General features: G+C 40.9%; 74 protein-coding genes across 74 annotated transcripts; 42 read left to right on the forward strand and 32 right to left on the reverse strand.

Moving 5' to 3' along the window:
- Positions 1-1,924: 1,924 nt before the first annotated feature.
- On the forward strand, positions 1,925-2,750 carry EAE98_007509 (uncharacterized protein; the record flags this gene model as incomplete). Its single annotated transcript, XM_038955132.1, has 2 exons — positions 1,925-2,021; positions 2,098-2,750. The coding sequence occupies 2 exons, from the start codon at positions 1,925-1,927 to the stop codon at positions 2,748-2,750; spliced, it is 750 nt and encodes a 249-aa protein (XP_038808310.1).
- A 337-nt stretch (positions 2,751-3,087) lies between these two features.
- On the reverse strand, positions 3,088-5,689 carry EAE98_007510 (uncharacterized protein). The gene is made up of 3 exons (XM_038955133.1): positions 4,504-5,689; positions 4,241-4,459; positions 3,088-4,191 (listed from the first exon to the last, which is right to left on the reverse strand). Exons 1-3 carry the CDS (start codon positions 5,076-5,078, stop codon positions 3,354-3,356), a joined length of 1,632 nt encoding a protein of 543 aa, XP_038808311.1. The 5' UTR covers positions 5,079-5,689; the 3' UTR covers positions 3,088-3,353.
- A 308-nt stretch (positions 5,690-5,997) lies between these two features.
- On the forward strand, positions 5,998-7,942 carry EAE98_007511 (uncharacterized protein). Its single transcript, XM_038955134.1, has 3 exons — positions 5,998-6,504; positions 6,563-6,756; positions 6,803-7,942. Exons 1-3 carry the CDS (start codon positions 6,258-6,260, stop codon positions 7,751-7,753), a joined length of 1,392 nt encoding a protein of 463 aa, XP_038808312.1. The 5' UTR covers positions 5,998-6,257; the 3' UTR covers positions 7,754-7,942.
- A 1,904-nt stretch (positions 7,943-9,846) lies between these two features.
- EAE98_007512 (uncharacterized protein) lies at positions 9,847-11,051 on the forward strand (the record flags this gene model as incomplete). Its single annotated transcript, XM_038955135.1, has 2 exons — positions 9,847-10,011; positions 10,098-11,051. 2 exons carry the CDS (start codon positions 9,847-9,849, stop codon positions 11,049-11,051), a joined length of 1,119 nt encoding a protein of 372 aa, XP_038808313.1.
- A 1,120-nt stretch (positions 11,052-12,171) lies between these two features.
- EAE98_007513 (uncharacterized protein) lies at positions 12,172-15,082 on the forward strand (the record flags this gene model as incomplete). Its single annotated transcript, XM_038955136.1, has 8 exons — positions 12,172-12,592; positions 12,998-13,096; positions 13,477-13,719; positions 13,794-13,940; positions 14,016-14,127; positions 14,212-14,341; positions 14,461-14,742; positions 14,855-15,082. The coding sequence occupies 8 exons, from the start codon at positions 12,172-12,174 to the stop codon at positions 15,080-15,082; spliced, it is 1,662 nt and encodes a 553-aa protein (XP_038808314.1).
- A 1,856-nt stretch (positions 15,083-16,938) lies between these two features.
- Positions 16,939-18,761, forward strand: EAE98_007514 (uncharacterized protein). The gene is made up of 3 exons (XM_038955137.1): positions 16,939-17,291; positions 17,381-17,680; positions 17,743-18,761. The coding sequence occupies exons 2-3, from the start codon at positions 17,527-17,529 to the stop codon at positions 18,117-18,119; spliced, it is 531 nt and encodes a 176-aa protein (XP_038808315.1). The 5' UTR covers positions 16,939-17,291; positions 17,381-17,526; the 3' UTR covers positions 18,120-18,761.
- Positions 18,762-19,383: 622 nt separating this feature from the next.
- Positions 19,384-20,313, forward strand: EAE98_007515 (uncharacterized protein; the record flags this gene model as incomplete). The annotated part of the gene is made up of 1 exon (XM_038955138.1): positions 19,384-20,313. The coding sequence occupies one exon, from the start codon at positions 19,384-19,386 to the stop codon at positions 20,311-20,313; it is 930 nt and encodes a 309-aa protein (XP_038808316.1).
- Positions 20,314-21,126: 813 nt separating this feature from the next.
- On the reverse strand, positions 21,127-25,055 carry EAE98_007516 (uncharacterized protein; the record flags this gene model as incomplete). The annotated part of the gene is made up of 4 exons (XM_038955139.1): positions 21,127-21,418; positions 21,472-21,852; positions 21,909-24,841; positions 24,891-25,055. The coding sequence occupies 4 exons, from the start codon at positions 25,053-25,055 to the stop codon at positions 21,127-21,129; spliced, it is 3,771 nt and encodes a 1,256-aa protein (XP_038808317.1).
- Positions 25,056-25,942: 887 nt separating this feature from the next.
- On the forward strand, positions 25,943-26,899 carry EAE98_007517 (uncharacterized protein; the record flags this gene model as incomplete). Its single annotated transcript, XM_038955140.1, has 1 exon — positions 25,943-26,899. The coding sequence occupies one exon, from the start codon at positions 25,943-25,945 to the stop codon at positions 26,897-26,899; it is 957 nt and encodes a 318-aa protein (XP_038808318.1).
- Positions 26,900-29,190: 2,291 nt separating this feature from the next.
- Positions 29,191-32,754, forward strand: EAE98_007518 (uncharacterized protein). The gene is made up of 2 exons (XM_038955141.1): positions 29,191-30,660; positions 30,787-32,754. Exons 1-2 carry the CDS (start codon positions 30,332-30,334, stop codon positions 32,033-32,035), a joined length of 1,578 nt encoding a protein of 525 aa, XP_038808319.1. The 5' UTR covers positions 29,191-30,331; the 3' UTR covers positions 32,036-32,754.
- A 169-nt stretch (positions 32,755-32,923) lies between these two features.
- EAE98_007519 (uncharacterized protein) lies at positions 32,924-34,480 on the reverse strand (the record flags this gene model as incomplete). The annotated part of the gene is made up of 1 exon (XM_038955142.1): positions 32,924-34,480. The coding sequence occupies one exon, from the start codon at positions 34,478-34,480 to the stop codon at positions 32,924-32,926; it is 1,557 nt and encodes a 518-aa protein (XP_038808320.1).
- Positions 34,481-35,924: 1,444 nt separating this feature from the next.
- Positions 35,925-37,052, forward strand: EAE98_007520 (uncharacterized protein; the record flags this gene model as incomplete). Its single annotated transcript, XM_038955143.1, has 3 exons — positions 35,925-36,203; positions 36,357-36,495; positions 36,553-37,052. The coding sequence occupies 3 exons, from the start codon at positions 35,925-35,927 to the stop codon at positions 37,050-37,052; spliced, it is 918 nt and encodes a 305-aa protein (XP_038808321.1).
- A 194-nt stretch (positions 37,053-37,246) lies between these two features.
- EAE98_007521 (uncharacterized protein) lies at positions 37,247-39,670 on the reverse strand. The gene is made up of 7 exons (XM_038955144.1): positions 39,415-39,670; positions 38,935-39,346; positions 38,807-38,868; positions 38,602-38,755; positions 38,049-38,454; positions 37,781-37,983; positions 37,247-37,684 (listed from the first exon to the last, which is right to left on the reverse strand). The coding sequence occupies exons 1-7, from the start codon at positions 39,547-39,549 to the stop codon at positions 37,410-37,412; spliced, it is 1,647 nt and encodes a 548-aa protein (XP_038808322.1). The 5' UTR covers positions 39,550-39,670; the 3' UTR covers positions 37,247-37,409.
- Positions 39,671-40,572: 902 nt separating this feature from the next.
- Positions 40,573-41,631, forward strand: EAE98_007522 (uncharacterized protein; the record flags this gene model as incomplete). The annotated part of the gene is made up of 1 exon (XM_038955145.1): positions 40,573-41,631. The coding sequence occupies one exon, from the start codon at positions 40,573-40,575 to the stop codon at positions 41,629-41,631; it is 1,059 nt and encodes a 352-aa protein (XP_038808323.1).
- Positions 41,632-42,200: 569 nt separating this feature from the next.
- Positions 42,201-43,289, reverse strand: EAE98_007523 (uncharacterized protein; the record flags this gene model as incomplete). The annotated part of the gene is made up of 4 exons (XM_038955146.1): positions 42,201-42,328; positions 42,482-42,607; positions 42,783-42,912; positions 43,122-43,289. 4 exons carry the CDS (start codon positions 43,287-43,289, stop codon positions 42,201-42,203), a joined length of 552 nt encoding a protein of 183 aa, XP_038808324.1.
- Positions 43,290-44,422: 1,133 nt separating this feature from the next.
- EAE98_007524 (uncharacterized protein) lies at positions 44,423-46,555 on the reverse strand (the record flags this gene model as incomplete). Its single annotated transcript, XM_038955147.1, has 2 exons — positions 44,423-46,131; positions 46,213-46,555. 2 exons carry the CDS (start codon positions 46,553-46,555, stop codon positions 44,657-44,659), a joined length of 1,818 nt encoding a protein of 605 aa, XP_038808325.1. The 3' UTR covers positions 44,423-44,656.
- A 1,041-nt stretch (positions 46,556-47,596) lies between these two features.
- On the reverse strand, positions 47,597-49,249 carry EAE98_007525 (uncharacterized protein; the record flags this gene model as incomplete). The annotated part of the gene is made up of 1 exon (XM_038955148.1): positions 47,597-49,249. The coding sequence occupies one exon, from the start codon at positions 49,247-49,249 to the stop codon at positions 47,597-47,599; it is 1,653 nt and encodes a 550-aa protein (XP_038808326.1).
- Positions 49,250-51,953: 2,704 nt separating this feature from the next.
- On the forward strand, positions 51,954-52,900 carry EAE98_007526 (uncharacterized protein; the record flags this gene model as incomplete). The annotated part of the gene is made up of 2 exons (XM_038955149.1): positions 51,954-52,123; positions 52,264-52,900. The coding sequence occupies 2 exons, from the start codon at positions 51,954-51,956 to the stop codon at positions 52,898-52,900; spliced, it is 807 nt and encodes a 268-aa protein (XP_038808327.1).
- A 2,933-nt stretch (positions 52,901-55,833) lies between these two features.
- On the reverse strand, positions 55,834-57,539 carry EAE98_007527 (uncharacterized protein; the record flags this gene model as incomplete). Its single annotated transcript, XM_038955150.1, has 3 exons — positions 55,834-56,073; positions 56,124-57,296; positions 57,387-57,539. 3 exons carry the CDS (start codon positions 57,537-57,539, stop codon positions 55,834-55,836), a joined length of 1,566 nt encoding a protein of 521 aa, XP_038808328.1.
- A 1,186-nt stretch (positions 57,540-58,725) lies between these two features.
- EAE98_007528 (uncharacterized protein) lies at positions 58,726-59,569 on the forward strand (the record flags this gene model as incomplete). The annotated part of the gene is made up of 2 exons (XM_038955151.1): positions 58,726-58,916; positions 59,035-59,569. The coding sequence occupies 2 exons, from the start codon at positions 58,726-58,728 to the stop codon at positions 59,567-59,569; spliced, it is 726 nt and encodes a 241-aa protein (XP_038808329.1).
- Positions 59,570-60,764: 1,195 nt separating this feature from the next.
- Positions 60,765-63,708, forward strand: EAE98_007529 (uncharacterized protein; the record flags this gene model as incomplete). The annotated part of the gene is made up of 3 exons (XM_038955152.1): positions 60,765-60,782; positions 60,841-61,064; positions 61,143-63,708. The coding sequence occupies 3 exons, from the start codon at positions 60,765-60,767 to the stop codon at positions 63,706-63,708; spliced, it is 2,808 nt and encodes a 935-aa protein (XP_038808330.1).
- Positions 63,709-65,153: 1,445 nt separating this feature from the next.
- On the forward strand, positions 65,154-66,184 carry EAE98_007530 (uncharacterized protein; the record flags this gene model as incomplete). Its single annotated transcript, XM_038955153.1, has 4 exons — positions 65,154-65,261; positions 65,396-65,771; positions 65,836-65,880; positions 65,937-66,184. 4 exons carry the CDS (start codon positions 65,154-65,156, stop codon positions 66,182-66,184), a joined length of 777 nt encoding a protein of 258 aa, XP_038808331.1.
- A 1,848-nt stretch (positions 66,185-68,032) lies between these two features.
- Positions 68,033-69,226, reverse strand: EAE98_007531 (uncharacterized protein; the record flags this gene model as incomplete). Its single annotated transcript, XM_038955154.1, has 1 exon — positions 68,033-69,226. The coding sequence occupies one exon, from the start codon at positions 69,224-69,226 to the stop codon at positions 68,033-68,035; it is 1,194 nt and encodes a 397-aa protein (XP_038808332.1).
- Positions 69,227-69,970: 744 nt separating this feature from the next.
- Positions 69,971-71,102, reverse strand: EAE98_007532 (uncharacterized protein; the record flags this gene model as incomplete). The annotated part of the gene is made up of 2 exons (XM_038955155.1): positions 69,971-70,644; positions 70,748-71,102. The coding sequence occupies 2 exons, from the start codon at positions 71,100-71,102 to the stop codon at positions 69,971-69,973; spliced, it is 1,029 nt and encodes a 342-aa protein (XP_038808333.1).
- Positions 71,103-71,390: 288 nt separating this feature from the next.
- On the forward strand, positions 71,391-72,518 carry EAE98_007533 (uncharacterized protein; the record flags this gene model as incomplete). The annotated part of the gene is made up of 1 exon (XM_038955156.1): positions 71,391-72,518. One exon carries the CDS (start codon positions 71,391-71,393, stop codon positions 72,516-72,518), a length of 1,128 nt encoding a protein of 375 aa, XP_038808334.1.
- A 1,967-nt stretch (positions 72,519-74,485) lies between these two features.
- On the forward strand, positions 74,486-86,488 carry EAE98_007534 (uncharacterized protein; the record flags this gene model as incomplete). Its single annotated transcript, XM_038955157.1, has 15 exons — positions 74,486-79,243; positions 79,303-79,359; positions 79,418-79,468; positions 79,524-79,577; positions 79,653-79,739; positions 79,796-79,861; positions 79,949-80,077; positions 80,127-80,246; positions 80,301-80,431; positions 80,484-80,531; positions 80,605-80,712; positions 80,829-80,906; positions 80,968-81,009; positions 81,079-81,159; positions 81,211-86,488. The coding sequence occupies 15 exons, from the start codon at positions 74,486-74,488 to the stop codon at positions 86,486-86,488; spliced, it is 11,088 nt and encodes a 3,695-aa protein (XP_038808335.1).
- Positions 86,489-87,809: 1,321 nt separating this feature from the next.
- EAE98_007535 (uncharacterized protein) lies at positions 87,810-89,038 on the reverse strand (the record flags this gene model as incomplete). The annotated part of the gene is made up of 3 exons (XM_038955158.1): positions 87,810-87,902; positions 87,972-88,826; positions 88,913-89,038. The coding sequence occupies 3 exons, from the start codon at positions 89,036-89,038 to the stop codon at positions 87,810-87,812; spliced, it is 1,074 nt and encodes a 357-aa protein (XP_038808336.1).
- A 2,822-nt stretch (positions 89,039-91,860) lies between these two features.
- On the forward strand, positions 91,861-93,602 carry EAE98_007536 (uncharacterized protein; the record flags this gene model as incomplete). The annotated part of the gene is made up of 4 exons (XM_038955159.1): positions 91,861-91,991; positions 92,065-92,494; positions 92,542-92,688; positions 92,736-93,602. 4 exons carry the CDS (start codon positions 91,861-91,863, stop codon positions 93,600-93,602), a joined length of 1,575 nt encoding a protein of 524 aa, XP_038808337.1.
- An 859-nt stretch (positions 93,603-94,461) lies between these two features.
- EAE98_007537 (uncharacterized protein) lies at positions 94,462-97,221 on the forward strand (the record flags this gene model as incomplete). Its single annotated transcript, XM_038955160.1, has 3 exons — positions 94,462-95,235; positions 95,285-96,369; positions 96,462-97,221. 3 exons carry the CDS (start codon positions 94,462-94,464, stop codon positions 97,219-97,221), a joined length of 2,619 nt encoding a protein of 872 aa, XP_038808338.1.
- A 2,559-nt stretch (positions 97,222-99,780) lies between these two features.
- EAE98_007538 (uncharacterized protein) lies at positions 99,781-104,544 on the forward strand (the record flags this gene model as incomplete). The annotated part of the gene is made up of 8 exons (XM_038955161.1): positions 99,781-100,119; positions 100,222-100,605; positions 100,653-100,715; positions 100,778-100,895; positions 100,943-102,102; positions 102,164-103,470; positions 103,519-103,805; positions 103,859-104,544. 8 exons carry the CDS (start codon positions 99,781-99,783, stop codon positions 104,542-104,544), a joined length of 4,344 nt encoding a protein of 1,447 aa, XP_038808339.1.
- Positions 104,545-105,620: 1,076 nt separating this feature from the next.
- EAE98_007539 (uncharacterized protein) lies at positions 105,621-107,126 on the reverse strand. The gene is made up of 2 exons (XM_038955162.1): positions 106,459-107,126; positions 105,621-106,402 (listed from the first exon to the last, which is right to left on the reverse strand). The coding sequence occupies exons 1-2, from the start codon at positions 106,820-106,822 to the stop codon at positions 105,786-105,788; spliced, it is 981 nt and encodes a 326-aa protein (XP_038808340.1). The 5' UTR covers positions 106,823-107,126; the 3' UTR covers positions 105,621-105,785.
- Positions 107,127-108,206: 1,080 nt separating this feature from the next.
- On the forward strand, positions 108,207-110,045 carry EAE98_007540 (uncharacterized protein; the record flags this gene model as incomplete). Its single annotated transcript, XM_038955163.1, has 1 exon — positions 108,207-110,045. One exon carries the CDS (start codon positions 108,207-108,209, stop codon positions 110,043-110,045), a length of 1,839 nt encoding a protein of 612 aa, XP_038808341.1.
- Positions 110,046-111,054: 1,009 nt separating this feature from the next.
- On the forward strand, positions 111,055-112,514 carry EAE98_007541 (uncharacterized protein; the record flags this gene model as incomplete). The annotated part of the gene is made up of 4 exons (XM_038955164.1): positions 111,055-111,145; positions 111,223-111,407; positions 111,481-112,007; positions 112,067-112,514. The coding sequence occupies 4 exons, from the start codon at positions 111,055-111,057 to the stop codon at positions 112,512-112,514; spliced, it is 1,251 nt and encodes a 416-aa protein (XP_038808342.1).
- A 386-nt stretch (positions 112,515-112,900) lies between these two features.
- Positions 112,901-114,702, reverse strand: EAE98_007542 (uncharacterized protein; the record flags this gene model as incomplete). The annotated part of the gene is made up of 4 exons (XM_038955165.1): positions 112,901-113,384; positions 113,445-113,937; positions 113,998-114,442; positions 114,568-114,702. The coding sequence occupies 4 exons, from the start codon at positions 114,700-114,702 to the stop codon at positions 112,901-112,903; spliced, it is 1,557 nt and encodes a 518-aa protein (XP_038808343.1).
- A 1,493-nt stretch (positions 114,703-116,195) lies between these two features.
- On the reverse strand, positions 116,196-117,065 carry EAE98_007543 (uncharacterized protein; the record flags this gene model as incomplete). The annotated part of the gene is made up of 1 exon (XM_038955166.1): positions 116,196-117,065. One exon carries the CDS (start codon positions 117,063-117,065, stop codon positions 116,196-116,198), a length of 870 nt encoding a protein of 289 aa, XP_038808344.1.
- Positions 117,066-117,795: 730 nt separating this feature from the next.
- EAE98_007544 (uncharacterized protein) lies at positions 117,796-119,532 on the forward strand (the record flags this gene model as incomplete). The annotated part of the gene is made up of 1 exon (XM_038955167.1): positions 117,796-119,532. One exon carries the CDS (start codon positions 117,796-117,798, stop codon positions 119,530-119,532), a length of 1,737 nt encoding a protein of 578 aa, XP_038808345.1.
- A 1,663-nt stretch (positions 119,533-121,195) lies between these two features.
- Positions 121,196-123,459, reverse strand: EAE98_007545 (uncharacterized protein). Its single transcript, XM_038955168.1, has 8 exons — positions 123,167-123,459; positions 123,040-123,085; positions 122,708-122,982; positions 122,374-122,657; positions 122,254-122,315; positions 122,000-122,188; positions 121,631-121,870; positions 121,196-121,438 (listed from the first exon to the last, which is right to left on the reverse strand). The coding sequence occupies exons 1-8, from the start codon at positions 123,245-123,247 to the stop codon at positions 121,263-121,265; spliced, it is 1,353 nt and encodes a 450-aa protein (XP_038808346.1). The 5' UTR covers positions 123,248-123,459; the 3' UTR covers positions 121,196-121,262.
- Positions 123,460-125,986: 2,527 nt separating this feature from the next.
- EAE98_007546 (uncharacterized protein) lies at positions 125,987-127,079 on the forward strand (the record flags this gene model as incomplete). Its single annotated transcript, XM_038955169.1, has 5 exons — positions 125,987-126,217; positions 126,264-126,338; positions 126,401-126,447; positions 126,507-126,705; positions 126,756-127,079. The coding sequence occupies 5 exons, from the start codon at positions 125,987-125,989 to the stop codon at positions 127,077-127,079; spliced, it is 876 nt and encodes a 291-aa protein (XP_038808347.1).
- Positions 127,080-127,707: 628 nt separating this feature from the next.
- On the forward strand, positions 127,708-129,394 carry EAE98_007547 (uncharacterized protein). The gene is made up of 2 exons (XM_038955170.1): positions 127,708-128,542; positions 128,596-129,394. The coding sequence occupies exons 1-2, from the start codon at positions 128,044-128,046 to the stop codon at positions 129,198-129,200; spliced, it is 1,104 nt and encodes a 367-aa protein (XP_038808348.1). The 5' UTR covers positions 127,708-128,043; the 3' UTR covers positions 129,201-129,394.
- Positions 129,395-129,818: 424 nt separating this feature from the next.
- Positions 129,819-132,710, forward strand: EAE98_007548 (uncharacterized protein). The gene is made up of 2 exons (XM_038955171.1): positions 129,819-130,325; positions 130,389-132,710. Exons 1-2 carry the CDS (start codon positions 129,964-129,966, stop codon positions 132,079-132,081), a joined length of 2,055 nt encoding a protein of 684 aa, XP_038808349.1. The 5' UTR covers positions 129,819-129,963; the 3' UTR covers positions 132,082-132,710.
- Positions 132,711-133,427: 717 nt separating this feature from the next.
- Positions 133,428-134,612, reverse strand: EAE98_007549 (uncharacterized protein; the record flags this gene model as incomplete). Its single annotated transcript, XM_038955172.1, has 3 exons — positions 133,428-134,066; positions 134,135-134,363; positions 134,452-134,612. The coding sequence occupies 3 exons, from the start codon at positions 134,610-134,612 to the stop codon at positions 133,428-133,430; spliced, it is 1,029 nt and encodes a 342-aa protein (XP_038808350.1).
- A 425-nt stretch (positions 134,613-135,037) lies between these two features.
- EAE98_007550 (uncharacterized protein) lies at positions 135,038-136,457 on the forward strand (the record flags this gene model as incomplete). Its single annotated transcript, XM_038955173.1, has 2 exons — positions 135,038-135,658; positions 135,711-136,457. 2 exons carry the CDS (start codon positions 135,038-135,040, stop codon positions 136,455-136,457), a joined length of 1,368 nt encoding a protein of 455 aa, XP_038808351.1.
- A 509-nt stretch (positions 136,458-136,966) lies between these two features.
- Positions 136,967-138,230, forward strand: EAE98_007551 (uncharacterized protein; the record flags this gene model as incomplete). The annotated part of the gene is made up of 2 exons (XM_038955174.1): positions 136,967-137,589; positions 137,792-138,230. The coding sequence occupies 2 exons, from the start codon at positions 136,967-136,969 to the stop codon at positions 138,228-138,230; spliced, it is 1,062 nt and encodes a 353-aa protein (XP_038808352.1).
- Positions 138,231-138,599: 369 nt separating this feature from the next.
- Positions 138,600-139,993, reverse strand: EAE98_007552 (uncharacterized protein; the record flags this gene model as incomplete). Its single annotated transcript, XM_038955175.1, has 4 exons — positions 138,600-139,216; positions 139,272-139,407; positions 139,547-139,703; positions 139,779-139,993. 4 exons carry the CDS (start codon positions 139,991-139,993, stop codon positions 138,984-138,986), a joined length of 741 nt encoding a protein of 246 aa, XP_038808353.1. The 3' UTR covers positions 138,600-138,983.
- Positions 139,994-141,221: 1,228 nt separating this feature from the next.
- Positions 141,222-143,144, reverse strand: EAE98_007553 (uncharacterized protein; the record flags this gene model as incomplete). The annotated part of the gene is made up of 3 exons (XM_038955176.1): positions 141,222-142,334; positions 142,392-142,729; positions 142,973-143,057. The coding sequence occupies 3 exons, from the start codon at positions 143,055-143,057 to the stop codon at positions 141,222-141,224; spliced, it is 1,536 nt and encodes a 511-aa protein (XP_038808354.1).
- Positions 143,145-144,034: 890 nt separating this feature from the next.
- On the reverse strand, positions 144,035-145,625 carry EAE98_007554 (uncharacterized protein; the record flags this gene model as incomplete). The annotated part of the gene is made up of 2 exons (XM_038955177.1): positions 144,035-145,446; positions 145,496-145,625. The coding sequence occupies 2 exons, from the start codon at positions 145,623-145,625 to the stop codon at positions 144,035-144,037; spliced, it is 1,542 nt and encodes a 513-aa protein (XP_038808355.1).
- Positions 145,626-146,499: 874 nt separating this feature from the next.
- On the reverse strand, positions 146,500-147,950 carry EAE98_007555 (uncharacterized protein). Its single transcript, XM_038955178.1, has 2 exons — positions 147,175-147,950; positions 146,500-147,126 (listed from the first exon to the last, which is right to left on the reverse strand). The coding sequence occupies exons 1-2, from the start codon at positions 147,648-147,650 to the stop codon at positions 146,661-146,663; spliced, it is 942 nt and encodes a 313-aa protein (XP_038808356.1). The 5' UTR covers positions 147,651-147,950; the 3' UTR covers positions 146,500-146,660.
- Positions 147,951-147,976: 26 nt separating this feature from the next.
- Positions 147,977-149,831, forward strand: EAE98_007556 (uncharacterized protein). Its single transcript, XM_038955179.1, has 5 exons — positions 147,977-148,112; positions 148,167-148,237; positions 148,300-148,590; positions 148,637-148,925; positions 148,981-149,831. The coding sequence occupies exons 1-5, from the start codon at positions 148,079-148,081 to the stop codon at positions 149,241-149,243; spliced, it is 948 nt and encodes a 315-aa protein (XP_038808357.1). The 5' UTR covers positions 147,977-148,078; the 3' UTR covers positions 149,244-149,831.
- A 387-nt stretch (positions 149,832-150,218) lies between these two features.
- Positions 150,219-151,997, forward strand: EAE98_007557 (uncharacterized protein; the record flags this gene model as incomplete). The annotated part of the gene is made up of 3 exons (XM_038955180.1): positions 150,219-150,547; positions 150,597-150,927; positions 150,981-151,997. The coding sequence occupies 3 exons, from the start codon at positions 150,219-150,221 to the stop codon at positions 151,995-151,997; spliced, it is 1,677 nt and encodes a 558-aa protein (XP_038808358.1).
- A 753-nt stretch (positions 151,998-152,750) lies between these two features.
- Positions 152,751-154,348, forward strand: EAE98_007558 (uncharacterized protein). Its single transcript, XM_038955181.1, has 3 exons — positions 152,751-153,357; positions 153,415-153,871; positions 153,928-154,348. The coding sequence occupies exons 1-3, from the start codon at positions 153,120-153,122 to the stop codon at positions 154,256-154,258; spliced, it is 1,026 nt and encodes a 341-aa protein (XP_038808359.1). The 5' UTR covers positions 152,751-153,119; the 3' UTR covers positions 154,259-154,348.
- Positions 154,349-168,650: 14,302 nt separating this feature from the next.
- On the forward strand, positions 168,651-169,820 carry EAE98_007559 (uncharacterized protein; the record flags this gene model as incomplete). The annotated part of the gene is made up of 2 exons (XM_038955182.1): positions 168,651-169,182; positions 169,243-169,820. The coding sequence occupies 2 exons, from the start codon at positions 168,651-168,653 to the stop codon at positions 169,818-169,820; spliced, it is 1,110 nt and encodes a 369-aa protein (XP_038808360.1).
- A 920-nt stretch (positions 169,821-170,740) lies between these two features.
- On the reverse strand, positions 170,741-173,515 carry EAE98_007560 (uncharacterized protein; the record flags this gene model as incomplete). The annotated part of the gene is made up of 3 exons (XM_038955183.1): positions 170,741-171,586; positions 171,769-172,147; positions 172,203-173,515. The coding sequence occupies 3 exons, from the start codon at positions 173,513-173,515 to the stop codon at positions 170,741-170,743; spliced, it is 2,538 nt and encodes an 845-aa protein (XP_038808361.1).
- A 1,751-nt stretch (positions 173,516-175,266) lies between these two features.
- On the reverse strand, positions 175,267-178,202 carry EAE98_007561 (uncharacterized protein; the record flags this gene model as incomplete). The annotated part of the gene is made up of 6 exons (XM_038955184.1): positions 175,267-175,662; positions 175,712-175,822; positions 175,900-176,454; positions 176,510-176,924; positions 176,979-177,790; positions 177,873-178,202. The coding sequence occupies 6 exons, from the start codon at positions 178,200-178,202 to the stop codon at positions 175,267-175,269; spliced, it is 2,619 nt and encodes an 872-aa protein (XP_038808362.1).
- A 1,653-nt stretch (positions 178,203-179,855) lies between these two features.
- On the forward strand, positions 179,856-180,385 carry EAE98_007562 (uncharacterized protein; the record flags this gene model as incomplete). Its single annotated transcript, XM_038955185.1, has 2 exons — positions 179,856-180,041; positions 180,188-180,385. 2 exons carry the CDS (start codon positions 179,856-179,858, stop codon positions 180,383-180,385), a joined length of 384 nt encoding a protein of 127 aa, XP_038808363.1.
- A 2,102-nt stretch (positions 180,386-182,487) lies between these two features.
- EAE98_007563 (uncharacterized protein) lies at positions 182,488-185,242 on the reverse strand (the record flags this gene model as incomplete). The annotated part of the gene is made up of 6 exons (XM_038955186.1): positions 182,488-184,056; positions 184,107-184,313; positions 184,372-184,399; positions 184,451-184,525; positions 184,583-184,756; positions 185,133-185,242. The coding sequence occupies 6 exons, from the start codon at positions 185,240-185,242 to the stop codon at positions 182,488-182,490; spliced, it is 2,163 nt and encodes a 720-aa protein (XP_038808364.1).
- Positions 185,243-185,783: 541 nt separating this feature from the next.
- EAE98_007564 (uncharacterized protein) lies at positions 185,784-189,226 on the forward strand (the record flags this gene model as incomplete). Its single annotated transcript, XM_038955187.1, has 4 exons — positions 185,784-185,883; positions 185,952-187,765; positions 187,813-188,524; positions 188,571-189,226. 4 exons carry the CDS (start codon positions 185,784-185,786, stop codon positions 189,224-189,226), a joined length of 3,282 nt encoding a protein of 1,093 aa, XP_038808365.1.
- Positions 189,227-191,343: 2,117 nt separating this feature from the next.
- Positions 191,344-193,224, forward strand: EAE98_007565 (uncharacterized protein; the record flags this gene model as incomplete). Its single annotated transcript, XM_038955188.1, has 4 exons — positions 191,344-191,712; positions 191,751-192,458; positions 192,625-192,714; positions 192,739-193,224. The coding sequence occupies 4 exons, from the start codon at positions 191,344-191,346 to the stop codon at positions 193,222-193,224; spliced, it is 1,653 nt and encodes a 550-aa protein (XP_038808366.1).
- A 4,924-nt stretch (positions 193,225-198,148) lies between these two features.
- EAE98_007566 (uncharacterized protein) lies at positions 198,149-199,525 on the reverse strand (the record flags this gene model as incomplete). Its single annotated transcript, XM_038955189.1, has 1 exon — positions 198,149-199,525. One exon carries the CDS (start codon positions 199,523-199,525, stop codon positions 198,149-198,151), a length of 1,377 nt encoding a protein of 458 aa, XP_038808367.1.
- A 2,026-nt stretch (positions 199,526-201,551) lies between these two features.
- EAE98_007567 (uncharacterized protein) lies at positions 201,552-203,327 on the reverse strand (the record flags this gene model as incomplete). The annotated part of the gene is made up of 1 exon (XM_038955190.1): positions 201,552-203,327. The coding sequence occupies one exon, from the start codon at positions 203,325-203,327 to the stop codon at positions 201,552-201,554; it is 1,776 nt and encodes a 591-aa protein (XP_038808368.1).
- A 380-nt stretch (positions 203,328-203,707) lies between these two features.
- On the reverse strand, positions 203,708-205,742 carry EAE98_007568 (uncharacterized protein; the record flags this gene model as incomplete). Its single annotated transcript, XM_038955191.1, has 4 exons — positions 203,708-204,026; positions 204,086-205,076; positions 205,135-205,582; positions 205,731-205,742. 4 exons carry the CDS (start codon positions 205,740-205,742, stop codon positions 203,708-203,710), a joined length of 1,770 nt encoding a protein of 589 aa, XP_038808369.1.
- A 4,299-nt stretch (positions 205,743-210,041) lies between these two features.
- On the reverse strand, positions 210,042-210,959 carry EAE98_007569 (uncharacterized protein; the record flags this gene model as incomplete). Its single annotated transcript, XM_038955192.1, has 1 exon — positions 210,042-210,959. The coding sequence occupies one exon, from the start codon at positions 210,957-210,959 to the stop codon at positions 210,042-210,044; it is 918 nt and encodes a 305-aa protein (XP_038808370.1).
- Positions 210,960-211,054: 95 nt separating this feature from the next.
- EAE98_007570 (uncharacterized protein) lies at positions 211,055-211,990 on the reverse strand (the record flags this gene model as incomplete). Its single annotated transcript, XM_038955193.1, has 2 exons — positions 211,055-211,601; positions 211,650-211,990. The coding sequence occupies 2 exons, from the start codon at positions 211,988-211,990 to the stop codon at positions 211,055-211,057; spliced, it is 888 nt and encodes a 295-aa protein (XP_038808371.1).
- A 2,175-nt stretch (positions 211,991-214,165) lies between these two features.
- On the forward strand, positions 214,166-215,844 carry EAE98_007571 (uncharacterized protein; the record flags this gene model as incomplete). The annotated part of the gene is made up of 2 exons (XM_038955194.1): positions 214,166-214,726; positions 214,777-215,844. The coding sequence occupies 2 exons, from the start codon at positions 214,166-214,168 to the stop codon at positions 215,842-215,844; spliced, it is 1,629 nt and encodes a 542-aa protein (XP_038808372.1).
- Positions 215,845-216,797: 953 nt separating this feature from the next.
- Positions 216,798-218,077, forward strand: EAE98_007572 (uncharacterized protein; the record flags this gene model as incomplete). The annotated part of the gene is made up of 2 exons (XM_038955195.1): positions 216,798-217,733; positions 217,802-218,077. The coding sequence occupies 2 exons, from the start codon at positions 216,798-216,800 to the stop codon at positions 218,075-218,077; spliced, it is 1,212 nt and encodes a 403-aa protein (XP_038808373.1).
- An 846-nt stretch (positions 218,078-218,923) lies between these two features.
- EAE98_007573 (uncharacterized protein) lies at positions 218,924-220,253 on the forward strand (the record flags this gene model as incomplete). The annotated part of the gene is made up of 2 exons (XM_038955196.1): positions 218,924-219,907; positions 219,963-220,253. The coding sequence occupies 2 exons, from the start codon at positions 218,924-218,926 to the stop codon at positions 220,251-220,253; spliced, it is 1,275 nt and encodes a 424-aa protein (XP_038808374.1).
- A 1,097-nt stretch (positions 220,254-221,350) lies between these two features.
- On the forward strand, positions 221,351-222,622 carry EAE98_007574 (uncharacterized protein; the record flags this gene model as incomplete). Its single annotated transcript, XM_038955197.1, has 1 exon — positions 221,351-222,622. The coding sequence occupies one exon, from the start codon at positions 221,351-221,353 to the stop codon at positions 222,620-222,622; it is 1,272 nt and encodes a 423-aa protein (XP_038808375.1).
- Positions 222,623-223,801: 1,179 nt separating this feature from the next.
- Positions 223,802-225,010, forward strand: EAE98_007575 (uncharacterized protein; the record flags this gene model as incomplete). The annotated part of the gene is made up of 1 exon (XM_038955198.1): positions 223,802-225,010. The coding sequence occupies one exon, from the start codon at positions 223,802-223,804 to the stop codon at positions 225,008-225,010; it is 1,209 nt and encodes a 402-aa protein (XP_038808376.1).
- A 1,484-nt stretch (positions 225,011-226,494) lies between these two features.
- Positions 226,495-227,805, reverse strand: EAE98_007576 (uncharacterized protein; the record flags this gene model as incomplete). The annotated part of the gene is made up of 2 exons (XM_038955199.1): positions 226,495-226,767; positions 226,819-227,805. 2 exons carry the CDS (start codon positions 227,803-227,805, stop codon positions 226,495-226,497), a joined length of 1,260 nt encoding a protein of 419 aa, XP_038808377.1.
- Positions 227,806-229,681: 1,876 nt separating this feature from the next.
- Positions 229,682-230,671, reverse strand: EAE98_007577 (uncharacterized protein; the record flags this gene model as incomplete). The annotated part of the gene is made up of 1 exon (XM_038955200.1): positions 229,682-230,671. One exon carries the CDS (start codon positions 230,669-230,671, stop codon positions 229,682-229,684), a length of 990 nt encoding a protein of 329 aa, XP_038808378.1.
- Positions 230,672-231,857: 1,186 nt separating this feature from the next.
- Positions 231,858-232,569, forward strand: EAE98_007578 (uncharacterized protein; the record flags this gene model as incomplete). Its single annotated transcript, XM_038955201.1, has 3 exons — positions 231,858-231,893; positions 231,970-232,067; positions 232,125-232,569. 3 exons carry the CDS (start codon positions 231,858-231,860, stop codon positions 232,567-232,569), a joined length of 579 nt encoding a protein of 192 aa, XP_038808379.1.
- Positions 232,570-234,746: 2,177 nt separating this feature from the next.
- On the reverse strand, positions 234,747-235,752 carry EAE98_007579 (uncharacterized protein; the record flags this gene model as incomplete). Its single annotated transcript, XM_038955202.1, has 3 exons — positions 234,747-235,132; positions 235,185-235,597; positions 235,658-235,752. 3 exons carry the CDS (start codon positions 235,750-235,752, stop codon positions 234,747-234,749), a joined length of 894 nt encoding a protein of 297 aa, XP_038808380.1.
- Positions 235,753-236,199: 447 nt separating this feature from the next.
- EAE98_007580 (uncharacterized protein) lies at positions 236,200-236,924 on the forward strand (the record flags this gene model as incomplete). The annotated part of the gene is made up of 2 exons (XM_038955203.1): positions 236,200-236,424; positions 236,478-236,924. The coding sequence occupies 2 exons, from the start codon at positions 236,200-236,202 to the stop codon at positions 236,922-236,924; spliced, it is 672 nt and encodes a 223-aa protein (XP_038808381.1).
- A 196-nt stretch (positions 236,925-237,120) lies between these two features.
- EAE98_007581 (uncharacterized protein) lies at positions 237,121-237,854 on the reverse strand (the record flags this gene model as incomplete). Its single annotated transcript, XM_038955204.1, has 3 exons — positions 237,121-237,283; positions 237,398-237,702; positions 237,837-237,854. The coding sequence occupies 3 exons, from the start codon at positions 237,852-237,854 to the stop codon at positions 237,121-237,123; spliced, it is 486 nt and encodes a 161-aa protein (XP_038808382.1).
- A 439-nt stretch (positions 237,855-238,293) lies between these two features.
- On the forward strand, positions 238,294-239,688 carry EAE98_007582 (uncharacterized protein; the record flags this gene model as incomplete). The annotated part of the gene is made up of 2 exons (XM_038955205.1): positions 238,294-238,555; positions 238,607-239,688. The coding sequence occupies 2 exons, from the start codon at positions 238,294-238,296 to the stop codon at positions 239,686-239,688; spliced, it is 1,344 nt and encodes a 447-aa protein (XP_038808383.1).
- Between the last annotated feature and the right edge of the window lie 534 nt (positions 239,689-240,222).

Here is a 240,222-nt window from a genome sequence, read left to right on the forward strand (position 1 = left end):
CGTATATGTCAGATTTCTCAGCGTACCTGTTTCGTTAACACAGATTTTCTTAATAAGATTGGGCAAGTAAATATCAAATTCTGGCTAGATCAGATATCATTTTCGTTATTGACCATGATGAGACAGAATTGAAACATAAGAAAGGTCGCAAAGTGAGCACAATCTTTCCACGACATGCTCGGCATAAGGATTTCTATCCATAATGTGTAGTGTCACTTCACATAAGGATATACTTATCTCATGTATCTGCCTCTACACCCGTCGATTATTCCCTCTAGTTGGTAAAAACAACATTCAGTAGAAGAAACCACCGCAGCTACAGGTTAAAAAATTTCTATTGTTATACGTCGTATATTATCAAATAACTCAATCCTGAATATCATAGCTTTCATTGTTAGAATTCACGAATGGAGTATGGCAATATTCGGATTGACCTAATTCTCCAGCCGTCCAAAACGCGGAAAGCATGGAGATTTCCCGGTAATCCCAGGAACTTCTTTCTCTGTATCTTCACCGTGTAATCAAGTATTTCTCTAATTTATTCTTAATAATTGCGGTGTACCGTAACTCCGAATAGAATTCAGAGGACTTTGTCGAAATCCTCGACTCCTCGCAGGGAATGTTTCGCGGTGTCGATGACCAGTCGAGCAGTCGCTCATCTAGTAGTCGTCAAAACCATATCCCAACTTCAAGTGCGAGTCTAAAGTCAGAGATAGCACTTGTGCGGAAATTTTTGTTACCGCTGAACGGAATACTAAGGTAGAGAAATACTTTTTCAGAATTATCTGGAGGCGCTGATAGGCAATTTCTTGCGAGTTTTGAATTTTCAAACCATTTGCTGGAGGATATGAAAGGAAAGTTGGACTCGTTTTATTAGAACAAAATAAAAAAAGTCCCTCCTATATCAAGAAAACACATTTGTTGTAATTTGTCTTGAAAAAGTTGTTTCTCATTGTGGTATGTTTGTTTAGTTTTTTTACCCCTAGAATTAACCGAGAATGGTCAAGAGAATGTTGAAAATGTCAAGACTCTTCGAAACAGCTTTTCTCAATCCTGTATTCTGATCAATTGTATCTGTGACTACTAAAGTACATGATAGTAACCTCAAAGCTTCTACTAATCTCTGGATAAGAAGTCCATTGATAATGATCTTTGGTTGATGACTTTCTTGATTTCAATGCTGTGGCACCAAAATTTCGAATTTTAAAAATCAAATCCCAAGTCAGATTTATCTTTACCTCATTTCCGTAAAGTTTATGAGATCTATGGTGCCTCGACAAAAGACTAAGCCCATCTTAAGTCTCCGTCAGGGTACCCAAAAAGAAAAGCCGAAGTGAATTCGCGTGCCGTTGAAAATTCAGTATTTATTTTCCAACTCCCACACCACAACTTCTTCCCAAAACAACACACACACTCTTCTTAATTCATACCCCAATTTTGAATTGAAGAGTCTGTCTTCTCTAACGGTTCATACAGTTTATACTGTCTCGAACCTTGCACTTTGTTCAGAATTGATTGAGAAGAAGGATCTGCTACCCGTAAGTCTTTTTCGCAGCTCCCCGATGCGACATAATAGTGAAGCTTGTTTTTCCCAGATGACATCTGACACTCATCAGTTTCGATTTCCTTTCACCGATCAATTCAGGGCCACAACGACGGCATTTCTAATCCTCTTTTGCTACTCTCAAAATTCGTCGACCGCGATCATTCTCAACAACTACTTCGAATTTCCACGGAACTTCGAGCCACCTTGTTGCTTCATCAAAAACCCAGCAAGGTCACTTCTCACGTTACGTTTCCTATCCGAAGATCTGCGAACACCTTTTTGCCATCAGCATCTCAAGTCATCGCGCCAGCTTTGTCCATCAATACAACGCGTCAACGTTCTCTAGCAAGTGCCCAACGACTCCTCATTAACGCAACAATGACGAGCTTTCTTGCACGAGAGCTTCAACGTCAGAATGGGGGTGTAACCCTTCAACGCATCCCTTCTACACGTCGTATCTGCAACTATGAACATCGTAAGTAATCCCTCTCGACATCAAACACAAGCAATGTTTATTTAACTCCATGTACATCTTACTAATATCTTCATAGTCCATCCAATCTCTGCCAATATTTGCAGTGGTCTCCTCACAGACGTAAAGGAGGTGCTCAAAGAAGCCGAAAGTTATCAACGACTTCAAGAAGAGCTTTTGGAAAAGGCTGTCAAACAGGCTCAGCTTGCAGTAGACATGTTGAAAAATCCTCGCATCATTCCTAGCCCCGATTTCACCTACGCAGAAGACGTCAAATTCCTAGAACAATTTGCCGTAAGTTACAAGCAAGGGGTTGGTCTCAGCGACGATACTCACTGCAACTACATCATCAAAGTCTCTACCGTCTTGAAACGAGCACTCCCCACACTCGATGACGAATACAAGAGCATCTGTCCCTGGTCTCTCATTCTCAAGGTCAACTTCACCGATCTCTGTCCACACCAACCATTCTGCAAGCACAAGCAGAAGTACACCCAGTCTCAAGTTCCAGCAGGTCATCCCCATCCGCCTGGTGGCACTATCCATAGTGATGTCATGGGCTTTTGTCAAGATGATTATGCTGTCCAGCCTGGTAAGACGAAGCCTGAGGGTTGCAAAGTCAAGAAATACTGTGCACTTCGCCACAAGGAGGATTGTAGCGGTAAGGCAAACCGTGATGCAATCATACTCTATGCAGTAGCTTGTCTTCATAGGGATGGACTTTGGGAGTAAGTAGTATTGAGTCGGACAAATGGAGCTATCAGCTTCATTTTCCTTCCTTGCTGCGTATAATAGAATCTTTTCGGTTGAAGGGCTTCTGATTAGGTATCTTGAAGGGTTGGATGTTTAGTCTTTTTAGAAATAAATCATCAACTTCTCGTAATGTTATCTCTAGTTTTGTCCATACATGTGATCAGATATCGTGGTGCAGTGGACCAAAATTTATGTGGAAAGAGTTAATTAGTAAGACATTTCCTTTAAAGTCTTGTAGGACAGCGGTGTTCCTTGTACCACTGACACCGGTGCCTTTGAAATGCTTCTTCAATGACTTTCCTCATCCTTTGATCACCGTCATAATAAATCTAGACTTTTCAAGGTGACGTTCAATGCGTTCAAGGTTCTCGATATATCTTGCTCCAAGGGTAGAAGATGTACATGGTATCGTTTCATTCCAACTCTACAAAGTACTGCTAGTATGATCTAAATGCTACTTGCATGTACACGTCTTTTCTGCTATAAAAGTATCCATCAATTCATCAATATCCTAATTCAATCCTATCGTCACCCCATGATGTTTCTTCCATGAAAGAAATCCTACCCATAAACCTTGAGCAACTAGGAAAATCTCGAATTTGTGTTCGATCGACTGCTATTACCCGCTCCTCCACACCAACAACTACCGTCTCCATCTTTCTCAACTTGTACCACCACATCCACACCTTTACTTAAAAGAAATGCTCTCGTTCTCGTTAAAACATCTTCAAGATCTGATCCTCTGGTCGCAACAACATGCATGACTCCCAATACTGTTTGATTTTTATCGCCTAGCCAAAACTTTGGAACGGTGTAGGCTTGAACTCCACGCAAATCACTTACACCAGCCAAGGTGTTTCGTAAATTGTATTCGGTATCATCAGGCACTGTTAAAAGTAGTTTTTTCGCACTACTTTTGACAAGAGGAATTGAGGAAAGGAAAATGAGAATTGCGATGAGACAAGATGCGAGAGGATCCCAGCCTGACCATCCAAGAAAGTATATTAACACGGTAGAGACAATGACTGCAGCACTGCCCATTGTATCTGCAAGCACATGGAGAAAGATACCTCTCATGTTTTCGTTGTCATGCGAATGGCCACCGTGTGAATGTGAATGTGAATGGTCATCGTGTAGAATTGAGGGCTGTTTCTTATGACCGTGATCGCAAGATCCAGAGTGGGAATGAGAGTCATGGGAGTGAGAGTCGTGAGAGTGGGAATGAGAATGGCCATGCGAATGGCTATGATCATGGTCGCCGTGGTCGTGTCCGTGATGATGATGACCGAAGCAGGCCATGCCAACTAAGTTAACTGCCAATCCCAAAGAACTGACAACAAAAAGTTCCATCAATCGTTTTGTTTCTCGTCCTTCTGCTAATCGTTCCGTCGCTTCTATCATAATCTCAATGCTAATGAGTCTGTAAACCGTGTTAGCGAGTACCACACAATTGGGTAATAGTTACCTACATGAGAAATACTCCATTACCAAATCCCGACAAACTCTCAATCTTTCCAAATCCGTATGGGAATCTTTGACTCGGTGGCCATTTACTTGCAACCGCAGCGAACAATCCCACTCCAAGTGCTAAGCAGTCGAAAAACATATGTATGCTATCGCTCAATAGACCAAGGGAATCTGTAACGAATCCGTAAAATGCTTGAACGATCATAAAGGCAAAATTAAGACTGGCAGGATTAGCATGATTCTCCAATGGCTTGGTAATACCAACCTCATAAAATAAAAGATCCTCCTCGAGTCCTTACTCGCCAAAATTGCATGGAAAAGAGGCCATTTGGATGCGTATGGCAGTATCAAACTAGTAAATCGTGATTTCGTTTCGGTTGTCGTACCATGCGAATGGTTGTGGTGGTCATGATCATGATGGTGATGGGTGTCAACATGTACGTCGTTCATCGGAGGTTCATAGGTCCCATATGCTCCTTTCTCGAAGGTGGCAGACATGGGAGTCGCTTCACTATATGGCGGTGACGGCAGGTATGATGTTGAGTTATCATGGCTGTGATTGTGCGCATGGGCATGCGAATGAGAGTGGGAGTGAGAGTGGCCATGATTGTGTTCATTTTCGTGTTCATGTTCATGTTCATGCTCATGGAGAGTTTCGGAATGATCGTGCGAATGGCTATGTAGACTTGAGATTGATTGATTCAATGGTCTCGACCTACTTGCAGAGTATTGCGAAGACCTGCTTGAATGTGAGGATGAATGGGAATGAGAATGTCCATGTCCATGTCCATGGTGACTATTGGTAATTGCTGAAGCCGGCAACGCATAAGATGAGGCCATGACTTCGTTAATTCTGGAATGGATCGAAGGAGCTATGAAGCCCGTATATATTCAACCCCTCTCCACATATGTTGTCGTTGTCCTTAGTATCTCTCTCTACCTTCCTTGTTTTGATTTGCGCCGAGATAGGTCGGCTTCGGTAGATAGTAGGAGCTTTGACGGTGAAAGTGGAGAGACAGAGTTGTCAAATGCAGCAAGAGATCCAATTTAATATATATTCTCACTCAATTCTCAAATTTCCATACTCAATCCTTCGATTCAATCATTTGCCGATGTTCAATGAGCGTCTTGTTGTGAAGTGAGAGGAGGTGTTGAATTGAAGACAGAAAGGAAAGAAATGGAGAGTTACAGCATGAGCAAGGTACGCAACGTAACGTACACAAACGAGTACAAGCACAAGAATCCAATACCAATTCAGGAAATTCTCTCGAAATTATGCTGATGATCCTCCCAACGAGCCAGTAAGGAAGTTCCATTCAACCCCAGATACCTTTCTTGGAGTTTCCCCCTGGATTAACAAATCTGTGGCTACCGGGGAAAGGAAAAGCATTTCAAGGTTCTGCTGAGTACGATGTACGGAGTATGGATGGTATGCAACTTCAACTTCGAATACGAATAAATGCCATCGAATGAATTACGTTAAAATGTGACTTCAAAGCAATGTTATCCAATCAATTATGTTAAAATACCGCTTTCGATCAACGTCATCCAATCAATCACCTTGAAATAAATCCCACTTGCCTTTTTGAAAGATAACGACGAGAAAATGACTGGAACGGTAAAATGACAAGGATATTGTCCGATGCTAATCCATTTTGAGCCAATACTGCCTATCGTCACCGCCGGACACCGACTTTTTCTTCATGGGTGATCTGTTTCTGATGAAGTGAAGCATTGAAGTGGAGTGAAGAAAAGGTTAAGAATACATTCTGATACTTCAAAACTTTATACTTTATACTTCATACTCCAAACTCCAAACTTCACTTCTAAAAATATCTATTTACTTCTGACAATCTTTATCATCTTCTTCTTTTCCTAATCAAGCTTGCATCAATTCTCAGATATGGAGGCATAACCTAGGTAGCCAATTCTTCTATTCATAGATAGTTTTTGACTGGGTGAAGGGTCATTGTCATCTGGGAGTGTCCAAACTTCATCTGAATCTCAAGAAACCACGTCATGCTAGAGAATCTTCTAACATTGGCTACAATCATTTCTACCATATTCACAATCACCCTCTTATTAATACCCAAACAATATATCAAACACTCGCCTCCAATGGCTACTCAAAATAGTGCAAATGTCGAGCCGAAGATCTCTGTTCAGGTTTTGGTCTTGGGAGATATCGGGCGAAGTCCTCGAATGCAATATCATGCTATGAGCATAGCAAAACATGGAGGAAGAGTTGATCTTATTGGATATGAAGGTATTAAAGCTTACCTAGAAGCAAGCTTCCTTGATGACTTGTGCTAACAGTTACATAGAATCTGAACTCCCTTCTGGCTTAACAGATAATCCTCTTATCACAATCGTACCTTTACCGCTACCACCAACAAATTTACGAGATGGTACTTTACCATTCTTCTTCGCAGGTCCCTGCAAGGTTTTATGGCAGATTTGGACCTTATTTTTTGTTTTATGTTATACTACAAAACCAGCAAGATGGCTTTTAGTTCAGGTAAGGCCTCCGACTCTTACACGCAATGATCTTCTAACATTTCTAGAACCCTCCCTCAATTCCCACCTTCTTCGTCGCATACCTCGTCTGTTTGATACGCAACACTCATTTAATAATTGATTGGCATAATTATGGATGGACCATCCTAGCAGGAACAAGAGGCCCGAAACATATCTTCGTTCGACTATACAAGTGGTATGAAGCTTTCCTTGGATCATGGGCACCAACAGCTTCATTCACAGTTTCGAAAGCAATGGAGCGCCAACTGCGCGAAAGTCCCTACAAGATCAAATCACCAATCTTTACCCTTCACGATCGACCTGCTTCCATTTTTCAACCGATTACCGACGAGGCGAAGCGACGTGCTTTTCTTCAACGTTTACCAGAAACAAAAGATCATGTCGATGCAATTATGAATGGAGATGTAAGACTATTAGTTAGCAGTACATCATGGACTCCTGATGAAGATTTCAACCTTCTTTTGGATGCGCTCGTTAAATATGGTCCATTTGCCGAATTTGATTGCCCACCAATTCTTGCCATCATCACTGGAAAAGGTCCACAGAAGCAAATGTATCTTGATCGAATTGCCGAACTCACTGAAAGCTATGATTTGGTCAATGTTACAATCAAGACTGCATGGCTTAGTATTGAAGATTACGCCTCGTTACTTGCATGCGCCGACCTTGGAGTTTGTTTACATAAGAGTAGTAGTGGTGTAGATCTACCCATGAAAGTGGTTGATATGTTTGGGGCAGGATTACCAGTGGTTGGATATGATCAATATTTTAGTTGGCCTGAGTTGGTCAAGGAAGGTATTAATGGATGGGGATTTACAACAGCGAAAGATTTGGCCGAGATTCTGGAGGAAGTCTTCAAGGATACCAGTGGAAAGGAATTGGCGAGATTAAAGAAAGGGGCTATCGAAGAGGGAAGAAAGAGATGGGATGAAGAATGGGATGGAGTTGCTGGGAGACTTTTGGGATTGATTGACTGATTGAATGAAAAATGGAAAGGAACGGATCCTGGATGCATGTAGTTGTAAATAATGTATAGGATATAGTGTATCATAATTTCTGTAGATGTAACGTCGACGGACAAAGCTGCTTGGGAACATTGGCAGAAAGTCATGGGTCAGTTTACGATGCATATATTATATCAAATATTAAAATCATCAGCCCTATCATAATAATAGTATCCACACTTCATGTAGCTAATTTCGACCCCAGTCCTGCCATGAGAAAGTTGCATGCTACAAAGCGCTTCGTACACAGGTAGGTACATAGGTAGGTAAGGGTGTATAACTATGATTCAATTGGACCAATTGTCAATCAGTTCTTGTCAAACTTATGAATGAAGAATCCTTCTCAGAGGCGTAGCCAGGATATGGCCAAGGTGGAATACAACACCAACATTGATCATTTATGGATACCTAGTATATAAGAAGAAGAAGAAGAAGAAGAAGAAGAAGAAGAAGAAATGCAGCTAGATTGAGGTTTCTTTTAGTCTCAAGTGTGATGCTGGCCGGTAAGTGAACTGTTGTTGCTCAGAGGAAAATGAAGAGGAAGAGAGAAAGGATAATCTTGATGATTCATTGAGCTGTGTGAATGAAATGACGCTCCGCTGGTCCGCCGGAGGCCACTGCCGTGGGGGCAGTCTAGGTAGCTATTTGACATACGTTTTACATTTAGACATTTGATTGGAGGTGATTTGCTATGGCAGCTATGGTAAGGAAGGAGGAAGAGGCGAAATCTTGTTCTGGTATTGTGGGTAGCTGGAGATGATTGAGCCGTGAGTTGTGATCCGTATATCCCGAGAGTGTTGTATATCCGGGGGGGAAGTAGAAGACGTTACGTTGTTCTTTTGTAGCCATTCATCTTTGCTTGTGATCTTACCTATTTATGAATCAATAGAAAAACATAAACAGACCGAAAGAGTTACGGTACCTATCATTTCCTTCTCCATGGGTTTTCTAAAGATACCTAGTAACCTGCAGGTCTCAATGTAATGAATTATGTAATCACTCTTTGGTGGTATACGATAGATTACCTGATTACCTACCTTATAGGGAATTAGGGTAATTTAGGTCGGTTCTATATCGGATATTCAACCGTATTGCAACTGGCGAATTTACTTTTTGTGATTTAGATTTAGGTTGTAATTCTTCCGAAGAAATGTTTAAATCGGATATAAATTAGACGGTTGTAGAGCTCTCAACGGTTGTAGAAGGGTTGTAGAATGGATGTATTACTTAGTAATCTTGAAAGTTGGAATGGAAGCTATTCAGAGTAATACTAGGAGTTTAATCAATCATATATATACTCTCTATCCCACCCATCCCCCCTATTAGAACCATACTCGACGCCACCAGACTAAACTTTAGCTAATTCGAATTATTCTAAGTTCAGATTTTCAAAATGTGTTGAATTTGAAGTTCTACAGCAATAGCGAGTTCTTCGTGTATAAATTTTATACATTTACCGGGGTATTTGCTAGCGTATTTATCAATATCAATTAGATTGACAGGGGTAAAGGGGATTATATAAGGATATACCCAGATTCAAGCCTTAAATCTAAGGAACCTCGGATAATCCCTACATTCATCTTATATATTCAACTACCTCTTATTTCCAACTATTTATTAGCCTTAACTATATTAATTCACTTCAGAATATTGAAAACTATAGTTTCTATTTAAATCTGATTAGAAACGGATTTAAAATTCTAAATGGATGTATAGCAGATGCACTAATTGAAGTGGTTGTAGATCGGTCCTAAAAACCCCTCATTTCCTATACGGTAGGCTCCTAAGACGACTGCGCCACAATCTCAGGAGCAATGACGCCGCACGCTTATGTTCGCCCGTATTTCGTATTGATTACCCGCCTCACATGTTTCATTCATGATTAACTTACTCACTCACTCACTCACTCACTCGCTCTCTTCCTTTCCTATTTTCTTTCATCAACTTTGAATCAAAACTTCCTACTAAATCATCTTTCTTTTCCTAATACAACCCTTTCAACTACCACGATATCAAATATTGAAAACGCAAACGATCGAGAATTTGTATTGGATAAAGTCGACATTATGGGAATGCTTCCAAGAGAAATGCTCCCAACTATGGGGCTGGCGAAAAGAGGTCTTGATGCATTTCGGGGTACAGAATCACCAACTGAAGAAGTTCAAATGCCGGTTTGGGGCGCCGTGATGATCGCAAGTACTGTTGTTGTGTTCTTGATCATGGACTTTATGGTATGTTTACAAAATGACAATTAAGGCTACTCTCTTCATGCTATTCTTCTTGGGTTCATGAGTTCATCATCTAACTATCAGAATAGGTTGAATATACCTTCACCAGACTCATTCCTACCCTTCTTATGGTCGAATCTCCTCAGGCAATCCTATTCGAACCTCTCACATCTGAAGATCCCGATGCGAAACTCGACCACAAAGGAGATGCTGAACCGGAACTGTTACTTGTAAAGCAGAAACCCATTACCTCAAGCTTTAAATCAACCATCAAGCACCTTCGCGCCCGCGCCGGAAAGCAAAGTCATTTACGTGGTGTTGGAATGCACTTCGTCAAAACCTTTGTCTTGGGTCTACAAATGAACTTCCTCTCTATATTCCTCCCCAACATCTTCGCTTACCCTCTTGCGAATGTCCTCTGTGCACCTTTCAGTTTGGCATGGACGCACATTGTTATCTCGGACCCAAGCCCACTTCCATGGTTCAAGAGAATGCCAGATGTTGCAACTATCAAGAAGGTTATTCCAGCAACAGTTGTCTTTGCTCTCGCCAAACAAGCCGCCATTTTCCTCCCAGGTTACCTTGCTCTCTCAATCGGTCTCTTCGAATCATTCGAGAGTGAACCTTCAAAGATGACCCCGCAACAAGTCTCAGCTATGGGTATCCAAACAGCTTCCGTCATTATTCTAGCCGGTGCCCTTGCTTTCCTTGTTCTCATTCCAGCAAGTGTCAGCCTTATTCGTGTTCAAGCTTCTCTCCTTTCCGAAGATCATGAATCTATCGTACCATTCGACCGTACATTTGGTGGACGTATTTCTGAAGATGGTGTCTTGGGCACTCTTGATGCATGGAAAACTTTTGACTGGAACTCACGTGTTAGACTTTTGAAGGCATATGTCAAGGCTGCTGCTATGGAGATTGCCGTCGCGACTTTCTTCAGCGTCGTTTTATGTGCAGAAGTTCTCATGGTTCTTGGTGCCGATCACAAAAAGGTTGTCATCGGAACAGATGGCAATGGAGCACCTATTCAATTCGAGATGTAAGAGGTAGATACTCTTCATATCAATAACTTTAACCGATCTCAACTCTGTATTATCTGGTGGGAACTGATACTCTTTATGAGATGTTGGTCCTGAATTTTCGTTTGTTCAATGGGAGGTAACGGAAAGGGGTTGGATAAGAGGCGAATTTTCGTGCTACGGTTGTTCTCCCACACACTACATTACTTCACATATATTTATGACTACTTAGCGAATGAAATTGATACTCACTTGTGCTGATATGATGAATGTTCTTGATCTAATCTGTGAATTTTGACTCTGTAGTTCGATGTTTACGCAACGTAATTGTTGCAAGAGTATAGAACGTTACTCTTACTTCATACTTTGTCATCAGATACTTCATACTTTGACCTATCTGATGACAAAGTATGTCCATTTCTGACCTAAAATATACACACCTCAGCTCTACCTCCATATCATTCATATTCAGCCTGGACTTGGTCATATACTTATACGCATACCAACTTGTAGTCTCTTTACCTTTTAGTTTTCAATTCATCTACATCTATTGCAGTCACTGAAAAATTCCTATCTTATTATGGCCTGCCGAGCCTGCCTATCCTATCTCTCTAATTCTCTTCCCTCTTCTCTAACCTATGCTCTCGCAACGACGAAACGCTCGAGCCCCGGATCTACTAGGTATGCAAGTTACAATATCCACCTTTCCAGGGATTTCTCAAAGGTCTTTGCCCCCATTGGCCCTTAGCCCTTGGCTACATTCCAGTCCAATTAATATCCCCAGATTTCATATTATCCAACCAAGTCCGATGTCCGAGGTATGTTTTGGTTATTTAAGTCCCCGCGCATGCGGGAATGGGATCGGATGATTGTTGTATTTAGTGATATGATGGAATTGAATTGAATCATATTCATGTGATTAGAACTAGGGACGTGGAACTAGGAATTGGTGGCTTGTTGCAATCTTTCTTTCGATTTTGCATATTGTATACTATATTTCATATCTTGCGTATACTTGAATATTATTTTGATGCAATTACCTGGGATAGCTACATACAACCATCATAGCTAACAGTACATCTCCTCCAACCCACCCCGCAATCATTTGAACCAAACCTCCTCGTCTCAACATTTCAAAATCACAATGTCAATACCACCACAAACACCCATTATCGTTGGCGTCGGCGATGTGATAAATCGTTCGCTGCAGGTTGAAGATGCGATTGAACCATTGGGACTTATGCTGCAATCTCTCTCGAAATCATTTTCGGATACCGGGATTTCCCATGATCGGGAGAGATTGGGAATATTACGAGAAAGTGTGGATGATGTGAGAGTGGTAAGGAATTGGACATGGCCGTATGTGGATGTGTGTCAGAGTGTGTTGGATGGGATTCTGGGGGAAGGAAAGAGGGGGAGTGATAATTTGGGAAAGGAAGTGTATAAAGAGGAATCGGAACATGGCGGGAATTCGCCGGTGAAGATGTTGGATGAAGCGTGTCAGAGGGTGGGAAGGGGAGAGTCGAAAGTAGCGGTTGTGGTTGGGGGAGAGGCGTTGGGAAGTTGTGAGTCTTTTTTTCCTTTTTGGTTTTGTGTTTTGTTAAAGTTTTGTGTTCGGTGATAAGGGTTGAAGTGGATTCGAGTTGAGGAGGGGTGTTGATGTGATGATCTGGAGATGGTGAAAATCAGGTACGGGAGAGAGACTGAGCAGGAAGCGAGGCCGAGGGAGAAAGGAAAAGGGGAAGATGCTGCACGCAGCACTACAAGAAGCGATATCAATCGGGTTAAATTGATCTCTCAAATGAAAATTAGTGCCATCAAGCGATGCTATACGCTGGTGATGATAGAGCACACGGCATGAGAGAAGATGCAATGATCCATAGCGAGAACAAAACTCAGTTCAAAGGAGCGCTGAAATTCGAGAAGGGGATTTATGACCAAATATTTACTAACGATTCCCATGAGCTTAGTGATTTCATCCGCATCAAAGATCGGTACATATCCTTCGCACTGGACGCCGCCAGCCGGTGACCCAAGAAAGATTTTGGCTTTACCGAAAGGAGTTGAGAGTATGTATTATTTTCCCTTATTCTCCGAACTGGGAATTTTACAATGTTGCCCCTGGGGCTTCTTGGTTTGGTTCCCGTTTTGAATGCAAGGGTATAAAAACAAGGTATTAGTCGAGATACAAGAGCATTAGTGTTTACTTGTTGTGAAGTCCAGCGACTTTTACATGTGTAGAATATTGATTCCGACGAGCACGAAAGACTGCGAAGAGACGATCGCGAAGAGAATTTGAGAGAAGTTAGGGAAGATTTTGTATGATTTCGCACACAAGCAATAGTCGCCATCAATACCAAGTGGAACAAATCACCGCTCTAGACTATATTCTCATCTCCTTCATCTTCTTGCCAAGAACCCTTGATTACAACTAATACCCCTATCTTAGCACTGGGAACAATCCATCAAATCGGTCTCCCAATACACATTTACCCCCTGTACGAAAATGCATTTCGAGCCCATCGTCATCAATCTCAAGCAGACAATAATGCCGAATCTGCAAAGTTATATGCCCAATTTGCTGCTGTCGCGGCTGGGAATGAGTTTGCTTGGAATAGGGAGTCGGCGGGAAAGTTAAGCGAAGAGAGTATTGGAAAGGTAGGAAAGGGGAATAGAATGATTTGTTGGCCATGTGAGTTACATTCTCGGGACTTGAAGAGGTAAAGGGGGAGGTGAGATGAATGGAAATGTTAATGGATGTTATAGATCCCCTCCTAATGAATGCATTCAACAATGTCAACATGGCCGCAAGTTGCATCATTACTTCTGTTTCATTTGCCACCGAGCTGGGTATTCCGGAAGGTAAATGGATATATCCATTAGGTGGTGCCGGGATGCGCGAGAAGGATAATTGTATGCTATCTGTCTCCTTTCTCTCGCGTTGATTGAAGAAGCGAAATTTAGTAAGACAAAAGCTAATGGAAACAGTTTGGGAAAGACCAAATTTCTATTCCAGTGAAGCTTTAGAAACAGCACTTGATTCGGCATTGGATGTTTCGGGTTTGGAGACGAAGGATATAGATGTTTTTGATTTTTACTCGTAGGTACACCTTCACAAGATCGGCGGGGGAGGGAAACAGTTAGTTATACGGAACATAGACCATTCAGCTGACGAAAAGTATAGATGTTTTCCAATAGTCCCGAAACTGGCTGCTCATCACTTGAAGATTCCTTTTTTGGATCCTCCAAGACCAATTACTTTGTTGGGGGGCTTGACATCATTCGGTGGTGCAGGGAATAATTACAGTCTACATGTATGTATATCCAAGTCGAGGAGGTCTCCTAAACAGAAGACCCTTTCGTCGCACACAAAGCACTATTGTCGAGCTTTATGGATATTTCATGCCATTGAGTATGAACTAACAAATTGCAGGCTATCACTGAAATGACACGGCAACTTCGTGTCAAACGGGGTCAATTATCTAATCACAAGAACGCCGGAGTTTCAAACGGTCTCATCTTGGCAAATGGAGGAGTATTGACATATCAGCACGTTGTATGTCTATCCACACAGCCAAGAATTGACGGAAATAAATATCAGGATGGAAATCCTTGCCCAAACATCGTACAGAGTGTTACTAGTGATAACGGAAATAGCTTGGAGATTGTTGGTCCTGAAGGGGTCGAGAAAGGAGCATGGGAAGGCATAATTGAGGTGAGAATTACTATTATCTTGAAGGGAAAATCTGCACTGGCGGATATTGAAAGAAGCTGGGATTATAATGATTAAGTAGAAGAGATTTTATGTGCAGCTAACAATTTCGCAGACATATACAGTACAATTTTCAAGGAATAATGAGCCTCAAACTGGATTTGTAGTCGGAAGATTGAAGCAGACAGGAAAGAGATTTCTAGCAAATGTTGCAGATGACAAAACATTGGGCAAATTGATTAAGGAAAGTGAAGAGGAGATTGTTGGGAAAGGGGGCTGGGTATGGAAGGAAGAAGACGGCAAGCGAAATTTATTTGGGTTTGAGAGGGGGGCTAATCTGTGATTGAAAAGATTGAGAAGATAGACTGCCGTAGGAAGTAAATCAAGGGAAAACTTATTTTGGGTCGAGGAGAGAATTAGATTGTGATAGTGATATGAAGAAGCTTAACAATCCGGGAAGAGAGTCGTGAAGATCCATAAAACGTGATACGGGTGCGAGAGTGATTGGACGTTTCACAAAGATAGCCCTCCGGGATCTCAAAGTGAAAACAATTCTACGACTGGAGAAGATGAATTTTGAACAGTCGGGATATCCTCAGGAGAATAGCGATGATAGACATCCGTACACTCCGCAATCAAGAGAATCTCGATGATATCCGCGGATATTGCATCATGTGCCAAACACTGATTGAGATTGAGGATGAGGAAGTCACTGGCGTCGTATTTCCTTGAAGCTATCGTGAAGTCATCTGGACTCGGAGACCCGAATGTGGCGTTAAACTAGCTTTGCACTCATAGATAAAGGAGGATCCTTGGCTATGCCCTTTGCCGACTACCGGGAAACCATGTTTATGAGGATCTGATAAGGCTATCGTCTAGTGTTTGGGACTTGAATCCGAACCTGTCAGACTAGTTCTGTGCTCAGGCTCAGATAGCAAAGGGAAATCCTGAACTGCCCTGCTTCATGTAGCCCTTATCGACGAGGATCTCGATGCATATCCGAAGATATGATATCATGCGCTCTTGATACTCATATGGTATACCAGAATCGCCCATATCAACTTTCTTCTGAGCCCATTTTGAAGTCATTTAGATTTGGACCCGAACCTGTCAAACCAGTTTTGTGCTCTCAAGTACGGATCAGGGATCCTGAATTGTGCTCTTCAACGCAGCGTCAAGCTCCCGTGTCCAAAGAGGATCTCGATGAAATATCTCTACAAATCTGATGACCTTGCCGGTCGCCAACCCCCATAGGAGATTGACAAACGCCTTGGATTGGCTTTCCTTTGAAGCTATCGTGAAATCATTCCATCTCGGGATAAGATCCCTTTGTCAGACCAGTTTAGTGTTCAAATTTAGACAGATAACGCGGGTCTGCCCTCCTCCGCAAAGATATCCGGCACTCGGTACCCTATCCACGGATATTATCTAGATTTGAATCAGATACAGATATTGAAATCGGCGAAGTAATGAGGGGAAATCTCTTGGATATATGGTCTCGACCCCCTTGAATACTGATAGAGCTGAGAAAATATATGTGTGTAAACAGTCTTTTGATGTCGTATTTCATCGTAACACTAGTACGAGAATGACAGAACATGGTTGCTTTGGTACGACCAGGCACTGTATATACATGCTGGATACCCGCACCAGATGTTTTGACAAAATCCCGAGGTACTCATTCGTATAACCTTTGAAGAATCATTCCGATACTTGAACCCCTGATCTTTATCTGCATATATCGGTCATGTCACCAAACTACAACCATATTACCACCATTTTATCGTTGTCCATAGAAATACGACATAATCTGATCTCGATGATGTTATTGGTATGTGACATTACCCTGTAGTAGGTATTGAAGCATTGTCATGCAAATTAAATGGCAATTGTCTTGACGGTGAATGATTCGTCGGACTTGAGGAGTTTCTCTCTGGTTGTTCTTGATTGTGATAGAAAGTCTGAAAAGAAGGAATCGTTGGAAATGTCAGTTTTTTTTTGCCAAGAAAAGGTATGAATTGAGACCAAAATGAACCTCGTCGTCGACTGAGCTTTTCAAGTACTAGTATATTAGAGGTTGAGTATATCTTCATTTTAGAGGTACTCGTATATCCGCACGTGCTCGCATTTATGTATGAAATCACCCCGCCTTCCGAAAACAATCATTTGTATTGATTGACACTCTCACACTTCACTTCACCTTCACCTAAATTAAAAGAAAAGGCACGGACTTGACCCCACTACATCCGCCGATACGCTAATACCTTCCCTCGTACCTCGTACCTCGTAGTATCGTTGTATCTTGAATTCATTTGTACTCCAGTACATCTAAAAACATCCTACATATCCCAACATCTATCAATTCAGAAGAGTACAGTCCAGTCGACAACATCGAGGATCCTTCGCACCACTCTCTCGAATCAGAAATATTTGACATAACGCAGCAATATATACATATACCCAGGTCCCGGTATCCTTCTTGGACCCCAACTGTTCACGGTACCTTCTCAATAGCTCCCCCTTCCGACTTCTTGGATTTGTATCCTCAAAAGGTACGTAGCAGTGCATTTCTGGTGGTTGAATCGAATCTCCATGTGCGACGACTTCCTGTTGATCTTCAATCATTCTAATTCACTCATAGGTAGTATTTAGTATATATACTCGGTACTTTTCCACCATCTGCGACTTTCAATACATCCAGAGTCACCTCCTCATCTACAATCTCCTCCAACTTTGACATCAGTTTTATATTCCGAGGACTCCTCGGCACATTCGACAATCAAAAAGATGGGAAGCGCAGCAGCAAATCTGCTTGGCAGACAATTGAAAGAAATTCAAAAGGCAAAAGATTTACCTGGCATAAGCTGTGGGCTTGTGAAGGACAATATTTTTGAATGGGATGTTATGCTCATGTTGAGTGACGAGTGCAAATACTATGGCGGTATGCTCTATTGCTCACCTCCCTCGAAGTCTTTTGCAGCTCATACTAACAATAATTTCTAGGCGGCAACTGGCGCTGTCTTCTCTCTTTTCCCGAAAACTATCCACATGCACCTCCTACACTTACCTTTTGCGATCCAATTCCATTCCATCCAAATATCTACGCGGATACAGGTGTTCTCTGTATATCCATTTTACATCCATCGGGAACAGACGACTTTGGATACGAAGATGCAAGCGAACGATGGACCCCAATTCAAACACCAGAAACCATCTTGTTAAGCGTGGTCAGTCTTATGAATGATCCAAATGATAGTAGTCCAGCAAATGTGGACGCGGCAAAGATGTGGAGGGAAGCACAAGCAAATCCCAAGGGCAAGGAGATGAGAGAGTGGAAGTCAAGATGCAGGGCATTAGTCAGACAGAGCTTGGGGGACTAATGCAGGATGTTTTCTTCCTTTTTGAGGAGACGGTCGGTTACAATTTGAATTAAGAATGTTGTTGAGAGATTGATATCTGAAAGTCTGGGAGGAAGTAATTTGTCTATTCAGGAGTTTCATCTACGATTGTAGCACAACATGGGGGTTGATGTCGATTGGGGCGTTGCATGCTCTGTATCTTTCGTAAAAACATGGCATAGCGCGAGGGGACGAGGAGCGTATTAATATCCAAATCTTTTGGAGAAATTCAGACATTTATACCCGTGAACTATCACTGATACTGGGAAAGAAAAGAAAAATAAGTCTATCATGCTCCTTTGAGTCGGAGTTGTCAATTGTTGCGTAGCTCATTTGGTTGTCCATGACTGTATACACAGCACCAGATATTATGACTTGGTGATCTTTGATATTTTGGACTCAAAATCAATTGTTAAGAATGAATCTTCTTGGAAAAGGATAATTAGAGGTGAAAGCCGAAGATTAGTACTGACTATTATATGATCGACACTTGTCGGGTACTCATATTGAAGTGTCTGTCTTCCTTGTTAGACCTGCAAGGGCAACCAACTACTATTAAGGTACTCTGATGGATTCTTAGCTCTACAAAGTTTTGGACACTTACCAATCTTCTCCAAATCTATGTAAAGTCCCATATCTCATACTTCCATTTAGCTAGTCTCCCATGAGAAAGCACTCTAATCGTCAGAAAAGTCGTCATTATCACTCAAATTCATGATTTATATCTTCAAGTCGAATCCAAGTTCTATCGGATCATTTCAGTTTTCTTGGATTCTGGGATCCAGAGAGATCCAATCACATCACATAGAGTATCATATTACCCAGGGAACGATCTAATTGCTCTAGCTTCCAATAGTTATATCTTGGCGTCGAATATCACCACAAAGTAGGTAATATACTAACAACATGTTGTACTCAAGATGCGTGCGGTGGTCGAGCTAATGTTGTCACTCGACCAGACTAAAAAAGGCTTAATTTAGGGCTGCATGAACGCATCCGTCAAACCTATAAATACTCTGACAGCCTCCTCTTAATGCATGTCACTGCAGATTATACAATTTCGAAAAAAGCGCTTCAATTTTTATATTCGTACAACATAAGAACAGCTATCATATTGTCTCAATCACCATATACCGTCTCGATCATCGCATACCATTTCAATCCTTACCTGCTACTTCGGCCATTCGAAGAATTCATACAATAAATTATTTCTATATCCCCAACTGCATCATCAACTCCCATCACGATGTCTTCACAAACCCGACCACTTCATCTTCTCAAACTCCCCACCGAAATCCGTGATCGAATCTTCAACTACGTTCTCCTCGAGCATCCAGAATGGAGCATCATGATGTGCAGCACCTTTGAAGGCAGACTTATACACATGCACTACATCGATCCCAAATCCAAGAAGCTAATCCCCCGCTCCGAAGCCCGACCCCAAGTTCAAGTCCTTCTTATCTGCAAGCAAACCCATAGACAATACAGACACGTAATTTGGGAGAACCGAAGCTTCGCGTGGGATTGTAGTTCGCAGTTCGTAAAGGCTTTCAGGTTTCCACATAGGGTTTCTGTCGATGCCATCGATAATTTAACGAGTCTGGAGCTTTTCATTTGCTTCACGAGGAACGATCCATACCTTGCAACCTGGTCTCAGGCATGGAACAAACGGAAATATGAGATGGATGCTTTTGGTCGATATACGAGTACATGGAACGCTTTGAGACAGGTAAAGCTGCATCTTTTCGGCGATCGTGACGCTCCAAGGTCACGAAGTTTTGTTTATGGTATTCGGTCAAACAGACGTGGCTTCATGTCGCCGGGTAATAAACTTGATTTAATTGATTGTCATAGAGGGTTTGTCATGATTTTAGAATCATTGCATATAGCTGTTAGCAACATTGCGTTCCCTCATAGGATCAGACGAGCGAACGGTCGAGTGGAGAAGCTCACACAGATACTGGATTTGGGCTTGAAGTGGAATGACTATTCCGATAAATACCACAAGAAGAATTGGGCTACACTCACCGCTATCTTGGAAGCCTGCAATGCTGCTTTCGAAGGTGGAGAGATATGGATGGATGGTATTTTGTGCTGGAAAGATAATGTTGAGCAAGTGTGTATGAAGTCAATCGAGGACGTGAGGCGTTGTCAACGAATCATGATCAGTGCTTGATTAGGAGGTTCGGAATTCTACAGACAGTCTAACGTTACCTATTTGTTACTTGCTAATATCAATTCTCTAACCAGATATCCACCAGCGCACGTATGGTTCACACTCCAAATTGCTCATCGAATTCCTTTCGAGTAGGATTTTGAGCCCGACGTGAAGGCGTAAATCACACAGCGAAGAATGCACAAGAAGTTAAATGCAAAGAGGAGAAAAAGTCTACAAAAGAGAAGTGCAGCGGGAATGTTTTGAAATTGGAACCAGGGGATATATATAGAGTAAGGATATAAGAAAAGATCTAAGAACTTTCATCTTAGGTCCATGACTTGCTAGGAGGAAGAATAGAATTTTATTAGTCTTATAATTGTAGTCATAATGAAGAGAAGATAAAAACACAACTTCAATTACATGATAACAAACAACTAATTTGCTCCACCCCTTAAAAAGAACTGGCTCTCATCCGTATCCCCTGCAAAGCAACACCAAACATATAATAAGATATTATGACAATCCGATTATTTTACATCACGTAACAATGTAGGAGTACTGTCGATTGGTGTACTATGAGTCCCTTACGATACTAGAAATCGACATAGACTAGATTGATATGATTTTAGACTAAGCATAGAAATAATCATATTTCTAGTTTAACAGATGTGCTAAATCTTAAGCGTTGCTTAGAGACCTCCACTTGAAGAGCGTACAGAGATTGAAAAAGTCACCAATTTAGAAAGCAAACCACAAACAGCTTCAAGCATTTAAGACAAATACAAATCTTGTTGAATCATGAAATTGAGTGACTTCAAGCTCGAATTTACATCATATACTGTGCTGCACCCCAATAAGTCCACTCAAATCATCACCTTTCTTGATTTCCTTAACATCCATCCCCTTCACTCCCTCAACCCCCAAATCCCAAAGTTCATCCACCACCGCGTCTCTAATACCCGGGAACTTATGATAAAGCATCCCTGACAAATTCTCATTCATTGCTTCTGGATATACCAATGCTAGACGACCAAAACATTTAATTGCTGCTTTACATTTGTCGATTCGAGAACTAAGGGCTTCTTTTGCGACTTGGGCGCACAGAAGTTGATATTGACTAGATCTTAGGAACACATTAGCAAATGGTAAATCAATCAAGATGATTGGACTACTAACTCAACTGCGACATTCTGATACATAAGTCCCATATCTAGTAAAAGAGCGATAGTCTCTAGTGTACCAACTATCACCTTCTCATTCTTCCGATGATGGAATTTTAGATTTCTGACAAGTGCAGCTCCAATAAATTCTCTATTCGCTAGGGATCCTTCACAGAAATCGATCAGAGCAGCGATGCTAACGCGGCGTAGATCTTCTGTTCCTGCGTGAGTTGAAGTTACAAATCCTTCCAATAATTTATCCGTCCACGAAGGAAGCCATTGGAGTTCATTCGTGGCTGTGTTCGCGGATAGGCGATCTAAACTTTGCAGGTCTAGTATAAACCGGAAATGTTCATAAGAAGAAATAGAACTTTGCTCAAACGACAACACCTTGGAACTGAATTACAAATTTGTTAGAAGTAAGAAAGGATATGGGGCAAAAAGTCAACGAACCTAGATACAATCGTTGGAAGAATAGCCAAAAGAGCTTTTTTAGCTTCTGTTCGAACTTTATCCAATTTCTCTGTGCAAAGCCGTAGAAGCTTTCCAAATATTGTCGAGAACACTTCCATATTGGTTAGATTTTTTCTCAAATCTGTGGATAGGAAAATAGCAGCAGCTCCTTTGATTGCTTCTAGTCTGACTCGAGAACCAATATCGCCTTGAGCTGGGTCCGTATGATAGTCATCAAGACCATGAGAAACAATATCCCAGAAATGAATAATATGACAACCGAGTGCTTTGCTTTCTCTTGCAAAGTACGGAAGTAGAGCTAATCGTGTCTTGATATCGTAAACACGTCTGGGGATATTCTCGGTGGAATTCCAGCTCTCATGTATTGTAATAGGAATAGTATTGGTCCAATCATCTCGAGGTATTTCGGACACTTCATTCTTCAGGTCGTTCTTGAACAATGAATATGAGATCAAGAGCATAGAAAAGGTCAATGTACTCTTAGTATTTCCGACTTGAGTAATTCGCTTTAGCATGCGATCGGTCTCAAGACCCCGATAGCTACCAGAGGCCCAAAAGAATGATCTACGATGACAAGCTGATAGAAAAGTCACCAAATCTTCAGACCCAGTATCGATAAAGTTCCCAATGAAGTTTCTAACAAGTGATTGGAAGGCCAAGATGTTACCGTTTGAATCATGGGAATTGGCATCGGTTTGACCATCGGGAGAGTCAAGCACGCCCATGACATTGCCCAGTATTCCAGAGATTGTTTGATGACCAGAGGCGCTAACCATATGTTCTGCGTAAGGTTCCTCATATTCAAACATAATGACCTTTCTTGTCTTCGAGTTACGTAACCACGAGGATTTATCACTATCTGCGGGAGGCGATCCCAGGTTTCCTCCAAGTATTACCGATGTCCCGAATACACGGAAAGAATGGAAAATGACACAAGATAAAGCTTCGGCGATCAACTCAGGACGTCGCCAACCTTGTGGGGTGGTGACATTTGATATATAAGAAGTAAGCATCCTGAGTATTTGGTCCGAATACGCTTGAAAAGAAACATTAAGATCGTCTATTTCGTTAAAATTCGGACATTCAAGAATTGCAGCAGCTATAAAAAGTAGTAGCCCATGTCGCTCATTAACCTGGCGAACAGTAAGGTCATTGAGCTGTTGATCCAATGAACACAGGGTTTCGTAAGAACTTCTATATGTGGTAGAATTGTTGCTGGCATCACTTGGAAAATTTATAAGACGGAATGCTTCAGCACAATTTCGTCTTGTGACAAGATCGGCGTCACCAACTCCACGCCAGCCTCGGAGTGCTTCCAGAATTGCCTCCCCATAGTGATGCCATGATATTTCATCATCGGTTTTATAGGCCAGTGTAGCAGCTGAAACCGCGACCTCTAATATAGCCCGAGATCGAAGAGCAACAGCATGGTAGTCAATAATTTGCACTAATTCGAGTGCTTCAATGATGGTATTTGGGTGACGACCTATCAATTCTTGAAGGGCCGCAGAAGCTCCTCGGCGAATGTTGCCAGCAGGATCCAGACATGCGGAAACAACGAGATGTGTTGCTAGAGTTTGTATAGTAGAGCTAATATTTGTTCCATGACGAAACCCTTCGGATTTTATGTCAATGTCTTGTAATTCAGCCGTAGAGTAACGTCGAGCCAAAGCCCATATTCCAAAGCATGCAGCATCTCGTACATTAGTTCCAATAGAGCTACCTGATGTCGACTTTCCCTCAAACGATAAAGCTTTGAGTAGAGAAACAATCACTTTATTGAGCAGTTGAGGAGGTGCTGCATGTCGATATAACAGATGGGATAGTGTCAATATTTGACCATGCCAATTCAAAACATCGGTGGTTGGCAGCGCTTCTAACATTTCGAAAATTGCAAGCACAAATTCATAGGCTTGTTCAGGTTCGACTTTTAAGATAACAACGCTTAATGCTTTACTAGCGGCTAGCCTTACCGGTGTTGACGGGTCCAATAGCGATTGTAACATAAAATCAACAGAGTCACTCAAAGTATCATCTATGGTTGTGAAAGATGGGCGTAAGTTGAGCAAAGCAATACCACGGAAAATGTTCACGATAAACTTTCGCGCAACAGCGGAGCTTTGGACTTCTTTGCAAGATCGATCTGAGGATTCCACAAAGTTAAACACTGCGTGAAATACTGGCTCTAAGCTAGAGTCCATATAAGGGGTATCCGTGGATGATTTGAGAACCCCAGAAAGAAAAGACAGAACGCCATTGATGTGATGTATATTCCGATTCGTGTTAATCGAATTCAAAGCAGATATTGCCCACATCACCGTAGAATTAAGGAGCCCAAGATCTTGCATGTCCTTAAGGAGAACAACTCTCACTAGTAAGATCTTTGCAGCATCCTTTTCTTTCCCAGAGGATGAGAGATATTTGACAGCTAACGCGATAGACCGTAAAGCTACGCCCGGAGTGTTGGATGGTAATCTAAAATCTGAAAGATATAACTCGGCACCACTGGGCGGAGGACTAGCCGACAAGGAATGGAGAGCGAAAGGGGCCATGATTAATTGTGAAAGCCACAGCAGATTGATATATCGTTCCTCCCAGCCCCATACTTCTTCTGTTGACTTTTCGCATGCGTCATCATCTATCCATGTACCGTTTTCCATAGCAGAAAGTAACAAATCAAGTAGTCTGACTTCAGTACTTAGGAACTGGACAATAACTTTCTCCCCTCTAACCTTACAAAACGTATAGAGTAATCGACAAATCGCTTTTGATAGAGGCATAAGAAGTTGAGCATGAGTCTCAGACTTCACAGGTGGTTTCGATATGGAGGTAATAAAGGCATCAGCTAGTATGGGTACCAGTCGCTGAAGGTGTGGATCGAGAAGTTGAGGAAGCTCTTGGAAATTGTCTAGCTATGTGAAACTTTAGCAGATGGTATGTTGAGAGGTGAAGAACTCATACCAATGCTGTCAATCTATCTGTCTCTCTTATGCGAACTCTTCTTCGTAATTGACCCTTATTAGTAACATTGTAGAGGAACGGGTGGAGTGATTTTTCGAAATCTTCCAAGAGCTCTCCCGACTCCCTTTGGAGACGAACATCTTTATCATCATCTGCGGCATCCATTATGAGTCTCTGAGGGAGAAGCTATGGGCTGCTTCGGGGTGAGCGTGCGTTTTCCTAGGTATTGGAATGTGTCGGTTTTGAATGATGGAGGTAAATCTTTACCACCTTTCGAAGTGCAATCTGATACTTATTCTTTTTGATTGATCATTAATGGGGTGATATTGAGCTGCCCGAGATAGGTGCAGTATTATTGTTCATCAATAGTCATTATTCGCAATATCATATGTTGATATTTGTGAAGATTCGTTTGGAAAGCATCATGTTTTCGAGACGGCCTTGCTCAACTACGACATTGTAAATAAAAAGATTTAGTGGGGTCGCGTTCACGCCAGCGCCAGCGCCAGCGCCAACACCATTGGGAGAAAAGTCTCATCAATCATGTAGCGATGGCTTTTGGTAAGAGAAATTCAATATTAAATAAATCAGTCTTTTTATTATCTCACAACTTTCCAAAAATCGATAATACCTTGTGGTAAAACATATGTCTTGATTTCAAGGAAATTAAAATATGTTTCTGAATTCTTATTGGATTTAGTATTGTATATGTACTGTATGTACTATATTTATCATACACGCGACTTTCATATCTGATTCTTATTCAATCATCTAATCTCTATATAGATTGAAACGAAGTCGTTCTCCATAGCCGGTGAACTACTCGTAGTGGTTCTCTAGTTATCTAAACAGCAGCTACTTACGGAAACTTACTACACCGAGGTCTTTTGCCGTTTGTAGTCTTCAGTCGTCCTACATCTACCCCACCCCTATCGCTGGTCGTTGCGAAGAGGAACACATATCCAGTAGGTTGTATCTCTAGTTTTTATGCATCATCTCAATTAAACAGCTAGAGCGTGAAAACTTGAGATCATCAACCAACATCATTCATCATGGCTCACAAATTTCACATCAACACGACACATATCCACATGAAATGGGATAGATCTCTTACTCCCGCTTTAACGGTTGATTCTGGTTCCGAGATATCATTTGATCTACTCGATGGCGGTTCCAATCAAATCACCGACACCTCAGACATCACCGCAGTTCAAAACTTTGATGTCTCAAAGGGCGATCCTGCATTTGGCCCCGTCTACATCAATTCCGCGTCTACAGGCGATGTTCTAAAAGTCGAATTTCTCTCCCTCAGACCAGCTGATTATGGCTGGACAGCCTGTCTACCCGGCTCATTCGAATTTGGTCTTCTAGCCGACGAATATCCAGAAGCGTCTCTCAAGATATGGGATCTTTCAAAGGGAGAAGACTTTGCGGTGTTCAAAGAAGGAATACATGTACCCATTAAACCGTTTTTGGGTGTAGTAGGGGTCGCACGTGGAGAAGAGGGTGAATTTTCGACAATTCCTCCTTATGAAACTGGCGGGAACATCGATTGCAAATATATTACTCAAGGGTCTGTTCTTTACCTTCCAGTCAAAGTTCCAGGCGCTTTATTTAGCTGTGGAGATGGGCACGCTGCGCAGGGAGATGGAGAAGTTTGTGGAACGGCTATTGAGACACCTATGAAAGCTACGATTCGGTTGACAGTTGAAAAGGGCAAACCGTGGGTTCAAAGTCCTCATTTCTTGATCCCCCCTCAGCCAGTCACAGTGGACAAAGGTGAATATGCTGCACTAGGGATTGATAGTGATCTCAGAGAAGCAAGTAGGAAGGCATTGAGAGGATTGATAGCTTGGTTGGTAGCAGAGAAAGGTCTGGATAGCCAGGAAGCATATATGCTTAGCAGTGTGGCTGCGAATCTGAAGATTGCGGAGATAGTTGACATGCCAAATTATGCGGTGGCTTGCAGTATACCTTTGAGCATCTTTGTTGGTGCTCCGTACGTTTGAAGTTGGAATGGAGACTTTCGTATTAAGAATATGAGAAGATGTCAATACGGAGTAGTTATTAGCTATTTACTGCCGCTTATCCCGTTAACATTTCCCCACGTACCGAATCTTCCGCCTCTCAGCGATTTTCGGACTTCATATCTCATGCATACAGGGCACACAGTACAACTACTAATCCATTTGAGGAGAGATGGCACGCGACTCAATATAACCAATCAAACATCTCCCATCGGTTTAATTTTTGAGTCCTCTCAGATTGATAACAGAACCGCTTAGATTCGGGGCAGGTAACATCTAGATATCGAGATCAATCGTTCACATGTTTTTCTACACTATCACAAAAGCCTAGGGTTGACGTCGCCCAGACGAATGATACATCTAGGTATACATCTAGGTTTGATCTACCAATCAAATATTCTGGATAGAATGATGTGATTGAAAATCTCAAAAACGGCCTCTTCGGGTATGTGGTTAGAGAAAAGTGGAAATATGCATTATGCATGCACCTTGTATGTACTTTCTGTACTCTTGGGTAGTTTTTATATTTGTACATCTAGGTTCCTTCACCGTTCTGATATCCCGCTATGCTAATTATATACGTTGCGAATACCTTCATATCTACATCGAGATACCGATCCCATTCCAAATTTCTCGGGTCCTTACTAATTGACAAAGTAGCTCCCCCTCCACAACTTGCCAAGGCCACCTCCGCACCTGAGTTGAGTACTGACATAGCTTCTCGCGTGGTTCCCCTGTCTTGTCATGTCCAACCATTCTCAACCATTAAGAGTTTGCAAAGTACAACAGTGCTTTTCCCATCCCTGTCTCAACCTTAGTTAATCCTGATCCTCGGAACTACACTTGCATGCATGCAAGAATTTTTTATCTGTCACTGGATTCCTTATCATCAACTCATTTGATATCCATTCCACTTTTTTCTGGCTCTTGTGAGTCTTGTCCTCTATATAAGAAGAGGTAAATGGATTTCCCTTGTAAATTCATACGTGGGGAATAGATGCGGGAGAAATGTCGTATGATTGTAATGTTATGCCGCATATCGTAAACGTTGTGATGTCAATCTTACTTTTACGAACCCGAGTCGAGAGCAATGTCTCATATTATATACAATTTCATTGTTTACCAGTCGATGTACAAGGACCTCCAGATCTTGAACAACGACAATGAGTCTCAGCTCTAGGCATCACCTTTTGTGTGAATTATAATTGATGTTTTGTATAACAGATGCTTCTTGGTTCAAGCCTCAATGTAGAACTGTACGAGGAGTTAGATCCAATAGTCTAGGGGCCTCAAGAGTCACGGCTATTATAGTTGTCAAATTTCACCGACATTTCATTAAAGCCATCCTGGAAGATCATGTAGATCATCATAGCATTCATGCTAGATGACCTCAGGTACGAGAATGATACGTACATCGATATATTTGGAGGATACAGCGTCGTGGAGACACGATAACAGGCCGCATTTTTCTTCAGAGGCTTCATCAATAGTCAGCACTTGGCTGTGTAGTAAAAGTCCAAAGTTTGTATTGCTATCAATGCTAGGTTGGAAGCTTTGATAACTAGCGAGGCGCCTCATGGTGAGATAAATATGAAATGATTCGATATACTCCTTCAGGCTCGGTGCCATGCGTCAAACTTTGCTATCAAAATTGTCCATTCATCACTCCATTATCGAGAATTTCACCAGCACTTGACTGTGCCTCGAGTGTGCCTCATTTCAACATGCCCTCCATATCAATACAAGTATCAAGCGAAAACCAACGACTAACCAACGACTAACCACCAACCACCAACCACTTCAATTTTAGACCATAAACTTGATAAACCCGTCAAATTTTAATCCTATCCTGTGGGTCGGTGGCTGAAAGAGTTCTTATCTTTTCACCCTGTAATTCTATTTTGTACCCCCATTCTAAACTGATATGATAATGGATGATAATAAACTCCCCGGGACGGTGAAAATGCCTTGGACCTAACAGCTTTTTGGTGCCTTACCCGAGTGGATGAACTCTATAGGCAAAAGCTCCTTCATCTCATCCCACACTGATGAGTTCCCAAACTGCGGGTTGAATATTTTCTGACCGCGCCACTTGATGATGACGAATTAAATGATGGCTATCCCAATTGAAAGGATTGTGATTATGATGGCAATGATAGTCGAGTAGTTCTAACGGTTTCAAGAGTCTGAATAAGATGTGGTTACTGACACGGAAGTCTATCCATCTAATTCTCCTAATCTTCTCGATACGTTCGTGTCAGATGTTCTACTTGATACTATTAATTGCTATCCTCTAACCCTTCCAAACTCAAACTTTCCAAATTCTAACTTGTACCTTAACTATTCCTCGATTCCGCATGGCCCCACGTTTATCAAAAGCAAGCTGCAAGCAAGACACCAGAACCATGACCCATTGAGCAATTATCATCCAAAATCACACCAAGCCCTTCAAGAACAACGACTAAATTTCGAGACTTCCTGCTATTTGTTCCATCCAAATAGTCTACCATCGAACAATTCAGAATATCAGAATAAACTTTCTTGGCTTCAAACATATACACATATCTATACTGGAAAGAGACAACATCTCTGCGGGAAATTCCCATCCAATACCAGCGCCATTCATCTAAATTCAGAACCGACCCCTGAGTCTACGGAGCATTAATCGAAGGTTCTATCAATCACAAAAATACCCAGCCCTGTGTGTACGACGAGTATGAGAAGGGAATTCAAGGAACCCCATACTAATTGACATATCCTTCACCGTCTCACCCAAATCATCTCACTCGTATTAACGCCAATTCCATCCACTTCTGCGAACAACCCTTTTACAATCTTTTCGCTACTTCAATCTTCGAAAATCTTATCACTTCCTTACTTACATCTTCCTCTTACTAGAAATAACCAATTCGAATTCTCACAAACTTAAACCCTACTTACATACGAATATCATCTGTCACATTGAACTATCAATCTCCAGGCCTTCCGAATAATCTCCGCCATTATTGCACATTGTATTGCTCAAAAGCTTCCAGAACATCATTGAAACGAGGAATAACTAAAAGGAGAAGAGAGAAAGTACCTCGCGACCATAACCCACAGTCCGACATTTCCCAAAACCTCTGAAATAGAATACTCGACTTCGAGTCCAATTCCTCTCGTTATTGTCATGCAACGGTCCATGCGCAACAATTATCGATACGATTCGCGACGGAATTTAAGAATTTCCCATTCCCATGGAAATATATGCAATCGAATATCCAACCACATCTTCCATTGAATTGAACACTCGAAAACACAAAAGCTGCGAAACGAAATAGACCCTCGCTCGTCCCCTCCACGGAGGTAGACGGGCGTGGTACTCAATTGCTCCGGTGGTCCCTCGATTTCTAATATATATATATATCATTCATTATGACCATATATTCCAGTCCACCACCAGCTCGAAGCTTCTACGACGATAAACCCACACTTCTTGTTTGTTGGTGGTGTACGTTATTCTCGGCCGTCATTATATTGTTCAGAGTTTGCGGACGATATATTAGGACGGAGAAACTTTTTAAAGAGGATTGGTTAGCTTTTGCTTGTTTGATCCCATTGTTTTGTCGCATGGGCCTTGTTCATGTTATTTTGTTATTCGGTACCAACAATGCGGTGATTGTGGATTTTGATGAGAGATCGCTGCATAGAAGAGTGATTGGGAGTAGATTGGTTTTGGTATCGAGAGTTTTTTATGCGGCGACGTAGGTTTATTTTTACTTGATCTCAACTTGCTTGCTTATTTCATTCCCCTCTTTTCTTTTCTTTTCTTTTCTTATACCCATTTAAATTCGATTTAATTACTAACCTACCTACCTACCCATCTCTAGACTCTGGATGCTTAAACTTACAATTAGTGAATTCTTCAAAAGGCTCACAATCAACATCTGGACAAGGTCACACGAAAGAACTTTAATCTTCATCCGATGGTTCCTCCTTGTCACATTTATCGCAGTAATAATAGCAGACATCTCTGAATGTCAACCCATCAATCATTATTGGCAAGTCACCCCAGATCCAGGAGCAAAATGTCGTCAAGGATATGCACAACTCCTGACTATGGGGACCGTCAATGTATTGACTGATCTTCTCCTCGTTTTATTTCCCGTTCCTATCATTATTGGTTCCAAAATGAGGATCAAGAGGAAAATTCAATTGGTGTTATTGTTTGCAGGTTCTTTGATTCCGGCAGGAATCACACTTTACAGAATACCGCAAATTATCGATAGACATGGCATTCAACAATATCGATCATTATTAGCATCAGTTGAGATTCTCTTCGCAACAGCTGTTGCCAATGCGCTAATCCTAGGATCTTTCGTCCGAGACCGAGGTGTTAAGAAACACAAATTTAAATTTGGTTCCTTAACTGACACACTCGATCGGACTACTTCTCGCCGTGGAACCGTAGCTCGGCAATGGGGAAGCGATGAAGATCTCGTCCGAGATCTAGGCCTAGGAGTAGATCCCGAACTCAGAGGGGAAGTTCATTCACCTCCTCGTCCCGCCCCAATGGCTGTAGCTGGGAACATGCCGGTAAGAAGTCATCGATTTGGATCAAATAGTTCGAATGATTGGCGTTTTCCAAGTGACACGAGTGAGGAAATCGATTTTGTTAAACCAGCCCCTTCGAGACATGTCTCTGAAGATTTAACATCAATGATGTCACCACGCCGCGTATCATTTTTCGACGTCGGAGGATTGCTCGATCAAGAATCTCCGAGAAGAATTAGTTCGACGAGAACGATGGATTCGGAATACACTGGTGAATCCAGTACAGCAGGCGAAGGTCCAGTATCCACTACTTGGTCTTACGAAAATGGATTAAGTCCTGCTCCAGCACGACGCGGTTCTGCAGCCCTTCTGCAAGATATAGGAGGTTTATTGGGACCCCGAACGAGACTCCAAAGAGCGAGTATGGGATATGAGCTGGAAACAATTTTGCAGGAGAGAAATAACGGGCCTACTAGTCATCCGTCGCTCACTCATGCACACTCGATGCCCCCGCCTATCGATCATTTAGGGAGACAGCAGACTAATCTGAGTTTGCAAGATGTTGGGGGGCTTTTGGAGAAGTAATCATGGGTTCAAACACCTACCCACACATTTATATACATACTTGTCACGGAGGACATCCGCATGTCTTCCATATCATATTATATTTACTGTACCACTACCATGTTTTCTCTTTCAGCCTTTCTCCTTTTCAAGATTTATACTTGAACACTATTTTCTATATTTCTTTTTACTTTGTTTTACTTTGTCTTTTACCTTTACTTTAAACTTTCCTTTGTTTGGTACACATAGCGAACATTATGAGATTATGAAAATTGGGCGGCACATTAGGATCTGGATCCGATTTGAATCTGGATATGGAGTGGATTAGTGATTTAATCCGCAGGTTTGGATTGAATATAAGGCGTTATGGAGTATAACTTATACCACAGCTGGTTGTGTTGTCATGTTTTTGGTTTATAATCCTGCGTGGGGAGGTCTTTTGTTGCTGCGGATGGATTGGAAATGAAAGATGGAGATGGCGATATGGATTCGGAAACGAGGGAGCTGTTTTGAATTAACGATTCGCGGATGTGGACGGGTTGAGTGAGAGAATATCATATATATGCATACCAGCGTCTTATTCGGGTGAACATCTTTTGGTTTTCATCTTCGAGAGATAAGATGACACGTCGTATTATTATATCATCGAACCACACATGATAGGGCGGTATGCGAGCTGAAGAGTGAAGAGAATAGTTGAATAATAATAATGACTTCAAATCCAACCATCTTTGGGGAGGGGACGAGGTCACGATATTCGTTAATCCCTTCGTGATCAAATGAACATACCACATTGTTTCATTTCCTACGATAGCGTAGTTTTGTTAACTCCCCGAAACTTTCACTGCTACCTTGAAGTAGATCTGCAAACTCTTCATCATTCCAAGCGACGTTCAGATACCATCCCCTTCAATTCCACCAAAAACTCACACTAAAACTCGCACTCAATCCTCTTACATAATGCCACCATCCAACCGGAATATACAACACTTCTCCTCCTTCTAACACACAATCCCAATATTTTGCACTTTCCGCCTCTGGAAATTTCTTCCTCTCGTCCTCTTGCTCTTCGACAGTATCATCCCATCTCTCCAAGACCCCAATATCCACCTCACTCGTATTACTCATATCTATCCCCCCATCTTCTATACCTCTCGCGTATAATTTTGATGTTTCTCTAGGTGGATAAAGACGCAAATATTTCTTTCCGACGACTTGCGCTAGGATATTATGATACGGATCAGTATGCAGCGGACTAATTGTACCGGCTGGTCCAAACCACGCGTTTATGAGTGGCTCTTCCAATTCTTCCATTTGTGCATATTTTTCTTTCAGCGCGGGAGGACACGATGAATGAGGTTGTGGTGGATAAACATAACAATAATCCGGTATCGTTATATCATTTCGTAGAGATGGGATTTGGGAGAATAGATTGTGTTGTGCTAGATAGCCTGTTTCTTTTGCTTCTCCGTCGTTGGTGGAGCGTAACATGTATTTGGTCATGAAATCTTTGAATGGGACAATCTTTTGTCCCCATCCGGAATCAACATAACTTCTACCTACTTCTATGGGGACTAAGCGTCGACCGCCAATGGTTTTGGATAGTAAGTATGAGGGACTAGACCATGGTTTCTTGTTACGTGCAGGCCATGAATCGATTGATCCAGTTATGATGAGAGGTTCGGCTCCGAGTGTGCAATCCTGCGGTTGATGCATATGCTTTGAGAATTTGTCCATATTTCCGTCATCGTTATCGTTATCGATGTTGATTTCGTTGGAAGTTATTCGAGAGATAGGATTTGACAGAGAAGGCGATGTGATCGAAATTGATGGAAAGCGATCTTGATATGAAGATGTGGATCTTGAGGGAGAATCACTGCACGAAATTTTCTGACGTTTCGTGGGTGATTGTGTGGATCTATTATCGTCTATCATTTCTTCATGAATCTTTTGTAAAAGATCCATCGCACAATCAATTGCCAATCGCAGTATTTCTGATGCTGGAGCTCCGACCATGATCAATGCCATATCCATTGTCTCAACCATTTGGTCGATTACACGATCATCTATGACATCCAAATCTGAATCTTCGTCCTTCTCATCCTGAGATAAGGATTTCCTAGAGGCAAGAGCAGAGAACTTCAGCAAACTTGCCTCGAGAAACAATGCCCTCCAACATTCTGGTACATCCTTGAATGGGAATGCATAAAATTTCTCCTTAGCTAGAGCGAGTAGATCATCAAGCCTTTGGACAGTCAATTTCTGATTACCTGTTTGAGTACGAATCGAGGTACTCAGATGAGCGAGTAATTTCCCAATGGAACGACCACATGGCGCAAGAAGTTTTGGGGTATTATCTGATGATTCTGATGATACTCCAATGGTTGATGGATCCTTTGTCCGAGATGGTGAACAGAAGGTTTGAAGACACCAATCAATCAAAATTTGTTTATTGGAAACCTGCATGTTTTCGGTATCCATCGAGGTTCTACAAAGCTCTTTTGATGGATTATTGTTGTTTGATCTCTGAACCTTTTGGTAGACAAAATATTCGCAATTAGCGGGCTACTAAGCTCCTGCTTGCTTGTTTCATTCTCTCCAATACTTTAAGCGATTCAAAAAGATCTTGTCAATGATGGAAGAAAGGGACGTCACTCCAAACTTCGCCTATTAAATTGTTATTAGTCAAGAATTCATTAATTTGAGACCACTCCGTACTTTAAAGGATGCTTTATTGTGTGGAACTTCGACTCCATATACCCATGCCTTCTACGTCTGAGTTGATTCGTAATTTGATCTGGAAGCTTGTTTGGGAAAAGAGAAGACTTAGAAAGCCAAGAAAGGCACGACATGGTAGAAATAGAAATTATATACCCACAGTGAAAAAGACAGGAAAAAATGGCGTGAATTATGATGAAATATGACCAAGGGGAGAAGACTTCCAGTTGAATGGCAACAGCACCATTCCCGAATTTGCAGTCACTATAGAGACTTGAGAAGGAAAATGGAAAGAAAAGAAGATCCCGTCGTGCCTTCTGAAAGTCTAGAGAACGAGAACACCTTTTTGGTTCTTCAAATGTTTTATCACTAGATTCAATGTACGATAGAAGCTCACCGCGTCGTCGGTATCCTCTCAAAAAGTAACAAGAAATCGCCTGTTCACGTGAGACTGGTGGACACATCTAACGTGATTAGTCATCGCGGAAATCCTCCGGGCGCACCTTGGTACCTCGGAGGTTGTACGATACAGCCTCAAGTGTAACCTAAGCGAAAGGATACTCAATAGCTTTAACACGACGACTCCAAAGGTCTTGAAAATTGCTCACTATTTCCTTGACTAGACCTATTCATCTTATGAAACATACTATTCGATATCGAGAAAAACAGAGCCATCAAATGAGCTACATTATCTAATATATCTCACGAAAGGTATGATAGTTACCCGAGCCGATCGCAAATCCCCCTAATGTAATTCGCTACCGAGCGGCCTACGAAGCTCAACAAGATAAGATACCGGTACCGCCGGTACCTATCTCCAGCACCTACCCAAGTAAATAAGCTTATCACCCCACAAATACCCCTCATTCACGTCCTGTATTGTACACAGTCATCTTCAAAAATGCATGTACGTACGAGTAAGTCTGAAAGAGATCAGACCTCAACCAACCAGCTGGCGTCAATTAACATAGTCGTTACTTCCGCATGATTATCATAGGCTCGGAGATTGTATAAAATAGGGCGTGTGGTTGTACACTTGTTATAAGAGAAGCTCCGGACTTCCCTCTATTACAATTGCCACTTCTGCTGACTATCACATCACTTATAACATAACATTGTCTGGTTCCAATTCTCACACTTTACCCTCAATCCAATATTCAGCAATTCATATTCTCACAATCCCAATTTCAAAATGACTCCCCCTTCAGCAACAACCCCATCCGAACCCCTCAATACCGGCGCCGCTATCCCCACAACCTCTGACTCTACCCTCTCAACCCAAACCCACGAGCCTGGTCTTTCAAAAGAGCAAGCCCAAGCTCGTACCAAAAGTATGAAATTGCCATTACGAACACCGCTAGAAGATAAATATGCAGAGAGGGAATATCAAAAGGGGAGATTGGCATTGGCTTTTAGGATTTTTGCCAAGTTGGGGTATGATGAGGGAGTTGCGGGACATATTACTTTGAGGGTGAGTGGGATTTTTCTCTGTCTTTTGGGCGGGGGAGGATGGATGGATGTTGACGTTTGCGGGTGAGGGGGGTTGGCATATGAATGGAAGTTGTGGATAGGATTTGGATATGGAAATGAAAAAAAATTGAGTACAATATGCTAATGAGAATAGGATCCCGTTGAACCAACTAGTTTTTGGGTCAACCCGTTTGGTGTAGCATGGCCACTTCTCCGAGCATCTGATTTAATCCTCGTCAACAAAGACGGAGACGTAGTTGACGGCGGTCCATGTCGATTATTAAATACAGCTGGTACATAACCCTCTCCCTCCCCTCCTCGAAATTCCACACTAACATCTCCTCCTCAAGCCTATATGATACACCACGCCGTGCACATGGCGCGCCCCGAGATCAACGCGGTAGCCCATTCACATTCTATCTACGGCCGCGCCTTCTGTTCCCTCGGCCGTCCCCTCGAAACTATCACCCAAGATGCCTGTTCTTTCCACAACGATCTCGCACTCTACTCATCTTTCCGCGGAATCGTCCTCGCATCCGAAGAAGGCCACGCTATCGCCTCCGCTCTCGGTAATAAAAAAGCCGCATTACTTCAAAACCACGGTTTACTCACCTGTGGAGAAACAATCGAAAGCGCAGTCTTCTGGTTTATGAGTTTGGAAAAATGTTGCCATGCGCAGTTACTAGCTGATGCGGCAGCAGGGGGAAGGGGAGGAGAAACAATTAAAATCCAGGAGGAAGACGCGGCGTATACTTATAAGACGGTGGGAACCGAGAGAGCGGGCTATTTTAGTGCAAAGCCAGCTTTTGATATGATGGAACATGAAAGTGGTACGGATTATAAGTGGTAGTGTGGGTGTAATGGAGGGAGCTACGGATACCTATTCTTTTTTACTTGAGCATATTTTTATGAACTGGGAATGGTATTATTGCTTTCGCTAGATGTTCTTCTCATGGGGGCGAGCCCCCAAACCTCCATTGCTCGCTTCGCTCGGAGGTCTCTTACTAATTCAAGGCCAGTCGGTCTCCATGACAATGGCTCCCAGAGGGCCAGCGGAGCGTCATTTTAAAGAGTAAGAAAAGTTTCAAACTTTATACTGTTTACAATTCTACATCCATTGCCTGTAGCCACTTATCTATGAACCATCTATACTTCTCCCACCCCCTGAAATCTCAAATTATCTTGGCCAAATCTCAAATCCCAACTCTCAAATCTTAAACCCACCATTCTGCAATCTCCGCCAAGTACCGTCCGGATCATAAGCTTCCTGTACTTTTCTCAACCGCGACAGATTCTCCTCTCCATATCCTGCGAATACATCCTGATTTGCATCTGCGTAGTTGGGGTAAATGTATTTATGCAGGATACCCAATTCTTTAGCGAACAGGGTGAGTTGGGAGATGAGGTTGTGGGTGGATTGCTGCATTAGAGGCGTGTAGGATTCGGAGGCCTGGGAAGACCACCATATATTTATGTTGAATACTGTGCGGGAAGATTAGTTGTTTGGGGGAGGAATGAAGGAAGCAAGATGCCAATTATTGTATGTTGTGAAGGAGGGGAAAAAGGAAGAAAACGAACCAATGAGCGTCCCATCATTTCCAGATAATCCATTTGGACTCTGACTCTCATCTGAATGAACGGAAGGAACTAGCGGTTGTATCACAAAACTCGGGAGAAAACCAGGGACATGTTTTATAGTTTCTACTTGCTCGAAGAAGAGATTGAGGATTTTCTGGGAGAGCTCTGGATGAGGGTAGAGAGTCATGGTTGCCCAGATAGTTCTAGAGTTCAGAGTAAGTTACAATGAACATGGGCTTCGAGGTACCAAAAAAGGAGATTAACTCACCGGTCACCCCAATAATCCATACTCGTCAACTCCTTCGCCAATTCTCCCATACTAGCATTCCGATTCGTGCTGTAGGCCCCCAATTTCCTTACTCCTTCGAACGCCAAAGGATTAGCCACACCATCTGAATTCGTTAGACAAGTAAGTCCAGCGAATAAATCGTATTGGGCGAGGTAGCCGATGGAAGCGTAGAACTGGCTTGAGGTGTCGGAAGTTTGGTTTGTGATAAGGTCTTGGATGGTGTTTAGGAAGGTGGTGGTGGAAGTGCAGTAGGAGAGGAGACAGGCAGTTTTGAGGAAAAGGTTGGTGAGGGGAATGGTTAGAGATTGTAGGGAGAAAGGGAGGGAGGAACGGGGAGGAATAGAGAGAGTATTGCGTTGGGTTGAAATGTCGGAGAAGAGGTAATCTGTTTAGTGTCAGTAGAACCGTGAGATTCTAAGAAGATATAGAAGTATCGGGGAATAACATTGTAGCAAAGAGAACAAGGACAAGAGAAAAAGAAAATTGATATCAAAAGACATAGAATAATATCAAAAAGCACGTTTGTACTCACAATTTTGGCCTCCCCATGCAGGACCCTGCGGATAAGTCTGTAGATCAAATCTCGTGACGATACCAAAGTTATTTCCTCCCCCTCGTAACGCCCAGTACAAATCTGGGTTATCATGAGCGTTTGCATTTGCTATTGTTCCATTGGAAAGGACAATCTAAGGAGACATTAGTCTGGTGTTTATCATGATGTAACGAAATAAGCAAACCTCGAAATTTCGAACGTTGTCAGAACCCCATCCATATCTTTGAGATAGGAACGATATTCCACCTTTTATAAAAAAAACTTAGCATCTCATCTCCAGTATCAAATTTACTCTATTTCTACTTCACTTACCACCCAAAAGGAATCCTCCCACTCCCACCGTCGAATCCCTTCCCCCAACGACCATCAATCCCCTCGGCTCCACTACCTCATAAACTTCCCCCCATCTGCAACCCGTTCCTACCTTTACAATCTTCTCATCCTCCGAAATTTCAATCTCCTTCATCTTCACCAAATCAATAGTAATACCGCCCTCCACATTAGAAAATCCCTGATTCATGTTGTGTCCCCCACTTTTAATAGCAAAATGACAGTCAGACTCTCGGATGATTTTCATAGCGGATGATACTTCAGAAGGAGAATGAGGCCGTATCATACAGGCTGGCGTAACGGATGCTTGTTGGAAAGAGTAGTAGGTGGATGTGAAGTCTGGGGGAATGGATCCATAGTAGGTTTCCTGAAGGGTTTGTTGGAGAGCTATGCACTACCGAGTTCCGTGTTAGTTAGGAGGGATATTATAAATTTGGACGATGTGAGGGCTCATTGTATTACCGTTTGATGGCAGCTATCGTCCTCGAGAGAATCTCCATACGTAATTGGCTGTTGTTCACTCAAATCAGGCGAAGACGCGATAACGAAGGTAAAGGCATAGCTTAACAAAAAACATAGTAAAGGGGAAAACATCATTCTCGCCTCGCAATAGACGTTGATGATGAATTTTGATTGTGATAATTTCTACCTCATTTTCTTATTACAACTTGTAAACCTTTTAATATATTATTAATTTTCGTTACAACATTTCTGTTACAGTATCTCCCGGGGTCATCTCCACTCGGAAATGATATACAGAGGATCTGACCAACTGTTGTCTTTTGTCATCGGCTACTTGCATTCACTTCAGTCCAAATTGACCGACTTATCATTATGGATAATGTTGTGATGATGATTGCAGCTGAATGGATCAAATGAATGTCAGTAAATGCATACAACAGCTTGTCTCATGAGTCGGTGAATCTGTGCATCTGTAATCAGTGCATTAGGAATCTCCACCGTTATACCACCCTAGGTAGTTATGACGATGAATCTTGATATCAAGGGTCTAAGGTTCAACGGTCAACCCCAGATTTTTAAGACATTTTCACCACAATTCACTTCCCCAACGACAACATACATCTCTCCACATTTTGTATCCCAGCCCAGATATACGATAAACACCTCTTCATGTAATAGATTGATATCTTGACTTCAATACAATTAATGATCCAGATCCTGAGCTTGATCCGTTGAAGTCGTGTTGAATAGAAAAAATGTTCAATGAGGGGCTTTGGATAAGATAAGAGCCAACAAATCCAAGGAACTCGAAGGATTCCAAGAATGGCGAAGGAATTGATGATCTCATGGGAATTTTGTGGATGCTAAGGTTGTCTATGGTATGGCTATGGGTTGAGATGAGGGGCTTGACAGGTCTGACAAGACCCTTTCGACAAGACCCTTTATCTTCTCTTCTTTTTTCTTTTTATATTTATTTACATTCACACATTCACATCTATCTGTATGCGCGAAAAACAACATCAGTAACTTCTTATCGAATGCTGTCTGCAAGAACACATACCATCTACAACTCTACGAATATGTGCATAGAACACGATCTTTTATGATACCTTTGACCATCAGCAATATACGCAAATACCGATAAATACTTTCCCAATTATGACGAATCTCGAACCATCTCATTCGGCTCCTACAAGTTCAATCAAACTTACTCAACGACATGATCGATCGACTTTGAGTGTTGTGGCACAGAAAGCAATCAAGACCTTCTCCGAAACAATCCTCAAAACACATCCTCCCTTTCCATCCGGATCTCCTCAATTAACCCCTCACCATTCCGTCAAGAAATATTGTCGAATCACCGAACATCATATCGCAGATACATATATCTACACCTTCTCATCCCTCTCCACCCCGCCACCGTCTCCATCCACCGAGCAAAAACCCCCCGTGGTTCTCGATAAATTATATTATTTCGCAGGTGGAGGATTCAGAAGTGGCGCTCTGAAAGAACATTGGACTCTCTGCGCTGAACTATCCAAGAAGCTTCCCGAATACGAAATTAACATTGTTAGTTATCCTTTGGCGCCCAGCTCCCCAGCTGCCCAATCATTGCCGCTTTTGAGGAAATTCTATGATGCTCTGGCGGAACAGGCAAAGAGGGAGGGATATAGAATTACATTGATGGGAGATTCGGCGGGGGGAAATATTGCGTTGGTTCTGGGACTTTATGGAGCGACTTGTTGGTTACGGGATGCTGGGTTAGAAGGAGCTGGGAATGTGTGTCCATTAAGAAATATAATGGTCATGTCACCACCCACCGACATGCGAAACACAAATCCGGGAATCGACGCAATAGATTCTCACGATCCCATCCTTTCGCGAGCCATCATCACCGAGGTAGCAGAAAGATGGCGTCAGGATATACCAGCAGAGGATCCAACGGTTTCGCCTCTTCTGGCCGATTTAAGCGTGTTTAAAAAGGCAGATGTACAAGTAGATGGAGTGGTAGGTTTATATGATTGTTTGGCTCCCGACTCAGTGGAGTTTAGAAAGAAATTAGAGACGGAAGGAGTAAGAGGAGAGTGGTTGGAATGGGATAAGCAGATGCATTGTTTTCCGTTGACATTTTCATATAAGATATCCGAGGGAGTGTTTGGGAAGGATTGGATTATCGATGTTTTGAGGCGCAATTTGGAGCAATCGATAGAGAAATAGATTAATCTTAATCTTGTGTTGAATATAGTACTGTGTACGACCTAGCTTTGAATCTACCCGGAGATGTGTAAGGCTATGGGCGTATGAAGGAAAGAGGTTAAAGCAAGTGCTCCTCTTTGAAAGTATATTGAGCTATGCGTTTTTTTTTGCTGGGCTAGCACCCAAAATTGTACGAGTTCCATGGTGCGAGTGAGATTCTCATGGCGTACAACTTTCTTTCATTTCCAAAAATTCTTCTATCAATACAATTCCCCGTAAATGTACGATATACAAGCAGAAAAAACATCGGCCAGGTCGAATATTCTTGAAATAGCCTCCTCGTCTTCTATGCTTTACCATTCCCCTCACCATTTTCATCATTGCAAGCGAAAGACCGCTGCACCATTCTCTAATCCACTATTGAGTCACTAACCATCTCTGGCTACTTCAGTTCCTCTAGACTTCATTGCAAAACAGCTTCTTCGTCTTCCTCTCTCACTTCACCCTTTTTGTCTTCCTCAATCCAATTTTTGCCCTCTCATACGATGCCATCTAATTCTGGTTTGATTTCGTTCTTCTAAAATACTCATTCAAATTTTAGAACTCTCCTCTTCCCCCTTTCTCTTATACTCTTCCCATACACTCATCACATCCTTATTAGTTTCTATCTTGCTCTTCCCGTTTTCAATTATTGCATTCCTCTCACCCGTTACGATGCCTGAATATTGGAAAAATGTCAATGACGATAACGATGTTGAAAAAAGAAAATCCACAACATCATCCCATAATTGGAAATCCAATGAGATAAACCAACACATAGACAAACGGAAAGAAAAAAAGAATCAAACATGCGAAGAAGGAGAAAACACACCAGTTTTTTCTATAATCTTGACATGCTCCGAAGCTTCGGAAACCAAAAGTTTTAGTTCGTCAGATACGATTATGTCGTGATAATATGCTGCTTTCCAAGCTGGTTCTGGTGTAGCCTTGGATGTGTCTAAGTTTTGGAATGGTCAATTTCTTCTTCATCTAGGGATGTATACTATATTGGATCGGAACGAGATGGTATCCAATGGTCTCCAAATTGCGTCCGAAGGATGAGGAAATTAGGAAAGATGAAAGAGGCATGTTGAATATAGCAAGTGAGAAGTGAGAAGTGAGAAAAGACATACCAGGTGGACCAATGAACTCAAAGCATCCATCCGATTCTCCAGCTTCGATTTCTTTCTGTAGTACAGCGATGGGATTGTTGGGATTAGAATCTGGAGGCGCGGATGATGACATTGACAGAGGGCCGTGAATCTGCAGGTAGAAGGATCTTGATTAGAATACATAGAAAAAGGAAGAATAGATTTCTTTTGAGGTCCAGCTCTTAATTGAGAGATTTGCAGATCTAGTTCTTGGATTTCATAAATTACATCTCACAGGAGGATGGGATGATAGATGTAAGTTCCGGGAATCAAGCATTTACAGAGGGCATGGCGAGATAGTAGTAGAGAAACTTCACATACCTGTACATAGCTCTCCACGCACGCATCCAGAAAATAAGGCAAAACAACTTGTGCGTGTTCTGTCACCCAGTGCTTTGAGAATGCTTCTTTTGACATTGCGGGGTTGCGTTTTAGGGGGGCGAGGAAAGATCGTGGCTTTGGTTTAGAGTTGGGAGAAGGGGAAAACATTGTGATTTTGGGATGGTTGAATGGATGATTGGATGATTGGATGGATGTTATGAAGAGAGCGAGAAGATAGCGATAAACAGCTTTGAATTATTATACAGATGGAACTCAAATGATTATATACGAAATTGAGCATCGAACGGATGCACTCGGATAACAACCCGAACCATTGGTGGACATCCGAGAGACACTGTAAAATCGAACCAAGTATCTAGCATACCTTACGTGTACCTACATCTAAGGAAAATGATGTAATATAACTAGACTTGATTATAAATCAATTACTTGAGATTGATTACAGATCCTGGGCACCTTTCCTAATATGTAGCTTTGAGCTTTTTTCAATCGTCAATGGTATGTGTCGAGTTTAACACGATTCGATATAAGGATATTCATGGAGATCTGCAATCCGAGTCTCTGAGAGATGAGGAAACCTTGGAATGATCCATGTCCTGGATATTCTAGATATTTGACGGATTTTTCGGTGTTTGTTCTGCTATATGTTTGCTTGTAAGGTAGGGTAAATACTCTGAGGGAAAAGGATGGCCCAAATGGGATACAGATACTCAATACTGGTTGTATTGATACAATGGTAAAATGGTAAAGGATTCAAGAGAGAATGTTGACGAATAGCACTAAGCAAATTGGAATTAACCATCCTTATATCCTCGAAGAATCAAAAATGTAGTACGTATGCACATGGTTTACTAGGTGTATAGTGCATTGTAATGAATAAGTAAGTTGTGTGCTGACTTCTCGACACCCGGAACGCATTGTAGACTCGCAGTTGGTCTCAGCACTGCAAATTATGTGGAAGTGAATTGAAGAGCACGTTTTGGGGTAGAGATAATGAGTTTAGGAGGGTGATTGAAGATGTGATTCGAACATAGTGGATCATAAATAGTAAATGATTTCTTTTCTGAAATAAACTTTGGTTGGGAAGTGTGGATGTTGTATATGTGGTTATGGGATGAGATGGAAACGATAGCATTATGCGGATATGAGTTGTCACTCGTGATACTAAAAAGAAGTTGTTTAAGACGAGATACAATGGACTAAAGTATCAACTCAGCTCCGGTGGCAGTGAAAACGTATGAGAAATTGTATTTGTATTATCAGAAGCCATAGGTTACATAATAGACCATACCATGAATGGCAGACCAAATAACTAACCTATCTGATCTATAATGGTGAAAATGAAGTTGTTAAAGTAAAATGGCATGCTCCAAGGTAAAACCATACCAGCCATCCTTACCAGCTCCACGATCTAGAGAAACTTTTCATCCCCATTGCCAACAACCATGGCAAGAACCACTTTTCATAAGAGGAGAAACTTTTGAACCAAAAGATCAGAGAAAGAAACTCATCCCTTAATACATCTTGTCAAGTCCCTCCATCTTACCATCAGCACGCCAATCCTCCAACAAATTTCCCCACGCACTAGCACCCTGTCCGTAAACAGCAGTTTGTCCACTAACCTCTGGATGTTTGCCAACCATTCCTTCACCATTGAAATAACCTGGTGTGCATTGAGTGAAATATTGCAACATAGGTGCACTTCCCTGCAAGATATCGTTGACCCATTGACCCTCGGCTTCCTTACTAGCTTCAACAGCCTTGATATCCTTCTTCTTGCATTCGGAGATGATATAGGCGGTATGCATTGACTGATTAGTGAGTGTATACATGAAGTTTGCAGAAACACCAGATTGGGTTGTGCCGAAGAAGAAATAGTTTGGGAAGCCGTGGGTTTGGAATCCATGGAAGGTGGAAGGACCCTTCTTCCACTTGTCATCGAGGATGAGACCATCGCGTCCGGTGACAGTGATACCTGAGCGGCGTTGATAAGCGGTTGTAACCTCGAAACCGGTAGAATAGATGAGAACGTCAACAGGATATTCGACACCGTCTACGATAACACCAGCTTGGGAGACACGGTCAACGCCCTTTCCATTTGTATCGACGAGTTGAACATTCTCGCGGTTGAAGAGAGAGAGGTATTCATCGTGAAAGCAAGGACGCTTGCACATGGATGAATACCATGGCTTAAGCTTCTCGGCAGTCTCCTTATCCTCAACTAGTTCATCGACACGAGCTCGAATACGCTCCATGAGTTGGAAGTCTGCCATCATCATCATCTGACCCAATTTAGCTTGACCGGTACAAGCATCTGCCTTGCCCAAAATAGACGTAGCAGGGTTGAGAGTCCAACCATCGTTAACAAGATCTTCCTTTTGACGACAATTGGAGATCCGATCATTGAAGTTCTCCATCCGATCTTGTTGCCATCCAGGCTTGAGACTTTGACAGAAGTTTGGTGGAGTAGGCTTGTTATTTCGAACATTGATTGTGGATGGTGTTCTCTGAAAGACGTAGACGTGCTTTGAGGCTTTAGCGAGATGAGGAAGCATTTGGACTGCAGTTGCACCAGTGCCAATGACACCAACACGCTTATCAGCCAACTTGCTAAGATTGCCGTTGACATCACCGCCAGTAACGCCATAATCCCATCTAGATGTATGAAAAGATTTTCCTGCAAAGAGCTCCATGCCTTCAAGGCCTGGAAGCTTGATCTTGTGGAGGATACCTGTAGCAGTAATAGCGAACTTGGAAGTGAAATGATCGCCACGGTTGGTCTCGGTCTTCCAGGAAAGAATGTCCTCATCCCAAGTCATTGATTTTGCTTCGGTTTGAAAAATTGTCTTTTCCTTAAGATTGTAACGTGTGACGAGCATCTCAATGTGCTTATGGATTTCGGTAGTGCGAGCATACTTCTCAGTTGGAACGTAACCAAGCTCTTCGAGCAAAGGAAGGTAAATGTAGGATTCAATGTCACATTGAGCACCTGCAAATTGACAATTAGTAAACATCAACAAGTTATGGAGGTGAGGTAATTGAAATGTTAGTTCATGCGGATAAAACGAACCTGGATACTGGTTCCAATACCAAGTTCCACCATAACCGCCACCCTTTTCAAGAATGCGGAAATTGGTTACGCCCTTTTGCGAAAGGCGGGCAGCAGCCAACAAACCACCATAACCACCACCAATAATCAGTACCTCAGCAGAATCGATGATTGGTTCACGTGGGACAATCTCGTCAATGAGGGCATCATCTTGGAATCGAGCAAAGTTGCCAGTGGGTTCCTTGTACTGAGTGAGTCCATCCTCACGAATACGCTTCTCTCGCTCGAGAATGTACTTTTGTGCAAGAGCTTGAGGGTCAAATGGGGAGGAAGATTCAGGAAGGACTGCGATAGTTGCAGACATCTTGGAGGATGACAGTACAAACTAAACTTGCAAGAAGAGAAGTGATTGTACTGATTTTGAAGTAGCTTGATACTTTTTTGAGAGAATAGGATTGTATAAAGGTTTGTTTGAGTGCATGAAAAAAAAAGTTCAAGTTGATGATGTAGGTCGAGAGCTGTATTGTTTGTGGGAGGAAAATATTATCCGAAGATAGGACCGAGAGGGACTTTTATATCTAACCAACAAGGACGATGACGATATCGGAGTAAACAAAAGGAACTTTACTCTCGACACACCTTTGTCCAGGCAGCCCTTTTAGCCCATTATGTGTTCATCCGTTCTCAATAAGGTAGCTATCAATGGTGAATGTCATCACAACTCACCTTTGAGATACTTCGACCACGCATTCACTGTTTCACCATAAGAGTAGTCCTTACTATATTCGATTGATTCAGTACTCATAGTGGTTACAGATCGTCTAGTCTTGCGGGGAATTTTGTTGGAAGAACAAAGTTCCATCCAGCGTTTCGTGTATGGATAGCTTCGAATCATCGATTCTAGAATACAACTCAAGGGGTAAGAACGCCACCGACGGGAGGTTTAGACTTTGAGATCTGAGACAGGAATTTAGGAAGAATGTTCCTTCCTCCCGCCGACACTTGTACAAATCAATTCATCTTATATTGGGAATCGAAAGGTTCGTTGGAGTTGAAGAAGATGGTATCACAGGAACGGGCCACAGCATCACTACCGCTCCAATGTCTCATCCCAACCGTGAAAATTTCCCGATGTGAGTGACGAAAGTACAGATGGAAGCATAACTGGAGCTTAAACCCCGCTTGGGATCAGACCATACGCCACTTGTGACAGATACCAAGTGAAAGTAGCCGTTAGATATACCCCACTATGTCAAACGTCAAAGATGTATGCGGACAGGAACAGATGTATATGATCAGGTTGATATTGATATGAGAATAGATAATGGGAATCAATAGAACTTTGTACATGAATTGATCATTAATATGCACCATAATATTATACATGCCTCTATCCGTAAGTACTTCATCCGTCAAGAAGACCAATGGTCCATTCAGTAATCTTCTCAACGCCATGTCCGTTAATCGCACTGATGGGGATGGCCTCTACTTTTCCTTTCCATGGATTATTCTGCCTTGAAGGATGCTCTTCGTTTCCCGCTGCGACTTCCCTCAAGTACGACTTCAACTGTTGAAAGTTGTCCTGAGTACCAGGCAAATCTGCTTTGCTAGCAACGACAAACCAAGGTTTGTTGGAAATTGACGGGAGGTTAGGTGCGAGGGGGTTCTCGAAGGTAGGTCCACTGTTCACCACGATTGTTTCGGATCGATTTGCCACTGCATCTTCGACAGAGGTGAAGGGAGTCCATTCGACAACTGGATTGGCCTTCTCTTTCTCCTCTTCAATCTTCATCCGTTCATATTCCGCAAGCTCTCTCCATAGGCCTTTCAAAGCTTCGACAGCATTGCCTCTCCCAAGATCCACAACAAACGCGAGAACTCGAGCTCGTTCAACATGTCGAAGGAAACTTATACCAAGACCTCGATCCAAATGGGCATCTTCGACCAAGCCAGGAATATCTGCAATGGTAAAATTTGTTCTTGGTTCTCCGGTTTCGTAATGTGATTGAGCCAAAGGTCTTCCCTTATTGTCATCAATAATTACAGTACCAATATTCGGCTCCAATGTGGTGAACTCCCAGTCTCCGACTCTTGTTCGGCTGTTGCTCATAGCTCGTAGTAAAGTGCTCTTTCCAGCGTTAGGAAGTCCCACGAGCCCAACATCGGCGAGAAGTTTAAGTTCGAGCTCCAAGGTAATTCGTAGTCCAGAGTCACCCTTGGTTGCGAATTTTGGTCTTGGTACTTGTTTTGTGACAAAATGTGGGTTTCCCAAACCCCCTACAGCACCTGCGGCCAAGAGCAATGGTCGTTCCATGGGCATGGAAAGATCTAAGGAAATGGGACCCTTCACTTGTGCGGCAGCTAAATTTGACTTCCTTGCCTTTGGTAATGAAGGGAATTCGGCAGTAGAGATCTCTTCAGGTGTAATAGCTGGGTATAGTAACCATCTTTCTCGATCCCATTTATAAGGTCCATCTAAATCATGCCCATCCAATTTGCCTGCCTCCATCTTTATTCTATCCTCCTCAATGGCTGCAGGATCATGTCGATCTAGCTCTCGTACAATAGTACCTACAGGAACTTCAATGATAATATCAGTGCCCCTCTCTCCACCTTTCGTTTTCCCTTGACCATTTTTTCCCCTGCCAGCTTTTAAATTCCTTCTTCTTGCAAGTTTATGTAGACTTGTTTCTCCCCGCACAGCTTGTATATAAATGTTTCCACCGGTACCCCCATCACCTCCGTTCGCAGGTCCCGCAGCTATGTACTTCTCTCGCAGAAAAGAAATACATCCATGTCCACCAGCACCTGCAAAGACATCTATTTTTGCTTTATCCGCAAATATTGTTCGAGAATAATCAGAGGGAGGAGGATTTAGTCGATCGAATTCTTCGGCCGGGGATTCGGCGGCGAGTTCTTCAGATAAGGTACTTTGTCTTCGGACTGCGTTGATGTATATTCGAGGATTGCGGTGGATCAACCTAGATGTCTTCGAAAATAGGAATGGGTACAGAAAAGGTGTCAACGTGCCTTGCACAGTCGAACAACGTGGAGGCATAACGAACGATGTCAATTACTGGGTTGCAGATATATGTATGCAGCTGTGCAAGCTGGAGATCTTTTTTGATATTGTGATGCAAATAATGAAATTTTCGGTCACCGTAACACCAACTTACCGGTAAATATTTCTGACTTCCCGATATCTATTGAAGAAGCGTGAAATGAGTGAATGTTCAGAAAATACATACTGGTACCTACCTAGTAGGTAGGTACTTTAATCTTTGTGCCCCTTTAATTCGATCTCGGTAGTATTCGGACTATTCATATGATTTCGTTTGACATCGTCTGATGATATATATCTTCATATTAACCATTCTTGACGTACGGTACCTCGGAAACATAATATACCTTTAACATACGATACCGGTACGAAGTTCGAACACACGATTGTACAATCTAAGAATTTAAGCTTCGTCTTTCCTCTTATCCCCCACCTTCGATTTCCCCTCTCTCGACGCAATTCTGCGGTTCTGCGAACAAGCGGTGAGTGCTCTGTCTGTAGAGTGTACCTATGTACTTCGTAGATGTGACTTCCAGCAGCCCTCCATCTTTTTACCAACCACCCAATTTTTGATCTGCGCCCAAAAGCCTTAGTTGTGAGGGAAGGAATGAAAAAGACTTGGGTTGCATGTATGCAGCCAAATCATATAGTCATCTTCTATTGGCTATGCTACGAATTCAAGATAGCCTCATAATCTTTCTGGTCCAGAACCTCCGAAGTCCCAAAGCAAAACAACAGTATCAAATTACTATCAATACTCACTTTAATGCTTACCTTATCTAGCTACATTCATTCAGGTTCTTCCTTTCCTGTCCACGGGTACCCATTTTCGAGGCATTATCTTTTATCTATATACAAAGGAGTTGTAGTTGATGACATTGGCAATCGGATATCTCGTCATGATTCATGACCAACAACCCATGCATTTCGCCTCTGGTTCTCTAACCACGAGATGCAAGTCACCTCAAAGCATTCGAGCCACGACAACTTGCACACTCCGCTGAAATGTTAACACTTGGAACACTTACTGACCTACGGATATGCTTATTCGAAGGACACTTACTATATATGATCCAACCTACTACTAATCAGGATGATTTACCTTACATTCTTTTCCCGGAGTTGGTATGGGGTTGGTATGTAATCAAGCAAATGTAGTCAAATCATCAAATCAATGCCTTACTTGATCTTGGGTTTTGAAGGGTTGAAGGTATCCTCGCGCCTGAGTCGCCTCTCGCGTATGATCCACATATGCCACTCTGCGTTGGTAGTTTCTGGGGGCGTCGATTGTGTGAAGTGGTACAAGTTAATCTTTTTCCAGGTAGATGGTAGGTGATCAGGTAGTAAAAGGGCAAACGGTGATTTTTTGTGCAAGTGGTGATATGTGGAATAAGTGGCATTATGTTTGTTATACTCGGTATGTCGTAGACCTAAATCAGTATCAGGTATACATACGGTTTCATACGAAGGAATCAGGTAGCTAGATAGCAAACTAGTTCTCTTTTTCATATCTTTCTTCATGGTCTTCATGCACCTCACGATTCTCACCCAAAATGTTCCCCACCCAAAAAAATCGAAACCACACGCACGACCACAACCATCAACCGACACGCCGAACTTGCAGACAAGCTTGCACATCACTCTAATAACGACATCTCGCTTTTTTCCCTTTCCCTTTCTCATTCTCCTCCTGCTCCTCCGTTTCCGTTTCCTCTTCCTCACTCGCCCTTCCCGTTTAGCATCTTTTTGTTGTCAAATCTCGGTAAAGTCTCTCGTCGTCTGAATTCTGAATTCTAAAAAGAACTCCCGTTCTCTCATGCCAACTACCCGTCTCTTCCTGTCCCATCATATCTAATCAAAACCACCTTTCCTATCTCCCGTCCGTCACTCAGTACATACATACATACCACATACCTTACCCTTCCCCCGTCCGTACACATCTACTACCTGATCTTACGATTTCACGATAGCAGAAGTGTTAAGCGTGGGGATTCTCTTTTTGTTTTGGTTTCCTTAACACCTCATATCTTTACTATTCTAATCTTTTCATTTTGAATGGTGCAGAAATTTGCGTAGCGTGATCTTTCTACCGTGGAAATCTGCAGTTCCGGAGCCAGCAAGCAAGCATAGCATAATATAGTATCGTTTCAGATCGTACACTACGATCCGGACTCGCTGCATCAAATTGAAGAGGGGAGCTTTAGAGGGGAATACACTTACAAAGGTTAGTTTAACTTTGAGATCACTTCAATTGATTCGAATATCATTTTCCCTACATTTACCCCACACGAACTGCACTGCAAAGCAAGCCAGCGAGCCAGAGGATACGATATTTGGATAGGTATCCCCATTCCCCCAAGATCTCGACTTCCGTCTTGTCAGTCAAGCGACCTATACCTATTACAATACCTACATACATATACACATACATACAGTAGGATACAACACTGTTCGTCCCCATATTCTCAACCCATCATATAGCATGGGATCATCTTCCCCCCTCCATCCTTTCAATTGCCTCCCATTTCTCTGATACCAAACATCTACTCTTCTTTCTTTCCTCATCCCTACACATATACCCTCTTCTCTTTGAGCCTCAATCCCCCCTCACTCTTCTGTCTCTCTCACTTATCTTCACTTGAACATTGGTTCCTTTATTTGTCTACTGTCCCTCACCCAAACCAGATGATACCCCTTCATAATGTTAATCAAGAACGCCAGAAACAACAAAAACCTCAAGATCATGGATCCCGATTGCGCCATATGTTCTCAGCCAGCTATCGCAAAATGCGAGTGCGAAGCGAATGGCCTTACCGTCGCTGTGAGGCAGGCTGAACAGAGAATGATGACTAGTGTTTACAACGATATAAGGTACCGTCTCTTGTCTCCTCTACCTCTCGTTCACCATCTCACACCCCTCTGGTTCATGCCCTACATCATTGTCATCTCACAACATCCATATGGATCAATTGTTCACCTCCAGTTCACCCATTAACTCATCCTCCAAATAGAACATGGGTCCGCGGCCACGCACAAGATTACATCCTCTCCTACTTCAGTGTCCTCACCACTCGCCGTAAAGACGAACATGCCGCCCAAATTCACCGCATAACCGAACGAGCAGCCTACTACTACAACGCACGTCCGCACCCATCTGAAATTGCAGCAGCCGATTCAGAACTCAAACGCGGCATTGACGAAGATTGGCGCGCAAGCGTACAACGCTACCCGGAAGTCCTCGAGTATTTCTTCAGTTTAGTTGAATTAACTTTACCCAGCGATGAAGAACCTGGTGTTCGTGACCCACCTTTATCAGCATTGGGTGGTGGTGGTGGAAGGAAAGTCAGATTAAGTGAGCCTGGTCCACCAAGAGGGTCAACGCCTGCTGTATCGGATGGAGGAGAAGAAAGGGAGAGAGATAGGAGGAGAGAACAGAGGAGGATTGGCACGCCAGCTAATGACAGAGAAAGACATGTCGAGAGACAGAGAAGAGATAGTATGAGGGCTGAAGGAAGAAATAGACCGATGACTGCACCGCCGCCACCAGGAGGTCCACATATGGCGCCTGCACATAATCCACATAGAAACTCGAGGGCTGCTCCACAATATGCTCCTACGCCAGGATATGCATATGTTGCCCCTTATTGAGATTGATGATGATGATGATGATTAGTTTTCAAAGGGAGGAGAAAACAAAATTGAAGAAAGAACAGATGACTTCAGCTGTGCGTGTATGATTATTACAATTCCATGGGTAGGGATTAATGATACCAGGCACAGCTGAAGTTATCGAGGCCAAAAGTCAGGCCTAGCTAGCATAGCCACTCTGGCATCATCTCCTGGTTTCAAGCGGATGATCATCATGGATTCCTGGATTTTAGTCGAAAGTTTATCTCGACGTCTTATTATCCTCAGGTTATCAAGTCTACTTATCTCATTTGTACATACCATCTCACGATTTCGGAATATACTCTGTTGGATATCACATTACACCTCAATACAATTATATCATTTTATCTCATCACCCATCAGACCATACATCTCATCTCAACTCATCTCATCACGATTTCACACTTCTCACAATCATTACGACTACAACATAACATGACACGACACGTCTCTACGAACCTTTCATGAAATTTACGACGCAAAGATCGGTACGGGTCTGGCTTTTCTGCTTTGGTGCATTCATTTCTATCTAGTTGCAGCAAATTATCTATCTATCTCCTTCTAGGCAAGGCATTATATCTTATCTATCTATCCAGCATATTAGCGTCAGTCATGGTTATGTTACCCGTCTGCTTTTGGACCTTGGTGGGATAAGGTGGATCTTTGTCGGTTTTTTGGTGGTTTGCATTTCATATGCATTTCGTATTGGCTTGATGGACTGATATTTTTATGGATTCGGGAGGAAGCTTGTGGGATTGGATTAGTTTGTGCATTTGTTCATTCATTCGTACTTGTACATATTATCAATGATGAAAAATTGTCAAAAGTAAATTGTACTGGCTGGCATAATCGGATTCTGGTGCTTGTGCTTGTACTCATGTATCGTCCAATCGCCAAATCACTTCCGAAATCTTCACAGAGAAGAAACACCTCCAGCTCACGCACGAACGCATCACGGAATAACCACGTCACAGATGGCGACTCTTCAATGCTACTCTGATAGGTGACAAATATCAGTATAGTATAGATTAGATACACCATTCTTACCTCTCTATTCTTTCTGCTCCATTCATTTCTACCACCGTTCTCCATTCATCAATGATGGAAGATCTTACTTTCTATCCAAGATCCACTTCTCCGGATCGCCTCCACAGGTTTGTCTATCACTCCGCAGCGCTAATATATATGAAACGGCTTGGGGAACACATCATCATTATTTATTTCTTAGTATTTTTACTTTTCGATAGGTAGGTAGGTAGGTAGGGGGGGAGGGAAGCGTGGGCCCGTGGGGTTCTATGCTGCAAGAAGCAGGAAGCAGGAAGCATGAATGATATTGTAAAGATTGTACTATGCCATCAGGTTTGATTAGCCCATCTCTTCTTTCGGGTTTGTGTCAGAGTGTTTAGGGGTTTGAGATTCTTGTTCAGAGCATCTCTTCAAGCTAACTTGCCTACTGGGTATCTACCTACCTACCTATAAACAATTCTCAAACATGTAAATGAGATGTAAAATCTTACCATACTACCCAGACCAGAGCAGATAAAACACACTGTCAATTTCTCATCTACATAGGTAATATGATTTGATTTCTCCATCCATAGATTTGAAGCTCCTATTCCATTCCATATTCCTTGCCATACTTTGTGGACTAATTGTTCGATAGCCAACATCAAGTTTTCTATAGCAGATGAACTCTTAATTCTTTCATATATTCTCTCTCCCCTCTTTCCTCTCTAATTTCTATTTCTTGTCTATTCTCCCTCCTCACGCACTTCTCACGCACTATTTGAGTCTCGCTCTACGACTCAAGACCCAAAGATATCGCTTCACCCAACTCCCCGAATCGGATCAAGTACTATCAACCACAAGCTTTTCATATTAATCAAGCACACATCTACATCCATATTCACCGCTGTAGCCATATCCGCAGTGATTCCATCTATCCATTCATCCGTTCGCTCCATACTCTTCCATTCCGGATTCCTTCACGGCCCCATCTCCCAATCCCTTCATGCTGTTATGCTTTCAATTTTTCGCTCTTATATAATCATCCAATCATCCAATCATACACACCAAAATAACAAGACAAAACACAATTCTCTCTATCCATCTCACATTCTTCACATCTCCAAGTCTCAATTTTATTCTCATCCTCTTACCCTTTCTCTCCGATCCCCACTTCCTACTCCCCTCCTACTCCCCCCTTCCTCCACCTCCCTTCTTCACCCCTCAACAACATCTTCTGCTCCGTATAAGGTTATTCCATTCTGCAACGAATTTCCAATCCCTGTTTGAATCCAAATTCATCAGGTGACATTTACAGCAAAAGAAGGAAGGAAAGAAGGAAGGAAAGAATGAATGAAACAATGAAAGGAGGTCAAGAGAGAGCAGAATGATAATATTGTATTGTGTAGCACGATATAGTATAGTGTTTGTATATGTATATATTTTATATAACTCCATTCTATTCTATTCCGTTCTCTTCTCTTCTCTTCTATCTCTCGATTCTTTATCAAATCGTCTCGTCTCGTAGAAGTTGATGTTGGAGGTGGAGTATGTAAATATAGAAATACATTTAGATATAAATAAGACATTAAATTGAATGAGAAACAAACAACAAGAAATCAGAGCAAAGAATTATGTAAGCAAGGTAATGAGGAAAAAGATTAAATATTGATGTAACGAATTTTACTTTTGTTTCGTATCAACAACTTCCGTCTATCCTTAACCATCCATCCACTAGTTCATCCACGCATTAGGCCATCAAATTCATTAGATCAGACCTGTGTATGTTTCCTTGCCCCCTCCCAACTATGCACTTCCTCCAACTCCCAACCCCAACCCTCAACCCCTTGCCACCCCTCACACATTTAAGTGCAGTGATATAAGACAATAACTTATTTGTAGGTAATCTAAGAAGTTTCCTCAGCATCCTCCTTAGCGGCGGCAGTTGCATCAGCAGCTGCATCTTTTTCACCCTCCTTGATCAATTCGACTTCGTTAGCTACAGATCCACCCTCATCTGCACCAGCAGTAGCCTTAGTTTCACCATGACCATGTCCATTAGTAGCTGGGGTTTCTGAAGCTGGAGTTGCAGCTCCTGATTCTTCGGCTTCAAGTTTCTCAACTTCCTTTTGGGCTTTCTCGATGTTCTAGTACGCTTGTTAGCTTATTGTCAAGTGTTTAGTGAAAGAAAACTTACGCGCTTAGTTTGAGCAGCTTGGTCCTCCTTCCAGTGAGCCAACTTGGCCTTGACTTTCTCGGTAACAGCTGGAACATCAGCAGCGCTGAAAGGTGGGTCAATTCCCATCTTAGTGAGATCCTCCATAACAGCTGGTGGGCAACTGTATTTTGTTGAAGCAGGGGTAGAAGTAGCTGCAGCATTTCTCTTATTACCCTTCTTTCCCTTCTTGCCTCCAGTTCCCTTCATGAAATCTTCCTCACGGTCTTCCTTCTTCAAGACTCTAGTTCCCTTGAGTCCAGAATCATCAACAGTACGTCCAGCGGCGGCTTCAAGTCCAGAAGGAGCTTGTAAAGGTGCCTTGGTTGTGGTGTAAGTTGGGTCGAGATATCGGAGAACTGATTCGGCGTTTCTAATTTCGTCAAGGTAGGCAGGGTCACTGGCCTCTGCGAGCATCTTCTGAGCGCGTTCCTTCTTTGCCTCAGTTTGTTTTTTCTCCCACTCAAGCTTTGATCTCTCGCGAGCCTTTTGACGTTGGTTGTAATCGTAGTTGCTAGCAGCTCGGACGGCTTGGTAGTGATCATCCTTGATCTGTCTCAAAGCGAGCCATTTCTCTTGTTGCTCAGCTTGGAGTCTATCCTTCTCGGCCTTGAGGGCACCAAAGTTCTTGAAAGCATCATCTTGCTCGGCCTTCAAGATATCCAATTCACCTTGAAGCTTCGAGTATTTCTCGGATAATGCCTTGCTTTCTGGATCGTCGAGGGAGTCTTGGAGATTCTTTCTCTTGGCCTTTAATGCTTCAATTGACTTTTCGGTATCATCGAATCCAGCGAATCCCTTACGTTGCTTGCGAAGGTTGGAGATTTCGGTAAGAGTCTTGCGCTCATCAACGATCTTCATGGTGGCAGCATCAACTTGCTTTTGTAATCTGTCGATTTCTCTGTCCAATTCATCGACATTCTTGAATCCGACCTTTCCCTTGGCAACCTTCTGTTCGTTAACCTTGGCCTTGATTTGTTCATCAATCTTCTTGATTTGATCAAAGACTTGTAAACGGCCAGCCTTTCCAGCACCTTGTTGTTCCTTGATTTCCTTCAATTGACTGATTAAATCATTTCTTCGTTTGGCAGCTGGAGAGTCCTTGTTCTTGTTCTTGTTTGGTTGCGCAACGTCCAATTTTGCTTTTGCGGCAGCCTGCATGAACTCATGTTAGATATTTTGTAATGAACAATGCAATGCAGTATGCCGATGCGCCAAAAGAAACAATGTAGGGTTTTTACTTACAGCCTTTTCTTGACTCTGCTTGTGATCCTTCTCGGCTTGAGCTAACTTTGCCTTGAATGCAGCCTCATCTGGCTTGACTGGTCTGGTTTGAACATCTTTCTTGGCTCCCTCATCGACCTTGGTCGCAGGAGGAGAGGATTTGGTATCAGCCATAATTTTTTTTTTTTTTTGGTGGGATTATGACAAGCTACTGGAAATGGAATGAACAAGTAAATGCTCAATTAACTCGACACCAAAAGAAAAGAAGAATATGTCACTTTGGGGAAAAGGACACAGTTTTATATCTGTACTTAGGTATAGAAAATAAGTATGAATATAAGAAAAAGGTAGAGGTTATTCCGGTAGACAGTTTATAAGTTAGTTTGACAAGGTTAAGGGAAAGATTTATATTAGTAAATTATTCTTTTTTTAAGTTGTGGGATGACAGGTAAGCTTTTAATTGGCTCTCGGGGTTCTATTGGCTGTATTAGCTGTATTGGCTGTATTATTATTGATTGTGCCCGGAGTGTTGAATTAACTTGAATTCAGATTGGGGGAATGATTAGTCAGGAATGAGTATTGACTTCCGAGTCGATTCTGTCCAGGTCCTCCGTAAAAGCATAGGAGCAATTGAGGATAGTACGGTGACCTTGAAGGTCATAGTTGTCTGGTTGTCTGGTTGTCTTTTATTGTCTCATTGATGTCCACTGGTCTTATAGAGCTTGTCTACCAGGCAAGGCTACTCAATTGAGGATCTATACCTACTGGTAAGTAAGTAGTCTAGACCCCCAGTAGTCAAAGGGGGTCTAGTCGAGGAGAACAGATGCCAGAAGAAGAAGAGCCCATTCAGAATTCAACTACCTAGTACTTTAGAGAATCACCCAGAGAAATCACATAACTCATTCCATAAGCAAATATGAATCAACCTGTGTCCAACAAAAGTTGAAAGTTCAGTAGAGACAGTACAGAGACAGTACAGTTACAATACTTTACAATATGGTACAGACCTCGGGATGTCTTTATAGTCTGTATAGCACTCGAACAAGCCACTCAGCCACTCAGCAAGTCGCTTCAACCCAGCCTCATTCAGCCTCAAGCATCATGTGACTTCCCCATACATTTGCAGTTCACGTCTGCTTGAACTTTTTTTGAGCCACTAGCGTCAAAATATTTACAAAGGGCCCTTGACTGAATCTGAACTTCCATCAACAAGTCAATCTACAATCAACTTCCCACAATCCTCTTCTTGTCTCATTCCAGAATCTCTTGTAGGACGAGATTCTTCTTCTTTGCGCGATTATCTTGGGATCTTGCAATTTAATCTTCCTTCCTTCTTCTACCCACTACCTAAATCTTCAAAATGGCTGACGACGAAGATCGCGCGCAAAAGCAACGGGATGGAATTGATAGAGAGGCCGCAAAGCTATGGAGATGTTATAGAACTGTACACGAGATGGTTCAGGATCGGGGTTACCTTCTCGCTGAAGAGGAAGTCAACATGAGCTTTGATACATTCAAGAGCAAGTTCACCAGTAATGATGGAAGTGTTGAGTATGCGCCCTTTTATTTCTCATCTCAGTAAACTTTCTTGACACATACTGGCTTTTCTATCTCCGTCTGGCATGGCATATCTTCTCTAATCTTATGGACTAACAATTCACCTCCTTAGTCGTCGCCAAATGAACTTTTCCGCAACCCCAAGTGAAGCTATGATTGCCAAATACGCAGTTGCGCCCACCGCAGAGAACCCAAACCCAACTACCTCAGAAATTGGTACTATTTGGATTGAGTTTCTCATGGTAACTGATGTTTCCATTGGAATCAAACAAATGCGAACATTCGCCCAGCATCTTTCTCAGCACAACTTCTCGGCTGGAATTCTCATCGCACCTGTTGCACCATCAGGTCCCGCTCAAAAGATTATTCCCGCTGTCGCATCCGAGACCAGAATCGAGACTTTCGTCGAGCAAGATTTACTTGTCAATATTACACATCATGAATTGGTTCCCAAGCATGTATTATTGAGTAGAGAAGAGAGGGCCAAGCTGTTGTCAAGATATAGATTGAAGGATACTCAACTTCCACGTATTCAAGCTGCCGATCCAGTCGCGAAATATTTGGGATTGAGAAGAGGGCAGGTCGTGAAGATTATCAGAAAGTCGGAAACTGCTGGTCGTTATGCCAGTTACAGATTGTGCGTTTAATGGAGCTGGACAGATGATTTGGTGTTAATAACTAGGGAGTTTATTGGGACAATTGCATATTTGGGGAAGGCGTAATAGGACGGAAGAAAGACTGAGGATGAGATTGTCTATTTTGGCTTTCCAGGAGGCAGTACCTTTAGACACGAAATTTGATATCAAATTTCTTGTTCTGTATATTTCTGATAGTTTCAGAGCTTTGCAATAAGATCTATACTACAGTTTTAAGAATTTAGGCTCACTCTCTGACAAGCTTATAAAAAGCTCCTTTCTAGTCATTCCCGAGCTAGCCTAAGGGCTGATTATCAATATCATCTGTGTTATAGGTTATCTGGAGAAGCGGGATACAAACATCCTGAAACCTTCAACCTCATCATCGAGACTTCCCTGCTCCCACTCTCATCTTCTACTCTCCATGATTCACCAGTCTGTAAGTTGTTCACCACTGATTTCCGCTTCAGTCACATACCAAGTGTGTTCCTCACCTCTGTCCAGGTCATGACTCTTCTTAATGCCATGTCAAATTAAATTATCGATCATATATGGACACTAATCTTCTAGTTCACCAGTACCACTTCCCCCTCTCTTCTTTCTTCTTTAGCTCTCTCTGTGGGATGTGATATAGCTTTGAAAAGTGTTGAAAATATGATTTGATAGGAGTATCCATATTTGCTTTGTATTTTGAATGGATTTCTTGTTATGTTGTTCATGTAAGTTTTGCCATGCTGAATGATCTTACCATGGTATAATTGTTATGATGTAGTCTTGATTGTGGACTTTCTTCCTGTTCAGGATGAGATGAAGGGACTGTATGAATTGCTCAGTAATTAGATGAAGTCAAACATGTGAATGTCAGATGAAGAACTCTTTTGAATATGAGTTTGATTGCAAGGGAGCCTCAAATGCCATGGCGAGCATCTATCTATCTACTCACCTTCCAGCTAGGACTCGACTTCTAGCTAGGTAACTAATTATCAACTTTACTACTAAGATCACCAAGGAGTTGATGTGAATAAATATCCATGTATATGATTGGTTTGTCACTAGGGGTGATCTCGGATGTTCGGATTATCAATTGTTCCGCTGACCTTCAGCATTTAATTTTTATCATTATTTGCGACTGAAAGACATAGCTTGATTTTGCGCAAATTCAATATTTTCCATAAATCCATTTTTCAATCAACCCAATTAATTGAAAATGGGTCAACGTGGAAAGGTAAGCTTTCAACTCCCACTTTTCAATTGATACAATCAAAATATCTAATGTTTAACAGGGAGGTCGTGGCGGCAGAGGAGGACGAGGTGGTAGAAATGGTGGAAGATCAAGAGACAATCAAGTCGACACTCGATGCAGCTTTGAGAAAGTTCCAAAATCCAACGAGAAATTCGAGAGATATTATAATGATCTTTTGAATTTGGAAGAGGCAGAGAAAGAAGAGTTCTGGGGAGCGTTGAAGAGAGAATTGCCAAATAGTTTTCGATTTGCGGGGTCAAAAGGGTATGTTAATCAATTATTTGAATATGAATTCATGAAATTGGTATGCTTGACCTGGTACACTTTTCTAACATTTTATAGTCATGCAATAGCGGTTCAAAAACAATTGAAAGAACGATACATTCCCGAAATTTCGGAAATCAAGCAATTCGATGGTAGTCCGGTTGAACCTCCAATGCCAGTTCCATGGTATCCTGATGAACTCGCATGGTCGATGAAGACTTCGAAAACTGTCATCCGAAAATCTCCTCCTTTTGCCAAATTCCAGAAATTCTTGGTTTCAGAAACCAGCGTCGGAAATATCAGTAGACAGGAGATTGTCAGTATGATTCCACCTTTGGTTATGGACTTGAAACCTGGCATGACAGTCTTGGATATGTGTGCTGCACCAGGAAGTAAGGCGGCTCAATTGTTGGAAATGGTACATCATGGAGAGGAAACCAGAGTTCAAGCAGTCTTGAAAGGAGACGGAAGCGCAGACGCAGAATTGGAGCTTGATCCAAGTGATGATGGAAGAGCTACAGGTTTATTGATCGCCAACGATGCCGACTACAAAAGAAGTCACATGTTGATTCATCAACTTAAACGACTTTCATCCCCCAATCTTATCGTCACTAATCATGATGCTACTATGTTTCCATCAATCAAGCTTCCACCTACGCCAGAAAACCCAGCGACCAACCGATACCTCAAATTCGATCGAATTTTGGCCGATGTGCCTTGCTCTGGAGATGGTACAACTAGAAAGAATGTCAATTTGTGGAAGGATTGGAATCCAGGTAATGCACTTGGACTTTATGTTACACAAGTTCGCATTTTGGTTAGAGCTCTTCAAATGCTCAAGGTTGGCGGACGTGTTGTCTACTCTACTTGTAGTATGAATCCTATTGAAAACGAGGCAGTCGTTGCTTCCGCTATTGAAAGATGCGGTGGACCTGAGAAGGTTAAATTGGTATCTAGCGATGATCAATTACCTTTACTCAAGAGAAGACCAGGTTTGAAGACTTGGACCGTCATGGATAAGAAAGGTCGTGTTTGGAAATCCTGGGCTGAATTACAAAAGTTCATTGCAGAAAATGGTCAAGATGACTGGACTGGTAGATTGGTTGAGGGAATGTTTCCACCAACTGATGAATCCATGTCAAGTGTTCCTTTGGATCAATGCATGCGTGTTTACGCGCATTTGCAAGATACTGGTGGTTTCTTCATCACAATTTTGGAGAAACAAGCAGAGTTCAAGGCAAAGCCAGAATCGGAAAACAAAAAAATTGCACCAAAACCTCCCATCACAGCAATTGTTGATGAGATCGAGTCTGCTCCTGCTCCAAAGGATGGTGAGACTGTCGCACCAAAAATTGAGGCAGCTGATGAACTTACTCACCCTACCACATCCACTCTCGACGAACTTACACCTGTAGCACGTCAAAACCAAGAACAACCTGGATCTGACGCAACACACACCGTTGGTTCTAAGCGTCCTGCCTCGGAGATCGAAGACATTGAAATGGATGCCGCTATTGAGAACAAAAAATTAAAGACGGAAGATACCGAAATCCATGCACCCACTGAGGGTCGTACAGAACATTACCCACCACCGCCAGGTGCAGAGCTGGACCTCACAACTCGTCCAGGCGATCAACGAGCCGATGCTCCACCAAAGAAACTTCTCAATAAGTACGGTCAAAATCAAGCATTTGAAGAGGCATTCAAATACATTTCCGGTGACCATTCTCAAGTTCAAGATATTGAATCGTTCTACAAATTGAGTGAGAAGTTCCCAAGAGATAGATTCTTGGTTAGAAATGCAACTGGTGAACCAGCCAAGACCATTTACTACACAACTGCGTTGATTAGAGATATCTTAAGCGAGAATGAAGGCAAGGGAATAAAGTTCATCCATGCTGGTGTCAAGATGTTCATGAAACAAGATGTACAAGGTGAAGGTGTTTGCAGATGGCGTATTCAATCTGAAGGTATGCCAATTCTTCAAGGGTATGTCGGAGAGGGAAGAGTTGTCAATTTGTCTAAGAAAGAGACTCTTCGTACTCTCTTGATTGAGATGTTCCCTAAAGTATCAGGCGATTCGTGGAAGGAACTTGGAGAGATTGGAGAAAGAGTAAGAGATATCGGAATGGGATGTTGTGTTTTGAGAATTGAGCCAGGTGAAGGTGAAGATGCTTTCACCGAGAGAATGGTCCTTCCTTTGTGGAGAAGTATGCATTCGCTTAATTTGATGTTGGCAAAGGAGGATAGAAGTGCTATGTTATTGAGAATTTTCAATGACACCACACCTTTGGTTAATAATTCAGTGGGAGCTCAAAGGGAAGCGGAACTTAAGAAGGAAGGAGAAAACAAGACGGAGGTAGCTCCAGGATTCAAGATTGAGAATGGAGAGATCAAGGTTGATGTTGATGGTGGATTAGAGGGTGCGGCTGCCACAGAAGTAAAGAAAGGAGATCAGAGAGATGGAGATGTACAAATTCGAGAGGGACCTTACGATACCTTGGTTGCGGGTGTAGAGCAAGTAGCTAATAGAGGTGTGGATGTTAAAGCCGAAAAGATTGAGAAGGGTGAAGAGACTGGTGGACCGGAAGTACAAATGGGTGGTATGGGTGGAATCGAAGGACAGGAAGGTGGGGTCGCTTAGCTTTTGAGGGGAAGAATCCAAAATGAGTAGATTGATTTATCGATCGATGGCCGATGGGGTGAGTTTGGGATGGATGTAAAATGGCGTTATTAGTTTCACATGACGTGTTTATTCACGAGCCTGGGAAAAAGGAACTGTTGTGGAATCTTTAAATAGATAAATTGAATTAAATTGCACATAAGAATTTTTTTTGGCATTGGGTAATATCACATCTCTGTGGCAATTTTCCAAACTTCAATGAGGTGTTGGTGGTCTCGACAGCTGGTTTGGTATTCTATGCATATATCGCATTACATTTGGTCGGCAAAGATAGTGGACATTGGACATAGGGAGCGAAGGATTCACGGGTGCCTATCTGTAATTTCATTTGTCTGGGCAGCTGAGCATTATTATTCGTATTAGCATTATGTGGTACGTGGTATGTGGCATGTAGGTATGAAGGTAGCGGGAATTGTGAAATCTGGGGTCGGTAGGATTGTAGGCGGGGGCGGGGGCGGGGGCGTAGGAGTGAGGTTTGAAGATTTTGGGGGCCTTTTTTTTCCAAGTACAGAGAGAGATTAGGTACGCTGATTTAAGTATATAGTTATGTTGCGGATGAGAGGTATGGTGGGTGAGTGTGGTTGGTGAGTAAGTATGGTTGGTAGGGGAGAGGAGGGAGGAGGGCATTGTGTTGAACTTTGAGAATTTGAAAATTTGGATTTTTGGTATGCAGAGGGAGATGGAAATGAAATGAAATGAATCGGATTGGATTGAATTGAAAGTTCTTGTGCATGTGTGTACCTATGATGGACCGGGGAAACTTTATATTGATACGTGAGGTAAGATTATATGTATACATATATAGGTACCTATACATACATATACATACATATATACATACATATACATACATATATACATACATATACATACATATATACATACATATATACATACATATATACATACATATATACATACATATATACATACATATATACATACATATATACATACATATATACATACATATATACATACATATATACATACTGATAAAGCTACTACTACCTACCCACCTTCGAAACAAGACAAATACCTATTCATAGCTACCTTCAAAGCTGGGCTACGCCATCCGTTGTGGAGATTTCGAGGAGTAACTTACTAGGTAGGATTTTGTGTGCGATATAACGATGGCGTACCGCGTGTACGAGGCTGAATGTTTTTGGCATCCTTTGAGGAGGGGGAGGGGATGTTCTGAGATATTAGGAGATTGAGTGGGTGCTTGATGGCGAGGGTGTGGATGCGGATGAGGATATATAGTTCTTTGTGATTGTTTATCATGAGGTGAGTAGGGAAGATTTTGTTCAATATACTTTTTTTCTCATTCATTCATTCATTCATTCATCCATTTTTTAGTTCTAATCTTACCTACTCTCGAGTCTCTAGAGCAAAATCTCTTAAAAATGCTCTCTCAACTCCAACTCAAGCCTCTCATCACATTCCTCTATTTTTCTTCTTCCGTCCTGGCCATTCCCGTTCTGGAGGAAAAAGGCACATCTTGCACTGCACCTGTACATGTACCTTCTCTTTCCCTCTCGCGACCTCTCCCATACACACCCGAAATACCACCCACCCCACCCACCTCAAACACCCACACAAATACCATCTTCCCATTCATCCCCAACGCTCAACTAACCCCCCCTAGGAAGGCACCGGAACCTGTCAACCCACCTCAACCTGCACCAGCAACGGCTTCCACATCTCCGGCTACTGTCCCGGCCCCACCTCCACACAATGCTGCATCTCCAAAACATGTCAGCCCTCTACGGGCGCAGGAGGTCTCTGTCTCAATACCGCTGGTGGTTGTGATGGCGGATCATTCATCGCGGGTTTCTGTCCCGGAAATAGCGCGGTACAATGTTGTGTGAAGAAGAGCGATACGAGCGATAAAAAAGATGCGGAGAAGGGGAGTGCGAGTGGGAAAGATGTGGTGCAGGCGGCGGTTGCAAAGGAGGGGGTGAAGTATGTTTTTGGTGGGGGTGGATGTAAAGGGGAATCAAATGGAGGATTTGATTGTTCGGGTATGTGGATTCTCAAGTTGTTTTTGTGTAGATATGTGAGGGATGAACTAACGATTTGGGATAGGACTAACACAATACGCGATCTGCAAAGCAGAAGGATATACCATTCGTACGCCCTCCCTTGCTGCCTAGTCCCCCTCTCCTGAACTAACACTCTACCTCCAGCTCGCACAGCCCAACTCCAATACCACTCTTCCCTCGGAAAACGCATTCCCCGCGCCCAAGCCAAAGCAGGCGATTTTATCTTCTGGGGCACCAATGGTGATTGTATGAATAAAGTTCATCATGTGGGTATCTTTATGCGGAGTAATTGGATGGTCAACGCGCCGCATACTGGAAGTGTGGTGAGAGAAAGTACGTTTGAGGGGAGTAGTGAGTTGTGTGATTATGCAGTGAGGTTTTGGAAGGATTAGATGAAGTTTTGGGGGAGGGCAAGATCTCGTCCCTGGGGGCTGATTTGTTGAATGGTGTATGTGTCAGTGTGAGTAAGTGTAGTTTGTGATGGTTTGTGGTGGTTTGTACGGATGAAAGATGTAATCTTTCTTTTATTTAGATACGCTCCTTTCTGCATTTGAATTCTTCACTTGTGCCTTTTCCTCTTCACAAAATTTGAATGGAAATGATCTTCAATGGCCAAGTCAGTGATAGAATCCGTGCCATCTACAGCATTTTCAACAGTCGAATTTTCAAAGGCACTACTTCTTTCTGTCATTCCTTTGCCATATAATGCATACACATCGTGATTTTCATAGTCTATCCATCTAAACAACATATGCATATAGTATTGAAGATGAAAGTTAACAATCAAATCCCAACCATCATATGAACACCACTCAACAGCATAGATTCAAGCATTCAACCTCCATATAAAAAACATATAAGTAACTGAACAATGCATCTCCAATCTTCATCCAATCCCCGTGCAACATCAATCTTAAAGCACAAAAATGTCCAACATAAGATTACTTTGCAACCACAAATGGCTAACAATGCGATACACGAAGGACAATCATACAAATTTCGAACCGGTAAAATCATCTGACGGTGCACATTGATGCGGATATCAAATCCCACGTCTTGAACAGCTCTTTGATAAATACGAAGTGCCTCCTCCCACTCCCGCCCACTTTGGTAGGATTTGAGGCTGAAACGCAGATACATTTGACAGTTTGAAAATATCTACAACCCAAAACAAGCGTTTTCAAGCTCAGAAATGACATACTAATGTAGTGTAGATCCGATAAACATATAAGCACTATCGGCATCTGATAGATCATCACTTTGCAAAATCTCGGCACTAGCTTGTGGTGATTGGATACTGTAACGTCTCCGATATGTACCTAGGTAGTGAGAATGAGTTTGATATTCCCGTTCTGAGTTGCGTAACTAGTATATCTCATTGCATAGTTTATCCACGGGATAACGTGGCTCACTCGATTTGAATATACATTCAAAAACTTATGTTACAAGCGATGAATTTCTTAGATCTTTTTTCCATGTCAAGCTGAAAGCAAAAGCGATATGAAAAGATCAAGGAAGTACAGTAGTAAACCCGAGACTACCTCGATATAAACATGCCTTCTCACTTTGCATATCCGCCTCATTAGTTGAACTGTTGTAGACTGGTCTATAGTTTCATTTGTGCTCTTGGACTGATCACTGGAATAAAGAATGAGACAGCGAATAGCGATGCACCCATAGTACAGAAAACGAGTTCAACAATGTTGCACAATATAGGCTAAGCCAGATGCGATGGCATTGATACATCTCATCTACTAATAGGCGACCTTCTAAGAATTTTTAACTCCCACGAGTGATAGATAGGGCTGAAAGAACAGAGAAGCAAGAGAAAAGTATTAAGATGAAAAGATTGGGACAGAATGAAATACACACCTGTATCATCAGCCACGTACCTTTCGCATTCGCTTATGAAGACCACAGAACTCAAAAACAGCGTCAATCTCGACAAAGTATCAGCGATATGAAGTATGGCCGAGCAAATGTAATGGGGAGTTTTTAGCAATACACTCAGAAATGAGATTGATTAACAATTGGAGCTTGCCACATACATCATGCCTTCACTATTTGCCCACAAAACACACAACCAAAGTGGCTCTCGGAAACGAAAGGATAAATGACGAAAGAATAGATGCGATGTGTTACGAGGCAGTTTCTAAAAATTGTACAGTTTTGATAAATTCGTGCCCCCCACGGCCGAGGGTTGGTGGGTCAGAGAAAGATAGGAACTATTGAGATTAAACTTAAATAGAGGTATGGGGTGTAGCTGGAATATCGAGGCGAAATCTTCTATAAGGCGAAGACCTTACACCGGTCACTCTCCTGCGTATTAGCCCTGTATGGGGCATACGATCAAAAGCCCACCCCAACGGCGAATAATCATTGGCGCTCGAAGAGTAATCTGGAGATAATTTATAGTGCTTATTATATTTTTCCCGTCCCTCTTCCCACATTTGCTGGTAAAAGGCTTTCTCGTCGTATAGCGCAGGATCCTCAATATCAAGACCAAATGTGTTGATCCCAGTCTTCTGGACAAAATCTTTCCACATGTATGGACCACTGCTAACCCATGGATCTGGGGTGAAGCCAATAGTATCAGCGATGTGCATAAAATCTTCCTTTATGATGCGTCTACCCCAACCATTAAGACAGGATGAAGGCCACCAATGTGATGGGTGCCATTTGGTTTCCGTTAAAAAATGTTGCAAAGGAAGAGTGAGCATGGAGTTTGTTGCAATAAATTGCCGTATGGAATTCGATGAATTTGAACAAGGGGTTTTGTATAGCCGTACGATTTTTACATTGTGCTCGAGTCGTGGAGGTAAGTCGTGGTTGCCCCTCTGTTGTATCTCGAAGTGTGTAGTATCAAACCAGTCCAACCCAAGATATCGACACTCATCTTGATGCTGAGAGTAGGATCTAATTATTGCCACGATGACTGAAGCTTCGTTAACACCTTTTATATCAACTGCCAACACTACGACAGGATGGCCAGCCATGCCAATCTTGCCATCTTTTTCGAGTTTTGCGCGGGCCGCTGGGTCCAGCTTTTGTGCACCGGGCAGAAACAGAATGCAGCCAGGCGCAATGTCCCAAAGCGGCACAGGAGTACTTAGTTGATGCAAAGGTTGAAACTTTTTGGGGTCATAGTATGGACTGAATATTTTGTTCCATACTTTCGATTTCTGCCATGCGCTTATGGGAACGTGGGTTGTATTTGTAGACGTAAGATTCGATTCTTTATCTTTCCTCAAGTTCCTCAAAGAATATTCAGATATCCCTGGGGCCACCGCATCTCTGCCAGTAGAATACGGCGATCTCGGCACATATTGAAAAGCGTTTCTGGAGTCTCTCAGGATAAACGGTACACCATGGCCAATGTTTGTATTCGGGGCTCTTCTTCGAATGAAGGACCTTCGAACAAGAGGTCGGGTCATTGGCGAGCCTTAAATACGGTTATGATAGGTTCAACGAATGTGTATATTAGGAGGATATATACGTTGCGCATAAAACTCGTTCAGATTTCAAGGATGGAATCGCATAGGACGAACTTGTTTAAAAACATGGTCAAGGTTTGGCCTAGAGAGGGTTCGGTATAAGGACATATGTTACAGGAGGAAACATTATGAGGTTTGAGGAGCTTACCAGAGAATTGGAAAGTCACTGCGACCGAGGGAGGTTCATGGGAGTGTCGTTGATGGTTTCGAAGGGAGTGAGAGTGAAGACGAATAAATAAATTAGATGATTTGTAATCAATCTGAAGTTCAATGATATGATAAGCGTGATTACTATCAACGATATGATATTTCCTATGCGATAGTAGGTATGCATAAGATATATAAGATAATTACAAGGCGACAACGACCATTCGTTCTCATTATACTGCTGTGATATTTGAATATTGAGCGAGTGATGTATGTGATGCGAATTCTATTCACTTATCAAAATCCAGAAAACGTTTGAACAAATCTAGGTTTGATCGCCTTAATAAGTTCAATTGTATGGTATCTCAAGTCTATAAATTCTTTTCCTTCCAGCCAGAATTAAAGAAATCTATCCCTGCCAACGTTGTATTGGCAAAGTACCTCCCTGATTCCTATTCTCTTTCCTCGACGGCGTCACCCTCCTTTGTTTCATTTTCCATTCACAAGGTACTGGTTCCATTTCCATTTCTGGGCCCCTCAGTCGAACACCTTGTTCATAGCTTGATGCGCCAATTCAACACCCAAGAATGTTGCCGCGTTAGCAGGTACAGCTCTTGCCAATGCTGGTCCAAATCCAGGGAAGAACGCCTTGAATCCTCCATTTCTATATAATCCTTTTATAACACCCCCAACAGTTGGTTTGCCTTCCATAGTCTGTAGCCTCGATTTGACTGTATCAACTGGGAAGACTGGAATCCACATTGCTACACCTGCGCATGCTCCCGCTCCAGTGATGGCCAATAAACTCAAGTCCTTCCCTGGTTTCCCGGTGACAGGGTCTATAGGAGTTAGACGACGCTTAATGTATTCGTAAGTTGCAAAGTATGCGGCACTTCCAGGTCCATCTCTTGCTAGTGTAGCAGCTGATCCTCGGAAGACTGATTTGATGCCACCTTCTTTGTACAGTTGCTTCACGACATCGACACCACCATTGTATTTTGGCTTTTCTCCAGGCGCAAGTTCTTTTTGACCTTGGATTTGTAGGAGGACCTTGACACGTTCAAATGGGGCGGTAATGATAGTTTGTGGAATGGCCGAGAAGAAGCCAGCTGTACTGATTTGAGCGATTGTGAGGGGTTCGTGAGGGGCAGTGGAGGTAAAGTTGCGCACAAGGTTCTTGCCGACATCGAAGCCCCAGAAAGACACGGCGACTGTTGAGTAGAAAGATTAGTTAGTTGTGTGGTCAAGGAACTTTGACATCGAAGCAAAGACAAGAAGAATCAATGTAAGAGGAAGGAAAAGGAGAGAGCATACACATAGGAGTGACACCCACTAGCGGCGCACTCACACCCGCATATAAACCCCTCGCAAGACCATCCTTCGCGACAGATTTCGTAACCACATCAATAGCACCTTTATAAACTCCTCTTTCCGCAGTTTGTAGACGGACTTTGACCAAATCAAATGGATGGCCAACAATGACTGCACAAACACCACCGAACCCTCCAGCAGCCAGTGACCGTAATCCTGCGAAGGATTTTTGAACGACAATTTCGGCGTCTTGTTTTAATTCGGCTTTAGATTCTGGGACGTGTGGCAGATGAGGGTTGATGGTGTCAATCTTTTGATTTATTTGAGCTCCTGTAGAGGCAGAAGAAGTAGGAGCCATGATTGGGAGAAGGGTAAGGCAAGGGAAGGAAACTTTGAGGGATTGTGAGAAAATCTATCTGCGAAAGGAATGTTTATTGGAGGGGAATGTTATGAATGAAGCTTGTGATTGTCAAGAGGGAGCTATCCCGCTACCGCGCTTTTCATATTTAAGCCGAGGCAGGCCAAAATCAAGCCAAAATCGAGTTGATCGGCTCGCGAGTGACACGAAAAATGGCACACGTGTCCTTTTAACCTCAATTCACGTCAATTACCACAACTTCAAAATTAATTATTAAATCACAACATAATGGTATCAACTCGCCGCGATCGCTATGAGGATAAAACGTATCCCCAACAGCATAATAGAACCCCTGTTAAAGCTAAAACCCAGGCTATGCTTGATGGAATAGCTGATGGAATTGTCACTACTTTCAAAGCTCGAGTATTCAGGGCCTACAATGTCGCACCTCGCACCGGATATCGACATTGGCATGATCGCGATCCAAGGCGTCTACATGATTCTACAGTACGTAAAGAGACTAGAGGAGCAAAAAAAACCCTTACTCCTCGCGATATACGTGCTATGGAGATCATGATCCAAACGGAGGGTTTTGAGGCTAGATCCCTCAATTGGAAGCAATTGGGAGAGGCATGTGGATTAGACCAATCCGGAAGGACTATTGCACGAGCTATGGGATCTATGGGATATCGAAAATGTATAGCTTGTTGCAAGGGATGGGTTACACAGAGAACAGCTGCCGCTAGACTCCAATTTGCCCGCGATATGCTAGCTAAATACCCTAATCCGGAGGATTGGAGAAGAGTTAGGTTCTCTGATGAGTGTCATTGGGGTTTCGGGCCTGAGGGAAAGTATAGGATCATTAGAAAGCTAGGCCAGAGGCTCTGTCCTGAGTGTATTCAGCTCAGAGGGGTAGAAAAGGAGGAACACCGCAATAAGCAACACTGCTGGGCGGCAGTGGGCTACAACTTTAAGAGCAATCTTATATATTACGATGTTCCTGGGAACCGGAATGGCAAGTTGTCCCATAAGGTTTATGTCGATACTATATTGGATGGGGAGGTAAAGCGATGGTTAGCTGTATCGAAGGATTTCGTACTCGAGGAAGATGGTGATTCAGGACACGGCTATGGGGGCAAGAAGGACAATATAGTGAAGAAATGGAAGAGAGATCATAGTTTAGAAACCTATCAAAACTGTCATGATAGTCCTGATCTCTCAATCATCGAAAATATCTGGCAAATCCCAAAACAAGTCGTTCGGAGGCATGCCCATTGGGACGATACAACCATGCGGGAGCTTATAAATGAGGGTTGGGAGCAAGTTACTATTGAACATATCAATAAACTAGTAGATACTATGCCTCAGAGGCTTAGGGATGTTATTAAAATGAAAGGACAGCTCACTGGGTGGTGAAAAGGTGGTCAAAAGGGTGGTTTTTAGAGTGGTTTCCCCCTCGAAACAACTCACTTTCAGAGGGAATTGAACCACAACACTACCTTATATCAATTATATAATTATATCACTCAAAACAGTACCCTATATAGCATCGATATTAATTTTTTTATCTTATACTGAATCTTAAAGCTCTGAATATAGCGAATTTAAAAGTCTCTGTCAATGGAAGCGAGTCGATCTTCCGTAATGAATTATTCTACGAATATTGCACTTAGAATCATAAAACTTATATAGAATTAATCTCTGATATCGAATTAATAAAACTACCATATTATTCTTATTATAAATATAAAAAGTGGTGGTGTTGAATCAATTGAAAGAGAGGTGTTGTTCCATTGAATGAGAATTACGAATTTGTGTGTGCCATTTTTCCTGTCACCCGCGAGATCGGTCATCGGCATAAGATATTACCCGAGTTTCGGATAGGAGGTGGAGGGACATTCGGGGCAGTGGAAAAATGTATCTTTGTTGAACATTTTTCGTGTTGTGGTACATATCAACCTCTGACATGCTGTGTTGTATTTTGGAGGATATAGTCTGATAGTGTCGGAGAATATAAAGGATGGCAAGAAGGGTCATATGATAGCATGAACGATTATGATATACGAGCATGAGAATGAGAAGGAAGAAAAGTATTGGATATCAACTTATGTTGTAATCCGGATATATTCGTGGTCTTACTACCCAAGACCGCCCTTAAGAAATCCTTTGCAGCTATTCATCAAATTCTTGATAATTTGATGGATATATGGCAAAGGTCTCGGTGACGACGAAGTGCAAAAGATATTTTTGGAAGGAAGCATTAAATCCAATTAGACGTTTTGGTTTAGACGATGACCCCTGAACCATCCCACACAAGTTCGAGACAACTTAGACACAACACAACTTACGAGTAGACAAGATCCTATTCCAAAGTAGAAGAAGTAATTTGTTAACCTTGTATCAGATTCCCAACTAAGATACCCTTGGCAAGCCCTATGAGAGAACCAATGACGCTCTCTTGATGCATTTTCCAAAGTTTGAATACTTTGCAGGTATAATATACCTTCCAGCGAAGCACCAAGCAAGGTTGGAGCTTGATTGTCATTTATTTATTCTTCACCAGCCCAACAACAAACAACAGCAACGGAAGCTAAAATGACATGTAAGTCTTACTATTTTCTATTCGGGTAGTCAGTCATTTTACATTTACTCCGTAGCTGTCGTGACGATATTAGGTCTTTTGGACAATTAAAGTTGCCTTTGCTGCCAATGGCTGGGAATTTCCCCCTCCAAATGATACCCCTCCGTCCCCTCCATCAGAATTAGACATACAGATCTAATTGTCTACCTAAGAATTTGGAGGTCATTTTTGGAACTACCAGACATCACTCATTGCTCTTTTATTTATTGACAGCTTTCATTGATCAATCAAGTTTTTCTCAATCCGAACTTTTCATAACAATACATTTTGCCAACGTCTAATCACAACCTTAATCGTAATACGTGTACGGCATCAGATGAAGGGATGATCGCTCGAGGGGAGAAGGCCGGCATTGGGCTGCACCCCAGTTCCCGGTGAAGTACCAAAGCACTGCAAAGGTAACTTGGGTAAAGCGAGAGCGCCTAAAGAAACATCATTCATTCATTTGACTCCACTCGAAAACAACACATTATTTGCTCTTACTTCTCTCACCTCCTTTCAACCACTTAGTATCCAGTTCAACGTTTAACTGCGCATGAATCAACAGTCATCCGTGCTATACAACCATGTTTTATATATTCCAAGTGTTCAAATTGATATATATGCGGACTGGGGACATGGTAAAGAGGTAAGATTAATAGTAAGGCAGCTCTCTAATATTATTATTTCTTGAACGTCAATCGTCTCAAGTGTTCATCTTTAAGTTTGTTTCGTTCGTTTTACTATTTGTTTAATTTTTCCAATGCCAGTTAATCTTCAACCTTCTGCTGGTACTTCTGGTAGTCTCAGGAAAGAAAAATCACGAGGAGAGGGTACACGAAGAATGCCGACTAATTCGCGACCTCCCCTATCGCATCGGATACGGGCATCGTTCGAAGGAAAGAAATCTCAGGATTCTACCAGTTCCAAGCATGCAAGCTTCTCCGGTGGCAGTCCAACTGATCCGGAACTCCTCCGACGGATAATCGATGAAGCTATCTCTGGAGATGTTTTCCAGGCTGCACTTGCTTCACACATAGCCAAATTGCTCAAGCCCGAAATTAAAACGGCTTTAGATACAATCGAGCCCGTTGTTAATGCAGTTCTACAACATGAGCTACTATTGAAGAGGACCAACAATAGTGTGGATCATGTTTTATTAAAGTTGGAGTCAATGGCAGATGAAGAAGGAGCAACAACTCCAAGCCAAGCAAGACTTAGTATCCACGGCGCCCTGACTTCACACCCGGTAGCAGACGAGGGACCACTGCCCATACCAGATAATTCGGCCCCTGGGACTGGTACACCTGTTTCAACCTCCAACCAGGAATCAAGACCCCTCTTCAACCGAGGCCTCACATACACTGCCGGAAAACTAACTGAAATCTCGGACTCGTTGGACTTGAATAATCATAAACTAGGGAAAGTGGTAGAAGGAATAGCGGAGATAAATAATTTATTGTCATCGAACGAACGCTTGGATAGTTTGAAAGAAAGCTCAGACAAGAATGATACCAAGACTTCGGTGATCCAAACGCAAATAGATCAATTGCAGGAAAATGTCAGGGTAGTCATCACTCGAATTGGTCCGGATCTAGGAGTAAAGGTAAAGGCGATCAATGATCATCTAACTGGAGAAATGCCCATTTTAGAGACGAGGGCTGTGGCTTCCAATGGTAGTGGGGGTGATGTTGAGCTTCTTCAAGCTATTTCTTCTAAATTAGAAGCCTTGAAGGATAGTTTGGAAACAGGAACTTCGTCACATAATGATAACTTGGGACTATTGAAGGAACAAATCAATGCTCTACAGTCAACACTCGACGCCCAGAAAGAGATATTGGGAGAGATCAAGGAAGCTGATAACAGTACTGAAATATTGGCTGGTATACATAAATCAAATGAGTCACATGAGGCACATGCCATAGTTTTGGGAGAGCTCAAAGAGAGAAATACACAACCTGTGGATCTATCAACCCAACCAGCTCCAACATCAGCAGACGCGGAAACACTACAAACGATCTTGACGGAAGTACAGAAATCCAATGAGGCACATGGGAAGCATACGGCTGCGCTCGAGAGCATGAAGGAATCGGATACAAGTGCAGCCATATTGGCGGAAGTTCAAAAGTCGAACGACTCGCATGTTCTTCATGCAGCTGCTCTAGAAAGCCTCAAAAGTACCACCCCGCCACCAGAACAATCCACCGCAATCGATCTAGCACCCTTTGAGACAAAGATGGACAGCTTAATAGAAGCAAGCACAGCAATTCTCACGGAAGTTCAAAAATCGAATGAATCACATGTTTCACACGCAGCTGCATTAGAAAGCATCAAGGCCCTGCCAACTCCACCTTCTGAATCTCCAACCGCAAGTGCAATTGTTGATTTGGGAGGCTTGGAGAAGGATATAGGAACTGTTATCGAAAAGCTGGATATGCACGCTGCTGTTCTGGAAGAAATTAAGACGAAGGATGTTTCTGGATCCGGAGGAATTGACGCTAGTGCTTTTGATAGCCATTTTGGTTCCATTACTACTTCCTTGGAAGCACATACAGTGGCATTGGATGAGATTAAATCGAGAGATTTAGCACCTCCTGATTTCAGTCCAATTATCTCGATGCTTGAAGCTCACACTGCAACCTTGGAGGATATTAAATCGAGAGCTGCAGGAGGGGATCCAGATTTCAGTCCAATAACTGCTTTGTTAGAAGCTCACAGTGCAACCTTGGAGGACATCAAATCGAGAGATCTGACACCTGCTGATAATGCTCCAATTATCTCAATGCTTGAAACCCATGCGGCAATGCTGGAAGATATCAAATCAAAAGACGCAGGAGGAAGTCCAGATTTCAGTCCAATAACTACCTTGCTCGAAGCTCATACGACAACTTTGGATGAGATCAAGGCTAGGGACACTACAAACAGCATTGATCTCAGTCCAATAACTGCTTTGTTAGAAGCTCATACTACAACCTTGGATGAGATCAAATCAAGAGATCCAGCGCCTACTGATTTCAGCCCAATAACGACCTTGTTAGAAGCTCATACTATCAGCTTGGATGAAATCAAATCGAAGGATTTACCATCTACTGATTTCAGTCCAATAACTGCCTTGTTAGAAGCTCATACTATAGCCTTGGAGGATATCAAGGCTAAGGACACTACAAACAGCGTTGATTTAAGTTCAATCACTTCGACTCTAGATGCCCACCGTGCAGTTTTAGATGAGATCGTATCAAAGGATGTACAGTCTAGTGGCGCACCCGCAGCAATCAATATGGATGCCTTTGACACAAATTTCGGTTCAATCACCGGTATATTAGCAGCACACACAGCCGCATTGGACGAGATCAAGTCCAAAGATGGTGCTTCCAATGCTTCTATATCCGCAGAAAATAACATCGAAATCCTCGACAAACATTTTGGTTCTATCACTACCATGTTGGAATCACACACTGCAGCATTGGAAGAAATCAAGGCGAAGGATTTCACACCGACTACGGGACAAATGGAGCTGAATACAGCAGCATTTGACGACAAATTTAGCTCTCTGACACGCATGCTAGATTCACACACAGAAGCTTTGGATGAAATCAAATCAAAGAACAATGATTCCGCTCCGCCTTCGACATCAAGAGATAATGTTGCCCTTGATTCATTTGAACCACATGTTACGGCGATTAAGAGTGCACTCGATGCTCACATGGGTGTGCTGCAAGAGATAAAGTCCGAGGCTCTTGCCAAAAATGATATGGATGCAATGGTAGTAGACAATTTGCTGGAACCACACATCATAGCTATCAAGAGTACACTGAGTGCACATACAGAAATTCTGGATGAGCTCAAATCCAACATTCTTACTAATACCACAGATTCCTCCGAAATTGCCAACGATTCTTTACCTAAGATATTGACCACCCTTAATCGCCACACCAATCTACTCACAGAAATCAAGAACGCGGATGTTAGTGATGAGATATTGACAGCATTGCATGAATTACAAGAAGGTAATTCTGCAGCTTTCAATACCCTCAAGGAATCGGATGTCAGTGATGAGATACTTACTGCGTTACATACTTGTAATGATTCACAAGAAAATTTGGATAGATCACTGCTTGAACTCCAGACAGCAGTGAATATTTCTATTTCATCTGAGCAAAACAGGAACAAGTCAATTGACCCTGTTGAAGCAGTTCAAGCACCGATCGCTACTGTTGACTTGAGCGGATTGGAGACCCAGATTAACGCGGTCATTGCGACGCTTGAAAGCCAAAATGTAGTTTTGGGAGAGATCAAACACACTACCAATGCTGGAATAGAAGCACATGGCTTGCACACCACGACGCTGGGTGAGATCAAAGATGCAGCTAGTGCCTCAAATGATTCTCACGCGACCCATGCGGCACTTCTTGGAGAAATCAGGGATGCAGCCAATGCTTCGAATGAATCCCATGGCACCCATACTTCTACATTAGGAGTCATTAGAGATGCAGCAGCCTCCTTGAGTAACGCACACGCCACGCAAATTGCTACTTTGGTCGAACTCAAGCATGCAATAAGCGCCTCTAATGAATCTCATAATACTCACACCAGTACACTAGCAGAGATACGAGATGCAGCCGCCAACTCAAATGACGCAATTCTTACGCACACAGCTACTCTTAGTGAACTCAAAGAAGCAATCAATGCATCGAATGACTCTCACACTTCTCACGCTGCTGCTCTGGAAGATTTGAAATCCATACATCCAACACAGTCGTCGCCAGATGCTACCTCTGAATCAACATCGCCACCGGTGCTTGATACAAGTGCACTAGATACCCAGCTCACAACCATTATCACAACTCTTGAATCCCAAAATTCCACCTTAGGGGAAATGAAAGATGCTCATGCCTCTCACACGATCACTTTGAGTGAAATCAAGGACGCAACGACAGCATCTAATGAGTCACATACTTCCCTTGCAACTGTCTTAAGCGAAATTAAAGATGTCCATTCCTCACATACAACAGCCTTGACCGAAATCAAGGACGGAACAACTGCATCTAATGATTCGCACAATTTACACACGACAATTTTGAATGAAATCAAGGAAGCAACAACGGCATCGAACGAGTCGCATACTTCGCACACAACAGTCTTGAGCGAAATTAAGGAAACAATTGCTCCTATCCATGGTATTGCTGAGGTCATAAGTACACATACAGGTCTGTTGGAAGGTCTGAAAGAAGACACCGGATCACAGCATACTGAAGTAAAAATTGATATTGACGGATTGAGGAAACTTGTAGATGAAAGTTCCACCAAACACGAGGAAAGTCTTTTGAAACATGGGGATTTGATTAGGGAACATGGTGACTTGGTTAAAGAAAATCACGATGGATTGAAGGGAACGATTGCGGGACTTGCTTTGGGCGGGATTGCTGGGGCGGGCGTTATGAAAGTTATGGATGAAGTGGAAGACAAGAATGGTGAGGTAAGTGATGTAGTTGAACGGGATGTAGAAGTGCTGGAAGCTTCGGTAAGTCATCCACGTTCCTGATGTCTCAGGAGAGATAGAATGCTGATAAGATCACACAGGCCGAAGAACTTGAGGTTATTGAAGAAGAATCACCGGTATTAGAACCAGAAGCACCTGTAAGTCATGGTGCTAATAGTAATTGAGGATATCGTGAGATGCTAACACAAAACTCAGGTGGAGGAGGATGCAGCTTCAGAGTCTAAAGAACAAAACCTGGAACCTCCAGTAAGTCTTAGCTTTTTGGAAAGCCAGATTGTATAGTTTATTGACAATTTAAAAGGTCGAAGAACAAGTTGTGCCGGGATCGGAAGCACAATTGAAGCCCGAATTCCCTGTGAGTTCATCATCAATCCTACATCCCTGTTGATGAGTATGTCAAATTAGAGTATTTTACTAACAAAAACTTCAGACGGATAACGAAAGGACCACCAGTGAGGAAACGCTAGTAGAGCCAGAGCTAGAACCAGAAGCTATTGTGACAGATACTGAGAATACGGTAAGTTCTAATCAACGACCGTGTGTTTTATAAAGCTCATCTGATATTCTTTGTAGGTCGACCTTAACGAAAATCCAGACCCTACACCAGTAGACCAGGAACCAGAGCCAGAGCCAGAAGCTGTAAGATACTATGAATCTAATCTTCAAGCCCATCTCGTGAGATGAAAGCTTTGTCGTAAGGCAAGCAGCTAATTACCTGTGATTCAGGTTGAGAAAGAAGTTCCAATCGAGGAACCGACACCCATCGAGGAACTGACAACCATCGAAGCGGAGGCTCCAACACAGGAAGCTGTCGTTGAAAAGCCGAATCCAACAGAAGAGGAACCGGAACCAGCTGTAAGACTCATATATTGCGGGGTGGTGGCGTGACTAACAATACCTATAGACTATGGAAACGACGGAAGATACAGCAGCTATTGAATCCCAACAGACTGGCAAAGATCTCTCTGGCGAAGAGACACTTCCTCAAGAGGAATCTGAGCCCGTAGCAACCTCCGAGGATTCTGTAAATTTCCCTATTACAAACATAATTGCCTATGTGACTAACCAATTTCTCTAGTCTGAACTCAATCAAGAAGTTGAAATTTCAGCAAGCAACGATAATGAGGAGTCCGAAACTCTTGCGAAGGAAGCAGAAATTGATGGTGTCACACCAAATTCAATTGAACAATCGGGTTTGACCCAGGATACGTAAGTTACATCAGGATAACTTTAGCATTGCATAGTACTAAGAAACTTAAAGTCCCGAAGATGAAGCGCCTCAAGTAAACGATACAGCAGAAGAACCAATGTAAGTCAAAAAAATTCTTGAAATTTCACAAAACATAATTGAGGGGAATTGACCTGAAGATTCGTCGATGTAGACCTGAAGAGAGCGATGTCACAGAGCTATCCAAGGACGAATTGGCTCCCGAAGAACAACTTGCCGTTGAGAAGATACCTGGTGAGGAAGAGACTGTTGCGGTGGAAGGGTAAGTTTCTTTTCGTCTGATTTGGGCCATTGGTGATTGAGTGACGATTGGAAGATTTCTTTTCCAGGTCTAAAGTGGGACATCAGAGGAGGTGGGCTAACACAACATCATCATAGGTCTGAGGAGGAAGCATTTGGTAAGAGTGAGAGAGCTCAAGTACAGCAAAATGAAGATTTAGGCGATGACGATTCGAAGTAAGTTGATTGTTTGAGAATAAATTGGGAGCTAGGTACAAGATTCTGACGCACAATTAAGATTCACTGAAGAGACAGCGCCAGTTGCTGTGGAGGAAGAACAGTAAGTTGATAGCTTTGGACTGATCAATTTGATACAAACACAATTGTGTCGATACTAATATGATGATAGACCAGCGAAAGACATAGTTGCAGACAATGCAGTTGAGGATGTGAGCCCTGGCGAGGAAGCTTTAGAGTTTGTGGAAGATAAGTAAGGCATCTTTGATATTCTTCTATGATGAATTAAGCTGACAATCGAAAGACTTGTCGAAAAACCTGTTTTACAGGAGTCAGATGAAAATTTGACCGCAGACTTGCAACAGACACCTCCGGCGGAAGAAGAAGAAAAGCTCCCCGAAGTCAAGGAATCTAGTGAGCCAAGTTTAGAGGAAATTCCCACCGAAACTCCTATACCAGAAGCCTTCATTGATACGCCTCCGGCACACTCGGAGGATGCTTCTTCTCTGGAAGCAAACAAACCTGTTCCGGAGTCTGAGCAGGCCAACGTACCTGATTCCGCTGATCCTCCCGTCGAAATCGAAGAAACACCCGTTCTTACAGATCACAATGTTGAGGCAGTTACTCAAGTACCCGAAGCAAGTCATGAAGCACCCGCGGATAGCTTGGAAATCTCTACAGAGTCTGAAGTCATTGATCCGTCCAAAGAAGAGCAAAAGGTTGATGAGGAAGGGGAGATAGAAAAATTGGCTGAAGAACATCCGGTCGACAGTAATGAAGTCAATTTGGAAAAGGACGATTTGGAACCTAAGGATGAGAATCTTCCCACCGAAGACGCGGAAAGTACTGTTGACACGTCGAAAGAGGATAAGTCTTCAGAGTCAGCCGCGGAGATCGAGACACCTCTTCTAGATTCAAACGATATGAATGAGGTTCCTGCCGAGATTGATGCAAAGGATTTGGAAACGGAGGTTGCGGAGCCTAAAAATGAAGAGACACCGGACCAGGCGGAGGAAAATATTGAGTCCGCTCATGATCAAAGCAATCCCGATACTCCTATCGAAACCGAGGTACCCATTTCGGGTATGAACGACCAAGATGAAGAGCCTGCAAAGACTGAGGTGAAAGACTTAGCAGTGGAAGATGAGGAACCTCATAGCGAGGAAGTACCTGAACAAGCTGTCGAGAACCTTTCACAAATCGTGCAGGAAGAAAACTTTTCCGAGCCGGTTGTCGAAAAAGAGAAGTCTGTTCCTGATTCAAACTCCCACGACCAACATCCTATTGAAACCGAACAAGAATCAGTGGAAATTCCTGCTACCGAAAATGCCACTGAAGAAATCTCCAGCGAGCCCACAGAAGCCATTGAGCCTCCACACGAGGAAGAAATCCCACAATTACCTGTTGAGACTGAAGAAAACGCTCCCGAGTTGAAAACTCAAGATGAACCTCCAATCGACAGCGAAGAAGCCCCCGAGGAACATGAAAACTTGGAAGATCTAACTCCATCTGTCGATAATAAAGAGAAGACTCTCGAAACAGACAGCCAGGAATCCAGCAGTGAGCATGCACCTCTCGAGGCTGAAGAGATACCCATAGAAGTCTCTCATGAACAAAGTCCAGATTTAACTACTGAAACCGAGATACCAGCAATTGAGTCAAGTGATCAAACGCAAATCCCATTCGAGAGTAAAGCGAAGTCCGTGGAACCTCCTGTTAGTGAACCGGAAGCTGCAGGTATGGATAGTGAAGAGCTGCAAGCGGGTAATGAAGCTCAGATTCCGGAAATATCACTGCAAGAAACTGTTCAAGAGCCGGTGGTTGAGGATCAAAGTCCTGTTGTGCCAGAATCGAGTGGGGAAGCTCAGGAGTTTACCAGCCACCATGAACCTCTTGAACCAGCTGAACATCATGCTATTGAGGTGCCTATGGAAGAATCAGTCATTGAGAACCAAGTTCAATTCTCCGCTGAAGAGGAAAGTGTCGACAAAGCTCCATTAGAAAGTAGTCCTGAGCCAGAAGTCGTGAACGAGAATATCTCTGATGGCTTAGGATCAAGCGAAGAAGGCCAGATCGTAGCCAACGATAGCGACAAATCTCTACCGACTGAGAGGGAAGTTCTCGACACTCCCCTGGGAGAATCAGTTTTCGGAAGCGAACCAACATCCGAAAATATTAATCATGAAAATTTCGAAAATATCAGAGATGCAGAAAAACCAATACAAATCGATGAGAAGATTGCCGAGACACCTAGCCAAGATTCAGTTCTTGAAAGCCAGCCAAAATCAGAGTCGGTTATCTATGAGGATCCTGAAGATATCAAAGCCCGTGAGGAGATTGCTGCCTTGAACGCGGAGATGGATAGAATTTTAGCTGAGGCTGAGGAGGAGGAAAGAAGAAATGCTCCTATCGAGACGGAAAAAATTCACGAGGATCAAACCAAGGAAATAGATGTTGAACAAGATGCCGAAGAATCAACTCAGGTCGCGGAAGCACAAACACCAGTCCAAGACCAGGAAACTTCTAGAGCTCGAATTGAGGATGAGCAAGCCCAGGCTGATGTAACTGAGCCGGAGGAAGAGCAAAAGGTTCCTGTGACTGATGAGGACCTTTCAAGCGACACTAGCCCGGGAGGAAATCTAGAAAGACATGTCGTATCATCCAACGATCTCGAAGAAGATGCTATTCCTGTAGAATCTGGGAGTCATGAGGTAGAATCTACCAATATCTTAACCGCAGACGAGTTGCACTACCTCGAAAAAATCCCCCCAGCTACCCACGAGGATGTTATCGAAAGTCAGAGCCAGATTGCGGAGGATGAAAACGTACAAGAAAACCATCCAGTAATCCCTTCCGAGGATGAAAAAACAGATCTTGAAATTCCGTTAGTAGCCGAGCAGCCGGAGAATGAAATCAAGAGCAACGAAAGTGCGCCTGACCAAGCTGCAGCTTCATCTGGAGAAGAGGAACAGGTGTTAGACATGGAATCACTAGCTTCCGAAGCTCACGTAGAACCCGAGATGGAAAGCTTCGAGAATACACAGTCGAGTGACGATGTTGCACCTTCGTTGGATAATGAGGAAGATGATTCTTTGCCTATTCAACTTGAATCAGAAACAGGCATTGGAGAATTTAGACCAGAGGAGCCAGAATGGAAAGGAGAGATGAACCATGAGCATTATCTCGGGGAATCTGAACAGGAAACCCCAAGAGATGTAATGACACTCGGAGACTACCCTGCCGAAGACTACCCTGCCGAAGACTATCCTGCCAAAGAAAGTTCACTCTCTAAATTGGATTCCATTAATCAAAGCACCCAAGATGAGGAAAGTGGAGTTGAGGAAATAGAGAATGAAAGCCCCTCAGTGGAGCATTTCGAGATCGTTGAATCAGAGCCATTCTCAGAAGAAACCCCAAGAGACATCGATTCCAAAGTTGACGAGAATGCTCACTCCGTGGATCGTGAAATCGACCCAGAAAATGTTGAAGATTACAACGAATTAGGGGCTGATCTTTTGGTCCCTGAAAGTCCTCAATCTGAAACAACCGATGATAACGAATGGGATGAACCATATGATACTCCCGATGACAGATTACAAGGATTAAAACCTTCAGCAGAATTCTTATCAACTACGTCGAATTACGGAGAAGCTCCAGCCATCGAGGAAAACCAACATGATGGCGAGTCAAACCAAGATGAAATCGCTTCCGAGATTCCTCTCCCGAGCCCATCAGTCCAGAAAAAGCAAGCTATCCTAGAGGAGGACTATCCTGCTGTCCAAAACTTTCCAGAGCAACATGAAAGTTACCAATCCTTCGATGATTTTTTCCCAATCGAGAATGAAGCTGTTCGAAACAGCTCCCATGTTTCAAATGAAGATACGGTAGAATTCGCGGAAGACTCTAGAGAAGCTCCAGTCATGTCTGATAACCAACACATATCGGGGAATAAATTTGCCACCGGATTCGAGGATGACTTACAACCTGAAGATACCGAATCCATCTATTCCCAAGAAAATGAGCCAGCGATCACTGCAGAACATCACAGGCTAGAGATAGATGATTTTTTCAACCCAAGAGCCACTGTCAGTCAATACGTGGCTACCGAGCAACTAGAACCAGAACAAGAGTCAGAAACTAGCCCTATCATTACCAGAACTGACTCAACTCACAAGGCCCAGTCCAGTCAGCCTGAAATTTCAGCGGAGCAAAGATACACAGGCTATGGCTACGACTATGACTATGAAGAGCCTGCTCTAAATACACAGACGTACTCCGACTCGGAAGATGATATGGGGTCATTTCAACCGGGACCAGCAGCTTCAAGCTATGAATCAAGGGGCTCTTACCCCTTCCAAGGAACCAGCTTTAGTAGATCTATACCACAACCAAGATATTCAAGCAATGAAGAAGTTGCTCACGATACACGTACTTCATTCAACGACCAAGATGACATCCAAGATTTGAGATCAATGCCTACATATTCTGGCTCAAGCTATTCTCAACAATACCCCTCAGAGTCCTATCCAACCCAAGAAGTTCACTACGACGAGCCTGAGCCCCAACAAGATCAGCCAATAACGCCCACATATCAATCGTCATATCAAGATACCATTCCAGCAACTCCATCAACAGCTTTAACGACGAAAATCTCCACCGAAACATTTCCTACATATGATGAGTCCCGACCTGTTTCCCGGGGTATGAATTTCGGGTTGCCAATAAGAGGAGCAGAACGTGTTGAAACGATTCGCGAAACTCCCGAGACCACATATCCTTCATATAATGAGTCAATGCGATCTCCCGCACCCTCGCGACTACCAATCGCGAGCCAAAGATCGTCAGATAGTATGCGTAGAAGTTGCAGCCCTGAACTGAGAAAACAGAGTAGCTATTCTAGATATGGACATGATGAGCCTGGGCTAGGAAAATCTATGGGTTCTTCACAGGGATTCAATTTTGGTCGTTCCCCGACTAAGATTCCGGGTTCTATTGGGAGGTCAAGCAGAGTTCCAGATGTTGGAAATGAGTATGGTCATTCGACGAATAGATATGGTGAGCCAGTGCGCTCTTTGGGGGCTTCGCAAGGATCTAGATTCGGTCTACAGGGTACGCATCCAGCTAGAGAGTCTCATGAGGAAGTTCCAGAATACGGAAGTCAAAAGAGAAGTAGTAATGTGAAGGATCTTTTGAGTCGATTTGAAGGTGGCGAATCCTCATCCTCAGCCCCTTCTCAACAAGAACGTTTCAATATCCCGACATATCAAGAGCGTTTCAGTACTTCTCTTCCTCGACCCGCTGAGCACAGATCGATCGGAAAACAGCCTCAATACGAACAAGAAAGTCACTTTGAGGCTGTAACACCACTTGATCATAATCGATTTGATTTTGTGAGTGAGGAAAGTAGTCCGGTTCAAACACCTCTCGAAGAGAGGGAACTGCAGCTCGAGAGCGGAGAAAGCAGCGAGGTACAAACGCCATTGGAGGGAGAATTTAGACTGGATGAGGGGATAGGTGGAAATGTAAATGCAGGAGTACCGAAGAAGAGGAGGAGTAAGAGGGGGAAGAAGAAGGGCAATTGAGGGACAGGTGGAGGTCAGGCTTGAGTTGGAGAGAAAATGGGATTGGAAAGTGTGAGATGCGGTTGGAATGAAAATGTGATTGAACGAGCGATGGGCAATGAAGGATGATTGACGCTTGATGGTAATGAAAACGGTGGATGAATTTCGAGAACTGGACGATTTTGGTTGGGTTTTGGTTGGATTTTGGTTTTTGTAAATAGGGAGTTTGGGATTGTGTCGGAGTTTCTGCTTGTTATCCATAGCGATGCTGTCTAATAGTCAGTTTTATATTTTCAAAGAAGGACTTCAACAACGAGCATTTGTCAATATCTCCCGGGATGTGAAGAGAAATTTTGTGAGAACCAGAGAAGTTATTTACATTGCAATTTCCTTCCATCATGCAGTGACTTGGCTTCGAGTGCAAACCGAATATCATCAGAACTACACTGCAATCTCGTTTCTTGATTGATTTGAATTAGAGGGGAATCTGTCTTTATTCTTGGAGATGAAGATCTATATTGTTTTGAATCAAGTATACTTGGGTACTGGCTATGAATTATGAGATAAATCCTTGAAATGTCTTACGTGGTAGTTATATGTGTAGTACATTGATCGAAAGCTTAGATAGCTCCTTCCTGATCTCTATACTAGATTCGGACATTTAGCAACGATAAGCTGGAGCTGTTGAGAAGTGTATCTATAGTAATCGGAGGGATCTTAGAGTTTTGAGATATACCGTTTGAAACATTTAAGAGGGGTGATCGAGTTCACTAAGTCTGTACTTGATACTTCGAAACTGTGCTCGAAGAGAGCATGCGATGAGTTCTGACATTCTTCAAAGTGAATGAAAGAACATACATAGCAAACTTTCATGATCTTCAAATGGGAGCCATACACCTGGATTATGACATGCAGGAAATAAGAGATGAGTATCTTCAGTTCATTAATCAAACCTAATATTGCTGATATCTGACTGAATATCACCAGGTGGGTGTTTGTGATTGTTTGTTTGTGTCAATATCTCTTATTGTGTATACTTCATCAATATTAGGGAGAAATTATAGAGAGCACATTCACCTAGCAGCCATTCATCAATGAAGGATATTAAAAACATAATAGTGAATTATTTATTTGCCATACTACAGCCGAGATACAATAAATTAAAAAACCATCCTAATTAACCAGCTTGTTGAACACATTCCTTAACTAGACCATAAAGAAACAAGAAGCAGTAATCAGCCGATAATTATCAGCTGAATACTTCATAAATCCTGACCTGAATCTTAACCACTACATAATTTTGTCCCATTGTTGTAATCAATTGTCAATCTAATGACAAAATCTAAAGGATACCTCTTCTAGCAGCGAAAACAAATGCTCCAATAATAGCAGCAATTGAGCCGGCAACGAAGCAGGTCATGACAATTACGAAGATCTAGAAGACACATAGAATTAGCAATGAACAAGAATGTGGCAGTGAAGTGGTATAATGGTAAGAACTTACGATGAGGTAGGGGCGCTCAACTCTGCGACGGCTAGCACTCTCCAAGTCTCCCTCCTCGCTGGCGATAGGTGCATCTGCGTGATCGTCCAGGCGTTGGTCGAGGGTTGCTGATGGATTGGGGCCAGTATATTCAATACCTGTTGCAGCTGGAGCAGGACCAAGGTTGATGACGGGCGAAGCAGGGAAGAGGTTCGAGGGAGCGGTACACTCGTGATCATGGTTGATGAGTGCAGAGCAATTGCTGATAACGCTCTCTGAACGACCACGAGAAGTCGATCCAGTCTCATCGTGTACGATCCACTCGTCCGAAACGTTGAGGTAACCGTTTAGGACATTCGAGACCCATTGGCGATCTGAAGCAGTGCTACTACCAAAAGTGGGTGCGCGCGTGAGTCTTGCAGAAGTGCCCTCGCAGCGAAAAGCAGCAAGATCACCTTCCGATCCCCAGCTTCTCAGGCTTGGCTCTCGGGGAATAGGACGAACCAAGTGGCCAAAGACTGGGTGCCAGCTTTCCTTAGCAGGATGATCTTCCATGGAACTGTCTCCGCATTTTTGAGATTGAGGAGAAGCTTTGAGGTATGTCGCATCGGGTCGACGAAAGTTGAGAATTCCACGCCAAACTTCGGTCTCAGCAGTGTCATGCGCAAGATTGTAGTAAGCAAGATCGGATACACGTAGTCGAGTTTGCTGGGGAATGCCCTTGAAAGCATGGAATTGTGTGATGAGAGTTGCGCACCGAGCTTCCATCTCCAATGGGTCAAGGAAGGTTTGAATGCAGAATGTCGGGTCATCTTGGAGTTTTTGAACTTCGAGATATCCTGCAGGAAGAACTGCACTGTAGTGAGCCGACTTCAACTATAATTAACATCAGGAGTTAGTATAGGTTTCTGGGACAAGGGAAAAATAGTTGAATTCTGGATTGGATTCTCGAATTCACTTACAAAATCCTCCCATTCAGCAACAGCACCAGGATTCTTGTAATCATCATGGATTTGAATCAAATTTTGCTCCTCTTTGTTTGCAATTGTTGTCTCTTCTTCCTCCATGGTTACTTCGACTTTGTCCATGTTGATTGCTATCGATCTATCTTATTGATCAATGGATGAAAAAAAGTTGTTATTGTTCGAAGTTGTTTTGTTGAGAAGAAGAAGCTGAGTCGAGATCTTGTTGGAAGAGGATCGCTTCGGAACGGAATATTTGTTGTTGACGCGACGCGACAGCTTCACCTTCGGATAGACCAGTATCTTCCTGTTCTATCTTCGGATAGGAAGGGTGAAGATTGCAAAGAAAAGTGAAAGGAATTCGAAAGGAAATGCCTCTTGGATTGAGATTGTGTAGTCTTACAGGATAATTCTTGAACGAACCCATTGATAAGTGTCAATTTTCAATTAATGGCATAGCCAGAACATACATGATACAATCTTCTGTCTGTGTTTGATTCAAGAAAGGATGTATATAATGGAAGATATTGAAGGATCGGAAGAAGATGTCTTATGAGGACCAGATGCTGATAATAAAGAGTTGTAGAAGAAATAATAGCAAGGAGCTGGAGAAAATATTTTTTATAGATAGAATTCATCTGGTTAACATGATCTTGAATGTTGTGGTATTCACTGACAATGTCCACCTCCAGAACATGAGTGGAACAGCCTTTGAGCATTCCCCGCCATTGTCAGCTTTTTAAAATCTACAATATATATATATATATATTTATTGATAGATAGCCGATTATGTTGATGAGGATAAATATAAGTGAGAGAAAATAGGTATGTACTACATAGAGTAGGTTACTCAATGTATTCCTTTTTCGTGTTTCTGAGTCACCAGATTTGATATCAAACATAATCACTGCCACAAGCACAATAATGAAAATCAGAATTGCTCACAACTTTCTTTTTGCAAGTCCTTGATAGTGAGAGTGATGTGAGAGAGAAACTTGTTAACTCTGCCTCTTAGCTAAATAGGTTGTTGTCTCACAGAGGGACAAGAATACTCCTCCCTAGTGTACCCCAATGGAAGATGAAAGAACACATCAACCAACTATGACCTTGTGTATTGGTGATTGGCATAGTCTTGATATCATGGACACCTGATAACCATAATGCTTGTCAGATTCCAAAGAAACTACCCAGGACTTTCTCCAATAAGTAGCTCAGCATCATAAGCGCATAGCTCAAACAAGATAACTTTTATCCCAAACGCCTTTTTATGCATCACTTCCTGCAAGTTGTCTGCGTTTCAATCCATCCTCCTCCCTTTCCTTCCCAACCCCAAATCTCCCATTCTTACAAAGCCTACAAGTGGAAATATAGCAAGTTGCGTCTTTCCCATATAGAGAAAAAACATGCTGTGCCAATCACCGCGCAAATGAGTAGCATCACTGCAGACTATAGATGATCTGATTAGAATACGAATTTGTGCCATGTCTCCAGAATGACTTACACCGCCGAGGTCCGAGTCTTCAATGAACGATGGATAAATTGTAGAATTCATCGTGCGTTTGAGGGTAGCACTGTGCTTAATGTGAATGCGATCGCGAGACGAAGATGAATGTGATGTTTTGTGAAGGATTGTGGTGGCTGTGTACTTGTAACAATCCCGCCGAAAATGAAGTGCTGTGTTGAATTTTTGTTATTGTATGGAATATCGTGAGTATACAGCTGTGGCAGTATTTGGTGGTTGCAAAATACGGCTGCCAAATTTCATGAATGATGGCCTTCGAAGTGCCGAAGAGACCAGTGGATGAGAGACTCAGCTAAAGATCGCACTTGACGTCGTGGCGGCACAATGAGACCTTTTGATTAATTGTTTTTGATGATCGCAGATGATAAATTGAAAAGAAAAATTCTGTTACAAATTGTTGAGAAAGCGAGATGAAACGTTCGAGTAGTGAATATGGCTTGGTATTATGAGAAATCCTTTTGATCTCTGTCCATCATCAATATCACATCTTTCACATTACCACTTGGACCCAGTCTCATAGCATACTGGAAAATTGCAAATCTTCAAAACTTGAGAAAAAGTGGGAGTGATCAACCAGACAGCAAAGCTGTAGTGGTTCAAGAGAGACCCCTTCAGATTGAAACCCTTTGCTGCATGGCGTGTCAAGTACAATCTCAAAGGCATATACTTACTTGATCTCAATATAACTATTCGTATTCTCTGTTATCTGGATGTGAGAGGCTTTGACATCAATAGCATCTACAAATGCCGTGGTGCAAGTGATCTTGCGAAGAAAATATTCACCGTTTCTGGGCCGCCTATTCACTGCACAAGCTTTGTACAGTATTGAGTACGATGGCACTGGACTCAGTACCACCATGGGATTCAGTCTGCAGTCATCCATTGCTTTTCACTGTTTGAAACTGAGAACTGAATCGGGTTCCGTCCCTTTGGGAAACACAGTGTCGTCGTTGTGCCATTAATCACGTGATATCAATATGACTTTCTCACGTGATATCTATTTTCTCAAACAATCACCAAATATATGGACATTCTTGAAACATTTGCAGATCCCGTTGTATCCGTGGTATGTTATGAAAGCCTGCAATCACGTCAAGCGCATTACTACCCTTGCGGGGGATGTTTTCAAAATGCTCGATGTCATTGGTCAATCAGTGTGCGGAAGCGAAATATGGCGAAATGGCTGCAGGCATCACACAATATTTCAGGACCCCATTAAGAATAAGTGCAAAGCATAAAGATATCAATGCATGATCGCATTCAAAAGGGTTTACTTCGCATTCTGATAGCGGCGTCAAGGTACGTTTCTCGTATAATAATCAATGGTGCCCGCGTAGATAACACGAAACTTTGTCAAATATATTTTCCTGTCATAATTTGAATGTGGGATTGGATTCACTTCGACCTGGAAGCATATAAACGTAACATGGGCTTGAAGTTTGAAAGAGTTGCTGTGATCGGGGCGGGTGTCAGTGGACTAGCGGCTGCGAGACATCTCATAGATTATGGACTTGACGTGACGATTTATGAACGATCTTCAAAACCCGGAGGCGTTTGGTGAGTTATGATTCTATATCAATTTCTTTCTAAAGCTTGCGAGGAAAAGACTGATATTAATACGAGGAGCTAGGGCATACGATGAAAGGAAGCCGCTTGAATACAGATACCCATCAGTTTTACCATCGGTTGCAGGCCTCTACCCAGAGGCGGATTCAGATTGCGAGGATGTTACGTCGCAATCAGAATTTTCCCAGGAAGAAATTCTTAAATTGAAACACGCACCACCAGGTCCTGCATATTTTGGTCTGACAACAAACATCTCAACTAAACTCCAAGAAATGAAAGACCATCCGTGGAAGGAGGGCACAGGTGATTTCGTCAATGTGAAGGTTGTTGGTGAATATCTGAACGATTATGCCAAAAGATTTCACCTAGAACGTTTCCTCAAGTACAATACGAAAGTCGAAACGATCAGGAAAGTAAATGGGAGATGGATTGTGAAATCAAAGCTGTTAAACAAAACTCATGACGGAAGTGTGGAGTTCTTGGAACATGAAGAGGTACATTGCCGAGTGAGCATCTGCAAGCGAATACTGACTCGTGGCAGGCATTCGACAAAGTAGTTGTGGCAAGTGGACATTATCACGCCAATAGAGTGCCTGACATCAAAGGATTGAAGGAATGGAAGAGAAATCATCCTGGAAGGGTTATGCACTCAAAAGCATACAGGAGACCCCAAGAGCTTGCAGGCCAGGTAAGTAATAATACCTAATAGCACTACCATTGACTGACTTTTAGTAGAACGTTCTTCTAATTGGGGGGAGTGTTTCCTCGACAGACATTGCTAGGGAGATCAACGGCGTAGCCGAGACGGTTTATCAATCCACCCGAGGTGGTCAATTTGACCTTCCACTCAGCTTTTTACCTCCAAGCGCAAAGAGAGTTGGAGAATGCGTGTCTTTTGAGTTTGAGACGGGTAATGAAGGTCGAGGGGTCGCTCACTTGAAAGATGGGACAACGCTTAGTGACATTGATAAAGTGATAATTTGCACAGGATATCATATTTCATATCCGTTTCTTGATCCGTATCATAACGATTTGTTATCCCCAGCCGAAGCAGATGACACAGTTCTTGTAACTGACGGAACGCAAGTCCACAATCTCCACAAAGATATATTCTATATACCAGATCCAACAATTGCATTTGTCGGTACAGCATATTACGTATCGACGTTTTCCTTGTTCGAGTTCCAAGCGATTGCACTCGCAGCTGTATTCGCTGGCAAAGCATACTTACCACGCGAGCAAGAAATGAGAGAAGAATATAGACTTAGGGTAATAGAAAAGGGGTTCGGGAGAGCTTTCCATGCTTTAAATGAAGGACGGGAGCCTGAGTATGTTCGTGAATTGGTAGATTGGATCAACGCAGACGCTGCGTCGAGTGGGGGACAGAAGGTCGAAGGTCACTCCGAGGAATGGCTGAAAGAAGATGAAATCAAGATGGGAAAACTCCGCGAGAGGTTCGAAAAGAAGAAACAAGAGGAGAAGCAAGAAGAAAGTCCTCGGATATATAGTCTCAGGAGCGAAGGGAAATTTCCTCATTCCGGAATTCATTTGTATAATGGCAGTGGGAACAGCAGAGCATTAGAGGAGCAGACAGTCGGATGAGAGGGCAATTACCTTCAAGATGTCCTCATTATATGAAGAATGATTGTGGTGATAAGTAGAAATGATTAGAGTCAAAGCGGAAAATGAACAGTATATTATCACTCACTGTGTACCGTGATGAATACGATTGATCTGACCAGAACGAGCAAATCATTCAATCTCTACCCACGATGTATGCCGTCTGAAATTCGCGATTCTCAAAGTCATACTTGTGAACGCAGTGATGGATAGGTAAGTTACTCTACGTTCCAGACGATTGTTTATGATATTCTCACTCGCACGATGAGCGACGAATTGCGACGATTGAATCAAACGATTCACCGTATATTCTTTTGAGCAGGTAAATGGGCAATCCTTTCTCCATATATAAGTAAGAGTACCATGTTGGATGGAGAAGATGATACTGCTGCTGCTGATGACTGTATGAAGTGAAGGCATGTTGTCTGAGAGATGAGACGGAATGAAATGAGTTGAGCGGTTGGATGTGAAAGAATAATCAACCTTGCATGAAATTTAGCGAAAGCGCGTCCAGGTGAAATCGCGACTTTCTCATAATTCAATTACGGATACACCATACATTTCAAAACGCCCACAATTTTTTTAACAACCAATATAATTCATGATAATACATTTTATTTTGATATCTGAATATACGAGAATTCGATTCTAGTACTAAATACAAGATTCACAAAGTTTCAATGTCGTCTTTCGCACAATAAGTCCAACCAGTTCCGAATATCGAAACGCGTCCCTAACTACACTTAAAGACGAACCGCAGACTTAGAATTTGACTCCAGCAGAGGTGCAATATAATCTGCCATAATTGGCACGTTATTTGACGCGTTCTGCATCTGTCAACATGTATTTACCACGCTCACAACTTGCCACATTATATCTCCACCTTCAAAAGACTCATCATCCCTTATCTCCGCCAGTCCTTATCCTAGTTGCTCTCGAACCTGACGCCCTATGCGGATGTCGAATCCTCACCCAACTTCTTAAACGTGATTATATTCCTCACAAGATACAACCAATTGCTGGATATGGAGATCTGGAGAAAGCGGGGAAGAATGTTATACAACCCATGATGGAAAACCATGGAGGTAGTGGGGGTGTTGTGGTTTGTTTGGGTGTTGGAGGCTTAGTCGACTTGGGTGCGTTGTTGGGTTTTGATTCCGAGGCAGACGAGGCTAGTTATGGTGGTGTTGAGGTTTGGGTTGTGGATGCAAGACGGCCTTGGAATTTAGGGAATGTCTTTGGAGGGTTTCCAATGATATCGCATGAGGTAGAAGGCGGGGAAATTATATCAGAACCACCTAAGGGTGTAGTTGGTGGGATGATTGCAAGAAACTATAAGCCAGGCAAAGGAGGAATTATTGTCTTCGACGACGGGGATATTGAAGAAGATATGAAAGCGGAGAAGGATGCATACTTGGCACTGGTGGAAATGCCTGAGATGGAAGATAATGAAGATGATAGTGAGGGCAGTGAAACGGAAGGTGAAAGTGATGGCAATGATGAAACTCCGGTCAAGCTGCCGGGGAAAAAGAGAAAGTCTTGGTCGGATCGAGATGAGGAAGATGATACTGACGTCGAGGATGGTAGACCACGGCAGAGGCGGAGAAGCAACTCGGTAGGTATCATAGAATCTAATAATCTATACCTACTAACAATGATACTAGTCAAGTCCAATTCCAGAATTTCCAACTCGTGCTCCTCAACGTGGACTACTATCACTAAACGATCCGACAATATTCTCAGATTCACATTCACGGTCCGTATCGCCTTCGCCAGCACAACTCCCTAAACCACCCTCCCCGAGAGCATTGCGGCGAAGATTACGAAAATTACGTCGAAAGAATGAAATGGTTCTCCAAACATACTATAATCTCGGTGCATCATATTCCGAACCCATATCTTCAATGATGTATTCCTTAGCGTCAGAATTGGGGAGAGAAGATAATGATCTACTTTGGATGACAATAGTTGGAGTCAGCTCTCAAGAATTATATGGTCGATCGGCAATTGGAATCGCAGTAACTACAGAAAAGTCGTCGCCGTCGGGATGGTTAGGCTCCCGAGGATCACGAACACGACAGCTTCTGCGAGACGAAGTACGACGTCTTAACCCCCCAGAACTTTCTGATTCGGCTTTTAATTCGAATCGGAATTTGTCACCAGAGAATAGTGGCGTAATACCGACAACAGCGCGTAGTCCAACGGATACAAGTATTCGTCTATCGCCAGAGCCAAAATTTCTCCTTATTAGACATTGGAGTTTATATGATAGCATGTTACATTCTCCATACTTGTCAGCAAGATTACACATTTGGTCAGATAGTGGGCGAAAGCGACTACACAAATTACTTGCAAAGATGGGAGTGAGTCTTGTTCAATGCAAGCAAAGTTACACTCATATGGATATGGAACTTAAACGGGGGCTTCGAACAAAATTACTAAAATACTCGGAACTTTATGGGCTAGACGATCTTGTCCCAAGTGCAGACACAGATGGAAGAGATCGCGGAGGCTCAAAGGAAGGATGGGGTTTCGTCAGAAGCTGGGGTTGGAAGGCGACACTCAGTGCTCAGGATGTTGGTGTTGTAGTGGGATCTATCTTGGAGGTTGGGAAGAAGGCAGTCACTACTCCAGAGAATGGTGCTTGGGATCGAAGTCGAGAGACCAAGGAGACTAGTGATGAAGATGGTGCTTTGGAGGGTGAGGAATGGGTTGGGAGGTTTTGGGATGCTTATGATGCCCTCGAGAAGTAGGTTTCCCCCTTGTTGCTTTGTTATATTCCTCCATTATCCCCAAATGCGAGAAGACAAGATTTCAATATTAATTACACCACCAAAACAGAATCGAGGAACTCAAACTCGCCCTTCCCATAGCTCAACATCTCCACCGGGCAATTCTCCGCACAGGAACCTCACTAATCGAAAAACGACAAATCAAACATCTACGTGCCTTCCGCATGGCCGTAGTAAAAGATGGTCCAGATGTCCAACTCTTCACTCATCCAGCTGCGCTTACTAAACTCGCGCTCTGGATCGGTGAAGCAATTGCGGAACAAGAAAGAGAAAGTAAAGGAAAGTTGGGAAATGGTGGGAGAGGTACCCCGTTGGTCGTGGCGGGTTTAAACGAAGCCAGGGGTGTTTATGTGGTTGTTGGTACTGGCGGTGGAGGGGGCGGAATAGGTGGATGGGGATTTGGCGATAAGAAAGCTGCGAGGGAAAAGGCGAAGAAGAAGGAAGAAAAAGAAGCAGCAAGAGCTTTGAAGAGGAAAAACAAAGACAAAATTCGCGAAGACAAACGTGCGGCAAAACAAGCAGCAAGAGCGGAGCGAGGTCAAGAAGAAGATGATGAGGAAGACGACGAAACGGAAGAAGAATCTTCGGAATCAGAATCAGAAGAAGAGGAAGAAGACGAAGATGAAGATGAACAGGAGAGAGGAAAGGGATTTGGGAGGAACAAATTCGGAAATGCGTTCCAAGAAGTTGTAGAGGAAACGAACGCGAGGGTCAGGATTGATAGCTTTGAACATTGTGTTGTGGAGGTCAAGAAGGAGGATTTGGGGGGCTTCTTGGAGAGTTTGAGTTTGAAAGGTGTGGTTGGTTAGGGACTGGTCGGGGTATGAATGGGAGGTAGAGGGTGTAAGAAAAATGGGAACGGAAACAGGAGTGAGGTGTAGATAATGATTACGAAAGCTTGACTAGGCTAGGTTCATATGGGATGGGAATGGATTGCTAAATACATTGCATGGCATTGCACGGCATGGCGGATGAAAGGGTCGGGTCTCTTTGTTCGAGCACATTGGGGTTCATGTATTGTATGAGTATACTCGTTTTTATGGATAGCGCGTTGGATGGATGGATAGCTGGTATGATACTCCCGGGATTAGTGATTGCATAAACGAATGAATCGATTCAAAACACACATACCATGTCTTTATATCATATTCTGATCAGTGTTGATACATGTAAGTTATGCAGTAATGGAGTAAGTAAATGGAGCAAGTAGAATCGAATCTTCTCATCACATACAGGCCCAAGAAATGAATAAAGGCCACGCTCAGCCATCCCCTCCAACTACTCGTGAAAGTCACGAGATATTTCATGTCGCACGGGCCAACTGTGTAACCGATATCCCTACTATATGCACGGCCCTGCTATGTATACACTCTTATTATTTATATAAATATTATATTAAATTGAATTAAAAATTAAAAAAGTAATGAAATTATTTGAAATTTAAAATTGAGATAAATTGATTAAATCAATATAATATTTTTAAATAAAAAATCTGAAATTTTGAAAATTTATAATAATAATATTAATAAATAAGATATTGAATTTTTATATAAGAAGTTATTTATTTATTAATATATTTTATAATAGAATCGAAAATATAAGTATTATTTAAGGAAATTATGAGTTTTTTTAGATTATAATATAAAGTAATTAAAAAAATTAAACTTTTTTTTCAAAATTCTGAAATTATATTAATATTAAAATCTAATAGTTTTTAAAAAGAAAATTTATAAGAGTTAATTATTAATAAAATAATGAATTTATAATATTTAATTTTATTTTTGAATTACATAATAACAATAATCTTTAAATATAGAGAAATATATTAAAGTTTATAATTTATTAATATTTTATTTAATTAAAGATTTAAAAATAAATATTAAGAATTTGATTTGATATAATATTAATTATATATAAGCTTTTATTAATTATTATTGAAAATTTGATTTTTATAATCTTTAATTATATATATTTCCATTTTAATATTAAGAAAAAAGTTATATTAATTAATTTTTGATTTAATAAAGATTTTAAATATTTGAATTTTTAGGATTTATTGATATTAAAATGATTTTTGTTTAGATTTTCTTTTTTTAAAAAATTGATTTAATCATATTTTGATTATAAAAACCTTTTTTTAAAAAATTATATATTATAATAATAATTTTCTAATTAGAATTTTATTATATATTATAAAATCAAGATTTAAATAATTTTAAAAATAGAATTTTAAAAATAAAAGATTTATTTAAAGAATTTCTTTTAATCGAATTAAAATTTATATATTTTAACTTTTAATATAATTTATTTCAAAAAGATTATAATATTCAAAATTTTAATATTCAATAAAAATTTAAATTTGTTTTAAAACTTATTTTTTAATTTTTTTAAGATAATAAAAATAATTAGAAAATCTAATAATTTATATTAAAATCAATTCTTATTACTTTTTGATTTTTTTGATTTCTTTATAAGAATATTAATATCAAAAAATCTATTAAAATATTTTTTATTTTTATAAATAGATTTTAATACATTTTTTATTGAAAATTTATATATTAAAATTATATATTCTTTTTATTTTATTATTTAATTGTTTTTTGTTTTAATAATTTGAAATATTGAAAAATCAAAATAAATAATATTATTAAATTTTAGAATTAAATTTTATTTTATTTTAATAATTTTTGAATTTTAAATTGATTTTTATTTTAATTGAAAAAAATGTGTATATAATAGGGGCGTGTATGTAGTAGGGATATTGGTTATATAAACAATGAATGTATGTTGTTCTCGTCTTATCCAGCCATCATCTTGTTTATTTTATCATCATCGTCTCTACATTCGATGATTGTATATTTCCTTTAATGGATAGTCTTGAGATAGCATGATCGGGGATAATCATGTGCTGGTTACTCACCCAGCCCCCTTGCGTGGCTGTGAGATGGCAGCAGTCTGCCTCTGAATTTGCCTCGCAGTGCATCAGGATGCCAAATTGTTGCAGCCAATTAAACATGGTATACGAGTAGATATATGTTTGATCCCGTCCCTTCAACGTCCCGTGTCTCAGTAAAATATTCTTCCCTGGCATTTGCAGCTCCAGCAGGGCGTACATGACAAGTTCCGTTGTACTATTGCACTGAAAAAGTTATGCGAAACTCGCAAAACTCATGGTGGCAATGCTGCTATTCACGAATAGTTAAGATCACAATCGCATCAAGATTATCTTTTATACCCAACAATTGTTTCTTTTATTGCACTTCTCGCATGCTCATTTGATACTATATAGGTATTTCCCCCAATTTCGTTCGCGCAATACTTTTACTGAGAAATACCTGACAGTTACGTAGGTTCCTCCTTAATACCCAATGGCAGAAATTACAGGCTTGAGTCTAATCCATCCAGGTGACGAATTTGGCAGTCAAGCTCATAGTATCGTCGATATAGTGTTCGTACACGGACTTCAAAGCGCAACCACTGCTAGGTCTTGGGACAATGAGAAGGGACCAGAAAGGCTCTGGTTGTATGATCTTCTTCCTGAAAGCTTACCCACTGCGAGAATTTTTAATTTTGTCTACCAAAGTGACGCGGTTTCCCTTGTCAACTCGAAAGGGTCTGTCATCTCAACTTATGCTGAAAGCTTGCTCGAATCTCTCACAGCCTTTCGAGCCCCACACCAAGAGGCTAGTCTATTTCTATCTCGCGTTGTACACTCTATCTTTCTAAATACCTACGAAGCTTCTCTTATAATTACTTGTACACTATGTCAAATCTAGACATTGTGTAACTAATACTCCAAACAATTTTAGGCTCCACTGCGACCTATTGTATTTCTTGCCCATAGTCTTGGGGGCCTTGTCGTCCAGAAAGCCTTGATTGCCGCGTCAACAGGGGCTCGAGCCGATTTTTTCTCCATCGAGCGTTCTACTGCTGCTATACTGTTCTTTGCTACACCTTGTCATACAGATCACAAAGGTATCATCAACATCCTCCGCTATTTCTCGGGTGTGAGAAAATTTCAGGGAATCAGTGAAGAATTCGTATGCGACTCTCAATTTCAGCACAATCTAAACGATACCTCTGCACAGCTAAGACAAGTTCAAGAGGACTTTAAGCACCTTCGGCTTCAGGAGTCCTTTAAATTCAACACTTATTCTTTCTATGAGGAGCTACCTGTCGCGAACTTTGGAATGGTAAGTAGCAAAAGGCCTTGACGGGGATATACTGATTAACCAAACAGGTGGTTGACGGTACATCATTGAAAAGTTTTTCAAATAGCGCTCTGCTTCATTCAGACCATCAAGTAAGATCCAGAGCTCTCCGAACGATTGTCCTGGTATCACAACGTCTAATATGTATCTTAAGACAATCTGCAAGTTCACAAGTGTCGGTGAACCAAACTTCAAGCGAGTATTAGCAACACTCAATATAATCCTCAACCCAAGCGCAGAGTGCGTACCGAACCTGCAAAAACATCAGCAAGGTGTGTAAATTCGGATTGATTTGTTGAATATTGTATAACTATGACAGAAATACTTCGTTGGCTGGCAACAAAGAGATCACAAATTGCCATCTCTACAGCACCTGGATCCGGCAAGTGGCTTTTGGAAAATCGAGAGTTCAGGTCATGGCTATCGAGTGACCAAAATTCTATCTTGTGGATCCAAGGAAGCCCTGGTGCTGGCAAATCAACACTCGCTGCCAACTTTGTGAAAGAATTTAAAAATCACTCTTTGGAAGACCGGCCCGCGATTTTTCTCTATCATTTTTTCCATTACGGATCCCCTGAAACTTCCGCGAATGACCTCCTGCGCTCTTTGATCTTCCAAATCATGTCAAAAGATTCGAGTTCCTTGTCAGATCTGATTTATTTGCTTGACCAAAAGCGAAATTATTATCACAAGGTCGAAGAGCCCCGCAATAGCTGGGGAGAGTGGATTTCTCAAGCGGTACTCACAGAGGAATTTCTAGCAACATGTTTAGAAGCAGCCGCCAAAGCCCATCGATTATATATCATCATTGACGCCCTAGATAAATGCCCCAACGGGGAGATATCTTCCGTTATTTCTCTTTTGTATTTTTTCAGTTCGATTGTCTTGGAAAATCCAATCAAATTATTCATTACAGGTCAGCCTGGTTTGATGTACGAAGAAGCACTCTCCGATTTACCACATCATAAAATCGTTCTAGAGAATGAAAACCAAACCGACTTACAACAATTCGTCTCCTACAAAATGTTAACAAAATTTCCAGATTTTCCCAATCAGAAGCAGGTCTCCAATACATTATTAGAGCGAGCATCTGGTACTTTTCTTTGGGTCAAACTTGTCATACATAATCTACGAGAGTTTACACATTACGAAGAGAATGACACCAAAATATCAATTTCCCGAGTTCCCACAAGCTTAGATGATGTATATAACGCCATTTACGAATTTGTACTTCGGGCGGAGTCAAGGGCTGCACTGAGACTTCTAGGTTGGGTTGTGTTTGCTAGACGGCCGTTTTCGCTGAGGGAATTGAAAGTTGCTTTGGACGTCTATCAACGGTCAATACCAGCATCAAGTCAAAGCTCATGGCATATTACTCAAGATCAATCACTATCGCCATACCGAGCTAGTATTGATGTTCTAATCGCAACCTGTCATGGACTATTAGAGGTTGAAGGACCGGATGGAATTGTTTCCCTTGTTCATCTAAGCGCTCGAGAATTTTTGATATCAAGAGCCGCCTCGGAGACTTCTCAGCTAGGGTATTCTGATGGCCAAATACTTTAACAACACGCACATTTCTATTGCCGAAGTATGCGTCACCTATTTGGCAATTAGATCTCTCGACGACAAATCAGGTGTAAATTTTGATCTCGACAATTCCGGTTTCTTGCAATATGCGGTCGTTCACTGGGTCGAACATGCAAGAGCAGCTGATCGCTCTGGCGTATCGTGTCAGGTTCTTTTCAAAAGTTTGGATTCGTTGTCCCCAAAATTTCTGAAATTTTGGATTACCCAATATCAAATGCATGTAAACTCAAGGAGTTCCTCGAAGTACATGCTAGAAGGATGGACAGCTCTCCACATTTCCGCTGCTTTTGGAATTTACAATCTTGTTGAAACTATTAAAGAAGTCGGAGAAGTACAGAGCTTTGATACCAGAGACGCGTATGGGCGTACTGCCTTATCCCTGGCCGCTGAGAATAACCACGTATCTGTTCTTCAACTTCTCCTAGAAACAGGAGCAAGCATCACCACTCGAGACAATCTTTATGGTCTTACTCCACTGGAATGGGGAGCTTTACAAGGCAATGTTGAAATAGTCAAGATACTTATGGAAAAAGCGGTTTCTTGGTCCGGCGCTTCCTTACTTTCTATCGCGGCAGCAAGAAGACACGTGTCGCTTGTAAAATTCCTACTGGAGAAAGGTGCCAATATTAACTCCATAGATCAGTATTGGGGATGTACGGCTCTTCACCTTGCTGCCGGGTATGGGCATACAGCTATTGTATTTCTACTTCTTGCCCGTGGTGCCGACCCGAATATTATCGATAGGTCTAAGGGGCACACGCCGCTATACTATGCGATATACAAGGGTCGACACGAAACAGTCAAGGTTTTGCTGGATTATGGCGCCAGAATGGGTGAACCATCTAAGAAATCATTTGCATTGACTGATACACCCCAATCTACTTCTTGGCCTGATAGGGTTGGTAGATCAATTTTGGGAGATCTAGCAATCAGACTACGCACTTGCACGCAAGGGTCGGAGGCTAATGGACAGTCAAGTTCTGGTAATTTCAATAATGGCACTTCTGGAAACTCTGGTAATGGACGTAAGAAAAGATCACATCAGGACTTTCAAAGTGACGGTTCTGGTGGAAATGGTGGCTTTGGCGATGGACCCAACAAACAACCTGCGTTAGAGCCCACTTCTTCAAAAAATCCTGCTATGAGTGATCTTGGGTTAAATCTTGCTTGCCCCTACTTTAAGCATGATCCGGGAAGATACGGAGCCAGCAGGGCTTGCCGTGGGCCTCCGGGCTACCCAGATATCAACAGACTAAAGTAGGACACGCTACTTGTCATAGATTCGGCATGCTAACTTTGAGCTAGGCAGCATCTGTACAAGGCACATTCACTAAAGATATGTCGAAGATGTCATTTGATTTTTAACGATGAGATTGAGCTCCAAAACGAGATTGAGCTCCAAAAGCATTATGATTCTCTAGTATGCGCTGCGATGTTTCAACGGGACTACGCCGATGGCTTTGATGAATCTCAGCGTGATAAGCTCAAAAGGCGAACCGAGAAGAGGAACCACCCGGACAAGGCGCAGTATTGGGCAGCGGTGTACAGAATACTATTTCCAAACACCGATGATGCAAACATGCCAACACCATGTAAGTGACTTATAGCGCAGGAAATTTAAACACTACCTGATTTCTGAGTACAGGGCATGAGGAAAACATAAACAGAAGGCAATATGACGAGTCTTGTGCTCTTTCGCGACTTCAGGATCCCACCCTCCGGAACGAACTTTCCCAACATGTTCAAAGCCAAGACGCAATCAGTGCTATATTAAACATCATCAACAGGCATCAAACCGAATCTTCCAGGACGATCACTATTGGAACGATTCCGAGAGGATCTTCGCAATTTCCAGAGCGACAGCATCCCAGGACTTCTCAGAATGACTTGTATCCACAACCACCTCTTGGACGAAATCTACTTGGTCATGACAACATTACTATGATGCCTTTCGATTCCTCGCTACCTGACTTCATGATGGAGCCTTCCAGTGACTCTGGCTTCTACGAAGGCTATTCAATTGATGATGAATTTATCCGGGGTACTCTAACGGAGGCTACTGGATCCATGACGGGGGAGCACGAAACTGCGATAAACGCGACAATTCTGACCCAACACCATTTACGAACTCCCGGAGCGCGGATAAATAGCGAGAATACAACTCAAACTCAGCAAGTACATGCCTCAAGCGAAAATCCTTTAAGTGCGTCCAGCCTTCACAATATCTTTGATCTGGATCAAAATCAGTATTTGCAACTACAAAAAGATCCCATCTTTAACAACTACCAAGAACAAGACCATAACACAGATGCAGAAGATAACAGCACCTGATAGGGAGTAGGTTTGATTCAGCAGTATCTTTAGCCAGTGTCGTAGTGCCGACGATAGAAAACTCCATGCGACGGGTATGAAGAGTTTTATAGTAACAAAAAGCAGATTGCAAGATGAAATTTTACACTAAAAATTAATAACTAATACAACAGCAAACAAAATTGTTTTAAAACATTCTCATGTGTCTGCCAGCCATGATCTCTGAGGAAAAGAGATAAAACCATTGCGATGGACTAAGTGACATCCTACAATCCCAAGTATTTCCCACTTCTTCTCCTTGACGGTTTAGTTCTCCTCCATCTCTCAATTCTACATCTATCAGAGAAAAAGACATCGAGGGAGCTTGGAATAGTAGTGATAGGTTTTACTTCTAATATGTACTGGTCATAGTATACATTCCGCTCTCCCATGCCCGTACCTCACAAACTCACTTCCCACTCTCTAGTGTGTGCTTCACCCCTTCAATCCTCCTCATCGCTATTCTTACTTATGTGATTTCTCAAACACCCCCATCAGATCTTTCAACACCCCTTCCATTTTCCTCTCACTCCTACTACTGGAAGAGGCGGGCAAATTGTTCGCCAAACGCTCGATGGCGGTACTGGGACTATGAAGGTAGTGTGATAGCATTGGCGTTTTGTTTTCTGCTGGGAGATTTCTGTGATGATGAGGAAGGGGTTAGATATCGTATTATTTGTTGCACGGTGGTTTGACAAGGGGGGTTTATCGAGGAGGATGGTATTATGTGGAGATTGGAGCGATGAGGATTTCTTACTTGATAGAGCTTTCCACGCTCGTTTTAGTCTGGGCTGGGAGTTCCTGCGGTGCCATGGTAGGGATAGGAGGGGTAGCTAGCTACAAGCTGTATGATGTAAATTTCTATATTGGAATATCAGTAATTGATGAATCAATTGGCTATTCTGAAAGTGACGAAAACAGACCTCGCGTCAGGGCAAGTTTTTTAGTGTCTCTTTTCACGAGTATTTGCGACAAGTATAGAGTGTTTGATCACATTTGAAATCTGATATTTGTCTCAAGAGCGTCTTTATGTATTGGGAAATATCGATGGTTAAAAGTGCGGAGCAATTTACATGTTGTGCAACTCGTCGCAATACTGAAATTTCTGTTATAGTATATTTATATTGCAAGTTCGTGGAGAAGCCAAGACTTGCGCTGGATGAGTTATATCAATGGAGTATGATGGGGCTAGCGAGAAGAAGACAAGACGCAGAAATTCTTAACTATCCAGTAATTGTCGCTTTCTCCAAGACTTGTAAAGTGTGCGCAAAGACCTTTTCTCGCCAACCCTTTTCTCGATAGCAATCTAATGCATCATTCGAAGAAGTGATGACCTCGCTTTTGTCATCTATCCTCCACGTTTTCCCTCTTTTAAACCTACCACTTGTCAAGAGAAACGCCTGCCTGGCACCACACTCTGCTGTTGAGATACCAAAGATCTTCTGTATCACACTGAAGAAAGTGCCAATGAGCGGCACCAATATCTTTCCTAACAGACCAAAAGAGTCTGGTGCAGTTAAACGAGAAAAATTGTCGCTAGCTACCAACCCAGGGAATGAGTGTATAAGAGTGATATTTTGGTTTGCGTCACTGTACGACAGATATTCCAATCCTAGCGTCATCATCGTGGTAGCGTGGTTAATAGCTACGCGAGGGCCAAAGTTTTGAGGATTCTGAAGACCGATATCTTCATCTTGCATTATCTGCTCTTGTCCCGCGTTGAGGACGCTCAAAACACGCGCACGTGGAGAACAGCGTAGCAATGGGAGAAGATTAGTTAGGAGTCGCATGCGTGTATAGTACGACAGGGCGAAGGTTATTTCCAAACTTTCCTTCGTGTCTGTAGATTATTAGATACAGATAGCATAGAAGGGAAGAGTTGATGAGGTTGCATACATTGGGGTACATTCAAGGGAATGCATCCTTGGCTCATATACAAATAATCCACCCTCTCTTCAACATCCAAGATCTGCTTACACGCACCATCGATGTCGGAAATCAATGACATTTCGACTTCGAGAAACACAAGCTTCATTTGAGGGTTTAGACTGAGGAGCTTCTCGCGTTGAGTAGCGAATCTCGTCGCTGATCTCCCCAGTACGTAAAAAGTGGGGGATTGCAACATCTCTGCTAGTGCCTCGAGAGTAGAAGCACCGATGTTGCTTGTTGCTCCAGCAAATACACATATGAGACCTTGGGGACTGTCATTGCTTTTGCCGAAGCTAGCGTTTGCTTGGTAGATTTCTGGAATTTTCACCATCTTTGGTGATTTGAAGGGGGAGAGGGATTTGATTGTGGTGGACTTCCTTCAGTAAAAGAGCTCCAGAGCAGGAAATCAAGGCTGCTTGGAAATGATCGGGGAATGTGAGAATTGCCATTTAATATCATCAATGAATCTCCGTCGTCCGGGGTGTATCTCCGTCAGCTAATAGCATCCATTCACTGCGACCCTTTCTTCGGCTTTCTGTCTCGTCATTGAAATAGAAAGGATATACCTCTATCCTATCCAAAAAAAAAAATCGATTAGAAGAGAAATTTCTTTATTTTAGATCTCGGGGTTTTGGTCGACCATACAAAAATTCTACATGGTCGACCGTGAGCTGTGAGCTGTGAGCTGTGGTGCCCAGCGGGTTGCTTTGGTCACTACAAAACTATGCTTATGTAATGATGAGGTCGGCATTTCTATGCCGATCCTCCGTCGATAACCTCAAGCGAAACAAACCAACTTCACCCAAATCATCTTCATGAACTTTCCGATTATGAGTTCGTCGATTATATCTTTATCTTGAGAATTTACACTGATTACCGTTATATCGTACTTATACACAACTTCGTTCCCTGAATCGTGATGTTCAACTACATGTTCAAGATGCTTCCTGGCGCCTATCTGATCCGTATCGTCACCTATTATCGATATACATATTCATCTGCTATGTAGACTTCCTTCAACCGAGAGCCAATTCGGTCCTCAGTTATTGTGGATACCAGGGCGCCTAATTTGTTCTATTCGGAAAGTATTTGAGACGCCAAACTATCGAACACGGATACGGCGGTGTATAGTGGTGGCCGGCCATGTTGGCCACAGCCTGCCTTAACCTTTAACAATATACATCATCATTCGTTATTGCCTTCGGACTCTCTTTGCCATGGTCGTCTTGCAGGTCTTTATGCAAGAAGTTTTTCTCGTTTAGGGTGGCGGTCATGAAGGCCTGGTCTTGATCTCCAGCAGTTCTTTCCGCAGTCAAATATTAATACAACGAAGGATTCTCTCTGTTGGATTCCTAACATTTTCCAACATCAACTTTCGTTTGATTTCAAGGTTTGTACAGCTTGTTCTATACTTACAACATTCTTTTTTCTATCTCCTGGCAAGACTTTCCAAGTCCTGTTTTCTTTTCTAGGGCGATTTATTCTAGTTGCATAAGTTGAGGTTAAAAGTACTAATCCAACTCCTTGGCCCAGTTTTCTTTCATTTCTTTTGATTCTTCTCTTTGTTTCACTGGTAAAAAGGATTCTTCTGTTCCCATACGGGAATCATGACGTGTTTTCGTCTTAAGTAGATCGAGGTAATATTTTACTGCCTTATGACTTAACGATCGCATGAACCGCGATACACTAACTTGGAATAGCTCTCACATCTCGGTATGGGGTTTCTGGACTTTGTCTTACGCAAAATAAAGGGTTCCCGCCATGAGAACCATACCAGTCACACACAAAAATCATCGAAGAGCAACAAGACTGACACAAGCTACCAGAGTGAAGTGACGAATAATGGATCTTCAAGAGGTCATCCACAGGATCCGCAAAATGCAAGAAAAGTTCACTCACCACGCAAAATTGAACATCGAAATGAAAACTCCGGCCAGCCCCATCACGTACATAAAACACCTTATTCGATCGAGAAGCAAATCAAATACATCGAAAAACACATCTATGACTGGAATAAAGAAAACCCCCCTAGTCGCCACGTTAAAATCGATATCATTATCCTTCAAGGTCTACTCGACATTAACCAGAATTTGACAGAACCAAGATCCAGCTCTCAAATTAGATTCATTTGTAACCCTGAGAAGGTCTGGGGCAAATTGAATTCAGAACTACTACAAATTGCATGCAAGGAAAGGAAGTGGCACCCAGATTTTTTGTGGTCTCCTTATGATTTGGATGAAGATGTCCAAAAAAGAATGTTTAAAGAAATTGCTAAAGATGACCCGGTCTACAAGACGAATAAGAAAGTCATGATAATACGAGGACCCCCACGGGATTATCGGATATGTCAGCGCATTGATCGTCTTCGCGGTTGGGAGTCGAAACCTGATCTATACAATTCCAAGTTGAGTAGAATAGTGGAAGATATTGAAAGTTACATCAATGAACAGTTGGAAGGCGCACGGTCCAAATCGAAGAAGGGCACCATCACACCGCGATACTTGATTAAAAAATGGCAGAAAGATTATCATTTCGAATTTAGTAAGGTGCTGCGATCGCTAAAGAACAACAGTGTGGAACGATCGAAACCGAGTGAACATAGCGGCACAAAAAGTCATGAATCTCACAAGGTAGATGGACCACGTGATTCTGCCATTTCCCTTCCAAACACCGGTCGACGAGCTCTATCTAAATCAAAAGGACCAAAGCCATCAAATCATGGATCCGAAAGTGATACATCTATATCTACACGTCCGCGCCGAGTGCATCAGCAACACAATTCTGCTGTATCACCTTCAGGCGCCGGTGAACGACCTCCGTCTAAGTCACGTGCACATAAACTATCAGATGATGTTTCCGACAGTGACCCATCTATACATCCGCGACGACGTAAACCAAAACCTTCCCAGCCGCTTATTCCAAGTAAGCCTCAAACCAAGTCAAATCGCGATAATTTAGCAAAGACCGCTCCTCATACACGACCGTCAATAACGATTCAGTCGCCAAGTAAGGACGGAGGAAGGTCCTCTAGTAAATCTCCACATAGAAAACTTCATGGACGCTCGCCTCGCACCCCTCGTACACCTCAAACGCCTTTAAATAAAAGCCCAGGAAAACCATCTTTGCCTCCGTCTTTATATCAGTCAGATCATGGCCGTCAGAAATCTCCTGCACGGCCTCGATCTAGCGACCGCAGAATTATGACTCAGGAAAGGAGTCATCGAGACTTCCTAGATCCTATTACTAGCCAATCGCAATCACAATCTTACCCTCACGCAAATAGCAATGAAGTGAGGCCAAGGAATAGTTATCCAGATCTATTCAACAATAACCCTAATTACTCTCAACAGCAACAAAATTCGAACTCACAACTACTCTCGCCATACGTCAACACGAAATACGGATACCCGAGGCCGTCAAATGAAGATACAAACTTGCCATCACCTCCAGACGCAAAAGATATGTCATGGAAAGATGGTCGAACGCGCGAGCAAATAGAAGAAATACATAGACAAGAGTACAAGAAACTCAGGTCGGAGGACGGCATTAGTTGAATAGTTATAGCTCATGAATCTTCATGAGTGTTTTTATGGTTATTTATTTAGATTTTGTACATAGAAACTTATTTTTCAAGTCACAAAGAAAATCATCTCCCTTTCTACGACCTATGCTAATCACCTGTGGCATCTAGGATTGATGCACGTCATCCAGCCACTCGAATACTTCGAGTCACCTTTTCTGAAATCAAAATTCTATTCTGGCTTTGCTATAATTGTATATCCTTCCGTCTACTAGATGGTCCTCCTTTCTCATATATATTAATCCGCATACAATTTGAGGAGTGGCATTTTCGATGAATATTCCGGTAAATTCCCTGCCTGGTTTTCTCGCCTCTCAATAAATTGTGGGTCTGTTAAATGTTCAATCAAGGTTCGATACGCAGTTTACCTTATGCATCATGAGCGTTAGTTATCTTGAAAAGTACCTAGAGTCCTATCAACATGAAAAAGAAGACGGAAATCCAAGGAAATATAATGCTGACTGCTTAGACTTGATGAATCACTTTTTGAAGTTTCGTGAATACTCCGGAGTTCTTGCGACCGAACGCCAATTTCGCTAAATTTAGGGGCTGTACATAGTATTACACTATCCTATTCCTTTATCGAGGAATTGCGATATTGGTATCAATGCCTCCGAACCATGTTACGCAGTCTTGGACTTCCAAAAAAAATTACCTTCCTAATTAGACGCGATCCACAAATAAATTGCTTATCCCGGCTCGGATCATATCATCAAGCCAATTAGATTCGGCATGAACGAAGCACCGTTCGGGATACGATAGAAACTTTGGTATAAGAATCATTTATACCTGCAACACTAGCACCAATGATTTTACGGCGTGAGTCACTGTCATAGGATTACCCCGCGATCCAATTTTGGTGAACATTGAAATATATATCCACCCAGTTCTATTTCTATAAATATCACACTAATACTTGATCTATCTCTGTATATGCCCAAACCACCAAACTCCCAAGCACACTTACCCTCTATTCAAAAAACATGTCGACCACACGTCTTACAAGTAAAGACATCGGATATGTTCCCGGGCAACTCCCGCCAGGACCCAAAAACTCCATCCTCGATGTTCCAGGTCCGTTACCCTCAAACCTCATGTCACGAGAATATCACCCATTTTTAAGTAGAGCAAAATATTCTAACCTTAATTAGGAGTCTATGTCGGTCAGAATACCGTCGGAAATGATGGCGACGATGCCCGTAAAGGCGTTACTGTTATTTTCCCCCGCCATCCTGATGATATCACTATTCCCTGTTATGCGGGGTTACACACGCTTAACGGAAACGGGGAATTAAGCGGAAACTACCAGATCAAAGATTGGGGATATTCTAATACCGTAAGACTCTTTTTTATCCCAGCCAATGGAAAAAATCAAAGATGTTCGAACAAATAATCTAATACACCAACAGCCAATCGCAATAACCAATTCCCTCTCCCTAGGAACCGTCTACCAAGCTCTCTGGCAGCGCGTTCTGGATCTCGCCGCCAAAAAAGAATCTCCCATTGAAGAAGTCTCTCATAATTACGGTACACCCATTGTAGGCGAAACCGCCGATTTCATCCTCAACGATGTGTATAAATCGCCATTAACTCTCGAAGAAGTAAAACCTGCGTTTGAGAATGCGATGACGCAGGGAGAAGTTCAGGAAGGTCAGTATGGAGGGGGAGCTGGTATGACTTGTCATTTGTTTCCGGGTGGGACGGGGACGAGTTCGAGGGTTTTTGGAGAGGTGCCTTGGGAGAGTGGGGAGGGGGAGAAGAAATTTACGGTGGGTGTGTTGGTGCAGAGTAATTATGGACATTTGAGAGATTTTATAGTTGGTGGTGTACCGATTGGAAGGTTGTTGTTGAAAGAGAGTAAGGAGTTGGAGGAGAAGGAGAGGGCGAGTGAAAAAAACGGGAAGATTGGGGAGGGCAGTATCATCATTATTTTGATGTGGGTTTTCTTCTACAGTAATAGTATGATGTATATGAGTCGTACTTACATAACAATAGTACCGATGCACCACTTCTTCCTCATCAGCTCAACCGCGTTGCTCGTCATTGCGCTGTAGGACTTTCCCAAGTCGGTGGCCATGGCGTTGGCCGCAATCACTCCGGGGATATAATCCTCGCTCTCTCGACCGGCAACAGACCTAACGAGACGGTCGGTACACCACAAGTCAACGGACTCTCAAAGATCGAAATCAACGATATTAAAGTCATCCGAAATGAAAGTATCGAGACACTCTTCCGAGCCGCAAGTGAAGCTACTGAAGAAGCGATTTTGAATTCGATTATTGCAGGAAGAAATGGGAGAACGGGTGTAAATGGGTATAGATTGGAGGGATTGCCTGTGGAGAAAGTGAAAGAGTTCGTGGAGAAGTATAGAGTGAATATTGATGATGAGAGCTGTCTTTCTTCGGGGGAATATCTTACGTTGCCAAATAAGGGTGTGCAGTAAGATTATTCTTCTGTTTGAAATGAAGAGATGAATTGTCTAAAACCTACAGATGAAAAGATAAAACTTATGTACCTGCCTCTCAATGGCATAATGCACGGTTTTATGCTTCTCTCCCTTGATCATTCACGATGTGCATGGTGATACTTTGAGAAGTAATTGTATTATTTGGCCGTATGAAATTTCTATACGGTGATTGCCATGAAAAATGTAGTACATTTAGAATGTGATTTCATGATACACAGATTGTCGACAGAACCTCCTCGTATTGATGAGTGATTTTTATCAGTAGCATTTGAATCGAGTGCCAAAAACTCAAGAAAGTCAAATACCCAAGATATTTTTGATTTCCCGCGACACCCGAGATAGGATCACAGCAAGCCTTTCAATTAAACAAAGAGTTTAAACCCTCCCGTAGCCCCCTTCTGAAAAATACCTAGCGGATCATGCTTCTTACTTGCAGCTTGAAGCTTCGCCTTATTCACCGCTCCATACCCATCAATCGGATCTTGCCAGTTCGCCGCATAGTTCAGATACTGCCAGTCGTTGTAGAATCCAGATGTCTTGGCATACGCATCAATCGTGTCGAACATGTTTTTGGCAGTATTATCAACAACAGTATCATCGGCGATATTGCCCCATGTTGCAGTAAGAAGAGCAACAATTAGTGGACCATCCGCGGGAGTTACACCAAGGACATTTCCACCCGCAGAAGCTGATTTCGCGGGAATATTAACGGGAACTGGTTCAAATGATAGTGACCAGGTAATATTGGAGAGTGATTGAATGGAGGGAAGAGCGGCGTTCCAGGTGCTGTAAGTTGCATTTATCATTTGCTTACTGGCTTTGAATGTTGTTGTTATGAATAATGTTCTGTGAAGATGTTAAAACAAGCTCGTCAGGAAAAAGCCAGAAGTTTGCTGAAAGACAAACCGTAATTGATTAAATGTGCCTCCTGTTTCGCTTCCAATGTCGGTTAAATTTGTAATTCTCAAAGTGTTGGAGTATTGAGGCTGAATTGCCGTGAAGGGCTGGTATACTACCGGATTTGCGAAAGGCTTAGTATATACAATGTTATTCACAACCACGGAGCCAATGCTAGGTTGAAATGCAAAACTCGTGATCAAAGAAGCATACTCATCATAAGCTAGGTTGCTGCTGAAATCTGCCAAAGCGTTGATCTGTTGGTCCGCGGTAGTTGCTGGATACAAAATATTACCGCACCACAACTTGCCTTGTTGAAAAGCATAGAAATCGATTCGGGTAACTACACCTAAATTATTGGAGCCGCCTTTCAAAGCCAGATACAAATCTGGATTCTGATTTGCATTTGCGTTGACAATTTTACCGCTTGCAAGGACTATTTCGAAGTTCTTGACATTGTCACATGTGAATCCTTTCCTGGGAGAGAAATAGGATATTCCACCTGTGTAGGTGAGTTGGTTGATTGATTGGAAACGTAAAGAAAGTGGTTAGCTAAACTCACCTCCAACGGTCAATCCTCCAACGCCAACTGAGTTGACTCGTCCACCAGGAACAGCAAGTTGTAAAGCATCTAACTTGAGATAAACTTCTCCCCATTTTGCTCCTGGACCCACCGATACCACAGACTGGTCGGTGCTAACATCTATGAGATTAAGAGGACTCAAATTTATCGTTACTCCTTGATTGATGTTGGCCTGGCTTACGCCTGGTGCATGGCCCCCGGATTTGATAGCGAATTGACATGACGGACTCCAATTGGCAAGTTTTCCCAGAATAGACAGAATACCGACTGAAATTGAGACGTCTATTGTGGATGTTGGTGATACAATACAACCTGGAGACAGTTGTGATTCTTGATGGGAATAGAAATTGTTCAAAAATGTACTGTACGCTGATGAACTTGGGTCCGAAACTTTCGAACCCAATGCCAATTGGAGAGCTTTGCACTATATAATGAGGTTGGCAATTTCTAATCAGAGTATGAGAGCAGGCAAGATAATTTGAGTGATCTCATATTTATCAGCGATCAGACAAAGCCGTGGAGCTGCTAAATCCAAACAGAGATACTTACGCAAATGTTCACATTTGTAGTTGGAGATTTTGTAACACTGGCAACAGCCGAGTTAATGGTAGCATTCGCATCATCTGCGTTTGTAGCAACGGAGAGAGCATATAATAGGGGCAGGACAAATGTGATGGACAACATTCTGATGAAAGGAGAAGCTTGAAGTATCAAACACCTTCCAGCCGGAAACATCGGAGATCTTATGCTTAAAATCTCGGTATTTAAGTTGAGGAGACTTCCCGCTCCCTGACAAAAGTTAACGCCCTTACATGCTTTTATTATCCGTTTGCAAGGATTCTCCACAACAACTTCGTGTGTCGATCGCTCCCAATGCTTACTTGAATTGCAAAGCAATCTAGATCCCCCTGCAAAACACAAGAAGAGATATCTTGGTAAAAAACGCTGACCAGAGGATGAGTCTGATTTGCAGACATCAATCCGAAAAACTTAAAGCTCTCAGCACTTGACACCGCTTTCCAATCTACACCACGTGTGATGGCCAAGCAGCCATAAGATACGCCTCAAGCTTTTAAGGCTTATGGCTTTTTCCCCCCAGCACATCAGAATTACGAGTGGCTAGATATACGCCAGATACATTGAAACTTGGTATGATTATCTCTGGATGATATATATCTTTGATCTACCCGCAGAGCGGGCTACCCAATATATTTTGCAGCGATATCAAAGGGGTTTGTCTTATCTCACATTCAAACCCTCTTCGTCGATAAAACGTTTTTAATTAGATTCGTATTAGATTCATATTGATCTTTTTGGTGTTGTGGCTTACTAATGATCGAATTTTTTTCGGCCAATCAGGGATCGGGGGGAACGTTTATCTCCTACGGTGAACCTTCGGAATGCCCCTGCCTCGAAAACAAGGCCTCAAGCCTATTTTTATTATGTAATCACCGTGTGGTCGAGCTAATTAGTAAGCCACATGTGACCAATCCCCGAAATTCCGACACATCAATCTTCATCAACATCACTCGTGTTGCTCTGATCTCACATCTTCTATTTTTACGTCAAATTCCATACTGGATATCTTCCTCACATGGTACAACTTTTACTCCTGCACTCAAATCATTAGGATCTTGAAAACTCTCTCAAAGATCAACAGTGACATTCCACACCACATTATCACACTCTCATTGATGGAGATATTAGCCACGATTTCCTCAAGCCCATGGCCATTCTAAACTGTTCAATAAGCCAGATACTTATCGTGGTTTTGAGGAATTGAAAAGTTGCAGTTCAAAAGTCCCTAGCTATCCAGAACATAGGTCAGATTCTTCATGACGACCCTCGACAATAAGTCACTATATATTTTTAATGTTTGGCATGCACTGGGATTGCAAGATTATGGAGTAATCTCTGTTTATTTATGGAAAAATGTACGTGGAGAGGCAAATAAAGGAACGCTACCCCGTGGAATCATACATCTTGAGATAGCCATGCACCTGACTAGTCAAGTAAAAAACCATTGCGATTTGATTCATATATCTCTCCATTCATTGGCAACTCCGTTTCAGATATCTCTTCATGTGAGAATTGCTACTTAGTACATGATATCTGCTTCTGTCTATGACAATTGTTTGTCAGTGATGGTGTACGTCTTTGGGAGAATAGTGCACTTACTAAAATCTGCCGCTAAAATCCAATCTTTCTCTACGGACTACTTCTACAGTAGGGAGAAAATTCTTTATGCCAAGACTTCGCACTTTCTCGCATAATCGCTCAGCTCTCGTATTGCCCGCACTGTACTCTAATCTATCCACCTCCTCGAGCACGATCTGAATTCGTATATTGACCACACTTGAGGCTGCAGCCAGTCGATCGAGCCACTGTTGTAGTGGTTCAGTCGATGTAGCATAAGAAATAAGGTCAATGTTGCCAGGTGAAGGTGTGACAATCAAGTTTCGAAAGCCGTCCATACTCAACAATCGAAGTGGAAAATCTTGACAGTGGTCCCGTCCCACAACCCAAAGAGTATCCTGTTCGATATCAAAGTACACAGGTCGTCCTTGCAGTAATTTTCCAAAGCTAAGCTTGTATCTCTTTTGGGCGATTTCTCGTGAATCATGACAGATATGAAGCAAAGTCGGAATATTGGCTTTGTATTCATGTCGTGCAGTAAGGATAGAACCTAGAAATTCTCGAACTTCAGGCCGATTTACTTTGTATTGCCACCAATATAATTTGAGTTTAACGGTTCGAGGCTTGATATCATCGAGTGCGTACTTCCAGATGGCTAATTGTAGTTCTTTGGGTAGAAACTTGAACAATTTGAAGGCGCGGAAGCTTTTGGGAGGAGAGCTTTTGACAATTTTCCGGGACTTCGCTTCTCTGATGCGAGATTTGATTCCAGAGTGGGCTATTAGGCTCAGATATCTGCCGCTCCAGAATGATGCTACTGGGATGCAACAAACTACACCACATATGACACAAGCTGTAATCTTCGCGGATTCAAGGGCATAGAGGTGTATTTTCGAGAACTTAAAAGGCATGTTGAGCGTTGGTCAATTGACACGTCTATCAATTGACTTTTAGATTGTCTTGAAGGTAGTCAAAAAGATTGTTTTTTAAGGAAACTTGTGGCTATTCTGAAGTCTTTCAGCTTTTCTGCTTCAAGACTTATTTAGAAAAGTTGTAACCGTATGATTGAACTACTAGAAATATTCACCTGTCACAAACCGTTGACTTATTTGTAGTGAATCTCAAATATCTTTCTGTGATTTTTGAGGTAAGGACATTGCAAGATTGTTATTGATTGAACTCTGGATAAATCCCAATTTGCCTTGGGATTGGTGATTGAAAGAAAATATGAATACAAAACTTTCATTTAAAAATACTTCAAGCCATGAGAGCAAGGCTGTACTTCAGAGAGATGTGATGACTGGTGAGGAAGCGATACAGTCAGAACTTACCTGGTTCCAATGACTCGGTACTGTAACACTAAATCACCCCCTTGGTTAATACACAAATAAACAACCTACTTTTGTAACAATCCTCTTGTCAATCACCACTCTTACATCAACACAAGACTATTAGATTCTATCAAGGTTTTGATTCCATGCAGCCAAGATAGCATCAACCTTAATCGTCAATAACGAAAGATACGTCCTTCATCAAAGAGACCAAGGAAGTCTTTCACTACATTCAATCAGACAACCTTTCTCACAAATTGATTGCATTTAAACCAAGAAAACAACATCAATAATCCAACCAATATCCATAATGTCACAAGCTCATTCTCAAGACAAACATCATCCCGATAGCCATGGCCAAGATAGCCATGGTCAATCCGATGCCCAAGATCAACCCCGAAATAGCGATCAACCTCAAGCCTTAGTTCAACCTAACTCGTTTAAATTCCAAGTTGATATTGATGCTGGCAATTTTAGCTTCTTTTCCAAGCTACCTCTCAAAATACAACGCAACATTTGGGAGATTGCTGCTGTCCCAAAACCTCGGGTCATTGAAATTGAAACAATTTGTGAGCGAGATGCTGAAGGAAAAATTCATCTCACTGATGACGACGATGATAATATTGTAGAATGGAGTCCTACACAGTGTTCACCGACACCGTTACTTGAAATCTGTCGTGAATCACGGTCGATTGCCATGAAGCATTATAAATACTCTAGCTTCCTCGATCGTCCTCTATTTTACAACACAGATCTAGACACTCTGTGGGTTAGAGGAAATCCGCTTTTCAGATGCTTCGTTGTTGAATTAGGATTCGAAACGACACTAGAAGTTTCATCTTGGCACAGATGTTCTCCCGAATCGGTGCCATACCTTTTTCGCTCTGTTGCCCTTGACTTTGCGGGAATCAAAGCACATCATAAGATTTTTCCTTGGGAGGGAAATGTACCGCAAGACCCCAATCTTTGCGAGCTTTATGCTGTCTCTAGAACAGAGGTGGAAGAAGTCTACATTGTTTACTCTTCTGGGGACTGCCGGGATGAAGTTGACCAGGAAGTAAAATACTTGGTGGAACAAATGAAATGGATTACCCAACAACCATACATCATTGCATGGATCCAGAAGATGCTGAAAGAGAGGAACGAACGAGATGGCACGAACTTAACGAAGTGGAAGATGCCTACTGTTAAGGCAATTCTGGATACTCGACTTCTTAATCCCGTCGAAACATTCCACAACTTTCCTAATCTTCCTCTCGAATTACGACGCGCGATTTGGAAATTTGCCGCTATCCCGCACTATCGCGCCATTCAAATAGAAACCAAGTACGAAGGAGTCACAGTTGAATATGGCCGCCCCCTAAATGTTTGGAGAAGGCAAGCTGCTTCACCTTGTTACCCGAATGGGCTTTTCGAAACCTGCCGCGAATCCCGTGAGATTGCAATCACGAAACATGACCATAGTAAGGTTCATACTATCTCTACTCCACTTAAAGAAGGGCGTAATATTCCGCGTCGATTTTACTATAACGTGGACAACGATATCATGTGGATGAGAGGAGACCCTTTACGCAAGACCGGTTCACCAGAAGTTGAACACGGATTTCTAGACAAAATTCCTCATGAACAATTTTCAAACATTGCTATTGACGTCGAAACGTTGATGGAGTCAAATTTTCCTCAAGATCCAGCGCATTCATATCCTGCGGACTTTTTCAACCGAACAGAATTCTTCTTTGCCATGCCATTCTTTCAAAATTTGGCCGTAAAAAAGGTGTATTTAGTTTGCTCTAGAGTGGACCAAATCGGCGAAGCTTATGAGATTCTCGAAGATTTGCTCGATTTCATCAATGATCATGAACAAGAAAAATGGGAAATATTAAATTCGAGGATGATTCGCGAGGGCATTACAGGTCGTCTATGGACATGGCCTGTACTCGAAGTTATTTTGGAGTCCGATTTATTTGAAAACACAAAAGATGGGAGCGGTAACATCATTTTGGCTTCCAATTGTCATGATCGGAGGAGTTATCTAATTGAAAATTGAATATATCTGGCAGGGTCCAGGTAGGACGACATCGTGGGCTACGATACGATTTACTTTGTTTGTTTGAGCGATGGATCTTAATAATTCTAAGAATTACTTTTCAATCATCATGTTCTCATTCTATGTGACTGATATTTTCTTCCACCATGCACAAGATGTAGCAATCTCGACATCTATAACCATTTCAAGGTTAGCAATCTGAAATCATTCAAAATTACACTTTCAAGAAACATCTCAACATTCCACGACCAACATTCGTATCTGAAAAGGAAAGTATATTCTGGAACACAGGAAACAAACTAAAGCTAAGCTATGTATTCAAAGTTTCAACGCAATATCCCAAATCTATCTCCTTTCAACCCGAATAAGTCTCCTATTTTTCAGTTACTTCTTCTCTTCCCTTCCATACTCCTAAATTAGATTTTACCCCAATCTTCTATCTTCAACGCCGCAGTGTCACTCTATATCCATGTTGGGGGTTACACCACCTCTAACTACCACCTAAGAACACGACCACCAAACCCAAGTACCCCTCTCGCTAAACTTCTCCACTCCATATGATTCGAGTTTTCCCCCAGAAATGATAGATGCGGAAAATATCTCAGGGGTGGAAAATGGGTTTGTGAGATGATGGTTTCTGCGCGACCTACTTATACTCGCAACTTCTTAACTTTCATATCTCCATATCCTTAGCACAAAAATAAAAAAAAACACTGATTCAGAACTCACATACATATACATACACACAGATCCACTCACACACTCTCCCTCTCTATACTCCCACTCTCGAACAAACTATACAACTCTCTTGACCACCCCACACTAACCTCTCACCTCCCATCTCCCATCTCTCCCCCCCTATACATCTCATTTCACTAACCAATTTCATTTCCTTCTCTTCCCTTCCCTTTCCTTTTCCTTCACTCGACACGGACTGAACTCGGACTGCACACTTACCGGAAAGAGCAAATAGGTATGATTCTAAAATGTGTTATTCAGAGAGAAAGGTAGATACCGATGACTAACTATCTTTTTTATAAAAAATCAAAAATCATTGATATAAGTAAACCATGATTTATTCACACACTGTGATTCGCACACTGTGATTCGCACACTGTGATTCGCACACTGTGATTCGCACACTGTGATTCGCACACTGTGATTCGCACACTGTGATTCGCACACTGTAATTCTCTAATTCTCAAAAGATCTAATACTGGGAACCCAAGAATGAAGAATCAAATTTATGTAAGATCTTACTTACATAGTGGATCGATCGATATAACTAGAAGTTGAACTTCGAGATGATGGAGAAAATGAGAGAGGTTAAAATAGTGTTTAATCTTCTAAGGGGAATTGCAATTTCTTCTTTGGGTTGTGAGTTTTTTAGTAGGGGTAGGGGGGAAGGGATGGGTTATGACATATTTAGGCGGAAAGGAATGAACCAATATCTGATTCAACAAAGATATTCTCAATGTAGGATCACTTAGAAAACTACTCAAACAAGCAGTCATCTCATTACTCTCCTTTTACTCCACCTTTCTAAACAATTTACACGCACTGAAAATTCCTCGTATACGAAAGCTACCAACTCCTCAATTTTGCGGTATATAGTATACACCAGCCCCATCATCTAGCTTTTATACCAACTAGCTAGCTCGCTCGCTCTTCCATCACAATCTGGATATACAAAAAAACCCCCCCAAAAAAATAACCCCCACGCACGCAAATTAATTCCCCACAGCAACCAGTTCAGCAGCTTTGCCCGGAACGTCTCCCATTTTCTCATTTTTCCAATCAGAATTCGATGCCGCTCCACCCGATCGAGTGAGTCTCTCTAATTCCTCCTCGGCAGCTTTCGCTACATCGTGACCATAGAAGTAGTCGTGATAGTCTTCGGGAGTTACTGTTGGTTCGGGATGGTGTTAGCTTGTTCTTTTATTTTATCACGTTCATATATATATGTGCCGGAGTTGGTATTTCTAGTTACGGCTTGAAACTCGCGATTTTGTGTCTGATTATCCTGGGATCCTCATTCTGCTAACATCCTCGAAAATTTAAGGTGAGTGGGAGGGAATTGAAATTTGGAAAGACTCACAAGGTAAAGTTTGACCCTCTTCCATATATATCCTGGCTTCCTCTCTATCTGCATCCGATTGAAAATATCCCCCATTTGAAAACATTTGTATGGCGCTTGCGCGGTTTCTTCTTAATTTTTGGAAACTGGCAAGACGGGCTGCGATGGTTTCTTTTGTGATGCTACCTTCCGGGAGATTGGAAAAGAGGATGCCGAGAGCGCAACCATCTTCTATGGCTTGAGCGCCAGCTTGGCCCTGGACTATAGGGGGAGAGGCTTGTTAGTATGAGTGACTGAGGGTTGGGGATTGAACGTTGGAATGGAGACGAAGACACGGATAAAGGGATAGAAATAATGGTAAGAAGGAAGAATCAGTAGATAAATACATACAAGGTAACATAGGGTGTGCGGCATCGCCTAGAATCACGAGATTTCCTTGATGCCAAGAAGGAAGCGGGGCTCTGAAAAGAAGTTTCCAGAGTCTGACATCTTTTGTCTTTGATAATAAATGCCGAAGTGAAGGATGACATTCTTTGATTTCATCCACAAGAACTTGAGTCGGAATGCAATTATTCCAGTCTAGAAAATTATCGATTTAATTTGTTGAGACACTTGATCTAATGGTTGAAGAAAATGAAACTTACCATGAGAGGAGTCAAGATCCTCTTTATCAGCACAAAAGACTGCGATATTGAGTACTTCATTTCTAAACACAATGTGAGTATTGAGAAGAAAGTGGCAAAAACGGTAAATGTGTAACATACCCTCGACAGGGATACCAAACAACCTTCTGATGAACATAGTTGGGCCAGATGAACATACGAAGCTTTCCTTCCATTTCTTCCATGAAAGAAGCACATTCAGGATCATCTCGAATCTGTTGAACAGGCATCAAGGTTCGAAAACACGAGATACCTGTTGGAATTGCTGGGTTCTCATATCCGACAACTTTTTTCACTGCTGCGGAATGAACACCATCAGCACCGACAATTAAGTCTGCTTTCTTGATGGTTCCATCGGCGAGAGTTACTGATCCATTTACGGTGTCCTGTGATAAAGTTCAGTATAGTTTGTTGAAGAGTTTGGACACATAAATACATAATCAACAACTTCACATCTGTTGTAAATCACGGCTGGTTTTCCCTCTCCTTCTTCTCCTGTGGCAAGCAACTTTAGTTCTGTGTGTAAATCAACTCTATGACTGTAGAAAGAGCTGGTGCCGTATTTTTCCTTCATATTCGACCACTCTATCACGTGGGTATCAACGAGTTCATTCCCCGAAGTAACGGTTACGGATTTAGCAGCAACTAAACGAGCTCTTTCGAAATCGAAGCCCCATTTAGCGACGACTCGAGCTGCATTAGGTTGAACGTCTAGAACGTATTAATTTTTTTTTACAATTTGGTGATAGGGCGGGGAAAATTGCTCACTGATAGCCGCGCCAACTTCATGGGACAGTGAGGATTTATCGAAAATCTTGTACATTTATTAGTATTGAAAGAATATGTCAAAAGAGATCATATGACTTCTCAAAGCTGGGGAAATTTTTTTCCTTACCAACACTTCATGACCGGCTCTTCTAAGACCAATAGCAGCCGCGAGACCACCAATTCCTGCGCCAACGACGATGACCTTCATTTCGACTTTTGTTGATAAAATTCTTTTGTAGGAAAATTTTTGTTCTGGGACGTAAAGTTGTATATATGTAGCTCGGATAGCAAAGATCGACCGAACAAGCTAATTCAAAAGCTAAATTAGACTACCGAATGACGATGACCCGCTTGGTCTAACGGAGAATTAACTGATCTTGTTATTGATATTAATAACAGGCCAAAGACCTCCTTTAAGTAGTCATCTAGGATCAACCACATACAGGGAGAATGGAAGGCGGAAGAAAAATATCTGGGGTCGTGGCATCGAGAATGGATGAAGATTGAAGGGGCAGATGCAGTGTGACACTTCCATCACAAAATTGGAGCCTCGGAGTTTTCAAAAGTGTCCGATTTGCGTGCACTGGACTGCAATATATCATTCATGTCATGGAAATGGCATTGCTGGGGCTTGATAGGGTTGGATGCTACGGACATGTTGCTTCCAGATTGACAACATCATGAAATAAATAACAATTTGTGGTTCAACGACAGACAGACCGTGCGTATATCCTGTTTGACATTCCTTGGGCAGGCATTTCACCAGTACATTGCAGCGATTGATCCTCTAGATTTGGTTATAGTGTCGATAAAATCCTTGGGTGCGGAGATTTCTTATTTCGACGGACATGATCTCATGCTGAGAGCCCACATCGATGGCTGTTTGGAGTGGTCTGCTCGTATGTACCGTGAATGCTCGATGCCAGGGTGGACTTCTCATTTCCGCGTTGAGGTTGTCTACTTGGCATATATTGATAGCTTGAGTGGGTATTTGTTAATGGCAGTCGAAAACGGCATTTGAGAAGAAACGTTCGATATACTATTTCTCTTGATATTGATACCTAGTATTTTTTCGTCAAAGATCTTCAGGGGCTTTTATTTCTCAAACGAAAGCTGTCGGCCAACTATCGTACAGGTAGGTATCTAGTTGAAGACGGCAAACCAAACGAACAAATAGTCTGAGACAAAGGAGACATTGAAAGTTCGGATCACGTCTTTCCACCAAGCACATAATATTCATTTGTGTGCCAAATGTGTTCAATATTCGGAGTGTTGGATCAATATCGTCGTCGTCATCGTATGTCTGAGTAGTGTATGTGGTGTAAGTGGTGTAAGTGGTATAAGCGGTGTAAGTGGTGTGTGTATGTGGTGTACCAGGGTAAATGTCCGGGACCGAAACCTTAACGCCGAGACCGAGCCCGAGCCCGAGCCCAACGAATAAAAGGATCAAAGGATAAAAGGATAAAAGGAGAATACGATGTATTATGCACTTGTATAACAAGGTCTCGACTACTCAGGTCAGGTGCACATACGGAGGTTGACAGCGTAAGTATTGTAAAACACACCAAAAAGCGATCGAGCTTTTTCTCATTTTTATCATTTGAACCAATCATATCATCATACTGATTGAAAATTTATGTAATAAACTCTAGATAGTGAAAGTATTGTAAATTTATCCTACCCCTAGCAAAATTACTCAAATTTATTGAAATTTATATTTTTCTTTTTAAAAATATTATTCTAAGCCTATTTAGAATCTATAGAAAGCTTTAAAAGTTTTAAAAGCTTCAAAATTATAAAAGTTGAAAAAGAGTTGAAAATTTAAATAAGGGGGTTCAAAATTCGAAATTTTGGGGGGATGGCTATTCGTAGGAGAAAAAACAGGCGGAATTTGATAATTTAAATCTTTATTAAAATCTTCTAATTTAATTGAATAATAAATCATTTTAAAATGATTTCTATAAATTCAAAAAGATCAAAAGAATATTTAGCTCTTTATTGTTTAGGTGATATTTCGAAATTTTATTTTATATAATATTAGAGGAAAGTAATTGAATGATATTATATCGTAGAAGTGATCGAATCCCGCCTGTTTTTTCTCCTGCGAATAGGATGGCTGAATATCTAGTAAAATTAGTAAAAGCAGCATTGGAATTTCGTAAAACAGCAACTTTTATTAAAAATGGGGCTTATACGACTTACGCTGTCAACCTTCGTAAGGTTTTCAAATGGATGAAATACGGAGGTCCGTACCGTACCGTTGTTCTTGAATCTTAACTTAATAACGACGCCACATTAATAACCTTATTGAACAAACCTTGGAACCTGGAATGATCCAATCCATGGATGGTCTTGTTTCCCCTTTGGACTGGCCGATAATTGTAACGACCTCGGGACATACCGTATAGCATTGATTACTAATCATGATCACGATTACTCATCATGTTTTCCTATTTTGTACTGCATCGTGATTTATTTTCTGTTGAGCTTCATTGTTGAATGTTCAATATCCATCCCCTCATGGCAGCAAGGAAGGCTTGAAATCTCGGCGTATGCTTATGGTCTCAACAGAAGTCTAACCTGAGCTCACGAGTCACATTTGAGATAATTGACTTCGCCGTTCCTCTTCTGGAAAGTTCTGCCTTGAACATGGGTTAAATGACATGATATATCCATCATGGGAAGGGATTTCTGACAATTTATGTTTGACTTTGGTAGGATTGGAGATATGAGATGTGGAGTTGAGAAGCCATGATTATCGCAGATGCGGGGTTGAGACATACTTCTATATACCTAGTAGGTATTCAACAGAATTCTGTTGACACAAAACCAGCCAGAGTTGATATAAATTATTGCTCTCCCTCAAAGGTAGTTTTTTGGATTCGTATACTCAACTCTACCACTCGCCGCATCACTCCTATCTTTACTCCCAAAACATCACCCCATCATGTCTGAAATTACACCAGAACTCAAAACCTACAATGGAAACTGCCATTGTGGTGCATTCAAATTCACAATCAAGATGCCTGAAATAACTACTGCTACTCAATGCAACTGCAGCATCTGTTTCAAAAAAGGATATCGATGGGTATTTCCTGGTGAGGGTTGCTTCGAGATTATCAAGGGAGAAGGAACTTTGAAAGAGTATCATTTTGGACAACGTACAATGGCTCATAGGGTAATATTGCCATCCTCAATTACGGAAATGATGCTTATGGATCTAGTTTTGTCCAACGTGCGGATCGAATGTACAAGGATTCCGCTACAACACTCCAGCGGGAAGAGATATTGGTATCAATGTGAGTTGGAAGAATTTCAAGCACATGTATATCACGACGGCAAATGACTGATGGCTCCTTAGGTCAATTGTCTCCAAGATATGGACCAATGGTCACTGAAAATTAATCAGTAAGCTGCGCCCAGCAAACTCTCGCAGTGGAGACAAAGTTTTAACATCCAGTCCCCAGATATGATGGTCTTGGTCGCGAACCACAGTATGTGGCAGCTAAATACACTGGTGAATTACCATCAGCCAAATTCGAAACCGAAAAGCTTTATACTGGTGGTTGTCATTGTGGTGCAATAACTATCGCATTCAAGACTCAAGCTCCATTACCTAAGCGTCATGAACATATACAGGAGTGTAACTGTAGCATCTGTTGTCGAGTGAGTACTCTATCGCCAGCTCACTTTGATATCAAACTAATCAACTATAGCTCGGCATCACTGTCTGTTATCCCAGGAGAGACCAAGTATCTGTTTCGGGCATCTCGAACATGACCGAATACTCATTTGGTCAGGGTTATAACATATTTCGGTTCTGCTCAACTTGCGGTGTTACTGTCGATATTGAAAAAGACATGGCTGCAGTGTCTAGATCTCCTAAAACTTGGGAATTGTTGACACCAGCACAACGGGAAAGATGGCCAACTATTCATGCAATTAACTTGAGATGCTTTGAGGGAGTTGAGTGGGATGATATCAATATCTATAAGGCGAACACTAAAGCGATAGATCCGCAATATGTTGTTCCGGAATAATCGACGTCTGTTCATCAAAAATGGAGAGGCGGGGGCGGGGGGACGCATTCGGTTGAATTGTGGAAGGATATTGGAGGAGCTCGAGGGGCAAGTATCTGGATTCAATCTTCAAAAAATGTCCAACGATATCGCCATATTTTCTTCACACTGTTAACAAATTGTTCTCTACACAATTTTCTACTATTCACTGGGAATAGCCTTAATCGTCTCACTCTGGACGAAATAAACGGCACACCGAAAACGCAACATTATTTTCAAAATTTTGTTTTTAAATCAATAATCAATATTTTTGATTTTGAATTAAAATTAATTATTTTAAATCTAATAATTTATAATATATCTTCACTTTGTTTATTTTATTTTATTACTTAGAATTGTTATTGAATTTTGAAATAATAGTGTTTTGAAGGAAGTCTTCATTTTGGCAGGTTTGGTGTGCCCATTTTTCCGTCCAGAATGAGATCGTCTCATCAAGTCAAATTCCCATGGTTGTCGTACCAGAGAATTGCCTCTTCACACGTTGATCTATCATTGGTTGTGTTTCATCCACGTGATTGCTGACCTATTTTAAGCCACTTTCACATGCAATAATAGTTTTTTTCTTTCTTGCGATAGCAACGAACATTCTTATCGTCTCCTAGAAATATTCGTCTCCCCATTTCAATATGAAATTTCCATTCACCCCTCCTACTGGTTCTCTTTCTCTTCAATATATATTCATATTCCAGATTCAATATTCTCTCGATTTCACTTGAAACTACGATAACGGTACAGATTAATCTTGGCTATGAGGGAGAATTGACTGATCTACAACTATTCCGGAAACGTTCGTCCTGGACCTAGACCATCATATTCGACCGGAAATTCTTGTTTGTGTCCAACAAAACATTTGCTTGCAATATTTTACATATATTTCCCGAGAACCTACTTCCGTACATATCCTTTCCGCCGTGATAGATATTTGATGTATATAATGTACTCACGATCTACCCGTCGTTCCAAACTAAATATTTCTCGAGAGTCATATCTTCAAGAAGACCAAACCACATCGTTTGAGGATCCGAAATTTATGATGCAGAGTCAACAATATCCACCCACTTTTACTCCAAATTCAAAAGCAGCTTCTATGCTTTATTCAATGCTTCCACATATCGTGCAATCACGTTTACCTCGCATACCATCCATTCGAAAGTCTGTTGACATATATGGATTTGTGAGTGGCCGAAAATCTGAAAGCACATTATCAGGAGCCAGTACACCAGGATTCCTATCGTCATCGTCTACAATGACCCTCGTCAATGAAAGAAGCTCTATATCTAGTGATGGAGAAACGGATAGCTATTTCTTGGACGATTCGCACTCTTCCGATGAGGATTTCCCTAAACTCCTTAAAAATGGGCAACTCCAGACGATAGGATTGTCTGAGACAAAGTCAGGCATTGGATGGAAATTTGCAAATCAAGGTTCGACCGCTACAATATTTAACTCGATCAAAGATACTAATTGATTTTAACAGGATATAGTCTACTTGCCCTTTCATTCGAGGAATCATCGGCAATTTCCCAAAATACTCGATTTAGCAGTACTTCCTTAGCGAGACAACTCTATGTCCACGCCTTAACCTACTTACTCCGAGCTCTTCCCTCCGATCTTTCGACAGAAGAAAAGATGAGTCTACAAAGTGCTATACCAACAAAAATAGTAGATTCCTTACAAGAAGAATCCTACACGAGTGAAAATAGTCAAGATTCAACTACTGGCGAACCCCCTTCGTTACTTCAAAGAAGCATCGCAGCTTTTATTATTCAATTATTCATATTGTTCCAATTTGTCTTACCATATTTGAAACATATACTCTCGTCAGCATATCAATACGATCGAACTCATAAGATATCAGAAAAGGTTCTGTCCAAGGGTATAGTAACAGTTGATACGATCGGAAAATCGAGCCTGGCAGTTACAGGCGCGGTTTATGGAATGAGTGATGGGAAAGTTGGACAAGCTCTTACGGATGCAGCGGCGTGGATTGTTGAGGGAGTCACTGGGGGTGTGCATGAAGGTGTTAGCGAGGGATTGATAATGTTGGGTGCGAGGAATGGTACTTCGCCTAGGAAGAAGTAGACTCGAGGTAGATAGGACGTTCATGAAGTAAAGTATATTTGGCGCGGTTAACTTTTGACGATGGATGGATGAATGGTGATACCCATGAATAGAACGGAGTTTTTTCGGATATGGGATAAACATTGGTACTTGGAGTAGGTAGGATAGAAGGAGTTGTATCTTTTAATGCATTAATACAAATCAATAAACATGGATTCTTATTAGTATGTTTTGGTGGTGTTGATAGAGGGGATCTAAATTGGTATATGGGGGCGAGCCCCCAAACCCCCATAGCTCGCTGCGCTCGAATATTTCTAATCCGATGATCTACCAGCATCTCCTCTGACCCGCCGTGCTTGAACCCTTCAGACGACCATTGTAGCTTATTTTGAATAGGGAGAATGAGCTACAAGGAAATCAAGATACTTCATTGTTTTTCATCGTCTCTTTCAGATTCAAGTCAGATACCGGTAGATGGTCTGTTCGTCTCTCAGACTCTCACATCCATTTTTCGCTTGGTATCCGATAAGGCCCAGTCACGTGTCTAATAATCTAGCTATCTACATACTAGCGGCAAAAGATAAACTCATTAGCGTCAAAAAAAAGTTCTGGTAGAAGAGAAACTTCAAGTCTAATTTTTTGCAGAGGGGACTCCAGCGACTTCGACAATTTCAATCAATCGCCACTTTGATTTCTACACTGTTGAATTTAACAGTTATAACTTCAATTGAATTGTTATTACTACCTTTTCAACTTTTATCCGTATACGGATCAGTATTTAATCATGTTTTCCGTCTGCAGAAGAGGTCCCGCCTCAATATCTAGAGCCCTTCGCGCAGTCCCTTCGACCATTCGAATTCCTTCAACCAGACCTTCAACTCTTTCTCTCATTTCGCAAAAGACCTCTTTACCAGTTTTGGAGTCAAGATGGTTACATGTATCCTCGGCTTCCCAATTACAAAGTGCTGCCACTCAAGAAGCTGCCGTCGTTCAAGAAAATAAAGTCATTAATCGTTTCGATGAACTCACCAAATACGGTCTGGTTCACCCAAATGTTGTCAATGAAATCACTCAAACCATGAAACTCGAGACCATGACTGAGGTCCAAACTTTGACTATTAACAAGGCTTTACAAGGACATGATATGTGAGTTGTTGAAAAAAAAAACATCTGGACTTGAGAGTCTCGTACTAATCTATTCGATAATAGTATTGCACAAGCACGAACTGGTACCGGAAAGACAATTGGTTTCTTACTTCCTACTATTCAAAATATCCTCGAGAAGAGTCCTGAGCTTGCATCTCGTCAACGTTATTCCAGAGCAAGAGCTTCTGATATCCGCGCAATCATTATTTCACCTACCCGTGAATTGGCAGAACAAATTGCTGTCGAAGCGGTCAAGATTACAAGAAGTACAGATTTGATTGTACAAGTTGCAGTCGGTGGGTCGAGCAAAAGAGAGATGCTTAGAAAAGTTCAACGTGAGGGTTGTCATATCCTTGTCGGAACCCCTGGAAGACTTCAAGATCTTTTGACCGATGAATACAGTCAAGTATCTGCTCCGGGATTAACAACTTTGGTTCTCGATGAAGCCGACAGACTTTTGGATGATGGATTCTCTAAGGATATTGATAACATTAAAGACCTCTTACCTAAACGAAACGAAGTTGACCGACAAACATTATTATTTTCCGCCACCGTTCCAAAAGAGGTTATGGGTCTCGTCAGAAGAATCTTGAAACCGGATTATAAATTCGTCCAAACCGTTAAGGCAGGAGATGTAGCCACACACGAAAGAATCCCTCAAAAGGTTGTCACTGCTACTGGAATGGAGAACATCATGCCAGCGTTGGTCGAAATTTGCAAGAAAGGAATTGAAAAGGCTAATACCGAAGGTTCCTCTCCATTCAAGGCTATCGTATACTTCAACTCAACCGCGAACGTTCAATTGGCTGGAGAGATCATGAAAGGAATAGATTCCCTTCAATCAATTGATGTTTCTGCTATTCATGGCAAGCTCACACAAGAAAGAAGAACTAGAGTTACAGACAGATTCCGTCGTGCCACGTCTGCTGTCATGTTGTCCAGTGATGTTACAGCTAGAGGAATGGATTTCCCCAATGTTACTCACGTCATTCAAGTCGGTATCCCTAGAGACAGAGACACATACATTCATCGTGTAGGACGAACTGGAAGAGGAGGCAAGGAAGGAGAAGGATGGCTCTTATTGACAAAATCTGAAGTCGTAGGAGCTCGTCGAACATTGTCTAATCTTCCAATCACATCTGATCGTACACTCGAGACCCCCTTTGTCGATATGAAACAAGATGCTCAATTACCATCCACTACCGCAGAAATCCTTAATGAAGTCGGTCAAGCAACAAAGAGAGTTGACCGTGAGATCAAAGTCGACGCATACATGGGTGCTCTTGGCCAAGGTCAGAAGGGTGCAAACCCTAGGGCAATTTTGGAAGACATGAACAACTGGACCAAATTTGGTTGGGGTTGGGAGAAACCTCCTATGATTGGCCCTGGCCTTGCACGCAAATTGGGAATTGATAGAATCCCCGGCGTTAACATTGGACATGAACCTCGCGCGGATGATGACGACTTTGGTAGTGGACGAGGATTTGGAAGCAGTGGTGGAGGACGAGGATTTGGAAGCAGCAGTGGTGGTGGTGGTGGAAGAGGATTTGGAAGCAGTGGTGGATCCAGTGGAGGAAGAGGATTCGGTGGTGGCCGAGGTGGTGGTGGCCGAGGTGGTGGAAGTGGAGGTGGTAGAGGATTTGGTGGAAGAAATGGTGGAAGTGGTGGAAGAAATGGTGGAAGCGGTGGAAGAGGATTCGGTGGTGGTGATAGAGGTGGTTCCAAAGGAGGATTTGGCTCATCTTCAAGTTTCTAAACAAGGTTTGATACTTGATTTGTTCGACTAAATCGCTTGTTTGTGTATCACCACTTCCTTTCTGTCTCAGTTTCCTTCCCCTTTCCTTTTCATTTTGCTTTTGTCTCGGCTCATCCTGTTTTGCTACATTTTGTCAGATTTTCGACTGGTACAAGATGACAAGGAGATATGCCATACGCAAGATTCGAGAAAGGAATTTGGGCAGAAAAACGACACTCAAATTTATGCGTTTTTGATACATAAAATTCTTCGATTCTTGTTAGAACATTGTAGCAAATAGATAGGAAGGATACAAAAATGGGCAAACCGGCGGGGAATGGAGCTTAGGCGTTTCTTGTTTGGGAGCGACAATAGCTGTAGTTCATTCAGCAAGCGCAATGCTCCCTTGTATACCTACCTACATACCTATGTATAACTTACGAGTTAGATGGATAACGAGGAGAATCTTTTGAAGGCATTGGATGGGATGGAGAAAAGGGAATGATTTTTTTTTACAGTGGAGAGTTGGGGATGGATAGATTTGCGGTAGGGGAGGGGGAGAAAGGCATTACTGGGTGAGTCAGCAGTGAGTGGATGGGGAATGGATAGGATAGTCATATGGATAGGCATAATTCTACTCTTTATTTTATGAACATTCTTTGGTACTGTGTATATGTGTGCTTTCATCTTCATCTTCCTTGTGATTTTGCTTTTGATCTTGTGATGACTATTAGATGTGTTTTTTTTTTTTTTTTTTTTTTTTTTTTTTTTTCAAAGGATGAATGATGGATGAATGGGGATGCGTGATGAGGTTATATGGTAGAGGAGCTTTGCAGTAATTAAGGGGGGTATTATCAAGTAGCCGCTTATGAAGATTTTTGTGTATATACTTCCTCTCTTCCTTCAATTTATATCCAGACAATATAGTTCTAATCGCAATCAAGAAAAACGTAGAATAAATAGACACTCAGCATATATATGATTTAATTATATTAATCTATACCAAGTTTTCATCGCTTTGAACCCTTCCCGCAGGATAATAAGTGTATATATCTATCTATGTGCGATGCGCCCTCCTCTTAATTTCCTAGTACCCCGATACCCCGATACCCAATATCACAGAATTTTCTATACAATCCAGAACGGAACATCCACGCGTAGATTCTACATCAAGAACTCTGATCTATAAAATTTCCATTTTCATATTCCCTCACACCAAAAGGTAAAACGCCATTCATGTGGTATCATATCGCTTCCAAGGACATGTGATTTCCCAAAGTATGCAGAAAGAAAGGAAATTCCCATTAAACTTCACTAGAAGAAAGAAAGGCGAAGAAGAAGGAAAGGAAAGAGAACTGTGTCAAGAATTATGCGGTCATAACAGAACGAACATCCCAGACCAGTAATCTTTCATCCCAAGCAGTGCTAGCGCACCAACCTTCCCCAAAGAGACACCAATCAACACCGTGTACAAATTCGGTGTGGGCATCCATGCGACCGATTTCACGAGGCATGGTGGCATTCATTGTACCATCAGTCCAGATGCGACAAGACATGTCATAACTGGCACTCAAGAGGGTATCGCTAAGATGTGGACTCCAGACCAATTTTCGAACAGCATAGTCATGTCCTTTTAAAACGGCGACAGGTCCACCACCCACATTGCGAAGATCGAAAGTTCGAATCGCTTGATCGACACCAGCCGTTGCGATAACTCCCTCACGATATTTATTCCAGTCATGGGTGAGAGCTTCGGTTGGAGGTGAAACTTGACGATTACTTCCGACTGCTCCCAGAGTGCCTGCACTTGGTGGGGAACCATGGATTGGAACAAGTGAGACTAAATGATTGGAAGCCGACGAAGGGGTACGTAGGTCAAATATTCTCAAATGCGAATCTGAGGAGACAGATGATATGATCGAGGGTGAATGAGGAGAGAAGGCGGCGCTATATGTGCAAGAATGTGTAGGTAATGTGAGAACTGAGCTTGTGCGAGTTGGGTTCCACTGAGAATAGAAGAGTCAGCAATACTGTCGATGAGACGGTTACACCTAGACACAGGGGATCCTCGTACCAGTTTAATTGTACCATCCCAAGAGCTTGAAACAAAGGTATCTTTTGAGACCAAATTCCAATGAACAGCAAAAACTTCGCGACCGTGTTCATGAAAGTTTGCGACGGGGAATGATTCATGAATTGCGGTGTCGAATAATTTGATGCTTCCATCACCACATGCGACAGCGACTTGGTTTTCGTTTGATTCGGACCATGCTAAATCGTAAATGGAATCTTGAGTATCGAAACTATATTATGAGAAAGAATGATGGTCAGCAGGAGCTATGCAAACGACGAAATTGGTAAAATCCGAGTCAACCCCCGAATATTACCTACGTTTTCTGTACTTGAATACCTTGCGGAGTCAACATCAAGCTATAAAGTCTCCCATTTCCTACCAGCCCATAATTGGCAGAGGCAGTTACACAAATTCGATTGTCAAAGAAGGGAGAGTATTTGACAGCAGAGCCCTTAAAGCCTCGAGTAATAAACTCCATTATTATTATGAAAGGGGGGGATTGTCGCCGAACCTCGACGTTGCGATTGTAATATTTATTGCTGTAATCGTCACAAGTGATTAGCTGAGCTGAATTGTAGCGAAACCCCACCACCAATTTATGCCGAGGAGTTAATCGGCTGAGTAATCGCACACGTGACTGTTACAATGCGAGAAACTTTGAGTTGATGAACCACGGCCGTAGGGGAAAGCCAATTTATATATGTTGGATTTAAGCGATTGTTTTTGCTAGCACCTACAAGCGTTCAAACCCCTTGGCAAGCTTGCCCTTCAGTCATATGGACAGATTGCCGTAAAACACTTTTCCCTAAATCCTGGTACGCTGTTAGCCAAAGAGAACCACCACAGCAGTGGACCCCGATTTCGATCAAACACACCCTGTGCCTTTAAGAGAAATTGGTCAATATGATGGATGCCTTTGTATCAAGAAAAAAGCGAAAGCTGTCTGTCTCTTCCCCGTTACCACTGGAATCAAGCACGATCGATCATATCGAAGATCTCTGTGTTCCAGATGATGAATCAATGGACTTTAAGCTGGCGTTATTGTCATCTCTGCGCCCTGAAGTCGAACAACAAGTCCTTCTTGAGATTTTACTTGAACATGATGGCGATGTTGAGAAGGCCTCTAATTCTTTGTCTAGTACAGACACGTCGTCTTTGCCGATACCAAAGAAGCCATTAGCCACGGTAGGATATCAAAGTTCTCTTTCTACATTCATCTCGAGTGAGAACTCCACAAATCGAGTTAAGTCTTTGTCCAGGAAAGGCAAGACTCTTCATTTATATTCTCCCCAAGATGTTGCAGCTCACACTCCTTGTTCTATCATACATAACTTCCTACCGGTGGAAGAGGCCAATACACTACTTAAGGAATTGTTAAACGAAGCACCAACTTTCGAAAGGATGACCTTTAAACTTTTTGATAATGTGGTTACGAGCCCTCATACAGCTTGCTTTTATGTTGAAAGTTTGGAAGAGCAAAGGGCTCAAAAGACAGAATACCTTTACAATGGTAGTCTACTAACGGTGAGTAGTGCTCAGAATTTGAAGTCTCGGATTGCTAAACTGTAACTTGCAGGATGTCCGTCAACTCACTCCACAAATGAGAAAAGTCTCGCCTAAAGTTCAGGATGCTGTCAATTCAGAAGTCGCAGCCCGAATCAGAACACAGTATCCTAATGGTCAGAAGCTCAAGTACCAATCATCGGACACATGGAAGCCAAATGCAGCTTTCGTCAACTGCTATAACGGTGGCGTAGAGAGTGTGGGATATCATAGTGACCAGCTCACCTACCTTGGACCACGAGCTGTCATCGGATCAATATCTTTGGGTGTGGCACGTGAATTTCGTGTTCGAAAAATAGTCGCTCAAGAGTCAGACTCGAAAGAGAAAAGCAAGGAGTCTTCCGACGCCGAAGGTCAAATAGCTATTCACCTACCACATAACTCTTTGTTGATCATGCATGCCGAAATGCAAGAAACTTGGAAACATAGTATCGCACCAGCACAAGCCATTGATCCTCATCCAATTTCTGGGAACCGACGAATCAATATTACCTATCGAGATTACAAAGCTTCATTACATCCTAAATTGACGCCAAAATGCAAATGTGGTGTACCGACAGTATTGAGAGTTGTACAAAGGAGAAAGGAGAATTTAGGTCGATACTTCTGGATGTGCCACGCAGGAAACGTTCCCGGGAAAGAAGGTTGCACATACTTTGAATGGGCTGAATTTGATGACGATGGCAATCCGACCTGGCACGATAAATTCAAAACTGAGGCAGATATCAGTGACCCGAAGACTGACAAAGAGATCTCTTGATCTGGAGACTTTCTAAAAGTCTGCATTGCAGCACTTCACGCTTCATCTTCGGCAAAATACCAAACCTTAATGTCGCGAATAAGCTGGGATCGAAAAGTTCTAGGATGACTAGGCTTGGAGCCTAAGATTGTCCGGTTACGTTAGCTCCTTGGTCTGATGAAACTACAAGGTAAAGATGCTGTCATTTCAAACAGAATTTCTTAAAATTCCCAAACTTCCACAGATGAGCATTAATTTTTCAAAACCCGAGTGTATATAAATTCTTTTATCTACAAGGACAATCAAATTTCCACATTCCATAAACCTATAGTTCCTCTCTTCTTACCTCAGAATTTAATCGACGCTTCTCATATCAAATCTAGAAGAAATCGATATCTTCGCAAACTACTCTACACAGAAATAGGTCACCTCAGACAGGCCGGAGTCTTTCAACAATCGTAGCACACCGTGATTTTTCTGACCACACAACGCCAGTGGCCATGGACCACAACTCTTCAAAAAGCGTCACAATGACACGTCTCCTACCAGCTATTCCATCTCGTCACTCACTAGACGCCATTAACAATTCTTCGGACAATGCAGTCACTGGACTTCACCAAACGGGTGTATATTCCACACACACAAGATTCTTGGACGACGATGATAGTCCAACTGAGAACGAAGCTCATCAGCTCCGTGTCCAAATCACTCGCTGTCCTGTCGAAGCAGGCAATCGATTCGGTCACCTCAATGAACTGTCCAAGTTTAACAATCTTTGGACTAAAAAGGCATGGACGTCGGAACTGTTGACTCTTCGAAATCGTCAAGAGATCGAATCTATCCCGACTTCGCGAATTCATATCACAGAAAAAACGCGGAAAACACAATTCAAGTTCAACGCCCTTCCTGTTGAAATCCGAGAAATGATATATGAATATACTCTTCTCAGACCTCTTGAGAAGAAGAAGAAATCCGCATCTAAGGCGCCTGTATTCCTCAGAGCCCTAAAGATATACGGCGCGCAGAGTCTTTATCTCGAAGCGAAGACTACCTTCCATTCCATCAATCAATTCACATACAATATTGTAAAAACTCTTAAGTTTGCAGATCCTGAAGTATGTTGGATGTTTCGAGATTTACTTTTGATTATACCGTGAGTTTTCCCGGAGTTTTCCTTTGATAGTCTAGAACGTAGGTGGACAATCGAAGGCTTTCAGCTTTCGAGATCAATTGACCATTCATCACTTTGAATAACTGAATACTCTAGGAATGTCGAGTTGTTTTACAGACACTTGAAGCCACAGATTGTCCATTTACATTTGTACCACAAAATTAGCGACTAATACAGCTCTCAGTACCACCTTCACCCCATTATCACAGATTCCAACCCAGATGTCTATTCTTTATTCTTCTCTCCGTCATTTAACACTTCGTAAGATGTTCTCCTATGAACACGGCGGATTCGAAACGTTTCTCACACACTCATTGCCGAAATTCGAAAGATTGATCAGCGTGAAAGTCGAATGCGAGTATGGGAAATTTCTCACTACATCATTTGTTCAAAATCAGGATAGATGGATATCTCTATTGAACAAAATGATCACGGGGGAGAATGGAGAGTTTGTACAAGGTATACAGATGGAAGAGAAGGAACCCAGTGGCAACGCACCGAGTGCTCCTACTTGGGTTTGGACAGTTGAAAATGGCAACTCGGGAGAAATTAGAACGATGGATGGTATGAAAAGAGAAATAACCTTGGTTATTAAGCAAAGAGTCTCTCATGTCAAATTTTAGTATGATATCCCATGTTGACAGCATTATTTTGGATGTCATTCTGAACTAAATAGGCGTAGATTATCTCATATTGTTCAATAACTTACATTCTTTCAACAATTAGAATAAAATCTAATAATCCAAAAACTATTGCCGGGTGATTGTCTAGAATATTTGAAATTCTCAGGTCGACATAATTTTTCATCTGGCTACATAATGATACACCTGTGTTTAAGATCATATTGTGATGTGCATGAACTTCAGTACTAACCGATGCTTTTGGGCCATGACTCATGGATAGCTTCCTCTGTTTGTTATACGAAGATGTGTTAGAGCCTTGAATTGTAATTTGCAATAACCATTGCATCTAGCAGATAACTTCTTACATTAAGTCTGCGCTAGATATCATCCTTAGATTGTTTCTATACAAAGTCATTGCAAACTTCGAGAAAGAACTTTCATCTCTAAGAGATTTATTTTTGCCGACAGGATAACAACTCCCAAGTGGCATGTCTCATATCATCAAAGATGATTTACTCGCGTATATACAAGTTCAATTGGATGGTCAAACTATTTACAAACACAAACATCCAATTCCATCTCATCCCACGTTTCGAAAACAAACGAACAGTCATTCTGCATCTCCCAATCCTCCCACAACCCATCAATCCTACAACCCCTTATCAAACCCACATCACATTCCCCCACGCATCACCTCATCCACAATCCATCCCTCTTTCCCCATCTCCACAGTTCATATCCATCCCTCATAACTTAACCAGTCCACAAAGCCGGTCCTGGGATGGTATAACTGCTCAACGTTACATAAGGATTGAACAAAATTCCTGGATCAGTCGCCTTGTAAAAGCTTGTTGCTGCCACGCCCGCGGGTTTTGCTGTTCCAGAGCCCGTCACATCAATGTTAACGCAGAAAGGATAGTTTTGTGCGCCGTTGACTGTTGTGGCACCGTGGAGCGCGATGATTTCGTGGCGGAATACGTAGTGTCCTGTGGGGATGTTAATGGGAGGGTCATCAAGAGGGGGGAGAGTTAGTTCACATACCAGCAGCAAGTGTCTTTGGTACAGTGGTCGTCCAGGTATTGTTATTCGCTATTAAGGCTCCTGTGGCCCAGACTTGTGTGTTGAAATTGATTCCTGATTGATCGATCTTCACCCATTTGAGATTGGCTTTGTTGACCTACTATTTGTTAGTAGACTGATTTTCGTTGTATTATCTTATTTTATCATGGGTCGTTTGTATTTCATAAGGACCAAGATACTTCCAAGATGAAAGCGGAAGAGGAAGCAAAAGCGAAAGCGAAAGCGAGATAACATACAGTAGCGCAACTTCCTCCACAATTAGCTACATAGGTCAACACTGGCCCAATATTATGCGGCCAGGTAGTCCATTGAAATTGTACTGTTCCTCCTGCAGCAACAGTAGCCGATACATTTGCATTCACTGCGTTTTTATGGCATATTATATCGGAAGTCCTTCATCGTGTCCAAATTAGCCATTGTCGCAACCGAAAAGAGAGATTCAAGAAAGAGAAAAAGGGGAAAACATACGAATACTGATCAGGCGCAATAAACCCAATATCCAATGCCTCCTCGTACCATCCGGGGGTTTGTGGATAAGGAACCTTGTTTACAACGTCGTACCAGTAGGAGATTTGCCAGCCGGAAGTGTAGACGCCGTTTGCTACAATTCCGGAGACGTAGCCATGAGAGAGGACGGCGGGGATAAGGGAAAGAACGGGGAAGATGGTGGAGAGGAGATGCATGATGATGTAGATTGGGGGAAGGTGGCTGGAAGGTTGGGAATGAGTGAGGGAGTTGGAGAGGAAATGAGCAGATGAGGGAGTTTGAGGGAATTATATATTACGTTGGTATACAGATTCAAAGAGGAATGAGTGATGAAGATATCTTGGCTTCTAGTGTGGTAGTATCGATTGAACCTTGTGATCGTTGAAGAATCACTGACAAATTTTGATATATTAATGAAAATCTGGGGTAATCGGGGCTAAATTCAAGATTCAATATAAATGCCGTGGAAGCATTGGTGCGAATTCTCCTAAATCCGGGGACAATAGATTAAGTGGGATGTTTTAATGTAATGTTAATATAGAAATACCGTTGAGGTTGTTGCCAAGCCGGTCATTATTGTGCAGGTTTCGTCTTCAGCCGGCATTTCGGAACGGCGGGGCGGGTGATATGTTCTGGTGTTTGCATGATATGTCGCAATTAGGTCACTAAAGACTTTGTTGGATTGAGTAAGAGTTTTCGTGCTTCTATGTTATGTATCGTCATTGCTGGAGGAGAGATTACGATAATTTCTTTTGCTAATGTTATATACTCATCCTTCTTGCGAGGGTAATCTGAAGAGATACCACAATAAGGGGTCCGCTTAATTTTATGTTGAAAAATCCAGTGTCATATCATGTTTGCTATTTTGATTCCTATAACCGGTGATTTTTGGTAAGAGGTAAGGATGAGATGCCCTCTGATATAATTCGTCTGGGATATGTATCGAGGTTCTGCATTCCTGCGGTAAAGGGGGCCTTCATCCCGATTCGGAAACTTTCACATTCCTATTGTGTATTGGTCCACGCACACGCTTGTTGTCCTTCGGAAACACCTGCTACTTTCATCTTTTACCCAAAATCATCACATGTCATAGGTTTGCCATGAAATTTGCTGTGAATGATAGAAATTTCAGCTAAGAGGTGACTGAAAACAAGAGAGCTATCCGCCATGTTGAGTGCAGACACGCTACACAATCACACAATACAATCTACGGTCTCTTTTTTGATGTGAACGTTCCAAGTAACAAAAATGTCATCATTATCGAGTTCAGACTCCAATCATAATCCTCGATTTTGACTTGTACGATTTTGCTCCTTTTGACCCATCTTTTATTCGTTGTCTGCTTGAGCATTTAGTAACGTAACACTGCTTTTTTAGCTCAAATTACCTACTTCCTCGAAATGTCATCAAAGACCTCGTTGATAGTTAAACTAAACATATGACATGCTCATCGGTATCAAAACCGTGTTTCTCCCTCGGAACATAGGCAGTCTCTTCTGCATGATTTGTTTCATCATTCGGATCCAACTGTCTACAAGTGAACAACGACAGCAGACCTAGTCTCTCATAAAGTCCTTGGGTTCCTTCAATACGTCTCAAAATTAATGCCTCATCATCAAACAGCCGCAATATATACAAATTGCAAATATCACTGTCCATGTTGAAAGATGCTTTATCTTCTTCACAGTCAAAGGTCAAACTGAGAGCGGGGATAAATTTTCCATCCACGACCATGATATATGGCGGAGTCCCTTTATTGACTAATAATGGGGGACATGATAACCATAGTGCTGCATTCGGCATGTCGCTGAATTGATGTTGATTCGCTGGTTTCTCGACTCTCAAAACCTTACATAACGGAAAATCCCGGGATTCATACATCTCCCAGATGGTGATCGGCGATGCGACAGACGCCCAAGACCATGTTGGAGCTCGTCGGGGTGAACTTCTTCGGCCTACGCAGTGACAAGAGACGTCCCAACATAGTTGCCACATTAGATTGTTGCACCACATTCCGGCAACGTATTCATCTTTTGTCTGTTGCTGTATTTTCGCTGCAATTCCGGCTAGTGCTATGAGTCTATCCGCTTCGTAAGTTAAATGTCGGCTTGAGTAGTTCATAACAATCTTGCTCCATATCCCGATTGAAAGCGGTTCCTTTTTGCGTCTTTCCCATGGATTAGAGTGGGAAGGGGAGCTTTCCGAAACAAACTTGGTATGGCACTCCCAAAATACTTCTTCCCGTGTGAAATGTACGGTTCGTGGCGAGAGAAGGCGCTCCTGCAAGGTCCATCCTCGACTCTCTAACGGACAAACGTTGGGATTGTCTAGAGGATGCTTCGTAACTTGTTTACAATCATACATACTATCGTTCTTTCCAATGATCTTTAGTGAAATACGGCACCTCGGGGCATCTCGCCTATCAAAAAAGCATCCTTGACTTCCATCAATGGAGCTAGATGCAGCAATATTCAGCAAACAGCCACCGTAGACATCAACCATAGTGACAGACTCTCTCATCCAGTCTTCTTTATCATCCTGTATAATGCAGAGAGAGTCAATCCAGATATACCTTATCTTTAAATTCATACAAACTTCAATGGCATCATGAAAGGTCTTCGGAAGATCTTCCATTTCTATTTTCGCCAAGTAATCTTTTAAGGTTGATTTTGTTAATGTCTGATATTTCTTCTCCGGGGTCCCCCAACAATGGCTTAAGGCAGCATATTGAAGATCACGTTTCTCGATCTGGTTTCCCAAACAAAGTCTTGGATGGTCCCCTTGAAGATCTATGAGTCTTGTTGGTATGAACTCTGGCCTTTGAAATTTACATTTGGGATGAAATGTTTGACATGCATTCAACCAGTTTTCAATCAGAGGCGTTGATTGGCTTGTATTCGAATTTGCATCGATGTTCTCAAAGACCTGATTATCTGAACAAATTTGAATTAGCTTCAGTTGCCTCCAAACACTCGAAGATGTACATCGAAAAGAGCTTATTCATAACGTATTCACCTAGTAAGATCACAATAACAAGCTTAATTCAAGCTCACTTGAGTTCAAAGAGACGAATGGATATTTCTAGCAATAAATTTGCTTGCTATAATTTTGATTGGTTCTTCCTGCAGTGCCATGTAATTGAAAAGTACCTCATAGCCACTCGTGATATAACTTACATATTTCAGGCGATATTCCTAAGGATGCTATGAACGAAACTCTCAAACTTTGATTCGTCCAATGAGGATCAGTTGCAAATTCCAACTTAATTTTCGGCGATTCGATTGGAGGTAGAAAATGAATCAAAGATACTCGTGAACATGGGATGGGTGCTTCTCCAAATTTGGCCTTCCATCCATCAATGTGTCTTGAAATTATTGCGTCACGTCCCTTTTCATCATCTGTGCGAATGAATGTAGCACACAAAGAACAACCGTCTTGTGCGGACGTCTTCAGGCTTAGTGGATTCCGTACATGTAGTATTCCCGTATCAGAAGATAAGAGTTTACTTCTTTCTGATCGTTCAAGCCAGTTACCGTGTCCCAATTCGTCAACCATATTCTGACAAACGGCACACAGCTTTGATGGCGGCACAGTACTACTCGAAGGTAGTCCATCCAGAACATGATCGAAGGAGTGATCCTGAGAGGAGCTTGATTCATGTGCTTCTGTATCTTCGGGCTTTGGTCCAGGTATATTGGATCCTTCCTCTGTTTTAGTTCGACTGATCAAATCTTCTTCAATTCTGCTGCCTGAGTCCAATGAAGGAGTGTCTGGTAGACTATCTTTTGACATCTCGCAATCTCGTCCATCCATCTTAAAAAGTCTAAGAGCGCACTAAAATGGGGAGGTGGGTTTGGAAAGAACGGAGTGTGATCAAATTCGTTGTGTCTATGATATAGCTAGCGATCGATGAATTGATGAGCTGGCATTCTGAATAGATTAGTAAGCTTCTTCAACCAACGGTTGAATGTTCCGGGGAGACTTCTTTTCATGGGTCTTCGACTATTTAATTGGTCACAGTATGACTCAGCCCTGCGAGGTCAGAGGGCTCCTCAAACAAATCGTCGATTCTGCAAGAGAATGCCAGAGTACAATACTCATTTGTGTCAAGCATCATCAGGTGATATTTTCTTGTCCTCGATCAATTCAGATGTCCCCAATGCTCATTTGAAATCTCTGGTCGATCAAGTGTAATCCATCTTTCATTCAACTTTACATCATTTCTTACCTGCAACTACCTACTTGACACTACAGCTATCCGCCAATTCCTGCGAACCTATAAACTGCTTCGCAACATTCTCCCCGGTATCATCATACGTACTTCTCCCTCCAAAAACCTCCACCATCTGTCCACTACTATTCCCCCATCCTAATTCCTCCAATCCTCCATCAGGCTTTCTTGCAAATGCTAACCAAGCATCTTGCATCGCTCTACTCGTTTCCCACTCCAACTCCGTATTCTTGCCCCTAAAGTCCTCCGAAGTTCCAAAAATCATAGGCAGCTCGCTAGAATGATATGCGCCTGCCCATGATAATGGTGCGACATTAGAGAAATTTCCTCGGTATTGAAAACGATAGGTTTTAAGACCGAGCTGAGTTCGATAATATGACGCAGCCGAATTTGGACAGATGTAGCGACGAATTTGGTTGATGGAAGCTAAGGTGCGATTAGCCGATTCGGTCAATGGGTCTGCCGGGAATGCGTCCAGAGACATAGTATCGTTATCATTAAAGCCATAAACCACGGGAAGGGGAGAGACTTGGTTGTTCATGAGTCGCTGCGTGTAATTTTGGAAGACAATCTTGTCGTCTTGAGCGACGTTGAACGACAAAGTGGGGGTGGTAAGAGCATCATTGTAAGACTTGAGAAAAGCTTCGATATCGTTGGCTGGAACTTGACGCATGCATGGAAGGAGTTCGGAGCCGGTACAATTGAAATGAGAAGCCACAAATGTGAAATTCGAGTAAGTAGGATCGTTTATCGGCGTAGCCGTGAGTGAAATGCCTGAGTTACATATGAAACCTTTCACGATGGGATCATCCGGATAAGCATAGTTGTATGCATCTGTTGATCCTGCTCCAGCTGACTGTCCCCATAGAACCATCTGTTCGGGATCTCCGCCAAATGCAGCGATATTCTGGTGAATCCATTTCACTCCCGCCCGCTGGTCAAGATAACCTAAGTTTTGAGATTCGAGACCAGGTGCATTTGGAAATCCAAAGATGTTCAATCGATATTGAATACTAACCACGATATGAGATTGTGTTCTTTCAATCCATTTCGCAGGATTTTGATAGGGTACTGAAGAACCCCCCGTTTGAAGTCCACCACCGTAGAGGAATATCAGAACTGGTAGCTTGTCTTCTGGCTGGGAGTGAAGCGGTGCCCAGACACTCAAAGAGAGACAGTCTTCGCCGCTTGGTCCCCAAATGAAGAATTCTCGGACAAAGGTGTTATAGATGGAAGGGATTGCACTTTCGTATTGTGGACAATTCAAAGAAAATTTTGTTGCATCAACAATAGCGGATGACTGGTTGGATGGTAGTGCATTCGGTGGCATCCAGCGTAAGTTTCCGATGGGAGGTTGAGCGAAGGGTACGCCTAGGAATTGACGAACATTTGGCGTGGTCCCGTTGATAATTCCTTGAACTAAGATATGTTAATGTTATTTCTGAAATAAGTGTCAATGAATCCTTACGACGGCCACTCGTTGTGGAAATACTCAAATCTACATCTGATTTTGACTGCCAATGTGATCTCGAGCTGACAGCTTGGATGGAGAGCACAAGTGTCGCTACTATGCCAGAGAAAGCATTAATATACACCATTATAATATTTGATTCAAGATATGAGCAGAGACTGGAGAGATCAGTACGTAGGTGGAAGCGGGGGACTCTATATATAGTTCTTGGGTCATCCCACTTTGCTACTTGTGACGCCTACCGCTTACAGTGGATATTAGCAGTATTTTTTTCTGCATGCTCATTCAGATAGAATTGATATCAGTCGACAAACAGACACCTTAACGCTCAATCATCTCGCGTTGAGCTTACCAGAATGAATAAAACTTGAAAAAGCTGATTGGTGTATGTTATTGAAAGAACTCACAAGGTGGACGCCTTCCAAGGGATTTTGATCCATTATTCAACGGAATTTGAAAAGCTAGAGCTGATTATGGGATAGCTTGGTGTTATTCGGCACCGACATGAAGCTTAGTTCTGGTGGCAGTTGGATGACGCGGGGGAAGGTTGCGGGGTAGTGGACTGCTGCCATCACATTTGAATCTAGCCAAAGTAAGTAGACCGGACGATGATCAATGAACATGGAATGACGATTGCAATGCTTACATAAGATTAATTGAATGTTGTTTCGGTTCCATAATTCACGCCTCTATAAGCGAATCATACTCTGTAGATGTCGCCTATAAACTTGCTCTATAAAAATCCGACTAGATATTTACATCCACCAGATCCTATGACATAGAATATAATTTCAATTACAGAAAAATCTCTTCATAAGAATATCCGGGCTTTATAGTCTTCTAGGGATATAAGGCGGTATCCTTATATAGAGTCATGCGACTAATCCCGACCTACTAACAATTTAGTTCCGCCTAGTCCCCATCAGATCACGTTTCCGTGACATTACCTACTGTCACGACAAGCTATTAAAATCTTAAAAATCAAGAAATTTCAAAAATTCTTCAAATCCATTTAAATTAAAATCCTTTCATTATATATAAAGATAAGATTAATTCAATTAATATATTAAGATCGATTTTCACAATACAATATTAATTATTGAAAATTTTATTGAAATCTTACTTAATGAAGCAATCACTTTATCAACCACGGATTGTGCTGCTACACGGTCATAGAGCATAGTTGATCGTAAGCGTAAGGAGTAATATGCTTCAAAAAAGGGAGTGCGCTCCAAATACTATCTTCAAGAGGTACTACGCATGGTAGGTATATCTCGAATTCACGAGGTTGTGTTACGCTGAAAATTGGCTGTAGAATGACAGATTTTTGATCGTCTGTGAGCATCATCCACCACTCTCGAGACCAATAGAAGAGTTGTACGTGAAGGATTTGCAGTCCTGGTAAACCTGCTAAAGCTTTCCAAGTGTCTGTCCACTCTTTTAGAGTCTCATTCCGATGCTTGGGATCTTCGACGAAGGCTTCTGTGACCCTAGTGACATTCTCGAGATGCAACACGCGTATGCAATTATAGCGCTGAGGGAGTAGAGTCTTTTGCAGATGTTGCGCGCAGAAATTTTGCGTACGAAAGACGTTGGTTGAATAAAGGATGCTGATAGTCTCCGAATATCTAGCAATGTTAGACAATAATACCCATTATATTTTCTTTTAGACTTACATCTGTCGGCAGGTCACAATCAAAGAAAGCGCTTTAACTTTATCTGTACAACAGAATCGCCTATCATTATGGTAACAATAGTTGTGTAATTTCAAAGGAAGTTCTGGACCTTCACGGAGGCACAATCGATGTGTGAAGCGACTATGACGCCCTCGACGGCCGAAACGAAAAAGACTAAGATGGAAAGTATTCCCTCCAATGCAGACTTCCCATATCAACATTCGAATTTCGATTGGCAAGGATGATAAAAGTAAACTTTGGGATTGAGCACTTGTTTTGCGTCCTTGTCCAACGTTCTCTCGTGGGAAAGGCAACGTAAGAACGCTGCTATTCAATCTAGTCTTAAGAGGGTCAGGGGGAGCTATCGGTGTGGGCTTTCTCCGAGGCGTCATGATTTTGATGCAAAACATCGCCATGAAGACAGGACAGCAGATGATTGTCAGGAAAGTATCACAACATCTTTTCGATTTGTTCATTTTGCTTTTCTTCGTTTGGTAAGAGCGTGTCGATAGATGTGTGAAGTAAAATTTATCATGGGAGATTTGAATTGATAAGCGCTGATGTAGGAGTCTCGATACGACATTGCTAAAATTGGCATTTGCGGCACGGCTACGGTCGCCAAAGTGGTTGCTAGGATCGAAATACTCAATTCCTTGATTCTGCTTGCAGATGCTTGCAGAAGTAAATGTAACCTCATCAGACAACGTGAGGATTGTTGTGTGAAACCACGTGGAATGATAATTCAGCAGCACGTGTTATACACGTGACCAGTTCATGTCCGGTCACTTGCAATGACAATCTGCACCCCACCAAACGTCATGGATCCACCCGTGGAAAAGTACATGTGTACATCGGAAACGAAGCTCAGATGGAGTTGACCATTTCTTAAAACTGTACCTTCAAAATGGTAAAAATCGTACTCGCTGGTGGCGCCGGCAGTAAGTTGTGGATAGTATGAAGGGTTTCAAAGTTAGGAGCTGATGCGTGAGTAGATGTTGGACGGGAAGTATTGGAGACACTTCTAGCGGACGGTAAACATGAGATCAAAGTATTTTCGCGAAAAGTAAGCGCAAGCGAGTCCAGCAGGTCATTTTTGGTGCAGACTAATTGCTGATATTCAAACAGGAAGTTCCAGACTTAGCTAGACAAGGAGTCACAGTAAATATTATAGATTATCTAGACAAAGCAGCACTTGTGCATGCACTCGAAGGAGTCGACACCGTTCTCTCATTTATCATTACGTTCAATGATCCAAATAATCAATCTCAGACAAATCTCATTGATGCATGCATCGAAGCCGGCGTTCGTCGGTTCGCACCCAGTGAGTGGGCTACCAGAAGTCATTGCGGAATCCCCGCATATGAAGGAAAAGATCAAATATATGATTATCTCCGAGAAATGAATAAAGAGAAAAGGGTTCGTTGATCCAGACTCCTCATCCGCAATGCTGATTTGGGAACAGGTCTTGGAATTCACCTTGTTTCAGTGTGGATTGTTCTTGAATTATTTCAGTTACCCACATCCCTCGACGAAATTCATGCAAATATTTCCAATGCCGATAGATGTTGAGAATTGTAGAGCTATCATTCTTAAGGATACAAAGGCCAGAATCACTTTGACCTCCGTGCAAGATTTGGCAAGAATTGTCACTAAGGCAGTGGACTATGAAGGCGCATGGCCAGAAGTTAGCGGAATTCGTGCCAATCAAATATCGGTCTTGGACTTCATTGGGCTTTGTGAGAAAATTAGAGGTTCGTCTAATTCAAACTATCCGTACGGACTTCACATTAAAGCTATCATCTGTAGGACAAAAGTTCGTCGTGGAATCTATTGAAAAGGGTGACTTGGAAGAGGGTAAATTTACATCTTCCTGGTTCCCTGTCATCGTGCACCCTTCGGTTCCGGAAGATCAAAAAGATGCTTTCTCACAGAGTTATTTTTCAGCATTCATTCTGGCACTTGAGCGTGGTGGCTGGGATGCTTCTAACGAGTGGAATGGGTTGTTGCCAGACTTTCGATTCACATCTGCTGAAGAGTTTCTGTCGAATATTTGGAAGCACGGGTCATGATTGGTTCATTGACTAGAGATTAGGTCTGATGGCGGGGCATCTGAATTCCTTCTAAATACCTGGGGTTTAGCACAATCCATCGATTGGCTTCTATCTTGTCAAGAAATCAAAAGACATTGAAAGCTGATCTCTGCCTGGATTTCAACCCATGAAATCGTTGCATCGTAATTTTGAACATTGGAGGACCCATGCCTGTATTTGTCTTCTGAATATCGCAACGTCGAATCCTCGAATCAAATTTGTAAGCCCGATGCTCGACGCATAGATCCCTGCCTTGAATTGGACCACTGTTTATGAATTTGAAATGTACTCTAGATCACCGTAGAGAAGCTGGCAGGGTACCCGAGAACCATTGATCTGTTCTTCTGGACAATGTATATCTGCTGCCTAGTCGTACTACGACCCTGGAGCAAGATGCATACTATTCGTCAATATACGAGGTGACGGCGTACCACACGCTTTCCTTGACACAGGAGCATTGTGTTATGATTAGTATTCGCTTGTGGTAAGATATCGAGAAGAGTCGATGCAGTCCACGGTATGTAGAAGATCCAAACACTTTTCGTTAGACGACCAACGATGTATTGTTTGATGTGAGTTGACCTACTGTAGCAGAAGTGGTCACTTCAGGTCTGTTGATATAATTTCTTGAAAATAGCCACAGTGCACCGCCACTTCAAACAAGGCTGATCAACAGATGCGGCCGCTAGTTTATGCAAGACTACCATTGTGATCTCCGATAGGTATGGTTGGCTATAGCTCATCACAGCCTTGAGCTAATACTGTATCAAAACATCGAGATCGATGATAATTGCTTCATTTATATATTATTTAAGCCTCACATAATTGTTTAGGATTGCCAATTGATTCGAAATGAATACGAAGTCGGTGTAAATATTATAGCCGGCAAGTTTGCGCGACAGACATCCTAATCACCGCTGATTACCTCTATCCGTGATATCGAATTCTCAAGTCATGGCTATCCTCGAAGAGTTCCTCGAATCTATCCTGAAATTTCTCAGGGCAAAAGATGGAACAAGCTTACAGTTATGGCTTCGAGTCGAGCCCCCTCTACCCGATCATTATTTCCAGCTTGGTCGAGAGTTGAAAGCGTCATTTCAAAACAGCACTACACTCGAACGCCATATAGCGAAACTCCTGCCAGACGACCCCAACGCAAGTTATGAGGATGGTAACGTTTGGCCGGGCTTTTTGGCTTTTATGAAGGACTACCTGGAGTTCTGGAGGGATGTCAATTTCGAGGACTTGTTGGAAACGCACTCGCAACTCACCGTTTTAGCAAGGTAAATGAGCTCCCTTATTTTCAGACATATACTAACGGGATGCGAATAGTACTTGTCTAGCAGCTTTATCCAATCCGACATATGGAATAGTGATACTCCCAACAGCCATTCAATTATCTACTGCCCTCGCGAAACTTGCAATGACACTCGACAAGAGACCGGATCTTACCAGAAGATTGCGAAGAGTTGCCGATGTCGATGCTGGAGAGACGCGAAAGACTTTAGTAGAAGGAACCGCAGAAACAATACAGCGTGCTTTTACAGTTTGCTTGACGGAAAGGACAACGAATAGGAATGGGGTTGGGTCAGACGGAAAGCCAGAGGGAAAGAAAGTTGGAATATACTCATTCGCAAATCTGGCTTTGAAACTTTTCTTTCAAGTATGGTGGTGGCCTTCAATCGATCCATGGAATAATGCTGAATGGTCACGTAGTGCCGGAAAACGCGATTGGCGAATCAACTCATCACGAATATCACTCAACACTCTCCACCATTGGAGCTTTATCCCGCAAGTCAAAGGGTAACATATCTTTATTATCTTGGCCGATACTTCTTCTCGAATACCCACTTCTACCTCGCGCAGTGCAGTCTTCAAGCTGCTTACGACCAGTGTCATGCACAGTGCATCAACCAGCGACGCCTGATTCTAATTTACTTGATATCTTCAAACATGATACTCGGTCGATTTCCATCTCGGCCCTTTATGTCGCGTCCCGAAGCCGCTGGGGTCCTTGAAAGGTTTACACCAATTGTCAAGGCCATCAAATTGGGGAATCTGGCTGCTTTCAAGCGTTCATTGGGTCCAGAGGGTGGAAATCAAAAATGGCTGTTCGACAAGGGAATTCTTCTGCCACTAATGTATCGTTGCGAAACATATGTATGGCGTTCACTTGCACGGCGCGTTTTATGTTTGACATACCAGTGGCCGTTCGACCCCAATTCAAAGAAAGCGCCTACTCTAAATCTTGCCGATTTAGTCACAGCTGCGCAGTATTGCCAGAAAATCCTTGAAGGCTGGCAAAGGCCTGCAGATTCTGCCGCGTTTATGCAATCGGGTCGCACACACACAAATACAATGTTCATAACAGCACAAGACTTGGTGAAGCCTCCGGTCGTGGTGAAACTTTCGCCAAATGATGGGGTAATTTGGGGAGGCAAAATGCCAGAGATGTTGGATGTCGAAGCAATTGTTGCGAGTTTAGTACAACAAGGACTATTGAGGGGGTTCATTAGTCATATACAGGGCAAGTTTGCGATTTTGGGTGCAAAGCAAAGGGGTGGACCATTGAATGCAGGGTTCCCACCAATTTGGGAAGTTATCAAAGATAGAGCTGAGAAAGACGGGCATGGTAATGATGTACCGGGCTGGGTTACTGGTGATAACGGTGGGTACACAAGTGGAGGAGTCGTTAACCTAACTGGAATTGCTCGACCCGCTGGGGCTACATGAGCAGCAACGAATTCGAGATACCCGAGAAGCCCTAATAAATTCTAGATTCATACCATCTACAAAATCAGGTGCAATTCCTCGCCGTCTCACACCAACCGACCTCGTCTATTGTGACCTTTTCTGTAAACTAGTCCAGGGTATCGGTAGGTGCTGATTCATCTTTACGGCATGTGCCAAGGGAGCCCGTTCAACACAACCAACCTTGTATTCACGCAGGCAAAAGCTTCAACGTCAAGCTCCTGGCTTATCAGTATCAACCTTATTGATTGTACGGATCTATGGCCAGCAAGCGGTTCGATGGAATGATATAACTCTGTTATATTTTAACCTCCTACGAATCGATGCTCGGAAAGACGAAGCATAACCGATCTTCATGAGTCAAACCCACTTTTTTGTATGTTTCAGAACCTGATGCTAAGCATCTGAATACTATTCTTGTATACTCCAATCTCTTCTTGTGATGTCATGTCGTATGAGGAAGTTCGCAAGGTCAAACGTCATTTGGCTCTATTGTTTTGCTATTGCAATGGACAACGAAGTTGACAGTCAGTGAGATGTTCGAGGATTCTTTCCTAATCCTCGAGCTAAATTGCACTATCTTTGAGGAAAATTGTTGCAACGTGTTTCTAGGATCTCAAGGTGTTAGGCTTGCATATCGTGAGGATACGCCAACCACACGTGATACAAGATTTAATTTATTGGATGTTATCCATAGTCTTTAAAGATTACACCATTTTGAAGTGGAATGAAGAGTCCGTCGCGTCCAGCACTTCATTGCAGGTGTGAATAATGACTAAACATTTTCAAATCCGTGCTGTGGGGAAATTACAAGTATAGTTTTTACATCACACTTTTGTCAAGGAGTCGGTGAACGACGGTCGGCTTTCATTTTTCTCGATGATATCATCCTAAGTTTATGATTCACTGCCATAGCAAGTCAGCACGAGCTCCACAGCCGGAAAAAAGGTTCGTGAATGTGACATGAAGATTAACCTAGGCTTCATGTCTTCCTTATGTCACAGTTCTCCCGTTTTTGGAAATATAGTTTCCACCTCCTTCTCCCAAGTCTACAAATAGCTCTGTTTCACCTTCCCTTCGAGGACCAATTCAAATAACAAATCCATGGCCATGCACTCTCTAGATCCTACAGAACAACTTATAGCTGATGGGATGAATCCCGAATCCTCTAGCATGGCTATCATCTCATCCTCCATCATATTATCTTCTCTCCAAATCGTTTTTGTGATAGCCCGATCTCTCTCACGACTGCTAACACAGGTTCCGCCAATCTGGGAATTGGATGACCATCTTATTATTGTATCATTATTTCTCAATCTATCTTTGGCTGCATTGTGTTTAGGTGCGTGGTATCATTAAAATATCTTCTAACAATTCGATCTACTCACATACTCCACAGTTGCGGTATATCTTGCTGACATGGGTCATCATCTCCTCTGGATTCAACCCGTCAAACTAGTCATCGGACTTAAGGTTCTCTACGCCATCGACCTCATAAACATTCTCGCTCTTAGCATCCCCAAATTAGCCATTCTCTTTCTCTACAAACGACTATTCATCATATCCAAGCTGACAAACCATGCGATAAAAGGTGCAACATATGCAGTTTACTTCTTCATCATCGTTCTCGAAGCAATAGCAATTTTTCAGTGCGTACCAATCTCCGACGCTTTCAAAACAGGGCTGAGGAATTCACATCGATGTATCGACAATACGGCTGTATTGACCTGGGCAACCGTACCCAGTATCATGACTGATATTGTGATATTTTTGATTCCAGTTCCGGTGGTTTGGAAACTCAATGTTCCGTTGAGAGTTAAGATTGAGTTGGCGGTAGAATTTATCATCGGTGGATTGTAAGTCTTTTGAATCCTCCCTAAGGGACACAAAGACTAATGATCTCAATGCGCAGTGGTATGGTAGTTTGTGCAGTCCGCCTCTCGGTATTTTTGCGGATACAACACCTGCCAGATTTTACATATGTAGGAGGAGAATCACTACTCTGGCTGCAGTTACAACCTGCTGCATACCTAATTTGCGCGTGTTTACTGCGCTGCCGACCGTTATTTGAAGCGATCATTGAGACGATTTTTTGCAGGTCGCCGAAAATGATGGAAAGTCCAGCGAGCAGATCGGTTCCTATGACTTCAGTAAAGATTGCTATGTCGGAGGGAGTTGCTGATGAATGGACGAATGCTGATAATATTAAAATTACGAAGATGGTAAAGGTACACTTGGGTTAAGCGAGCTAGGTGGGTCTGTGGGTGCTTAAGCGAGAGAGAGATCCTGAAATGGAAGGGAGTTAAGTAAATGATGGGTTTGGATGAATTAAGAGAAATAATCGGATTACTATCGGCTTCATAGCAGATCAGTGCTTGATTTCATGTTCCAAGAAAAGCACGGAAGATTAAGTCTGTATCTTCATTCGATTGTTCTTTTCAGGTAATTCGGTCAATAAGGTAATTTTGACTACTGAATTTTATGTGAGCTCTTAGTCTTCGCACGAGTAGATTGATTTCAGCTTCATTAAAATGTTTTGATGCATCGATTTGACAAATTCGTTGCTATTTTAGCAAGGAGTTGGCTGTCATTTCAATTTGCACGTCCATTTCTGTCCCTCAATTCGGATTGCTTTTGTTCACCAATGGATGTAAGTAAACATCGTGACTTAACGAAATCGTCATACAACAATTTTCAACCCCCTCCTCCCATCCACAGATATTAAAAATTCAAAGAAGAAAAGAGATTTTACTACTTCATTTTCACCATGTTAGGCAATTGCATTTCTACATAATTTGAAGGTGACGATTAGTTCAGCTTGCCATGACGCCAATCTCAGCAGTGAAAAATGCACGTACAGACGTCAATTCAAAAATTACAACCCTATAGCTAAGACTATCAAAATCGATGTTATCTTGCAACAGAATATACACGTCACTATGGCTTAGACACTGGATAGGCATATGCCTCTCGTAGCTAGAATTTGTCAAAATCATCATTATTCAATACTATGGTAACACTACCACGAAACTTCCAGACCGCGTAACTCATGTTGATTTTCATCGTCTGAAAAACATGAATGATATTGCTACGCCTAATGAATATTTGTGCATGCGATGGTCGTCGTCCGCCGACGTAGACATGATCGATGATTGAAGCTTTTTGGAGGGGCCACATTGTGAATGAAAATCTTTGATAGATAACTACAAGAGCATTTCTTCACTAATAAATTTACAGATGCTGTAATTTTCGCTCACCGTGAGCAAAAGTCGTTAGAGAAAGCATTACAATCTTCAACTCTTAAAAACGATAGAATTTCAAAGTTCAATCAGTCTTGTCTTTTATAGTGACAACCTCATATAGCAATATTTTATATATTAATATTTCGACGAGTATAAATGCCATGTGAGGTCTAATATATAGTAATGTAAATCGTTTTATTTTTGAAATATTACTATTCAAGTTCTAATGTGAATATTAGTATTCTAGTATTAAAACTAAAATTCCTAAAAAGCTCTAGAATCAAATCATATTTCTTTTTTGAATTTTTGAATCTTTTGATACAATTGAGCTTCTAGAAATATCAATGTTTTAGAGTGAATTCTTTGTTTTAGAAAAAATAATCGCCTGGAGACTTTGATTTTTTTTTAGATTTTCTGAAAATTTATACGGATTGAATGTTGAATTTTGAGTTTTCTTCTATAAAATAAAGATTAGAATAATACTATTATATTATGCTTAATCTAATCATCGCTTTTTTTTTGACAAGTAGAGAAACTCTTATAGTAACCTTTTAAATAAATCTATATATTAGAGAGGAAAATGCCTATAATATAAGTCTAAAGTCTATTGAAAGCCCAAATATAATTGAGAGACTAATAAATTGCTTATAGATTGAGTATAAGTATTTTTCACCTTTCCTAAAATATCGTTTTAAGGAATGAATATATTAATTATTCTCGAAGACTATATATCACGCTGAGTATAGATCTCTATACGAACGCTTATAGTAGATTATAGTCTGAGTTTCTAAAAAGACGAGGAAACCTCTGAATGCCGCTATATAGAAAAGTCAAATTGAATATTAGAAATGATACTTTAGATTAAACTAGCTGATTCAAATGATAAATAGTCGAGATATTGATATATAAAACATTTCTACAAAGGGTTCTTACTACGAGAAACATTATCAACGTTATACGATGTAATGTTGTCTCGCATTGTCATGCAACATCATCTCAGAATTTAGTTTGAGACTATAAACCACCAGCAGAGAAAATTTTATTGAAGCTGTAGTCTAATCATCTTAAGTACAGATATTCAAAAGCTCTAAACTATCGATTTAGTAAAGAATAATATGATCGAAAGAGTGAAAACAATGACGTATAAAAATTAATTTATTAAGTAAGGTCTCAATTTCAGACAATATCAATATTTGAAAGCTAAGAATCTCTCAATGATTAAACTAGATGAGTGTAAAAAGCTGGTCTCATCTCATTGTTTGTTATTTATTCATCTAAAACCTTTGAAGTTAATGTCTACTTCCGAGACACTCTATAAGAACAAGAGTAGATACCACGCCCGAAAGCCTGAGTATTAGTTCTTGAATTTCAAACATATCTCAAGTATATCTTCAGTCGAATTTTTCTACTTTCAAGTAACATCTTGTTATTAGTCTAGTATCATCCTTTGATTGGCCTTCGAAAGTCTATATTTCTTAATGTTGAGTTCTAAAAAGTATAACAATATTACAAGGACATAGAACTTTTGTACTCGAAGCTTTGATTGAAAGAATGGAGAGGTAGTTGTCGTTCATACAGATCCTAATAACAGTTCATCATACTCAAGTTGAATTAAATCAAGGGGAATAGTAAAGTCACATGACACCAACATCTAAGCGAGATTCTATAGTTCTTTACATTCTAATATCTATTAGTAGTACTTTTTTTAGATAGACTATATTAATAGTAACGTTAAGTATTATAATTAATATGCTTTTTAGTCTGATGAATAATATTTAGAAACTAAATTAGAATTTTCAATAAGTAGTTTGTATATATATATATATAAGATATCTTGTATTTTGAGCTTAAAATATATTAGAGAATAATAAGAAAGTCAGTATATACTACTTGATATTAGATGAAGGCTATTATTAGTCTTACTATCAATATTTTTTTAATCTAATATTAGATAGTTTGATCGCTTTTGAATACTTACGAAAACTCTATTAGATATATTCCTTACTACATGAACTATCTATAAGTATATTACTAAGACAATGACTAAATTGAGAGTATCTAGTACGAATATCAATTATCATTTGAGATAGAACAATGATAATTTGCGTTCTTTCTCAATCATTCGAAGGAATTACATTGAAGTCGGATGTGTTATTTGAGAACGGAGAAGCCTCTGTGTCTAATTCCACTTTACATAAGGGAATGCAAACTTAGAAGACCCAACTAGAATGACCTAAAGAAATGCACCATTTGATTAGCCTATTCTTGGTAGAGCATTATCTAAAATGTAGTAGTAAAGCAGTAAAATACTTATATAAGACTAATTTGCCTTATAGAAAAGGAGGCAAGTAGCGCTGAGAGATTATATGAAACGTGCCGATGTTCTTTTTGTTTCCTCTCATTTTGACTTTTATTTTGCAAATAAAAGAACAAATAATAGTCAATAGTAGACATTGATTTCATGGTGGATATATGATGATATGAAGTTAATCTAAAGCTTTATATCATGCGTAATATTTAGTCTCAATGATTTTAAAGTACCTACCGCACTTATAGCAGAGAATAGAGAATCATAGAGGGAGATTGTAACGGGGAAACTTGCAATTAGATTACCCAATTTCTTCTAGGACTTCTATTGGCGAACATGAGCTCCACATGACGCGATTCCGAAGCAAGATGAGTCTGGTAACTATAGCTACGACCGATAAGAACCTTGTTGTAAGAGCTCTTTTTAAGCCCCAATTACCAAAATTTTACAGGTCTTCAAGCCTTTAGTCTGCATATGTGGCCCCTCCGTAATATACATAGTACTACAAGTAGTTCCCTTTTTCGTCACGTAGTATAATACAGCTATAGTACTAACAGTCTGTAATAACCACTGTGTTCAGGTATATGAATAAGTTCTAGTCAAATATAACCACATAACTATGATTACTGTACAACTACTCCTTTAATTTTTTATGTGTAATTTCACGCTTTATTCAAGTATTGTGTATTATTTTGGTAAAGAACATTCTGTCAAATTAATTAACGGTTTCCGGTTCTTCCTTCCTTATTTGACTATAAATTAGCAAATGCATCATTGATAAGGTTTTTCATTCCCCTTTATTACTCACTAGCTTCGTGTGTAGCATGCCAAGAAAGGTAGCAAAGCTCAGAACAAGCATGTAATTCGATATCAGCATGGCCCTTCAAGTCCACGAAGCTTCGGTTTGCTGTGATATCTTTAGTTCTTTATCAATATTGGCAGTTTTTTAATGTGCTTTGCTTGCTGACCTTCCATTGAGCGTTGTATCAGTTTATCTCGCTTTTCCAGGAACATCCTGGAAGATTTCGCAAGGTAGACCATCTAGAGCGTGTTCCTCACACTACTCATCTGCCGCTAGTAGTCTCAGCTGTCATTTCAAACCGTAAGTGAGTCTTTTAGTAGCGCGATATGTTGATGGTATAAGGATTCATAATAAGTCCACTAAATCACTTACTAATATCTTATCAAATAAGGGATATATTAATGACTAATACACATATAATATAATCTTATATTATAAAATCATATTATTATATAGTTGTATAACAGTATCTCTTATTAAATTGATTTATAATAAAATAGAATAAAATGAAACTAGATGGAAGTATACAGGAAATCTCGTTAAATTGATTGGTTGTACTTTCTTTTTATTATTTAAAATGATTCTATAAGATATGATTTAAATCGATTTTATTTATAAGTATGGAATATACTGGAATTTCATTATAAACTATATAAATCTAGAATATTCTTTAAAGAAACTTTAGGAAAAAGTAAGTAATTTCATTTCAATTCAGTCTAGCTTTTCTAAATTGATTTTAATTCAATTCTTATTCTATATATTCAATTTATTCCTATAGTTTAAATTGATTAGATTTTTTATTATTCTTATAATAATACTATTCCTTTTTATTATAAAAACTAATCTTTAAGAGGTTATGAGTCTAACTAATCTAAACTAGCTTAAAAAGGGAATTAGCTTAATTTAAGACTATATATTATAAATATACCACTATTAAACTATCGAATATCGAATTTTTTCAAATTAATTCAATCAAATTTATATCGAAAACTACTGTATATAAACCCTGAAGTCTGTATTCTTAAAGCTAAACCTAATTGAGTATATAAAATTAGGTTTCTAGATAATATGTTTATACTATATTACTATTTATAATAGATAATATATTAATCTTCTTTATATTAAAGTGTTCTAGTTTATTTAGTCTTTATTTTATACCAATTAAAATAAAGATCTAATTTAAAAGGTAGTTAATCTATTTGATCCTCAAGACTAAAATCGATTTTAAATCGATTTATTTATCTAATCCATTCAAACCCAAAACTAACTATATATTTAAACTAGTATTTAATTAACATATAAAATCAATTAATCTATAAAGAATTTAAAATGACTTCTAATATTAATTTTAAATCTGATTTTCTAAAAAATAGATCTAATTATATTAAATAAATTAATTGAGCTAAATTCTTTTTTAAAATAAATAGCTTTATATTATATATCAATGGTATAAAAATTCCATTTAATAAAAATCTATATATAAACAAATTAAAAAAGCTTATTTTATTTAAATTAATTATAAAATATAATAAAAGACTTTCAAAATATTAAAGAAATAAAAGAAAAGTATTAAAAACTATTAAATCTATAATTAGTTTTGAATTAATTAAAAGATTCAAGGAAATTACAACTAAAAGTCTATAGAACTCCATTAATAAGATATTTAGAAAATTCTTTATTAAATTAATAGGAAAATGTTTAAATAGATTAATAGAATCTAATTATATTAGTTTAAAAAAAATGGATAAATATACTAATTCAATTTGATTATTGTATAATTATTTAAAATTAATAAATTTCGATATTCCAAATATCTTTATAATATAGTTTCTTTTTAAAAGTCTATCTAGTTTTTTTTAATAATTTTGCTTTTCGAAAATATAAAGAACTAGCTAAAAATATGGTTAATATTAATCTAGATAAGCTTTTTTCCAAGTTAATATCTAAAGAGATTAGAATGCAATCTAATATTAATTTAAATATTAATAAAATAAGCTTTAATAAAGCTTTTTATTGTAAGTATTATTCTAAAAAAAAGTATTTAAAACCGAAATACTTTATAAAATATTTTAAATTAAAAACTAATAAAGGGGATAATAAAAAGCAATTTAAATTAAATTCAAATAGAAATTTGAATAAAGATTTAAAAAAAGATTCAAATAAATCTATTTCTAGTAAGTAATTAATAATTATAGATTATTATATAGATTTAATTAATTAATTTTTTAAATCTAAATATAAATTTATATTAGATTTGGATACTACAAAGTATTATTTATTTAATAAAAAATAATTTATAAATTATAAGTTATTAAATAATTATTTTATTATTATAACTAATGGGGAAAAGCTTTATATTAATGGTATAAGAAATATTCCTATTCTAATTAATAATAAATCAAAGGTATTATTACAAAGAGTATATCATATTCCCAATATAGCCTTTAATCTTATCAATTCGAATAAAATAGTTCAAAAAGGGTGGTCTAATTATATTATTCCTTTTAAAAACAAAATCGATATTATTTATAAAGAGATTAATATATGAATTATAGTTTTTTAACTAATTGATATATATTACCTTAATTTTAAGGTAGATTTTAAATGTTTTAAAAGTATTAATATCCTTGAAATAAAAAAAGAATTAATTCAAAAATCAGATTTATTATTAAATAAAATCGATTTCAATCTAATCTATAAGAGATTAGATTATATAAATAAGGATTATATTATTAAATTCTTGAATATTTAATTAAATATAGCTAAATCTAATTTAAAGGTATATGAATTATATAAATTCGGTAAATTCTATTAGAAAATAAGTAAGGAATTCTCAGAAATCCCTGAAATAAACTCTAAATTCGAAAAATTCAATCTAGATATAATTAAACCTTTTAAAACTATAAGAATTAAAAATGAAAAATATCTTTTAGTATTTATTAATTAGATTATTAAAACTATTTGGGCATATTCTATTAAATTCAAATCTCAGGTTTATAATATTCTAATAAAGTTTTATAATCTAATTAAAAATTAGTTTAATATTAATATTAAAATATTAAAATTAAATAATATTTTTAAATTCTTTTCAAATAAATGGTTGAATTTCATTCAAAATTACGGGATTATATATAAATATATAAGTTTGTATGCTTATTCTCAGAATAAAATAGTTAAAATACTAAATAGATATATAATCAAAAAACTAATCTATATGATTAAAAAAAAAAAAGATTTCATTTTACTTATAGTTATATTTAATTAAAGCTATTGTTTATATCAAAAATAAAATATATAATAGTTTTATTAATAATTCATTATTCAAATTAATATATAATAAAAAGCCCAATTTAAATTATATTAGAATCCTAGATTTTCTTATTTATATTATTAATAATAAAAAGATTTGTAATGGAAAACTGAATTCTAAAATTTAAAAAGATATATTAATAAACTTTGATTTGTTTAATAATTATTTAGTTTATATTTCAATTAATAAAAGAATAATTAGCTTGAAAGATATCGATATTCAAAAAAATCTTATATATTTTAATAAATATAAAAACTAGAATTTAAAGTTATTGAAAAAAGAAGATCTTAATTTCAATCTATTCAAAATAATATAGAAAATAAAGATATCATTAATATTAATAGGTATTAAACTAATTTCGAAATAAACGAAAATAGCGAAATAATGAAATAATTAATTATATAGAAATCAATCCTAATAAATCTATATCTAGTAAATCTATATCTATTACAAGATATATATATAGTAGTAAACTATCAGGACTTCGATCCCTAATACTATACCTTTTAAACAGATTGCGTACATAGCGTAATAGTAAAGCTTACAACTCCTATTGTATTTCCGCTTACGTAACAATATCTAATAAAATAATAAAATCTAATATATAGTAATCTAAATATATAAAAGATTTAATTTCTGATAATAAAGATTTTATTAAAAATAGAAAATATATAGTTTTCTATTATAGACTTACTTTTTTTGAATATTTTAATTCAATTAATAAAAAGATAAATATTGAAATAAATTAATAAGATCTTTAATTAGCTTTTAATATTAAGTTTAAAAATAATAAAAAGATTATTATTAATAAACCAAATTATATATTAATTAAATCTAAGATTTATAAAAAAACTATTAGCTTTTTGGAAAAGGAATACTAGCTAGAAACTATAGAATATAAAATAAATATTCTTAAATTTAATAAAATTTAGAATATTATTAATAATCCTGATAATAATAAATTCTAAAAATTAGATAGATATATAAAATAAAAAATTTAAATAAATTTATTAAATTCAAGTTAGATTATTATTAAAGAATCGAATAGTTATATAAATTAAATTATATTAATATGTATATATTAATAATTAAATCGATAATATAAAAGCTTTTATTTATATTAACTTTCAAAACAATGATTAATTCATAAAATCGATATAATACTAGTATTTATATAAGGCAATATTGATATACTACTTTTATTAAATCCATTAAAAGGATTTAGCAAACTAAAGAATAAAACTTTAAAATTAAATAAAACTTATATATAATCTAAAATATTAATATATATAGAAATCAATCCTAATAAATCTATAGCTAGTAAATCTATATCTGTTACAGGTTATATATTAGTAATAAGCTGTCAAAACTTCGATCCCTGATACTATGCCTTTTGAACAGATTGTGTATTGTTGCATAGTAGTAAAGCTTACAACTCCTATTGTGTTTCCGCTTACATAACAATATCTAATAAGATAATAAAATCTAATATATAGTAATCTAAGTATATAAAAGATTTAATTTCTGATAATAAAGATTTTATTAAAAATAGAAAATATATAGTTTTCTATTATAGACTTACTTTTTTTGAATATTTTAATTCAATTAATAAAAAGATAAATATTGAAATAAATTAATAAGATCTTTAATTAGCTTTTAATATTAAGTTTAAAAATAATAAAAAGATTATTATTAATAAACCAAATTATATATTAATTAAATCTAAGATTTATAAAAAAACTATTAGCTTTTTGGAAAAGGAATACTAGCTAGAAACTATAGAATATAAAATAAATATTCTTAAATTTAATAAAATTTAGAATATTATTAATAATCCTAATAATAATAAAATTCTAAAAATTAGATAGATATATAAAATAAAAAATTTAAATAAATTTATTAAATTCAAAGTTAGATTCATTATTAAAGAATTCGAATAGTTATATAAATTAAATTATATTAATATGTATATATTAATAATTAAATCGATAATATAAAAGCTTTTATTTATATTAACTTTTCAAAACAATTGATTAATTCATAAAATCGATATAATACTAGTATTTATATAAGGCAATATTGATATACTACTTTTATTAAATCCATTAAAAGGATTTAGCAAACTAAAGAATAAAACTTTAAAATTAAATAAAACTTTATATAATCTAAAATAATTAATTAGAATATAATATTATATTTTAAAAGATATATTAAATAAATTAGATTTTATAAATCTAATCTCCAAGGAATATATTTTTATTAATAAAAATAAAAATATAATTCTAAATATATATATTAATAATATTATTATAATAATCCCAAATCAAAAGATTATTAATAAATTTATTAATAATCTAAAAAAACATTTTGATTTAAAGGATTTAGATTTTATAAAGAATTATTTAGGTATTTAAATTAAAAGGATTGATAATATATTAAAGTTATATCAATTAGAATATATTAAAAAGATATTTACTAGATTTAATATACTAAATTCTAATTCTATTTTCATTTCAATAAATTTGAAAATAAAGTTAATTTATGATAAAAAGAAAACTAATAATAATAATATTAAATTATATTAAGAAATTATAAATTCCTTATTATATTTAGCTTTCAAAATTAAACTAAATATAGTATTTTCTATATCTAAATTAATTAGTTTCTTATTCAATCCTAATACAAAATATATTCAAGTTATTAAAAGAGTATTAAAATATTTGAAAGGAATTATAAATAAGGGTATAAATTATAATAAAATTAAAAACCCTTATATTCAAGGATTCTATAATATTAACTATAAAAAGAAAATCAATATATATAAATTTATTAGTAAATATATATTTATATTAGAGAATGAATTTATTAATTAGAAATCTAAATTATAGCCAATAATAACCTTTTTTATAGTCAAATCTGAATTTATTACTATAAATCTAGTTACTAAAGAGGCTGTTTATATTAAAAAGCTATTATTAAAGTTTAATTTATATAAGCAAAATAAATTTCCTTTGTATACAAACAATCAGACTGTGTTAGTACTTGTTAAAAACCTTATATTTTATGAAAAAAGCAAGTATATAATAATCAGATTCTATTATATTAAAGATATTATTAGATTAGGGAATTTAGATCTAATTTATATATTTATTAATGAATAAAAAGCTGATGGGCTTATTAAATCATTAGCTCGAATTAAATTAATCAAATTCACGAATCAGATTAATCTGAATTAAGATATATAATAGGATTGATTAAGAGGGTGTGTAAGAATTCATAATAAGTTTATTAAATCACTTATTAATATTTTATCAAATAAGGAATATATTGATAACTAATATATATATGATATAATCTTATATTATAAAATCATATTATTATATAGTTGTATAATAGTATTTCTTATCAAATTGATTTATAATAGAATAAAATAAAATGAAACTAAATAGAAGTATATAGGAAATCTCGCTAAATTGATTGGTTGTACTTTCTTTTTATTATCTAAAATGATTCTATAAGATATAATTTAAATCGATTTTATTTATAAGTATAGAATATACTGGAATTTTATTATAAACTATATAAACCTAGAATATTCTTTAAAGAAACTCTAGGAAAAAGCAAGCAATTTCATCTCAACTCAGCCTAGCTCTTCTAAATTGACTTCAATTCAACTCTTATTCTATATATTCGATTTATCCCTATAGCTTAAACTGATTAGATCTTCCACTATCCTTATAATAATACTGTTCCTTCTTATTATAAGAGCTAACCTCCAAGAGATGGAAAGGAGGTAGGAGGGTAGTGAGATCTTCTTCTCGGCAGGAAGAAGAAAGAACACTGCTTCTATGGCCATCTTGTGTTGATTTTGTTGGTTTTGATGTCTAGCATCTTGTGTCTTCTGCGTCCCATGCTTTAGCGATTAAAAAATCGGAGCTTTGTACCAAAGGACGCAATAGGAAGAGTTTCAGTCTCTCAAATGCCTCGAAGACAAAGACAGAGCTCTGGACCTTTCTGCCGAGAGTCTACACAGTGATTTCGCGAGCTTGTTAAAGTTTGATAGACTGGACTGAGTAGTACCTAGACGATGTGGATATATATCGTAAGTATCAACAGGCAGATCAGGAGCATGCTCATACGTAGTGATATTTCTGCGTGTGTCCGCGCGGCTGCAGCCTTAAATTGTCTTTCAATATAGTTTTGGCTTTATTTGCGAAAATGCCGGATCAGACTCAAGATCTACGTCCTTGGCAGTACATAAGGCTTCAAGGACCGAAGATGGTAGCCAATATGCAAAAGATTCGAATAAAGACTGGGTTTTCAAAGACTAGGTGGGCTGGCAGACATTTCTTTTCCAAGAGACGTGAAGACCTTCGAAGATGGGTGTTGATATAGGAAGGAAACTGAGAAAATATTCTTGTGCTGGCGCTGATCTGCCAAATCTCATGAGACACTAGTATTCTTTCCTAACTGCTTTTCTCACCGTTTCGTTGAAAGTTTGATGTTGACTTTGCATAGATCGACGACTTCGTTCTTGCAGTTCAGTTGTCTGTCAGAACCCTGCCTTGAAAACACAAACAATTAGCCTATGATTTAGTCCAAGAACGAAAGAATGGTAGCAGAGTATTGTGATAGATCACACATGTTTGAAGCTACTGGGGCGAGGTGGTAGAGAGTTAATGTTGCGGTCGTATCGTTTCACGGTCATTGCGTACACACATTGCAGAATCAATCATTGTTAAACCAGTGTGATTGAGGTCCTCCATCTACATTAAAAGCAGCTCTTCCGGCAAAGACATTCCAGAAACCCCCAGTGCTAAGTAGCGATGACCAAAGAAACTACAATGAAGCCGCAGGGAGAAAAAAGACTCTGAAATGAAGAATTATTGTGCACACAGTATGATGTATCCCACCAGCTTGATTCAGCTCCTTTGTAGCATATCTTCCCTCTTAAGTTGGTTCTCAATCTTCTCATTCCTCGCCTTTCCATCACTCCCCGCTCAGACAACCGCAACTCAACATTGCAACGGTAATTGGTTGTTGAATTCGTAGGAAGATTGTTGGCTATGGAATTCATCGGGGATGTGATTGGCTTTAGAAGCAGCAGTACTGATAGGCGGAGGAGAAGGACGTCGAAGGGTGTTAAGAAGTCGTATTGGGTTGGGAAAGGAGATGATCGTGGGCGGGTACTTCTATTTTTATAGAGGTTAGATGGCTTTGCTGCTTGAAGAAAATGAATAGATTATATACTCTTACCTTGTGAGCGACGATTTATTCCTTCTTTAACCTTTGCATTCTTTGCCTCCTCGCCCTCATTTTTGCCAAAAAGCGGCGTTTATGTGCCCGCCTACGCGCCTCATATTCCAATCTTTTCTTCTCCTTCAGCATACGCGCCTCCTCTTCCAGTCTGTTTTGGTATTCAAAGTACTCCTTTGCTATGATCACAATTCAATTAGTCTCGATAACAATTGCACTGATCAAACACGTTGCGGAAGATGACGACGCAGTATTTGAGGGGCCAATGAAAGGTTAACCAACCTTCAGGAGAGGGCCAGGCCATGGTACTGTTTGCTTGTTCTAGCGAGAGCATTAATCGAGCCACCTCAGCTTTTTTCATCTTCACTTTGATGTTTGGAATAAAAGCAAGTTGATGGATAAAGTAAACGGCAAAAGGTTGCAGAAATTGATCTAAGGACCTTGAGTGCGACTAATTAATTAAAGGATTGAAGGAAGAATTTACCTTTGAATTAACATGTGGGGCTGTGCACTAGATCTAACCATTTTGGTTTCTATGGTCTCCTATAGTGAATATCCTATTTTTTTTATTGGCTCCCTTTTTCAACTATTGAGGTTTACCGAATCTTAGCGACAGGCCACCCGGATTTCTAACTCTTCTTTACAAGCACTATTCGAAGACACCCAACATTTTTTGAGTAGATGATTGTTCAAATCTAATGATTTACTACTTCTAATTTCGATAAAAATATCTAATTTGTAACTAATTGACAAACATAAGTTTTAGATTTAGGCTGAATGCTCTTATTTTGGCGATTGTCACATTGGTCACTTTCTCTTCGTCAACTTTTCCTAGCGTCACTGCTTTGAGGTATTCTAAATAAAGATATAGATACATACTAATATAGTCTGAGATCACCATGGATAAACAGACGGAGCAGAATAAACAACTTTGAAATGATAAAAGTTGCTACATGTCACGGCAGGGTGAGGTTAAACTTCAATTCTGTCACGTGTCACAACTTCTAAAAACTGAAGTTCGTATTGCTACACACCAGGCTGTGGAAAGACTGCAAGAAGAATCATGCATGTACTGATCAAGAGAAGGAGCTTTGAATGAAACACTGCATCAGCAATCCCCCTCAGATTGTACAAAACTTACATCATAAATGAATTTTAAAGTTACCACCTTTGAATATGAGCAAAAAAAAGACTTTCATTAATGAAATTGTTGTGGCTACTAGATAGATCGAAATCTTTCTTTGCGCAATCAAGATATCATTGTCTAAATTATTTGACCAAAGAAGCCACGAGAGTATCCGAAATTAGCATCGAATCTTTTTGTTCTACATTACCATGAATGTGATCATTTGCCTCGTTCTTTCTATATGAGCCATTATCATACAATTTCGAATATTCACTTTCTTACCTGCGATCCTGTTCTACCCTTGACAAGTGGGCTTTCTACCCCGTGCATTCGAGTTTTATTCTTTGTTTTCCTGACTTGAGACAAGCATCGAGGGTTCTCGCTATTTACATTCTTTACTTATTTTCGAATATCCGAATTCTGCTGGACAATACTCTAGTAGCTAGAATATTCTTCCATTGTTACCTGCACAGCTCCAACTCTACATAAATCGACATGTTCCTACCTCCTAGCCATCATCAAAAATTCTCCCCATTCATCTGCGAATTAAAACAATCACAATTTCCAGATATTCGAGCCAATCAAACAGTCATGAACGACCTCCGCCACCCTCCAGATGAAGTTCCCGAATCTCTCTACATCGTCCACGACCCCTCCAATGAACAGGTCCCAGAAGGAAAGTCTTCCAAATCGCAGGAGTCTCTCACTCCATGGGAGATAGGTTTCCGCCCTTACGATATTCTGAGTCTCAGCCGCAAGACTGCGAGCAGCTTTCTCCCTCTTCATTATGGTGCCGCGAACGGACCTAGAAGAAATCCTCCTAGTGTTTATGTCACAGCGACTGATGATATCGAGGCTGCGGAAAACGAGGTCATTACAAGCGAGGATGATTTAGTGATGTACAGATTAGACGGCAGATGTGAGGAAATGAGAAAGTGTGCCGTTTTCAAAGCGTCAGACTGGTTGCGCGCTCTGGAAATGTGGGATGGAGACGAGAATGAAGATGAAGATGAGAAATCTGCTAGACAGAAAAGAGTGGGCTCTGAATGGTTGATTTGGCCAAGTGTACCAAAAGAGGCTGTTATAGATATGTCGACAAGAGAAGACATCCTTGAGGATGATGGTAAGTTCTATCCCTTGTCTTTATCTCTTGGGAGCTCACAAATACTGACTTTGTAATTAGAAGAAGAGGAAGATCGTGCGATTCAGAAACATGCGCCTGGTCAAAAACATCAAAACGCTACTGCAAGCTCGAGCAAGAATCCAAATGCAGCTGTCAAAAAGGGCAAAGCGAAACCTCCATCGGCTTTGCATAGTCACAAGGGACTGGTGCGCAAAGATGTAAAGGCAGACGGCACACCTCTGTACATGGTTGCGTTCTCCGAAAATAACGAGTTTTCATTTTCGACCATCTACATCATTGAGGAACAAGAAACCGGTCCACAGTGTCTTGTTCATTGGGGCCCCAGAATAGAACCCAGCTGGGTCGCCATCCAAAATGTTGATGCGAGGGCTGTGAAGGACTACTGGCGACGCAACACCAACGGCCGAGGAAAAGCAAAACCAAAGAAGAAATATGAAATTCTATTTGAAGATCAGCAGAACAAGGAGACTAAGTTGGACAGCAAGTTCTTGGTTAAGTGGGCTGATTCCGAGATCTTGGCCTGGGAAACTTATGACAGTAGTCCTGGTGTTACAAGACATGCTGTCAATGAGTTTCGAGCGAAGAGGGACACATGGCAGAGATATCAATACAAGTGAAGGGTATGAATGAGGGGGTTGTGGCAGAGAATCGCAGAATTCCGAGCATGGTTTCATTGATAGGTGGTTCTGAGATTCCAATGTGTTCCGGCATTTTTGGTGGATGCAATTTGGGAGTTAGATAAGAAAAAAGTCTGAATGTATTTCATGCACCAAATCTTCTGACACCCAAAGTTTCAGGCTCGTCTTAAAACTCATGATTCATCCATTTACATTGACGATATGCATGTCTAGCTAGTCTTCACCACGCTTATAATGTTAGCACAGTAGTGCTTGATAGCCCAATTTCAGTTGGTCTAAATTTTAAAATAGATCGCGAACATAAAGGATATACTTATTCTTTGCGATTTCGTAACCGAATCAGAACAGGATCAGTCAGGTTCTATCTCATACTTTACAAATAAGGTCTCACAACTAAACACGGTCCGTGGGAATAAAGGGCTTGAGGCTAGTATTGAAGTGACATTCATCTCCAGGTAGTAACATCTGAAATAGTGGTAGACACCAAAACTATCTCCACATGAGAGAGCTGAGTGTTGGTTAGTCTCAATTATTTGGAACATGATGGTTAATCACTGGAGAGTAACGAGAGGCGGTACTAATTTCTATCAAAATCTTTATCCTAAATTTAAAGCTTTCTACCGGATACTGATCTAGTAAACTATGATTCTTCATTGACAACCAACGCCGATATGGATGACTTTTAGTTTTACACCGGGATTCCCCCCTCTATCTAAATCTAGCGCCCTTATTAGACTTCGACCAAGCTGATTCTATGCTATTCTATGCTAATATCCAAGGCTCAAGAGATGTGCAAAATTAATCGCGTCCAAGAGACATATTTTGTGAACTTCCGGTCTAATATGATTCGGACTCCCCTTTCTACACTGCACCATCCACTGAATCAATTGTATACTCCACTAATCCTCCTCAAACATACCACCCCACCATCCAAACCTTCTCATCAACCTTCTTCCCATTCTCCGAGCAACGACAAAATTAATCTTGACACCCGGATGCGGCTCATGAAACTGAATGCTTTTTTCTGCTCCGGTTTTAGCCGCTGCCTCCTTGGAAACAGGTGTGAATTGCCAAACACTCCCATACAATTTCTGTGCAGCAAACCCCATTTCTACCATTGCCTTTAGGAATTCTACCCAAGGGACGTCGCCTGGTGTGTTGTTCTGACCAGGTTGGAAGAACAATGTATTGAACACTCGCATAAGATGATGAGGGATCTTGACTTTAGATTGTTCGACATTGAACTGTGGTTCGGGGTTCTCAGGTTGAGCCTCAGGTTGCGTGAGCGGCTGTGTGGACCCTCTGGTCTTGGATTTTGCTTTCTTCGATTTTGTCTTAACTTTGTTCTTTTCCTCATCATGTGCCCATTCTTGGGTGCTTGAGGCTTGTTGAGATTTTGTTGTAGCTTCAATCGGTAAGGGCTCAACCCATGATGAAGTTCTTTGAATCTTTCCTCTCTTTCTTGGTGGATGCCCTCCAAAGCACGCATCGATGTTCTTCCTCGTCAGTTTTTTCCAGTTAGCATCAAATTTCCCCCAGAAAAAGTCAAGATTTTTCTCAGCCAAGATCATCTGTTCCGTGCTTTGTTTTGTACGCTTCTTATTGACAGGATATTTGAATTTTCCATCACCGGGCATGCAGTATGGTACGATACCTTTCAAAACTGAGTTCATATACTCGATATAATCATTGTTGAAAACAAAACCTGTCATTGTGATTCTGAGCACTTCTCTCTGGTGGTTGTTCTGCAAATCAATAATGAGCTTGTGACCTAATTTTGGAAAATCAAAGGATAGCTGTGGGATCCATATTCTCATCAGGTAAGTTGCAGAGTCTTTAACGTGTGAAAATCCCTTCTCTCTCGAAAACATTTGAACTGCAGTTTAGAATGTGACAGGGGTCAGGAAAAGTTGAGGAATTTTCTTACATTGTACTCGTCGTCAAAAGTCGCAGCCCAAGGCTGATAATTCTCGACTTCATAAAGAGCTCGAGATAATATTGCTAGATCCGAGAATCGATCGGCGATATATGAAGATATGTTTTTGCTTTCTTCTGGATCCTGCATCAGTTGTTCGAATGCGTCGATGACATTTGTCAATCCAAATAAATCTCGTTTTTCCCGATCCCACAAAATCAACAAAAGACCCCATGGTTTGTGGAAAAATGGACTTCTCTCATCTTTTGGCATTATATACATGTTGGTTGTACCAGGAGCTTGCGGAGCACGTGTGAAGTGATGTCGGAGAGGTGGTGAGGACTGGATATTCTGGAGATAGTTGATCGGTGCTTCGGCACTTGTCTTCAGACTTCAAAATAGTTAGGTTCGAAATTGTGTACATTGGGAAAGACATGTATCCTTACAGTTCCCTGAGCTTCAAAATGGCAATGAGGTATTCCTTGGGAAGTTGCTTGTTATACGAAATTTCATCCTTGTACTTTTCCATTAGTGTGCATAATAGAGCAGCTTGTCGATGAAGGAGAAACCAGGTTTCGTAGCTAGAATATGCGTCACTGATAATGTTTCTGACCACGCGGCCCCAGAAATCCTGAGTGTGTGGTCCAGTCGGATGTGGGTTGCCATTTGTGTCTAACAATGCATCATTCCGATGCTCGCTCCAATCGTTAATGGTGTCAGCGAAAAATCCAGGATCTTCCCTCAAATCAAAGAGATAGTCTTCTGCTGCTGAGAGTCTTGCTGCAAAGATTTCACGAAGCCGCTCAAAATCGATGTTCGCTGGTAAACGATACGGTGCTTCTGCTGAAATGGTGGCCAGAGATGGAAGTATCTCGGTAACGGCGGCTGTAGTAGGCTCTGGGGCAACGACAGGATCAGGTGCAATACCTGTTGGAATATTTGCATCAAGCAAAGCACCCGATTTGGTGAAGTCGTGAAGAATAAGCTCACAACATCTGATGAGGAAAGGATATATTTTTTCTTGAAGTTCAAATGCTTTCAAACCGTCACCAGGGCTGAATTGTCTTTCTGTGAACATCAGATCAGCAGCAGCATCATCCTCGTCCCATGAAACCAATCTTCCATACGTTTCCACTTTATCACCATCCAAGAACAGTGTATGAAAGGGAAGGAAAGCTGGTTCAGGAATAAAATGCGCAACAGTTCCGAGGTGTGTTGCGTTAAGATCCGCGCGAGCAAATGCGCTTGGAGGGTTGTGTCCTCGGCTAGTGATGAAAATGACCAGAGATTCCCTACTTAGGTCTTGCAGATTGATATAAGGCCATTTGTAAGCTTCCTGAAACTTCGAGAGTCCGATGAGTATGCGTCCGGTACACTCCTGTCTAAATGCCTCGTAATCAGGACGATGTGTAGTAGACATGTTGGGCCAAGCTTCCAAGAGCATTTCCCTCTGTTTCTTTCTCGACTTCTTCATCCAACGCTTCTCCAATGTATCAGCATGTAACTGAACAATGGTCCGCAATGTATTCCAATCCGATAATATCTTTTGTGATGACAATCGAGCCTTCTCACGAACTTCTTCTGGTGTAGGCTTTGAGCTTGGAGTGAAACGAGATCCAGGATACACATTTGCCGGATTATAAGCACCTTTCAAACCCATGCGTGACATCTGGTTGTGCATCTCTTCGTATTCATCTTTAGTTGTGGCCATCCGACCTTTGGCCATCTCGACTACCCAGTCGGTAGTTTGTGGAGCCATGTTCGAATCTAACTTCAGAAGAATTTGGAGGTTTGTTTCTGTCTCTATGCGTGAATAGAGGACGATAGACTTGGAATTTTCGGGTGCGGTGAACGTGGTACCTGTATGTAGGTACCCCACCCCCTCCTCGATAATTTGCGGAGATTGCATATCATCACGTGAGACTTTCTTGCATCATCTAAAAGAATGCACGTGATGAAAGTGATTTTATCCCCTAGACTGCGGGTTACGGCCGGCATATGTGGCCCGTGCACAAACAAGAACATTAATAACTTTACAAATTATATTATATATAAAAACTATTTAATTGAGATTGAAGATGAGAATTTAATGAATTAGTAATAATTAGAAGGTTTATTATAGATTCATATATTTTATTTTAAAAAAAATTGGTGTGAAGTTTTTAAATCTTATTATATTTTTATATTCAAAATAATATAATCTATAATTTCAAGAGCTTTTCGATTATAATACTTTAATTGGCTAATGAAGTATTATAAGTAGAAACCGGCCGTAACCCGCGGTCTAGGGGATAAGATAGATAATAGATTATTACTTATCTCACTTTCAAACCCTTTTTGTTAATAAAACGTTTTTAATTAGAATTCTGAATTATAAATTAATCTTTTTAATAATGTTGTTATTTATTAATAATTGAATTTTTTTTAGTTAATTAGGGATTAGGGGGAATATTTATTTCTTCGAAAGTCTAAAAGCTTTTAATTATGTTTTTGGTAAAGAACTGAATTTGTTTGATAAAAGTATTTTAATTATATATTTTATTTTTTCAATTACAATTTATCAAAAAAAGAAATATATCATTTGAAAGAGTTTAATTAATATTATTATGTAAATCAATTTTAAAATGATTAAAGTTGTGATTATTGTGAAATTCTTTTAGAAAGAATTTTTTGTTAACTAGTTAAATTATTTTCAATTATTTCAAATTATTTATATTAATTATGAAAATAGTATTAATCGAATTGTTTTATTAAGCTGAATATATTAATAGTTTTTTTAATAATATTAATAGTATTGGGATTATGTTGTTGATAGAGGTTCAATTGCTTTTTTTATTTTAAAATTATATGTTTTAAGTTTAAGGTATATAGTTTCAAAATGAAAATGGATTTTCAGATTTAGGAGTACTCAATCTTTTTGAAATCAATAATTCTAATCCTTTAAAAGGGATTGAGATATATGATGGGAATTAGATTGATTGAAAGATTGTCAAAATATATATATTATTATTAGGAATGGTAGTAGTAATGAATTTCGAAGAGAATAGGTGCTTAATTTAATGAAATGTTGGTATTCAAAAATGTTGTTTTTAAAATTCAATATTATATTTATATATAATAAAATAGAATTATAATAATAAAAAATATATTAAAATAATGAAAAAATCAATTCTATAAATTGAATTTGTATCAAAGTAATATAATAGTTGAATGATTTATAAGATTTTATTGAAAAATCGAAAAATTATAAATTGTTGGGATTCATATCAAAATTGGAATTAAATAGTTTCAGATCTTATAGTGATAAACCTTGGGAGGCCTTTGTTTTGAAATCAAGGCCAAAAATTATGTAATCACTGTGTAGTCTGAGGATGAGATAAATTGATACTGGAAGTTCTAGAACCTGTTTCATCTGATCTGGCTAATATATCCGATACATAAATTTTGGTTCCCAATAGATCTAAATCAAACATACAACTTTGATCTGAATTAGATTAACCTGTGGAAGTATCAAACACTCTGCTCCGTCTGTTCCACCTTCTTTTTGGCTAATCGCCCGAAAAAATTTCTCATAGATACCCACATGTGAGCCACAATTGCACTAATCCAATTCCAAGCCAACAGCCACACATACTGAGGAATACGCCAACTTGAAGGAGTAGCATTCTGGTCATTTGCAAGAGCAGGCTCTGTTAGCCCTTCGCCTCTTTGTTTCCATACAGTGTTATCATTTTTCTTCATGTGCTCAATGGTACCGGCTTTTAGTTTTTTGATAAATTGATTTGAAAGGAAGACGATGTTGTTGACGTTGAATACTACAAAGTAGGTTATGGTGCCTAAGACAACTGCGACACCAACCATGATATTGATGTTCGCCAGGGCGCTGTCGTTGATGCTCCAGATAGACTCATCATTGGGTCAGTACTGCGTTGACTTCTCGGGAGTTGAAACGTACCATGGTAAATGATAGTGGCAAGAAGAATATGCTCACGAAGGTGAGTAGTCTCACATTCTCTCCCAATCTTGTCGAAGCTCTTGATTCCATGACTGCACTAGCGTTGAAAAGCTAAAGAATGTTAGATCATATTAATTTTCCATTTATCCCACAGGCCTTCCATTATCGAAGGATAGGAAGATACATACACCGTCTCGGAGATCTTTGGTAAGCTCTCGTTGGTCACTAAAACGACTTTGAAGCCTGACAAGATCTTCCTTGAGCACACCCAATTTCTTTTTTACAATCATCTCTCGTGCTTCACTCATTTTTCCTTCTGGTAAACGAAAGTATCTTTTTAGAAGAGAGTTATCCGAAAAGTCCATGAACCCTTCAAGTTGCGAGATTACCGCGGCGACATCTGATTCAATTTCTTTCAAAATGTTCAAAGCCCAGAAGTACTTCTTTGACTTGGAATATTTTGAATCATCCACAAGTAAGAGGTCGTGTAAGTCAGGCTCTAGTAAAGTGTCACTCTCGCTAAGTAATTTTTCGAAATAATTTGCGAGAATATCCCAATGACGGACAACTACTCTTGTGCTGCGGTCTACAATGCCCGAAAAGGCTACAATGAACTCGCGATCAACAGCTTGTCCACTGTCTTCATATATATCTGCCGCGATACTTGTTGAGCTAGGCGTTAGTAACAACATGGTCCAATTCTCGGGAGACCACTCTTGAAAAAATCTGATTATTCCAACAATCTAATTGTAGGTCAGGTTCGCGTGAGAAGGAAGAGAATTGCGAACGAAAACTAACCGTGACACAACTTCGCCTTAGAAATAAATTATCGTTCTCCACGTTGTAAATAACTCGTTCCCAGTTTCGAACATTATCATTGCGAAACGCCCCTGTTTTCCAAATACCACGACCAACTTCATGCTCTGGAACCATTTCGTAAAAAGTAATTTGAAAGTTCGCACCGTCTCTCCTGTAATCTGACTTGGGAAGGCGCTTGCACAGTCCGTGGGAGCGCCACGCACTTTGTAGCATAGTCTCTGAAAGTCGAAGTATTCTCATTTCTTCTTCATCCATATAGAACATCGGGATCAGGCCCCGCAGCCTGTGTTCAGTGAAAACATCTATAGTACTGAAACCGAATATTTCTTTCATTTTTATCATTGTATGTAGTTGCTCAACGGACTTGTACATGTACGACATGTCCTTAATCAATCTGAAACGTAAATTAGCCCTACTACTTTCATCCTGTGGTTCGTTGTCCACTCACATTACTCTTCTCCATTGCGCTCTTTCACCAGCCTGGCTTCGGAGCTGTGCTTTCTTTCTCCGTGAATAAATTTCTGCGATGGGACTTATGGATGCATGGGAGGAGTCGTCACAGATACCCTTACAGGTACACAATCTTCCGGAATCAGCATCAGGTGCAAACGCGAACACAGGAGGTGCTGTTGGGCGAAAGAAATCATTATATCCGAATTCAGATAAATTATAATCAAAATAGCACCATTGATGAATCCAATCCCTGATCTCGAACGAAGAGTCACAATTTTCAAATCTATCCTTCGTAGAGAGAAAACTCTGGAAAGATTCAAAACCCAGTTTAAGCCGACCATCAAAGGGTATTTTCTTGAACCAATCCCAATGTATATATTCAAGACTCCTTAGACTTTTCATTGAACGTTCAGTTGATGCGGAAACTCTTGACTCTCTTACTGATTGAGCAGAAGATGCTGGCGGAGCATTGTACACTGCTGGAGACGTGCTTGGCCCTCTCAAGGATCGTATGCCAGAAAATTCCTGACCATTGCTCATCGTTGAGGAAGTATTTGGTATTTTTAATGACTGAGTGACTACAGTTTGCGGAGCTTTGTCTATTTCCGAAGAATTGCTTGGTCTTCTATTGTATTGTGCGACTGGAATATCTAGGGGATCATTCACTGGTGAAGAAGCAGTGATCCGACTTTCATCTGGTGATGGAGACCGGGGAGCTACAGAACCAGCTTGCGACGTGGTAGTGTCCCGTGGCTCATCTTTCGAAATCGATTGCTTACTATTATTGTAGTATAACTCATTCTTGATCTACAATGAATGGATAAAATAATCAGCATTGCATATAGAGCTGCGAAAGAAGCAGATAATCATTGTGAGTCAGGGTACTTGCAAATTCCAGGTAATCTTGAGGGATCCCCTCCGAGAAAAACCTTTCATCAATATCACCCCAAAAGTCTCTCTCCTCTGGACTATGCGTATATTCAAGGGGCTCAGATTGATCTGCTGGTGGTGAAGCGCTTATCGGTGGCCTGCTCTTGGTCGTGTTATTGTCTATCGGCGGTTCAGCGGCAAGTGACAGAGGTTGAGACTGCGCCTTGGTCATAGCTTGAATTGCTTTGCTTTGTTCACCCAGCTCTGAGGAGATATTTCGTAGCTCCTTCAACGTCTCTTTGAGGAGCTCAGCTAGCCCCTCATTCTCCGAGCTGCATGAAGAGGCCATGGTAATTAAAGTACAAACAACGGATTGTCCAACTCAGTCGTTTTTCTAGAGTCGATACGGAAAGTGATGGATATAGAATATTTCTTTCACGCAAAACCCGTCAATCCATGTACCAGACTGTGATATTTCTCAAGCATGGAAGGAAAACTCGAAAGACGATTGAAGACAGAATTCCAGGTGGCTTATCATTATATTGATGCCTCAGACATTTACACTAACTCCGTATATTCTGCAAAGGATACCTAGTTCTGTATGCATGCAAGTTGAAAGTTTCGCAGGCATCTCTAGGGCTCGACGGGTGCAGCTGAAGCCCCCTGTAGAAGCCTTGGAATCCACTTCGGGCTACGCGAAGCGATAATCTTTAGCGGATATGATCCCCGGAACTGACGCCAAATCTCGTCAGGCATGGTTAAAGGCCTGTTTAGCAAATGGAGGCTCTGATTTGCCGAGATTCTTCTGAGTTGTCAAGTTCTGTGGGCTTTACACCTTCAACTCGTCCCGTAGCATTATTAGATTGGTCTCCTATGTCTTGATAGTTTGATGTATCGACACAATCAACCTTGTAAAAGCCAGATGCGGAAATACGTGCGTAATTGAATTTTCGAACTGCCGTTGAGATCAAATTTAACCGAAATCCTGTGTAAAATGAAAATGACGCAAGCTCATTCGAGTTCACCAGCAGAGATTTGAGCGAGGGGGGGGGGGCGGAAGGGGGTCGTACAACAAGTACGGGATAGCCAGATGAATCCGAGCGATAATCCCACAGACGCTTACCCAGTTTTGATTTAAAATCGCAATATGTAATGGAAGACACAGCCAAACAATGCCATGTTCCATTCGGATAAAAATCCTACTCTGTTATTTGGACCGTTGTACGAAGAATCTCAGGCATACATAACAACCACGAAATATCTTCAACTGATTCTCCTGCGGTTTTAAAATGACATCTCGCCCCCCATTTTCTATTCAAGAGAATTCAGCATCAATGTCTTTTCGAAAGAGCAGTCAAGAGATCCAGCTGTACAGCCTCACTATTTTTCAATCCAGGTCAGTTGTTGATCCAGAAAGTATCCTTGACTTCCATAACACCAATGGCTACAGCCCTCAGAGGTTTTTCTTGCATCTCAGCTTGCTATTCGTCCAATAAGCAATAAGCCCCAGCCGATCATAATACTACCCTATTCAACACCCCCCATACAACAAAGTCCAGCCATCTACCAATGACGCATTACGTGCATGTATCGAGCATTTCGAAAACCAATTGTATGAAACCACATCGGTTCACAACTAAAAAGAAAAAACGCCTTCATTGAAAAGAACTCGGCTCAATCAAACGCCGTTTTCTAAAAACATAACATCCACCACTGGTGATCCATGAAGTGAAGTCAAACTCCACGCCAAGCCACTACCCCTTAGCGTCAATCTAATCTAATCTTATCTCCCCCGCGAACGCAAAAAAATAATTTCCTCTTACTCAACACCACCACACTTGCACAACACAACTCCAAGCTTCCATCCCTCCACCACCAATCTCACCAACGCTTTCTCAAATACTAGGTATACACAACCATAAACATCAATCACCACATAAATCCCTCGCATACGAACTCACCCACCAATTCACATCATCGCGCGCCGCGCACCCCCCAAAAAATGAAACTCCTAACTCTCAATTTCCTCACCTGCGCCGTGAAAGCGTGCAAATCGACCAGCGCATCGTTTCCTCTTCATCCAAAAGAATGTTCGCTTGTTAGTAACGATATACCTTTAAACACTGCTTTACTTCTCAATATTCTGCCGCGGATTGATTGGAAGGCGCTTTGTGTTATTGCTTCTGAGGTATGTTTTTTCTTTCTTGCGCTCTTCCTTGAATCATTGTCCCTCTTGCGCATCTGCAACTTTTGTTTCACGCTCAGGTCAAGCAATGATTCCGAGATGAAAAACATCAGGAAAGAGAACAGATGCTAACATAAAACGTAATCTAGCTTTCATTCCCCGCTCTCCCCCCCACACCACCCACTCCCGAAACCCTCCAAGAAGACGAAAAAATGATGAAGGAACTCCATACGCTTCTTTTAGAAACAGAAATCGACGAGGGAAGTTTAGTTTGTGCGAATTGTGGACATGAGTATCGTGTTAAGGAGGGGATCGGAAATTTCTTGTTACCGGGACATTTGGTTTAGATGGTGGATGGATGAGGCTAGAAACGAAGATGGAGATGGATGTGGGAGTTTGGAATTGGGAACTGTGGGTTTGAAGGGCTGGGTCAGTTCTGGATGGAAGTAGCTACCTGGATTGCTAGACGGAACGAAAATCGGACTCATAGATGGAGGATATCCAAGGAGGAAAGTAGGGGAGATGAAGCGCCAGAATGGTATGTTCTACGGTCTATGTCTATATAAGGCTCCGGAAAATCGAGAGCGGGCAGGAGGAAAACGGCATTGCATATCAAAAGCATAATCACAAAAAAGTACCGCGCAGCTTAGTCGTGGAGAAGAAATAGAAGAAAAAGATACCCAAAGATCACACATTCTTTTACATTCAAATTGACCTGTGTCATTATCTTCTTCCATGCAGCGCTACTCCAGAACATCATTCGGTGGCTGAAGGTATTTATCAGAAGATCCATCTCCTAATCCATTACTGAGTATTAACTAACCAGAATTTCACAACAGATTCACATTTCCAGTTCTCAGCTAAACCTCCATATAGATCCGCATCCTCCAATTTTTTCTCATCTTCATCTTCACCCTCATCCTCACCCTCACCCTAATCCTCATCCCAATCCTACTCCCAATCCCCATTCCCGTTCCCAATCTCCCCTCTACTCTTCCCCCCTTCATTTCTATCCATCTCCTCCGTATAAACACAAGCAAACACATACCCAGAAAATCCCATCCAGAAAATCCCATCACACCCTCCATCACACCCTCCCTCTCATACCCACGCACCCTCCCCTCCCTCTCACACCTATTCTTTCCACTCCTATCCTATCCTATCCCCTGCCACCCTACCAATACCCCCAATATCCATCCTTATTTATCCATCCATCCATCCATCCATCCATCCATCCATCCATCCATCCATCCATCCATCCATCCATCCATCCATCCATCCATCCATCCATCCATCATCCATCCATCCATCCATCCATCCATCCATCCATCCATCCATCCATCCATCCATCCATCCATCCATCCATCCATCCATCCATCCATCCATCCATCCATCCATCCATCCATCCATCCATCCATCCATCCATCTATCCACCCTCATATCCATCCACCTCCATATCCATCCATCCACCTATATCCACCCCCCACCTCCATATCCATCCACCCCTCATCTCCATATCCATCAACCCTCCCTTAATATCATATTCCCTACCCCTACCCCTACCCCTACCCCTACCCCTATCTCTAGTCTCTATGGTTATATAATAAATGCAGTCTTTATATTCTTCTATTCAATCTACCTCTATTCCCTCTTCAACTTGATCTCTCATATACCTCCTCAATCCCTCCCCACTCCCTCCCCAATCTCAATCCCTCCTCAATCCCTCCTCAATCTCTTTTCAATCCCTCCCCACTCCCTCCTTAATCCCTTCTCAATCCCTTCTCAATCCATCTCTATTCCCTCTTCAACTTGATCTTTCATATACCTCCTCAATCCCTCCTCAATCCCTCCTCCCTTCCCAATCCCTCCCCACTCCTCACTCCCAATCCCACTTTCGCAACACACAACCCAGAAATCACCACACCACTCCACACCACACCACACTACACCACACCTCCCTACATCCAAATCTTGAGTCTGAATCCCCAGTCCAGACTCAACTTTACTTCAATTCATTTCCTCGCTCCAAATATAATTTCGACCCCTTGATGTAGATAATCTCATTAGACACAATCTCATTAGACACAATCTCATTAGACACAATCTCATTAGACACAATCTCATTAGACACAATCTCATTAGACACAATCTCACTCCTGCAATATAAAGAAAATTTTATTTTAAAATTCAAAAGAATCATCGCCATGATATCAACAAGCTAATTCAGCTAATATCTCATGGGACCACATAAGGCATAACTTCGCTATCCATAAACACCATGCATATATCCATCCATTCAAGAAGTCTTCCCAAGTCTCAGTCACCCACCCCTCATTACATCTATCCAGCACTTCCCCAACACCAGTATCACAAATCAGACCCCAGACAGCTGACCACCCTTTAATCTTCTGTGTCCAATCCTTATCCCTCCACTTTACCTCGTCTCCCCTCACCAAGCACTCATCCCATCACCTCCATCCTCAGTCCCCTCAATCTGCATCCCCATTGCATTAGGCATACCAATAAGGATTCTACCCTTCGGAACCCTCACATCCCTAACCTTGAAGTCTCCAAAAATAATCAATTTCTTCAATTTCGGACAAGTCTTAAAGATACTGCCAATCACGAAATCATTTACTTCCTGACAGAAACTAATGTTCATCTCTTCCAATTCCGGATATTCCTTTTCGAGTGAGAATGCCTTTTCAAAACTTGTGAGGGAAATATGTCGACAAGAATTGATATCTAGATAGCGCAGAGTAAGACCTGAATGTGCCATTAGGGCTTCGAAACCGAGAGAGCAGAGACCAATGTTATCAGGATTATCGCGAGGGACGGAAGCATCGATATGACGGTTTTTGGATAAATCGATGAAGGAAAGAGGAGAATTTAACCAATTTGTGAAAAGGTTTGCGAAACCTGCATCTGTCAAGACACTGTTGTCTGTGATGCGCAATTTGGTTAAGTTTTGACAATTGTCATGAATAGCGTTTAAGACAGAATCGTTAATTTCATGGACTTGACCAAGAGAGAGAGTTTGTAGTTGAGGTCCGATACTATCAAGGATCTGAACATATGGTTCTGAGGCTTTGCTTTTTTGGATTTCCAAACCGAGATGTTGAAGAGTAGAGATACGTGAAATATGTGAAATACCCTCATCAGTGACTTTTTGGTTGTGGGTAATTTTAAGACGAGTCAATTGAGGGCATGTTTTGGTGATAACATCTATTTGATCATCACCAAATTGACCATCTGTATAGTAAACCTTGAAAGATTTGAGGTTTGAACCTTTCTCCGTGAAGTAACGGTTCCAATTTTCATCGCTTATGAGATTACTACCAGACAAACTCAGGTGCTCAAGTTTGACAGTAGATGCCAAAAGATGTTCCATTACTTTGTCTTTGAATTGAATACCAGATCGAATGCGTAATGATTTGACACTTGGTACGACTTGGAATATTCGAATATAGTCATCTGAGTTCAGGTATGCCCCTTCATAGATGGTGATGACTTCACGACCATTTTGAAGAAATAGATTCAAAGTATTGGAACGTAAAAGACGCCTCTTGGAAAGTATGGCTGACAGTTTATCCATGAGTGGTTCCGGTAAATCTCCCAAGTCATCGGCCATCTCGACATTTTTGGCTAAAGTTTCGATACACAAGGTCATTAAATCTTTGGCGCCTGGATAAACACCATCTAGGAGATTACTTTGAATCTTTCTTCTCTGTGCTCCAGCTTGAGATTTTCGTTTCTTTTTTGCCTGTCCTTCTTCCTTGTTGAGTTCTTTTGTGCATTGTGGGCAAAGAAGACCTCCATCTGGACCGGCTCGACTGTATGCTGTGACGGTGAATCTCTTTTCACAAATTGCACAATTTTCCATTTGATCAGGTAAGGGTGCCATGCTCTCATTAAATAATCGAAGTGCGGCTTCATCTTCATCGGTCATATCCTCATCGGATCCAAAGGCTCTTTGGCGTTGGAATCTTTTAGAGGCCTTGATTTTGGCAACCGCTTTCTGTAAATTTGTTAGTTTTTGATTCGATCCAGAGAACATCGTAGCCATACTTCTTCTTCCTTCTTTCTCTTATTCTTTTGTGCTTCACTTTCATTCCGGCGGGAACGGGTACGTGTAGCGGGCGCAGATGCTGGCTCATCATCTCCCTCTCCTTCGTCTCCATTTCCATTTCCCTCGGCGGTTTGTTGTGAAGCGAGTGCAGCAGCTCGACGAGCATTTGCATCTTGACGAATTTGATTGGCATCGATATTGTGAGCCTGCGCAAATGATCAGTGAGTGTGAGTCGTAACTGGGTAGAATGATTTGATCACTTACCGCCAGGAAATCGGTCAATGCGGATTGACTATAATTTTATTAGTATACAAGAAAGTTCGAAGTTGAGTTGAAGTCTTACGGTCCACGAATTGATCTTCTGGGAGCTGGTTGAGCATTGGGACCTCCAGGTGGAGGGGGTGGTGGAGGAGGATTCCTTTGGTATTAAAAGTTAGCCAACATGAAATTGGAGATTGGAATGAAGATGGCATACATGTTGTTTCCCTTGTTTCTAGTATGAAGTCTTGTCAGTTCCAGATAATCCGAAGGATACCAATGGCACTCTTTACGTGCTGGTCTTCTTTTCGTCCAAATACTATGTGGTGTCTTGGTATGAAGAAATTCGGGGAATTGTGTCGCAACTGTCTTCTTTGATGGAGAATTCGCTCTGAGATTTGTCTTTTGTTGTGGTAAGTGAAGTGTAGGATTGAATATAAAGATAAAGAATGAATTCAATGAACCGAACTGTGAATAACTTCAATTATCTTTCTTTCATCTCATCGTTTCATCTCTTTCCTTTCTTTTTCCCTTTTTCCCTTTTTGCCTTTTTGCCTCACATCTCGTCTGAAATGCCGCGTAAAGTGGTTTTGTGAACACACAGACCGTGATGGCGATGACATGCCAGATCTAGCATGACCCCAGCAAGACCCAGCAAAACACTTCAAAAATGCTTATCAATATTATCTAATCAATCAAAGTCCACATTTCCACCAATCAGATGCCATTAAATGCCTTCAGATACCCACTGCTGCCTGATTACTCACGTGATACCGTGGACTTTGGTGTTCGAATCGCGTCTTTCATCTTTATCTGACGAATGACGTTCCGTGAATTTTTGATCCAGGAGGTGGCAATTTGATTGAATCGGATTCATTTTCAATACAATTCAAAACTCTTTCACACCACGAACCAATAACCAATCACCCGTACTTGTCGTTCACTTGTACTTGTCGTTCACTTGGAGCTTTAAAAAAGATTGTGAATAACTTCATAAACTTTTCTTTGATAATTCACAATCACTTCCCTCTTTCTTTCTTTCTTTCCTTCTTCCTTCTATCGTTCTAGGTGCTGGAATCGGCGTTTTGGTCGCATTATCACGATAAGGCTTGATGATATCTATCGATTGACCTTTGGATTCGATAAGTTCCCTGCGAACATCTTGAGTTTACGCTCAACCCGAAGCCATTTTCACCATTCGTCCTCCACAGTATATCCAATCCTTCGTCGTGCCTGCATAATCCCTTTGAGCTGCAGACGACAACCTATCGGGGCAGAATATTCAATCAATCTTGCGGATCGAATTGTCGGTGTTTCTTTCATCGAAGTTCATACCTTATCTGACAACCCCTCCATCGTCTTCACATCCTCTTGGTCACTTTTTCATCGTCCCTCCGTTTAGTGGAATTTAATTCACAATGGCGCCAACCAAGAAAGGAAGAGGAAGACCAAGAAAAGTCGCAGACTCAGGGAATACGGATAGCGCTAGAAGTAGTCGAACAAGCTCTCGATTATCCGGTAAGCACCTCTCATATTTCTAGATCCATTCAACATACCTTGGACCTTCTATTAACCTTTTGAACTAGCCGTCAAACAACAAATTTCCAATCTTGAGCTTAATGAACTTTCCTCTCCGGCACCTCAACCAGAAGCCGATTCAAAAAATTCCAAGGTCATTGCGGATAGCGATGATGACGGCTCTTTGTCGGATCTTCCATCCCCTTCCTTAATTGGCGAATATCTGAGTGCAACCAAGACACAACAGAAAGGAAAAGGAAAACTTGCGGAATCTCGCCAATCTCTATCCACAGTTTCAACCAGTAACGACTATAATGATGGAAGTGACTATTCTACTCCAGAGACAAGTGGTGTTGCAACTCCTGCTTCTACCAAAGTTCCCGTCCAGCCTTCAAATACAACTGGGTCTACACGAAGAGGCCGGGCTCAAACCGCAAATCCAGTCCAAAGTGCTTCCTCCTTGAACGCCATTGATCGAGCTCGAGCACTTCAAAACAGCATGTACTCTCTCAATCCTAAGAAAAGAGGATACGCCGACTCTGAGGATGACGAAGTTGACGATGACAATACACCAGATGCTCAACTTGCTCGCCATCTTCAAGAACAAGAATACAAGAAATCAAATGCACCAGTGGTAGCCGAATCTTCATGTTCCTTACGAAGAACTTCACGCAACGTCCAACCGGTCAAGCTGACATTTGATGCGGATTTTAGTGAGGACGATGAAGATTATGAATTTGTTAATCGTAAGGTTTCACGTGTGTCTAAAAAGGCAAAAGTTGAGCCCAAAGTTGAAATCTCGAGCAAATCCAATGCTGTCAGCTTTCGAACCCCAAACCGAGGAAAGAGTACGAGATATAACGACTCAAATGATGATGACGATTTCATGGTCCTCGATTCGGATTCGGATATGGCCATAAATTTATCTTCTGCTCCGCGGAGTTCAATCAAGAAAGAGTCAAGCAAAATTTCAAAGGCTATTCACAAGCATTCTGAAAGTTTCCAAAATAATCTCAAGTCATCGTCAACACGTAAGAACACGATCAAACAAGAAACCCAACCACCAATGCCCAAACTCAAGACAGAGGACACTATGGAATCCAATGCTAGTTCTACTCTCACCGATCTTCCTTCTCCTGTGTCAGATTCAGACACATTCGACACAGACGATGATCCTATGATTGGAAGTGATACTTCTGATGATGAAGGTCCGATTGCTACTGGTATTCAGCCTGCAGCTTCCCGTGTGCGTAATGCCCGTCAGGCTCGTCAAATGATCAATAACTTAGAAGACAGAGGTACCAGACGTAGCCGTAAGGAACGTCAGCGGTTGGAGCAGCAACATCCTGAGTTAAACACCATGTGGAAAGAACTGGAGGATTTACCAAAGATTGGAGACTGCAAAATTGAACAACCAACAAACATTAATCGTGAACTTAAACCTTTCCAACTTCAAGGCGTTGGATGGATGAGAGCAATGGAAAAGACGGCTTGGGGTGGAGGTTTATTGGGAGATGAGATGGGCATGGGAAAGACAATTCAAGCTGTATCTTTGATTATGTCTGATTTTCCTGCCAAGGAACCTTCACTTGTTTTGATACCACCCGTTGCGCTCATGCAATGGCAGCAAGAGATTGCCGATTATACAGATGGTACTTTGAAAACCTTTGTCTTTCATGGTAGCAATGCCAAAGCAAAGGGTATCACCGTTCAGCAATTGCAAAAGTATAATGTAATTCTCATGTCATACAATAGTCTGGAGTCTATGTATCGAAAACAAGAGAAAGGCTTCAAGCGCAAGGATGGAATTTGTAAAGAGAAGAGCCCAATCCATCAGATCAAGTTTCATCGGGTTATTCTTGACGAAGCACACAGTATTAAGGTAAGACCTAATACTCCTTTCCAGTTTCCTTATACTAATATATTCAGCAACGTACCTCTGGTTCTGCTAAAGCATGCTTTGCTCTCAAGGCAAATCACAAATGGTGCTTGTCTGGAACACCTCTGCAAAATCGTATTGGTGAATTCTTCTCACTCGTTCGATTCCTCGATATTCGACCTTTCGCGTGTTATTTTTGTAAACAATGCCCTTGTTCGACTCTGGAATGGGATATGAACAGTGAAAATCGCTGTACTGGTTGCAACCACAGTGGTATGCAACATGTCTCCGTCTTCAACCAAGAACTACTCAATCCTATTCAAAAGTTCGGTAACAATGGCCCTGGAAAGGAAGCATTCCGAAAGCTTCGAATCTTGACTGATAGATTTATGCTTCGTCGTGTCAAGCGGGATCACTCATCTGCAATGGAGCTTCCTGCAAAGGAAATCTATGTTGACAGACAATTCTTCGGTGAAGAAGAGAATGATTTCGCTGGCAGTATCATGAATAACGGTGCTCGAAAGTTCGAAACATATGTTGCTCAAGGTGTCTTGCTTAATAACTATGCAAACATTTTTGGTCTTATCATGCAGATGCGTCAAGTTGCTGATCATCCTGATCTGATCTTGAAGAAGAATGGTGAAGGTGGTCAAAATATTCTTGTTTGTTGTATTTGTGATGAGACTGCAGAGGAAGCTATTAAATCTGCTTGTCGTCACGATTTCTGTCGAGAATGTGCCAAGAACTACTTGAGATCTTCTGGTAAGTCATTTCTTAACCTATCAATTTTTCATCACTAACTTGATAGAATCTCCTGATTGTCCTCAATGTCATATCCCGTTGGCCATTGATCTTGAACAACCAGAAATTGAACAAGATGAAGTACAAGTCAAAAAATCGTCTATCATCAATCGAATCAAGATGGAAAATTGGACATCATCTTCAAAGATTGAAGCTTTGGTTCATGATCTTTATCAACTTCGATCTAAAAACTCATCCAGCAAGTCAATTATCTTTTCTCAGTTCACTACCATGCTTCAACTCGTCGAATGGCGTCTTCGTCGTGCAGGTATCACGACTGTCATGCTTGATGGTTCTATGACGCCCGCTCAACGACAAGCTTCCATCAATCACTTCATGACTGACGTCAATGTTGAATGTTTCCTCGTTTCCCTCAAAGCCGGTGGTGTCGCACTAAACCTTACTGAAGCTAACAAAGTCTTCATTGTCGATCCATGGTGGAATCCAGCTGCAGAGTGGCAAAGTGCTGATAGATGTCATCGAATTGGACAAGCTAGACCATGCAGAATCACTAGATTGTGTATCGAAGATAGTGTGGAGAGTAGAATGGTTCTGTTGCAAGAAAAGAAGGCAAACATGATTCATAGTACGATTAATGCTGATGAAAGTGCGATGGAGAATTTAACGCCAGAGGATATGCAATTTTTGTTCAGAGGAAATTAGAGGAGTTTATGTGGAGTTGGGTGGTTCAGGACGAATTGGGGGGGAAACGAAGGAATTATTCTAATTTTTTTCATTGCGAGAGGAAACTAACTCCTCTGAGTTTCAGCTGGAAGTAAAGTTTCTTGATTAATGATTTAAGTATTTTATGTTATATTTGACTTTGCCTCAGCTTCTTGGCGTAAAGGGGTATAAAATTTCTGATAGCATGCTCGCATTTGACTTGCTTGATAGATGGCAGATGATAGTTTGAAGGGGGATAGTACCTCGGTGGATGAGTCAAGGGACACGAAGATGAATTCCTGGTTTCTTTACTGGCTTAATTGTGGTGTCAGTAGAAGAGCTGAGGTAATCTAGAGTTGTAGAGATTAATCTATAATATTTTCGGTCCGAATTTTCTTTTGAAATGCGGTTTCTGAATCATGAGTGAGATTTTGGTGGTGGGTGTGGGGTCGGTCTGTTGAGGGTTGGATGGGTGAGGTGGTGGTGGGTGAGCTGGTGGTGGGTGAAGTGAGATGAGTGGTTTAGTTTGATGGGGTGAGTCGAAGGTAGTGTATTTTTTGTGTGTGATTTGTGTGTTGTTTTGTGAATGGTTTGTGGATGGTTTGTGAATTGAGAAAAAAGTGTAGAGTAAATATTTGATAATTGTTAGTTGATAATTGATAGTGGAGAGCGAAGGGAAAAGAGAAAAGAGAGGTAAGCAGATAAGTGATAGGTATTCTAAAAACCTACTTCTTTCTCCTCTTTCTCCCCGGTCTTCCTCTCCATGCTCACTTCTACTCTCCTCTTTCTTCTCCTTCTCTTTATGTATATCTTCAAGTGTATCTTCAAGTATATCTTCAAGTATATTTTTAAGTATATTTTTAAGTATATTTTTAAGTATATCTTTAAGTATATTTTCAAGTAGATTTTCAAGTAGATTTTTAAGTATATTTTCAAGTATATTTTTAAGTATATCTTTATTTATATCTTTATTTACATCTTTATTTATATCTTTATTTATATCTTCAAGTATATGTTTAAGTATATCTTCAAGCATTCATTACTCTATAAGCTAGGTGGTAAATAGATTCTGGGTTCTGAGAATATGTTCAGTTAGGACTGGGGGGGTGGAATTGGATTGAATGGAATGGGATTGAATGGGATTGAATGGAATGGAATGGGATTGAATGGGATGGGATGGAATAGAATGGAATAGGATTGAATAGGATGGAATGGAATGGGATTGAGAGGAGAGTATTTGGATTGAGTATATTGTATAGTCAGATAGGTACCTAGCTAGGTAACTAGATAATAGTAGTTCCTTCTTGATAGGTTTTGCTTTTAGAGAGAGGGGAAGGTAGTGGGAGGACACGGCTTATACTGGAATGAAATGATGGAATTATGGAATGATGAGATGATGAGATGATTATGAGAGGAGGGTTTTTTTAGAAAGGAGATTGAGGTTGTTAGGGGAAGATTGAGATGGGAGGGGAGGGGTTTGGTTTAGTTTGATGTTTATATGTAGTATATGTAGGATATTATAAATGTTTAATTAATCATAATTCATCTTATAAATCCTCAATTAATTATCATCGATGTTTATAACAAAGAAGCAGGCTAGTAGAATATATAATATTGACTATATAGCTTAATTATACTAAGATAAATCTAACTACGAAGTAGAAGTAATATATATACTATTACTAAGCGCACGTACTGTAACCTTTATCAATTCATCTTATATATCCTCAATTTATTATCAATTATTTTATAACATAATAATGTTATGTTTCGGTGGCTGAAATAGCTGTTTTTGATATCAAAGAATGGTCGAAAACAAGGGGGTCAGAAAGTAGCGCAGTCGGCTTATATCGGATCCTCAGTCGCTACGGGATGCTACCAATCAGCTTTGGGCGGTTAACAAGAATTGTTTAAATAGACGACACATAGTGATTATGGGAATCAGATTAATTCTTATCTCTAAGAGCTTTTAGATAGATCTATTAGCTGATGACACAACCTCGGGGTCGGGTGAAGCTCCACCACCAAACAATATTCATCTTGATATACGAACTAATCCTACAATCCGAAAAAATGCTGCTGAATTCAATATTCATCTTTTCATTCAACTTATAACAATGGAAAAATTCCAATATCAAGCCATCGAACCTCCCCACGAGATCAGAATGCTTGAGCTGATCCCTGGTACAGCCTCAACGCCTATTCAAGTCCGCCTCGTTCACAAAAGCTTATCGCAAATGCCTCAGTGTATTGCATTGAGCTATGAATGGGGAGCGCGAACTGGAGATTCCGAGATCATTTGCGACAATGCAACACTAAAGGTGACTAAGAATCTCATCAAAGGTTTGAAAAGACTTCGCAAATTTCAAGGACTTGCTCCAGGTCACAATCCGTACTCAAATCGATTGAAAATCACAGAAAGGACTCTATGCTGGATTGATGCGATTTGTATCAATCAAGATGACTTGGATGAGCGATCTCAACAAGTACCTCTCATGGGAAGTATTTACAAGAATGCATCTAGGGTTGTTGTCTGGCTGGGGAAGAAGTTGCTCGTTCACAGGAAGTATGGGATCTCGTGGCACCACTAGGCGACCAGGTTGATAAGTTCAAAGTCGATATGATTGAGAAAAACAAAGAAGAATATGGATCTACGATAGTTTGCCCTGGACTTATGCTCAAGGACCTTTCCAAGCACCCTGCTTTTGTTGACATCATGGACACCTTTTCCGCTCGAACATTATTCATTCGTCTTTGGACAATCCAAGAGACATGCCTCGCCCACGGCTTTCAGGTTACGATTCTGTATGGCCGGGTAGAGATGCCATGGAACACCTTTTCTGGTATTTCATCGATTCTGTTCCGTTGCTTCCGATTTTGGAAATTCAGAGACGAGGAAAAACTCCCAAGGATTGAAATTCTAACCAACATTATTATGAGGAGACAAATACAGGAAAACGCACCGCTGTCACAAGAAGACTTTTTCGACATGCTCTTGGCGTCTACGTTTGTCCATGCTTCAGATGAAAGAGATCGTGTGTTTGGAGTTCTTGGCTTGTTTGGCGAGGATACACGCGCGCCATTTTCGAACTTAGGATATCGGAATGAACCAAAGGAAACTTTCCGCGCAGCAACAGAAGCTATTGTGAATACATGCGACAAAGGCCTAGAGTATCTTACCTACAACTATGCCGTGCGTGGAGATGATAGCAAATTGATGCTACCGTCTTGGGTTTGGATGCTTGGCTTTTAGCGCCATAAGGATCATCTCAACGGAAATAAGTTGAATGAAATCAAGGACTTTAACACTCTCCACAAGGCAGTCATGAGCCTGGGGTCTTGTTTTTGACACTGTCACAATTGCATACCCCAATTTCTCGTCCGAGAATTTCGAAAAGACTCTTCTCGACATCCATTTCACCGTCCGGGCGCATAGAAAAGCGGCGGAAACAAACGACGCTGAATTAAAACTTGGCAGACTCAAGAAGGTACCTTTTTGATTAATTTTCGAGACGCTAACAGGTGCATTTGATCCTGTGGAGCAATATGAGGGTTGGATATGCCGCATTCTACTACGGGAATGGGAGAGAAGCACTAGCAAGGATGAAAGCTCCGACACTTGGAGAGGGATCTTACTTTCTACGTTGAGAGAAAGAGCTGCCTTGCGCTTTGCGCATCTTGGTAGACGTGTCCAGGATGATACATTGCGAAGAGATCACAATGATCAACTTACAGGCGAAGGACGCAACATCTTTGCAACTTCAAAGGAGTATTTTGGAATCGGCGCATACGGGAAGAATGACCCCGGGTCGCCGCTTGCTGTGCAAGTGAATGATAAGATAGTTATTATGCATGGTGTTAAGCAACCTCTTGTACTTTATCCATGTGGAAATTCCGAGTACAAGTTTGTTGGGCCTTCTCTCATTCCTGAGGTTGAGATGGATGAGTCGGTGCAGGTGGAGAATAGGAAACCGATGGAACTTATACGTATTGTGTAGGATGAGGAGTTCCTGATGATCTGGGAACTATAGAGATGTCATGGATCTTCATCGCATGGGACGATTGTTCTCGTTGACACGTGGGTTGTGTGTAAGAGAAAGTCTCAACTACAATATTTTACTCGCTATATATTGACCTTTATTCACTCTTACGATTTTGCCTTTATACTCCTTGGAAGCGTAGGAATTGTCAAGTCATAGAACCGCAATGTCCCGAAGACCGAGTCGTTATACTTTCCAAATGCATTACACAACCTTCGAATACCTCGAATCAGACGGTTCAGGATTAGTAATATAGAGTAAAGTGATTACACCAGTCATTTAGCTCCTAATCATTGAAACAATCTCTTTACTATCTTCAAGGCTCCTAGATTTTCAGAGTCCATAATTGTGAATAGATAATGAGCCCATCAACCAATAGAATCACTTAGGTCACCTGACCAACCACTTGTAAGTTTCTGTTGCATATCTCAGAATTGATCCTACTCCAGTAGGATCAATTCGCCGTTGTAGATAGATAGAGAGTTGAAGTTGAATGTCAACTCTATGTAGTAGGTATTAAGTTCACATTTTTGAGTATTTAATATGTTGATACATAGATTTGAGAATAAAAAATTATTTATCGACGCTTTGGAAAGCTGTAGTGAATATCGATGTATCGTCTTTCCAAAGAAGGAGAGGGATGATAACGATAGATGGTCATTGGGCTGTGGAGATTCTATTGAATTTGGAATTCAAATTCTTGAACTTCGTGTGTGGAAAATCTATATACTCTCTACGTGATTCTCAGAGTGACGATTGATGACTTTTCGCTGTTTGTATAAATCTTATTAAGAAAGAATTAAGCGAGAAGCACCGTGTATAAGGGTTACAATAGTTTCGATTGAATTCCCGATATTGAGTCAAGTCGTACCTATCCTTCAGTATACACCGGGAGGGGATTAAATCTCAGAGGGGATGGGGGGCAAGGATGTGCGCACGCGAGTGATGCTGAGTCGATTGGATATTTCGCAAAGATGGGAGGGCAGGATAATGACTCATCTATTGACAGCTAGTAGGAATAGAAACATGATATGGCAGTTGATGAAAGAGACACAAAAATAGATGGTCATATAACGAATGAGTTTCTGTTGCTTTACTATCATTTCGATTATGTAAATATTGGCACACAAATTTGAGTGAGAACCTAATAATGGGATGAGTTTATTAATTTTCAGATGATCTTACAATTTCAATCTCGGCCATTTCTAATTGATAAGTAATTTGAAGTGATCGGAGTACATGAATCCATATCATGTGTGCCAGAATCCTTACCTGGTATGTAAGCGGGTTTGAAAAAATCAAGAAAGACCCTCGACCTTCAAAATTGGGTTTCGAGTGGTTTTGATATTGTCGAAAGTGTCGAAATACTCAGCTGGATGTCAACACATTGCAATTGTACTTCGTTAGATATCGAGACTTACGCGAGACGAAAACTCGGCTAAAGAAAATACGTAAGTCAAGAGGGAATCTACAGGTTCCATGTCTAGAACTAATGTCATACCGAGAAAAGGTTTAGTTATAATGTGAAATATGGGTTTTGTGTATAATGCCTAAAAGTTGGGGATCTAGCGTCTCTGTGAACTCGCTAGATGTCTATAAGCTTTTTACATCTGTACAGGCTCGTTTTATTATATAATTGTTCATCATATGAATATAGTCTTAATCAGTCAAAACTACTCCGGTCGTTTTTAATTAGTATACTTAAGCTCGAGTTACTTTATGTATCGGAATTTACTTGTATTATTGACTTCGCGAATTAGACTCTAAAACCCTACCGCTATTGTTCATGACGCTTTATACTAGTATAATGTTTTAAGTATAGTGAGTAGATAGAAAAATGAGAGGGGTGATATGTTTGAACGATAGTGTTGGAAAATTGACTTACGTACACTTGCGCTATATTCTTGTCATAGTATGAACGGAAAATTAGAGTTCAAGTAACGGGAGATAGAATTCTATGCGGAATAAGAGATAATCTGGAGGATTCCTATATACAACTTTGACAGCTTCGCTTCTTCACAATTCTATTTCTTAGTTGTTACAATCACACGTTAGAGTGTATCAACAAAGATTAAATAAACTAGAAGAGAAAAGAGATCCTTAAGAGATATCTTTATCGCTTATAAAGTGAATCATCACTTGTTTCAGCTCATCTTGAATTAAGGTTTATAGTAAATAATTATATAGATATATGATATTTATTAGGGTTAATCCATTTTATTATTAACCCACAAAAGCATAGAGTATTCCGAATACTTTCGGAATAATAGATCTACTATATAAACTCTATCAGATAATTGCTTTCTAATACTCATCCTCATCTTGTACAAATCCACCCAATATACGCCAATCAAAAAGGAATTAGCTCCCTATAAACATAGATCTATAAATATAGAATATTAGAAATATATATAACTACAGCTAAACTAATCACCAAAATTAAATTCAAAGTATAATTATTCTTATTCAAATTCACCGAATAAGAGATTTAGAATAAGGTATTTTTGTATTCGAAATATAATGTTAGAGTTGATCCACTTTATTATTAATCTACAAAAGTGTGGAGTATTCTGAATACTTTCGGAATAGTGGATTTACTATATAAACCCTGTCAGGTGGTCGCTCCCTAACAATATTCGTCATAGTAGCTAAAACCCAATCAAGAACCATTTAATCTATAATCAGTATCACGTATATTTAACTAGTCTGCTTCTTAACCGTGAGTGAGTAGAGAATCTCGAATCACGGTTAATACATCAGACTGAGAAATTCGAAAAGAATGAGCATTTGTAAAAACCTATTCGACCTCGCTTAGCTCAGCTTAGCTTAGATTTAACTAAGATAACTATAACGTGATCTGTGGCTATGTTCCCTTAAGTGACATAAAACTAGTATTATTGAATGAGGTAGTCTTGATAATATCCTTGAGAAGCTTCTTTTTCCAACCGCCCGACTGTCATATAGATCTGAAGTATTAGTACTTGGAATCATATCCGTCTTTAGGCTAGGTTGAATGCTTGAGCCTATTCAATCTTCTAAGTCTCTCTGGATATCTGAACCTCTGTGAACAAGTAGTCGAGACTATAGAAATATAATGTTGTAATAATATCTATTCAGTATATAGATTCTAATTATTAGTAGTATATTCTTTCCAAGAAGATAAGATATATATATGTATGCGACAAATTACTCTTATATCCTCTGAAAGTAATTTAATTACTCTTATATACTAAAATTAAGAGGTGACTTGATCTCATGCCCCTTAGATCCTATAGTATAGATTCTTTATATATTTATAATAGAATCTATTTTATCAAAATAAATTCAAAGGAAAAGAAGTAACATATCTATAGAATTTACTCTTTATTATGAAATCTACTCTTTATTATAGAATCTAATCTAAAAAGACTAGAGTCTACCCTCCTACTTTAGAATCTATTCTCTTCTTATTATAGAATCTAAAGAATACAAGAGTAAATCAAGTATAATTTTTAGGATATCAGAGTAATTAAATAATGTTTGAGGGATATGAGAGTAACTTGTCGATATATAGATTACTAATACTATTCTATTTAGTATCTAATCTGAATTCCCTTTTAATAAAATCTCAATAAAAAAAACGTATAACTTGACATTTTAACTAGAATCTCTATAATAAATCACTAATTCAACTCTCTAATCTAATTTGACTCAGCTTATTATATCTCAAAACTCTAAATCCTCTCTATCTATTAACCCCTTATCAAATTCTAAAAACTCGATCTAAAACTCTCTAATAATCTAATCTAAATCAAAAGAAAAACTACTCAACTCTCTTATAACTCAGCTATCTATCTAACATCAATAAAAACAAAAATCATCTCTTAAGACTCTTATCCCGAATATTCGCTAATAAGAAGAGTATATTAATCAAGAACCTTCTCAGTCTTCTTCTCTCCTCTCCTCTATAATCAAAACGAGAGAGAATTACTATTATAGAACATTAGTAGAAGAGAAAGAGTTAATTTCATATAAGCTACGAATTAAAGAACTACTAAAATCGTATTATAATTAATTAATTTACTATTCTTGTCTTCTTAAGATAAGAATTTCGATATAGTAAAAGTAGATTAGAAAAGAAAAGAGCTAATCGTATAAAAAATTAAGAGTAGATAGACGCTATTACTTCTTTTTAACTAGTTAAATATAACTATTATTCAGTTTTATCTATTGAGATAAACTTATAGACTAATCTCTCGCTGGACAATGACTCAAAAATTTATATTTGGGTCATTATTTCACGTGAATATCACGTGGCAAGCGCGAGCGTGACTATCCCACGTGATTTTCACGAGGTATCACGAGTATGGGTAGATGTGCTGACTAATTGGGACTCAAGACAAGAAAGCGGGAGAATGAGTTGAATAGACATGATTTACAAGGGAAAAAAGGCCAAACGTGTAGTATATAGCATAACACACGGTAAATACACAGAAATCGTACAATCAAGCAAACTAAGGTTCAAAATGAGTTCAAAAACAAGTCAATCAGTAAGAAAATCATTCAATTGTATTGCTCACAGCCTAAAGCTTTCCCATCCACATTATCATACTAAATAGCACCAGCTATATTCAGTACCCCTACTTTATCTCTATCCCCATACCCCATACCCCATACCCAGCCCTTTAGCTCGTCACTGCCCCGAGTCCTTTCAAACGAGGGAGAACTAGTGAGAGCAGTTGCTTAAGTTTCCTGATAATATCATTGGCATAAAGAGCCAAGTAAGTATTGTACAATGTGCGCATCGCCATGCTAATTGCCAGAGATCAGCCCGGGTCTCCACTCCGTACAAATAGGAAGGCACTCTGGCACTCTATTGCTCCTCCATATCCTTATCCTCGTCTTAATCGTCGTCGTCACTATAAAGACCACCAGGAGGCGGAACCCAATCATCATCGGCCATTTCTTGATCCTCAGTGGACTCTGCAGCATTGCCAGCAACAGCAGGGGCAACAACGGGGGCGACAACGGGGGCAACAACGGGGGCAATAATAGGGGCAACAGCTTGACCAGGCGCCACAATCGGGAATCGGGAATCTATGTCCAGTGTAGCCGGATAGCCCTCAAGTATCCCCTTTTTCCTCGCCTTATCAAGAATTGCATTCTGTCTTGCAGTCGCTCTCAGTCTGTCTTCCAACGGTACCTTAGAATACTTGTTAAAAAATCTACGTTGCTTAGCACCTCTCTCTCCTCTGAGATTCCAAAGAAGTTCCGATTCTGTCATGCTGCACTCGATGTCTTTCTTGTCACCCGGAGAAGCGCTTTTGAAACAATCCTTGCGGGGGATGAGAATGCCATAATCAGGACGGATCCGTGAGAGTTCTAACTCTGTCATTGAGCGACGGTCGATGCCGTATTCACGTCGACCACGCCATTCTGGTACGGCAGCCGAGGCGGGGTTTTGTTCGCCCCGAGAAATAGCGGCACTCGATGTGGATTGTTTTTTGGCTTGAGATCGAGTGGATCGAGTGGATCGAGTAGATTGGGGGTTAGCAATCGGGTCGGGTTGTTCTCTGACTCGAGATCCAGTAAATCGAGTAGATCGAGTGACTGGAGCAGCTCGAGCAATTGGAGGGGCTGGAACTAGACCTGGAACTGGAGCTGGAGCTGGAGTCATGCGAGTAGCTCGAACGGTTGCACTAGCTGTACCAGGAGCAAGAGAAAGAGGAGGAATTGGTTGGCGTCGTACGGCTGAGGAAGGATAACTTTGATCCGTCACAGAAACTGGTCTCCGTTCAAAGGGCAGGAGACGGCGAGTGTGATAAGGACTGCGACCGCGAGCACCGTTTACGAAGTCAGAGTTATATGGAGGAAGATTGCTGGCAGGACCATTGTTCATGGTGGTATCGCTATTGACGGGGTAGGATGTGCGAGCATTGTTATGAATAGCGTGGTATCTGTTCATATCATACGGATCGTGTGGATTGGGTGGACGACCCCGAAGAGAACCTCCTGCCCGTAAAAGTCCAGAGGCTGAGCGACCACGATCAGGTTCGGCACGATCAGAGACCACCATATTGGGCGCATCAATACCAGAAGCTGGAGAACGATCATGAGCAGCAGGAGGACCGTCTCTCACAGAAGATGTAGGGAAACCGAAAGTGCGGCCAATTGAGTCCGGGGGAGGACTTTCAGGCGACAGTATACCCCATTGTGGTAGTTGGGGGAGTGGGGGTAGATATTGGAAAGAAGAGTCTTCCTTCTCCGGCTGGTTCGACATCGTGGTCGAGTAAGCTTTGTTCAGGTAAGGATCACTTATAGACAGTGGAATAATATAAGTTTAGGTGTAGGTGATCGTGATCGCAGTCATCGCGCAATGGGGAGCAAGGAGTGACGGAATAGAGTTGGATGAATTCGAGGATGTCGTAGGAGGAGCGAGTGGGAGGATGTTGGAAGTACACGAAATGTAGCTATGCTATCTCCTTGTATACTATTGAAATAGATAAGTCAGATAATCGCACAGAAAGTTTCAGAAAGAAGTAGGATATGCTGTGATAGACTGTTTGGAGAAAATTGATCTGCTTCTAGGTTCTGCGGGAGGAGGATTATTAAACAAGAGAAGACTAACCAATAACTCGAGATCAGCTCAAGAACGACGTTCGAAGGTCGCTGCGACACCTCGTAATAAGATAGTTATTGAATGAACAAAAGGTCAAGTAGTAGCTATGGGCTAGATAACCGACGATGATCAAGGATGTCGCGAAGTATCGTGAGAGGATGATTGCTGAACGAGGACAAAATTAATTCGTAACTCCAAACTAAGAGTCGAGAATGACTTACCGTAAGGCTTTATCGAAGGAGGAGAGAGGTTATTGATGACTCCAGACAAACACTCAAGGACAACTTCGACGATTGCGGCAAGGTTGTTATCGAAGAAGAAAAAGGATTGACGAATAGCTCTAAGCCAACCATTTGATAAAGACGTTAGAAGGATGCCGCAAAGTATCTCAAGAGGATGATCATTGAACGAACAACAACTTACGTAGCAGCTAAACCAAATCTCAGAGACGACGTCAAAGTTTTCCACGAAGAGTGGTACAAGAAGGAAGAGTATGAAGTTAACTGGTAGTCCCAGATTGACTAATCGACGACGCGTTCAATGAGTGTCGCAATTCGTACGAAAAGGATTGTCAACGAAGAAGAAAATAGCCTGGCAGCCCCAGACTGGCTCCCAACCCCCAAAAGCAGTGTTCAGAGGATGGCAGATTGAACGAAGGCTTGGAGAATTGATGGAGGATTGCTGCTAAAGGCAGACAAGGTGGGGTAGATGGCAAAATAGACAGCAAGTTGCAGAAATCAAAGTGTAGGAAATTAATATTGAAAATCTGAACTGCGTGTAGGAGTTGTTGAGAAGCAGAAGGTACATGTAAGGTAATGGTAAAGGTAGATACCACTGCAAATAAACAACTGACAAAAGCTTGGTGGGGTAGGGTGGGAGAATGGAAAACTGGAAGACTGGAAGTTGCGAAGTATTAAGTATTGCCTTGTAACCCAAGATAATTTGCAATCAATACGGAAGTACCCCAGAACCAAATGACCTTTGAAAATTCAATCAAACTAGTACTAGAAAAGAATAGCATGACACAATTAAACGTAATAGAAGACAAATAAAATCTATTGTTGAACAAAACCTGATGGAATGGTGTGATTTCTCAGGAGAAAGCAGTGAATTCGCTAGAATTTAGAGTGAATCATAGGGGGACTTGTTTTGTCCCAAATGATCAGGCTAGGTCCGGATTTGTAAAAGCTTACAACTTCAACTCCAACTTCAAGGATTTTCACTCCCAAGAAGCCTTGAGATGGTGAATCTGGGTTCTTGCATTAGTCTACTAGATTTAGAACTTGAATTCTGAAACAAAGAACTTACAATAGATACCTAGGCACCTTGGAGTAAAAACCTGCTTTTCGAGGACCCCCGTGTAAGTTTCAGACCTGCAAGGCATACCAAGGCAAAATCAATTCCAGTAAGCTCCTCTTTTGGATTGATTGAACCCATTCACTCTAGTATTGAAGTCACACTCGACATACATGTAACAATGTATTCAATTCTTCCAAACCAAGAAATAAGCCTGATTCCCAAGCCCATTCTCCTGCTAGATAATCCACATGTATATACACTAATGCATCTGAATCCACAGGATCGACATGTCAGAGCTGTACCACGCGTATACGTATCCTCGAATGTTGAGAATCCCCAGCCAACGCCACCCACGTCCCAGGTCCCACCTTCAGTCGAAATCTTCACATCAACTATTATAAATCGAAAAGTCCTCACTCATCAGCGCATCCGGGAATGTTGGGTCCAACAATGCATCCCAATTAATATCGACCTGTCTTTCTACTTCCGGACCATGCTGTCCATCCGCGTTTTCCAAGAATCCTAAGTCCCTCTTCTTTTTCGCCATACTGTCTCTGAGCAAAACCTTTGCAGTGTCGAATGCTTCGTGTGCTAAATGCGTATCTACTATCCTTACGATATTCTCAAAGATATTCAGGACCCAAGAGACGTTTGATAGACTTTCCGACGTATCGATGGCGAGGAGGACACAAAAGTACTGGAATGTGGTTGAGAGGATATTCCACCAAGGATGACCATTGCGGGCAAATGTATTTGCTGCCTCGGCACCTTTATTCCCTATATCTATGATAGATTGAATTGCTTCTTTCTCCAGTCCTTGTTTCATAAGCCTCAGTCTTCTATAGAAACAAAAACAAACATCTGCTTTAGAGAGTGAAAGAAATGGATGTACGTCTGGTATCTGTGCCAATTCTTTCAAACCGTTTATTAGTTCCTCTTCATGTGTAATGGAACTGACGACCATGTTATCGCGAGGAATTAGTTGAGCAATTTTGATGTGAAAAATTGTACTGTCGCCCATAGTATCCTTGAGTGGCTTGCAAGTTATACTATTGAGAATGACCGCAGATCTTCCATATTCATACGAAATAATCGTATGAACAGACCAAGCCATCCAGAAAGTTTTCCTGGCTCTTTCTATCTCTGCTTGATCCATCCGCCTTGCTTGGGTATCTCCTTCCGTAGTCAATAGTACCGAGTGGACTTCTTGGTGTAAACCTGTAGCTTCAGCTAAATGCAAAGTGACACAGCTAGCAAGCCACGAAACATGAGGTCTGGTAGTTGATCGAAGATACAGGGTCCGTAGAATCCATGCATTTATTTGATCAATTGAAGGATGGCGACTGAATGTTGGATCCTCTAGCACCGTTTTCACATGCTGCACAATTTCCAACTCCCGAGGATGACCAAGTCGAAATGCAAAAAATGATCCCAAGGCTACCACCCCGCCAATAACAGCACCGAAGGTCAAATCTCTCCCATGGTTAGTCCAATAATCATTGCACCGTTTCATAAAATATGGCCAATCGAGGAATCCAAATGGTCCATGAACTGTTGCCGCATATATGTCCGAAAACCGTTTAAAATCATCAAAAGAAACCAATTGAGTCAAATTGGTATGAGCAGATGCAGCTTCCTCGGCTCTAATCCCACAATTCCAAGCAAAAGAATGAAGAGGTGGTGGATTTGCAGATTGAAATTCCACACCAAGACTTCTGGGGAAAGCGACTGCAGAATGCTGACTCATGTATCGTGATCTCAAAGGATCAAGAATACCGCGATCAACAACATCCTGTGATGATGTAGATGGAGATTGAGCATTTGTTATACTGTGACGTCTAGGAGTATGATTTGTTGTCGGTGGTGAAAATTCATGCCTCATTTCATTATGACCTGGGAGAATTGTCCGTATAGGTGAAATATTGGAATTAGGCGGATTATGTTCATCGGAGTATCGACAATTGTATCCATATCGAGTGCACATTGAACAGGGGAATTCTACATCACATTTTCTCTTCCGTTGTCGACATGGAAGACAAGCTCTCCTCGCTCGTTGACGTCCATGAGTCGGACGGTCTGGATTGCTCGATTGCGTCGACGATAACGGCGCCGATGATGATATGCGTGGGGGTTGTATCGATGACCCATCAATTGGTTCTGACATTACTTAAAAGCCGAGAAATCGCTCTTCAATTTGACTCGTAATGAAGTATACAAGCTGTATTGAAGCGGACGAATTATTCGATGGATACATCTTGATTCAATGTGTGATGATGAAGGGGGAAGTTGAGGTTGGATAAAAAGTAACTTTTCCGGTCGGAGTTAGATCTTGGCTAACTGATGTGGGGTTAGTGCTACTCAATTCCGAATCCGACTCCACTACCTTGAATATCATCAAAATGTTGTTGATCAACGAAGTATCATTATATCTTTTTATGTTTCTTATTTCGTGAAAGGACATGATCGATCAACTGCTACTCAAGCAACAACAGCTATGTAAAAAAACTGTAGGGTATCTATACAAATCAATCGCTTCATAACAAATCAAGGTTCCTCTATTCGCCCCTCCTCCTTCCTATCCTTGGCTCTCTTCGTCCTCTCCGACAACGAAAACAAAATCGAACAAGCCACGCCCAGTCCCGCAAGTCCAATCCCTACATACTGAGCTCCACGATATCCTTTCAAAAGATCTTTTGGGTTCTTTCCGCCGTTATTGATCTGAACTTCTACAGTTCCGGCAATACCTAAACCGATTGAGATTGAGTAATTGACAACAGTGTTGACAAGAGAAGCGGCAAGTCCTTGATGATCTTTATGCATGGAATTGCTCAGGAGAATCGTTGCTGCTGGGAATGACATATCCCTGATTTTATTAGCATTTGTTATCCAATGGTTCGGAGAGAAAATGATGTTTGAACTTACATTCCCCAAGGAGTTACCAGACATGCAACGAACGTTTGTGCCCAGTATGTTTGACTGATAGGAACCGTGGCCATCAGAATTGATCCAATGAGAAAACCAGTCATAGCAATCATCATCACAGTACTGGCTGGAACCTTGCTAAGAATCTTTCCCGTAGTCAACGATGCACAAAGTCCACTAATAGTCGTAGGCGAGACCATTGCTGATACGAGAAGTGGACTGATTCCCCTGATTTCCTCCAATAGTTGCCAGAAATAAAAGATCCAGATTCCAAAACTAGCCCATCCACCTGCAATACATGCAAGTGTATAACCAGTGTGAGAATTGAACGCACCAAAGGGTACCAATGGGTAGGCCGCACGAGATTCGATGAACGCGAACAGTCCGAGCACAAGAGCCCCAATAATGAGAATAACATAGACATAAACGGTGGTCCAACCAATTACTGGTCCTTGATTCCATGAAAAGTTAACCAAAACCAGTCCTGCAACTCCAGTCAAGGCTCCAAGGCCATCAGCTCGCTTGAACATGCTAACTGAACGATCAAATTGTGGAGGAGGTGTGTGAGGAATGACAATAATGCCTACTACAGCGAGGAGGACGCATACCATAGCAGCGACCCAGTAGGCCCAAGGCCACCAAACGAATTCCGCAAATATACTTGAGAAAGTTGCACCAAGAGTAAAGCCTGTTGGAGCTGTGGCACCGAAAAGACTAAAAATCATCTCCTTCTTTCTTCCTGGCTCATAGATACGAGCAAGTATTGCTAAAGCATTCGGCAAAAGAAAAGCCGGTCCAATTCCTTGAAGGGCACGAGCAACATCGAAAAAAATTGCATCCGAGTAAGCGCTAAAACCAGCTAGTAGTGACCAGAGTGCGAACCAAAAGAAACCACTTATAAAGAGCAATTTGTGGCCATAGAGATCTCCTAGTCGTCCCGCAATAAGAATGAATGTACCGACCGTCAGTGAGTATGCGGCAGCAAACCAACCTTTGCCACGGAATGTTAGTTACGATTCAGATATCAAACGGAACATAGAGAAGCATACTCAACTGTCCAGGATTTGTAACTCCAAAACTAGATCCAATTATATGTAGCGGAGCAATCGCTTGACCCAATGCGGCTTGCGTCATAAATTGAGCCATACATATTATTGCGATGAAAGTATACTCTCGAGGGCGCGAATTGAAATGTTCGATTTTACTTTGAACAGGAACGAGAGTATTCGGATGGGCGTACTCGGGTCTAGACTTTGTCTTCTCGATATTGAGAGACTCGTGACCTGCCATCATTTCGGAAGAGGAAGACGGTGATAATGGAGTTTCCATAGCAAATTTCCAGGTAGCTGCAAGAGTAGCAGGAAAATCGATACCAGGAAATATCTTTTGATCCAAATCAGGTGTCTTAAATATTCGAACTTCGGCCGCCCTTTCCTTTTTGTTCACACGATAAATGGAGAAGTCCAAAGATATCAAAAAGTCGTACGTCCCGGTTATCTATATCCCGTCGGTGATGTGACGCAACCCGAGTAATATGCAAATAGTATCGGGATAATAGCGGAATAGGAACTTTTCTGCAGCGGAGATAGTGATTCCACCGCAATTAGATGCTTAAGGTTTGAACTCTGCATATGTATATGCTTACTAATGTAGACATGTTGAGATACGGTACCGAGACGTGTTCATCCTATAACTCCTATTGGAAACTCCAACAACAATTCTAGAGCACTTGAACCAGAAGGATTGATCAGATAAAGAATGAATTTTCGGGTTCTCATAATCAACAATCAGCAATTATCAAAGTTCGGTTCCCATCGTAGTGGATCAAATAAGCATTATTTATGGGGTTTGAGTGGATTCACCAATTAGGTTTTCTATTTTATTGCGTAAGGATAATGATTTGAGGGTAGTATTCCGCAACATCCGATCCGCATACAATTGGCATTATTCCGCAATATTTCCGATCTGTTTTAAAAAGTCTGAAAAAAGGAAGGAAGCGGTATAGATATGAGGAGAGAGCGATGAAGTTGTCTTGTAACTTTCGGAACGAACTCAATAAAGGAGCCCACTAGAACGAAAATACCGAGATACTAAAACAACATTCCCATCACTCTACAAGCGTTTGGAAAGAATATTAGTACAGAGATGCCTTCAAGCTTACAATGACATCTTTGAAATTTCTCATCATAATAGAAATGACGTTTTGTATTCTTATTCGATTTCGAATTGGAGATGTTGTTGAAAGGGGCTTGAATTTTGGCGAGTTTGGTGTTCCAGTTGTCTCATTCTGAACGGGGAAAGACAAATTTCGAATATGGTGTATTTGAACTTCTTCTCCTTTTCTCCTCTCCGCCAAACAAAACGTCCCTCGCCCAAGCCACTCATTTTCTCCACCCGCGCCTCCATTTTCATCCCCATTCACATCACCCATCACCCATCAACTATTCAACGTTCCCATGTAAATCACGTGTGAAGCATCCACGTGAGGCGTTGACTTGTGTGTTTCTAATTATTTCTATAGGTTCGCTGACATTTGGTCTCTCTTGGTATCAAGTCAAGTATGCTCTTCGCGATCCATAAATGTAAGAGTTGGGGCTATCGCTCACCGCACAGGTAAGTCGGGTATCCTACTTTCGGGCCACCCCTCTTTTGGGCCACCCTTTTATACCAAAAATCACTTTTTAGATTTATTAATATTTCTATCAATATTTAATACAATTTAATGGAAATTTGTGTATATATAATTTAGATCGATTTAAACCTATTCTGAAATTTTTAGATTTTTAGGATTTTTTAATATTGAAAGCTAAAGCTTCAAAATATCGATTTTCAAATTTATATAGGAATCATATACAAAATTGAATTTTTTATAAAATCTTTAATAACTTTTTAACAACAATTATTAAAAGAAAATCATATATATTTTTGAGATATATAAGCTTGAATCTATATAGAAATTCAAAAAAAAATTCAAAAAAATTAATAGATATAGAAATATAGTATATAGTAAGTTTAGAATAATATAAATAATTCCTATTATTTTAAGAATATCTTTATAAATATTTATTTATAAGAAATTTTTTATTGTTTCTAAATCTCTTATATTAAATGTATTATAAATTTAAAATAAAATTTTATAATTTATTTTTAACAATTTTTATTAGAAAGTTATTAAAGATTTTATAAAAAAATTAAATTTGTATATAATTCCTATACAAATTTAAAAATCGATATTTTGAAACTCTAGTTTTCAATATAGAAAAATCCTAAAAATCTAAAAATTTCAAAATAAGCTTAAATCGATCTAAATTATATACATATAAATTTTCATCAAATTCTATTTATAAATAAGAAAGTTATAAATTCCATTTTTAGTGTATTTTTAGTATAAAAAGTGGCCCAAAAGGAGGGTGGCCCGAAAGTAGGGTACCAGAAAGCAGGCTAAACGCATTAGGCGTATTACGTAATCATCTTGATTAATATAGTCAACTGGATTGTACATAGCTTTCAATACAATACGCACTACACTTAATATTAAAACTCTATCCATTCTACACGTCTTTTCTGTACCCGACTTAACGCTTTTCCAACTAAAATACAGGATTATTCACCTTTTTATACCCTAATTTATTTACTATAATAAAAAATAAAATTAAAAATTATATTATAAAAATACTCAGAATTATTACAATTGTTTAAAAAAATATATCGTTTATTTTTAAATATTTTTATAATAGTATTTTTAAAGGGTTAAAATTGGAAATTCAAAAAACTTTAAAAAAATTCGTTTATTTTGTATAAAAAAAGCATTACAAGTTAAAAATTCTAGGATTTTTCAATTAAAAGTTTATATAATTATTCAACAAAAATATTTAAAAATAAATTGGAAAATTTCTTATATACATAATAATTCAAATTATTTACTTTAAAGTTTTTATAATTTAATATCAACAATTGAATTAATTATACAGTATTTTAGTTTATATGAAAAAATATGAATTTTGTAGGGATTATGTTACAAAACGTCACGGTGTGCGGTGAGCGATGGTCATAACTCTTATAAATAGTCCCCGGTTATATATTAGTGAAGAAGAATGATACGCGTAGCTTGAATAGAATGTATAGAAGAATTGGATCAGCTGGAGAATCTTACATCTTACTCTCTATATCTCTTTGGTCTCAAGCCGGAGCTCCTCATTCGATCTAAATAGTATGTAAATGTCACGATAGTTCCTTAAGAATACAAGTCTTACATTCTTTCTTTTCAACACTGGTAGGTGGGGGTTCACACTATTTGAGGGAGTTAAAGCGACCAATCTACCTGTGCGTGAGTCTAACGAGTGCTTCGGTATCGTCGTCGGTTCAACTAGCTTCAAGTGTGTAGGGTTGGGCGATTTGATGATATATAATATTGTATATCGCTCAGTTAAATATAATATATAATATTAATTAAATTACATTATATATATAACTAATCATAAAATCCTACAAAACCCTATAAAACTTTTATAAAAGGTTATTTCAAAGCTATTTTGAAAAGAAAATAATTAATATATAAATTACATAATTAGTATATAATTAACATTTGACTTTTAAATCTAATTATGCACTAAATTGAAAATTAGAACCCGTCAAAAACTTTTTCCAAAAACAACCCACTTTCATTCATCCTAATAATTTTATTGGTCTGAAAAATATATATATAAACTTGATATAATATTTTATATACCTCAAAAAGCATTATAATATAAAATTATATAATCGACCCCCAAATTATATAATTCGCCCATCCCTACAAGTGTGACTTTGTGGGCGCGAGTCGCCTAGAAAGGACAAGATCTGTCATTTCTACCGGTTGAAATCTAGGATTACAACTATCCCATCATGAACGTTCAAACATATGAATATGATTCTCTTTACAGTTACCACACGTAACTAGTGCTATTTATATCTCTTTCCAAAGATCCTAATTATGTAGGCATATCAGTCATCTTGTTGTATCACAGCCTTCCGTTTATTTTTCAAGATGGAATATAACATTTTGACATACCTAGCTAGGCAGACTTGGTGATAATTCTCTGACTTTAATGGGATTTTATATATGTTCCTCTCATTTTCAATCATAGCTTCCACTCTAGGAACGATTTTGAGTGGAGTTCTTACTAGCTGATTTGAGGATCTCGGAACTCGATGCTAAGATCAGTTGGCGAGCACAAGGAGTTGATAAATACTAATTCGAAGTTGGAGTTAGAAGGGAAACTAAGTAAATGGATTGGCAGAAATTCTAGAAAGAAAAGCGAGAGATTTGAGATTTGCGGTGCAGTTTGAAATGGGGGAGTCTTTACATTGGGAGTTCTTACGGAGTAGAGAAGGTGATTCTATTAGACGTCGGGCATTTATTGAAACGATTTTATGGAACCTTGGAATACAAGCTGATAGGAGAGTGAAGTTGATAACTGTGATCTAGAATCTTAAACGTTAAAAAAGATTGAGCTAGATAACACGAGTTATCATTTCATAATATTTGATGGGAGCAGGATACATTTTTAACATATGATATCAATACTAGCTGTACTGTAGATTGCAAATTCAGCATCGTAATGTATTCAAGCGATCTCCAATTATATTTTTTTTTTACAAATATTTCAAGTTAAAAATATATAAGCAAGGCCAAGGCATATATATCCTTCTAAATTTAAAAGAAGGGAGAGACAGACATGATCGGTTGCGGGTAATGTTTTTCAAGAAAGCTTTATAAAACTCTCCCCAAACCGAGCAACCAGATTTCCCACTGAGACAAAGGAGCTTTGACGGTACTCTGACTATGGAACTATGAAACTGGCCAATATCGAGGTGGGGTGGGAAAATCATGTTAAAATAGACAGACGATCGTCTCGCCAATCTATATAATTATCATCCTCGCCATTTTTTTGTTTATCCAGTAAGACTGTCGAATTTAAAATTGTGTCATGCCAGCATATACCCAAAGGGCTCCATCCCAATTAGCCATACCCGGCGAACCAGTAATTTTAATGTTTTTCCACCACGAAGCATCAGACCAGTTGCCATTTGCGTCGCACTCTTTGAAGTTGATGACAAAACCGACTAACGATGTGTAACTCACGATCATAGTACCGTCTGATGACAACCCCGCTTGAGAAGCAGAGTATATTTTGCTTCCAAGATCCTGAAAATCAGTCCATGAATTAATATTATACCGGGAGACACAGAGTGATCCAGAGGAGGCATTGCGTATAAAACAGTGTAAATACCCATTGTAGACAAATAAAGCTGGTGATTTATCTGTTGTAGTTGAGGAATGGAACCTTGCTGGATCTGTCCAAGTTACACCATCGGTAGAGTCGTTATAATAAAGAAGATTATGCGCTCCTCGATGCACGGCAACAAGGCGGTCGTTGTGTCCACAAAGAACTGGGCCATCGCTAGTTGCGCCTCCCAATCCTGCTGCGAGAGTTGGAAGGGTCCAAGCGATCCCATCTCGAGTAGAGATGCAATATAATTTATCATTGTAGCCGCGGTACAAGCAAAACACGCGATCGCCAAGTGTGGCAATAGCAGGGCGAGACTCAGAAGTAATCAGACCAAGTAAAATAGGGTAAGGTGATGACCATTTTTTGTCTCGGTCGTCGTATTTAGTCCAATAAAATACGCCATTCAATTCTCGGAAAATACCACATAATTCTTTGTTGAAATTCACCAATGAGATACCGTCCAAGGCTCTACCAGCGACAACTGGCGAATCGTATCCAGTCCCTGAAATTACCTTCCAGCCTGCCAGAACACCGTTTGAGCGAGAAGCCGCTTCACACTTGATCCACAGTTCATGCTTCCCTTGGTGATCCCCATCAAACATGAATGATAACTCGCCATTAGATCGTTTACTCCAAGCAACCAATGCTGGATATGTAAAGGCGATTTCTCTTCGAAAGACCAAGTCGTCATCGTTCGTTACCACTCAAGAAGAGCTGCAACTAGTCTCCCACAAATTCCAACCAACGCAAGTATTGCTGCGGCCTTTCCTGTCGATCCGTGTTCATCTCCCCAATCATCTGCGGAATTAGCTTTGACAGCCGCATCAATCGCAAAGTCGGAAATATCTTTTAAAGTCTGCACCATTCTGTTGTAAAAGCTATCACCACTATCGTCTTGCTCCCAGCACTCGATATGCCCTGCAAAATGCTCTTGTACAGCGCCGTTAAAGAAGGTCTGACCCATTGTGCGTTCACTTCCATTCACAATTTCTCCGTAATTTCCAGTTTTGAAACTTTCCTTGTCCCGAACATCGGATCCAGCCGCAAGGCCCCAATAGATCTCATTTCTAGGGCCAGTGAGTGAATCACTTTGTTTACGGTGACATTTGAACCGCTGCAAAGTAAGTTTGATATCACTCACAGTATTTGCGATAGCGTTCCGGTTGCGACTGTCAGGAGTTGTACTCCCTTTCTCCTCCGTCTCAGCTTGAATTGGCTCGCTTTTCTTCTCAATATCTGGTGCACTTAACACAGTAATTCAACTTCCTGCTCCAGTAAGCGCTTCCATATACTCAGCGCTATCAGTGCATTCCGTGTCAATTGTTGTGATGTCTATAATTTTATTCCCGGGCATGGCAAGGAAGTCGCTCGCCATTGCTTTCGCGTCAGCAACCATATCGTTGTCAGTATATGCTGTGTCCGCATTCATACTGAGAGCAGCGCCCGAAAAAATAGTGCCGCTCAAAGTACCTTTGCCAGCTTGGTCTTTGGTCTCGGTGTACATTTTTCCGTATCCGGCAACTTCCTGATCAGTCGCAAATGTCTTTAGCATCCGAACCAAGCGAGCTTCCATGGGGGAGAGTTCCGACCCATTTGCGTCACGAGAGGCTGCATGGAGGGCTGCAGCAAACATTGGGTTTGGGAGGGTGGAGGCTACTCGATTGTCTCTTCTGGAAGTTCGGTTTGGAACTTGACCAGAGAGTCGAGCATGCAATTCTGCGGCACGCTCTTCGGGTGTCGTCAATTTGCCTATGATGATTTACTGAAAAGTTATCTGGCACATTAGACTATCAGTACTGGTGACATGAATGAGTTTGAAGAATTTACCAGTAGTGATTGGAAAACTGAAACTCAAAAGTGTAAGAAGAGATCTCGTACGTTACTGATTGTTAATGTTGAGAATTATTCTGAGATGAAATAGACCTTTCTCGACAGCAGCTCCTTTATTTAAGGACTTTCTCCAAGAGTGGTATCATAGATGATCTGCAAAATTCTACTAGACTAGGCTTCCGTGTCGACATAGCTGAGCTGTAAGTGCTATCATGGGTGATCTGTAAAGTGTAATAGATTGAATTTTCCTATGCAGACTGATGAGCAGTACTAGCACTGAGATTTTCTCGTCTTTGACATTGTCTTGACTCGTGAAAACGCAGATTAACACTCAGCAAAGCCTCTTTCGAATACACAGTACCTTGATTACGATGTGTGTGTATTGATCTTGTTATTGGATAAGAGGACGTGTTCCGACAGGTCCTCATCTATGTTGTTGAATAATTTGCTTAACCCAGGCAGAAATAGATATCCTCAATCGTACCCTCGTATAATTTCAATCCGTTTATCAAATTTCGTTTGTAGCTGTGGTTGCTGAACTCACAATCCTGCCACTGATGTCGTTTGAGTCGAGTAAGAATCTGTTGGATTGATATTCATCCAATCTCATTCTCAACAGAAGTCTGACTCATGTGGTTGTACTCGGAAGCGTTCGAACCACCATATAGAACTACGCAGCGGAGTTCTAGGAAAAAATGAAAAATGTCTTGATGTCGAGAACATAAGAGATGATGCAGTACTTATGGTATCACAAGATCTCCGGTATGTTTGCACAAGGCCCCTCGTGGTTATGCTTAGTAGACGGGCATCAAACGCAGGCATGAGCGATGATTTCGGTTGAAATAAGAATTCTCGAAACTGAGGGGCCACTTGACCTCAACCCTTCATGCACAGCTCCATCTCTTAGAACCTAGACCCGTAACATCAAACAATGTCTATAAGCTCCACTCTATCATCTTACAGAATTCGTTAACTATCGTTGTTGCAGAGAAAATGGATCCACTTGGAGACTCGCCATAAGACTGGTAAGCGGGTTTCACACTTAATTCCTAACTACCATAGCAACAATTGCTCGCAGTTGCTTTATTTCCTTCTACACTCTTAGCCTGTTAATACCGTTGCGCAATCTCACAGTAGTGTCTTTACACATACTTCATTTCTCTGAAAATCAGATGCTCCCACCTGTTAATAACCAAAACCAGATATATGTCCACTCACATCAAAATTTTCCCACCCCACCATAAAGCTATCTAGAATAGCACGCCCAGCATCTACCTCATCGCGTACAAAATGCGTGCCTTCTGAATCAATAGAAATCGGTGCGAACCAACTTCCATTGTGTCTCTTCCCGCAAGGCCACATATGCTACAAAAGTCGTCAGGATCAGAACAGATCATCGTTGTAACCAATATTTCCACCAAGAGTCAGTAGAAGACTAACTAGTTGTACGCATATCAGAACGGTAGTGGTGTGTTGATTGAGTGTCATATGAAGGAGGAGAGGATAGAATAAGATTAGACGAAGTGGCTTTCACAGATCACATGACCGTCAGCTGCGCCACATCGGACTTTATCCCTGATCCTATCCGTATTAGGACACGGTCAAAGCCAAGGCAACCTCGGAGTAACATGGTACAGAAATATGGGATGAAGGAGAAGAACATCTACGAGTAAGATTTTGAGATTTCTTCGTTTTGTTTCATTTCTCTCACTCCACAACCGTTTGGATGATCTCTACCGGTAGTTTTGTCTCATTTATCTGATCTCAGTTACTTCCACTGGATGATTTCGCGTTGTCCCAAGTATTTCTACATCAACTTTTCTTGACCGCCAGTTCCAAGGGTAAATTCCACTCTCCATCGCTACTGGTAGTGATAGTGTCAGTACTGTACGTACCTGCATCAGCCGCGTACAGTGGATTCTCAAATCGAATCCCCCGGTACGATCTACTGCATTTGCATTGAGATGCACCCCGGATTATGGACTCCTCCTTACCCCATGAGCAAGAACGCAATCGAGCTCAGAGGGAATCTTCAATCTTTGATCTACCTCAGTATGTAATAAGCTATAATGATGATCATACCTTACGATGGGATCCTCCAGCGGGGTCCAAAGAACTATCTATCGCCTTGAGTTATCATTTTCCACTGGAAAAGGACCTTGGAAGCAAAATGCAAGCTGCCACTAGGAAGTTTCTTCGACATGAACGACAAAAGACAGCATCGGAGGACTCCAAGACTAATAGGATCTCTGAGAATATGGGTCTTGATGGCTTGCCATTACATGTGAATACAGAAGAACAGGTCACGCGACCAAACGTGAAAGTACCAGAATCATTATCACATGTCAAATCTAAATCATTGGCGTCTCATCGTATCTCGATGCCAGAAAGCAGAACCATTCAATTCTTAACGTGGGATGCCGATATGAAGGAGTTCAGTCCGAAAATAAAGAAGAGACGATACGATAAGGAAGAGCGAGTGAAGGTTGCCGCTAATAGAGGATTTGCATGTGCTAGGCATAGAAGACAGAAAATGAAGGTACTCGAACATCAGTTTCAGATATCAGACGCCCCACTGACAATCGCTAGTGTGATCCGGAACGATGTTCAAGGAATAAACAACGGCTGAGTAGTTTAGAAAACATGGCCGCCAAAGTAGAGGCGCAATCGACTCTAGATAAACGACATTCTTCCTTCATTCCAGACCCCGAAACTGCCAGTCAAATAAACTCCACGATAGATCCTGAGACACTCACTTTGAACTCACCACCTTCTTTAGATCCATCGCCTAGGCGGACCACCTCTTCTTTTGTTGATCCCGCAACGCTCTACAAATTAGAGGGTTTCCACACGAGCGCTCAGTCATTGGATTTTCCTACACCGTCTCTCGAATATAGTTCGAGATCACATGACTCCATCGGCTCAGTACTATCGACAAGTTCAGATGTGAATTATCTCACCGGCTATGATGAGATGAATTTCGATATTCCTAATTACGAAACTTATCATTGGTGGCCACGAAATGAGCAGTTTGACCCCGCTGGTTCTACATTCAATGATCTCATGCCAATCGACCAACCCATCACGATGTCGAATACCTTGCAAATGGAGACATTCCAACTCGAGGATAAACAGTTCTCCACATTCAATCAACCTTCAATAGTACCTTCAGACCAGCAGCTAGATTGGACTCACAATGTGATTATTCCAGAACAGAACCATGTTATAGAGCCCTCCTCTACTCTACTTCGCCCATCTTCAAGCCCAATGGAAAACACGACAACTTCAACAGAAGGAAATCATCACTGTCAACAAGACTTAATGGAATGGGAAGCAGTCCGTCCATCAAGTGTTACTCAAGGATATTTCACCAATAACCAAGTGAAACCATTGACAGACGAAGAAAAGAGAACGCTCATTAAATGGTGGGGTAGGGATAGATCTTCCGAGCAACCGGAGAGTATTCGTGGTAGACAGAGCTCATATGAAAGTCAGCCATCTAATGGCGATATTAATGGAGTTGAGATTCAATCTAACATGGGTGTTGGGAAGAAAGCCAGTCTTAGGGATAAAGTTAAGACTGCCACAGTTCATGTACCACCGTTTCCGAGGGGTTTGTTTAGAAGTCGATCCGCGGGAAAAGATAAGAAGCCGTGATTTCTTTTTTCTTGGTTGCCCGATATTATATACTCTTTCAAAGGGAGTCAAGGGTTTATGTTTAGGGATCTTGGATTTAGGAAAAGTTCTGGTGCTATGGTGCTTTGCGGATATCCGGTCTTTGCCAGATTTCGAATATTTATTGGAAGTTGCTTGGATCTATATATAGGGCGTTGATATCAAAGCAACTGTTCGTACAGTCGTTTCCAAAGAGTACTGTTTCGTATCGTTATTGCTCACAGTTTAGACAGCGGAATTTGAGTTCCGTGCATTTGACAGTTATTGAATGTGTTTCTCTGGATGATGTTATTTTGGACTCTATCATGTCTTCTCTGTATGCTTTTAATTTTCATTTCATTCTCGGAGATACTATGTATGCATTTGAGATGACACAGTGAGCGCGAAGTCGCTAGTCTATAAGGATGTTCTCCAAATCATAAGAGATCACCTCCTATTAACAGGATCTTGGTTGAATATATCAAACTCCAATTTTTTTGAAGATGAGGATATCTTGAGTTGAACTGTTTTTTCCAACTTCCAAAATGTACTGTTTTACCGTTTTTCGATATTCGTCTCTGCAATTTCCCCAGTGCGAACGGACCGGGCAAGATACAATAGAATGTCCTTGATCCTCTCAAAGCTTTTTCCTCTCCCTTCTTTCGAAATTAGAGCGAAACAGAATAAGTGATTAGTTAGTACCAAGTAACAACACACTCAGTCATTGTGAGCCGTAACAGGATTTCACTAGAAGCACACAGCTGTAGTAAATAATCGAGTCTAAACGACTCGGGGACTAAAATGGTACGGTTGTTACGTTCTTTTCAGCACATTGGTAATTCAAGATCTATTTATTTAACACTTTACCCAGTCATTACTCGAGATTATATGAACTAATACTTCCTTCTTTCTCTCACATAGAATTCACAAAGTCTTCAATTTAGAAATATTCAAATATGGCATCCGCAGCTCCTACCCTCATGGGACTTAAAAATGGGTCAAAGAACTCATTTCCACCAAAGTCCATGGAAGACACCAGAAAAATGATCGAACAACTTTGCATCGACATCAATTTCGCCCACAAGGTCGAGAAATTGGAAAAATTTGTCGGTGGCAATAATACCGCAATCTTATTCACTTGTCTTCCTATCAAAGCAACGACTGAAGACCAACGAGTCGCCTGCGTATTACGCACAGCTCTAACAAATTATTCGAAAGGCAACCCACCCGCCGATCACTACATGAAGTCGGAAGTATCCCTCACTCATTACTTCCGTCAGCAAATGCATCTACCAATTCCACTCGTTCTAGCATGGGATTGTACCTATCAAAATCGCATACATTGTCCATATACACTTTTAGAACGAATCAAGGGGGAGACATTGGAATATGAGTATTTCAGGCTGTATAAAAAATTGGAACTCCAGAATCCGCGGGACGCCCGCGTGGATCGTCGTTGCCAATACGCGAGATGTGTTGCTGACTTTGTGGCTGCGATGGACAAGACTGAACTTCCGGGATACGGAATTTTCGTCGCTCCCGTTGATATGCCACTTAAGGGTAACAAAGTGGAAGGTGATTTCCAGCTAAGTCGAGATTCCATCGACGGTGTTAGGATTCCCTCGGAGCTGAATTTTCCTAATTGGGTCAATAATAATTTAAATGCTCAGATGCAGAGAACTTCTGATATCTTTCTCAAGTTGTCGCCAGTTGAAGTTTGGAAAATTCAGAAGCTCAGACAGATAGGCACGCAGATGGCAGAAAAGGGGCTGTTGACAGACGAGCCGGCCGCGTTATGGCATGCAGACTTCTACCCGAGGAACATTATGGTTAAGACTTCTAAACACCATGTCATACTCACTGGAGTCATCGATTGGGACGAATCTAGGGCAGTAAGTAATTTTTTTCGCTCAAACATATTCAGATCTCTTCTTGAGACTGTACACTAACATTCTCATAGTTTCCTCGCATTGTAACCAGAAAACCTCCCAGCTGGCTCTGGTCCACGTCAGAGAGCCCTTTAAGACGAGAAGAAAGCGACGCAATTGCAGCTGCCTTTTACGATCATATGGAGATGCTGCGTCCAGGATATAAAAACGACGCGCGTCTGCCGATCAAAAAAGCAATTAGAGCTCTCTGCATGTACGCAGTCTTTGGGGTAAACTTTCAGCATTACCTTGAGTTGTCTTTTGATGGTTTGGTAGGGTATTGGGAGGATTTCATGAGGAAGCATTAAGAATTGGGAGAGATTGTGGATTATACTGCGATTATATTGGGGATTGAATTCGCAACGGGGATGGATGGGTTTGATGGGGAGCAGAAATTTGTCCCGTATGGGGAATTGGCGATGTAGTTGCGGCGATTTTAATATACCCCTCATATAGATGAGATAAATTTCTTAGATGATTTTTTTTGAACTGGAGTTCTTTTCCTTGCAAGATAGGTTATTGGGTATGAGTAATGTACACAAGACAATTTTTAAATATTCTGGATGAAGTGGAAATTTTGCTTAGAATAAAATGTTATTTGAGTGGTACCTGAGAGGGCATACGCATCTCTCCCCGATATATCCTTCGCGTATTAAACTTTGTCTTCATTATCCTCCTAGTATCCCAAGCTCGTTGATATTGATGACAGTCGTCAATTCCGTGTAAAATGTGCCTGACTAAGCTTTTGACTGCTTGACCTGAGAGCACTTTCTCCACCCAATTGCACAATAGCTGAATCAAGCAATAATGCACCATTGGACCTTCCACTTGATAATCTATACCATGATGAATAATCTACGGTGATGGTTAATTCCAATTCTAATCTTCCTAAACATTCTTGAACCTCAATGTTTTATGGATTATCTTGCAAACTTGGAGATCAAACATCCTTTATTCTTGTGACTACATCAACAAAGTGTTCGAATATACATCACCTCAAATATATGAGCTTTTCGAAATATCTTGTAAGATTACATCGTTTTCCCATCGACTCTTCTTGGATAATATTAAACCCAAGATTCTGGTTAGAGAAATAGATGTGTGCTGATGTAGCCTACATGAACACAGATACACAGCGTTTAGAAACTGTCAACATGGATCTTACACTTGCCCGCAATCCACACGTCGAGTTACTCCCCCTGGTACACGCACCATTCTATGACAGAAACCCGGAAGACCCACCGCCTGAACAGATTGGCAAAATGATTCCATTTCCGTCTACACTGAGTACCGATTGTGAAAGATTGCTCAATGCTCTACTCTTGGAACATGGACACCCACAAACCTCTGCATGTTGCCATATCATAGAGGGCAAAAATAACTGCTTTGTGTTATTCACATGCCAGACGACTCCATTTTATGCACGCCAATATTACTACATACGGACCCCTCGATATATTTCTTTTTCCCAAAAACGCCAATATCCAATCTATCAGCCAGTCAATACTCTTGTAGCATTGACATATCATTTCGGAGTTCATGGAGTCGGTTTACCTATCCCTGATATCCTTTTCCATGACTCCGGTTTTGAGAACGCTATTTCTTGTCCATATGTTGTCATGCAAATGATATTTGGGGCCCCACTACAAGGATTTTATCAAACCATACAACGATCACCACCTTTGTCTCCCTATGTATTGCAATATTGTCAACTTGCGCGTGAAATAGCACATTTCATTGCTAAGAAGGAAAGCGTTAAAATTCCAGGCTACGGTGTCATTAGAAATGTAGCAGATACAGAAATCCAGAACAGAGAAGACCCAAATACTCTCTACGACCTTGCCGTGGACGAACTGGACATAGCGGGTCAAAGAATTCCAAAATTCGGCTTTAGCAACTTCATCCGTGAGTTGATGACTAAAGAGTTGAAGAGACATATTGATCTAAGGGCATTGGGGCTGAGATATCAAGGTATCAAACTCGGATGTGTATGGGTAGAAATGGCGAGAAAAAAGATGCTCAGCGATCAAGATTCGACACTTTGGCATCCAGACTTTCACCCAAGAAATATCTTGGTTGTACTACTTGGGAGCGATGTTCGTCTGTCAGGTGTTATCGATTGGGACAATGCTTTAGCTGTAAGTGATTCCTCGTTTTTTCACGACAAAGGCTGGGTAACTAATCTACAGTAAGCTACCGCGTATCATGACAAGAGAGCCTCCTTCCTTTCTCTGGAACCAGCCAGGCGTTCTTACACAGCAACAGGCTGATGCGGTCAAACAAGCATTCGATGACACTATAGAGCAATTAGTTCCTGGGTACATAGAAGATGCATACTCGAGACCTCGAGTTCTCATTCGAGCAATGGGCATGTATTCGTTATATGGCCCCCAGTGGAAGCATTATGGAGAGATCTCCTTTAACGAATTTCTACTGGAATGCGAAAGATTTTTTGCACCAGACTTGCGTTACCCTATTGTATAATTAATTTCATTTCTGTATAAGAAAGACAGCAACGGCCTGAAGATTCGTTTTTTCAAGTAAAAATTCTGAATAATGAAGGATTAGAAAATATCAGCGAAATAAAATTCATGTAATAGTCCCTTGGTTCATCGGGAGAATGCTCGTTGTGTGTAAAAAATGACTCGTATTATAAATTTTACAATCACATCTATACTATTGTAATATTCATTGATTTATCTATTAACTTAGGTAAATAAAGAATGGTAATAAGTCAGAAAAGGCTAGAAAATTACATATGTTCAGTTGAGAAGATTTGATCACTAGACATAATACACTCAGCTATCAAATAGCCCGTTCGTTTATCTGACCAATGATAACTGTTGGTTTAGTAACTCATAGACAATCTACCACTATCACCTCATAGAATTAGTTCTAAAAGACGGCGAGTTTATTTTCCTCTTCAGGCTAACATCATGATATGAAAGCCAGTCTCATCGATATTATCTTTGTTGGGATTATAATCAAGTGTGAATTATGAAGAGTGAATTATAGTAAAAAGAAAGAAGAAAGTACCTAGGTAGTTTGGGTTGCTTTACTAATTCTAGGTGTAAATGAGCTTTGTACATGAGAGAAACAATGTAAGATCATGATGGTTCTGGGGTTTTCTTCAAGGATTATCTTAAATGTTGTCTGAAGATTGATATAAATCTATTGGGTGCTAATAAGTGAATGTATAGGTCACAAATCTTCGCAACAAAAATCGTGTCGTATATCAAGGTCTTTTTTATGTAGAACTAGAACATAGTTCGTTTTCACTGCACCCCTCCTTTACGACTAAGTTGCTTATTTTAGATTGTTTCAATGAATTTTCTTGTATCAGAAATCGTAAGATACCTTCTATACAACCCTGTCTCTTGAAGTCTACTCGATTGACAATTTTTTTTGTTCAAATACACTTTGGCACTAGTCTCATAGTTATCTTCACTTGATACGATTGTGTTTATCCAACACGGCAGTACCATGTCTATATAAAGGCATTGATCTATTGAACTTTCTCAATTCCTTTCAACCAGACAGCCTTCAACATACACCTTTCACAACAACCCAGTAACACAAAAATGGCATCTCAGTTCCCCTCCCCCATACCAAATGCCTTTCCACCGAAAGATATCTCGGCAGTCAAAGCAATAGTAACTCATCTATGCAACGAAATCGGACTCCCCCCAGGTATCATCCGAATCTCCGGAATAAAAAGCGGTAGCAAGCACAATATCATATTATTTACATGGATTCTAACCAATCTTCCCCCCGGTAGTCGTATGGCGCCTTGTAAACACTATGTCTTGCGGACCCCCAAAACACAAGGAGCAATCCCCGACCTTTGGATCCAGAGAGCCGCCGCTTTCGATTTCATCTCCGCCAAGCACTTTGAAGTTCCTAAACTATACGCTTATGATGCTAGATGCGGAAACGCCATCAGATCTCCGTACATCATGCAGAAACAAGTGGAAGGGTACACTTTACTGGAAAAATATCGTGCGTTGTACAACAAGTATCTCACATACGGCTATTACAAGCCAGCTAGTGATTACGGAGAAGCTGCATCTATGATATCCGTGTATATTGAGAAACAAGAATTGGCGTATCAATTTGAGTGTTACGGTACTTTTCAGCCCGTTCAGGGAATGGCTCTCCAGAGTTCCTTTCCTGATAGAGTACAGGATCGAATTGGATTGGTTGTCAAACCATTCACGAACACTTTATCCATGAGAGCTAATTCGAAGGCCATCGACTTTATACTCGAATTACTATATATGTCGGAATCTCAGACAAGAAATCCGGATCAGGAAGTTAAATATCGAAAGATTCGCCATATAGCTTTATGTATCAAGGTTTTGGACAACAATGATATCTATCGTGCTGCACATAGACCCGAGCCCTCTGTTCTTTGGCATCCGAATTTCCAGCCTAGCAAAATCATGATGACTGCGACGCCTCATTACTGTGAAGCTAGATCCGGCGTATCGAATGAGGACCCCACCCGAATGGAATCTTACAAACTAGAAGCTGTACTTGGATGGGAAGGCGCCATGGCACTGCCTCGTATCATGACTCGATGTCCTTCTTATTTCTTGTGGGGAGAAGGCCCTCACGTACGCGAGACAGATAAGTGTGTATGGAAGTATACCTGCGTCGATGAGATGATAGAAGAGGGGCTACCGGGATGGTGCGAAGATGCTTATGGAGAGATGTCGAGGATTGTTAGGGCGTTGGGATTTTATGCGTTGTTTGGTGTGGATTTTGAATGGTATGAACTTCCTTTTGAGGTTTTGATAGATGCGTGGACGCGTATTGAGCCTGTAGCGAGGGATCTGGAGTATGCGACGTAATAAGGATGTGCGTGGTTCAAGGGAATGGGTGCAATGTCTATTTTCGTGGATTGACAAATGGGTAGGTATATTATGGTTGTGAATGATTGTGATGTCATATTGCACTGTCGGGTCAAATAGGCTAGTGGATATATCAAATATAAATATCGCACCTCCTTTTGGGTTAAATTATTAATCTTATCTGAAACCAAGTTCCGTATGAGACTTTGAATTATATAATGGTATAGTTGTATGATGTTCAATTTGACGTTGAGTGATTAGCTTTACCAGATAAGTCGAAGTTGTATCTTCGATTGGAATAATAGTATGGCAAATATAAAATTTGGTGAAATACATACGTGTGCATGTAGAGAAATTATATACTATCAAGCTACATGGAAAGTAACATGTCATGTCTAGCACATTATTAACGCCAACCTGAATCACAACACTACCTTCCTTTTAGCCATCATTATACACAATTTTTCGGTATGAATGATAGAAACCGTAATCAAATTTTTATAACGTTGGCAGCAGGTGTCGCTCAAAAAAACCGTACCAAGCAATATCATTTAATACGACACCTTTGTACGATTAAGCACTACGGTGTTATGCGGAATTAGCTAAAACGTCGCCATGTCGAGCTCCAGTACATTATCCAGCAACACAGAGCTTTTTTGTCAATAGTGATCCATTTGCAGGTTGGGAATTATCATAGACGAAGCTTCGTGGAGAATGTTCACTGTCTAGTTCGTCTAATGCTGTAAGCGAGAAGGTGCAAACCTGTACGCCATCTCAGTAGACAACACTTTCAAACCGTAATTAGAAACTATTCCAAGTATCTTAGAAGTTACAAGAGGCGTAAGTCCATAGATAAAGATCTCACTACTGTGAAGTTCATTCTGACCTGTTCTAAAAGCTCAAAACAGTCCCTTCGCTTGACTACCGTATTCAACTAATCACTACGGTGATGATGTGGCTAGGTAGATACTGTCTATCTACATAGTAGTGAAGACCGTATGAAGCGTATCTTATGGGCATACTATATTATATATGCACCATTATCTTCGAGGGAAATCTACTTCATCACATCTTGACTTTCTTCTTCCCAACCAAAGAACTTACCTTACCACGAAAGTTCTTGACTTTCACCACTCAAATAACATTATTCTACCATCTTCCTCGACATAATCAAAGAAAATGGAATCTCAATACCCCCAACCTTTAGCATTGACCAATAATTCCTTCCCTCCACCCGGTGCAACAAATTCCACAATTACAGAGATCCTCAACAGATTCTGTCGCTCCATCAGCTTCCCAATCCGCATCTTGGGGTGTTCTGTGAAAGAAGGGGGGAACAATACCATCATACTCTGCTACGCAGTGTTCGCCAGCCCCACACACGCTACACCACCTTCTCCAATTTCCTGCATTCTGCGAATCGGAAAATTACGATGGAACCTTCACGACTACATTGATCCAGGAATTCTAGAAATGGCTGCATTTCATCACGTCATGGGAAAAGTATCACCACTCATCCCTGCCGTCTACGCCTGGGACGCAACATGTTTGAATATGCTCGGATGTCCTTATGTCATCCAACCACTTATCGCTGGTCAAGATTTGCAGACCCTATACACACCAATTGGTGGCTTGCGCGATACGATCCAAACGCGAATTAACTTCGCTTACGAAGTCGCGGGGTGTATCAAACACATGGAAAGTTTTCGATTCGAAAACTACGGCACTCTCGCAATCTCCACACGAATGCCAGCAAAGTGTTCCGATCCAAGCTCTCCCCTTATTTCCGATCTCATTGGGTTTTCGCCAATGCCCTGGACTGCGAATTCGTTCATGAGACAAGATTCGAAGATCGGACATTTTCTCATCGATATCTTGACTTCGCAGTTGAATGATGCAAGAAGACCACTGGCAGAGGAGAGACACGATATTCTTGTTTCAATGGCGTATGGATTGAATGAATTTGAATTAACTCGTGGGCTGGAACAGAATCCCGAGCCAGCTGTACTTTGGCATCCTGATTTTTGGCCAAGAAATATCATGATGGGGAAGAATGAGCAAGATGTTCAAATCACTGGGGTTATTGATTGGGATGGTGTCATGATTGTTCCGAGAATCATGACCCGTCGACCTCCTGTATTTTTGTGGGATGAAGGGGATGATTTGTCGGTATTTGAGAGAAATGCAATAAAATACCAATTTGATCAGAGGATCGAACAATTGTTGCCTGGGTATTGTTCAGATGCATATTCTGATTGGGGTAATATGACTAGAGCGATCGCGATCTACGCTTTGAAGGGCGTTGACTGGAATTATTGCGAGCTTTCTTTTGGTGTATTATTGGATCTGTGGAATGAATTTGTGGAAAATGCACAAGCAGAACCATAAAATATCTTCAATAAAACCCGCTTCTGCTTACCATGCATGAAGTGCAATTTCTGAGAGGAGGGATTAGGATGGAAGAGTAGATAACATCTTAGCTAAAATTAGAGAGAAGAGGGTATTGAATTACAGAGATAGTGGACTGAGATTGATTTAGGAAGTTGCATTCAGGAACGGGTGAGAGATGGTTAAGTTTGATACCCAGCCGGGAACGATGGGTTGGGATTTTGTGTAACGAATAGTTAAAAGATTTATGAAAATTGATGCAGATCCATGCATTATGAGGAACAGGCGAACAGTCTAAATGTCATTCAAGCGAATGCAATCCTTTCTTAGAATCATCTTCCTATCGGTCTGAATTATTTTATCTTGTACCCAGGTCTAAGAATAGTTTCCAAATCGGCAGGCTTTACGAGTGTGCATAGACTTTGATCTTTCAAACTCGAGGATATCTAAGTAGGTCAAATTCTTTTGAGAACCTCCCAAGTTACAGCTTCTTTATAACCTCATCTATTAGACACTTATGCATTATTCTCAAATGATCAGACAGTGAGATTCTTTCATTCTTCCTAGACATTGTTTCCAAAAGCGGGAGAGCACATAGATGTGCAAGTCGACCAACGGAGAAAAAGCATTACAATATACAGAATCAAGAGGATCTCCTTGACTAGTTCAGGAAATTTGTCAATTACTGCATTCCCGCAAGCCAGAGAGTTCTTTTGTACGTATTCAGAATTTCTCCTCTCATTCCTACAAACACTACCTACTCGTACAGGTAACACTTCTAAATGAATAAAATGTGAGATACCTTTTGATTCAGTTAGAAAATATAGATGATAACTTAATACAATAGGTACTCAAACAACTTCATATAGACCTAGATTTCACGCACGTTGGAACCACAAATTAAAGCCACCTTTGCACTTGCAGGTCAGCCGAATCTAAAGTCTACTTTATCTCATAGTCTTGAATACTCGAAGCAATAAATTCAAATAGTTCTCGAACTAGAGGTAATAATAGACCGAACTCCTGTGCTATGGCAGTGACAGATTCATGAAAGACATGGAAAACATATTAGAGCTATTACCCCCACAATATCTATCATTTGTCTCTGGAATATACGATTCTTATCTCTTCATGAGCTCATGTATTGGCATTTGACTCGAGGAACAGACTCTCAATACTCAAGTCTTAATAGAGAATTGAAATTCGGGAATACATTGATATTTCGTATCTCCTATGGAACCACGAACTTAGGTATGAGAATTTTAACATCATGCCAATACGTCAAGTAACTATTCCTCTCCTTCAGACCTATTTTCTTAGTATCGCCACCACCAGAATGAGATAGTACTACCCCATCCTCCCCAATTCTCCACACCACATCCCCCTCAAAACATCTCCTCACCCCCCTCCTCCCTCCTCCTCCCTCCTCCTCCCTCCTCCCTCCCTCCTCCATACTCCAAACCACCACTCCCCCCTCAGAACATCTATTCCTCTTCCTCTCCCATCCTCTTCCACTCCCTCAGCAACCCCCGAAATGAGAGTTCCAAGTGAGATCTATACCCCGTTCCCCAAAACGCATACGCAAACACCGCCCTCATAACTATCGCCTCTCTTCCCTCAGCCTCCCCTCTATATCCCGGAACCAAACTCTCCATATAACTATAAAAATGATCTTTGATAACTGCTTGCGATTCTTCAGGAAGACAGTTGCGTGTCCAGATCCACTTCAATGGTTTGCGTATCATGTATCGTGGGAGCTAGATGAATAAAGGTTAGTTCATTCTGGCACTGGTTTATGGAGAACTTACCACCAGTGCATCATCCCAATCAATGACCGCCGTCAACTTCATCTCTCGCCCCATTCCCTCACCAGCATCAACACGATCGAAAACCACGTTCCGCGGATACAGATCCGGATGCCAAAGCGTAGTCACTCCACTGAAGCGATCCATAAGTCCCTCATCTCTCATCTCCTGAAAGATCCTGCTCAACTTCACCAAATCTTTATACTCAGCTGACAAAAAGCCCGATTTCTCATACGCTACCTGAAGGTGAACATTGATCAAACCCTCAATGAATACATCATGCTGCACATTTCCCGGAATCCACACATTACCCACAAGACGAGGGTTAATACCCATCCACGTTTCCTTTTCCAAGCCCTCCACGCTCTTCCCCAACATACCCCGTCTATTAACCAACAATCCATACGCCGTATACTGGAAATTCATCTCCACACTCGCAAGAAACTTCGCCATTTCCTCCGCGACTCTCATTCTTTCCTTCAGATGATACTGTTCCGTAGCGGAACCAGGGACATTGAGCAGTTCATACCAGCGTGCCAGGTCTTTCCCTGCCGCTTTTCGCTGTACAATGTACGGACAGCCAATAGTATTATCATACGACTCATCATACGCCAAAACCGCAGGAATAGGAAGCTGAGATGGATGGGGTTCTGCTTCTCCACAGACCTGCGCAAGTGCGACGATTCTTTTCGTATCTTCGCATTCCGCGTTGGGAGAATTGGTGAAGACGATCTTTTCCGTTCTCAATATACAGTGCTGTCGAGTATGTGGAGGATGGTTTGGATCGGAAGATGTAAAGGGCATGTAGGAAAACATAACAACATTGTTGTTTCCCCCTTCTCGACGCTCGCAGTTTTGGATGTCGTGACCGAGTCCAATGGTGGTGCAGAATTCCTCTATGGTAGCAGGAAGACGATCAATTTCGCCCAAATCTGTTGGTTCTGGTGGTGGGAAGGGGTTGTCCATCATTGTATTGGAAGTGGGTGGCATTTTGTCCGATTGTTGTGCAGTGTAGCTTTCAAGTACAGAAGAATCCGCTATCAAAGTATTCAAAAAATGCTAGATATGTATTTAAATCGAGTACCAAGCTGTATTAATTGTTGCAGGATAGGGTATTCGTGGATGTATTTTAATCTGTCAAGTGACAAGCAGAAGTAATTTGTAAGTGTTGAAATTTTCCCAAAGCTCATCAGCATGGTGATGAGAACTAATTGGTATTATTTGTTTATTCAAATCCGAGGAACGACTTGATAATAACAAGAAAAGCATGATAAACAACTTTGTATCAACATGAATGATCAATGCTGGCCCACCAAGACTTGCTTCTCTTGTACTGAAAGAAGTCCTTTGAGATTTAGTATTTTCAACCTTTCATACCTCGTCGCTATACATATTAAGCGAAAATTAGATCACTTCAAGTTTAGAATCTAGAAGTTTAAATTCTGAATACCTCTCTGCAACTTTAACTGCGGCTATATGTTCCCTGCAACTATACCACCAGTCCTACTCCCGCTCCCTTTTCCCTTGATAAAAGTCCTTTGCGTTTCCTCCTGCCCCTACCATCCTTGATAGTTGTATATTCCCCTTTTCTCTTCCCCTCCACACATAAAGACCTAATACACAATACCACAATCCAATTCCCCTTATATAGAATACCACCAGTCCCGCCCGCCCTCAACAAAAGTTGCTTACTCTCCCCACTCCCTACCCTACCATCCTTAATAGTTGTTTCTCTTACCCCTTCTCCCCTCTCCCTCTATCTCCAGCCCCTAAAGCCCAACTAACTCCAACTAACTCCAACCAACCCCTATCAAACCTCCACCTATAGCTATACACTGAATTCAACAATTCAACAATCTAACAAGCATAGGTAGCTCCCATCCATCCACTCCGCCCAGCAATTCTTTCGCTTGGAATTGAACATACACCATTGAATTATCACATACCTACCTACCTACCTACCTATTCAACCATCCCTCCATCCCTCCATCCCTCCATCCCTCCATCCCTCCATCCCTCCATCCCTCCATCCCTCCATCCCTCCATCCCTCCATCCCTCCATCCCTCCATCCCTCCATCCCTCCATCCCTCCATCCCTCCATCCCTCCATCCCTCCATCCCTCCATCCCTCCATCCCTCCATCCCTCCATCCCTCCATCCCTCCATCCCTCCATCCCTCCATCCCTCCATCCCTCCATCCCTCCATCCCTCCATCCCTCCATCCCTCCATCCCTCCATCCACCATTCAAACCCTAAACCTCATCCATTCATTATCGATCACCAGATATCAAACATCAAACATGCTTCCGAACTTTCTTCATCTATCTAGGTATCCTTCGCTCCTTACCCACTCCCTTATGCTTGCAACGACTTGCTACCTGCATCTGTATCACAAAAATCAATTCCTCATTCCAAAAACTTCAAAACCTCAAAACTTCATTTCGCTTCGCTATCGTATCAATTCGTCTATATACAAGTCAACAAGCAGCCCCATCTCGTTGCTCTCCACCCCCATTCCAGATCCACCCCTCGTCTATACAAAATGTCTCCTCCGTTCCCCAATACATTTGCAATAGACAATCAACCACAAATAACCAAGGCATTCTCAAACACACGCTACGCTCCGCTCCAATCAATCACGCCAATACGCATCACAACATTCATTAATAACAACCACCAACTACCCTAAAAGCATTAAACCAAATCCCCTAATTGTAAAGTAGTAAACCAACTCTTCATGTTTTATGCATGCATGTATTCAAAGAACGCCCCTAATCAATCCAATCCAATCCAATCGCATTGTACAAAAGTTGGTACTGAGCAATGTAACCTCCCAAAATCAAACTTGTTCCTCCTCTCATCCCGATTAATAACGAGTTGATCTTCTATCACGTCCTTGTTGAGGTGCAGCATGTGGATTATCTCCATCAAAAAGATCTTGCAAATAAGCACTCGGCGCTCTAACGTTTCCATCATTATGTCTTGATTCCAAGGTACTGGATTCGGAATGAGTATTATGACCGGGACTACCAGGTGGAGATTGATTTCCTCTTGCATATCCTTGTGGAGTGAGATTTGACATATTAATACTTTGTCTATCACCTGGATATGCTCCTGGGAGTGCATTTCCTGCTGCATAATAACCTGCTGGAAGATAACTCGAAGCACGATTTCCTGGGTTGTTTCCACCGGCGAGAGCTGTAGGACTAAAGAATAAAGATGTCTGAGATGGTGGTGCGTTAGCAGTGGTTGGCCTCTTCTTCCCACTTTTTCCACCCAATCCACCTCCTCCTAGTGAAAGAGTTGAATCCTTATCGGCATATTTGTAAAATGGTGCTGGTGGAGCTTGAAACAATTGCTTTTTATCCACATGGCTCGGTTGTCTAGCTGCGCGTTTGACTGATCTATGTAACGCCCAAGCGACCATCATACGCCAAACCAAAACCGATAGGGCCATGAATCCAAGGACTGCGCCTACTGCAATAAAAACCGTACCTTCGGGATACCTTGATTCTTTCATAAATGGTGCATTTGAGGTTGGAGGGACAGCAGCCGTTGGAATTGTGTATGCTCCAGCCAATGTTGGTAAAGCGGAAGTTGAGGTTCCTTTACCCGTTGAAGTAGATCCACCTGTAATTACGGCAATCGATTGCGCTGTTGTCGAGGCTGTGTCACTGGAGGTTGTGGTTTTCGTTGAGGCTGCAGCGGCTGAAGATTCCGAAGCTGCCACACTGGAAAGATTGGGTAATTCTGAAGTCGCTGTTGTAGCCGCTGTTGTGGTAGTTGCTGCCATGATTGGCATGACAAATAATGAAACTGCAAAAGCAGCAGATGCCGCTGATTTATTGAATCGCATTTTTGTGTATATTGTATGTAATTCGTATTCGAAAAGGAATCGTTGGTACTCGTGATAGAAAGTTGGGATTATACACTCCAACTGAATCGAATGTTGTCGCAGCGACCGACCGATTGAAGAATTGCGTTCCTACGGGAAATGATGTGAAATTCGAGGTATGTTTGCTTCGAATCCTCCTCCGACAAGTCGAATCTTGATTGAATTCCCAGTTCTAGAATGGTTCTCTGGTCGTAAGAATCCTTCCAAAGTCGATCACGACGTTAAGTTTGTCGTTGTGCAGCAGGAAATTGATGGTTGAGAATGAAACCGCGATTTCAGTAGTGGAACAGACTGGTGGACAGTAATTAATGTTTACAAGGGTATCCAAATCTATGGGGTAGGTTTGATGTTATGCAAAGAAGGATGAGTGGTGAGGAATCAATGACCAGAGGATCCAAACCGTGACCGATATAACAGCAATGAGAATGCGATAACGAAGGGAAGAAAAGCAAGGAAGGAATATTGAATCTTGAATAATAAATGAGGTTATTCAAAGATTTGTTGAGTTTGTGGCTGTAATTGTAGATGTGGTCGGGTGGTGGTTGTACTCACCTGGCATTCACAGTCAATAAGAAGAAGAAGAAGAATTCAACCAATTCAACCAACTCACATGATCTTATTTTGATTATGTAATTCTCGTATTTTGCTTGTATTGGCTCTTCCTTTCTTCTTCCTGACCTCTCTCTCCCTCTTGCCTCTTTCCTCTCTCCTCTCTTCGTGTTCCTGCATTCCCCAGTCAAGAAATATACATGACACATGACATGACTTAGACAGAAGTTAATTCAAATTCCTTAAAATGGATTAGTAAATTACCAAATTATGGATAAAATGTAAACTAACCGCTTGATCTGCTCCATCACCTATAAATAGTTATTAAGAGTTACTAGGGGCAACAATACTTAGGTAATCCTCAAGCACGTGCTAATGGTAAAATGCATTAGACTAGAGGTATCTAGCCTAGCTCCCTCGTCTTCAAGGCGGTGAAAAGATCATTTTGGCAAAATTATCGAAATTTATCATTTTTTGCTTGATTGTCGTAGATACTTATCGAGAACATACCTCCATCGACTTACCCAATATTCCATCTTGTCGCAACCCACACAACCATATATTAATTGATCGCACATATATTCAAATCGTTTGAACAATGGGTAAAGCAGCCAAAACCCGCAAATTTGGTGCTGTAAGTATTCTTCTTCCATCTCGCACACCTCTTATCGATTAATCCATCTTACTTACATTTCCCCTCCTCCCCTCAGGTCAAACGAGTCATCGGACAACGAGATGCGCGTCTAAAGGAAAATAAAGATAAAGGAGAAGAAGGAGCCAATAAACCCAAGGAACTTGTTCGAGAAGCGTATGCTATCCCTTCCACAGTCGCACAATTCATTAACTAATGACGTATCGTATCTAGACCTCAAGTCTCATCCGCTCTCTTCTTTCAATACAACGAAGCTCTCGTCCCTCCATATTCGATCCTCATTGATACCAATTTCCTCTCTCATACCGTTCAACGCAAACTTCCTCTTCTGGAAACTCTCATGGATTGTCTCTACGCTAAATGTATTCCTATCATTACTTCCTGCGTCATGGCCGAATTGGAAAAACTTGGTCCAAGATATCGTATCGCTCTGCGAATTGCGCGTGATGAGAGATGGCAAAGATTGCAATGTGATCATAAGGGTGTTTATGCAGATGATTGTATCGTGGACAGAGTACAGAAGCACAAGATTTATATTGTGGCAACGAACGATAGGGAATTGAAGAGAAGAATTAGAAAGGTTCCTGGTGTGCCCATTATGAGTGTGGCAAGAGGAAAGTATGTCATTGAGAGATTACCAGATGCTCCAGAGAAGTAGAGTCTTTATCAAGATGACAGGATCATGATAGCTTGGGTAATGCATATCCGGAAGTCTGGCGTTCAGGAAAAGGGAATCAAAATTCTTTAAAGATATTGGGAATGGCTTGGGGAAATAGTATGGAACCTCATATATACTTGAGTGTCCCGAATTTTATGTATTTCAGATGTATAGTTTAAGAAATACTATTTAACATTGAAAACTCGTGCTGTACACATTCATTCGATGGCTGATATCAAAATCTCTAGAGATCGTGTTACCGTTATATGGGTAGTTTCATCATAAAGATATCATATCTTACCTTCTCTAGGGATACAAGCGAATATCACCTTCATCACCAGAGTCACAGCATCACATCTAGATCGCTCGATACCATTACAAAACTACCACTTTACTTAACATTTACTCCTCAGCTTACAAAATAAGATCCTCCCCCTCCAATCTTAACATCGACTATCTTCCCGTTTTGAGACACCTAGATTCCTCCCCCTCCTCAAAAGAGACACCAAACAATCCTCTCCAAACTGACCATCTTATCTCATCTTGCTCTATCTTTAATACATCTTCATCTCACTATATTAAGCTCAGCGCTTATTATACCTATACTCATTATCCACGAGTCTTCTCTCTTCTTTCTTTTCTCTTTTTTCTCCTTCCCTCATAATTCAATGCCGCCATATCATATAATATAGATAGCTATCCTTCTCTACCCTCCATCTCCCTCTCCCTCTCCCCCAAACCCAAGAAACTCCAACAACTATACCTTCTACCATTCCTCAAGACATCATATACCATACACAAATCCCCTTAATCACTATATTCCGGGGTAAGATATATATTTTTATATTTTGATAACTGATCTAGAATCTATATACGTGTATATATTATATATATATATATATATATATCATCCATCCATCCCACTATAAAATATAAACACCTAGGTACTCGCTAAACACCCCTATAGCTATACTCATATCTTTCTCTATCTAATTCTAATTTTATCTCGGGCAACTTTCATTGAAATTGATATTCGCATCTGCATTTGTATTATCGTCTACTATTTCAATTTCGCTTTGTTGAGTACTAGGTGGTGGTATATCTCTACCTCTATATCTACCTCTATCTTTACCCCCAGAATCAGAATCGCATCGCATCGCATCGCATCGCATCGCATCGCATCAAACTCATCTCCTCCCCACAAATCTAATACATACAATCAATACATACACACATACCAATCCAATCACACCCCCTAAATCATCCAATTCTAAACTTTCATATCACCTCCCCCCTCCCCCTCTCCTCGCCCGCTTATCTTTTCATCCCTTCTTTCTATTCCATCCTAACTCAAAGCATCTCATCCCTATCTCATCCCTATCTCCACAAGTTCTTTCTAGGATGCGAATAACTGATTAATCAATCAAGAGGTAAAGTAGACAACTACGATTTCACTTTCTTCACAATTGCGTGTTTACAGCTCACGTTGAATCCAACCTCCACCCTCCAAACCTCCAAGTATTCAGAGCCCAGAATATAAAACCAGTCCTGACTCCTTACCACCCCATTATCTTGCTTTCACCCCCCCCTCCCTATTCTCTCCCTCCCATTCCCCCATCTCCCATTCCCCCATCTCCCATTCCCCCATCTCCCATTCCCCCATCTCCCATTCCCCGTCTCCCCTCCTCCAAAAAACACACACCCCGAACAAACAATTACTCACTGGATGCAGAAGTAAGATATAGGATAGATAGGATATGTATACTACTAGGTAGAAAAATCCTGAGATGCTTCACTTCACTTCACTCATGCATGCATGACTGACTGACACTAACACTAGTCGATATTCACATCATCTTCTATTATACTTCGGGATAGAAAAAGAAACATTTAGAATTTTCATCCACGCATACGAAATGAAGAGCAAGAAAGAAAGAAAGAAAGAAAGAAAGCAAAATACTTCAACTTCTCCATGTACTTCTCACAACCCATTCATCTCAAGAAGAACAGAGAAAAGCATGTTTAAAAATCCCATACCATTTATTGAATACCCATGCATACTTTATACATACAAAATCATACACTAGCTTTACTTCGCAAAAACTCCAATTCCAATCCATCCATCCCTTTCCTTTCCACAATCAATCTTTCCTCTCTCTCATTCCTCCACCCAGAAATTACTGCTGTTTCTTTTGCGCAGATGGTCCCATCTCCTTATCAAATGCTCCATATGAAACTTGAAGACTGGATACGGCGTTCAATCCCACATACAAGATACTAAGAAGGAGGATGCCAACCACCAAACCCATGAAAATGCCAGGAGTGAAGTATTGATATTTCTCGAATAGTGGTCTACGATCTGGTTCCGTGGTTGAATTGTCTGCTCTGATTCTGAAATCTCGCTTCAAATCGATATGGGAAGTGGAGTCAAACTCCGCATTATAAATTGGCAGTTCGGAATTGTGTTGTTCGAGAACAGAGCCAACAGGTGTGGTGGTAAAAATGACGGTGTATTCTGGACCAGTGGCGAGATGTTGGTAGTAAACATTGTTGAGCATGTAATCTACGCACGAGTTAGTCTTGAATCTTGCCTGATGATTCAAACGAGCACAAACCTTGGTCATTGAATTCCTCAGCTCTTGCTGCTTTCTCAGTCGACAATGCGTCGAAGTGTGATACAATGACACCTTTTCCGGTTCCATCAGCAGACTCATAACCAACATTTTCACGTCGTTCGACTTTCTGGCCGCATGTCTTCTCAATATATTCTGCTAATTCGCCAGCTAGATTTCCATCTTCGTGCATGACATCCATAACGCTATAAGTAGCTCGAACTCTCGAATCGGCAAAAGCAGCTTTCATATGAGGAACGGATTCTGGGGCTGAGAAGTCAGAGGCGGCGAGTGCATCTTGTTGGATAATAATGTAGACATCAGAGGGGCAAGTCGAAAGGAAGTTCTTGGCATTCTGAAGGACTGATGTCGTGGTATCTAATTCTTGACTCTCAATTTGCATCGAAGAAGGTAATCTGCCATTCTCGTGTTAGTAACTACATGGCGATGAGCGGGTAGTTGGAAGTATAACTCACTCCGATGATGAGAATAAAAGGAAAGCTGATGTATCTTTAAACGCTTGCACTGCAGCGGCGCAGCATAATAGCGATCCAGCAATCGAATACCGCATCTTGACTTCTGTGGTTGGAAAGTTGTGATGCGTGCGAGATGATCTTGTTGATGAAGCTGTTTCATTAAGCTTCGATAAGTGCAACCTTGAGCTCTCTAGATGATTATGTAAGCAGTTTGATATCTATCAACAATTCGTGATTTAGGTTCAATTGGATAACTTCAATTCTCAAATCTTTTTATAATTCAAAGCCCAAGTCTCCGGTGACCTTTAAAACATTGGAGAATTACCCTTGATATACAGAGTGATTTATGTTCCAATTAATTAGGAACAACTATCCACCACCACCGTCCTAGTTCACAACATTCTCATACTCCACTGACTAAGCCAAGGCGGTAAGATCTTACTGCCCAAATTATTCCTTCCCCAGGATTATATTAAATTCATCACGAAAAGACATCCAATTCCAAGTGCGCCGCAAGTCATCCCCCTCACAAATCAATCACCATGGAATCCTCATTCATAGTCAAGCCTCGTCCCAAGCGATCAGTCCTACCAGCGCACAAAAAGAAGAGAAAGTTCGACCATAAGATTGAAGAAATCAATTTCGATTTAAGTGCTCGCGAGGATTACTTAACTGGATTTCACAAACGAAAGGTTCAGAGAGCGAAGAGGGCTCAAGAGGAAGCGGAGAAGAAGGCTAGAGAGGAGAGAATTGTTATGAGGAAACAGGTTTGTTGTTCGATGCTTTGGGGAGGATCATTGGTTAATCTGTTGATGTTTAGTTACGAGAGGAAAGAAGAGCAGAGTTAAATGAGCATGTTAAAGCCGTGAATGCGCTATTAGAGGATGTGGAGGAGAGATTTGATGGCGGAGACGGGGATGAATGGGGAGGGATAGAGGAAGAAGAAGCCGAGGAGGAAGCGCCCGAGTTGGTGGATCACGAAGAGGAATATATCGATGAAGATAAATACACAACGGTCACAGTCGAAGGGATAGAAATATCGAAAGATGGAATCAAGAGAACTGCGGATGAAGAGGATAGTGATGATGGTATACACGAGGCAAAGGGGAAGGTCATAAAAGAAGAAGAGAAGGTCAAGAAGGTTTGGCCCAAGAAACCACGGAAGAAGAAGTTTACATATGAGACCAAGGCGGAAAGGAAAATGACGAGACAAAAACAAAAGTCTGGGAGCAGAGCAGCAGCAGATGCGCGACGAGGTAATAATTAAAATGGAATCTATTAACAACTTCACAATCAGAACCCGCAGTAATATTTGGTATGTGACTTCGATATCGATCGAGAAGCAAATCATGTAAAAACAGCGTACCACCGCCAGCGCATACGAGGCTTAACTGTAATTATTCCGCAACCCATGCACCTAAAAAGCTCTAGAACAGAATGTCGACTGTGACATAAAAACCAATTTAAATGTTGCCAATCTCTGCTTGGAAGTCCTCCAATTCCTTTTGCACAGTAGCATACTTCTTGGCCATCTCCTCGAACTTTGCCTCCCATTGATCACGATCTTGCTCGAGAGCCTGGACCTTACGTTCGAAGTGACCGGCCTTAACATCGGTTTGACGGAGTCTAAGACACACAAAGGTCAGTTTATATTACTGTGGATATCAAGATGTGCACATGTGCAAAACTTATGAAGCAACCCCCTATTTTTGTAGGAATTCCAATATTTCAATCACTTACTTGTCATTTGTCTCGCGGAGGTTCTTGTCAGCTTCCTCAGCTTCCTCCTCCAAAAGTTGTAATCTTCGTTGAAGAGTCTCGTTCTGTGTACCGTGTTGACTACCTTCCTCTGCCACAGCCTTGGCCTCCTTAATCCCGCTTTCTAACTTCTCCACTTCGGTTTCCAACAAGTTGTTCTTGTGTGTGAGGGATGTGATTTCTTGCTCCTTTTGGAGGTTCTCTTGCTCAAGAAGCTTGACCTTTTCTTGAAGCTCTTGAACCTTTGCGGTAGCTTCATCGGCCTCAATACGGAGGGTGTTCATTTTCTATCAAGATGGAAATCAGCATCTTTCCTTCAGAATCATTCGAAAGCAGTGTCGGCGATCGTATTGGGATGGAAAGGGGAATTTCGTAGACTGGAGGGACGAATGGCGGGGTTAGTTTCGTTGATCTTACTTACTTCCTTGATGCGATCCATTTTGAAGGGTTATTTGTTGGTTAACACGATGTGGTGAGGTTGAATTTAGAAAGATTTGATATCACAAAGAATATCTTTATGGTTGATGTTGATGGTATGAAAGAAGTTGAAGAAGTTGCGACTGTTTGAGATGTTGCAGATGGTAGGTAAAGGGTGAGAGACCAAAGAGAGTATTATTGCCAACCGAACATAAACAGGGGTGAATGGTTGGTCTGTGAGCAAGGGGCTCACGGGGCTGTATAATCAAAAATGGGAAGAGCTCTGGGTTTGACAGAGTTGCCGTAGAAACAAATCAAAATAATTGAATGTTACTCTTACTCTGTAAAACGAAATTTACATATATGTCGACAAACACAACCACTTCATAATACATTCTAATGTAACACACATTCTCAAGATAAATCACATTAACCATCATTGCACAGGATAATTGGTCAATATGTTTGCAGCTAGGGATCAAGAGAATTTGATCCATGGTCATCAACAAGTCGCTGCCTCTAAACCCCTCAATCAAGGCACCAGAAGTTTACAACCAAAGACGCCAGGAAACAAATTCCCAAAGACACCATTGAAGGTCCCATTGAATGACGAGAACGCGCCAGGAGGATTCGGTGGGAAGGGATCTGTCCTCGGCACAAAAAGCAAAGGCTTAGGCGGAAAAGATGCGACCTTTGATAAGAATGCTTTTGTTACACCCGTGGGTAAGAATTTTCCATTGCATAATGGTAGGATCAATATCTAATTTATAATAGGTCCTCGAAATCGAGCTCCCCTTGGTATGAAGACTACGAATGCGAAAACCAAAGTATTCCAAACTCCCGTCGGTCCCGCACCTGAGAAGGACCTCGAAAAGACTGTATCAAAACAAACGAGTGCTCGCAGACCCAAGCATAAGGTTTCGGAGAAGATTAAGATCGATGTACATGGAGATGAGAATCCTCTAGATGATGTTGAAGTCGAATATATGCCACCAAGATCCAAGGATCTACCATATGACTCAGATACCTTCCCAACTGGCTGTCTCAACTACGATATGCTCAAGCCAGAAAACCTTACCAAGGGAGCGCTTGGCGAATTCTATAACACCAATGATAAGACTGGAAGATCAAAACTCGAGCGGGATTTGGAAATGTCTTCAGTTGAGCGCGCGAAGAAGACGGATGCGCAAATCATGGCATCAATGGAAGAGGATTGGACTGTTGGTGATGTCCCTGAAACATTCAAGAATGTGAAAAGGAAAGCATCATCGAAGCAAACCAAGGCTACAGTTGCCACAGAGCAGAAACCAAAGGCTCCCATCTCAACCAGAGGTCCTTCAGCAATCGCATCTCGTCGAGCAGCATCCGCTTTATCAACTCTCCCAAGATCTGCAATGGAGCCTTACAAGAGACCATCAACAGCTATTCCAAGACCAACTTCATCACTTTTGAGAGGTAGAAAGACACCAACGTTTGCTCCTGTCACAAACAACACTATGCGTGCCACAGCTGCCACAGCCACATCTAGAAGTACCATTGGTTATACCAAAGGTAGATCAGCTTCTAACGTTCTTCAAAAGAAGGATGCTCCACCTCTCACATTGAAGAGAACAAATACTTTACCTCGCTCGACTAGCAATCTTTCCCATGGCTCGGATAGTACCATTACTCCCGCCCGTTTTGCCCAGAAAGAAAATGTGTCGAATCCAGAGTACAAGAAATTGGATTTCTTGAGTGCCTTTGAGGTTGATGATGAGGACTTGGAACCGGCTTTGAAATGTGGTTTGCCAGAGTGTTTGATTAAATTCGATGAGGATGAAGAGGATTTCGTTTTGACAATTGGAGGTACGGAATAGGGTTATTTTCATTTGTTTTGGAAAGACCGGTTTTGGTTTTGGTTGTATTATGATGACTATGGTGTTATGAAAGGTGTGAAAATGGAGTACGGATGGACAAGATACCACAACTTGTATACCTTTACCTAGGTGTTGCATGGTATACAATATTTTTCTCTTATGTTATTGGGTGCGATGCGGTGCGATTACTATATTTGTATGATATGATACATTGGGGAAGTTATTCTTTAAGCTATAAGTTAGAGAGTAGTAATTAGGACTTGTATATGACTTTTCAATCACTGTGTGCCTTTTTATGTCATTGTGATTGTGAATGGCTCACTTCTACCTATGGAATACAATAAGGTTCGATTTGACATGGCGATAAGTATGACATGATGAAATGTGTTTCTCATTGTTTTCCTCCGCCTCAAAAACCTTACATAGCATCGGTCGGCTAACATTTCGTGGAACAACAACTACGTGATGATACAGTGGAATAGGCACTGCATATATATCTATCTACCTATCAAAATCTTGGGCAGATTCCGTATT

Source organism: Botrytis deweyae (genome assembly GCF_014898535.1).
Source record: "Botrytis deweyae strain B1 chromosome Unknown BDEW_018, whole genome shotgun sequence".
Classification (NCBI taxonomy): domain Eukaryota; kingdom Fungi; phylum Ascomycota; class Leotiomycetes; order Helotiales; family Sclerotiniaceae; genus Botrytis; species Botrytis deweyae.

Excerpts from the sequence above, each read along its gene's own strand:
- EAE98_007510 (XM_038955133.1), bottom strand. The coding sequence starts at position 5,078 with ATGGCCTCATCTTATGCGTTGCCGGCTTCAGCAATTACCAATAGTCAC. Across the intron at positions 4,460-4,503 it reads AGGATCTTTTATTTTATGAG|TCTTAATTTTGCCTTTATGA; the intron begins GTTGGTATTACC and ends TAATCCTGCCAG. Across the intron at positions 4,192-4,240 it reads GGTAATGGAGTATTTCTCAT|ACTCATTAGCATTGAGATTA; the intron begins GTAGGTAACTAT and ends CACGGTTTACAG.
- EAE98_007511 (XM_038955134.1), top strand. The coding sequence starts at position 6,258 with ATGCTAGAGAATCTTCTAACATTGGCTACAATCATTTCTACCATATTC. Across the intron at positions 6,505-6,562 it reads TGATCTTATTGGATATGAAG|AATCTGAACTCCCTTCTGGC; the intron begins GTATTAAAGCTT and ends ACAGTTACATAG. Across the intron at positions 6,757-6,802 it reads CAAGATGGCTTTTAGTTCAG|AACCCTCCCTCAATTCCCAC; the intron begins GTAAGGCCTCCG and ends TAACATTTCTAG.
- EAE98_007514 (XM_038955137.1), top strand. The coding sequence starts at position 17,527 with ATGGGAAGCGCAGCAGCAAATCTGCTTGGCAGACAATTGAAAGAAATT. Across the intron at positions 17,681-17,742 it reads CGAGTGCAAATACTATGGCG|GCGGCAACTGGCGCTGTCTT; the intron begins GTATGCTCTATT and ends AATAATTTCTAG.
- EAE98_007518 (XM_038955141.1), top strand. The coding sequence starts at position 30,332 with ATGACCATATATTCCAGTCCACCACCAGCTCGAAGCTTCTACGACGAT. Across the intron at positions 30,661-30,786 it reads AGAGTTTTTTATGCGGCGAC|ACTCTGGATGCTTAAACTTA; the intron begins GTAGGTTTATTT and ends ACCCATCTCTAG.
- EAE98_007521 (XM_038955144.1), bottom strand. The coding sequence starts at position 39,549 with ATGATGTTTTCCCCTTTACTATGTTTTTTGTTAAGCTATGCCTTTACC. Across the intron at positions 39,347-39,414 it reads ACGATAGCTGCCATCAAACG|TGCATAGCTCTCCAACAAAC; the intron begins GTAATACAATGA and ends GGAACTCGGTAG. Across the intron at positions 37,685-37,780 it reads AAATGATGGGACGCTCATTG|TATTCAACATAAATATATGG; the intron begins GTTCGTTTTCTT and ends CTTCCCGCACAG.
- EAE98_007539 (XM_038955162.1), bottom strand. The coding sequence starts at position 106,822 with ATGGTGAAAATTCCAGAAATCTACCAAGCAAACGCTAGCTTCGGCAAA. Across the intron at positions 106,403-106,458 it reads TCCCTTGAATGTACCCCAAT|ACACGAAGGAAAGTTTGGAA; the intron begins GTATGCAACCTC and ends AATAATCTACAG.
- EAE98_007545 (XM_038955168.1), bottom strand. The coding sequence starts at position 123,247 with ATGAAGGTCATCGTCGTTGGCGCAGGAATTGGTGGTCTCGCGGCTGCT. Across the intron at positions 122,189-122,253 it reads GGATCTTGACTCCTCTCATG|ACTGGAATAATTGCATTCCG; the intron begins GTAAGTTTCATT and ends ATAATTTTCTAG. Across the intron at positions 121,871-121,999 it reads CGCACACCCTATGTTACCTT|TCCAGGGCCAAGCTGGCGCT; the intron begins GTATGTATTTAT and ends CTCCCCCTATAG.
- EAE98_007547 (XM_038955170.1), top strand. The coding sequence starts at position 128,044 with ATGTATATAATGTACTCACGATCTACCCGTCGTTCCAAACTAAATATT. Across the intron at positions 128,543-128,595 it reads ATGGAAATTTGCAAATCAAG|GATATAGTCTACTTGCCCTT; the intron begins GTTCGACCGCTA and ends TGATTTTAACAG.
- EAE98_007548 (XM_038955171.1), top strand. The coding sequence starts at position 129,964 with ATGTTTTCCGTCTGCAGAAGAGGTCCCGCCTCAATATCTAGAGCCCTT. Across the intron at positions 130,326-130,388 it reads GCTTTACAAGGACATGATAT|TATTGCACAAGCACGAACTG; the intron begins GTGAGTTGTTGA and ends ATTCGATAATAG.
- EAE98_007555 (XM_038955178.1), bottom strand. The coding sequence starts at position 147,650 with ATGAACAAATCGAAAAGATGTTGTGATACTTTCCTGACAATCATCTGC. Across the intron at positions 147,127-147,174 it reads ATTGTGACCTGCCGACAGAT|ATATTCGGAGACTATCAGCA; the intron begins GTAAGTCTAAAA and ends TAACATTGCTAG.
- EAE98_007556 (XM_038955179.1), top strand. The coding sequence starts at position 148,079 with ATGGTAAAAATCGTACTCGCTGGTGGCGCCGGCA. Across the intron at positions 148,591-148,636 it reads AAATGAATAAAGAGAAAAGG|GTCTTGGAATTCACCTTGTT; the intron begins GTTCGTTGATCC and ends ATTTGGGAACAG. Across the intron at positions 148,926-148,980 it reads GCTTTGTGAGAAAATTAGAG|GACAAAAGTTCGTCGTGGAA; the intron begins GTTCGTCTAATT and ends TATCATCTGTAG.
- EAE98_007558 (XM_038955181.1), top strand. The coding sequence starts at position 153,120 with ATGGCCATGCACTCTCTAGATCCTACAGAACAACTTATAGCTGATGGG. Across the intron at positions 153,358-153,414 it reads TTTGGCTGCATTGTGTTTAG|TTGCGGTATATCTTGCTGAC; the intron begins GTGCGTGGTATC and ends CATACTCCACAG. Across the intron at positions 153,872-153,927 it reads GAATTTATCATCGGTGGATT|TGGTATGGTAGTTTGTGCAG; the intron begins GTAAGTCTTTTG and ends CTCAATGCGCAG.